The sequence below is a fragment of the Anguilla anguilla genome, chromosome 1, assembly GCF_013347855.1.
Source record: "Anguilla anguilla isolate fAngAng1 chromosome 1, fAngAng1.pri, whole genome shotgun sequence".
Classification (NCBI taxonomy): domain Eukaryota; kingdom Metazoa; phylum Chordata; class Actinopteri; order Anguilliformes; family Anguillidae; genus Anguilla; species Anguilla anguilla.
Genome location: NC_049201.1, coordinates 16,618,606 through 16,906,234, shown reverse-complemented (window position 1 = coordinate 16,906,234; position 287,629 = coordinate 16,618,606). Strand labels below are relative to the sequence as shown.

Genomic DNA, 287,629 nt, shown 5'->3' with positions numbered 1-287,629 from the left:
GCGCAGTGTTTCTTAGTTCCTTTCTGTGCACGGAAGTTAAGATTAATTATGTTATAATGGCAGTAAATGTCCTATTGTCACTGTGAGGGACAGAAAATGATAAGAAAGTTGAAAACATTACAACTGTGACTGAATTTCATTCTGTTGAATGAATTAGAAATAAACTGAATGGAGAATATTTCCCTCTCAGAACTGTAATATTCTATATTTTACATTACAATGTACCAATTACAATTACATTGGAGTAACTGTTAGTTATATTAATCCAGTAGGCTCACATTTCTTTCCAAAGCATATAATGTATAAGTATATAATTTATAGATAATAGCAACAACAATTATAGATAAACGATACTGGGTTACACAGATTAGCTACAAGGTTCAAGGGGACAGTAGTAGGTCTTGGGTGTACAACGTCTGACACTTGCAACAAAACAATGGGTTCTACATGTGGTTTTGGTAATAATCGTGGTTTTGGTAATAATCGTGGAGTTTAATGTGCTAGTTAGGACCTGTACACATTCCTGATTTCCTCTGTTAACTAGTAGTTTCCTCTCAGTACCACTAAGTCACTATAAGTCTTTTATTAAATAATCATCCAATTGCAGAGCATCTCTGTCATCTAATTACCACAAGTGTGTCATCTAAACATGTGGATTGACTTGAAGAACATATATGTACTCTTAAGCTTACACTTCTACTCAGCAGTATGGTCAGACAATGCACCAAATTAAATATGAGGAGGAATATTACATACAGCTTTCTGAAATTCATGAGCTGTTTTTAGTAACTTCAGTAACTTCATATCTGCCTTACACTGCCAGGAAGCATAAATGCAATAACTGCATTTTAATGCCCTGTACTCTGTAAATTAAATTATAAATGACCACTGGAGACATTCACTTTGGATTAATATCAAATTAATGTTTACCAGTCCAATTTGTTCCAGTAGTGAAAAAATGTTGAGAATTGTCCTATTTATTTAGCAAGTATAGACAATAGCATGTATTAACTCAACAGTTTTCATTGAGCTTCTAAAGAAAAAAAGTTTTATTTTTAATTGGTAGGTAAAATTAAGGACAGTGTTGACTGGTTGGTTGAATCCCAGCCAATGGCTACTGTGCCATTCTTCTTACTTTTACTTTTACTGCGTCATTATGTTGACTTGAACTGGTAAGCTTGTTCCAATTAATCCTTGATGGTATAATTGGTCACACCTGTGCTGTTTATCTAATGATTAGTAGCAGTTAGTTGGGTGCCTACAGTGACACTGTTATGGATGTAACACCAGTCTCATGTCTCCCAAAATAAGTAACATGGTCAGGAATTTATATGGGCCCTTAGCGATACTATATGGTAAGGAGGGTGAAAATGAAAGGAACAGCGGGTATGGCTTTGGAAAAAGCCAGGCCAGTAAGGGGCAGTAGCGGCCAAACTCTGGGTGGTTTCATTAGCGGCTAATTTGTAGCTGCTGGGCTGCCGGCCGCCGTCTGTGGAGAGCCCAGATCAGTTGGGCCCCCGGCCTGGCGGCGCGCTACGCCCAGCGCCGTGACTTGGCTGTGATTTACCTCAGGATAGGAAAAGCAGGGAATTTCTGGTGAGAGGAACTCTGAGATTCCAGGCCCTGCTGGAAGTCACCCACTTCCTCACAGATCTGGAGGGTGGATTACCACAGAGATGCCGACGGGGGCCCCTTTGTAGTTTGAATCATGATTTAGGACAGCCTACCCCAACCCCCCCACCCCCTCCCAATTCAATTTGCACGCACTACAAGCCACTGGCGCAGTGCACTATCAGGACGCGTTTCTGGAAGGGGAGGTGTAATTCTATTTCCTCTGTTGTAATTTGGATGGGCTTTGTGTATTTAGCTTTTTCAGTGATATGAAAGCTGTACAATCGGCACCTAAACAGAACCATCTGATGAGTGTATTTTGCAGGGAGAGAGGAACTTGGAACCATGCGAGCAGATGGGCTCACACTGCAGATGTGAGTTGTGTAATATGGCCACGGCAGCCACACAATTTCTGGGGAGATGCATCGCTGGGGTTTGGGATAGCAGTGAGTGGCTTTTTACTGCAGGCAATGTGAACTTAATCTGTGCAGGATAACACCATAATCAAGTAATGGGCAGCAAAATAAGATGATTTTGTGGTTCAGGGTGCCAAAAACAAAAAAAGTGACAACCACCACTGGTGGTGTATCTGCTTACATTGAAATGTTCCCTCAACAGAACAGGCTAGAACTTGATAGTGCTCTGAACTGAGATCATAAGGCAATTGACCAATGAGAATGTGCCACTATCCATCACTATCTGAAAGTAGTGCTTTGGATATGACAGGATTATATGAAATCTGGAGAAAGACCAGTTTTAGTACACATGGCCTGATCAGTATTTGACATGGAAAAGGAGAATGGTGTATGAGAATAGGCATGCTAACTTGAGAAGATGGGAAAGCAAGGCACAAGAGCAACTGAAAAATAACAATGATACTAGTATAGCTGCTATTCACAATAAACATGAGATTACTGCAATATGTAACCTACTGGTCAATCACAAAACAAAAACTTTAGAAGTATTCAAAAGCTCAATTCTAGTTACCCTTTTTTTAACCACAACAAATAGGATGCTAGTCTGAAAGCTTTTCATGAGTCTATTGGTCAACCTTTTCTACTTTTCTACTGCTACCTTCATTTTAGAATTGTACCTGCATGCATGTGTGAAATGTGCCTGTTTTACCTCAACAGGGAACACAAAAGCAGTATTTCGGGGAAAAGGTAACATCAGTTAAGAATCATTTTGTTATAGAATAGAATAGAATGAAGTGGTGTTTGATATTTGTTCAAGGCTTTGTCTTCTTGTTCCATGAGGGGATGATCTTGGAACAGAGCCGCAAACACACAAATCACTAAGCAATCACTCTAACCACCCCAATTATTACTGAGATACTTCAAAGAGTAACTTGTCATCACTTGAATCCGCACCGTCCACATAAAACCCAGTGTTTACCATTCCTGGGGACGACTGCCCATCCCGAAGCATGCAGAATGCAGTCTCTGGTGAAGCTTCAGACACCGACGTGATTTTTTTTTTTTTACCCACAAACATCGCTTTGGAGAGAGACAGTCTGTGGTTTTTGGGTTGTCCAAAAGACAAAGCACATTGCACGGATATGTTAAATGAAATTTAACTATTTAATCAAGAACGATATTGCACAAGGGAAAACAATTCATTTGCTCTTGGCTGCAATTTAGGGCACTAAAACAAGTTTTTTTTTTCTGTTTAGAAATAAGCAGAACTGTGCTGACAGATGGTAATGAAATGATAGCTGCCATGGGACCGAGTAAAAAAAGACCTTTTGCAGTACACAAAGCGTTGAAGTTACATTGACCTTGAGATCCTGAATCTGAATCTTAACTTTGCTTTCACCCTTGTTTTGAAGTAAAAACTGAATTCACAGTGCAGTGACCATTCATAACACATAGTGGAGTCCATCATCACCAGAACCACTAATTACCCACCTGGTAGGTACTTTCAATCCATCAGACAACAGCACAGGTGTTTTCAGCAGTGAACCTGATTGTTTATGGTTAAGGCTGAACACACGCATGATGGGGCCGGCTTTATGGAACTAAAGCTCAGCAGTGATAGTGTCCGTGTTGTAGGTGGGTGCTAGGACCGGGCAGCCTCCTCTTGCTCATCCTCCCGCTGCATCTCCTCGATCAGCCGCTGTCTCTCGGCCGCTTGCCTCATCCTCATCAGCACCACGCTCTCATAGTCCCGCTCAGTGCTCAAAGATCCCTGCAGGGGGCAGCAGAGAGAGGCATCCGTTAGACAGGGGCAGCGTCCAAAACAATCACCTAACTACTGTGTCTACTCGGCATACTGCCAACTGTTCAGTACTTTCTTTAATATGCGATGGGCAGTATATGAAAAATATCCTCCATACTATTTCCCAATGGTACAGCAGTGTGGTAAGACTCCCTGCCCTTGTATAAAAAAGGCCCTGCCTGTTTCTCTCGGATCTATGGGACCTAAAGATGGCTCCACCTTTTCCTGTGTACCATCCAGGGATATAAAGTAGACCACATTTAGAGAAAATTTCACCTACTTAACAACCATCTTATATACTCAATAGCAGACAAGTAAGTGGTTCAGCTGAGCATCTAAGCCCCGATGTGTGTAACAGATTTGGACCCACCGATTTACACACGGGTAACGGGATCTCTCAATGTTCACTAAGCATATGACCACTTTTATTTTTAGTGAAGACCGTGGTATCTTAATATTGTAATTTTCAGAACCACATCCACAAAAGTCACTGAAAAGCAAAGAAGACTTCGTGGCATGAGAAACCTACCCGGGCGAGACTGGTAACTACGGACCTGAGCATCTGTTCGCATGGGTTTGATTGTGAAACAGATGTGCCTTTCCCGGTACCGTCTCCATTACTTGGCTCTGAAAGCGATGCATTAACTAATCAGCGAAATCTCCGGTAGCCTCAGAGGACCTTGGAGTAGTGTGGGCATACCAAATGAGCCACCGCGCGGACCCGCTGTACTGAAAAGTGTCCTTATCAGCCTGGCTTTCCTGAGCTGTGGGCCTGGGAGAGCGGGAAATCTGCAGTGTTCAGACCAGGGCCAGGGCCCAGGCTGCTTTAATGCACATTGCTGATGTCAGCCCCCAACAGCAGCTATCTGTCTTGGCGTCCCTGTGGGAGAGGGAGAGGGGCCTGGCTTCTCCCACTGCTGTTTTCTGGACCACAGCGTGATACGGGACTGACCCAGGGCCTCAGAGTCAGGGGTGCATTTTACACGGCCTGCTGTAGCTGATCTCACTTCCTAAATCACGAGAGACCTGACAGAACCGCATTGTGCAAGGCACGGACTTTGACTGCATGTCGCTATTAATTATTTACTGAAGTAAGAAAGTACAGCACATTTTGCATAAATTCTGTCATGTAGAATAGATTCCAGTGCAATAACAATATTTTCTGTCCAATGCACTGTAGGCAAAAGAAAACAGTAGGACACATACAATGCACATACATGACATAGAATAAACACACGTAAAGATGATTTTTAATGTCATAGGAGTACATACGCAGTACATGCAGCAAACGTGTTCTTTTTTTATGGCAGGACAGAAAAGGAACGGATGTGGATGACATCGACAGCACGTGCGAAAGACATGGCGTGAAACGCTGACAGAATCAGCCTGTTGCCTGAGCTCATTGAAGCGAGAGCACGGCCTTCTGGGTGACTGCCTGACGAGCGCGGCATGAGGGATTCCCTCGCTCAGAGGAGCGGAGAGGAGCCGTCGCCAGCCAGCCTCCGTCCAGCGTCCAATCAGGCTGTACGGAGCGGAGGCGCCCCAGACCTGTGTGCCGTTGTTATGCGGTTTCTATGACAGCGAAGCGCAGCCTGAAAATTAGAGGCAAGACCACTGCCCTTAATCCAGACATGGGGGGGGTGGGGGGATAACAGTCCGTCTGGAAAATAAACTATTGTTTTAGGAGATTAGACAGGGGAAGTTCCCTGTGCCAAAGAAGTGTCTTCCTAACAGCACGGTAAGCAAAGAGGAGCGCCTGTTGCTCTGCGCGTTTGTGTGTGCGCATGCTTGTGTGCGTGCGTGTGTGTGTGTGAGGTGAAGCATCTGGAAGAGATAATGGGGACTCCAGCATCCGTCCGTAAGTGGGGGGGGAGGAGGTGGTGCAGAAAGCGTAGTCCCCCGTCCAGTTTCTGGAAGAAGGGCTGTGATTATCATTCCAGCTACGTGAGCTCAAGTCCCTATCCGATGTATAACCATGAAATATCACGCAAGCGAAATTAAGCAAACAAACAACTGCTATACCTTCTATTAAACAAAACAATGCACTGCCCGGGAGAAGGAAACGGTTTTTCTTCACTTTTGCAAATGTACGTCTGCTGCATTCTGACCTCTACTGGTGACTCCCAGTCATGCATACGTTGACAAACAAAGCAAAGCAAAAAATCAACATTATTGACCATTTTCATGGGATGACCAAAATGAATTTTTTGGCACTTACGGCAGTGTCTAAAACTGGCATGCAGGCAACATAAGCAGTGGGCCTTAGTATTCAATGTCTTTCTGAAGGGAAATGAATGCATGCAAAGCTGTATTCAGCCTGTGCTTCACAGGACTAAAAACGCTAGTGGGGATAAACAAGCAGAAGCAGTCATGGCTCTCAAGACCACGGAAGTGACACAGTGAGGGTCCGCTACGCTGCGGGTGAGTAACGTGTCAGGCATCAGCCACTTGCCCGAGGGCTTCCATCATGCCCCGGCTCAGCCAGAGCCCCCATGACATCATCCCATGCCCTGCCGTGAGTCACCGCCACACAGAAACCTTCTCACAGGTGTTTGTGTGTGTTCTCCGGGCGCATACCGTCTCCCTGTGACACTCATCAGCAGACGTGTGTCTTTTTATGGATGTGTGTTATTATCTTTTTCTTTAGGGGTTGGTGGGGGGGGGGGGGGGGGGGAGCGCAAGCAGAGCCTGCATGTAACGGCAGGTTTAAAAACATCCCGATGAAACGGTTCGGTCATCCTTCCCTCTTTACTGTAGCTCCTCTGACATCATGTTGAAAGAGGCCGACGGCCTTCCCTCCGCGCGTCCTTGCTGCCCGTAAATCTCCCCCGCGCCTGACGGTAACGGCGGCGATGCGTGTCTGCGGAAAAGCTGCCCGTCATACCCGCGCTCGGGCGATGACTCCACGCAGTCTCGTCTCGCTTCCGTCTGGCCTGCTGAGACTGGGAGCCCTCAGCCAACAGCCGACGCTAGCTTAGCGCCGTGAATGCGGACTTGTGTACCGAAAAGGTAAACAAGCGCCCTTAAAACAAAGCCTGGGAAAGGATGGAAAGAACTGGATCTTGTTAGGCAATGTTAAGCCCGCTCTCCATTGAAGTGTTTTTAAGTTCTCATTTTCAAGTTGACCCAAAAGAACACGGTAGGGAGCGAGGGAGACAGAGAGAGAGCGAGACAGTGACTGAGAGAGGGACAGAGACAGAGAGAGAGCAAAGGTGACAAAGAGAGCTAGACAGTGACTGAAAGAGAGGGAGACAGAGAGAGAGGAAGAGACAGAGAGAGAGAGCGAAGGAGACAGAGAAAGCAAGAGAGACGGAGAGAGTGAGAGAATTTTGGGGGGACGTTCCGTTCTCTATCTGCACATGCTCAAGCGCAGGGTTGGGATCTGTTTGTTTGAAAAAGGCTGCCATGGAAAGCGGCGGAATACGAAGCGAGGAGCTCTTCCCTCACCTCCTTAACGCGGAGACGCAGAGGGAAACCACCGGCTCTCGCGGCTGGGAGCAAACGGTCAGACAGACGGCTCTTAAACAATCACACAGCTTGTGTTTATGGATGCTCCGCAGGCAGGGACGCCACAACAGAAACCAGCCGTCACAGACCTCGAAAAATGCGGGCGCTGTAGTTTCGCAGGCTCACTGCATCGCCGCGATGAGGCAGCCTGTTGAACGCAAGCTCGAACTAGCCTCCGACACTGTAACATGTCTAAAAAGACGTTGCCCCTGGATAACAGTTCCTTAACGTTCTGCTCACCATACTGCAGAGTTGTATTGATACCAGCAAAGTGGAGTCTCTCTGGATGAGGTGCTGCTATGGTTGTAAAAATGGTTGATTTGCAGTCCAATAAATTTTATAATGGCCTGTTTCTCTGCAGTTTGTGTCAGCAGGATGTAGAGCGTGTGATTTATGAGGGCCAAACACTTATTTAGACATCATTAGATGTGCGATGTGTGCAGGCCGATGCCCGGGCTCTCTCTCGAACTCAAATAAACACGTGGAAGGGGGAACACGCTTTGCCAGAACGCGGAGTGAAACTGATCTAAAAAGAATGTTCTGGATCGTAACGAGGTCCAACATCATGTGAGACTGAAGCAGATGTGCGAGCACTCAGAGCCCAGGTCAGAGAAGCTTGCATGTCTTTGTCATGGCAACATAAATATTATGCCACAATACTGCATTTCAAATTATTCACTGTTTATCCCTAAGTGGTTAACTGAAATGTAAACTTGTACAATGCGGATGAATGATGAACACAGGAAAATTGATTGACTGAATGTATTTGGGAAATAACTGCCATTGCAGCTTCCAATGTGTTTAGTTTAAAAGTGTTCAGTTTATTTTAAAAGTAATATTGTGAATTACTCTATAAGTTTGCCACTGTTTATGTGAGCATTTTAATACCACCTTCACTGCTTGTAAAATAAACATTTTAAAGGGACAAAGGCAAGTGTCCACAGTTTTACTAATAAGATTAATGGGGAGAACATGAGTCGGAGGAACAATGTGCTATCATCGTGAAATTTACATTTAACCTCTACCTTTACTCAATTTAAGTTTTATATAGGAATAAAGGATAGGATAAGACAGGATACTAAAACGTCAGTCAGAGCTTTGATGGCACTAATCTGAAACTATAATCAGATGTTTTAATTATTATTTATAAGTTAGAAAAACTCAACAAGCAAATTAAACCAGCCAGGTAGCTTTACTATTTTCTTCAGTTGAAACTGCAACATGAGCATTCCCAGAGAAACAGAAGAGGAGGTAACACACCCTATAGTGCTAATCAAACAAAAGACGAGCGTTAGGGCGGGGCACTGGCATGAAAGGCTACCGTCGTCTAGGTTACAAAAACAGGATGTTCACGTTCTGCTTTTCATTTATGTGATCAGTTGAAAAATCCACCACTGTATGACTGCTCAAGGATAATATCTTATAGGGTTTGCTATTGCAGCTAAATCTGGTGTGTCTATCGCTCTTCATACTGCTAAGAGCTATAGAGGCTAATTATAAATACTGTTGCAATCTGTAAGCTATTCATCGCAGTTGCACCCTTGGATTAGTATCTATAACTGGTATACAAAAGAACACATGTTGCTCCAAAAATCCCCAATGACAACAACTTGTTAAAACGTCATCTTTTTCTTGCACATAAACACACGATGAATCTCCTGCCATCTAAGCTGTACTGAAAGCCATTTCTCACAATGAACATTCCTTGCATCGGTCCCACTCCAAAAGCACCCAAGCCTGATACTAAGTCTGCAATTCTATTAAATCTGCTCATGTTCAATAAAAGAGAGGATTAGCTCCACTTTCCAATAAGAAACTATGGTTTGAAATTGCGTTGGTAGTCAACTGTAAACTGCAATCAAGGTCAAAAATGCTTGCAGAAGAGGAAGAAAAAATAAAGCTTCTCAAAAAAGCTAGTATGGACTGATCTAATACATTGGAGATATTACAACTTAGTTTAAAGATGCTCTAAAATCGGACAAAAAAATGTTTATGTTCCTGCAGTTTGGACTTTGTTAGAATATAATAAAACCTATGTGTGCATTTGCACTTGAGAATCGATAGTGACTGTTAGTGCAGTGGTGTCAGCTGTGAACGGACAGTCAGTGTTAGTGCGGTGGAGCCAGTTGTGAACGGATAGTCAGTGTTAATGCGGTGGTGCCAGTGGCAGTTCTGGGACTGTTCCTAATTGGGGTGGATGTCAGCTCGTGATAAATTCCGGGGCTCCTCGTTGCGCAATGAGTCCTTATCAAACGAGCGCACTGAACAAACAGCAGAAGGAATGCGGACCCTCCTCGCAATGTTTACTTGAAGGCCCCGGCCTTCAAAGAAATCAAAATATTGAACCCTTAATTTAATAATTGCAAATAATTTGGCGGCAGGAGGTACTGGGAGGTAAACATTCTCAGACTTCCACGACTCCAGTGTCGGGGAACACACACGCAATAAGGAGCCACCTTTGCAGAACCACTGTGTTCCACGGTTTTACACAAACCAGCTGTTTAAAAATGAAGAGAAAAAGATAACTGCGATTGCAAGGCAGCATTGTGGTGAAGTTGTTATCTTGGAGGAAACTTTTCTGCATTTTGAGACTGGTGCGATGTAGAAATATTGGTGAAAACATTCAGCATGACATGGGGAATTATGTTTACTAAATACATAAAATCTCTCTCTGAAATCCATAGAAAATAAGAGACTTCATTATATAAATGCACATTTAAAAAAACTTGAAAAAAGTACTGATTAAACAGAGTCCATATATTTCTTAGCCACAACTTTATAAAACAGACTTTTGACAATTTCAAACATCTCCCTGAAAGATGGTTTCCTTTTTTGGTTGTTTGATTTTCCTGTCCTTTTATTTTGCCTTGCAACAGAAAAAATGTTTTCTTTGTATGATTTGTATGACTGTTCTGCATGATCATTACATTGCAGAGAACATGACGCCTTTACTAGATGCACATTAGTTAAAAGGTTTATTTTCATGCGCCTAAAATACAATCAAAGAACATCCTGTTAATGAATGAGAATGTAGACTGGGTGGGAGTTGCTGACATACATGAAATAATACTGAAAATTATGTGAGGAGGGTATATTTGTAACTGATATGTCTCACATAGTTACTTTTATATACATCTGCTGCCAAAAGGATCATGAAAAATAGAATTTAAAAAATTTGTTTTTTTAATTCTATTTTTTTATGGTTAAACCACCAAGGTGTATTGTGATCACTGCCAATGCAAAATATGTGCTAGACATGGTACATTTGAACATCATTGTAGAATCCCTCATTTGTGAGTTATTGAATCATGCAAATACCCTGCATGACTCACCATGGTGCTAAAATTTAATTAAATAACAGACGAACAAAGTCTGTTAATATACAAAATCTGTCCAGGAGAAAGCTGGGAGAACGTAGTAATAAGAAAAAGGTACATAAACTGGGAAAAAGAAACAAAATAATCAAATAAAGCAAATTCAACTCATGTGTAGACTAACATGATTAAATGTATTTCTAGATGGTTTAAGAGGCATTTGGAGGCAGTTAATGCAAGCCTTCATGGTGAAGGCTGAACCAAACGATTTGTCTATGTTTTGCCTTTTCAAAAAAGGACTGTTTGAGTTGATATCAATCACTCTATAAACAGCCTCGCAACAATGAGTTCCAAATGATTGGGATATTACATGTGGCTAGCTTGTTTAAGGTTCATTTAAAATTTCGGAGGTTTGTGATGGAGTAATGTTTTGTTATGCAAGAGAGCTTCAGCAAAGCCTCCTCCTTTCTACCAGGAGTAATACTCCCATAAAGAGCTCCTTACAGATATACAAATTTCTGAGTTGTCCCACACACTGTGAGACTGGCTTCAAAACCTATGTGGAATATGATCATTAGATGTTATTTAGAGAAGCAGACAACAGACAAATTGCACGTTTTTAACAGAAATGAGCCTTAAACAGATAAAAGTGTAGTTTACACTGATTTTCTTTATTTGGGGAATGCTGGGTATTCCAATGGTACATCAACTATGATCCACAATGTATTTAGCTCTCAATTTATCTCCCTCAAGTGACCAACTCAAGCCATCTTTTCATACATCTTACATTTACTGCTAACTGCAGTGGACCACAGGCTCCGTACTTGCAATTACACCTGGCAAAAAAACTCTGAAAGGTACAGACAAGCTTGGAAATTCTTCTGTGGTTGGAATCTGATGATGAAAAGAGAGCCCTTGTGCAGTCCCAGGTACAGGAGGGCCCCAGTGGACCATCTCAGCTGGTTGTGCAGAAGCACAGGACGCTGGCTCTGTCCTATCACACTGACCTCTCTTCACAGGGCAGGACAGAGAGAGCCTTGTTCCCTCAGAACCCAGGGTTCTCTCTGACGGGAGACTCGGGAAGCGCTGACACTATGGGGCGGAGCTTAAGGCCACCTTGCACATGCTCCCAGACATGTTTACTGCGGGTGTTTATTCTGCCATTAGTCAAGGAGCGGAGTCTGATTATGGGAGAGGCCTGGCTGTGGTCTGACAAGGTATTTGAACACACACATATCAACATATGGACATCAAATATCCATTTTCCCCTGTTCCCAGTCACTTTGATGGGTTATTTTACCCATCAAAGTGATGGGTAAAATTTTTTTTGAAATTATTTTACAATGTATGAACAGTTGATCTCTGAAGCCTGATCACTGATAGAGGACTGAAAAAATATATGTATACACACACACACACGTATATTTCTTTTACCTACAGAGGTATTTCAGCTAAACTGTTGCTTACCACTACACAAGGAATCATCTGCAAATACCCAACAATGACTCCACATACAGCCAAATATTGCATTCTTTTACAAGCAGTCAAGCAGGCTATAAGAACTAACCACACAACAAGAGCAGCGATGAGTATAAACACAAACCTCAAATTTTCTTTTCAAAAAGCCATTTGGAATGGTATCTGGAAACACTTTCACCAGCACAGCAACAAGAAACAACAGTGCATCCTAGGTTCCTGCAGGGTGCATACCAAACCAAACCACAAAACCAGGGATGGTCTGAGAAGGGTACAGAACCCAGTTGAAAAACACATCCCTGTTGCAGGAATCCAGGCCAAAGCAATCAACCCAGGAGCCCGGAAAGGATACCAATGAAAGCAACTCTGCCTCATATCCCAACAGACTCACAGGCAGTAACACCAATTGCTCACTTAAGTGAAGGGGCAAACAAATTTTTACTGAGACAAGTTGAGAACGTAAGTTAAAATCTTGAGTAATGGCATGCTAATGTGGTTATTTCATTCGTGTAAGTACATCTCTAAGAGCACACCTGTAGACCCTGAGGGAAAGCAGAGGGGCTGACTTCGTTTATTGTACAAAACTGAAAGTCCTCCATAGGAAAAGCAATCGTTGGGATGAGTCAACTGGCTCCCAGTACCCTCAGATGTTTGATTCAAGAGATCCAGAGAAGTATTTGAAATGAGATGATAAAAACAAATTGTTTGCCTTTAAATATTACATTTTGATATTGCACATGTCGTTTTGTTATTGCACAATACATGTAAGAATTTTACACACACTCTATCCAGAGCAACTTGCGTAGTTTACATTTTTAACATACAATTCACTCACGTATATAGCTGGATATTTTAGTGAAGTAATTAAGGTCACGTACCTGGCTCAAGGCCACAACAGCAGTGCCTCACCTGCTATTCGAACTTGTAACCTCTTACAAGCCTAATTATACAAGCCCATTATGATACACTATTACTCCATTGTTAAGAAAGCTAAATTTTATTTCACCCATTGCCACTGAACAGAATATAAACATTGCTTGAACGAGGAGCAGCGATGTGTAACAGGCCATTAAAGCCTTTCCCTCTAGCATGTGTTGCAGGCCTGGGATTACTTCTAGGCTCCTCAAACAAACACCGTTATGGGGAGCCGTGTGGTTTATTCCGAGACGTGAGGAGGGCTGAGGCCATCTCTGAGGCTGAGGTTCCTGGCCAGGCAGAACGACAAATGGAACTCACCACAGACCAGATACTGACAGGCGACTAAAATAAAAAACATGAAAAACTATTTTAATATTTTAGCAGAGGCAGACGCATCAGGTTAAACAAGTTGAGGAATTGCCTGGAGAAGCATGGGGTTTAGATCAGTCAGGTAATTCACTTCCTTGATATGTTTAACAATACACCCTGTCATATATCCTACAGCTTCTACTATCCATAAAACGTTCAAATGGTGTTTGTAATGGCATAACCTTGTGAGTCAAGCTCCAGGTCTCATTTTTCACTTGCCAGTGTTTGAATGAGTTCTTGAAAACTTCTACTCTCACAAGTACCAAAGTCTTCCATGTACACAACTACAAATTCACAAGACGACTGGAAAAATCATTGCAAAATCTTTCCACAGCTTGAAGAGACCAAAGCCAAGAATATATTATATATACCATTTATAGATATCATACTGAGAGACTCATTCAAAACATCCTCTATTCCACAAAAACCAGAGACACTCCAGGAAAAGGAATAAAATGAAATTCATGAAAAAGCACCGGCAGACATGCGTAGGTGTGAGAATCCGAATCGGTTAGCCAACCCAGTTTCGCAATTCAGGTGACTGTAAAACTCATGTCTGTGCCTGCACCTCCGCCTCTCTGTTTGTAATACTGTGTCTTTATTCTCCATTCACTGGGAATGTGCCGCTTTGGCTCAGTGCTTGTGAGTTCAGCCAAGCCCAAAGAGCACAGGAAATGTGCAGCAGAAAGACAATGACATGGAGATTAGGAATCATTTAACCCTCTTGCCCATTGCCCCCCGCTTCAACTCCAGGCAGCACAAGCCTGCTGCTTTTCTGAAAGGAATGTGCTTCGCTTTTCCACTCTCTCCCAGCAACAGGACAGTAAATCAATACAAAACGAAAGCATTCCACCCTCTCGCCCAGGTAACAGGTGAGCCTGCAGACAACAGAAGAAATTCTGGAAATTCTTATCAGACTGGAGGGGTGTCTGTAATATTTTATTCATCTCTCCCCAGCAAACCCTCCACCCTTCTACCACATTGGGTAAAGAGGGAGAAGACAACGCTTTACCTGCTCGGTTGATTCCTGTACATACCCCTTAAAGCGTCATCATAAATTGGGACATACTGGGAGTGGAACTGACGTGGACTGAGACACTCTGAGCGCTGGGTGGAACCGCCGTCTGCTGACTAAGGAAGTCTCTTGGTACAGAGGCGGTACGGGGAAAAAGGAAAAGGTTTTCAAAGCAGGAGAGATAAGCGCTTTGCCGGCACAGACCATCGCCCTGAGAGTCAGGTGAGCCGCAGCATCCCTTCACCAGCAGTTGGGTGATTCACTGAGCGGCGGTGACTGTTTATGTGACACGAGCTGTGACACCATTTCAAGTTTGGCAGTTTCGTTATTCGTCTCGCAGTAGAACAAGCCCCGTCACGTCAGGAGAAATGCTCTCAGCGTGTGCAGGTATCAGCCTGGTGCTGGCTTCCTGACAGACTCACCTGTCGGCACAGGAGAAGGACGGCTAGCGCACAGACTCAGGTAAGCTCTGACGGATCGTGAGTTGCTTTCACTGCGTTAAACAGAGGCGGAATACCTTTTCGAACATGCTGCGCTTCTTTCCAATGCCTGGACACACCTGTCCTGAAAAGCTAGTAAAGGCTAGTTAGCTAAAATGCGTAGCCAGGTATTCTAATGCTCATCGTGACATAACTTTGTAAATAGTAACACATTACATTCATGTCTATGGGCTTTGTTGAGAAGCCAAGTCCTTCATCAGGTGGTTTTAGAAGGTATACGTCCAGCAGAGCTCACGAAACATTGTTCTCTTAACTGAAATAGGCATAATGCTCCTCCCTTGTGCAACTTACATGTTTGGAAAGGAATGCTGTTGCTTCCACACTCCGCAATCTCCCGCTGCTACGAGAGGCGATAAAACCTTTATAGCCCAGCGAAACGCACTTTCTGCAGTGCATTACAAACGTTTATGAGTGAGTGCTTCAAGTCACGAATAGGGGTCTGATGTAGGCAAACGTGTTAATCTACAAAACTATTTCAGTCATAAAACTAAATTTTGAAAAAGGCGATTGTCCACTTGAAATGCCACAGGCAACAGACTAGATGCAATTTTTGAATAACTACAGCACAAATGTTTGTGGTACTGCAAAACAACTGGAGAGGTTTTGAACTTTAATGAGTCCTATTCAACACAGTTCAAGAACATTCATTAAAAATAATATGCATAAACCACATTCATTTACCTATAAACTGATGGAAATTGGTGTGCTCTTTGTAAGTATTACCATATACTCGACAGTTATAGTTGGTTTAAGAAGCTGTTTTATGGAAGATCAGAGAAAAGATAAACTTATTTAAGTGTAAATACTATACATTTTGAAACCATTACATTGCATTTATTTAGCAGATGCTTTTATCCAAAGCGATGTACAGTAAGTGCATACTTAAGGTCACTGGAACAACTACAGAACACAGGTCCGATAAGAGACAATTATGCAACAGTTATTCATAGCCATGAATGTGTTAAGTCCAGTTCACACAGTAAGCATAGGCTAAGTCAGAGAGTGATGTTAAGTCAAACTAGGAGGCATGACAACAAGCTACAACATCAAGATAACAATACAAGTGCAATATAAGTGCTGGATGGAGGTACACGTAATATGAAAGTGGTACAGGAGGTACATGTGTAACATGAAAGTGCTACAGGAACAAAATGGAAGGATATAAGTGATAAGACTGAAACTGATGCCACTGTTTTATCCTTCTTATCTCAGTGCTATTATGTAATGTTTCAGATAGCAACGAGGAAGACAGAACAAGAGCAGACTAGGACAAGAGCAGTGTTTTGTGTTTTAACCCAACTGACAGTGGAAGTTAAGATTTATCTAAGCAATTCCCCATTTGCATTTATAAGAATAAGAATATGCTTAAGAATATTGCAAGAATAGCTGCTGCTTCTGCTGGAGCTAATGGGAATCATAATAAATGAAACAAAATGTAATTTATATTTGAGCAACAATTCCGAGCACTAAAAACACCGACACGACTACAGACAACTACAGTCAGTGAGAAATGTAGCAAAACCAGCCAGAACGAGCTTAGATTGCAACACTAGGAGCTCACCTTGCTCATCTAATTAAATGCAAGCAGTCATAAGACCAATAAAATCTGGCGGGAAGAACAAAAGGAAAGGAGATTAAAGGTTGCAGAAAATTTCCAGTTGCATATTCATGACACACTTGACAGACCACGCAGCCTTTATATAATCTTGGGCCACAATCCAAGTTTCAGAACTCCAATCCAAAACCAAAACTGAAGCAATGGCCCTGCACAGACAAGTTCTGGCCAACCAAAATCCACAAGAAAGTTCAGTTCAGCCTTTCTGTATAGCCGAAAGTGCCGAGAAATAGCACACATTCTTTCCTTTTCTTTGACATAGCAAGAGCTCGAACACAGAAATGGCAGCAGTTTTACTAAGAAGCAAGTACTGCACTAATGTGTGTGTACATCAGACTTCAAAAGTTAACACTTCCCAAATAAACCAGCTCTGAAGCTTTTAATCACCTTTCACATTGCTTTGGAACACATGCTGAATTTGCATCCCTGATCCAAAAGATGACTAACAGCCACAGCCTGCAGTAGAAGGGAACAGGTGCATTCATTAAAGAATGGCTGTTTTTCACAGGCATAGCCAGGGTCTGCATCTGGAGAAGGATAGCGGCAGAAACAAGTGCAATTCCTTGACTTTCAAATATGTGAAGGTCAACAATCAGATCAGCTAGCTTTCATGCATCGAAGAAAATCGCCTTTCGTGCCAGAGCCTTTAACAAAGCCATGAAAGGTAAAATATTCCAAAATTGCGCTCATTTTTTATTTATTTATTTTTCGTTTGCTTGCTTTCCCTCACTAGTGCAGACCCAGACGCGATGGACCTCGGATTCTGACCCGCCCCCCTTCCACCAAATTTTGTTCTCGGAGGTGATATAGCACGCCATTGGCTGAGCGTCCGAAGATGCCCTTTAAGAACTCTCTTTATCGGAAGACCAGCCTGGCGTACTGGCCCAGGAAGCAGTCGAAGAGGCGGGAGCTCGTGTCCGTCAACATGATCAGCCTGCCGCTGGGCGACTTCCGCCACCTGGCCCACATCGGGTCTCAGGCCTGCCACGACAGCTTCGGCGACCTGTCCTTCCTCAAGAGGGGCCACGGCCTGTTCCGCCACAGCTCCCAGAGCGAGCAGAACCTCTTCCTGGCCTGCTCGCCGCCGCCCAAGCCCCCCCGCCTCAACCTGGACGAGACGGAGCCCCAGACCGCCGCCGCCGCCTCCTCCCTGGAGGGAGAGCGCCAGCCCAGCCAGAGGACAAAGAAGTGCAGCTCCATGCCCCTGCTGGACTGTGAGGAGGAGGAGGAGGTGGAGCAGGAGGAGGGGCGGGCCCTGGAGGCGGCGAGCAACAGCGCAGAGCGGCACAGCTACTGCTCCGCCCGGGACGCGGGATCTCTGCAGGCCTTTCTGGAACAGCCCCGGGCCCAGGACGACGACTCCTCCTTCACCCTCGACCTGGACTTAGGCCCTTCCATGCTGGACGATGTCCTGCAGGTGATGGATAAGCTCCACCAGTGAAACGGCCAGTATTCCCATCCAGCTAGCGCTCCCGCAATCCAGCAGGGTCACATTCGAATGATGTGACGGAAAAGACAGAGGAACAACCGCTCGCCACAACTATGTGTGAACTTTTTGGCTCTACAGAGTATGAACTACGACACATTTTTGGATGTCTGTTCTTTGGATATAGTGCAAGAGCAACCAGAGGAGTTAAATTGAATAAGCATTCTTTCACTGCTTTGTGGCCAAACAGAGAATGCTCCATAGACAATGAGATAACAGCCACAGAGCAGTCAACTGTGGTCTACATTCTAAGAAAAACAGAGTGAGTGTGATTTTTGTGTCATTCCCCTGTCAATCTATTTATACCACTGGGCAGATAGTATCTGAACTGACTTACTGTTATCTCTGTAATGTTCCCACTGTTTCTGGAGGGCATTTTGAACAATGGGACATGAGACACATCATTTGAGGATGGTCTTAATGTATTCATGTGTGCATACCAATATTTTTGTGCTTCATAAGGTATAATATATTTAGACACGTTCTGCAAGAACCGTATTGTGTCCCTGCATTCCCTTATCCTATGCATATTTATAAATATGGTAAAGGGTTTAAGGATATGTACGTCAATAAAAGTTTTGAAAATCGAAGTTCATTGGAAATGCTAATGCAATCCTTTTTACAAAGAATAAAATAAAAAAGGTAAACATTGCCAAATTCCAAATCGACTTTTCATATAGACTACGAAAATGCAGTAACACATAGGACATAATAAAAGAAAAGCCAGAATAAAAGCACTTTCCACATAATCATATGACTAGACACCTAGACATAAATGGTCTAGGTGCCTAGTTTGTTGCATGATTAAGGTATATATTACCCACAAAGCGCATAATACAGGCTATATGAAAACAATTCCAGAATAATTTCATTTAATGTTAAACCTCTTAAGGCAGCGGTCGAGTAAATACCTTAACTCAAAAAATGAGAAGGACCCAAAACAAATATTTTTAATATAATTAAATGAAGGTAAAATAAATGAAAAGCAAATTCCTTTTATAGTCTTTCCTCGGTGTAGCTGAAATAACTTTAAATATGCCAATTCTCCTGTTTGTTTTACCAGAAATAACTGTATTGTAATATTAACTAAGATAAATAGTTGCTCAATGTTGCCATCTGTCTAGCTCACAAACTCTACAGAGCATTAGTACGACATATAATTTCACATGTAAAGTACAATGTGGTGATACAAGAGTGTCGTAAATTCTCATAGGTGGTTTCTAGATCTGCAAAAAGAACTCTAGCCCGGAATTCGGCGATTCCTGAATTGCAAATATCAAATAAACACATGAACCCGAGTCAGCATATGAAAAGCAAATAAGTGTCAGTGGGTAATCCCCCTGCAGGTCTTCAGTGCCCACACCATTTATAACAGCAGGCATCACTTTCTATTCCACATTTAGCAACAGGGGCCACCAGAGAACCTCAATCGTGTCAAACTCTACTTATACAGCTCAGCACCTCCACACATCTTTAACACATTTTCTGAAATTCAAGAACTGGGGTAAAAGGGGGGGAAAAAATACAAGATAGCAAATTATTCAGGGAGAGTCAATCCATTAGCCCTGTCGGTTTCCAAAATACCCTCTACGTGACGTCTCGTGTCCCTGCTACCCATTCTCATTGGACGGGCAATTTTCTGCCCCACACGCATGCTAGCAGACTCCATCGCCCCCACCGCCCCTCAGTGGCATACGAAGGCACCCCTTGGCCTCATGTGCAACAGCGCGGCGAAAACAGACGTCCCCGCTCCGCTTCCAATAACAGAGCCGGAGTGGTGAAGCGACCCGGGCCTGCTGGCTGAGAGGAGCCGGCGCTGTTTTCTTAGCTGTAAATCTCGGGCCGCGCTGGAGGGAAGCGGCGAGGGTAAGGCGATACTTCCACGTGTGCCCGGAGCCCGGGCTCGGGGAGCCCGGCCATTCATTACGGGCGGGCGCCTGATGAGGGCCTAAACGCTACCTGCTGAACAAACACGCCCGCCGCCCGCCGCGCCGCGAGCCCGCTGACCCACCTGCCAGGAACGTCTGCGGACCTGCAAGGCGGGGGGGGCGTCCCGGGAGGGGGTGGGGGACGGGAGGAGAGGCTGGGAGGGCCATATGTTGTAGATCCTGGTTACACGCTAATGAAGAGCTCCACTTATTCAGATTCAGATTCAAATGGATGGAAGGGAATGCATGAACCTGTTAAAGGAGCAGTATGACTTCTGAGCTTAACGTTCTTTTACTGACCTTTGAAAAACCGCCAACAAAAACACTGGCCATTTGGCTAAAGATGCAAAAGGTGTAAATCGCCAACGATCAAAAGAATATCGTAATGACTGCGGGTTCTTATGTTTATCAATTCAGCAGGTTCAAATTCTGCCTCCTGCAATTAAGGTTACTACTTATTTCCCTGTATGTGTATGGCCTGAGTAATTATGATTATCGCTATGGATAATTTAAAAAAATAATACTGAGCAAACAAATCAGTCATCATCTTCCATAACTAAAATACTTCATGAAAATGATCATCAAGATACCCACTTAACAATGGAGCTGGGATAACTTAACACCACACACAGTAAAATTTCCAGTGTTAACTGGACATTTTACTGTGTAGACACGAGTAGACTGAAAAGACAGAGAAACTTGACAAATACCATGGTGGTCATGAGAGTCTGTTTGTCTTTCTCCATATGGTTTTCATGGCCATGACCTTTCAACCTTTTTTCTGATAAGCATGCATGGGCTGTCAAACATAAAACACCCTGTGCTGTTGTAGCGTTCAGATTCTTTGGACTAATGAGAACAAAACAGAGAAGGCATGGATGCCATCTTTCTCTTCAGAGTCAATCTGATACCAAGGCCATTAATCACCATGAAAAATGCAAATACGTAGATATAATACAAAGCATTTATGTATATAATAGGTACAGAGGATATATACTGTAATACTTCACATATGGTAAAATTAAAGAAGGTAAAACTTACAGACCTAACCAATAAAAAAGTCCTAACATTTAGTTTTCCATTTTCACAAATTCCATTTTCAGAAGGTCCGTGATAGACCTTCCCATGTGGGAAGGTAGAGTTGAAGGATAGTATCCAAGAAAGTACAATGATCAAGGGTACGCAAGATTTATACATTGAGCTCAGGACATACAGCCCCTCAGCAGAACAGTAGTACAATAGTTTGGGTCGTAGGTTTGATTCCCAGGTAGGGTACTGCCATTGCACCCTTCTGCAGGGTACTTCAGGTCAACATCCAGCTGCGTAAATGGATCAATTATTCACTTTAATAAGAATGTAAGAAAGGTACACATTAATTATGTATTGCTGGCAAGCGGTACAATTTTATGTTCCTATAGGGTACCGCCCCAGTGATAAGTCTATGTACCTTTCTAGGCACCTTTTCATACCTTTTTTCTGAGAGTGTATTGAGAACCCTTTCAGAATAAGCAGCCGACTTCAAGTATGAGTTGGCTCGAAATTCCACATGGTGTGGTTACAGATCAAGACAGAAACAGTGATCACAATCATCTCTCGAATTCTCCGCATGCAAACAATGATAAAATCAAAGCATCCGTTTGCTGTCACGGAAGGATAAATAAAGAAGCTTATCAAATCAATCCATATCCTCATTTTTGCATGTGATTTCCTCCTGAGAAATGTTTCAAAAAAAGCACAAGAATTTCCATTATTAGACACAAAGCAAAGTGGATGCATAGTTCGGCTACACTGTGAGGTAACACAGAAACCACCACTTTAGAAAGTTCTCCACATCCATGATTTCTAATGTATTACTTTAAGGGTGATGGAAATACATGGATCTCAACTTATCCAACCAAGACAGCATCCTGGCTGGAAGTAAACAAAGCATGCAAAGGCTTTCAAAGTGAGGAGCAAATTAATCAGGTTTTGCATTGAATGGAAATGCCAAAAACAGCCCGTCTTTCCTTTCTTTTTAAATTGGATTACATTTTTTTTAGGTCTCATGTTCAAGAGGAAATAACATCAGGCAGACTGCACAAAAACGTCTCTTTCCAACTCCCATGGGGAATCTGTCACTGTCACCTTCACAACACGATCTTCCGAGAACTTCTGGGCCTAGAGCAAACATTTGTCGGAGCTGTACAGTCCAATGTTGACTGAGTGTGGGGCGTGTCTGCATCTCTAACAGCCTGGGAACGATCACATCCAATCCTGCGCTCGCTATCAAACTCTTATGCGCGTACATCTGCAGGGAATGAGGAGCTTTCGTGCAGATTGGATTTGTACCACTGCCTGAGCCCCATTATTATACCATTATCAGACTGCCATACATTAACATACTGAGAAGGATACATCGGGCAGGCAGCTAACAGGGCACATTTAAATATGGTAGCAACAGTCAAGATGGGAAACTAATGAGAAAAAAAACTAGTTAAACACAGTCAGCATCAGTGAAGAGAATTTAAATTCTTTGAGGACGTGTCTCTCTGCTCAGCCCCTACTTGTCTCTCCAATTTGTACCCTTTATATATTTTCTTCTATACCTTTCCCCCACATATCATGTGAGCAGGACAGGAAACCTGTTTCAGGCCCACATGCTGTTTAAACCTTTGCGTAATTTTGTTCACTGGATGATTTTTCTCCCTGTGTACTCAATTTAAGTGTACTTGTTCATTTGCTCAAAATTTGTTGGGGTGAGGGGACAACTTGTTCGAGTAACTTGCTGAACAACTTGTTCAATGTTCTACACTGCAATTATGGTTTCACCACAGTGCTCATTTCATCCCGCACTGTGAAGCGCTGCTCAGAAGAGTCTGGAGAAAGAACTTCACACAGCAGGCCACTGATATTAGCACAGTCAGCGATACAACCGCTCGACAGGGCCGCGGCTGAGAAACCCAGCTTGTTTTTGTGGCTAATGACCGCTTTGTTTAGTGTGGCGTGAGAGCACGCTGCGTGCGGGGACCCCGGGCTTTGGGGCCTACTCTCGCCTCATCCGGGGCCTCGTCGGCTTCTTCCGGGCCTCCCCGCCTGCTCTCGCCGGGCGCGCTTTCCGAAGAGCGCGGCCCACCCACGAAGCGTTAGCGGTTCAGCCGTTCAGTCATCGGCGAACCGGCGGCGCGGATCCACAGATGACCTCCGCCACTTTCCCACAGCCAAAAACACTGGAGCTTTATGAGGGGGGGGGGGGCGGAGACGGGACAACATAACCCCTGGAAGTGCAGCCACCTACCCGATCACTTTAACCGCAGCCAGACACAAATTGGCCTGACCCGTCCTTGGACCGCCACACATCATCATCAGCGGAATGGCAGCCAGCCCCCGGGTGCATTCGGAGTGTAAAAGTTATGCCTAACAAGCACTGAAAGGCACAAGGCCGATGAGAGGAACAAAGAGAGCGTAATTGAAAGACAAACTATCCTGGCCCGGCGCGACTGGCCAGAGGTTTTAAAGCGTGACGTGCGCCGCCACATCTGGTACCACTTTCCACAAATTCCGACATGCTATCACACAAGACAACACCGAGTACCAAAGTACAAAAAAAGATATATGCATCTATTTTTCAACGTTTGTTTTCGTTCCCTAAACTAGCCTTTGAAATGCTAATTTGGCGACTAAGGCATTCCTATTGTGATTGCCTCCAACAATAAATCTATTGCTACTGAAAATACTGGATTTTCTTTGCAGATGCCAGTTCCTCAACTCAACATTTTCTTGCATTTTAATCAGCAGGGAATAAACAAAAGATCTTTGCTTTGCCCCTTACAACATCAATAAAAAGCTGTAGTGGTCTCCGATTACAGCTCTTAGCACAAAAAATAATCAGAAAAAAATCACCTAAAAATGAAGTATTTCAATCTAAACATATTACTCAACCATCTGCAGGGCATAACTGTTCTGAACTCTGTTCCTCTCCGCAAAAATCACAGTTAGTGGCTGAGAGCCTCATGCACCCCGCAGGGGGGTCATCTATTCACCCCTCTCCTGCCACACACCTGGACCGTTCAGTCCCGAAATCCCGCTGGGGTCCCACACTTCAAATCCTTAAAACAACACTCACTCCACTTCATTTTTCTTCTTTTCTCTGCGCAAGGTAAGTCTGAGATAAAAGAAGTTATAATCACCACCTCCACCACCAGACGTCCCTTCACCCCCCACCAATATGCTTCTTACATCCTTTAATGACCTCTCCAAGAAAGCTGAACACTGGCCATCCCTTATCTCTGCTCACAAGTGTACCGCAGCTGCTAACAGCATGGGTCTTTTTCTGTGTCCGACTGCAAGTTTATTTTGGCAAGTCGTCACCCTTCGCTAAAGCTTGGACAAAAATATTACGGCAAGGGAGTTCACCGGTCCCTGTGTGCACCACAGGTTTGGGACTATGTCAGGTACTTCAGCCACAGTTTTAAGAGCAGGGGGCCCAGAAGTCCTGATTTAGTGCCTTACCTGCTCTTGAAAGAAATACTCTCAGATTGTGAACTGCTAAAATATGAAGCGTTAAATCTAACATCGGGGACAAAGTGATTAATAGTGTACCAGGGTTGCGAAGGGGTGACTGTGCAGCAGGTGTGGCTGGGACAGAGATCGCCCTGGGGGCCACAGCTGGGAACCGCAATTCCAGAAAGTACTAATTTAGGAGCAGAGAAAGTTGTCATAGTATCCGGCTTTTGCTAATCTTTAAAGCCTTAGGGCATCGAAGGTTCTATAAATTATGACAAAAGATCAGCGTCTTCATTCTTATCGAGTCTCACCCCGGTTTTTCATTATCATTCAGACTATCGATAATTCATTTCCATGTTATTCAGTCTTACTGAGCCCCGCTTGCTTTAAAATCAACTCCAGGGTAGTGCAGTGCAGATTTACTTGCTCAACAGAGCACATGACCCTAAACCAAACTACCAACTTTGTTGACATGAGCATCACCAATTGTTTTCTTCAACAATGGCCAGACAGACGCTGACGCATTTACTCTACTCGAGTAACCAAGGTAACACCGCACCCGTTTTCACTTAGCGAAGCATTAGGACGGCACGCACGTTCAGCAAAAGATTGTGTACATCCCGAGGAATATCTGGAAAAGATTTAGTGTACAAAAGAAACACTGCTTGGACCAGCTTAAATAACTGCTTCCCAAACATCAGAACAGAATGTGGGAGAAAGCAGCATTGTGCAAAAAACGCAACGCATTATTGCGGCAAAACAAAATTTCCACCTGCGCAAACTCCTCCGGTCCTTTTCAAATGTCAGGAGGGAGTTTAGAAGGGGATGCACTGTCGACTGTTTTCGGTCGCTGTAAATTCACCCTAGATGGGGCCTCTCCTGGGTGACAATTAAAAGCCGCCGGGGGAGAGAAGCGGGAGTTCGCTCGGCAGTGCTCTCCGTGACGTCCCCCCCGCCAGGCGCTCGGCGGCGCGGGGCTGCCGGTACAGCACGCACTCCACACACGAACCCGGGGCGAGCGCGGCGGTAAATCAGGCCCGCTGCCGTGTAACCCGAAGCTCCGCCGCAGCTGCCGCGGGTCCCCCGCCGCGGGTCCCCCGCCGCTGGAACCGCATCTCCTCATTAAAAAAAGAAAAGGGAAGAGAAGTGAGCTAATTCGTCTCCCTCGGCCCCCGCTCGTGCGCCGCCGCTCTGGCGCTGAGGGCGAGCGGACGGGGTTAAAAGCGTGTCTCCGTCCCGCTCCTCGGCCGTCGCAGCTGGCGCGCGGAAGAGGGAGCGCCGGTGTTTTGGAAATCGGCGGGGCGACTGGGACCCAGGTTCCCCTGATCGACCCCGAGGCCAGGCGTGGTACACCATTAGTAATATCGCTGGATCCTATTATGTCACGAGGGTCCGCTCAGAGCACGGTTTTCTCACAGAAGACTAATGCGAAAACTACCTTGTTGTAATAGCATTTTCCCTTTTATTCCTCGAAATACTCAAAAACAGATGGAGCGCCTCACATTTATAATCTATAGGACAACACAATATGCCATAATAACAACATGAAAATATACTGCAATTACAGTGACAAATCGCGAAGCTAAAACAGTGCACCAAAGGTACTTTTTTTCCGGAAGAGAGGCATGAGTTATTGCACTGGGCCATTTTACAGCTGAAACCTAGTAGGAGCCCCAGGAGAAGAAAGACAGAGGCATATAGAAGGGGTTTGTATTGGGGAGAAATCCAGGAGGCAGCAGTGGCCCCTTCAATAAAGGCTGAGGTTTCCACTTCACACTGACAGAAGACACAGAAAGCGATGAGTGGTCAGGGCAGAATATGACCTGTGAATGACCCTCACCCTTATTGGCTCATCTGGGGCTCCAGTGCCCAGTACCCACAATGCCCTTTCTCTCATACTGCAGCAAAGCAGTGGGTGCTTGATGCACTGAGGACCATGTGAAGCCTATTAAAGAGCTGCGATTGTGCAAGCCGTTCTCCAATTCACCCCACCCCCCCCCCACCCCCTTCCCAACACCCACCACCACTCATTTAAGCCAGCATTCCTGCCATACTCCTGAAGCAGCTCAACACGCAAGTTTCCTCTTTTCAGCGCAAAATCCTTTGGTGAGAATTCCCAGGCTGCATCACACCACGGCGGATTCCGGAGAGACGGTATAGCGAAACACGCGTTAGGGGTGAGTGGCATGAGTGGGTGAGTCAGAGGGAATCAATGGGAGAGTCAGGGAGCTTCAATGGGTGAGTCAGGGGAATTAAGTGGGTGAGTCGGAGGGGTCACTTGACATTCCTTGCCTGATTGACCCATCCGGGCCCCCCCTCCACCGTCAGTGTGCCTACTGTACGTGAGGGCTTTTGAGAAAGGTGGGTGGGAGCCCATGGGTGATCCGAGACCCGTTCCAAGGCAAGCAAATTTAAAACCCATTTATGAAAACACTTAACCCAGGCACAGATGAGAACAGAGCGACGGCCTGGCACAATCCCGCCCACAGATACGGGAATAAAAACCTAAAAGTTTACATATTTCTCAATGGGGAAAAGGCGTTCAGAAAACGGTATTTGGTTTGGAAGCCAGGTCTATGGGATATTAATTTCCAGGCTTCTCCAGGGTAACGGTCTGCTATTGAGACAAAAGGAACAGCGAGGGGGAACACGCACAAGTCGAAGAGAAATGTTGCGATGTTCATTTCGTCGCGCTTACGTTACCTGGACCGGTCGGAATTGGCCATCTGTCCCATGGCTGTGCAGCACTGGTGCTGGGGCCACAGGCTCCCCCTCGAGCCACGAGATTTTCAGGGGGTTGTCCGTTAAGCCCATCTCATTTTTTTGCGCCAATTCCTAAAGGAAAATAAGCATTTCAAAGTAAAGCTTCTCATTCAAAGGTGCTAACCGTGTTTAAATGGGCAAAGCAATAGTCACAACATCACTGCACGTGTGCAATGAACTTACTGGCCCCCACCCCTCAAGCTGTTCCAGACCCTAACAGCTCCAGACATAAACCACACTCTCCAAACCTGGTCCCTGAGGACAGCAGGCATGTTCTCTCCAGGGAAACCACACAGTATAGCAAAGCCCACAACACACAATAAGCAATGACAAAACACATCAGACCTTAGGACTTACAAGAACAATGAGTCCTCTCTAGCAAAGTTCCACTGGTTCCCATTAAAAATAACTTCTTTCATATAATCAAAAGTAACTCCACGGTTCCACACAATGTGGACAATTTTAACTACATGTACATATAGAAATACATTTGTATTTTTAAAAAAACGTGAGTATGAAGCTTTCAAGTTCATTGCACCACCTGAACGAAAAAGCAAGCCAGAGTAAGACACGGCATTACTTACAGCAGCTTTGACCGTTGCAAATTCTACTACTGCACTTCCTCTCTTCTTCCTCGATATCAGGACATTCAGCACATCCCCATACTGAAACACGGCAACAGAGTGTCAGCCATTTTGTTTGCAAAAGTTTGAAAAGAAAACAGTTAACACAGAAACCATAGAACGAACTTGAATTAAGCTTGAGGAAAAACAGACATGATTGATGACTACATTCTTGCTTAGTGCCCAAAGCAAAAATGTGGCAGAGCCTGTGGCAGAAAGGAATTATTCACTGAAATCTCACATACCTCAATATGAGGACGTAGTGGTGACTTATAAGGGCAAACTGCCTTTCATAAGCATGGTGCATGAGCATGGGTTTGAGTGGGTTCCTGTGCATTTTTACACAGTGTAATTAACCCAAATGAATATCCATTAACAGAACTACACCTAAGACCAGGCAGCAGTATCAAGTCAAGAAACAAAAGGCATATGTCAGTACATACAGGTTCTCATCGAAAATGTGCACTGGAATTTTCCAGAACCGGTTTGTCTGGGATAACCGATAATGCATTCAGTTTACCTTTTATGGGCATGATTTCTGCCAGTAATATTATATTATTGAAAATCTTCTACAAGCACATTGCGGTTTGTGTCATGTGGGGCTTAGTTGTAAGTTTTTATATGTCCCATACGAGCTCCGTAAGTTGGTGGAGTATAACCACAGGGTCAGGTGTGGATCATTACACTCCCAAAATGCTTCTGACACATTTCACAAGCGGTGCCAATTATCATTTTTTCCCAACTAATCAACAAGACTGTGTCAGGATCTGAACGGCTTCCAGGAAGCTACTTAATGTTTCAGAGAAATGGCTCATCCGTGCCAAGTCTGGAATGCACTGAACTGAAGAGCAAAAGGCGTTTTTTGGTCAATATGACTTCTTCAGTAGGTTTTCCTCTATGGCTGTGAGAGAACAGAGCAAAAATATCACATATCTGACGAAATTAGCAGCAATCTTTTTCCCCACCGCTGCCATGAGAACTTGGAACAGGGTGGCGGGGAGGGAACATTCTGCCCCAAAGTGGCCTGTCATCCCTTGACTTGGATGGTGGGGGTTGTCAACATTCGCAGTTTAACTTGGACCCAGCTACCCCGCCGCAAAAGATGATCCCTCTCAGCTATACAGATTACAGGCTCAAAACAAGATTGAATAAACGGCTGGGTAAAACCAGCTGGGCCAGCGCAATACGGGTGAGGGCTAGTATCTGTCACCTGTGACAGGTGGACACTCTCACTAAACCGTTCCAGTTGGAGCTCCAATTTGCTGCACTTTTCCGAGAAGACAAGCACTCCAAGGGACCAGAAGTCCTGGCTCTCTCAGCGTCTGGGAAAAGAGCTGGCCTGGAATGCATGCATACTCCCAAATCCTGCCAACAGCGACAAAAGGGAGTCTCCATAGACCTCCATTTCATATTTCCAAATATCTGTATGTTTTCTTTAACTGCACAGTTCGGCTTTTGCGAGTCTCAAGTAGGTAGTTCCTTTCCCACGGTTTAGACGGCCATTCTGTCGCACCGTTACCTGCAGGACCCTGCAGCCCACCCACTGGAATCTTTTCAGGGGTGTCTTTAAAATAAAATCATTTCAGGCGTTCTGCATTCACAAGCCATCGCGTGAGAGGAAACCATCATTTTACGACCATCTTCTGACCCAGCTTCCTGTGCCCATGACGACAAGCCTAGCGTTGCCACGTTGGACATCGGCATCACTTGAGCTGGTCTTGTCCACATTCCAGCAAAACCCTTTTCCTGCTAATTTGCCCCAGAACTGGTCTAGTTTTGAGGTGGTACGACATTGCATGAGAAGAGCACATTTCCTAGCGGCTCCCCAGGCGGTGCTAAACCCACCCGTTAACAGGGGCGCTAACAATGGCGTGCCCCACATTAAGATGGCAGTACTTTGCCCTCAGCACTTTCACTGCAACAAAACATTAACGGCGCTCGCACAAGGGGGAAAATAAAACGCTCTGTGATGTTCTTAAACACTGACGTCATGCAGGCCTCCACATGGCAACGGACCGCAGGCAGGCTCCATGCCAGGTGAAGCCGGAGGTAAAGTCAGGGTCTCCGCATCGAAAGGCCTGAGCACATCAGCGTACCGGCCATTTTAAAGTTCCATCACGCATCTCAAAATCATAGGGCTGCATCCTCTGCTGGTTTTCGGCGTGTTTGCGGTCCACACACCTTGTTAGCAAGGCCTACATCGCCTAAATTTGGAGGTACATGGCAACAGAAAGCACATAGTGAAAATGCAGTGGAGAGTGGAGAAGAGGGTGATGCGAGTGATTTAATGACCTTTACCAAATTATCATGTGTTTTTTTTTTTTTACTATTCTTTGGGTCAACTCAAATTTTGCTGCTTGCTTAAGGAGTCAATCCCTGCATTTCATAACACACACCTTTTGCAAAAGCCTGAGAAGAATGTCTTCAGAGTAGCCGCCGTTTGTGTCATCCTCCTTCGAAGACTTCCACTTCAACTTGAAAAAGAAAACCAGAGAAATTAAGAGTTAGAGGGGGGGAGGCACTAGTGCGGGCCGCTGAACGTGGATTCCAAGCCGAAAAACTGCTACGATATCCTTGCAAACTTTACCTCATATATCCCAGCAAAACCCCAAACTTTATGAACCATAAAATGCACAGAACGCACAATGCATTGGGATCTGGTCAATGAAAGTACAGAATGTCGAAAAAAAAAAAGGACATAGAGGAAGAATTAACCGGAGTAGAGCTGTGCCAGCACGGCAAGAACATACTGGCACAGAGTCGCTCTGATGACATGCATAGATTAACGCGGAATGGGACTAGAGCTGGGCCAAAGAGCAGCGCTAGAGGGGAGCTTTTAAAAGGTCTTGGAGAGAACCCACCACCATATTAGAGACCTGCAGTCAATTTACATTAAGCTTTTCGTGTGAGCGGGAGCAGGGTCTAAAATTAATATGGGGGTCTGGACCAATAACAACACTGACTCACCTGCAATGCATTGCATATTTCTCAGTAACAGAAAACCGTTACTGGGAAAGCATCTCAGTTACTGAGTTTGTTTTAAAGGGAAAAATTCTCCCAAAGTCCTAAGTTTTGACACAGTTTGCTGTTCCTTATCTATAGTATATGTCTAAACGTAGTCACTTTTTTTGTAAAAAAAAAAATAATAATTATAAATAAAGGCAAGCTCATTGAAGATCTCCCCATTAGTTTTTGAAATGGGCTAATATTCATACCAGCAACCTTCATACAAAGCCCAGAATTCCTTTGAATGTCTCATCTCTGCAGAGCACTGCAGGACAGAGCATATCATGCACTGAAATCAGAATGGCACTCTTGTCTGAGAACAAGCATATTCCTAAGATGTGAATTTCTTCCTTTGCACCATGCTTACCTTCTGAACCGTAAGCTAAGGAAGTACATATTACATTTATACTGTTACGCTTCACTAGCTTAGACTTCCATAAAGCTTAGCTTTAAAGATCCTTTGGATGAAATTAACCAGAAGGGTCCCTAATGTCTAAATGTGTACTTTTCATTTAACAGTCCAGGAAAATCATCCTCAATTCTAAGGCAGGTGTGGTGCTTTCTGGGGATTTAGACACATAATGCCATTGTCTGTAAGGTTTGAAAACAATGTAAAAGCATTTACCAGACCCACCATGATTTACATCTGGGCTATTGCACATTAAAAGGATATACAGCACATTGATCTACATGTGAAATGAATGGGGGATATGGTACACCACTAATGGCTAGTATCAAATAACATCCTAGAAAGAGCTTAACAAACAGACAGCACAAATCAGTGAAAAGGTTCAGCATCCTGCTATGCCCATCCCATTTTAAGGGCCTCTCCTGCATTAAGGACACACTCAGTATTTTCTTGGCCAGTTCATCTTTCCAGGGTTAAACCAAGTATATCAGTCAGCGGTATGCAATCGTACAATCTTAAACCACGGACTAGACTCCAACCGAAACAGAACACATTGCTGCCAAGGAGTTTACGTTTTAACAAAACAGGAGTTACTCACACCAGCCATTTGTTCAGTAACAAATTCATTACACATTCAAAACGCTGCGGTCAAGACCTCTCCACAACAGTCCTGGGCAATATTATAAATGGAGAGCACCAATGACAAGTCCAGCACTCTGTTCACCATCAAAGAAATGGTTTCCGGGAATTTCCCATCTCTACACTTTCTATTTTCACAATTATTTTTAAAACATGTTCTTTCCCGTACTCCATTCCCTACTCCTCCGCAATAACTTTGTACTCCATTAATCTTCCAACCAGGCATAACAGTGCTTGGGTCATACCCAAATTCTGGTCTGGGTCTCTATTCGACTTGCATATAGGTTATGCGCAGTCTAAACAAATTTAAAAGGTTTTTAGGAGCTCAGAATAAGTGTTCCCTGGCTTCGCTTGACTGCTCCAGTTTATGCGAGACCAAACCCATACTCGAACCACAAATAATAAAAAGGTTTTCGGAAACAAAAACAAACACACTCGCATTAGAAAAGCAACAGAGCGAGACATCATCTTTCATGGTCCCTTGTCAAAGACTTGTGGATGGTTCTGATCAAATAACCACTCTGGTCATTGCATTCCACACAAAATAAATAAATGTTTACGACCACTTGACAATTCTAGGACATAAAACGGCGTCCTTCCTGACTGCAGTCCTTTGTCTCACGTGTTTTTTTTCTCCACCCCCCAAAAATTCCTTCACTAAAATATTTCTCAAAATTGTTCCTTTCCGTTTCCTTGAATCCCTAGAGCCGTCATGTCAGAACTGAAGTACCTGCCTGTAGGCATGCAATGAAAACTTAGGAAGTAGAAAGCAGTAGGAATGTCATTACCTGGCCACTCTCGAAACATCATTTATTTATAGTTTGGGCCCAATTCAGGTTAAAAGTCTACAGACACTGCAATTAAATCATCCGATCCCAATAACAATGTACAAGAACTGGGTACCACGTAAACAATACCGGCCGCAGTGTTTGGCTTAGCCAGAATGTGAGGAATAATGACAGCCATATTATGACAAGAGCTGCTGAAAACAATTATTTTTAGCGCAAAATTTGTTTTGCTTTACAGATACTACTGATTAGAATGAAGGGGGTCCTTCAGAGAGACCAGCGTTCTGAAAGCCTGCCAGCTCTTTGCTCTCTGTAAGGGAGAGAACTGCTGACAACTCTAGCCCTCTCCGCGTCTCAGAAACGCAAGAGAACGTTTTATTAAATCTTGACGGATGGTCGTCTAAAATAAAGGAAATTAATCGGAGTGTTCAGCTAGGCCGCGAACGGGGAAAGCAATCGTGCTATTCTCTCGCGCAGGCGGGAGGAAATTTCGACAGCCGCGCAGTCAAAACACAGCGTCTGGCTCCGGACCCAAGAAAAGGCCAATCCACAGAAGGCTCACTCTTTGTGGGGAAATGGGCTTGGAACGAGCTTCAGAAAGGGGGGAAAGCAAAGAAATATTTAACTCTTCATCTACAATGGTTATAAATGCCACCAGATATCATAGGTGAGCCAGTGGCTGCCAGCTGACTTTCCAATATCTACAAACCGTAGCCTAGATGCTGCCGTTTTTTGAACTTGATTTAATATTCACGCAAGGTTGCATGTAATATAATAGTGAGGCTCAATAAGGAAAGCTAGTGTTTATTTTCCTGATTGAACACATAAACTTCAACTGATTCATCATGGGATAGAATTTCTGATGGATATCAGACATTTTAACGAGATTAAATACATAAACACATTAGCTAACATCCCCAGTGTCCTTTAATAGAGGGGGACTGAATATTTACCAAAGGAAATATGATTAGACTTCTATGTCGCTCACATAGCGCTCTAGATGATGAGCTATGGTGGAGAAATAAAAGATTTTCCACAAGCTTTCTGCACTTCCAACTGTCTTTTTCATCAGTTGTGAAACCTGCACGTCCGAAATGCCTTGGAGCCTTGGAGTTTCTTCTATCCACCTCACTCTAGGCACTCTAGTCCCCTGCAACTCTGGGACATCAGTGTGACAAATGGCTCACATTGTACAAATGGTTCCAAACCAGGCAATTTCCCTGCTTTTCAGCTTCCCCATTGGAATCCAAACCCGAACCTACCCCCCCAACCCAAAGACCCATAGACTTAAATAGCCCAGAAGCAATACACTGATGTCTTACTTTTAACTTTGGGGTCAGGTTGCTGTCGAATTGTGCTCCCCCCACAGTGCCTGTAAGGGACAGAGAGGGAGAAAGGAATCATTATTTTACTGCCAACATTATTATGTTATTTGTTTCATTTTTTTGGCCAAAAATGTTAAACGAGCACCATAAATAACATGATCTGTGGCGAGGGGGAGGGAGAGAGATGGCCAGGACATTTGGTCGAGCGGAAGGACAGGGAGGGTCGTCTCCCACCACGGCCGAGTGACTCCGACGCATATTTGACGCGTTCGGTCAGCCAGCCCCAACAGCCGCCCCGAAATCCTGGCTCCGACCCCCGAAACGCGGGTCGGAGCGGCGCCTCTGGAACCGGGCCGGGCGGCTTTTCCGAGAAGCCGGGGGCCGCAGAGGCGCGCTAGCGTGTGAGCGCGGGACGTCCCAGCCTGCCTCGGGGCCACCGCGCCGGGGGGGTCAGGCCGAGAGCCCCCCCTCCCGACGCTCGCTCTATTATCATTACTCCTCCTCTTGTTTTCTTACAGGAAAAAAGAAACCGAGCAGAGGCCCAGCTGACCATTTCATTTTATATCCAGTTGTAAAAACAATAAGAATAGGGACTGTGTACAGACTGTGTCATACAAGGAAAAGTACAAATACAAAACATGGCCAGTTCAAATCAGGACTGTGTCCCTGGCCAAGAACAGCCAGTTATGACACTATTCCAAATTAACCTTGGTCATGTGATTCCATACGATAGTCTGCCACCTGCATCTACAGAGTTCACCAAATGGAAGGTCTAGGGGTCATGTTGATAGATTAAATGAAAATGTAGGTGCATGTATGGGAATAGCATAACAGGTCACTGGTCAAGTAAAAAATCCTCATAACAGTCAGCTATGAGGCCTACACATAAGCAATATCTGTACAGTATACCAGTATAACCTACACAGTATCATTCACTGTGTGGACTAGCTGTGAGGACTGGGCCTATACAGTACCTGACTGTACAGTTGTGTTGGTTGTGTGAAGTCTTCCTTCTCTCTCCCTCTGGATCTGCTCCTTTATCAGCCTCTGTTCCTCCTGCAGCTGTCGAGAGCCCTCCTCCCTCAGCCGAGCAATCTGGGGGCGAGGGGCAGAGCGGCCAATCAGACGGCCCGAGCAGGCGGCCATGGCAGCATAAAGAAGCGCTGACGGCGCACAGAGCGAAGTCCAAACGAAGCAGAGGAGGCCGGAGCGTCCGCTCCAGTCAGGTAACGGCAGCAGGGTCAGAATGTGAGAGGGGAACGGCCTCCTGGTGCGTCAGGCTCAGGGACTTCCTCTGAGCTGCTCTCACACAGCACACTCTGCTGGATGATGATGCCTAGTAATCGGACACACTGCCACCTACTGGTAATATGTGTAAACACACGGACAGTATGGTCTGCCAGCACACTGTGCACCTAAGGCTTGTTGTACAAGGCATCCTCGTGATTATAAATCATCAGAAGACATTTTTTTTTCTGTGATATTTCCTCTCTGACTAAAAACTAAATAAGCCATACACCAAAACCTGACAGGGTTTATAATGGCTTTGTTTCGGAATGCGAACACTCAAACAACACTCAACTCAACACTCACTCGTTCAGATAACGGCAGAAGATAGCCTTTCGGAAAGACGTGGGAATGGAATTCCGTGCCAGAACCTTGGGGTTCGCGCTCACCTCCTCCTCGAGTGTGCGTGTGACCGTGACCTCCTCGGCCGACTGCGCCTCCGCCTGCTTCTCCCGCGCCTCCAAGTCTGCGAAGCACACGCATCAACACCGCGTCACAGACTGGCCTTCGCCCGTAAAGCCGCGGGTCCCCTCGGCCACCGCGCAAACGCTCAGCGTCAGCGCGCCGAGCAGCGGAAACAGAGGTTATAAAGCGAAGAGATGCGCACTGCTCGGGCGGGAAGGAAAAATAAAACGTATTCGGAAGAATTCAGGGCCGTGCCATTGTTTTGGAAGCGCAGTGAGCCTGACAGCACATTGATAACAGCAGTGAAGGCGCTCTGGATTTGGCTTTACAGCAGCCTTCCACTCAGAGCGACTGCTGCAGCTCTTACAGCTCCCATGCCGATAATGGCTGGTGCACAAACAGGGGAAGCACATTAGTGCGGAGTGGCAGGTAGGTGCGGAGTCTGTACAGAATGGCAGTCAGGTGTCAATGTATTACGAAGTGGCAGGTAGGTGTGGAGTCGGTACAGAGTGGCAGTTTGGTGTGGAGGCAGGACAGAAAGGCCCGAAAGGCCAACCACCGCACCCATCTGTCCAGAAATGGTTTCCAAACATTTCCGGACATTCAAACATTTTACACATACTGTGTGATGAATGGCTCTACGTTTGGCAGGCTTCAACTAACTTTCTCTGTCAACTAAAGTACACTTTCCAATGTTCATGCTTTTCCTCAGTCAGCAGTGCAGTGCGTCTGCTGTGTGCGGGTGGGAAGAGGCCTCACCTAGCTTGATTTTCTTCCTCTTGTCGTCGAGTTTTCTCGTTCTCTCTTCGGCTTGTTTCTTCGCTTTGCGGACCTGGTCGTAGGCAGCCTGCGGGCAAGGAGGACATTTGGGATTGTGCTGCGCTCGCGCTCCGTGAAAAAGAAGGGCGAGAGGTGGAGCTGGATCAAAAGAGGCGCCTGGCCTGAGGACTTACCCTGGCCGCCGCGTCTGTCAGCACCTCGAGCGCCTGGGAGAGCTGGTGAAAGAGGTCCGCTGCATGAGGGGAAACAGAGACCAGAGTCACATGATCAGTCACATGACACCAACACAGAAGGCCTGACTGGCGTACCACGCACCAGATCACCCAGACCTCCGAAACACATCCCCGATAACAGGAACCCTTCACGCCGCCGCCGCGGAGGCTAAAATGTTCTTCCCCTCAAAAACAGTAAACAGATTACAGGCAGGCACGCAAAAACGAGAGGTGCGGACGCATGTGAAAGTGCTTAGCGCGAGCGGAGGTGGCGTGCGTTAGGGGGGCGAGGAATGCGGCGGAGGGACGTAAAAAAGCGCGCGAGCGGCCTCTCCGCGCCGGGCCAGGGCTGACATTAATTGGGCCGTTTCCTGCATTAAAAGGTGCCTGGGCTCTCACGCAGCCCGCTTCCCCTAATGATGCGCCGCGCGCTTTCCCGTGTAAACCTGGGCCTCTTCTCCCGCCGCAGCGCAGCGGGGCGCTCCGAGGGGCCGGCGGTGTAATCACACGTGCCACGCAACGCCCCCCCCGCCCCACCCCCCCACACTGAGCAGCCGGGGGGGGTTTTAATGACTCACTCCTGAGGTTCCCGCTGCAGTCTCTGGTTTCCCCTTTTAGGGAGCCCCTGTTACACACAGGCAAGCTGAAATGCGCAGTGAAGAAGCCTGGAGAGCCTGTTTCAGAAACACCTCTGCGCTCTCACTGTGAAAAATGCATCTTAAAAACGAAGAAAAAGGTAAGCATGGGAGGAGAAAAATGTGTTTAAATAAATCATTATGGGCCTGCTGGATGGCTCATTCGGCTATAAGGCACTACACTGTAATGCATGGATGAGCCTTCACTGTCTTGGATCATATCCGGACCGTGCCAGTGCAGACAGTGGCCTGTAGCTCCATAGGGAAACGCGCAATTGGCGACTGTGTGGCCCAGGGAATGGGATGGTTAGTTCGGATAGGTTTCATTGCTGTCTAGCGACCCCTGCTGGTCGATCGGATGCCGATCGTTCAAGCCGCATATTAATTAATATTGTCTTTCTCTGACTCTGCTCTATGCCAGCTTAGCTGTAGACTGCAGTGTGTAAAGAGATAGCCGGCGACAGCACATGGATGTCTACACTCTTCCGAATCGACAGTGAGGTTCGCAGTATGAACGCAGCTGTGGTCGCAGATGATTGGACATTTCAAACCGGGGGGGAATTGGATATACTCAGCCCCAGTTTCGGTGCCAAATTTATAAAATAAAAAAAATAAAATAAAAATAAATAAATAAATAAATAAAAAGACTTGACCTCCTCCTGACTCTCTGGCCCTTGGACCCATGGGCCTTTTCATGCGAATGTTGTAAATCCACACGAAACCAAAGTAATCTTGGAGAGAATCTCACAGCAGAACAATTTCACAATTTCTTTTTTAAAATATTTTTTTCAATGCATGTTCCTAGACATTTCAACTTCTCATTTCTGGGAAATTTCTGGAAACCCATTTTATTATACTCAGTCCCCATTACCCCTTAATCAAATTGTCATAGACATCCAAAGACCGCAAAAACCCAACATGAAAAAATGAAATATTCTTTCCCCCCCAAGGTGCATTTTTATTCTGCGGCGATTTCCGAAACGGATTGTTCGCATGTTTCACGGTGACGGGGCCTGAAGCGCTGCAGGGGATGGAGAAACACATGTCACGCTGCCTGTCCGTCTGGCTGTCTGGCTGTCTGTCTGTCTGAGCCGCTGACCGGGCAGTGGGCTGGAGCTGGTTAAGCAGCCTGCACAGCCCCAGACTCTGGGCTCTGTGGCTGGCGGTTCTGGAAGCGGAGAGGGGGCTTTGAAATCTGGAGGGGGTTGAGAGGCCCCCCCGGGCCAGAGGAGCATGCTGTGTGTTGACATGTCTCAGACAACAAGCACCAAGTGTCTAGGGAAATCTCCCCCCCCCAGACAGAGAAGACATGCTGCTTCGTTTAGGAGATGTCACAGTTTTCTTCAAACTTGTTGTTGGAGACCGATTATTTTTACGCCATCTATTCTCTTTGTACTTTCCATACTTCAACTGTCCTAAAGAAACGTACAGGTAGTGTTTAGCAGTATAAGAACCCAGTTGATACATGGGACATAATTTCCTGGAAAGAAAATGAATGCTAGGAGATTCTACAGGTCACATATTGACTTTATGTCGCATCACATTAACCAAATGTCCTCTGATATGACAGACAATAATCCACTATAGAAGGCGGCCTTGGAACAGCTTATTTACTAATCCCTTCATTCGGCAAACAAAATGGTTTTTGTGGAAAAGGCAAAGTGAAGTACAAAATGTCTTTCTGAGTAGAGATCTGTTTCACCGTGTAATTAAAAACACGAGCGTACCCGTGTCGCTGTGCATGCGTTAGAGCTTCTCTGTATAGGCTATACCCACAAAATATGCAGTCGCTGCGATTTATTTTCAATAGTTTACAGTTGAATGGGTCACAGCGTCTTTAACAGTAAATACTGACAGTGCCATCAGTACTGCTTTTGCAATGACGCTCAATTCAAACAGAAGATGAAGTCATGCTTTCATGTATGATTTCCTTCTTCGCTGACTATTTTTCTGACAACCAACCAATATCCTGTATATAATCTACACCAGTAGTCGTTAGCCCTGGTCCTGGAGGATCCCAGTGCATGCTGGTTACAGCTGAAACTTTAAATACCATACCAGTATCAAGTATCAAGACCTGTTAATTGTTGTGAGGAAAATAGAGTTTCTTTGTCAACCATCCACTTCACAACAGAAGGCCCAGCCTGTACCTGGTTAAATGCAGGCCCTCATCAGTTAGCTACTCCCAACAGATAGCCAAGAAAACCAGGCAGCACTGAGGCACCCTGAGGCCTCCCTCTGCACTCACCAGCTCTAGGGTTGTCCGGGTTCTTGTCCGGATGGCAAGTCAGGGCTTTCTGTCTGTACGCTTTCTTGATCTATTGGAAAAAAAAACAAAAAGAAAACAACAATATTGAGGATTAACCTGGCTCATTTCCAGCAGCCAGGTATTCAGGTAAAGCGACGGTATGGGGAGATATTATGTCTCTCTTAAATCTCTCGATACAATCTCTTAATCTGCGAGCCCAGCTTTCAAGCCAAAAACAAAGAAACAAACTCTAATGTAACTTTCTGTATAGCCGATTCCTTTTAGGACACTGCACACTCCCCATTTCTCAGATATAATTATTTTGGCAGAGGGTAATTCAAGTTAGATAGAAAATCAAACAGGAAGAAGAAAAATATAGGTACAGGTGGGGGAAAAACATGTTGACAAAAGACAACAGAATGAGTTTAAAAAACAAAAAAAAGACCATTTCTGCAACTCATTCAACCAGCATGATACAGAGTACATGAGAAAGCTTCAGGCTCCAAATATGAGAGTTCTGTTCGAAATATAAAAACAACATTTACAGATAACATTTATAATCTACCTCCTCTCCACTGCCATTTCCTCCGGAAGCCAATCGGGCTGCAGTGTGCTTTGCTCACCTTTAGCCCTTGTAGCACGCAATTCCTTCACTTTAGGCGGTCTTTAAAAAGTGACAAATTTACATAACCCTCTTTTCCAAGTTCATTTTCCCACATGATTAACAAAAACACACTTAAAAGCAACAGGAAACCAAGTACAAATCCTGACCCAGTGTTAATAACCAGTGATAATGGCGTATTTTCACGGTGGAAATGGAGAAACGCTGCAAGCCATGCTGGGAATAATTGCGGCTCCTGGTCTATTGGGGACCGCGTTCTGACAGAACCAGCATGTACTGTATCCCCAGCCGGTGCCACTACAACATTGCTGGTCAGCTGGTTGCGTTGTAAAGCTTTCTTGTTGACAACTTTTTCAATACCCAAAGAACAATTTAACACAGAGAAGTAAAACGGCGCTCTGTGGAAGTGATTATAGCCCTTTTCTTAGGGAAACCGTGGGGAACCAAGACGAACCAATAAGGGCTCAGTCTAATCAACGAAACCGGTTGCACTGCGTATTTTACGCTATTAAATTCTACCTTGTATCAAAACCCATGGTCACTACATTTCTTGTGGAAGAAATGCTTTTCGTCAAAGAACATCTCAAATAGGTTTAGAATAAGAGCCCTTATTTACGTTTTTTTTGTACTGGCAGGTTTGAAATTTTTTTCCACAACGGTTCCAAAAATTGTGAAAATGTAGCCCACTTTTAATCACACAAATCTCAGGACAGCCTGGTCTTCGTGCTTTTGCAGCTAACTCACTCCACAAATCAATCAAATTTTGACTTGAGAAGCATTAATCAAGAGCCCTTTCACAAACAGCTGACATTTTGGAGTTGAGTGGTATGCACTAGAACACATTCTAACAAATCCTAAATAAGTGGTGTTCCGAGAAACTGTACCTGTGGAAAGTGCCAACTTATACAGCGTCTCATGCCATTTTTCCACCACCTTTGCCCCAGAACAAGCTCACAGACCGCAGTATAGCTGCACCAGTATTTCACTATTTTTTTTATTGAGCCAAGACACAACCAACCTTTAAACTCTTGTCTTTAAACCTGGAAACTAACTCATCTGGTTTTAGAATAGCTGTAAGAAAGCCAAGGTCAGGGTTAACAAGCTAAGAAGTGTCAGCAACTCAAAGCTGTGGAAAAGCCATCTGTACGCAAGGTGGAGGGGCAGCCTATGGCCACAGGCAATCGCACAGGCAGCTAATGCGAGCGACAGAAGATCATCAGTGTGTTCAGACCAGTTCAACATTCACAAGCTTAAGACTACATAAACAGATCTGCTTCCCTGAGTGGGTTTAATAAAACATACACAGCCATGCATAAAATACACGCTGTAACTCCGAGCGTTTTAGCAGTATCCATCTTTAACGAAACTCAGCTTACTTGAAGAAAAAAAACTGTAGTCAATGCTTTTCAAAACGTCATCTGTTTTGTTACCACTTACCAACAGTAAGAAATTAACACATCTGGGGGCCTCCAGATTTATGATAGTGATAGCTACTGACAGGTACACTCACCTTACATTAATCACAGAAAAAACATGGAGCTGCATAGTTACACGCTGCCTCGCTTCTGGCAGCGATTCACACAAAACAGAGGAAACAGTGTGTGGACCGGAGAGTGCTAACGGCCAATGCGGCGACGTGCACCTTTGTCCTAAATATCACTTGTGAGCGGTCACGGTTCAGTTGGAGAGCTTTCCGAAAAGGAAAGCGCTGCTAAATTTCCTCAGCGCCACTGCCTGGCACTCGCCACTTCCCCCTGAGACGAGCTGACACGCAGAGCTGCTGGACCCGCGCCAGGCTGCCTCTTTCCATCTGCGCCCCTGCTGCCCGCGACTGCGTCTAAATTGAGCCCCCACGATCAGTGCCGTACAGCGTGAGGGCTCAGACCCACTTAACGACCCAATACATTTTCGGAGACCTACCCCACGTCAAATGTAGCCTGACATAGGCTATAATACGTAAATGTATGTTTTGATACAAACAGGTCAAAACATATAAATTTACACCAATTGCGTTTAATGCGTGTGATTGTCTTTTTGACGGGGTGCGACGTGTTTTTACGTGGATCTTCAACCCCACTTAGCTACTATGGTTTTGGAATCACTGCATTACATATACATTTTGGCATTTTTAGCAATCAAGTTACCTTGGCAAGGGTACAATGGCAGCACCCTAGCGGGAAATCAAACCCACAACCTCTTAGATTAAAGTTCAGTTCCCTAACCAATATGCCGCCAGACTGTCTGTAGTATCTAATTAGCCAGACCCCGTCTGGTCAGTCACCTAGGAACTGGCAGCCCACCTGCAAACACAACCAGGAGAGCTACGATGTTAGACCTGGGTCAAATGTCACAAACATCCCAGAAAAATGCTTTACACACATTTTTAAACCTGCTACATTAATACAAACAAAGATTGAGAATTGCGTTTAATTATTTCCCTCAAACTATCAGGGTAAATATGCAGCTGTGATTACAGTTCACCTGTGAGTCTTCTGCTCCAAGCAACAGTGCTGACACTCAACACGGTCAGACAATTTGGAAAAGGAAAAAAAAACGCAGTCATGTAAAATGATGTAATGTGTTTTTCTGACCAGGAGGTGACCTGGAAATAACTTTTTAAATGCGTGTTTGCGGTACTGATGCAAACTTGGCCAAGCGCCAGGATGATAGCCATCCCATTGTGTCCGTGGCTCGAGGGCACATAAGCACACAGGAACACAGAGAGAGGGGGGAATAAAACAGCAGGAAGGCGCACACAAATATTTATTTGCGGTGGGGAGGTTTTGCTGCGCCATGGCAGCAATTAGCCGGGAACCAGGCAAGCTGCAGAGGCGGGCCATCGGACGAGAGCCCGCACCGAGCACACACACGAGCCTCGCAGGGGGAGAGCGTCGACACGCTCTGCACCCCTACCTACGTCCCCGCTTCCTGCCCCTGCTCTGCTCCCCACAGCTGTGCGGCTCGTCAGCTGGGGATACAGCTGCGCTACCGCCGCGCTCGCTTTCACCCGCAGGGCAACAGCGCAGGGGCCCAGGCTCCGGACAAGTGCGGACCTCCGCCTGAGAGGCCCGGGTGAGCCGCGGCTGCAGGGCCCGAATGAGCTTCCCGGCCGACCGCGTCACCGGCCCAGCTGTAAACGAGCTTCCAAAAGAATGCCAAAAAACGGCATCCCACAATCGGAGTCGCGAGCCATTACGACACGAATTTAAAAATGACAAACCATTGAGGTTCGTTTGTTCGAATATAGAGAACACAGCAGGGATGTGGAGGAGTCATCCCCTTGCGATTCGCATAACCCCCGTCTTCGTTTAACGAGCTTGACAGAGGCCATTATTTTCATCTCCAGGAGGAAAAGGACTTGAGGGCCGAGCCAGCAAATGAAGGAAAGGGGGAAAAAAAAACCTTCTGTGATAATTAGAGCCCATATGTTGTATGCGTGCAAGCACACAGCTCTGAAGAGATATTCATCTCAGTGCAACAGGGCTTCGTTGGAACAGGTACAGTATGTTACTGGGCCAGACTGAGACAAGAAATACAAGCGACTGCCAGTTTTTTTTTTTAACCTCTCTCTACTACTGTTGGCAAGTTTGGAAAAATCCCTCAAGTACGAGTTTAACATGAACAATGCATGGTTGTTCCCCATCGATTTTAGTATGCGTGTTTATTTAGTGCAGGCAGACTCACAATATCGCGTGAGATAAGATTGCATAAGGCTAGTTGCGTGAATCTGCGGTCTAGCCTCTGGATTCAGTTATCTTGGACTAGTGACAAGAATATGGCTGGCTGTCTCCATTAGAGACAATGCACTTTTGCGGTTAAACAAGGTACAATGCTAGAATGTAATCCTTAACCCAGTGCAGCCCATGGTTTGCCCCTCAGATAATAAACAGAAGAGAGGTCTGGAGATTTCACTAGCAATGAAGTCACCATCAGATAAGCAGCAGCAGCCCGTCACCTCCCCTGTGTGAAAGAGGCAGCTCCCTTGGCTCCGCAGAGGAACCAATGAAACACAAGAGATGTGCGTCTACCCGACAGGGGTCGGCCCAATATTTTCAGGTCTCCTCAGCCACCCGCTGGCTGGGCTTTACTGGTTGCGCACATCTTTTCCTCGTTACCACATTGCTCCGTATTACTGCCCCCGACCCGCTTAAGAACTCAGCCCGCATGAACGGCCGCTTGACTGGCTGTATCTCCATGAAGCCATCCTCCGCATTTACCCAGGTCTGGCAGTTACAGGAAACTGTCAGCAGGAGAGATGGAGAAAGGACAGGGGGAGGACATAGGGGTGGCGGAATTGCGGTTGGGTTTCGGTACAGCGCAGTCAGCGAGCGAGCGTATCTTGCCTGATGGTAATGTTTGTTCAGGGCAGTGATATGATTAGCGTGAGCGGGGCTCGTCTGTGCCCAGCTGAGGAACCCACCGGGAGAAACGGTATCCTTCTGCATGGATGGCAGAGGGCACTGAGGCACACCGAGAGGCTTCGTTTTTCGAACAACTGGGCGCCTGACTGGGGGTTGCTCCATTACCCTCCTCTCGCAGAGCCAACACGAGCTCCAGCTGTTTCAGCCACTGCTTCTGAAGCCCCGGAACAGGACAAACAGCAACGGGGAAGACGTAGCCTTGCATGCATAATGCTGGCCAGCTTGACAGTGTGTATCTATGCATGCATGCAATGACCGCGCTGGTCGCTATCGGTTCAACACGGGCCAGGGACTCTCGTTTCAGAGACAGCTTTGCAGCAAAATTTTACCGGCCCTACAAATCAACAGTTTTGCGAACAAAATTTTGACACAAATCCGTTACGACCAGTGGCCTAGCCACAATGTTAGCCATCCAAAATGGGAGTCCATCTAGCAGGAAGTAGGCTATATCTATTTAAGAAGACATAAAAAGCTGTGCCTGTAGTGTAATTAGTACACCCACGGAACAAAACTTCTCCCCATTACTAAACACCGTCACTATGGCAGCAGAGCTGCACTTTCAATGGCTGTCTGATAAAATGTGTCCTTGTGCAAATGTTGAAACAGAACTGCAATCACAAAGCTCATGGTGCTAATCAGTTGACATCACAGGCCATGCCGCTTGGCATCAGGCCCTCTCCATCTACCGCACAGGAAGCTCTGTGCACTGAAGATCGCTATCGGTTCCAGCCATCACCAGAGTTCCCTTTCCTCTAAGCCGCAACCGCTAACTTCCAGGACAAACTATTCTGGGTCGATCACGTCTTTGAAATCCATTTAAGAAATTAATATCTCGTTTCCCCCATTTGGCTGCATCCTTAATTCAATTTTGGTCTCAGATCTAAGGGTTTGGGAGTTTGAGGGCAAGAAAAAAAACGAATGGGCGAACAACACTCCCAAACTAGAGTGAAAAGGGACCGGAGAGGAGTCATCCCCGGCACCCCATACTTTCATGCAGTCCTCTGGAGAACATCGTGTACATTCAGTTTCAGTTCCGAGAACAGGAGGCAATCGCGCCATAGCCAGAACTCAAGTACTAAAGCGTATTGGCGAGCTATGCGCCAACCGCAATTTGGAAATGAAATTGAGAGGATTTCCAGTAATGGCTGTTTGGGGATGATGGTCTATTGAAGCACACTACATTTACCCGGAATCCCAATGTGATTGCTTACAACTACAAGTGAGCAGGAATGTGACAATGCAGGTGTTCTTTCTGAGGGGTTTGCTGAAGGGTTATAAAGGGTCTCCTTGAGTGCAGTACGCTGAAGAGACACAGCCTCAATGTTCAATGCCCAGCTGAGGATGATGTAAATTATTAGCCTATATCAAATGTGTTGTGGGGTGCACCAAGCCCATAATTCTCATTTGTTCAAAAAAGGGGCTGCAAACTATATAACTGCTAAAAGGTAAGCATGAGCCAGATGTGAAACTTCTGGCCATATACAAGACTTAAAAACTTGTTTATAACATGACAGTCTGGGTTGTTTTCCTGTTTAGAAAAACAAGTGCAAGTGAGCCATCTCCTCATGAGAAAAACATTCCTTTTACATTAATGTACTCGCGTGATTTCAAAAACAACACATGTGTAAATGTCAGAACAAACTGGTTTGTCTTGTGTTATATAGAGCTTTCTAACAATCCCTTTGTAAGGTAAGATAATTGAGGTTCTTTTAGTGAAATCATAGCTTGTTTGATAATACAGCTGGTTGTGTAACTGACAGACCGGACACCAACAAATGCAAATCACTGCAGTAAATGCATTGCCATTGCACTCTGGAGCACTAAGCACTAAGACTATATCCTCACGTTAGGTAGGCTATAACACGTAAGAGAGTACACTATGCCACTACGGTGTAAACTGTAGGCTACCTGATTGGTGCACTTCACCTCTGGTATCTCTATGGTTAGCAATGTGCACAAAATATTTAGCTGTTGTCCTAATCTAACTGAAGAACCATTGCCTAACAAATCAAGGGACACCTCAACAATGTATAGAGCAGCATACAACTTTCCAAGCTTTAGAACACTAGGGAAAATCTCTATGGATGGTGCTACTGCCAAGCACATGGTACATGCCTACAATTTCAGATAAGGAAACACATGAACTCCATTACTAATTCCACTTTAATGGCCCTCTTAGCAACTTCGTATGAGATTAAATCTGTACTTCTTTCTACTAAGTAAATAAATAATAACAGTCGTACACCAGGTTCATCAACATAGAAAACTAAGAAAGTTTAGATGTTTGAATCCTTGAATGATATCTATGATGTCACAGTGCCGCTTAGTGGCAAACAAAAGCGCTGCGTGTAAAACAATTAAACAGATCACCGTCTGAGGTTATTGAGAACTTTTTCAAGCAGTAGCTGCTTGACGCATGGCACAACAGGCAGATCATGTTTTAAATTAGACAATGAAGAAGTAATGGCTGTAGACAGATGGCCAGAACCCTATGTGTCGCAAAACAAATGATCGATGCATTATCACAACACGACTGGCTTAAACCAACAGGGTTTGGACTGCTCAAAGAATGTCACTGGTATTTAGCCGATATGTGGAGGCAGATGATACATGAAACAGACCGAGTGTGTCTATTACTGTAAGTAAGCCAACTACCCACCTATCTGAAAGCTCGCAGTATGGTCAATGACACAAGCCACTTAAGTTGTAACGTTAAAAAGCTTGCTGACATAGCTATGTGTTATGTCAGTATTACCCAATTACATTCAGATAATGTGTTAGCTAGGTACCTTTCCAGATAGTAGTTAATAGTTAATCAGCAGCGACGATGCAAGCAACCAATCTGTGCACTGCATGTGCAAGCTATAGCTAGTTGAAGACAGACTGACTACCATTATTTCTGCAGAGACGCTTGTGTAACGTTACAGTTCATTGGCATTAGCTAGACAGCTATAACGTTGTGTTAATGGAGCAAGACGAACTTTCTGACAGCGTGAACAGAGGTACATGCACAGATCATTTAGATTTAGCAGCTAGCTAAGTAGCTAATATTAGCTAGCGAGAAATTGCCGAACCTCTTTCACGGATGCTGCGCCTTCAAGACCAAGGAGACCGTAGAGGTCCATCTGTAGCAGCTCTTTTGTCGTTGACATTTTCTTAAATTTTCAATTAATTATACACTAAAACTTAAAAAGTATATGTTTTACTGTTGGTGACCCCGTTCCGTATTTGAATCGTTCAACCTTTCACCTCAAAAAAACTTCCTTGGGAAATGCATCGTGGTAGTTGTAGTCTTGTTAACGTAAACGGAAGCCACTGTTTTTCCTATTTTAAAAAAAAAAACATCGAAATCATCTTTTAACCACCAGGTGGCAAAATTATTTAGCTTCAGATGTTACGAAATAATCAAAGTAAAACAAAGCGCTGGCTAACGGCTTATTTTTTAATCCGTTAAAACATGTTTCTGGTTGTGACTATTATTTTTGAACTTACAGACCTTTGACCACTTTTATACGAAATGCTTGTTTGCAGAGGACAAGAATAATTCTGCCCCAAACTGTCTTCGATTATTTCTTCCAAATCATAATTATATCCTGCTTGTATCTTCAATGTTCTCTTTTGAATTCACAAATACAGAAATGGTTGTATTTACTATAGAAGAGCTATCATTTGCGGGTGGTTTTAATCTTTGTCTGGTTTTGTGGACTAATAATTCAAATAAAATTAATCATAATTAGATTTTAGCTAGTGCATTTATTAATCATTTAATAATCCTTTGAAATCAAACGCAAAAAAAGCCAATACCCAAAAAATAAGATAAAGAGATCAGGACTGTGAGTAGTATGAGATCTTTTGTCCTGTTTCGTTGAACAAAAGCAGGAAACATTAAGGATTATACTGTCATTTCCACTATTGATTGCTTTAATTTATGTATTCTATGCTGCATTGAATTCACATTTTTTCTCAGTTAGATATAATTGGCGCTATCCGTCAGCAATATGTAGGCTAAGCTATATGAGTTGGTGGAATGCACTTCAGATTTGCTTTTTCCTGATGTTATGGTAAAGTTGAGGGTCAAGTAGTAATTCAAGGTTTTGTTTAAGAAGTGATTATAAATACATTTTTGTATTTGTTACCTAGTTATCTCCTTTAAGACCTTCAGTGTGGAATACAACTGAGACAGACTGCAACATTATTGTATTCTGATAAAAACATCAATGCTTATTAAGTGTTCAATGTTAACAAGTTATTTCCAAATGTTTATTGATTCATGTACATGTATTACATGTGTAGCATACTAATGACTATATCATATACACTTCATTCTGTGTTCCACTGTGTAAGATACAGACACTTTGTTTATTTTAAAGACTAAAGTACAATCGTGTCTGCACTGACAATAGATGTCATGTAATGCTTTTGGACAAGTGTGTGGCACAATGATAATTCTGGCTGTAATCTTCAAAAACTGGATGCAGTAATCATCCATGGCCAGATGATGGTTTGAAGGACTTGCAAAAAAAAAAATATGACTCGGCCACTGTTTACAGATAAGGGATATTTTGAGGCCTTTCTGGAGGGTGGTGGGATGATAGAAGGAAAAGCCAGCATAGTTTAGTTTTTTCCGAATTTCTGTCAAGCTATTTGTGCTAATTGCTGTAATGTTGTGCACTATGTGTACTGTGTGAGCAAAATCAATGTCCTGACACATAAGTGGATATGTAATAAACCAAGTGATGCCATTCAATTCTAGCACTTGTGATATTATATTAGGGACAAAAGTATATAATAAATTTACAAATAAATACAAATAAATAAATAGGTAGATGGGTAAAGCTTTGAAAAAAGAGAATAGTTCAAGTGGTATGAAGTGCCTATGTCAATTCTGCATACCTTTCCAATTCCCATAGACTATATGCATAATATGACATAATATGGACATGGACAAAAGGAGTGCAAAAATGGGTCATTCACAGTAGGGCACTGGGAAAGAAAATCTGTTGTAGTCCCTGGAATATAAAGATAGCTTGGTCTAGAATAACGTGCCTTGGGAAGGTTTTGATACTTGAACTTTAGTCCCAAGTGAGCATCTTCTAAGTTAACAGGGTATTTCAATAGACTCACTTCCCTGAACCGAATTTAAAAATCGCAAGATGGAACCATGTCCAAAGTATACAAACAGCAAGAAAAAATGGCATCATGATGGGTAAAGTTCCTGGACATGGCTGAAAGAATACTTTCAGTGTTGCAGGGACAATGTGGAGTATGTGGCCACAAGGGTTTTTGCTTATTTGACCGCCTTGTTATCTCTGAGTGTCATTAATTGTTGATTTTCCCCTGGGACTGCCCAATGTGCAGCATGAAAAAGTCATCTGAGAACTTGAAATGTGTGAGGGGATGGCTTTGAAAGGATTCTGTCACACTGCTGTTTAAACAGTGTATCACTACATGCATGCTCAGTACATCTGAATGGTGGCAAAAAGGTAAATTCAAGGACAGTAAAATATAATGCATTGCTTTTGGAGAAAAGAATAATGCACTATTTAACTATTAACATGACAAGTATAAATATTGTATACTGCCTTCGCATTATTAAAAATGGCTGTTAAAAGGCATTATTGTACACCAGACTGAATCAGGATTCTGACATAGGAATCCCACTACCATTCAAATGGATATTTCTGAGTATTTGACCAACGATCACACATGTAGCATGGCTTTTGAACCAGGCACCTTGCCAGTGGTGATACTGTTTGGTAGCCTTTCAAGTACTTACAGTGCATTTGCACATTTACAGAGTTAATCAGTTCTGGGCACAAATGTTTGGCACATATATTATTCAGTAAGTACCCTTTTAAAGTACAACTATCGCTTGGACAGAAAGAGTGTGTACTGTTAATTATGGTATCGCCCAAATAAAACAGGTAATCATTTGCTCTGCCAAAGATAAATATTCTCATGCATATACAGCGGGTATTTATTTATTTATCTGGTGTCCCTGTGAGACAGTTTTTAACAATAAGTATCTTACGTGCCAAACTCATTAAATTATCATAAAATAAAACATCGTGAAATGTAATAAAATTATTGAAAAATGAGTATGTGGTAGACATCTGATAATAAATGATCACAGAGATAAAACTCAACTGTAGGACATTCATGCGCTCTACACACGCATGCACATACACACATACACACACACACATACACGGTGCCTTGACTGTAACACCTATTTATTTATTTATTTGGCACAAGAAGTAATAAGAAAAAATGCAAAATTATTGCAAAATTATGGTCATAAGGAGCCATGCAAGGAAGACCAAGGAAACCCCAGGGGGTTTATCGAGTCGCTCCCTTAACAAGACAGGCATGGTGTTATGGATTACATTGTTGACATGATTGTTTGAGTAAGAGGCAACTGAAGGTGTCACCTACATCTTTTGTTATAATTATTATTTCACTCATTTCTTCTGAAGAAGTAATTGAACATGGAGGGAGCAGATTATGAATTTCTGTGCTGTGTGGAGAATGTTTACTTGAAAAATGTAGTATAGCTAATTTCATAAAGACAGGTTGTGAGTTAGCTGTGTGGTCTACATGTGATATGATTTGAATGCAATGTTTTTGAAAGACATATATAAAGCTAGGCTATATATATATATATATATATATATATATATATATCCTATTTAAGCTTAGTAATTATATCCACTTGTCATGAAACTGTGTACATTCACTGTCATATTTATGAAACTGTAAATTCCCTTTTCAGATAAATCACCAACATATTGAGTTTTTAGTTAACAATATGTTTAGGTCACTGTGTTGTCTGGAAAATCTTCATACCTATGATTGCAGCCATCCTGAGTCCAAAGCACTTAGCTCCAACACAAACCTACATCACCCTGACACTAGCCTATAGGTCAGGTGTGAGGTGCGATTTGGTTATTGGTGGAGTACTGGTGAAATGGATGCTGAGAGCAGGTTAATACTAATAATATGCAGGTCATTTAATTGCGTTACACAAAAGCGACAATCGTTGGAGGACGTAGTGAGTCCTTGATGCTTGTCTGATCACTGCGAGAGATGGGCAAGGGAGGAGCTTTGTACAGCCGAGCCGCGAACAGCGTAGTCACCAGGCACACTCCTGAATGCATTCTGTTGAAAGCAAGTTCGACGGTTCCGCTCTTATTTTCAACGCAGTGGGCTCTTTTCTCAGTACTGTAGGTTTATTAAAAAGGAATACTGATTTTAAAGGATTGCATCTGCAAAGTCAGTTGTCTTGCACAGTTTATGGCATCTCATTAAACAAGGTAAGATTAAATAAACAATTCACAATTTTACAATTCTATGCATTTCTGAATTCGTGTAAAAATTGTGAAGATGTTTAACACTGGAATGCATTCTGAAGTGTTGAAGTGACTCCTAGAGTTTAAACTCATTTTGTGACTAAGTAGGCTAGTTTTAGTAGGAATAAAAACAAAAGACGGTATGCGCGAAAATGCATAGCTCTTCCCGTTATTTCCTCGCCTACTCGTCACGCCTAGAGCAATCCGAGTCCTTAAAGTAAGGGAAATGGCTGTGGGTGGTTGAGGAACGTACGATAGGGGGCCCTGGAAAGGTTGAGTCAGCTAACGGACAAGCTGAATTTTTGTTGCAGTTCGGGATAAATCGTTAATGTGTCTGTTGCAGTGCACGGTAAACTGAAAATGGAGCAAAAATATAATTCCAGCCACTGTCTAGATAGTTCATACTTCGCTGGTCGAATTGCTAAACTTGCTCATTTGCTGTCGAGATTCTGAATTTAGACCTTTAATTCTCTCTCTCTCTCTCCCTCTCTGTGTGTGTGTGTGTGTGTGTGTGTGTGTGTGTGTGTGCCTGCACATGTGTGTGTGTAAGTATACTTTTACAGAGTTACAGTAAACATCAAATAAAGTTTAAAGGGCCTAGGCTATACTAAATATATCAAAGGTTTCCAACTTTTGATTTCAAAAGTTGAGTTCAGTGGGCAAGTTTCTAATCAAATCACAGACAACCAAACATCAGATATTCTTTTGTCATACATATTTCATCTCACCCCCCTCTGGGTGTGAGTGATAAAGTCTGTGCGACTGTGATGTTCTGTTAAAATTACATTGTTCTTTTGGTTACAGACCAGTTACAAAACTGTTAGCACCCTCAAGTCACACATTGCCTGACTCCTGCTGCGGGGTGTCCTGCCCTAACAGTACAGTACTGAGACCTATAGGACTGAGAGAAGAGAGAGCCAGGGTGTGGTCACACGTGGTGCTTTAGCTCCGCTTGCTCAGCTGATCAGGGTGGGGCTCCTGTTGGACGTTTGGTGTGGATCACCACGTCATCTCTTTCTTGTGACTGTGACAAGTGAAGCACACTTACACAGAACAGCATTCAGTAGAGCAGTGAAAGAGCACAATGCGAAGGGAGGCAGCCAGAGAGCAGAGTGGAATGTTTTTTGTTCAGATAGAACAGATTTTTTTTTTTTTTCATTTTTTGCCATGTTGCCTTGGAAACATTTTACCGTTTTTAGCTTCTGCAATGACAAGTGTGTTGTGTGTGACTGGGATTTGAAATTTGAGAGATATTTGGTGTTGTAGATGATAAAAGCATCTCTAAACATGCTTGTTTTATTTGCAGATTTCTAAACAATGAACTTTTAAAAAGCATGATATTTCCCATGATTTTGGTGACACATAACTCTATAGCCCTGAGTTTCACTATTTTAACACTACTCATTTGTAAATCATAAAAACTACAGACGAGCCTGAATTACTTTCAGCAGTAGACTAATATTCTGTCTGCTTGTTGGCTTTTTACCAAATTGTCACCATTACAAATGGGTTGTTTGTCAAGCCAGTGAGAATTCCTTGCATTCTCATGCCATTCAATCAGTTGATCAATTAAACCTCCTGAAGAGAGCAATCACAAAGACAGGAATACTCGCTAGCTAGTGCTGGAGATCGTGTTTAGAAACAAGTCTTTCCAGCAGAGCGAAACAGCTGGGTAAGCTGACCTTATCTCTTTGGTCTGGTATCTGCTCAGTAAGTAAGAGCTGTTAAACTCTGACCACTGGCAGCTGGATGCAGATGTGCCTTTTGCGGCTGCTTTTTTTTTTTATGTCGAAGGTTTTAGTGATATGCTGGCACAAACAAAGAGGCATTCTTTGGGATGGGGTGATTTTTGAAAAGAAAAAAGATAACATGTTGTTCCCAGTAACCACTTAGTGAGGACAGCAAAGGTTCTCTCAGTGACCAGAGTCAGCAGCAGTTGAAAACTGAGAGCAATTTTAACCATTGTAGACCTTTTGTTTTAATAGTTCACAGTGACATGACCCAGAAATTTACAGGCTTAACATTAATAAACACATCATGTACCTCAGGGACATTAATCATGTTGGTTTATTAACTCAAATAAGTTTAGACCAGTCCCCAATGTTTGCTGTAGCCTGACTTAACAGCTGTGGCCTGTCAATCTCTGCCAGTATTACATTTGGTGACTGTCATGTTTTCAAATGTGTTAATTATTTATGCGCATCACAGACAATTTATTACTCGCTTGTCCCTTACAGGACGTAGTGACAATCGTGTTGGTTGGGCAGATGAAAGGGTCACCTTTCATCGCTCATCTTTGTTCATAAATCATTTTAGAGGTAAACCAGTCTTGTAAGATCTGACAAACGGGGGGGGGGGGGGGTGGATTTTGCAGCCTTCAAAAACCATTGTCTGAAATTAGGACCTGGGTTCAAAATTCTGAACTTATCCCTTAACAATTTGCTCAATTTACGAGCACCTCCTCAAACATCAGAGAAAAATCAATAAAACCTGGGACTCAGATCACTCAGTACTATTTAACAAAATTCACATCCTGTGGTCATATTTTCACCTGGTGAGATGAAGGCTCTAGGCCTACTAGTTCTGGGCGATACATTGAATATTAAGATATTCAATATAATATTGTTGGGGACACAAAATTGAACTACATAGAGAATATTGCATTGTGCTTATAACTGCATATTCTTTATGCAACCAAATGAACTCATTGAAGAGTTGGCCAGTTGACTGTGTAACCATGCAGCACGCAGTTAGTAGATTTATCTGATTGGCACACATGCAGGAAGGGATCTGGAATTTACATCAGAAGCAGAGAGTACACAGTGAGCGGAACCCACAGAACTGTATTAGAACTAGAAAGGAAACGTGGTCACATGGTCCATTCTACCCTATTCAATTCGGTACATCTGCAAGTGGCACCACCTCAAGATGGCTGCCACGGCACGGAAATCAAAGCCTATTACTGATGAGCTCTGCCATGTATTCCTGTGGGGTGTTGTACAAATTCACTGAACTCGCTCCAGCACAAATTAGGTGCCAAAACCTCACACTGTGTAATCAGTAGGAGCAGGCAATGATATTTAAAATTCCCCCTGGACCAATACATTTTCTTGGCTGAACAGAAAAGAGAACAACATGATCAAAAATCATTAGTCCGATTGCGTCAACTAGGTGCTCCGATCTCTGATTGGTTGTGAACAAAACCCATGAGTTTTGTGCAGGGTCATGAGACAACCATAGTTAGAAAAATTATGTGCAAGGATAGTTGACCATGTTTCTAAAGGCAGTTTCTGAGCAGCCCTCAATAATCCGCTGGTGGACAGCATGTAGAAGAACACTGTTGTTTCCAACAAGACTGCCTGGCACCGCTCCCGTGACCCACAATCCTTCGCTTGTGGGCATGTCATCTATTTTTTGACATAGGCAGTGTTCATTAAATGCTGGCCGGGTTTAATTTTATCATTCTCCACCGCTGCTTACCCTCTGAGGCACTTCTGCACTGACTGTTTTCCTGGGGGAAACCCTGAACTCCCAGAATGGACATGCTCACATAGGCTGATTTACCACATGGGCAGTCCTTTTGCTACAAATCTGGAAGACAGGGAACTGAAGAGAACTCCATTATACTGAATCTGGTTTTGCATAATTAACAAGCTGGACAATTTAAATAATTGCCTGTTGCTGACTGATTGCTTATTGCTTGATTGCTTTGTGCACTTTGCTTGAAATAATTGTAATCACTACAGAAGGGAATTTTAAGAAAAACATTACATTGTGAAGTGTGTTATTATTGAATAAACCTTTAAAATGTCTTTTTTTAACTATAATTACATTTAATGAGAAGTCTAATGAGAACTGCACTGTGAGAGCATTATCACATCACAGCAACAGGGTCCCGGGTTTGAATCCTGGCTGGAGCCTTTCTTTGTGGAGTTTACATGTTCTCCCCCTGTCCGCGGGGGTTTCCTCTGGGTACACCAGAGTCCAAGGAAATGCATGTTAGGCTCCCCGCTGAGCCTAAATTGCCCACTGATATGAGTGTCTGAATGAATGAATGTGTACCCTGCAGTGGATTGGTGACCTGTCTGGGGTGTATTCTTGCCTCTCGCCCCAATGCATGCTGGGATATGTTCCAACCTCTCCACAACCCTGAACAGGAATAAGTTGGTTAGATAATGGATGAATGGATGAAAAATCCAAGTTATCCAAAATAATATATAATGTAGGTCTATTATCAGTATACGGTACGTCTGTCCTCTGTGCCCTTACCGCAAAGAAGCAGACCTGTGAATACATGTCCTCCTTATCATGACAGTTCATTGATTAGACTTGAATTTGCTAGTTCTGCAATACCATTATATAACATTCCATTGCCTCTGTCTTTCTTACTCATGTAGTCAAGAGAAAAAAGAACATTTAGCATGATTTGATTTTATATGGATGTGTGACACCTGTTCTTTCCTTGAATTGATCTTATTTGTTTTGACTTCATTTATTTAGGTGTGTGAAGACATGCTTTGCTTATGACTATGAGAGATCTCTTTATTGAGATGAGCTAGTTTTATGTTGACTGTCTTGACATCTCTGAATATGTGGTTCTCTTTCTATATCCATTTACTGTATGTTTTGTTTGACAAACAGCAGCAAATAAGGATCGGAGCCAGTTCAAATGATCGACACTTAAGTGATCAACATTCTTGAAGTTCTTGAGAAAGTTGGGGAAGATTTCCATTCCTTTGGCAGCCTCAATGGAAGGGGTTTGGGCTGGATTAAGGAGTCAATGTCTCACAGATGTCTTTACTGCCTGGACATACAGATATTAACTTGTGCAGAAAGTTCAATGTTTAGCTGGGGGATGAACTGCTGGAATGCAGGCTGCCCCTCTTGAGCAAATACTGTATGTTATACTGGAGTATATGGGCATGCACTAGCAAGATAAGTGGAGGATGTTTATGCAGGGCAGGCATTTCACTGAAATCAGGATATTGGAGCAAGGCTGAAGTCTGAGGATATTACAAACCAGCTTGGAATGACTTTTTATCCAGCTGTCCCAAGTTTGTTAGTCATCGATGAAAATGTAACACAGCGCAGAGAACAACAGGGACCAGAAAACCCTAACATTGAGCACCGAAAGCACTTTTGAGAAATGAACCAAAGGGAAAACAGACCTTGAATTATGGGACAGAAGGGCCAGGTGGACAGACCTATAGCCCAGTTTCCCCCTAATGTGGCAGGATGTCTGGATTTCCTGTCTTGAGCATGTACTTCCTGCATCATATTTTTGACCTGTCTGCAATCTCCAAAAATCTGTTAGGTAGCTTTGTTCTGCCCATTTTAAAATTGGGGGGAGCCCTGTGATCTTAACAACTAGTTTCCTATTTCAAAGCTTACTTGTCATGGGAAAATTTTAGCTTCTAGTTATTGCCGAACAAGAAACTTTTTAAACTAATAATTGTATTTTTGTAATTACTGGGTGACTCCTCCGTAAAGGATGCTTTTTAAATTGCCCTTCCTGAATACTGAAATTGAAAGATGTTACAGAACATGGAAGATGGTACTGAACAAACAGAATCTTTACTGTCTCATTTCTGTAAATCTATTCAAAGTTAGGGTCTGCAATATTATAACCTAGGAGGGTAAATGTTTTTAATCCAGTTGTCTACTTTTGACATTGCTTTTATACTGTAATATTTTACACTTAAAGTTGTATTTGTAATGGAAATGAGTGCGTGACTGCTGCCTCTTGAACAGGCTTCTCTTGTAAAAGTGATTTTAATCTCAACAAGACAACTTGTGTAAATAAATTGAAAAATTCTGCTGCCCTGACCGTCATGGGACGTTTGGTCCACCATTGGGAGGGCCAGTACAGACAGGCATCTCAAGTGGGAGAAGCAGCCACACAGGGAGGGGAGAGCCAGTTGCTTGGAAGTTGTGAAATGAAGAGATCTGTCAGGGGTGTAGAGTCAAAATTGATTGGAGGTATGGTGATGCCGTGCCATTTATTGCTGTGTAGGCTAGTACCAAGATCTTTAATTTGCTGCAACCTGTAACAGGTAGCCAGTGAAGCAGTATTAAGAGGGGTGGGGCGTGGGCCTGCCTGGAAAGGTTGTTGGCAAGTCATGCAGCTGCATTCTGTATTAGTGGCTTGGGTTTAGCTACACAAGCCGGGAGAGTGGCAACACAAGATTTGCAGACCATGAGAGACTCATACAGACATCGTTCTCTGTGTATTCTGAGGTAGGTTAACAGACCTTGGCACCAGTGAAAAACAGGGATTCTCTCTGAATGGCCCTTGTTTGCTAGGCAACCATGGTAACACATTGTATGGAAATGAACTGGAAGGCCAAGCCAGAGACAGAGAACTGACTTTCTCTACAGTATTTTGGCTGACTGCTCTTCTGTAGAAAATCTCAGTGCCAGATGATAAAAAATGCTGAAAGGAGCATGCACATTAAAACCCGAAGTGCAGAATTCTGGTACGGAGCTAATAAAACATAATATTGAAAAAGCTTGTAAGCCTAGTTCTTTTGTGTTAACATTTTGGTTAATTGCCACTGTGAATATTTTCCAAGGAATGGAGGAAAATGCTTTTTGGCAGTATTTCACAGTGAAAGAGGGTGCTTTGAGATTAGTTACTTGAAGATGGAAATGAAGCAAGACTACTAAAACCTGTATGACTGAAGTTGTTGTCAAGTGCGAAGCCAGCAAAGCTTATAGAACTGTGCAACTCAATGTTCTCCTCTGTTCAGTTTGTAGCCCTATCCCTCCTGTCCCCTAGTGGCATGGGTGCTGGCACCCACGGAATGGTAATAAATCAAATATCCACTATTTATTTTATCAAATGCCGCAAACACGCTGCAAATTTGAGGTCAGTGCCTGCAATAGACTCCTTTCTGGCCAACAACACCACTTGTTTCCTTATCAACACTCAGAGAAATAAATGGCAGTAAAATAAAAGGAGCCCTCCATCCCTTAGTCACTTATTACGTACAGCAACCAACATCATAAAACTTTTTTTTTTTACTTTCTACGGTTACCCAGTCTCGTTTATTTTTGCATGAAAACATCGTATACCCTTTCAACTTTCAGAACAGTACCTCGGATCAACAAATAAATAATTCAGAAAAAAAGTCCATATGTAATGTACTTACATTACATTCACTTTCGTATATACAATACTGACCCCTTTGTCTATGTATCTGTAATCCAAAAGGCCGTCTGTGTCATGAAGGTCTTGTTGATAGTGAGATCCTAGACAAAGTTATGACCCCAAAGTGGGTTTAGTGCTCTCCTTATTATTTCTTATTATTCCACATCAACATTCTGTATGCCGCTCGTTCAACAGCTTTTCAGCAAGATCTACTAAGTTTGGCAAGTAGTTCACCTAGTTGCTTGTGCTTTTTGTACAAATAGCACAGATACTTTCTTAGACGTTTATTTTTTTACAATGGCTAATTTCCCATTGATTGACACACTCAGAAGGCAAGCTACACACAGGCTAGTTACAAGCTACAATAGGTACAGACCATCTCTCTCTCTTTTGCAAAGCTTCTAACAGACAAATTCTCTGGCAATAGGTGGGCGACGTTTGCAGCAGTAACGTTAGCAACAGCATTGGGGGTGAATTTTGTATAATCATTTTGATCCTAGCTTGTGAATTTAGTGAAATAAACAGTACAGTTCCATTTTTCTGTACATTTTGTGTATACCATGAATAATTCTTCATATGTTTCCTAAATTTTGATACACAGTCTTGATAGCACACGTGCCCTTCAACAAATGCTGTTTTACAAAGGCTCTTTGGTTTGTGTTGTAAGGCTTTATTTAAGTAGTACACCCAGGTGAAAATTGCCTTTGTAAGTGCCTTGGGAGAAAGGGTCAATGCCCATGCAAGCTGGTACAAGTTGGAGCAAATGGATTGGTAGAGAAGATTCCAAACCTTCTGCCAGGAAATTTATTTGTTCAGCCTAGAGTGAAATCAAAACACTTGCTTTGTTCTATCAGAATGGAAAAGCTATTGCTTTTGGTTCATGTCAATCATTTACAGTGTACAGTTATATAGTGCGCAGTTTCATCCAAATTTTGACTTTTCTTGTTGAGATTTATAGTGATACCGATGGAATTATCTAATTAAGCCTGTTTATTCGTTGTAAATAATTATTTTGTTCCATCAGAAAGAAAAGGCTATTACTATTTGTTCATGTCAATCATTTACAGTGCATGGTTTTTTCCCCATATTTATTTATTGGATTAGTTCCTGATCAACTTTTTTGTGTCCATTTTTGTGTAAACTGGTTGATGAGACCCACACTCTTGATTCTACCTCTTAACCTTGGGAAAAAGACACTCCACTAAATTAAGTCCAATTTACTTGATTGCATCTTTTATTCATTGTTGTTAGTCTTTCTCATTAGTTCCACTTTCACTTGATTCTTATTTGAAATGTGTTCCAAACTCCAAATTGAAACAATACTGAAATTTCATTATGTGTGGGAAGGGATATTCTATATAAACCCAATAGCTTTACCAAAAGCAAGGGTTCACGTTTAAAAATAGCACAATATTTCAGCATTGAGGGAAATGAAAGCTTTGCAGCCTTATTGAAATAGTCCAGATTCCAGAGACAGGATTTAAGCAAAACAACTGAAATAATAATAAATCCCTGTGCACCTTGCAGAGTGAATACCGTTATATCAATGCGTCCCCTCTTGTCCTTCTCCGATTGCCCGTCTAATTCAAGTTCTGTGGGGTTTTTTCTTTCTTCTATAATGAAACCAATTGTTTTGCCAGTGACAAAAAAGGAAGTTGCACAATGTAGAATATTTTTGTGGATCTGGAACAGGCATTTCATTTTTCTGTATAATCACTGGAAAGTGCAAACAGACTCAGATCTGGCAATACAGTCAGGTGAATAAATATAGTACCTAAGGCCATTGTATATTTCAGCAGCAAGATGAATTCCAGCCTTTTAACATGTATGTCTAATAGCCTGTTCCTAGAAGTGCAGGGGAGCTGGTTGGCAAATACGTGATTGTTAACAAAAAGCTTTCATAGGACTCCTGGTAAGGATCCTGTTCCCCTAGCACTACTTTTAGAAAGACAATGTTTGTGGAGTTTCCCTGTGATGTTTATGGTTGAAATGACAGCTGATTTACATTCTCCTTTTTGGTATATGGTAACTACAGTATTTGATTACTGAAGCCTGTTTTATGGAAACAATGCTGAGAAGCTTTCAAGCTACTTAATTCTCTCTGGAAATATTCCTAGTGACAACTGCATTCATACCTTTGGGACATAAATAACTTGTGTCTAATCACAAATCCTGTGTTTAGAATATAAAACACATTATTTTCTGGTGACACATTGAGAAAAGTATGTGTAATCCACAGAGGGTTTCAATATTGTGGTCATCCAGTTCAACTCTCACAGGATATGCAAGAGTAAACATTCAGCAATTCATCCTGCACACCGCTCCTTCCCAGCCCTTATTCCACAGAAACCGTTGATTCATTTAGAAACTGTACACGTGTAGACATGCAGGTATTATTCCTGTTGGAAGAACATGTGGTAGACTTAGATCAGGGGTGCCTAATCTTATCGGAATGGCCCAGTTTAGGTGAGGGTTTTTGTTTTAATCCAGAACCATGACATCTGATTCAACTAGTTAACTAATCATGGTCTTCAAGTAGAATCAGGTGTCATAGTGCTGGACAAAAACAAAAACCTGCACTCATACCGGCCCTTTTCGGATAAGATTGGACACTGCTGACTTAGAGGTAAGGTGGCAAGAAAGACTGGTAACCATACATCTGAAATTAAATAAAGAGAGTATTTCATTCTCTTACACTTCATACTATTACATTTTTTGAGAAATAATCCAGTCTGTCATTTTATTTCTAGAAAGCAAAAAAAAAAAAAACTTTCAGTAAAGATATTGCTACAGTCATACAGTCAGCCACAGCTGATTTGTGGACTGCCCAGTGTCTTGACTTGAACAAAATTCAGGACCAGTTCAAGTATTCGGTACCTCCATACAATGCTCCCATTGGTTTCCCTGGTGCGGAATGCAGTTCTGTTTACACCCAGCCATGAATAGCTGGCTGTGTGTCCCTTTTCTTTCACGCTGGATCAGACTGGCTGTTTGGCAGGGCCAGTGCTGGGAGAACCACTGGCCTGTTGCTCACCCTCCTCTAAATGTGCAGAGCTGTCACTTCCCCTCAATGTGCTCCATGGTGATAAAGGCTTGTCTCCCACATCCTTTTATGGGGCTCTAATTTAAACAAGTCCACAATAGACAGATGCTATTCAGCAGTACAATAAAATTCCTGACCTGAAAAGACCAGTATTAACTGGGTCTCCAGATCAGTTTTGGCCACATTGCTGTGTGTGTGTTTTGAAGCGGTTAGAGCACTAAACATAGGGGTGAGAGCCCAAGAGCTGTTGGTTATATTTCTGTCAGAACTTGCTGGCATTACCTTGGCCTATATACTTTACATTAGTTGAAAAGCAATAACACTTCCCACACAGCCTGGTTGCCTTACTCATTATTAACGAGAACTTTTCTGATCACTGCTTCTGGGTAAAATGCTTTCATTTCAGACCACTGCATTTAGACAAAAGATTAAGGTTTTCAATGATATAATCTCACGACTGTGGCTGTGAACAGTTATGTAACACAACGGAATGTCTTTCATCTATATGGTACTGTGCCCAGATTCCTTGAAACTGTGAATTTATTTTAGTTGCCCTCCCCTCCTTGTGCACTCCCACGTTCTCTTCTTATTCTTTGTCATCGTTTATGTCAGCAGACCTTTATCTGCATGTCTGCCATTTAACAGTTTGTTTCCCATTACAGATTGACAGAGTATGGGGTGGCAGCGCAGAGTTAGGGAATTGGGCTTTTAAAATCAAATGTTTTAGGTGTGACCCCCAGGTGGGGCACTGCTGCAATACCCTTGGATAAGGTACATTAAGGTACATAACATTAATTGTTTCAGTAAATATCCAGCAGTATAAATGGATTCATGTAAAATAGTCTGTGTCCCTGTGGCATCTACTAAATACTGAAATGTGCATAATGAAGCTTAATGCTTCTTCAATGCAGTTTTCAAATTGTTTCTTTTAATTCTCAGAACATCTCAGAGACTCCTAAGTAGTGCATCCCTGGTCCTTAGTTAAGTGATGTGCCTCACTGAGAAAATCTTGGTCAGTTGGTAGGGCATGTACTTTGGTGTAGTACCTGTAGCAGTTCAGCCAGTGGATTTCCATGGCAACTGACTGCATGCATTACAGAAGTGTGTCTGTGTGCATCCAACTGAATGGATGGCGGAGGTTGCAACAGTAGAGTAGGTGCACAGTTGCGATTTGGTGTCCCAAACTGTGAAGAAAAATGGGGGTGAATGTACTGAATGAATTTTGTTCGGACTAGCTACAAGAACACCACATTTGAAATTCCAATGTCCGAAACATAATCGAGAAAGATATTGTTTGTAGTGTAACATAGTAGCAATATTGTGTTTACAAGATTAATTTTGAAATAGTACAACGAATTTGCTTTAGTCAGTTCTGTCAGATATGCTCATCTACGTCAAAGTGGCTTACTGTGACCTTCCACCAAAACTAAACTCTTGACTCTTTACTGCAGCTCCAGTGTCTTCATCATGTCAGTACGGTCAGAGGGGGCCCAGCGAAAGTGGGCAGCCGTGCGAGGGCGCCTGGGCTCCTCCCAGGACTCCGACTCCCAGCAGGAGGCCAACCTGGAGAGCGCCGACCCGGAGCTGTGCATCAGACTCCTGCAGGTCCCCACCGTGGTCAACTACTCCGGCCTGAAGCGGCGCCTGGAGGGCAGCGACCAGGGATGGATGGTGCAGTTCCTGGAGCTGAGCGGGCTGGACCTGCTGCTGGAGGCCCTGGACCGGCTGTCGGGGCGCGGCTGCTCCCGGATTTCGGACGCCCTGCTGCAGCTCACCTGCGTCAACTGCGTGCGCGCTGTCATGAACTCCTCCGCCGGCATCCACTTCATCGTGGATAACGAGGGCTACGTCCGCAAGCTGTCACAGGGTAGGAGAAATGATCCGTGTGTGTGGTGACCTGACAAATTGTGTCTGGAGGTGGATTAAATAATGGTTACTGACTGCCACAAAGGACACTTCAAGGGTACCATTAAGGGCAGAACTCACTGGATCAAGACACAGCTCTCCAGGCTTTTCTGAATGGAATTTTGTGGCCAGTGGCCACATTAATACCTCAATTCATGTATTGGTTTATTACTACCTTTTACAGCAGTTTATCCTGTAAGTTTTTACTTTGATGATTTATCGGTGCCTCTAAGGGATGTAGTTGATTTAGTGGCCTGATATTTAATCTAATGCAGCTATACAAATAAGGTATTTGAATTAAACAGGCCTGTAGATAATGCCCTAAAATAATCAATAGAGCTCATTGATATTGTCTCTCTAACTGTCCCAGAGGTTCTAAATAGATTTTTTTTAAATCAGCCAGCTGTTAAATCTACATTGCTTTACCTCATAGAAAGAAAATTAACCTAGTTTACCTAAAATAGGCCATTAATTTCATATATGAATGGGCATTACCAAACCCTCAGAGACCATCCAGACTTCATTAAAGGCATTTGCTGCACACCATTTCAGGCTGAGAGGAAAGAGAGGCATTGTTTTTTTTTGTTGTTGTTATATTCCTGTGTTTATGAAATCACTAGAACAACAAAGCTGTAACCAACTGAACTTCAATTGATTAAAGTGGACTGCTGGGTGGCTTATTCTGTTAAGGCACTGTTCTACTGCATGGTTTAGAATCCAGACCGTGTCAGTATCAATTGCAAACCCCTCCCACTCAGGGCAGCACAGTTTCCCTAGAATTGGAGAGGAACAAAAGGGGAAAAGCACAAGAGCACCTTAAAAAAATACATTTAGAGCAGACAAATGTGAAAGATTGCATTTACAGTAACATGTTACAGAAATTGGTACCAAGTGCAGATGGTAAACAGATGGTAAACAAAGCAGATGTGAAGTGTTAATATCATCTCCCCCAGCCTTGGACACCTCCAACACCATGGTGAAGAAGCAGGTGTTCGAGCTGCTGGCTGCCCTCAGCATGTTCTCTGCAAAAGGCTACAACCTGGCCCTGGATGCACTGGAACACTACAAGGCAGGTGTCAATCACAGACAGGATGTGCAACTAATGCTCTGATGCAAGACAAGCCCTAAAGATTTTAGCTTAAGAGTGAATAATTTACAACAAACTGTCAACGGTGTTCAGGAAAAGAGGGGAATTGTGCTGAAGTCACTATTATGTACATATGCATAGATAATGTGCGTCAGATGTAGGCAAGGTTGCCCTTTGGAAAACCATCTGTCAGACGACCTGCTAAAGTAAAATTAAAGCCATATAGTGTGCATCAGTTACTGTATACTGTAACTTACAACTAAAGTCTCATAGTTGTTAAATAATCTGTTATCAATGATATTGTAAATATATTTCGGTGACTAGACATTACTAGAAATTAATGTCCTCATACAAGTGTATACTGTAATTTATTAGAAGCAGAAACATTCTTTCTGCATTATGGCTACTTAATTGTATGTTTACCCTGAACTATTTTGGTATGAATTCAGTGTATGGTTGTTTATCAATGTATTATGACTTGTCCCTACAGGGAGTGAAGACTCAGCAGTACCGTTTCAGTGTTATCATGAATGAGCTGCAGGCCACTGACAACGTCCCTTACATGGTTACCCTCCTCAGTGTCATCAATTCACTCATCTTCGGGGCTGAGGAGTTGCGGCAGAGGGACAAAGTGCGGAAGGAGTTTGTCGGTATGTTAACTGGCCAGTGCTCCTGGCATTTTGAGTACCTGCTTGGAAAAGGAAGTTACATTGAGTCAGCGTGTTGCAAAAAGTGCTACAATCAAATTTTCTGTTAACATAGTCAAGTACACTGATGAACATTATTGACAAATGCTCCCCCACCCAGAAAGACCTTGAGAATTTAGGACAGTAGATTAGTTGCAGTAATTCTGTAGAAAATCTGTGTCATCTTGTCCTACTAAAATTAGAGCTGGCCTGAATTTAGCTAACATTTACATCTGTCAATGTACCTTGGTGAACGTTTGTTGCTTAATACGAACCACTCTTACAACGTTCCTAACTGCCATTGTTTGAGAAATGCATTTCACTGTCAGAATTATTAGGACAATTAGGCTATTAGTCTTAAAGCGTATAGCTATCTTGTAGAAACGGGTCTGTTAAAATATATCTTAATTCATAAGAACGACTGTGCATGTATAAGCAAGTATTCAAGGTAATAAAAATAACAAAGAAATTCAAGCGCTCTCAATTCAGTGTTCCAAGATTTCCCATGAATTGCAGATCCCTTCAAGCAGTACGTATTTACACCGTTATTCACCTATGATTCAGGGAAAATCAAATTATTGTACGGTGAAAGAAAAAATGCACGCCGTATATAACAAACCACACCGTAATGTCCTATTTTTTCAACTTCTATATTGCGTCTACTTTTATGGCCAAATGCAACATGATTATAAATTGTTCCTCTAAAAAAGTTTTTGCAATGCATTTGTTTTATTTGCCGTTAATTGCGCGCACCTTTTATGTATTTAAATCGCGCTGATTTTGGACACCTGATCTAAATCGAAGGGAGTGTTGTCAGTGGTTCTTTAACATAAAATAAGAATTCAGAAACGCACGCACCGAAAACTTGACATGGTGTTATGTGACTGCATAAAACAAATAAACAAACAAAGCTGGAAATTGAAATGACTGACAAATCCTATGAAAGTATTTTTGAATTTTGTCTTGTAGGGCTACAGTTGTTGGATATATTGCCCAAATTAAGGTAAGGCTACCCCCTCCCGTTAACTTTTTCATGTGTTTGCCAATCAGTTTACATCATATTTTGAAAAATAATAATGGGTAGAAGAATGTAATTTCAAGGCCAGAACATTTTTACACTCTATTTCTGTATGCATTGAAGTTGGACTTTCTGTGAAGATATATTGCCAACTCTACTTTTAAGTTAAAACGAAGCAAGTTGAGATTTTTTAAAACAATCTGAATAATGGATAGCTTAAGTTGCATGTTGCTGTTGCTTCTTTTGAAGAATTACTCTGGTTGAATTTTTTTTGTTCTTGCGGTTCATGTAAATAGCTGATTAGTGTGAAATGTTTCACAAAATACATGCAATCAGTAATTATTTTTAATTCATGGTGAGTGTAGAAGCAGAAATGGGTTAATTACTGAGTGAATGGCCAAAGCATGACGCTTTCATTTGATAACCACCATTGATCAGCCTAGTTTTCTCCTGTGGTAGTTTGGCTGTTGATAGCTGTGTTTACATATGAGACAGAGAGCAAGAGGATGAAGACTTGATTATCCAGTGTGAGGCGTTTGAGGAAACCATGGCTGAGGATGAGGAGGAACTGCTTAGACTTTATGGGGGTATCGACATGAGCAGCCACCAGGAGGTGTTCACTACTCTCTTCAACAAAGTGAGCCCCAGAGCACAAGCATATCACACAACCACCTACGCAGCAATAATGGAGCTGCTCTCAACATCAGGTCATAACAGTGATGGATCTATGCAGTAGTAGAAGGATCAAACAACATATTCAGATTATTTATTTATGTATTTATTTATTTATTTTAATTGTGCATTTGAGCCTTTATCTAGGCTGAGGCAATGTTGTAGAATGTAATGTGCTGTCGGTTACCTTTGCTAAATGTTAACGACATGCAGGATGGATGTTTATTGCCTTGGGTGGGGCTGCTTTTTGCTTTTATATTGAGAACAATATTCAGTTGTTGAGAACGATGGTGACAGTTAGTCATTTGTAATAGCACTTGCTTTATAATTTGAGTCAGATGGCATTCATCCAGTATTTGTACCGTTCCAATACAAAGCATAATGATGTGGAATTCACCTACTGTATCTCCCTCTCTTTTTAGGTGAGCAGCGCTCCAGCGTCCCTCCAGCTGCTGTCCATCCTGCAGGCCCTGCTGCTGCTGGGTCCGGACCGGGCTGACGTGTGGCAGGCCCTGGAGGTCCTCACCAACAGAGCCATCCTGCTGGCCCAGGACTGTGAGTTCATGCATGGGCAACTTTTATTGTGCAAAACAATAACACAACTGAGGTGGAGGAAACCGAGTATCGCAAAGCTAAGACAAGTGCGACAGGTGTTTATTATTATGTCTTGCCTGTAAAGTTATGGCTGTACTCGTGTTGGATATCAGTTCCAATTATGTGAAATGTGTTACAGGTGTGAAGTCAGGTATTTTGGGACTTTGCTTCATCGGGCAAGGAAAATGTTAAGATTTTTATAGGTTAGATGCAACATCTTTTGAATAATTAAATTACAATAGCAGAATTGGGTTATTTAACACACTATACGTAACACTGAGAAATTTGCTGCATATATTTCCTGTGCGCGTGTGTGTGCATGTATGTTTGTGTGCATGCCCACATGACGTGTGTTTGGTCTTTCAGCTCAGATTGACTCTTCTGAGAAGATTATGGACCGGCTGGCCTTCTCCAAGGGTCGATCCAGTGGTCAGCACGTTGTAGATGGTCAGCAGACAAAGAGGGTGGACAAGGCAGTTCAGACAGATGTGCTGGACTGTGGGCTGCTGAAAGAGGCAAAGGACCAAGACACTCGCGTTCAATCTGACAGTCAAAATAGCACAGCTGTGACATCACCTCCACCTCCACCGCCACCGCCACCTCCACCACCACCTCCTCCCCTCCCTCCCCCCAGTAACATGGCAGGGCTGCCCCCACCTGCTCCACCTCTCCCAGCCATGGGAAATGGAATGCCTCCTCCACCCCCACCACCACCTCCGCCCTTACCTGGGATGATGCCACCACCTCCTCCACCCCCACTGCCCGGTGGTTCAGGAGTGCCTCCTCCTCCTCCTCCACCTCCTATGCCAGGAATGGGGAATGCAGGTCTGCCACCACCTCCTCCCCTCCCTGGCATGCCTGGGCTCCCACCTCCGCCCCCTCCACCCCCAGGCATGGGCGACGTAGTGGTGGCCCAGAGCAGCCAGTCCCTCGGGTGCTCCTTCACTGCCCCAAAGTCGGCGGGACGCTTTCCCACGTTGCGAATGAAGAAACTGAACTGGCAGAAGCTCCCCTCCAGAGTGGTGACGAGTGAGAATAGCATCATTGTATCATTACAGTTCTTTAAAAAAGAAGGTTAAAATAGAAAATGCAAGGCAGTGAAATATGAGTGTGTTTCTCTCAGAGAAGTCGGTTATGCTACTTCACCGCTCTGGGTGCCTGTCTCTTCCCACACAGCCAGCCAGTCGATGTGGACATCCACGCAGGTGGACAGCCCCCTGACGCCTGACTACTCCAGCATTGAGCAGCTGTTCTGCCTGCCTGTGGCTGAGCTCAAAGAGAAGGGGGCTACTCCTGCTGTCAAAAAGGAGCCCAAAGAGGTCAGGCAGTCAATCCTTTTCGTTAGTCCTCTGTTATGGCCCTCTCCCCATTCACTTTTTATGGCAGTCAGCACATGGCTCTCTCGCTTGTAGCTGAGAAATGGTCCTTTTTATCTTTCTAGTTAGGTACAGTTGTGTGGATGTTTACATTGTTTTGCTCACAATTCTTACAATGTTTTTACATTTCTATCCTCAGATCTCTTTCATTGAGGCCAAGAAAAACTTGAATTTGAACATATTCTTGAAACAATTCAAATGGTATGGTTTGATTTAATCAGTTTATTTTTTCCTTTTTCATAATGTGAGTTAAGAAGTTATTTGGGGCTGCTTGGTGGATTTCAATGGACAGTGATGACTGCATCTCATCATGCACCAGCAACACGGGTCCAGGGACTGGTGTGATTGGCATCCTAATAAGCTCCCCTTGTTCTCAATAATGTATTCTTGAATAAGAAGTGTAACTGGAGTATCGTAATTGCATTATTCCTTGAGAAAATGAAAACAATCAGTTCTTGGTAGCGTATATATAAAATGCTTTCATTTTCACCCAGTTCCAATGAAGACTTTGTGGCCATGGTTCAGAATGGGGACCGCACCAAGTTTGACGTGGAGATTCTGAAACAGCTTCAGAAACTTTTGCCAGAGAAGCACGAGGTGGGTTTAAGGGAGGAGTTGTATGTGGGCACTGCGCAGGGACAAAGGGCTGATTGCATTACTAAAGCTGGTATAGGAGAATTTTCCCATAATAAATGTGGTCATTGGCTCCCCCTGCTGGATGTTGAGTAAATGGCACATCCACAAGTCAGGGCCCTTGGAATCATCCCAAGTCTACCGACTAACTGACCACCCTGGCCTTGTGCTGTATTGCAGATTGAAAACCTGAAGTCCTTCCAAGGGGAAAAAGACAAGTTGGCCAACGTAGACAAGTTCTACCTCCAACTCCTGGCTGTCCCATGGTAACCGGTAACTTTTTTTAATGGTCAGTTGTAATATGTCAGCTGTAATCAATTTTGCAATAGAGATTAATTTTGCTATTTGTTCTGTGAAAAGCAGGATGACCATGAACCAATTATGTTTTCAAATTCCTTTATGTGAATTATTTTTCCTCAACCTGATTCCTTTTTACACCACCCCGTCCCCACCCACTACCATCCTCCAGTTATCAGCTGAGAATTGAGTGCATGCTGTTGTGTGAAGAGGTGGCCTCTGTACTGGAAATGCTGAAGCCCAAAGCAGTACTTGTTGAAGAGGCGTGTGAAAGTATGTCCTCTCTCACTGTGTAACACCACTGCCACACCCTAACTCCAGCACATCACCATAGACACATAGTAGCATAACCACTCAGAATTTTAAAGGTTATAAAGCATATAGGAAAATACAAAATTACTACAAGAACTGGTTCAGTCCAGGTTACTTTTTTCAATGGGGTTCTAGATACTGTGAGTTTATACGAGAATTTAGCTGGCTTTAGTATGTGTTTAAAAATTGAGTGTATTCAAAAAAACAGGGAAATATGGAGCCATTGAGATTAAACTGATTCAGTTCAGATAAAAGTTATGTTTCTTAGAATATTTTACCTCTTCTGTGAATGTGTACCCTGCGGTTGACATTGATGTAAAAAAATAAAAATAAATGCCTCTGCGATTCAGAATGCTGTGTGTTTGGTCTACACTCAGGTCTGAGGGTGAGCACGCAGCTGCCCAGTTTCTGCAAACACATCCTCAATGTTGGAAACTTTCTCAACTATGTAAGGACACTTCTCCCTCCATGGTGATCACAGCGGCTCATGTGTTCAGCTGCTGCTTCTAATTGTCGTGACTGACCATTAACTCTCCAACAGGGAAGTCACACAGGGAATGCAGAGGGGTTCAAGATAGGCACTCTGCTAAAGCTGACTGAAACGAAGGCCAACAAGTCCCGCATCACCTTGCTCCATCACATCCTGGAGGTAAAGAAGTCTGGCTTGCGTGTCTTCAGTCGCAGAACTTAAAAGCAGGACTCACCTGATGAGATGCAGTTGGAATACAAGAAGGGGGTCTGGAGGGAAAAGCACCTGCCGTTGTGTTTTGGTCCAGTTGAAAAGATGACCCCCAGACTGCCACATGGTACAGATGGACATTGGACAATTTGGCAATTCATAATCACCAATTTCTCAATATGAGACTGCTAGCAACAATTGGGTTGCGGAAGTATTACACACCAGCTTTCAGCAGCCCAAAACTATTTGAAATAGAGCTGAAAATGTGAAATGGAAAGGCAGAAAACAATATTTTTAACTCTATGTGGCATATAATGACAGTGAGAGCCTCATTTTAGTCAGCTGACTATTTTTGCCTCCCACTACAGGAAGCTGAGAAGAATCACCCTGACTTGTTGAACCTCCCAGATGACATTGAAATTTGTGAAAAAGCTGCAGGGTACAATAATCTGTTTCTTGCACAAATAATTTTGTCAATGCTTAGACAGAATCATTTCATAAAAAATGATTGTCATGGAAATGTGTCTGCACCATGGTCACACTGCACTGCTATCTCTCAGAGTGAAGCTGGAGTCTATCCAATCTGAAGCTAGCTCTCTCTCTAAACGCCTGAAGGACACTGAGAAAAAGGTGTCCTCATCTTTGGAGGACATAAAGGAGCAATATTTAACTATTATTCAGGTACAAATTTCAGAATCCACTTCCACGTTGGAGTAAATATGACCTGTATGTTACCGAGTAATTAGTTGTGCACTTTAATTTTGGGGTTTCTTCATCTTTCAGGAGAATATTGAGGCTTGTAAGGACTTGGAAGAGCACTTTGCTGCAATTGAAAAGAAACGGGAGGACCTGGCACTGTATCTGTGTGAAGACACAGCCCGTCTTTCCCTGGAGGAGCTCTTTGGTACCATTAAGGCCTTTCGCAGCCTCTTCATCAAGGCCCTCAAGGTCTGTGCTGCTAATTTAATAGTTTCTGGGAAAAAGGAACTAAATGCTGACTGGGAACTTTCGGTACATTTACGTAAATCTAAATGTACGGATGCCTGAGGCCTTGTTTACTTTGCTGTGTGTCAAGGCCGCTGGGGTAGATTTCTAAAAATCTGTTCCTCAGTCTCCCCACTGACCTGCTCTTCCCCCCTCTATCCTTTAGGAGAACCAGAATCGCAAAGAACAAGCTGCTAAGGCAGAGAAGAGGAAGAAGCAGCTGGCTGAGGAAGAATCTAAAAGACAGAAGGGGGAGAATGGAAAGATAAGTGAGTTTTGCTTGCACTGGTTCGTCTAGTCTTTCTATTGTACATACAATTAATAATTAGGTAATTGTATATAATAATAACATAAAGAAAAGTAGTCCATAGTTTTGAATGGTGGTCTGTGCTTCCTGCCTGACCTATACCCAGTACGGAAAGGTCCCCCACCTCAGGAAGAGGGCTGTATTATTGACCATCTGTTGGCGGACATCCGGAAGGGCTTCCAGCTGAGAAAGACGCGGCCAAGGTGCGAAACGGAAAGCCTTCCCTCTAGTGAAATGCGTAGGGATAACAGCCAGCCTGGTAAGGACAAGATGACTCCGACTCCCGTCTCCCGCTCCGCCTTTGGCTCTCCAGAGCCATAACTAGGCTTTGCTGCTTCACTTCTGCCTCACCTGCCATTTCAGTGTGCTACTGCCACAGGTCTTGCCCGCATTGTTGCTTGCCTAGGTTACATTACCAGTGTGTGCCCTGTAATTTCATACAAACGCAGATTGCCTGGCACAAATATTCCCATGGCAGAGATCCTGGGATAAAAAGGTAACAAAATGGGTAAATTGACTTAATCTTTCCTTCTCTTTAGCCCCAGGGTCAAATGTCAGTCCTGCTGGAGAAGAAGCAGGAGTCTCAGCTCCAGTGCTCGCCCAGACCCCCAGTCAAACCCAAGCGGCAAGCGGAAGCACGGCCAAGAAAGACATTCCCATGGAATCCCAAGAAGGACCAGCTATGCCGCCGCCCACTGATTCGCAGGCCAAACCCCAGCCAGATGCGCTTCAGCCAGACATCCCTATTGACCCCCCACCCATGCAGGACATGCTAGTTACTGACACAACCACACAGTCCAGTTCTACCACTCTCACAGAGGGCAAACCCCCTAAACTTAACCAGAACAGCAACAACAGCCAGGAGACAGAGGGCGCTGCCTCACTCGACCACCCAGTCGATGAATTGCAGGGGGAGGCTAACGAGCACCACTCCGTCGCCCTCAATGGAACTCATGTTGACGTGAATGGAAACGGCAGCTGCGAGCGCATCGAATGCTTCCCGCTCGGTATCGGAGACAGCGGCCCAGGGAACGGACACATGGACGACGATGGCAGTGACCCATCCAGTAACATTGCCGAGGACCTGTGGGCATACGATGTGCCTGACGGAAGTGATCCAGAAGCCCCTCCCTCAACAGCAACTGACCCGATGCCTCCCGCCCAAAAAGACCTCCATGAACAAGAACTGAAAAAACAGCCGAAACACTCAAAAAGAAATAAAAAGTGCAGTGGTGAAGGTAATGTATTTATTTGTTGTTCATTCAAATAAAGTTCACGTGTCGAACAATGTTTTAAAGTGTCTGAAGAAAAAGCTATATTTGTTTTAAATTTTATGTTTGACTTCATTCACTTCATTGACTTTTGTGCAAGACACAAAATTAGTACATTTGAATGATCAATATGAATACAGCCTACAGAATATTCAATCCAGAGAACATGGTGTGGTGCTCAGACCCGTTTATAAAAGTATAGAGCACCAACTCCCCTCTCCCCACCCCAATCAAAAAAAGAAAAACGAATTCTTCAGATTAACATAAGAATGCAGATCAGTTTGTCTTTTCTTTAACTTTTTAAAGCAGACCGTAACAATGGAAACCGCCCCACTAAACGTAAAATGGAGTGTGTGTTACAGTGAGGTAGGTCAAACAACTGGATGTCCAAGTAACGTGCCCCAGAGGTAATATCAATGTGATCGTCCTTTTTTTTTAATAAATCCTTGAAACTTTCAACTAACAGACCTGTGTCAGCCTAACTGGGTCCATGTCAGTCTGATTTGCTTGAACCATTTTGATCCTTGTTTCACATTTGTATTACTTGTCTGAACTACTTTACTACTCATAATCTGCATTAATCACACCATCATAACCCTAATCAAGTTCTATAACCTGTTGATGCCCTGCTTTGTGGATCTGGGAGTTTGATTAATCTTGGAGAGACAGGTTGCAGTTGTTAATCTGTCATCTGCCAAGTCAACACAATGCCTGCAGTCAAATTCCTGCAGTGATTCTGGCCTGAAAAATGAGCCAAGCATCTCCCTATAGATTTGATCCCTAGTTATTAAACACTTATTGACTCTGGAAGATCTGATTGGGAGTCTGTTTTGCTCCCGGACCTATCTTAAATAGTCTGTTCTGAACCAGTTTAAACAGGATTGATTATGAAAGGTCTTCCATACTCAAATGTCCTATTCACTCAACACTAAACAGAGAAAGTGAACTCGAGCCCCAGCCACAGCCACAGTTTTCACTGTACTCGAAGGTCAGGGATGATGGTTTTGCAGGACACTGATGGGAATTTCTCACATATAACTACTCTCATTAATAAAATTTTCTTTGAAAAGCCTGATGAATCTGAAATGAGGGTCACAAAAACCAAAATGACATCACTTAGTTTTTCCAGAAAGATAAATCTATTTAGGTTTTGGCTGCATTGCTGTAGATCCTGTTTTAGCTGGGTTCTTATTAGGCATCGTATGCAGGCCTCTAGTTCTTTGCTACTAGATGGTTGGGTGCCCATATTTTGGCAGGGAAATTGTTAAGCCAAGAAATAACTGGGAGGGTAAACTTAACATGGGTATGGGTTTCTGATTTGAAAATTAATGTTGTGTTCTACATGGCAACCAGACCTTTTGTATAGCCTGTCTATAGATACGCTTGTATTTTTTGACTGGCTTTTCTTAAATGTTGGTCTGTAACAAGCTCTGTTTTCAGCAATCTGGCGCTTTCTTACAACGGAGGGAGACATGCTCAAACTTCAGTGTTATTGACCCACTAACAATTTTGAATGCTAACTGCTTCCTGTAAGCTTTCCAATGTTTCTCCTCAACATTAAGTGTTACACTGTTCAATGTCTGACAAAGTGGTATGCCTCTGAGCACCATTCTAAACTGGTGACTTTTATCAAGTGTCTTTTGAGTGCATGGATTCTTGAAGTCTTATGTTTTAGCTTCTTTTACTATATAAATGGCCAACAACAAAATGGCCAAAACCATTTAGCACTGTATTTTCTTTATGTCTTGAATATTAAATAAGGAAGACTCTGTTTTACAAAATTTCTGTTTTTGGCTCATTTCTGTTTTAAGCCCTTCAATTTATGAAATGTACACGTGCTACATGTAATGTGACAACTGATTCTTGTTTGCTTGTTACAGGTTTCTTAAGGAAAAAGACAAAAGGCAGGAAGAAATTCTGAGTTGGAAATGCTCAAGTCGTCTCAGGACAACAAAGTGAACTGGACAAAATATTGTGCCAACCTTTGACCGTGGTGTATATAAGTGTAAATATATAAAGTGAGTTTTATGGAGCAAGCTACTGAAGAAGTGGGAGAGACAAATAAATTTCAACCTGGACAAATATTCATTACATTAGAAATGTTACAAGAGTGCTTGCATTTTGTACTTTTTATTAGAGTAATGAAAAAGAAGGTTACAGCAGGTGAAGTTGGGGACCTATGTGCTGTGTGCAGAGCGGGCTGTACCTTTGGCAGCAGGTGTATGCATGTACACATGTATGTACACAGCCCTGCAGAATTGCTGAAATATAGCTGTGTTTAAGAATGCAACTCTGACCTTGCTCTGCACAATTTCATTAACCTTTCACCCACTTCCTTCACCCAAGAAAAATGTAATTTACACTGACGTGTGGATTGTACCATAGGATTAGATATAATCTTTTTAATGCTTGTGTTTGTAATCATTCGCCAATGTCTGAAAGCAAGCTCAATGGCAAAGCAATTTATTTTGAGAGCACACTATGGGACTAACAATCTAAAGGACAGAGGGTCACCACTGAAATATAGAATCCATTCTAGAACAATGCAAATCACAGCTTTGATCAAATCCCTGTTAAGGGGAAACAGTTGAGAGTGGAAACATTTTTGTCATTGATAATGAATTTTGCTTTCACGTGCAATGCTACATATAACTTATTCAAAATGTAATACCTTGAATGGCTGTAGATGTGACTGATGGTTTATGCAAGACATCACAAGGTTACTGTGGAATGCTGGGGGGGGGGGGGGGGGGGGGGGCATGTATGTCAAGAGTTGTTTGTTTCTGTTCAAAGTGTGTTAATGCTAAGCATGTTTGTATTTTTCCTTCAAAATGGTGCTGCTTCATTTCCTTTTGATAAACATAATAGATGAAATGCTATATTAAGGCCACAAATTTTGAAAAATACAGTGTTCACCAGAAGTCAGATTGTATTCATCAGAAATGTGGGTGACAGTTAAGACCAATGCTGATCTAAAAATATGATTTTTATTCATCCTAGGCAATATAATTTAAGCTCTGTGTTTTGTATATTTATATTGTGTATGAGCTGGATGCCTTATAAAAATGGCCCGAAGTGGGAAAAAGTATTTCCAACTGATCATGATACCAATTAATAGCTACATGAATTGCAGTAAATTGTGAAATACAATCTTCAAAATAAAGGAGTATGGAAATATATATATTCTTTGGTATTTTTGTTTATTGTGGAAATAAAATAAAAAATATAGTGCCGTGAAAAAGTATTTGCCCCCTTCCTGATTTCCTCTATTACTGCATATTTGTCACACTGAATGGCTTCCGAGTTTTAGAAAAAATTTAGTATTAGACAAAGGGAACCTAGGTAAGCACAAAATACAACAGCAGCAACAGCAAGTAGAGGGCACACAGAGGGGACAAGTATTCAATGATTTGTTTAACATATAATTATGGGTATGCCCCAGAACAACCATTCTGGAAGAAGTCACGCAGATCAAGGCTACCCCAGCTCAGACAAGCCACACAAAAATCATTTGACTCCCATTTACTTGCATGTACTGCATTTACTACAGTCCAAATTAAGTAGTAGGGACAAATGATAATTTAATAACTTTTTTTTTTTTTTTTAACCATGCAGAGATTCCCAAGAAGAGTTATAGGTTCCAAAACTCAGTACAACCCATTGTGCAAGCTGTTTTTTTTCTTCCATCCATGATTGTAATCTCTAAATTCTAAAGCGTTTTTAATTGTCATCCTTTACTGATAACCATAGGCTATATGTTAATAAACTTAATTACCATCAAGAACAAGGGCGTTACAGACTTCCACTGTCCATATTCCGTTCTAACTTGTAGTCTACAGTTAATGGACTACAAGATCGTTTTCCCTTCCCTGAATCGCTACCTAAACCAATCAGTTTAAGTTGAAAGAGTTTGTATACATTATTTTATTATAGCGAAGTAGGCTACTTCTTGTGTGGTATCAATAAACCTGGATTGTTCAGAATAAAATAAAAGCCAATAGATATTGATATTGTTAACCAAGATGCACGACTATTGATCATAAAATATAATTAATTAATTAATTAATTGATCAATTAATTACTGTGCACGACGAACGTACAGTTCTATTTTCAAAGCATCGTTATCGCATGCTAATGGTCAAGTATGAGTGGCGTGGACGCGTATTTAAACGCTTATTTGTCCACTTGTCAATTATTTAAAATATTAAAATATAATCACTTACAATAGGCTATAACTAGTTTTTGTCAGAAATCATAAAAGCAACGCCGTTCAGAAACAGTTACACACTGCAGTTTCGTGCATATTCTAAATATGTGCACGTGCTTATGGTGTTCAATGATGTGATGTCACAGGGTTGGAGGTTGAAGTTTGATTAGAAGCTTTCGCGCGAAAACCAGGAACAGTCTGTCGAATATACCCCGTTCTATTCGGTCTTGTGGAGCTTCGATTTAATTATTTGACTGCCTTGGAAAAACTTGTTTGCCTTGTTTAAACAATAATTAGAAAGACTACATTTGAAATGCCTAAAAGATCTTGCCCTTTCGACGAGACTTTCTCTTCTCAGTATAAAATTCACATCGGGCAAAAGGAATTGAACCACCACGGAGTCTTCGGTAGCAAGTACAGACAAGAAATTTACGGTTTGTTAAAACCTTTTAATACGCGATCCCTACTAATGGACTATTCTTTAAAAAAACTTAGTCAGCTAACTTGGTAGAGCTAAAAGCGAGCTAGCTATGTAACGTTGTGTTCCCATTTTTGATTACGTCTGTCCTCCAAAGGCACCGATAGTTAATGTTAGTCTATCTTCTAATCAACGCCAATGTAATGTTGTTAGCTCCTCGGGCTTGTTTTTTTTCTTTTTTTTTTTCATTTTCAACGATTTCTAGCTAGCAAGGTAATGGCCTTTTTGAGCCGTTGTGTTGTCCTGTAACTTGGTTTAGTAAGTAGTCTAGCTAGCGATAAGTTGGTTAATATTATAATTTCGTACGTACTTGTTGGCTAATATAACAAGCTAGCTACTTGGCAATGGCCATTTTGAGCCGTTGTCCCGGTAGGCTCTTAGTTTATTTAGCGTTAGTTTTGCAAGTTATCTTAGAATTTAAGTTAATTTACGTTAGTCTATTTGTTGTCTAGCTAGTTAAGTGTCCCGACTTATTTGACGCCAATGTGGAATTTGTATTTATTTTATTTTTTTAATAAAGGAAATGTTATGGACTGACGACTGCCAGTGTGCAGTCTGGAGTCTCGTTTAAGACGTTCGTTCGTAGAGTATTTCCTGTGACTTCGGTGTAGTGACTGCCTATTTTATTTAGGCCGTAATTTGATATTTAGCAGCTCCATTATCATTTCAAAGCTATCCAACTTATCGATAACTAAGGAAAAACTTGCCTGTGTTTGTGTGTTGGAGCGTAACTAGCTAGCTAGCCAGCCAGCTTACTTCTGTTATAAACCATTTTTTTGTTTTTATTGTTTGTTTCCAGAGAAGACAAAGAGTTTGCTCTTCAATGGTGCAAAAGCTGTCATTGGGACACTGTGGAAACTGGATGGCGAAGAGAATCAGCCGGGCATTGAAATGGCTGATCCGAGTGTGACCACTGTGAATCGGACCCTGCTGCGAGGACAGACCGTGATTGGATTGGACGGCAAGCTGAGAAAAACTGGCCCTGCTGCTGGTGAGACCAGTGTTGCAGCACACGTGCTGGACCATTTCACTCATTAGATATGAACAAATGTTATTTAAGGATGCTCATTGAATGTATATCAAAATGAGTGATCAAAAACACACCATGTCCCCTCAATACCTCTTTTTGCATCAGTGACCCTCAGCATTTAAAATGGACACCTGTTTGCACAGAGGAAGTGCTCTATTTTAAATTGACTCTGGGCAGGAAGTAGTTTGCATTCAGTTGTCAGTTTTTAGTTACATTTGTGCCCCTCTGAGCTGCTCAGTTTTTCATCATGCTGTAGTGTCTTGTGAAAATAACAATACGTTTAGTTGGAAAGTCCTCTGTTATTTTTCCAGTTTACAAATTTGCTTGCTGGCTAAATTGGTAAACTGCTTCCTACACAAGAACTACTATTCATTCTTGTGACTGCATTGCAGAGGAAACGATTCCATTTCCCATTTATATTTGGGCAAATGCAAAGATAAAGCTCATTAGTTTTCTGCTTGCTTATGTTGAGGCATGAATATAATGCTCTGGATCACCAGGTAACTGAGTTTAGCTAAGTGGATCCAGACTTTTCACATGCTCTACATGTATATTGTAGATTGTAGATTCACTACATTGGACATTGGAATATTGCGGATTGATTGTGTATGTGTGTTCTTCACTTAGATATCTCCAGGACTTCTGCAGCGTGCTGTGTCTGTCTGAAAGCCATGGGGACGAAGAAGCTGTGCTCCCAGTGTGAACGCTCTGTCTGCCCGTCCTGCACAAGGCAGTGTAATGACTGCTCTGGCCTCTGCTGCTCAGTCTGCACTGTCGTAGAGTAAGTGTCTTTCCCTCTGCAGGAAGTAATCTTACGGCTGCTTCCAGCTCCTGCATCTCCTTTCCATTGGTAACACTTAACACCAGTTTTTGCTGCAACAGCCCAGTTGACCAGGTTTCCCCTAGAGGTCATTCTGAATCGTATATTTTGTATGTGTTCCACTGATTAATGACTATCGTAGGCATGTGGCTGTCCAACATGTCCAAGTTTTCAAAGGTTTTGGACTTGGTCCTCCGGGATTGGTTTAAATTAATGAAATCAAAGACAAGGTTGCGTTTCAGGATTGAGCATAGAGGGCTCTGTTTAATATGAACTGTAACCTTGTCCTCTCTCCCTCAGTTACAGTGACCGGTATGACAGAGTGCTATGCTGTGACTGCTCAGCGTAGCCAAAAAAGGATGGATGAAGACGATGAGCTTTGTTTTTTTTTGTAAAATTACTGTTTTAATGCATGACTGTACAATTAACTTTTGTAAATACATTTTTTTTTTTTTTTTTTAAAGATTTCCTTAATAAATTTGTATGAAACATCATGGGTGTTGGTGTATTCTTGCAGTTCCGTTCAGTCTGTGGATTTTGCATGAATATCAGCAAGTAATTGTACAATATTCCCCAATTCATTCATATTTCACTTAATATTCTACAAAGCATTTTCACATCGCTTGTGGTTATTGTTAAGCGGCGCACAGTATAATGTGAATGAGTGCCTGTACAGGCAGGCAGTAGCAACTCATGAAATTTAAGTCACCAGCAGGTGGCAGTATAGGTCTGGAGACCTGTGACACTTAAGCTTGGATGTGGGCAGGTAGTGAAATGGAATATGTGAGGCTGAGTAATTCTGAAATGATGCATGTTTTGTTTCACAAAACTAAAACTCCTTTAAACTGAATGTTGCCACTAAACCAAGTACTCTTAAAAACCCTTTTCTACACCATGTTCAAGATACTGGCACTCCATAGATGTGTCACAGTAATAATTGAATAGTTTTTTGCCCAGTAGCCTAATTGCTGCATGGATTTTTCCTGCACTTTTACCATCTGTTTTGATCTTGTGTTCAGAACGATGACACCCATTGTAAAACTTGTTTGGTCATGCGCAATATTGAGAACCGATATTGGGTATACATGGAAGAACAGTTGTATTGAAACACTGGCAAAAACGCCTAGTAATATGGGTTTCCCCGGAAATTAAAAGCATATAAAATGGCATCAGTGAAGTTCTCCCTGTATGTTGCTTAGCATTATTGCATTATGTAAATCTACACCGCGTTTGGTCAACTCCTATTCGTGGGGGCTGCGATGCCTTTTTTTAGTTCAGGATACATATTTTGGTACTAAGTCCACTCACCTGGTGCTTCCAGATGTAAATCTGGCTCTGGGATGCCGGGTAACTCTAGAGCGCGGAAGATTCCGGGCTCGGAATGCTCGAGCCGCACATCGGCGACCCGCGTGACCCCACCGGCCACAGCGGCGGGCTGCAGTTGCTCTCCGAAGGCAGCGCTCGATCCCCGGCTGAGTGAGTAGGCAGCAGCTGCGAGGGCCGGGGCATCGGCAGCGTCGGCGTGCCTCAGCACATCTTCAATAAAGCAAAAACAATGTCGCGCTGGCGGAAATGCGCCTCCACACATACCTCCTCCAGGGCTCCTTTTCACCTCCCTGATAGAGGGCAGGTCAGCTCTCCGTTTTTACAATACCGTTGAACCGCTGCAAATGGGTGTGAACAGTTCTGTGATAAGAATAAATAAATGTTGACACATCTAGCCTCTTTAAGGACTGAGCTGCACTTTCATGGCTCAAGCTTAAATGCTGTAACTTTACTGCAGCTCTGTGTGTCCTTTCCAACTTCCTTGATGTTAAGTGCGAGCGCACTTAAATTGGGAGCGAGCAGATGCCAGCTGTTGAAGCTTTCAACCCCCACACTCTTCCCCCCACCGTCTTTCTAAAAATGACACGGTTGGCTTTAAAACCATTCTGCGACCCCCCCCCCCCCCCCCCCCCCCCCAGCCCCCAGCCCCCAGACACATGCCTGAACCCACTTAAGGAAAGCCACGCTTGCTGCTGGACGCCCGAGTCCAAACCGGCGGCTTTGTCTTTCGCCCATTCTCGTATGGACCAGCTGTGCCTGGAGTGCGGAAGCCCGGTGCCGCGATGCTGCTATAAATATGTCCAAATGAGTGTGACTAAATGACAGCCGTGGGATGGATAGAGGACACATGTTGCCTCGGCACTTCCAGGACAAGTCACGCAGATCAAGGCTACCCCAGCTCAGGCAAGCCACACAGTCCTTCAGCTCTTTTAGGGTGGTCTCTACTTTATATTAATAATATATCTGGTGAAAATGATCACACTTCTGTTATCACACCTCTGTATTTTACAAGTCAAACCATGCAACTTTCTTTCCATCTTAAGTGAGCAATCTGAATTTTAACCAATGAAACTGCATTGACTGTTTAAGTGCTGCCGAAGATGTCAAAACATCTTTAGAGTGGGCGGGGCAGCCTACACCTGCCTATACTTTCTTTGGAAATAATTAAGTAAATTGCAAGCAGGTTTATCATAGAGTTATAAAACAGGAAGCTTGAGCTGTAGTTACTCTTGTTTTGGACAGGACATGGCATATTCGTTGCAGTAAATGATTTAAATTATAAACTCGACCACTTATATTTACATTACCTTATGGGAGGTTAGGTTACTTTGTACAATTAACAATCTGGTATTTGAACAAGTCCATGCTATCTAATCTAGAATAAACACTGAAAACTGGTTATGCCATTTTATGTAAGATTTACACCAACATACACTTCACTTGCATGGGCTGCAGGCCAATTTACTACTACATCTGGACATTAATCTGCATCTTTTTTTTCTCAACAGGTATAGCTGATCTGTAGCTAAGTTGTTTTCAACCTTTTATGAGATGTAAGGTTAAAATAAAGCACTAATTGTTCATTTAGTTATGATACTAAAATAACCCTTCAAAGCCCACATTTATTTTATTTTTATAATATTAAAATGACAGTCTGCAGATCTATTATTCAATATTGTTTGACTTGTTTTATTTGTTTTTATTAAAAGTACATCATACATTGGAATTAGCCCTTATAATTCACTCTACTTCATTTATTTTAAAATGTGTCTTTTGGGTTAATTTGGCCACATTGTTCATTTTGTGCTTCTCTGAATGTTGCTGTGTGCATTGTGAATACATGAATACATGCTGTGTGTGTGTGTGTGTGTGTGTGTGTGTGTGTGTGAGAGAGAGAGAGAGAGAGAGAGAGAGAGCACACATGCACACCAATTTTGATTTTCTGTGTGTGTGTGTGTGTGAGCACACGCACATGCACACATTTACATTTTTCCCTGTGCGTGTGTGTGTGCGTGCGTATTCGTGAAGAGTCCCTTTTCAAGTGTGACCACCTGTCTTGTGTTGAGGAATAAATAAATAAACACAGCCCACACCAGCTGTCCCTGGCAGGCTGGTCAGAGGTCAAGGGCACCCACCACTGGCCTCTGTGCGATGGTGACATGCAGGATGCTTCATGTTAACGACTACTACTTCTGAATCAAATCTTTCGAGCGCAAATATAAACTAACCACAATTATCTAAAATATGATTTGTGTTTCACAAAGTTAATGTTCTATTTTTGTTTTTTTTTTTTGTTTTTTTTCAAGAAAAATATTTCCTATAAGAATATTGTTAAGCGATAAAACACAAAAACTCATAAAAAATTAAAGGTTAAGATTAAGGTCCATGAAGAATAAAATTTTTCTATTTTTTGTTTGCCATGGTGATGATGTAACTATGCAACATGAAAAGTTCGAGTGGAACGCGTATATGAATGATGTGCAGCCTATATGCTAATGAGTTTACGCGCTACATGAGATGAGTTCACAAAGATTGACTGTAACCACTCGGGTTATGTTCGCAACCCCTTTTCACAAAAATGCTTTTAGGATGACGCTTTCGGGTGTTTATCAAAGAACTCGAAGACAGCGTCTTCATTGTTCAGTGACAGGCGGACCAGCCCTGCCATGTTGTCTGTTCGTGCATGAAGTAAGTGCTCGTGAGTTCGTGTTAACAATGGAGCGGCTGATCTACTAGCCGCGGTTACAATAGCGTATGTAGGATGGAGCCGGGGCCGTATTATGGGGGACAGTCTCGTCTGCGGCTCGGGTTGGGACCACAGAGGGGGAGGGTGGTGGGAATTCAAACGCGTCTCCATTGGGATTGCATAGCGAAGCAGCTGGATTTCTTTAGAAGTGCAGTCGGGGGCTAATTAGAATCCCTTCTCAAAGAAATTGACCACTGAATTGGCACGGAGATTTCAAATTAGACGCGCATTTTTGTTTGTTTGCTTGTTCAAAATACAAATGAACGAGAAGACTATCGAATGTAGGGCCTATTAGTCCTTTATGGTACCGCAAAGAAGAAAAGCATATATCAAAAGAAAATGCGTAGCTGTGACATAACATGATTTTAAAAGTTTGCTGTTGTTACGAAGTCTAACGGTTAACAATTTCTGTTGCTTTTAAAAAATATTGCTTTATAACGTATTGATCAAGTTATAGCCATATTTATATAAATTCTGGAAAGTAAGAAACATTACATCGTGGTGCCCGTTCAATTGGCACCAACTCTGGAAAATGTAATGCTATCGAGAAGATCCTTAGTCACAGCTTACTGGTTCAATAGAATATAGACCCACAATAATATTGCAGCTTGTTGTCTGTACACAGTCCTTTACCAGCCTCTGACATTTTCTGCACAGCTTGCACTGTGAACAACGGAATCCTCCTTCAAAATTCTGAGGTCACAATTTCAAATTCTTAATATGAATAAAGCTATTCTGTCTTTTAGATGTAAACATTTGCCTTTAATCATATATTGACATGTCAGTAATTATTGAGCAAAATGTTAAGACTTTGTAAAATTCAAATCATGAAGTGAAAAGTTTGGGTCTTGAATAAACATTTGCATTTATTCCAGATAAATGCTAAATGGAAAATGCAATTAAATTTTATATTCCTATTATTCTAGATTTAGGAAATTGGCTATGAAAAGTTGGTTATGTTTGAAGTGTTTTTGGCCAGCACCAATATATAAAAATATGGTAAAGATGTAAGAATCTGGAATGTTCAGCAAAGTTATGCGTTATCCTTTCTACATTGGTGATGACAACCCAACACAAGTTAATTACTGAATGAAATCCACACAAGAGTCACAGAGTGTGTTCTGTTTAATCTATGCAAAAACTAAATGGACAAAAATAGGCCTAGTAAATCAAGATTGTCACATTTCCACAGCACACACACACAAGCACACTCCAAAAGCGCAAAAAAAAAACAACCCCACATGAAAATCAAAATAAGCGCCAAAAGACCTAAGCAATGCCATTTCTGCATACCGATTGTCCTCTATTGTCTATAAAGCACTAACACTGAAGCATTTGTTTACTATAAAATAGACCTTTCTTATAAAAAAATTATATTAAATTCTAATGGCACTTCTACAAATTTGATTAAAAAATTTTCCCCATTGACATTTAGTATTATTCATTTTACATGTCAAAATTGTGAGATACAGCAAAATGTTTCACAAGAGACAAAACAATAAATACTTCTCATTATACACAATTTCACAGTCGGGACCTAAACTGTAGATGTTCCAGTTTTAATTATACCTTTCTATTTTTTTTTACTTTAAAATGATTGAGTATGAATTTATAAAACACCTACACCAGCAAGAGGTGGTGTCCTTTCCCACATTTGCTCCATTAATCTAAAACTTGCATCTTTTTCTTTGTAACCTATAAGATAGGTGTACATTCTCTTCTTTCCAGCTTGTTACTGTTACAGTGAAATGCTTGATGGGATGTGTGACTCCAGTTTATTCTCATTCAGAAAGATTCCCATTAAAGATGAAAAAAAATTATATATATCATTATCATTATATATAATGATTCTCTCCAGCAAAGTATGGCCCTTGTTTTCATATGGCCCTTGTTTTTGCCCCTTATTTACCAGTATTTTATTTAGGTATTTTATCTCATCTTTAGGAGGCTTTAGGGACCATGGAGAACAAACTAAAAAGGCCATTTACAAGTACCTGTGTTTGTGTCCACAAGGTACATGCTGGACGATATGCAATTCTAAATAAAATTACATTGCTTTGATACATCATAAAATGATGTTAGTTTAGTTTCCTGCCCCTGTATTGTTAAATGCACACATCAAAAAGCAAACGGCAATCGGGGGGGGGGGGGGGGGGGGGGGGGCTGACAACCAAAACACTAGCTGCACTGGAGGAAATGTCCCTCCTTTAGAAAAAGCAAGACAAGAACAGGAAGTACTTTCCTGTGTGTTCATGTTCAATGAGCGCACTGCATAAACAGGGACATTCAACAGAAATCATGCCATGTGAATATTCAGAAATTACCAAGGGATTTCAAAGGAGCACTGTGAAAGATGAACAGCTTCCATGCCAGACAAGGGAACAGCCTGACAGACAGAGGATTTGCTCCAAGGCACCATTTCTTCTTCTAAGAGAACATGCTCCCACGGTGTTCAAAATTAATAGAAACCTTCAGTGGATGTTTAAACTGTGTCGATCCTATTTGAACTTCATATCAAAGTTCTTAAATACCAGTTTTTTTTTTATTACAAAAAACACCACACTGAAATGTTGGCTGAATTTACCCTGACGTCTTCCAGATGTTTAAAATGAGTGTGTATGTGTGCGTGTGTGTGTGTGTACATATAGCTGAAATGCAGACTGACAGTACAAGAACTCGTTTTCTCCCAAAATTTGATGTCCAACATTCAGAGTCTCTCATGTTCAAAGTGCAACTTCACATTTGCGAGTGTGCAGTCCTTTTCTTGCAAAGAGCACAATGAAGCACTTATCTTATGCATGCTGGAAATAAGAGAATCCTTTGATGCTCCCAAAACACAATGCACCTGTTTACAGTCATCCAGCCCTCCATTTCATAAATACATTTCTTGCATTCCAAAGGGTTAATTTTCATGCAAAAAAGTGCAAGGCTCAAGGAGTTCACTCTCAGCAAAGAAAAAGGACACACAATGATCCCTTGAGAAATACCTGGGACAGGAGTACAATACTAGTTCTGTGTGCTTTCTATAGACATTCTGTACCAGAGCAGTGTGTGCCTCAGTTTCAGATTTGCAGTTTTACGACCATTTCCTTTGCTGAGGTGGCAGCCAATGCAGTATCCCCCATATTGTTTTGGAAAGGCAAAGACTGCAGGAGTCTACTCCGTACTGAATTTGGAGAATCCTAAACACTGGGGAAGAAATCACTTGTTAACTTGCAGAGAAAAGACAGCCACTGTTAGATATTCTCACCCCAAATATGTGAACAAAAATATTGGGAAACAATCATCTTATAAATAAAAAGAAATTATATACTTTAAATATACAAGTAGTTAGAAATAGCAGCCTACATAATTGAGTGTTGAAACTAAATTCAGATAAAGGATATCTGCATGCCCAAAACAAGTGCTTCTTTGTTTCCTGTGTGGCAAATCTTTTTCTTTAAGATTGTTGTTCTTTTTCACATGACAACACGCTGAAAGACCCAATTCACAGTACAGTAATGGCATTTACAAAGACAAATGAGATATCTGCCCCAGTACCATTTAAAAGAGTACCAGCATAATGAGGCATCAACAGTCCTTCAAACAACCATTAGGTTAAAACAGCTGAGCTCGTGACAATTACACAATAGAGCTCAACCAAACACCTCCTTTAATGTTAGAAATAAGAAATCAATGTGCTTCAACATTGTGGATAAAAATAATACTCATCACACCCTAGTAAACCCTGAACCAAAAAAATATCTAATAAATAATGCTAATCAAGTTTTATCAGGAAAATAAAAACAAATAACTTAGTATTTTTTAGTGATATTTCCAGCCATGGTAAGAATCCACATGTATAGCTTCAGAAAAGATAAAACTAAAAAACATTTACAGTACGGACATAAAAGGCTCAGAAAAATAAAAACAGCCATAGGCCATTTTGTGAAGTTTCACTGACAGTCTTCATCTGATGCGTTCAGTAGATTTTTGCAACTGCACAGTGTGACACAGATGATACAACCAGTTTACGGAGACATTGTGGTTTACCACTTCAGGGATGTATTCCCTTGTAAATGATCATAAGCCAGACTATTGTTCACAGGTGGCTAAAAAAGAAAAAGAAAAAAACAACATCAAATGAATAAATATTTAAAATGCTCCTGAAAGGACTACAGTGGCAGAAGACCTTTCGATAACAGCAGACCGTTTTCTCTGAGGAAATGGTGAATGTGTATCAGACAAGACCCTGTACATGTTCTCTAGGGGCCAGTGAATAAGTACCATAGAAGCAGAGAGAGACATGGCTTAGCCTGTATTTTCCTTCCGCTCTAAGCCTAATTTCAGGAAGTGTGGACATGACCATGTACTGTACACACACACTCCATTTCCTCCTATTAAGCCCCAAAACACACAGCAGCATGCATTTTTCAATCCTCCCTCCAGTCCACTCTTTCAGGGGCAAAGGACATTTACTTCAAAATGCAACTAAGGTCGCATCTAAGGACTTTTTTGTAACCAATACCTTCATTTTGTTAAGGTTCTTTACACAGTCATTTAGTACTATAGGTTACTCTTTAGTACTTCAGTACTATAGATTACTCAGTAGGCATCAGGTATGCAGGCACTGCTTTTCTTTCTCAAACTTCTTTAGGGTTTTGGAATTTGCATTCCTATTAAATGAGAATCATCCTAGAATAATGTTCAACATCACAACCCTCAATTAAACTCACGAATACAACTCGTACCCAAGCCCCCAGATGCTTAACTTGAGAACTGTGCCGTGCTGTATTTCCTTCTATTCCACGCTCAGTCTTTTTCCAGTTTATCAAACTCCATGACAGTATTTAATATTACTAAGTATTAAACATTTTGTTAGCTTTCCTAGATCTGATATACAGATTAAGGTAACAAGATCCAAAAAAATTGATTCCGCTGGTCTGCTTTGTAGAGGCATCAGGTGCACACTAAAAATAGATATCAGGACTTGGGCAAACTCAGTAGAAAATAGCCAATCCTTTTTGAGTTTTTATCCCACGCTACTTACACTTCATTCACCATGTTATAGTATTTCCAAAACATAAATGAAAATCTCAACATTAAAATTACAAACCTCTTAATTGTTAAGCTACACAAACGTAACGATTACTTGCAGCTCTGGAGACTGCTTCCCATTCAGCAAACACAACTGAATTTCAGTAGATTCCAAAATAATAAATAACGCTGAATTTAGAGAATAAAAGATTGCTACTCGTGGACGGATTGCGTTCAGTGTCAGCTATTCCAATATTGCTCATCCAGGCAAAATATTGTGCTTTTATACACCCATTATACACCCAAGTACTAATTTCTTCCAGTGGAAATTGTTTCTTCATTGCAAGCAGTGCAGTTACAGCCTTTCGAGGGACACCAGGGCACATTGGATTTTCTCTCTTCAGTTATCCATCTACCCAGCTTCGAAGAAAGCATTACATGATACAGTCTCATGCGATGATTTGCACCGAGACTTTAAGACACGAGTCTTTAGAGAACATAAAAACCCTCTGAACAGCATCATACCAGATTATATCTCTCCAGTTGGTCTGCTATTGCACAGGATTTTAACCAGTTGCTATAAACTGCATTCAAATTACAAAAAGCCTTAAATGGGTATAGGCGGGCATACCATTCAGAATAGGTAACCGCTGATATACTATGATAATCACATATGTTTATCTACACTTATATACACATGCTGTACATAGTGGTGATGAGGCTCTGAAAAGACGCGCTTCCTCTGCTCGCGTCGCGACTCTGGCCACGGGGCTTATCCGATGGCGAGGGTTTTGACGAGACCGCAGTGGAACTTGCGAATGTGTCGGTACAGGTCCCCGGACTGGGTGAAGCGGCGCTCGCACCACTTGCAGGCGTGCGGCTTCTCGCGGGTGTGCACCACGGCGTGCCGGCTGAGGTTGTGCGAGTACTGGAAGCTCTTGCCGCACTGGCCGCAGGTGTAGGGCTTCTCGCCCGAGTGTGTGCGCTCGTGCCGCTTCAGCGTGTACATGCAGGAGAAGGTCTTGCCGCACTGCGAGCAGGTGGGCACCGAGCCGTCGGGCGACAGCTTGGAGCGCGCCCCGTCCTTCTCGCGGAAGTGCGAGCTGAGGTGCAGCTGCAGCACGTGGGGGCTGGGGAACACCTTGCTGCAGAGCGGACACACGCACACCTGCTGCCCCGGGGGCAGGAGCACCCCGCTGGAGGTGGAGATGTCCGAGGAGGCCAAGTCGTCCTCCTCTTCCTCCTCGCTGTCGCCCAGCAGCCCTCCTCCTCCTCCTACTCCTCCTCCTCTTCTTCGGTCGTCCTCGCCCACTCTGGCTCCCACTCCGTCCCCTCCCCCCTCCCCCTCCTGCTCCATCAGGTCCTCCTCCTGGGAGAGCAGGGCCGCGGTGGAGCCGTTGTTGCCTGGGAAGAGGGCAGCGAACCCTGTCACCACCGAGCTCCTGGCGCTATTCCCAAAGCGCTGGCTCTCCGGGCTCATCGGCTCACTGTCCTCCTGCTCTGACAGCAAGTCGTGTTCGTCTTTAACAAGTGGCTCGGTGCCCTGCTGCTGGCTGTCGAGGGCCAGCTGTCCCGAGACGTAGGAGGGGTGTAAGGAATCTCTGCTAGACAGAGGCTTGAAAGACAAATCCAGAGCGCAGTCCGTGTCATCCGAAGCCCGGGACCTCTGGGACAGAGATGCCAGGGAACTACTGACATCAGCTTTTGTTTTTCCAGCTGTTCGGATGCAGGACTCGGCCTCCGCTGACACATAATTGACACCTACAAGGTCCGGGGACCTGCCAGGGTGACCGTTTGCCTTCTGCCTGCTCTGTGCGGACCTATCACAATCCGTGACAGCTAGCCTGCCTTCACTGTTGTCTGTGTCAAATACATCTGCTGGGGGGGGCCTCTGTTGCTGCTGCGACCGGCGCCGTGGCGGCTGCTTGCTGTGCGGCTCGCTGTCTGAGGAGCTCTCCCTGTCCAGACAGCCGAGCGCTATCCCCTCGCTAATCTTCTCGTCCAGCAAGCACAGCTCCTTATCTTTCAGCTTGCCTTTGCACACTTTCACAATGTCGTACATGTGAAGGTAGCTGGCAGCGGCCAGGACATCCTCCACTGGCAGGGTGCTGAATTCCAGCTTCCCCTCATACATAAATTCAAGGAGCAGGCTGAAAGCCGGGGCTGTCACAATGTCACTGTTCAGATGCACAACGTCCCTTTTGTCTAGCTGGTCCCTGTAGAAGAGATGGAAGTACATGCTGCAAGAGGCCAGCACAGCCCTGTGCGCTTTGAATCGCGCCTCTCCGACGAGAACAGTGCAGTCGCAGAGGAAACCTTGGTGACGCTGCTGACTCAGACACTGCAGCAACTGGCGGCTATGGTCTGGGAACTCCATTCTTCCTTCATAACCTGATCAAAAACAGGAAAAACTGGATGTTAAACAAACGAAATACGGCCACTCCGGTTGCGAGGGGGCGAGATAGCAAGCGCGCACTGTTAGTTGCAACTGCGGACAACAAAGTAAAAACACCTCTAAATTTAAATAAAAAGTAGCAAATCACAGACATTAGGAAACGTTCCTACTTAATTTGTCGACAGTTATGTACATCTTTAGCCCATGTCTCAACCAAAAAATGTTAAATATAAGCTACCGGATAAATAAGAAAAAACAAATCGTCCTAAACACAACATGCAACAAAGCAGTCCAGTCCGTAGTCAACGAAGTAAAGGCGAACTAAAAAATAAAAACGAAAAACTACTTCCCAAAAATAAACGACAAAATAAACTTTTATTTTATTAGGCTACTATCGACCCAGACGTGATCTTCTAGGATTAGCGTACATCGACTGAGAAAAAAAACATTTCGAATTATAATTAATTAGCGCTGAACAGACCCTAATTCTGCTCTAGATTGTTGGCATTCGTGTTTGTAAGGTGCAACATGTAAGTATCAGGTTGAAACAGCAACTTCAACTAGAAAATCTTACCTTTCTCTCCAGCTAGTAACAGCAGTCCGATTAGTTTATCACTACTTTTTGCGCTTCCCATGGAAATGGTAAACGGTCCGAACACAGCAGACACACACGCAAGCACGCTACCGCACACACAAAAAGCGATCGTTATTCTGTTGTTCGTGTTTACTAGACAATTATGTGAAAGCATACATTTAGCAGGCACGCACATCCACACATGGCGATAGACAAAAAGTAGGCTCGCGAATGCCAGCACAAGTCCAGCGAGCAAGGTTAAGAGAAAAGCAAGGGGAGTAAACTGGAGTGCTCTGTTTGCTAATTACACTGCAAGCTGTGGAGTCAGCTGCTCTGACATCACCGCAATGGAAACGCTACCTCCAGCTGTGCTCCTCTTAATGCCATATGTTACTCCAAATCGAGCTACCAGCAAACCCGCAGCTTGTTTCCTTTAAAGTTCCAGTACCCCATTTAGAGGCGCAACAGAAAACTTTTAACTCTTTATTTTGCGTACCCTGTACCCGCCTTCAACAACAAACGTCACTTGCACTACAAGTCTAATTGACTTTAAACAAATATAGGCTTTTGTCCCCCAACCACTAGTCATCATCTCACTCTGACACCGTGGTTGTACATTTCGTTCAAGAAAGAAAATAACACAGCCATACTGCCAATGTACACCTACATAGGAGACCCTCAGTATCAAGCAATAGTTTCCAAGCTATCGCTTTAAACTTAGCAAGTTATGATTGCGATCATTACCACCATGCTCGATAGATTTACTTTCGGCGTCCAATTATTTACTTGTGAGGACAACGTATGACCTGTCTGAATGGATAAGTTATCAGACATAAGTAAAAAGCGATATATCCTAGGCTACTGAAACTCCAGCGATCGGAGACATGAACGCAAAGGAACTCCGCAACTGCTGCTGCCCAAGCCTTCACTACACTGCACCGCGGCAAGGTAATCTAACGAAGTTTCGCTTACGGTTCCTGTTGTTATGGCCATATACTCACAAGTGTCCGGCAAGGCGACTGGTCTCACGAGCCTCGGTATTTGTTTAAATGCGTTTTCTTCCTTTCATGATGTATAGCCAGATGTTAGCGTCTCCTGTCGTTTCTTGTGTCAGTTCGTCCCTGGCAGCCTAGCAGCGCCCTGTGGTGTGTTAGTCAAGCAGGTTGTTAATGGTCCAGTCTCGCGATAACGGCTACCACAATAGGTACTGTACTACTGAATAACATCACACAGTGGCAGTAAGTAGCAACCTTCTTTCGGAGAGCCACTCCATTAGATAAGGATCGCCCTCTGATTCAGCTCATGTGCCTATCAGTTTTCCGATGTAAAACAGTATGATTCTTTTGACTTAAGAGCAAGTATGTGAATGCGGTATGAGGAATCTTACTTCGTAGTAAGACCCACAGATTGGGAAAATATTAAGTTGTGACAAATAAATAAACTGACAAATAAAATACACCCTTTCAATTGCATGCTAGACAGTATTTCTTAGGAATTGTAAAACTGCATCTTTCTGGGTGTTAAAAAAACACTCTTACAGTAGAAGAAAGTGAGGAAAAAATACTACAATGAGGAAACAAAAGGCTCACGAAGGGAGTGTAAAATTTATGGCCAGGCCACATGTTCCCTGGTTTTTTTTTTTAAGACAACCTGAAAAGGATGCTATCCTGGAAAGGGCACCTCTGGGTCATTGGTACTTTGTGAGGCAGGGGTCACCCAGTGATCAAAGGTCTATTAGAATGTGTCCTCTGTGAGGATCTGGAAGTTCCTTCCTGCTCCCGTTCAGGTGTTGACATAACTGACCTGCCTCACATGAATGATACCCCCAATCGCCACCCCCCGCCCCACACCCCCCAACACTGTCATGAGCATCTAGATAACATTTGGGAAGGTTCTTTCTCCATACTGTGTCACATTTTTAAATGCCCTCAGAAATGAAAGCATTGAAATGTAATGTTCTAATCTGTTCCAAAGATGTGTTCATACACACAATACTCACCCTGACAGGAATAAAATGTCCCCATTCAGTGTGGCTACCTCCCTTCCCCCTTTTTGAAAGAGATATCTTGCCACACCCCTACTCCCGCTGCGTACCTTTTTCAAAGGGCCTCTAGGTGTATAATTGGGGGCTTTCTCATCACACTTCTTGTCACTCACTTTTTTTCTGTATAGATGCTACTGTATTTTGGGTTTGGGGTAGAGATATCTTCATTATTCAGCACAAGCTGCTAATCCATCACCCGGGTGGGATACTTGGGTCCTAACTATTAATTAACTTTGTTTTTGTTGCCCAGTGGTGGCCCAAGCCCCCAAGCTAAGTCACCAAAGTGCTTCATAATGGTCTCAAGACTCCCGGTGTCACTCAAATAAGAGCAAATAAAGTGTGGGGAAAGATGGCAAACCCAGAGAATTGATGGTGGTGCCTACGTGGTCAATGCTATGTTCAGATATAGTACACAGTTGGCAACAGGAATTTGCAAAAAGCAATGTTTGCATGACTTTATATTGCTTTAGTACCAACTCTGGCAATAGGTCCAAAGCATGGAAGTGTCGATTTAAAAAGATACCTAAAATAAGCCTGTTTTCTTGTTACTGTCTACAAATAGTTGTGTTGAAAGATCTTCGGCAGTCTGAACTTGGAAATGAACTAATAAAGGGTTTTGGCAGGCGTATGGCCTTGTGTATCTTTACCATTTTACTCTTGCTTTGAATTGATAATTAATGGACAATAGGTTCACCTTCTGAACAACTATGTGGGCTTGGTAAATTGAATGATGAGCAGTTGACAGAAATAACAGCTACTGCTTTTTTAACTTACCATCCATTCAAGTTTTTTAATCATTATAACCCCAAATGGTAATTATATGAAAGATTATGGTAAAGATATGAAAGAGATATAAAAACATATAAGATACATAATTATTTATTTTTATATATCTTATGTTGGAGGCCTTAGTGAGTTAATTGGTGAAAAACCAAAGGGAAATAAAAAAATAAAGCAATATTCATTATAGATATTTAACAAAAATATTAGTAGAAACATTACAGTTACAAATAGTCGCAAAGCCTCGTGTACCACTTTCTATTGTGTTGAAAAAGTAATTATCGAAATAAATAAGCTGTCCTAAAGGAAAAAGGAGTTGACCATACTAAACTAACCACCAATGTGCTGCAGTCCATATTAAATAAGTCCATGTCAATTCATTGTTTGGAAAATGATAAAACCACAAAAAAATGTCAAAATTATACAGATGTTGGCAGCTGGTATGTTTCCAGTACACCAAAGCTTAACAAGCATAAACTATCTTTATGGGAGATACAAAGTGGTTCACTCATGCTGACGCGCATGAAAACAGACATTCATTTTGGGAGCCTGGACCCCGCTGAGTTAGGAACTTTGGATTACAGCTGCTGCTCTTTTGTACCCTCCCCCTCTCCCAGCCTCTCCCCCAACTGCTTGGGTCACCTCTGCTTGGCGTTCCAGCTGTCGCGTCTTTTGAAGATGCCATTTGTGGCTAACATTTTCCACCCCCGAGACACAGAGAAGAGCCGGAAAACTGATGGGAGGTGGCTGGGGTCAAACAGGGCCTGCTGGTGAAAATTCTTATCCAGTTACTGCTTTCTTTTGGGTGTCATTGGCATTAAATCCATAGTCAGCAGGCATCTTCTTCTAATCTTTGTATTGACTTCTCTGTGTGAGATGTACAGAGCAGGTTGTCCATTTCATTGTTTTTTCCACCTCTGTTTGGCAAATGCTTCTGTGTATTGCATATTTATGACAAACATTCACATATCAAGGAATACTATATTATGTGTGTGTTTGTGTTTGTGTGTGTGGTGTGTGTGTGTGTGTGTGTGCAAATAATGCAAAGGTATTGGGACAATGCCACTATTTTTGTGTTTTGGCTCTGTACTGGATTTGAAATAAAAACAATGCATATCAGGTTAAAGTTCAGACCCTCAGCTTTAATTTGATGGTATCCATATTAAGTGATCTGTGTTGGAATTACAACCCTCTTTATACTTATATCCCCTATTTTAAGGGAGCAAAAGTAATTTGACATTGGCTGCTTCGTTCTTTCTTGGCCAGCTGTGTGTCTTTGCATCATTAATTCACACACAAGAAAATTATAACAAAAGGTCTGTAGTTGATTCTTGGTGTGGAATTTGCATTTGGAGTCTGTTGCTGTTGTCTGTCAACACAAGGACAAAAAAAGTGTCAATGCCAGTAAAGCCATTCATTTTGAATCATAGTCACATAAGCGGGGCACATACTTCAATTGTCTGGGTCTGTTTAAATTGTTTTAATATGTATATATCACATAGAAACAGAATGAGGTATTTTCTAACAAAGTGTACATGCTTGAATATCTTTTACTGGGGGGTTTATATTGGAGACCAAATCTAATTTCTTTAACAGAATATTGTTTTCATCAATATACTGGTGGTGCAATGCGAGCTCTGATCCTCCTCTACACACGCACTAGCACCACAGCCTCCTCTTCTGCCATCAGGGTGCAGATGGAAACAGGGTGTTATTAGGATTCAAATGGCCATTCATGTTCCATGTCAGCTCTGACTCCAAAGATGCATTGTTGCTTAGTAAAATTGTCAGCGAAGAGTGTGGTTGGCACACACAAAATGCATTCGACCTCCCAGCAGTCATCAAAACACATTTTCTGCATAACCATATACAGGACGTGATCGAAAATGGATTCTTATATTTAGGGATCTTAATACTTGGTCAAAATGGACAAAAAAGTTTCTGTGCTATTCAATATTGTCACAATTTTCAATTAAGTATTGACTCAAGTGCATGTGTTGTCATATTAACTTTCTACAATATAGTTCCAGTTCAGTCATATCAAAATGTAGTTGTTTGCATTTTGCAGTACATTGTGCAGTAGTGCAACATTCAACTCTTTACAGCCGATGCATTCTTTCATTATGGGGACCATTGAGAAATGGTACCATGTTGGGTTAGTCAGAGCTTGAAAAATTATCCTCATATGGGAGTTGATAATGATTTTGCTTGGTTTTTTAGGTAATGGATTTATGGTGCCCTGGTGACTTTACATTTGGTCCATCTGTCACCAGTTCTGTATTTTTAGATGGCATGCACTCAGCTGGGAAGTGTAATTTCACAACTGATACTTTATGTACCTGATTGATGTTTTACAGCTGTGTATTAACCGCTGTTCTTAAATTCTCTTTTTTAAATAAAGCCCTTTGACTTTTCTCCTCTTTGCCACAGCAAGCCATTTGCATTGTGCGGTTTGTTCTGTAATGTCGTACGCAGTTGCCATGAAACCAAAAGCAACAATGAATCCCAAGGTGTTATTATAACTGATTCAGGAGTTGTGCTTTGTTTGTTTTTACAGACTCACTGGCACTCAGCACGTCACACAGTGGGGTATCTGAATGTGACATGGCACCAACTGCCTCTGTTTTTGTTTATTCTGCCTGCACCAAGCATGTTAAGAATCACTGAAATGAACCCAAACATGACTTGTTTTAAAATATGCTAGGATTATGGAGAAAAAATGCAGTGCTCAGAATAATAATTTTTGAATGCATGCATGCCCGCACAGAACCTTTACACCCATTAAAATTTAAACTGTTGAAACTGTTGAATGCTGGTTCTCTGAGAGTAGTTCATTTAGCGGTGATACAAAACAAAGAAAACCATCGAACATAGCAAGATGTATCATTTTTCACCCATCTTTTATCTTTGCTTTCCATACAGTTGAGCCTGATATCATTAGTTTATTATAGCCTTTTGCTCTTATTTAATTAATGAAAGGAAAACAGATGATTGCATTAAATAATTTCTTATGAACACTTTGGAACTTATTAATTATAGTTTTTTTTTATCATATTGCAATGAAATGACAAAAACATTGAAGAGGAGAGGAAATAATTAGGTAGTCTGACCTTATCAAGGTTTGTGTAAAGGCTTTCAATAAAGGCAAAAAGAAAGCATAACCTTGCAGTGCAATTTTCTGTACTTCTATACCCAGCAGAAAGATATGACGTCATATAACTTTTGGGGAAAATATGAAGGGGGATCTAAGGTCCACAGGAATAAAGAAATGCAGAAATAAATTAGTTGTTAGACCAGTCCCCCCAATGTTCAGTGTGAGCACTCCCAATGAGTTAATTTCAGATTCTTCAGTTGTTGTTTATTTACTTTCAGTGTGTTTGCATACAGCTCCTTGATTCAGATGGATGGATGGATGGATAGATTGGATTCCTTCTGTTTTTACAAGGTTTAAAATGGAAAGAAAGCTGTTTATTGACTTTCAAAATATAGGTCTGGAAGCATTCAATTCGCAAAATCATAATCAAATTATATTTTTAAGTGTTCTGTTTTTGTCTGGCACAAAACCGAAACAGCTGAAATGGTAGCAATGAGATCCCGGGTCAGACCAGCTGCAAGCCCCTGGTTTCCCTGGCAGCGGGCATCCGGTGGCGGAGGTGAGTGTGTTTGGGTGTCAGTGAAAGCGGCTGTTGTGCCGGGGGACCCGGGACTGGCTCTCCCAAGAGAGGCTCAGTATGCAGATGAGCACAGAGATTTCTGAGGGGGCGGTGGGCTTATTCAAAAAGTACGTTTGGCAGGAAACTACAGAACAACAACATAAAAACCAACATGAAAGAACTTATGCATTCTGTTATTCGCTCATTATCGAGACCTTTATAGTGTCAGCAAGTGTTCCTTCTTCTTCATCAGAATTAACCAATTGCTTTGTTTTTTACCCTCTTATGTTGAAATAATTTCAGTTTTTGGCGAGTTTGATAAAAGCCATGCTCAGATTTCAATTTGAACACTTTGAGTCCTCAGATGTAAAAAGATACAAAAGAGATATAATTGTCCTTGTGCACTTTAACAAGCCCTATGAGACTTACCAAACAAAAAATCTATATAGACATTTTCTCATTCACATATACTTCATGTTGATGTCCTCCTATGTTTTGAGAGAGAGAGAGAGAGAGAGCGAGAGAGAATACAAATACCATTTCCTGGAAATGCATTCGACCTCCCAGCAGTCATCAATGGTATTCTCCCCTGGCCCACCCCTGCTAGGGCCCTGTTTTGAGACACAGACAAAAGCCTGGCATTCCTGTGCAGTCTGCAGCCAGGCCAGAGTGTGGCTGCCCCAGGCATTCCTCCAGCCTCAAGGCTTCCAGCGTCACTCATCTGTGGGGTGGATTAGAATTTCTACCAATTATTTTTTCACAGTGTAGGTGTAGTAGTTGTTCTTTAGCAGTGTCCTCTGGAGACATTCACGGAATGTACTTCTTACAAGTGAAGGATTGCTGCTGCAGGGTTTCAGAACAGCTGCCGTTTGTTTCAACTAACACTGTTCCTCCGAAAGAGTGTCTTACCATCAAAGAATTTCACTAAATTCACTGAAACAATTATCAACTGGCCTATAATGTTAAGTCATCAGGAGTTCCACAGTAAAGAAACTGCAGTGCTTGATTTTTAAACACATACAGAACAACAACAACAATTCTAACTAGAAAAGTAATCTACAATACTTTTGTATTTTTTCAGTCTTTTTTTCAAAATTGGAATGCTATGCTCCAGATTAAATGTAACTGTAATGAGAGTGGTCAAATTAACCAAACTGCTTACTTTTGGTCCTCAGGCACATTACCTACTGTACTCAAAATATTAACTAACAAAACATAATAAATCTGTTCTTTAAATTTAATTTTAAGTTGAATTGTAGTCTGAATCTGACTTAAAAAAAAAAAATTAAAAAAAACTACGGGTTTGCTTTTTAATACTTTTATATTATTCCACAACCTTTGTAAAACAGGGATTGGATAGCACCTTAAATTCAAAAATATTTTGTATATGGACAAAAGGAACTATTATGAACTCCTTTGCCTTTTTTCTGATGTATATTTTAATTTGGTCTCATTGTTATTCTCCACTAGGAACACATAAACAACATGTTTGTTGATGCTTTGTGCTTTTACATTTTTGCCACAGGTGTGGATTGGCCACTACCGCTTTCTGCTTAAATTAAAACAATCAATTAAGCTAATGTTAAATTGTACTGGGAGAGGTTGAGCAGTGCTAAAATGGGTAGGTGTGCAGGGAGCAGTGATCTAGCCACTGTGTGAGATGGCACACTATGATTTGGCCTGCTTGTTCTCTGCCTCAAAGGACCCAGACTGCTGACTGGGACTTATGCGGGCAGTCATAATTTGAAAGAGAAAGAAAACGAGACAGAGAGATGATTTCTGCTTAGCTGGCAACAGCTTCCGCATGGATCCAGCAAACGTGACCCTCACAGCTTGCCGTCCTTGGTTGTGTCCTTGCCCAAATCATCCCTGTATCCTTATATAAGCAACTTCCATAGATGTTTTAAAAAGGATACATAGTGCTCACCTGCCTGGCATATGCCGAAGGGGACATTTGAGATGCAAACAGAAATTCTGGGACACACTTCTGTGTCATCACCCAGTTAGCACAAGGAAACATACAAAATCATAGTAGCAAGCTATCTGTATAAAACCATAATATCGGAATATCATACCCAACAACGAATTCCATTGCTGTGGTGAGCTTGATAATATTATTGTATATAACAATCTAACTAACAGCAATATTGTCTCATGATTGGGCGAATTAGCTAGATACATAATCATTGTCTATCAAAAAAGTTAACAGCATTAACAATCATATTATTTGCTTGATGACATAAATTTTACAAGACTGCATGTGAATATTAAGACAAATATGGATACTATATTTGTGAAACAACCTTTTTCAAGTGTATTTTGCTTAGGACTAAACTGCCCTCAAAATGGTGCTGTTCTTCACTGACTGGCTGGCAGATTAGCTCAGTCCCCCCAACTGAATACTTAATAACCAGATTCCATCACTGCACATTGAAATGGCAGTAAGAGATCCATCAGTCTAATTACTGCCACTGAACAGTGTCTGTCCTGCATCAAACCAAACCAGGGTAAAATATGTATCGTTTAAAAATGCATTTTTTCTTCTCTACTCCAATCTCACTTGGAGTGGCCTGGTAATAAAGTGTTTGTTAAACATGCATATCCAGATCGATTCAGTCAAATGAGGCTGTGGAAGGCAAGGGTAGCTTCTTTCTGTCTTATGGTTTCACACATCTCTTGAGATGGTGATTGTGGCAACTTTTGATGCTCATCCCATTGGCTAGTATGCAATGGAGTTAAGAATAAGCCTGCAATAATAAAAATAAGATAATAATAGATGTAAGAATAAGGCCAAAGACATAGAGTTACTGACAACTTGTAGGATGCCCGTCCACCGAATGAAATGGTCAAGCAAAAAGGCTGAGATGCTATCAGGGATTAAATTAGGAGATTTCTCAATAGACAGGCATGAATAGGACAGACAGGCAAACAGGGGACCAGGATGAAGGGAAAACAGCCCTGTTTATAGTTCACTAACAATGAGGGGAAAGTTGAACAATGGTAAAGTGATGAGGGGGGAGCTCTGTAAGTATTTCATCAAGAGAAAATTACTGCCAGCAGCCACCATGCTAAGATAAATTACACAATTCTTGGATGACTTTCAAACAAAAACAATGGTGTTGACAGTTTCGTGTACAAATATTTGTAATTGCTCAATAAATAGATTTAAGGGGCTTTAATATGTATGCTACTGTGTCAACATCATGAACGTGTTCATACCTGATACATAAATTCCAGTTACAACAACTTTACTATTACACTTTACCCCCTGTGACATCAGACTAACATGATTTAAGCTTTTGTTCTTAATAAATAAATAAATATACATTTTCTATTACATAAGGATTTGAATCTTCAACTTAAATTCCAGTTTCATTGAATTTACTTTACAGTTTACATTATTGCTACAGTGTTCCATTAGATTAGTGGTTCCTAATCTTGGTCCAGGGGACTCCCTGTGTATGGTTTTCATTCCAACCACAGTTGTAATGAAAAATCCCAGAATTTTAACAAACTGTTGATTTATTTTAATTAGGTGCTTTTCATGTTTAGAGGGATTATATTTACCCTATTAAGCCACACTCAGAAATAGCTATGCATAGCATGAAGAATAAAAACCCTGCGTCCACGTTATGATTATAGTTCTATATAGAAAACAATTACATAAAAAGAAGTAACAACATTTTATTAACTGATCTAATTAAAGACTGAGGTGAATCAATAGGCTCCTAATTAGGTTGTTGAACATGTGTTTAAGTTCTTTCATATTTTTTTCATTGAACATATTAACACAATACAGGTTTGGCTCATTATCATTTGCTTAGTCTTTGAATTCTTCATTATCTAACACATGGTTAGTTTTAGAGGCCATATGTCCACACTTTTATCAATTAGGAGCTTGTAGATTCACCTCAGTCTTTCATTTCAGCAGTTAAATAACTTTTTTTTAAAATTTTTTACCTCAAGCCTGAGCTTGACTACCTTTTTTATAGTAAAGCTATAGGCTACATAATATCAGGTGCTACAATGCAGATGACTGCAATGGCTTATTAAATAATGTGTGTGAAGGCTTCTCATTTATGGCATAAGCATAAACAAATCCATACCCAGACATATGGCTGCTTCATTGTGAATGTGTAGTACCCTATTAACTTCTGTGTCATACAGTGTGATCCAGCTATGGCATATTGCTAATATTGGAATAAACTATTTTTAAGAATCATATTCTTGGCTTTTAAATTGTACATTTAAAACATAAATAATTAATTTAAGAATAAAACCTGACTGATCACACATGCCAATCTGGACTACAGTTTGGATTTAATATCCAACTTGCAGTTAACAGCAAAATCTGAACTACAGCCTATTAAAATCCTTTTTTGATGTTATTTAATGTAAAATAGTATCAATGCAAGAAATTACTTTATAAACACTGGGGAAAGTATGCAGCGTTCATTATGGCCTTATCAAAAGCTTGACGTCACAAAAAAAGAAGAAAAAAAGAAATATTTCTGCAGATATGGCAATTTACAAATGAACGAACAGCACGAAAAGCCAAATGAGGTTAATGTAGCGACGGGGTCGGCGCTAGGACCCAGTAAAGAGGACCGTGACACGGGAGCCCTACAGTCAGAAAGCTTGGGAGGTGTAGTGGGAGAACGGCAAGGGAGTCGGAGTAAACGAGAAGACTTTTACTCAGATTATTGAAGGACATAGCAGTCAAAATACATCTCCGAAAGCTTCCTCAATAATGATCGGGAATCACTTTTGAAACCTTAGTCCAGGTAAAGTCTTGCATTTTGCTTTTCGTGTTGACTGTGAGTCCGACTGCATCTAGACACGGGGTAGATCCCATTGTACTCAATGGGATGCGGCTATTCTCACCCAAGCTGCCCTGGCTAGGCCCAGAACCCAGTCAAAAACTAGCTAAATTCGCCAAAAACAAGAGAAGAATCCGAGCGAATTTACTTTATGCTATTTTTCTACTTTATGCTTGAGTTCCGTAAATAGCTTCCTCGCATTATGAACTCAAAATAATACACGCATCTAATAATATACGGTTATGGATTTTCAAACTGCAGTGTTATTTAATACAGGCTATATTTTTGCTGGTATTGTACACCGTGTTTTTTCATGAGCCGCCCAGGCCGAATATGTGGATGCTCTGTCTTCTGTCCTGCATTCCACTCAGCAGATCACATTGAAAAGGGTCACTTCGAGTATCTAGCTGCTGGCTATCAACCTGCAATGTACATAAATCTACCCCTATTGTTATTTTTTGAAGATCACTGAGGAAGTAAACAGACTCTTCATTACCAATGGGCGTAAAGAACTAACTTCGGAGTACGACCGTTTGTTTTCTGTTGTGACTTTGGTGTAGAGAGATTGAGTTGCGAGTGTAGCATGTGAATTTCTCTGAACTTTTGCTTGTGAGGCTGAAGATATGCTTTCTACGGATTTATATATATAGCCTATAGCCTACATTTCACGGTCTCTTGTCATAACAAGAAAATCGAAACAGTTTGGGAGTCATTTTTGATTGACAGAAGGAACGTGTTTTTTCGTTTGCTACTGTTCTCAAGCCCGATGTAAATGTTCAGTGTGTCATAACAACACTTGTAAAGAACTATCAAATTCAGTACATGATAACAACGCTTCCTATTGTCGCTTTTGAGGAAACAAAGCAAATAGCCTCTTAGGTTGCACACTATGAAACAGGCCGTGTTTCTACAGCATGCAGGGATTACTTTCTTGAGAATAGTGGCAACATTTACCTTTGCTCTACTCAAAACGTGCGATGACAGCGTCATTTTCATGAAAGCCACGGAGTCTTTTAACAGTGTATGGTAAATGAATGGAGCACGTGGTCAGTGCACTGGGCAAGGTGTTGTTGAAACCAACTGTGTTATATATGGCCTCAACCAATGCCTGCTTTAACTTATCATCATATGCATTTATAAATGATACGGTTACTGTCAGTTCGCTCTTATTATATGTTTATAGAAAGTATAAGTGTGCCTAAAGGTCGGTTAATAGACAGAATGTTATCTTTGTTACTTTCATTGTTATTCTTTTGCTTTTCAGCGTGCGTACGGATGAACATAAATACTTAAATACATTTTTTGTGTTCTTGTTCTGGTCACATCAATTTAAAAAAATAATTTGTTTTGTCCATTTATCCTTCCTGTCTTTCTCCAGCTTTACAGAGAAGTGATTGTTGCTTAAGCAAATGTTTTCATGATGTTGAAATGATTGAGGTGCATTTTTCAACACGTATTCATTAATTTCACACGCCACACTGTCCTCTATTCATGTATTAACATTAGTAAGATCATTGTTAACAGTTGAGAAGTTTCAGCAACTTTGATATTTAAGGCGATCAAGATTATTATTTTATTTCAGTCCTTAAAATATAGTGGACCATGTTGAATTCTTACTCTTTTATTCCTGCCAGTCCATACTTAAAAGCTGAGCCATAGAGAAGTCCACCCTGTGTTCAAATCATGTAGAAAGCCCACAGCAAGCTGTAATTCACTGTTGAAATCAGTCACTATTGTGTCAAAAGCCACAGTGGAATGTGGAATGCCATTTTTGTCATTCTTATATACTTTGTGTGCGAATCATCGAATCATCTAAGGATATTTCTGAGTCCTGCTTGGTTCAGGGGGCGGTGGGGGACTCAAGATGGTGATAAAAACTGTAAGGTAAAATATAAAGGCAATTTAAGCTTTTGAAGCATTTTCATTCAATGTTAGTGATTTCTCAATTTGATGCCGAAATTGAGTTTCCTAGTGGCCTCATATTTGTGGTTGTAAAAAAATGCATTTTTAAATCATGAGACCATTCCTGTGTCTGTCTGCAGTCTATAGTCGGGGAGGGGGCATGTGACTTCTCTTATCGGAGGGGTGTGGATGGTGAAATAGCACAGTTACTGCTTTACTTGCTCTGTTCTGGATGAGAGGTGCTGAGATAACCATTTCCTTCTCACACTTGTGAAAGATCTACAAGCCCATGTTGCCCTGTTGGTGTAAATGCATCATCGTTTACATGCGCAATCCAGGGAAGGTTGCTTGAAATGGCTGTTGCAGATTTAGGGCCGTTATGCGCTGCATGAAGGTCTGAGCTGCAGAGGCCGACAGGCCGCCATCTACCCATCGGCAAAAGGGTTCCCCTGGTAGCCTCTCGCTTCACCTCATCTGACCAGCTCTTTTTCTCCCCCTCTGTCACGGTTCTGACCCGCTGCCGCCCTGTGATTGGTGCAGGCTGCGGTTACCGCCACTCTGCCCTTATCCTCAAATTTCTCGCTGAGGTCATGCAATGAGGGCGACACAAGGGTTAAAAATTGTGCACGAAGTCAGCGGTTGTCGGGCAGAAAGACAGGTTTATTTGTGGCAGGCGGAGACATCATTTAAATCGGTGACTGATAAAATTACTTGTCACCTTGCTGCATATATGAAAAAGCAGCCAAAGTGACCTTTGCGATTAATAGCCTTGTCTTTGGCTTCATTAAGAAGCTAGACTGACTGAAAACAAATGGAATGGGAAGTAGACTGAGAAAAAGTGTTGAAGGAGAAAACCATACTAAACTGCGAACAAAACCAGAAGACAGACCCCCAACTCATGCTTGCCTGAAGAATGTGGTGTCCCATTCAAGGTGGTCCATTGGAAACAGAGGGGATGGCAGTTGCTAAGTTACTGAACATTAAAACAAACAACACACTAAAAGCTGTAGTTCAGCATGGCTCTTAGCTGAGTCTCCTTGTCCAGAGTCATTTGGATTCACTGGATGAACCTAGTCATTTGTTTATATTTGACTATGTTAATGCAACTAGCTTTGTACTTATTCATGTGATTGTTCCCAGTATCGAATCCGACATAAAAAGTACTGCCTTTATTGTGTGCGGAGCCACTCTGTGTCAGCACAGTTGTTCATTTCTTGTGATCTGCTTTGAATTCCTTGTTTAGAGATATTTGATACAGGCAAGTACATAATGTCAAATTTTTATTCTTTACGAAGAGTTAAAACTTTACTACAGTTTATAGGTACAATATAGGCCTATATTTGGTTCAAGTCAATATAAGGTAATATTTACCTTATTATTATGTATGATTTTGGTAAAGTATGTGTGAAATACTCTTTTTAAATGAGTATTTCAGAATGATGACAAAATTCACCTTTGATTGTCCTCAGTCCACCCGTGGATTTGGAATTCACCATTCCTTAAGAGTTGTGGGTTCCAGAGAGTCCAGAACCAAGACATAATAACCACTGAAGCAAACCTCCCCTTGTAATGCATGCTGGGAAACTGAGTTTGCAGGTGCACATCAGTGTAACCACTGCCAGCTGACCACATGGTCTTGGCAGGGCCAAGGCCAAAACTATTGTAAAACTTATGCCAAATGATGCCACACGTGAACAAAGCAATGTGACAAATCACGAAAAGTATAAGGCGTCATTTTTGCAAATGCGTCAGAAGCATCTGGTGTCATCCTTGAGAGCGTGTATCTGTCCTCTGCTACATTGTCCGATGTGGGATGAAAAGCATGCTCAGGACTATTCAACTCGTATTCATGCGTCAGCAGAACAGAAGGCCGCCCGTCCTCATTTTCAAAAGGACCAAAGTCACCTTGTGCACGCTCCCTCGCACAAATCTTCCAGTCCCGTCCTGCAACTACTTTCCTCAAGACAGCGGCCGAGTAGCAGATAAACACCGCCTTTGCCTGGTGTGTGAGGTGGAGCTGTGATCTCCAAGAGTGAGAGAGATGTGCTGTGGTAGGAGCACCAGAGCAGCGAACTCCTCGCCGTCCTCTTTGCACTAGAAGCTCGCTGCTGCTTCCCTGCTGCATGACGCTGATTTGCATTGAATGGGGTGGCCCCTGGAGCGGGAGCCGAAATGATGAATGATGGTGCGGAAGGCAGGCGGTGGCCCCGGGCCCCCTTTACCATGTGACCTCCTGTCAGGGTACTGGGTTCATTCAAGTGCTGCTGGCCGAGAGCTGGCGGTTGCCCAGATTTTCTCTTTTTTCTTTTTTCTTTCCCCCCGCAGCCCACAGTAGCCGAGCGAGGCTGATCACATTAGCAGCAGTGCTGCCGGTGGCTTCAGAGCAGGGCGTCTGCTCCGTCACACTCCCTGCGGGTTCTGTGCGTGTGCGTGCGTGTGTGTGTGTGTGAGAGAGAGAGCCAGAGGGGTACCTTTTAATCCAGAGCGTTTGATCTCTGTTTGAATCACGGTGCTAACTGATGGGCAGGAGAAGCCTTAGACAGCTGGGTGTTTGTCTGAAAAGTCACAGGAACACCATGTTCTGTTTTTTCAACCACATTCTCAGCAGACGGCTTGACGCAGCAGTTCTAGCCGGACTGAGGCGCAGGCCCCAGCTGTAACCTCTCTGTAGCGCCCCAGACTGGCCCAAATCGCTGTTCGAGCTCTGGGTTTCAGTAGCTCCGGAGTACAGTTATACAAGAAGGCAGGACACCTCTGCGGTTACAAATGAACTTTCTGATGAAATTTATACGATAACATCACAATGCACATCAGAATACCAATGCAAGCATCTCTTCCTGTATCCTTCCTGAGCCCTTCTGAAGAGGTATGTTTGTTAGATGTTCAGTGCCTTCGATGACTGTTCAAGGTTTATAAAAAAAAAAAAAGGTTGTTCAGATCCCTGTCAGCATTCTTTCTCTGCAAGAGGGGTGTTTGTGTACCAACATTTATGCTGGTGTAGGTGGCGGATTGGAGCGGTAAAGGGCACGGCGAGGTCACCGAGCACGAGTGACTTCCTGTGAGGCAGGCTCAGTCAAAATACTCACTTGTTTACTTTCGTGCAGGCGGCGGCGGCGGCAGCAGCCCCTGCACCTCGCCCGGCCTCCCAGGGCGTGCAGTCTGAACCAGCAAAGGGTTACTCTCAGAAGCGTCCGGGCCCCGTATTCGGTCTCACTATTTCACGTAAAGGTGGGTTAAACGTTCCATTTGGCAGATGAATTGATTTATTGTGCGATTCAGCGGCAACGACACCGAGGCCAGAGTACTCACTGGGGCGTATTCAGCCTTCAATTTCCCTGGCTCAGCCAGAGTGAGAGTGTGAATTTACTATAGGCACGTCTCATATTCGCTCTGTACAAGCAGGGGTTGGTCCCATCCCGCCCCCGCCGGGGGGAGAGCCCCGCAGGCTGGCAGCTGACGACTCCGCGGGCCCCGAAACGGCGCGCCTCGTATTTATCGGCTCGCCCCACGCTTCCCCGATTTTCAATTTTTGCTCGTTTTTTGTTTGGAAATGTGACGGAGTGGCGTGAAGGCGAAGATGATTAATGACGGTTACCGGCAGGCGCGTCGGCTTCGGAGGTGCCATTGTACCGCGTCAACGCGCCCGTCACAGGTCCGACCCGCCCCGGCTCTGTAATTAAAGAAGAGTCGAGGTGCCCGTGAGCACATGTGCGTGCATCCAGTCCGATATGAAGGCATTGCTGGTGGTGTATTTGAGGCATGTGAAGCTTGCCTATGGAGATTTAATATGCAGAGGTGCAGGAGCAACTTCCTGCAAGATCCTGTTACTCAGAGACGTAGGACCACCAGTGCTTAATATGACTTTTCTGGCTTCCACTGTGAAATCTTTGTCCAAGGTTATGAGAACAGAAAAGAAAGGACAAACTGTACACAGATTATGTATCTAAATTCTGAAACTTGACTCTTAACTTCACTCCTCGAGTGGGAGGATGCTCGTCTCTGTCCAGATAGCGAGATCAGTCTGCGGAGCCACTCGGAATCTGTGGAAATTGCTTCCAGAACCCTGGGGGAAAAAAAATTAATTTGGTTTCCTCTGCAACCGAAATTAGCAGTAATCCTGTCTCGCGTTTTGACTGAGCCGCAAATCACAGATAATGAGTTGCCAGGAGAGACTCACTGTGGATGGCATAAAAGCCACCTTTATGTCCGCTCTAATGGAAGACGCATTAAGTCCAGGGCCCTTAGATCTGCGGCTCATTCCCCGGCTGTCAATAGCGGCGCTGCTTCCTGTGGACGTCCCCAGCCGTCAGCCGTGAAGAAAGAGGTCATCGGAAATGTAAACAGGGGTCATTTGTGACAGAGGGGTTTGACACACAGGCGCACAGACGGCAGAATAAATTGATATCCGTGCGCTATCAGGGGTAATGAACGGCAATATGTCTCATGCATCGGGTGGCAGGGGAACAGGCGCTGCGGAGATTACCTGAAAGCTGTCTTCATTCTTCATCGTTACTTAACTCGCAGGTTTTGTGTTTTGCATGCGTGCGTTTAAGTGACTCGAAAGGTCAAGAGCACAGATGGCTCCGGAATGCCGAATCGGGCGGCATCGAATGAAGACTGACTGTTCATGCCGGTGGTTGAGGGGTTGAGGTGGAATTTTCCTTTTCCATTGTCTTCTCATTAGATGCAGGCCTGTCGGTTTAATATTTCAAATACCAAATTGTTCGAAAGAAAGCTAGCAGGTTGTTGGGTATGAAGGAATAACAGTCAAAATGGATTATTTCATAACTGAGGTTCCTGTGTTCTTTTCTCACAAAAATATCCTATGTTCTTAAATCATTTGATCATAGATTGGTTTTAGAGCCTAACACGTTTTTTCCCCCACCGTCTCCTCGGAGACACAGAAAGACCGGTGATCACGCTTGTTTTCGTAGCGGCAGGAAGGTTCGGCTGGGACGTTATGTTAATGTTTGGAGGGGTTGCAGGAAATGTTTTACCCTCGGATGAGGTTAATCTTTATTCGTTTCTCTCTTCCCCCCCCCCCGCTCCTGCCGCGGAATGCGATAGGTAACTCGCGAGAAGGCGGCTCCCGGTTTCCCCGCTTCCTGCCGCGGTTTGAGTGAAGGGCGTTTGGGGACCAGAGCGCCGTCTCTCCCTGTCGGACTCCGCGGACGGACCACCCCAGCAGGCCACCATGACTGATGTGGTAATCGTGAAGGAGGGATGGCTGCACAAGAGAGGTAAACGCTTTCTCCTCTCCTGCGCTTTGATGCCGCGCACGCGCCGTTGCGCACGTGGTCGCCTGCGCCGCGCTCGCGGTTCGACTTTCCAAACACTGGAGGAAGCCGTGCTGGCTGATTGTTTCATGTGCATGTAATAACACTGGGAGCGCATGCAAATGTTAACTGTAAAGATTATGGCAATCCTTCATGCATCAGGCCTTTACACATTCGCCTGATTATTTGTTGGCCGAGAATCTTTAAATTTATACGGTTTTTGTCTCTATATAGCCTACTTGAGGCAAAGCATCAACATTTGACACTTTTTTCTTGGTCATCGAGTAAAGAAATGAATAGGTGTTTCATTTGGATTGACCTTCATTAAGATACAAACTAGAGCATTCCGTAGAGTGGCAAGAACTATCAGAGCTGTTCCCAGCACTTCTCATAGCTAACTTGCATAATGACAGTGCAATGAATCAGTGCATGTTGGTGCACAGACACAAATACAATACCTGACCTAGTGTTAATATGAGATGCATTATATTCACTTCCAAAACAGTTATTTTTAACTATGTGGAAAAATGTAAGACGCCACTGGATAGCTGATAATTGAAGTACTTTTAATCACTCAACTCTGTGTAGTAGGGACTTTGTACTTTGCCTTCAGAAGAAAATAATTGTACTTTAATGACACTGTAAGCCAAGCATAAAATGATTCGCTTCTAATTCAACAGTATGCTGGGAATCAAGTAGTTAACCAACTACCCTAAAGTAGTGGTGAAAGCATATTTCTCTCATGGCCTTTGTGGCCAGAATCTGTACCTCCAGCAAAAACCTTTTCTTCAGGGTGAAACCGGAGTTTAATTGGCCTTTCCCCTCATAAAATAGAGCCCTTTTCTTCCACCCATAAATTCAGACTTTCATTGGGCTTGCACTGTACTAACTTTAAATAAGACATTCTAGAATATGGTGTTATAGTTATTACTGAACAGAAGTCTCTGTTTTTTTACTATGTGTATTATCACGCTACATTACATATCTACAGTACACATGAAATTATTTCACTTTGAGTTTGAGTGTGAAGATAATGTACTGTAAATATTTTCATTTAGCAAATGTTTTTGCTGAGCTGTATATTATGTATCTTTTGTTCAGTTTGCAAATACAATGGGATTATTGTGTAAGTATTGAGGATATGTGTTCTTATAAGCAGAGATATTTGAGAGCCATTTTATATGGTGCTGGAAAGGTAATTTAAACAGGCATTAGAGACTATTATTGGAGCATTGGGAAGCGTTGGATACTGATTTAAAAATCCACTTTGGAGCAGTCATTCTAACAACCGTTCATGAGTCTAAATGACACAAACCTAAGTAACTGTGACCATTGTGCATATCATCCATATATGCTTCTGCGTATTGTTACTGAATTAATTCAGGCTCAGTGCTTTCAATAGTACAGCAGCTGTGCCTCTCTTGGGATTGGAACCTGTGACTGTGGGTTACAGGTGCAGCTCCAGAGCTGCTACCTTGCGGTACTGTTTGGATCTGGACACTTCTCTTGTAAACCCCCAGCACTCGCCTCTTATCTTTGTTACAGCTGACAGACCACTCTGCTATGAACATGAAATGGCTCACTGAGATTCAGTGTTCTGTGGTAGTGGTAGTTTTGGGTGTCTCTACATTCAACAGTGTTCCCACCATAAGTAATAAGGAATAAGAAAATGGCGCCTCTTACTGTTTAGCTCCCAGGTCAATAGGTACTCTCACTTGACTACTTTTTAACACCTGGTTATGCAATACTGTGGTTTTGTTGTTAAACGTTTGTCAGATGTTCCTCTTAGAATGCTCATCAGCATGGTGAATTAGAAATGGATAGAACCAGTAGCTGCTGTATGTGAGCAATATGGCAGATCCTAATTCAACATAACTCTTATTTCATTGTCCAGATTGTCCAGTCACAGTAACTGAACCCATCAGTTGAGCCCTTGAGAGAGCTGAGCCTAATACAAAGCACATGATATGGACAACAAACAATTGGTCTGACGCTTGGTCAAAATCAAAGACACCTGTTCCTGGTGCGTTCTGTTCAGGTCCAGGTTTACTGTGGCTTTCCTTGTTCCCGTCAACCACAGCATGGCAACAGGGAGAAAGCAAACCACCAGACACAGCCCGGTTATCGCCGTGTGAGGTGCCTGTTTGTTTTCTACTTGGAGCAGTTTCACCTCTGACCTCAGTGGAACTCGGGATAAACTGAATGACCCCCGCGCGCTGTCGCCTAACTGCCGCACATCATTGCATTTCGCAGCGTGTGCAGCTGTTGCCACGGTTATGACAGAAGCCCGGCAAAAATGTTCGGAGCAGGAGCGCAAACACTAGCAGAGCCTCGCCATTCAGAAGCAGAGTCTTTTTCCTCTTGTGCCCTTCCGCGGGGTGAATGAATATTCAGTGGTTTAGAGCTGGGGAGTGATTAACGTCTTGTCAAGGTATTTACTGACGTTAATCAGTCCCCTCCCCCCACCCCAAATCTCTCAAATCTTTACCTGCCTGTAGGCGCAAAAGGACACATCACAGTTAGTAGTGTATAGTTTTTTTTTGATGAACCACATCTCTGTTACAGTTAAAAGAATGGCTGTGGTCTCACCAGGGTGCCGGTTTATTGATCTAAAGCAGAGTTAGGCTCGTAGCGGGGGAATTCCATTGTGTTTATACAAGGTGGAATTCCTCACATACCTGCTGGCTTTGCGCGGCTTTGTGTGTGCAGCCCGAGCAGCGCTGCTTCAGCTCCGGAGGGCTGCTTTCCCCGCAGGCTTCCCAGCCTCCTTTAAAGTGCCATCACTCTTTTAAGCAGGGGTCAACCTGGTAAAACTAAGACATCGTATAGCGGAATGAAACGGAAGCCCGTGGGCGGCCATTACGGCTCTCCGGAGCCAAAGCGGGGCGGTTGTTTTTTTAACCAGTCGCCTCACGCTTTTCAGCCCACGTAGTAGAGGAGCTTGGAAATCGGGAGGAAACGGTCTAATAGGGGACGGGAAGAGCGAGCCCTGACAGATGTGAGCGCGGGCAGTCCGCGGGCAGGGCCGAGGCAGACGGCGCGCCGCAGCGCAGCTCAACAGTTTCCCCCGGCCGCCTCGCGGACACAACGGAGCGCTGTGTTGTAACGGGGTCATCCCAGTTCAGCTATGCAGACAGACGCAGTCGGTAACGGTTCTGGGCAGAGGATAACTGGGAATGCGGCGCGCTCCGGATTTATGGCCTGCAGCAGGGCAGCAATCTCACTTTGAACGCAAGAGGAACTGGGAGGTTTTCCTCCAACGACGTCACTCGCACTCGGTGAACTTGGACGAGCTCGGGAGGCCTTTTTTTGTTTCGGCCACATGGCGTTCGGTTGTTCGCGCAGTAATGAGTTATCGATGAAAACAGATTTGTTTTGCCTTTGAATGTGTGTTGAAGGGACAAAAGCACTCTTCGTGGGCATTTCGGGTCGGATAATCTTTCTCACACAATCAGATGGCGGTCACACAGTGGCAGTTATGGGAACCTTTGCAATCACCAGTATTTGTTCTTTGAAGTCAAGCACATTTATGACCTGTAAGAGTGAAGAGATGACTATGTTGTCATGCGTTGTGGTGCAGTATGAGTATGTCTTTCAGACAGTAATGTGTGTTAATGCTTCTTTGTTCATGAAATGAATTGCAGCTTTCCTTTGTAGTGTTATTGATTGTTGTATAAACTGGAAGAAAAGTGAAAGTTTCCCCCCCCCCCCGGATGTACCCTTTTCAATAGTGTCCTGTTTTTCACTCTTGCAGTTTTATGTTTCCTGGAATAAACATGTTTTTATTTTATTTTCTGACAGTGAAATAAGCTCAAAAGAAAAGCACATATGAAATTGCTTTGTTAAAATACTGTCTAATCAATTTAGGTATTGCTATTACACTACTGGAGCTGGATTTAGACAGCCATTCTGATTGAAAAATGATTAGGCTATTTGGTCAGTTTCCTCATCCCCTGAAAATGTAATATTGTTTGGCATTGCCAGTGCCAGTCCGTTCCGTGGTTCCAGTTCGCTTGCTCTTTTCAAGCTGGATTTATGGAGCAATCCATTGTTAATTAATCTGAATCAAATGTTTTCACCACGAAAAGCTGTTTATGTCCCTCTCTATGTAGAAAAGCGGTGTGGTTTTATCATCACTCTACATTAGATAAAAATGTATCTTTAAATACGTCTCATATGAAATTGTTTTAATCCTTTACCTCTTGGGGGATATGGAGGAAATCATAGTTAACTTTATGTAGGTTAGGACCCACACTATTATTTTGGCATAGTGCTCATTTATCCCATCCCTATTGTGTGGGCTGTTTATTTACCTTGGAACCACCGTACTCCTAGCTGCACTGTATTATGGTTAGATAAACCAAAAAGGAAAGTTGATGGAAAATGGTGATACTCAGCAAAACATCGAAAAATAATACGACTTCGCAAAACAACAGTTCCTCTAGGTATGCCTTACGTGCGGTGCTTACATCCTGCTATTCAAATGTCTGTCTGCAAAGTGTGATTTTGGCATGATTATGTGTACTCATGATGGATTGTGCCTCCTGGGCCAAAGTGGTCCCCTGACCAAAATGTTGGTCCAAACTATAACCAATTTTGTGACCGAGTACCAAGGAAGCAACATGCCCGTATGTATGAAATGTGCTCATTTAAAAAGTTTGAGAACATAACGGTAGTGTTTCATGCTGGACTAACTTGTCAACAAGTAAATCCAGAGGGAAAAGCTGTTCTTGCTTTTTGGACTTCATTTCCGCTTTCTTGCTAAAGCACTGTGCAGTTGCCATCATTAACTTTTTTTAAAGTCCTTTTGAAAGATTCCATTTAATCCCAGGGTTGCATTGAACACTGTCATTGCACTGGATCCAATAAAAAGTAATATGGTTCACTTAGGAGCCTTGTTCCTGCATTATTAATTAATCACAGCTACCGCTGTGCAGCACTCTCCGAATACACAGCCGACCAAGAGGGATGTTTTGACTGCAGTATTTAAAAAAATGTTCCGGAAACGTCAGACACACAGTGGTTTTTGCATGTCTCCCACATCAAAGGGCAGTTTACCTATAAATACTTTTCAAATAAATTGCTGTGTCCTCCACATGACCCCTGCTTTCTTCACAACATTATTGATATTATAAAATCAAGCAACTCATATACATTCCATTTCTTGTCGAGTTCCACCCTGTTGTGGTATCCAGACATTTAGTACTCTAGTGTTGACGCATTGTTCTACAGTTACAGCTACCGTAGCCCAATAGCTATAGGCAGTGCCTTGAAGGGGAGTACGAGAAGACAAGGACTGACTGATATCAGAAGACCTGATTCTGATATCAGGGTAAGTGAAGGACCCGGATGGAACATGCATGTTCATTTTGAAGAGGAGATGAAGTTCATTTTTCCATTGCTCATCTGTGGCTCTGTAGAAAGATGGGGGGGGGGGGGGGTTGTCCCTGACAGTGTTGATCACTGCATGCCTTCTACAGCCAGCACCTGTTTGTGCGCATGCCATTTTCACTCATTGAGCTGGATGCAGGAGATGATCGCGATGCTATTTACATAATTTATGGTATATTGCTCAGCAGATGTGACGCCCTTATTCAGGAAGAATTTTACAGCTGGCATTTTATGCATTATCCATTTATACATACGGATATTTACAGAAGCAAACTGGCAAGGAATCTTTCCCAAAGGAGCAATTGCAACACCTCAGCTGAGGATCAAACTTGTAACTGTCTGTTGAGTTACTCAAAACCGCATGCTTCGACTTCCACTCTTCTCTTATTTTCCTGAAATTGCGGGGCAGGAGCGTGTTTCGGAACACCTTACCTTACAGTATCTTAAATGCCGGTAATACTTTAGCCGTTTAGCTTCCCAGACCACAAGCATGCGATATACCATGCCTGTGGAGGGGGAGAAATTCTACCTCAAAGCTGCACTTTTTCTCATATTTTGAGGAGTGGTAGTCAACGCTGGCTGACTTAAAAATGAATAAATAAGCGAGGAGGAAACTCGCGCACGCCGAGCAAACAACCCTTCAAGAATGTGAGCTGGCACGCTGTCAGGTTCCAACAGCTGTGCTCGGCAAAACGTCGCCCGGAACAGCCATGTTTTGATTTGGGGGCATCCGCGAGCCGTCCCCCCCGCGAAAAGGCCTCTTGACAAGATGGGTTTTAATGTCGCATCATTGTCACGGCGTCCCTGGCCCCGGCGCCTCGGTGCGGGAGGGGGAGCGACGGGGCGGCGGCGTGCTGCCGCTCAGACGCGGGGCGCGGGCGCTACTGCAGCGCGGGCACGACGCTCTACCACCCGGCCGCGTCTCAGCCTCAGAGAGACGGGCGATAGGCCCGCCCCCGTCCTCAAGCATTGCGATTCGGGAGTCTGATTCTACGGCCCACCATCTTATAATGGTGCCTCCCCTCCCCAACACACAAGCACACAAGCACACATGTTCACACGTGCGCACACACACACCCACACGGGCACACACTCAAGCATACATGCACACGCTCACACGTGCACCCACACACACACATGCACACATGCTCAAGTGTGCACACACACACAAAAGCATACATGTGCACACACTCGCACGCTCACAAGGTGCACATACACACACATGCACGCACACCCAAACACACACATGCTTACACCACACACCCATGCATGCATAAAAATACACAGTCACCGCACACCCATGCATGCATACAAGCACATATGCATAATAACATGCACACAAAAACACACACAAACATACACACGCAAACGCATATAGGCATACAAATGCACAGATGTGCACACACACAGCCTGCAACCTGATATCATGCCTCATTTTCACATTGAATCACATCCTTGCTAGAAGTCCAGATAAGGGCTGAAACACAAATGTATCAACTTCTTTATTTCTGTAAATACCAGAAACTTTTTGATTCCTATCAGATTAGTCATATGCAACACAGCAGAGGGGGATGAGGGGTTCTATTTCCTGTTTAATAAAGCTATGGCAGTGGCATAAAGTGGAAGAAGTGTGGTTCCTCTAGCCACACTTGGCTAGAGTTGTATGAGTGGTACAGTAGTTCTTGGCTTCTCTCAGCTGGGTGTTAATGTGGTTGGCCAACTCCATACAGTCGGTGCAGAGGAGTCGGTGGGGACAGGAACAGCTGAGTGAGTCACTCCCAACCAGAGGCCACTCCCTTGTGGTGAACATTCAATGCCTCCCTACTTGAACAAAGCATTCCTGCCACAGACATCAGCCTAACTATTGGCTCAGGTCTGTTTGTCTGGTCAGCACCGTAGTTTAAACACAGATTATGAGGGCTGGGTTTATGCTGTTTGATGAAGAGTTTTTGTGTGTTTGTGCGTGTGTCTACGCGCGTGTGTGCGTGTGTGTGTGTGTGCGTGCATGTTTGTGTTCACGTGTATATGTTTATGGGCACGTGTGTGTGTGTGTGTGTGTGTGTGTGTGTGTGCATGTGCATGCAGGTGTGTGTGTTCGTGTATTTGTGTGTGTGTGTGTGCATGTCTGCATGCAGACGTGTGTGTATATTTTTGTGTGCGTTCGCGTGTTTGTGCGTGTATATGTGTACATGCGGACGTGTGTGTGTGTGTGCGCGCGTGTGTGTGTGCGTGCGTGTGTGTGTGTGTGTGTGTGTGCGCGTGCGTGCGTGTCGTTGGTGGGGGGGGGGGTGTGAGGGTAATTACTGAGCTGTCTGGGTGGGAATGACGGCAGTAGAACCACGCTGCAGCTGTATGGGGCTGATCTCCTGGGTGGAGCGCTGGACAGCATGCCCAGACTTGCAGGGATACAGCAGCACACAGCTGCCCAGCCTTCCACACGTCTTCATCTTCATCTAACTGCGTCAAACTCAAGCTACTAAACCCTCATTGCCTTTTGACCAATGTCTACAGTCATTATCGCACGCGAGCACGAAGTACAAATCGCACAAGTGGAGAGCTTTGTGCCAAACAAAAAACGGGTGGAAGTATTTTTCCAAGAATATTCTCTTTTGTGGATCAGTGCTCTGTGTTTATTATTTATTCAAACTGCACTGTGTATTCTCTAAGAAGCTTCATTTTTATGTATTTTTTTAGGGGGGTGGGGGGTGAAAGGGTTGGTTTATCTATGTGTTGCCATGGCCCATGAGCCGCTGCCGCTTGCCTGTTGAGAGGTCAGAGGAAACGAGCGCGACTGCGATTTTGTGCGGCCACATCTCACGCGAAAGTGAAACTGGGGGGGGAGGGGCGTAGAACGCCGAATCGCGATGCTTCCCGCTGCAGTCGGGCCGCGGCGGCCAGGAGCTTAGCGGAGCGTGTCGCGACCGCGCCGCCGTCCCCGCTTCCGCTCGGCCCCCGTCTGTCTGAGACGTCCCCACCCCGACGAGAGGTGACTCCGCGCGCGGGGCCGTCCCCTTCGTTAGGCTAACGAGGCCCCGGACAAGGGACTGTGTGTGGCGGGATCAGCCAGCTTGCCCGCGGTGCCTTCAAAGGAATGAAGGGGCAGGGGGTTTCGGGAGGAGGGCGCGGGGGACCAAAAACAAACCAGCAAGTGAGAAAGAAAATGGATTCTTAATTTAAGCTACTCAGTTGCTTGGAAACCACATCCTCTGTCTGGAGGCTACTGTACGGATATCTTTTTATAAAAATCTGGCGATGTTTATCGCAGCAGCCTGCTCCTGTTTAGGCCCGTGTGGGCTCGCTTGCGCTGGGCTGCAGACGCGCTCCCTCTCTGGCCAGTAACCAGAAGACACCTGTGAATTGTGTGTCTGCAGTACTGGGGGGTCTGGCCCTGGCCGGGCAGTAGGTTTGGGCTGCCGTTATTTTTACGCACGTGTGTGCGTCACGCTGGTGGAGTTTCGTGTCGGGGGGGGGGGGACGGGGGGGCTTTTTTTATCTCTCTGCTGTCGTAAAGCTCCGCCCGTTTGCCTGTCTGCCAGAGATTTTAACGAGGCTTTATTTCACGAAAGCAGGATTCACCCCCCTCCCTCCCCGCCCCCTCGTGTTCTCAAAGAACGTGCCGGAAAAGTGCTGAGCGTGAGCGAGGTCTTTCTCTTTGTCTCCCGTCCCTCCTGTCCTTTAAAACACGAGCGAGCTCGGCGTGGCCGTTCTAAGTTTGTTCCGCGACGGAGCGCGACTGCCTGATACGCGCCGTCCGCTAACCTGGCGGCTCGGGCCCGGCGCCAGCCCCGGAGCCGGGCGCACGGCTCGACGGCGCCCGGGCCACGCCTCCCGGTGGCACCTGGAGGGCCGGGGGCTCCCCGCGCGGCGGCCGTCCTGTCTGGCGTCTGGGCCTGGGCAGGGGCCCGGCGTCGGGGGTAATGGGACGCGGGCTCCTGCTAAATGTGCTGTGGAAAGGCAAATTGCGCGGGCGCAGCTGTCGGAAGCGGCGGATGGATGGCGGGGAGGCAGGAGGGCAGGAACCGCCACCTCTGTCACTTGTCTGCGCGCGCGGCGGGCCCGCTGTGTGCTTGCTTTGCTGAGCAGAGGCAGCCGCTCGGCGACAGCGGCTCCGCCAGCCGCTCGCTCGCTCGCTCTCTCTCTCTCACACACACACACACACTCTCTCTCTCTCATTCTCTTTCTCTCTGATCTCTCACACTCTCTCGCTCTCTCTCTCACACACTCTGTCTCTCTCTCTCTCGCTTTTTTCTCTCTCTCCCTGTCTCTGTCTCTGTCTCTCGTGTGCTTTTTCTCTCTCTCTGTCTCTCTCTCACACTCCTCTCTCTCTTTCTCTCACTCTCTTTATCTCTCTCTCTGTTTCTCACTCTTGCTCTCTCTCTCTCTGTCTCTCTCACACACACTCTCTCTGTGTCTCTCTTTCGCTCTCTGTCTCTCTCTCCCCCCCCCCCCCCCCCCCCTCTCCCGTGCACCCCTGCCGCTCACGCAACCCCTCCCACCCCGTGCCAAACTAATGACTCACCCCCGTCGGAAGCTGCATCCGAGTGGCGTGGCGCGACCCGTCTCCTCCATCAATCTTCCGGCCCGCTTTTCCTGGCACCTGTAAAAAAAGAAGAGAAGAAAAAAAGAATTTAAAAAAATGGAGGCGCAAAAGCACTCAGCTGTTCTCTCAGATGGAGTCTGGCTGTGCAGGCAGATTGCTGAAGATTCCCACTTCTGTCAGATCCACATTAGTCTCTGCGCTGCTGATGTTTCTAATCAATTCTGGGCAAAAGTTTTCCGTCTATTTTTTATTTAGCGGAAAAACTTTATGTTTCTTCCCCCATCCTACATATTTGGATGCTTTCGTGTTTCTCGCTTCATGTTGAACTAGCATCGACTGCAGTATTAGAACTCGGTTCCCAGATTTCACCTGCTAAAGGAAGTAAATTTATTTCTACCAGGTTGCTTTTCTGAATGAGAGCATTGTTCTCTGGTGCTCTGATTCGTCTCCTTCTGCAGCGATTACTTTCGGGGTTTACTTAGTTTCATCTTTTGTTTTTGTTCCCCATTTTATAATTAACCGCCCGTTTTATAATCAACCGCCCATTTTGGCCGGGCGTCCATTTGCTGGTGAGAGCGGGTTGGATGAGCAGAGATCTGGTCCTTCTTAATTTGCGTGTTTGTTTGTTTGTTTGTCGTGTGCATTAACCCGGTTAACTAATCCATGGCCTGCTTGTTTACCGAGGGGAGGGGAACAAAAAGGCTGAAACACAAAAAAAAAGAGCGAGAACTTCCCACAGTGTCTCTATGGTAATCAGCAGGTGTCACCCGCCGCAGAGAAGAAGCGAGGGCTTTCTTACGAGCGTGAGAACGAGGGGCCGACTCCGGCCCCCCTCCCCCCCCCCCCCCCCCTCTTTTTTTTTTTTTTTCCCCCTGTAGCGGTAGCGGCAGCGGCCGCCGTGGAATTTAAAAAAAGCCGGCCCTCCAGACGAGCCGGGCCTGCGCGGGCGACCTGTTGATAGCGCTGCCAAAGGCTCCGCAGAGCGGTCCCATCCAGCTGCATGAGAAAGAAAGGAGCCAACAAAAGAGGAGAGAGGGGACCGCAGGAGAGAGAGAGAGAAAAGAAAGAGAGAGAGAGAGAGAGAGACAAAACTCCTGGGCGGTTTGGGCCGGCCTGTGAATATGCCCGTTGTGAGACCGGGCTGCCTTATATGGTCACGGGGAGAGGGTAGGCCTCAGCCGCAGCCTGTTTTGTAGTGTCAGTCTGTCAGCGGTGACCTCTCCATTGGGGAGCCCCCTCTCCTGCGGGCGGCGGCGGCTCATTGAGATGCAGGGCACAGGGCAGGCGGGCGCAGCTGCAGGCTACAGGCAGGACCCCGGCAGAATGGGCCGGGAGGGATGGAGGGGGCGGCCCAGGAAAAAACCAACAAAAGACGCGGCCCCCCGTTTTTCAGTTCTAATTCCCTAATCCTCACCCCCACTTTTTCCCCTGTTCCACCCCCCTGCCCCACAACACACACACACACACAGTGTCACCAGCACCCCCCCCCCCACCCCACCCACAACCCCCACCCCCACTTCCTTCGTCTCATCCCCAGCCACAAACGGCCGAGAACAAAACGAAACAGCAGCCCCCCTCAGGAAGTCCAGCTGCTGGGTGCTGGGTCTGAAAAGTGCTCATGGCTTCTTTGTTCATATGTGTGTGTGTGTGTGTGTGTGTGTGCCAGGTTCCAAGGGTTGGTCTTTCTTCAAGAGTGTGAAACTTGCATGATGTGTTTATTAAAAAGCTAAGCAGGACATTCCTTCCTAGATGACACAGAGACAGAGAGGCACAGGCTACAGACGGAAAGACACAAAACCTCAGACAGGCAGCTGAGCTCTTGTGTGTGCTCTCATACATATTTTCCATTATTATGTTAAAAAACATGGATTTGTTAGTCTGGAGGATCGTTAATGTATTCCTGGGCGATGGGGCCCCCATGGGTAACGGTGGGGTGCCCGTGTGCTTGGTGGGGTGGGGTGAGGCGGTCTGGTCAGGACTTAGGCTAGTGACCTGCTACCATGAGGGCAGATTCTCTGAACCACTAGTCAAGGGTAAAGGCTGGAGGTTTACCTTACAGGTCAAGCCTTATCCATGAAGCTCTGCAGGTCTGAAGGAGTTAGGACCTTACTTGGGATATTTCTGTAAACGTCTGACCTATGAGGATTTGGGGCACATTACACGATGGTGCCAAAAAAAAAGCGAGCTGTGTTCAGCTAACTGAACTTCCGAGGCTAGAGGTTAGCGTACTAACTGACATGGTTGAGCAGAACAATTGTAATTAACCCTGCTGTGTTAACCCTGCTGAGCATTGTGCAATGACATGAAGCTATGTGGAAAGGCTCAGTGTATTTCTTAGCTTCTGTCCCATAGGAGACATGAAACGTGGTCATATACGTCCCGATGGGAACTGCTGGAGACTGGAGCAGTTCTGGAATGAGAGTGTAGCTGTTCAGCAGAATTCCTCTTTGCTGTGATTGAATTTGATGGTTTTATGAGCAGATCTAGCAAATTTAGCTAGAGGTTTTAAAATGCAAATCCGTTTGCTGTCATATATTTCAATTTAAATCAATCACACTCATACTGAGCAATGTAACTGTTGAGGAAATAAAATGTTTTTCCATTTGCATTTTATATTTACATTTTAGTCATTTAGTTGACGTGCTTATCCAGAGCGACTTACAATTAGTGCAAATGAAGAAAAGGCCTAGATTCATAAATGAGCAACATTCCATTAGTGATTGATGAGAAATGCAATGGTTGGGCCATAACACCCCAGCCTTAGATAACCTTTTGTCACTAGAATTAAGGACAGGTAGGGAGAGGATTTATTTCTTTTTTTTGGAGGGGGGGGGGCATGGGTGGGGCAGGGGATTGTAGGGCACATAGGGGAAGACATGAAAGGGGGGAATGGGGATCAGGGTGGAGAATGCGTTTTATAAACCGCTGATAAAAACTAAAACAGAATTAAAATTTGCAAGGATAGGTTTCTGAAGTATGTATGCGTTTGTTTTGTATAATATCTTCCGTTATACAGTTTCAGTGGAATGACTATGCATTTCGAATTAAAATTGCAATTAGAATGCCCAGTAAAAAATTAAAAAAAACATTTTTCAAGTTTCATGTAGGCCTACATTGTGTGAATTGGACTTCTTTTTCGAAAGTGAAATACTGGATGACATTATTTAAACCATATTTTTTGCTGCTTTCCTCTACAGTTCAAATATGGAGAGGATGATATAAAGATAAGTTGTGGAAATGATGTGGGAGACTCAATTAAAGAGGCAATTTGCTCAGAATAATCAAATTTGCATTTAGCGCACATAGATCTCCGACACAGCTGTGGGTTTTCTAAATGATCGTCTGTACTGTACGGTTAGGAGGGAGCACAGGGTGGCGGCAGTGGGGGAAAAGATTTACTACCCCCACGCTCTTAAATTGTTTCATTCTGTTTCGCATTGCCTTCAAGTGCAGATGGAGATCAAACGCTAACTGCTGGAGCCGTGTAAAGAGGCAGCGCAGATACCGAAACGCGTCTCAGGCTTAACCCTCTCCCTCCTGGTCAGGGCAGGTAAAGTCGGCCATTTTGTTTCAGAGGGCCAGCTGAAAGCGGCGGGTGGCACAAAGGCTACGCGGGGTGTTGCTGCGGTCTTTCCGTGCCGCCGGCGTGCGTACAGGTGTTGGCGCGCGGCGTGTGCGTAGGTAGCTACACGGGCGTGTCTGGGGCGAGCGGGCGGGCGGGCAGGCGTGGTGCGGGGGTGTGGCCCCGGCTCGGCGTGTCCGTCCGGGCTCAGGCCGCGTAGCAGTTGGCAAATAAAGATGAATTCCCTTTTGTTTGGCAGAGCCTCACTGTTCATTATTTTCCACTTTGCCCAGTGAGCATCCCCAGCCTCAGCAGCTGTTTGTCATGTAAAGACACTCTATCAGTCCCCGACAGCTCCTCTTCTGGGCCCCCTCGCTACACCATAGGAGGGCATGGAGCAGATTTCACTCTTTCTTTTCTTCTCTCTCTCTCTCTCTCTCTGTCCCTCTCTCTATCCATCCCTTCCTCTCTCCCTCTCTTTTCTCGTTCTCTCCTCTTCCCTTCTTTTTGCTCATTCTCTCTCCCCCATCCTCCAGTACACACACTACAAGGAGGCAGATTGTTCTTTCCCCTCTTTTCTCCCTCTCCCAGTCTGATTCCCCATTGCGTTTTTCTCTCCCTCCCTCTCTCATCTCATCCTCTGTCTGTCCTCTCACACCCGCAGTGACAGGTGCCGTTCTTTCTCTGACTCCTTCCTTCATCTGTGGTTGTATTGAAACGTGTACCTGGGAAGAAGAGAGTTTGCATCTCTCCTGCCTCACTCCCTCCTTCTTTCAAAGATTTTCCCTCCTCCACCCAAGAGTTTCCCTCTTCTCCCCGTTTCTGCAGTGTTGGAAAAGTTTGCTTCTCAGTGGTTATGCTAAGCAGGAATAAACGTAAGCCTAGGCATTCATAGAACATGGTTCAGAGAGGGCCCAAATGGAACTGGCGGTGGCTTTGAAAGGAACTGGTGTGTATGATTCGCATGACCGAAAAACCAGCATGAAAAGTGCCTTCTTGCTTTTGATGTTATCTCCTGCTTGGTTGCATCCTACATCTCTGCTACTTCCTGTTTTGAAGAATCGGGCTTTAGATGCTCAGAGTAGCCGCTATATTTCTGTCACAGCTCTAAAACCCGTGTGCCAGATGTGCTATAACTACAGTATGTCCTGTAGCAGCAGCAAGCCCTTTGGTGCGCTAGCCAGGCTGCGTCACTCAGTATTTGCAAGCGTTATTTGTTTTCCTTTTTAAATTAATAGGTCCAACCGTACATGGAGTAGATGCTGTAAGATGGAAATAAGCTCTACGTCTGCACTTCCAGTCGTCACTCTGCGGTCTTGCAGAGGTGACGAAACTCCCCTGAAAAAGCCCAGGGAAATGCCTGGCAGTGTTGCTCAGCCTGACATCTGAGCTTTGAGTTTTGTCCCCCCTCCCCCCCCCCCCCTCCAATCAGGACGTTGTCATTCTGCAGTGCCCCCCCCCCCCCCCCCCCCGCGCGCATTTCGGGACCACCCACGGCCTGGCTCAGACTACACAGCGCTGCAGACTGGTCACATGACCCAGGCTCCGCCTCCAGAGGTGGAAAAGTACAGCTGTGCCCCCTCTGCCCCGGAGCCGCTCGGAAGGGGTGTGTGTGGAAAATAGGCAAACCGGCTCGTCTTGTGCAAAAGGGTCAATGCAAAGAAAGTAGAACCGATGAGAGCTAAAAGGGGAAGGACGTTAGAAAAGGAGAAGGTGAGAGGAACTGAGATGTTGTTTTTACAGAAAGAGCTCAAACGGGGGAGGGAAGAGAGAAAGAGATTAATAGACAGCGGGCGATTCGTTCGTTGCGAGGCTGCGGTACGAGGCAGTGTGTGAAAGTTAAGACGCGCGTGCCAAGGCTTTCTTGTCCGGCGAGCTGGAGGGAGAGCCTCTTATCGCTTTCCAGACGGAGGCCTGGCTCTTTCTCTCCCAGGCCCCCGCTGCTCTGTAGGAGCGGCCTGTTGGACATGGTGCCCAAGTTTGACCCTGTCTCCATTGTCTGGGCGCTGGCTCGGTGTTTGGTCATTCTTCTGGTCCGAGGCCTTTTTTTAGTCCGGTTCACGAATGTTGTTCGGCTGGAAGTCGTTCGCATACGAGCGCGAGTTATGACAAACAGCCCCCTGCGGGCAATTAGATTTCGCTTCCCCAGAAACTCCCCGGTAGCTCGGCTGGGAAATGTCTCGGGTCTGGAGCCGCGGGGCGAGAGAGTGGACCTGCGGTGCCACATTCTTTTGCGGTGAGCGTCCTCGTCGTAGCGCGGCTACGCCATTCCACGCGCTCTCGGTTCGCTCTGTTTACCAGGCCTCTAGCCATTTCCAGCGTGTTCAGAGTTTTAATTCTCATAAAATCAGCTTTAATAAAGTCAAAATAACCACCTTCCAGCATTATTATTTGGTCTCTCAGCAGATGCCTTAATCCTATGTGATTTGCGTACCTCGCTTTTAGTACGTTTGCACAGCTGATATTTACCGAGGCAGTTCTGTTCATTGCCCTACCTGGGAATCAAACCTGCAACCTCTTGACAGCAAACCCAGTTCCGCTCTGCTGACAGCACAAAAGCCAGCCTCACGGTTTCTGTTCGGCTTTCTCTTCTCCCGAGTGTGAGGAGACTAAACACTTTCTAAAAAAAAACATGGCGGGAAATGTATGAAGTAAGGACTGGGAAGCGAGGGCGAGCTGAACATGCTGACGTGCTGGAGGGCGCCTGGAGCCAGCCTGAATGTCAGCCGGTTCCGCAGAGGAGCGGGGCGGGGCCGGCTGTCACCAGGGGCACGCAGCGAGCGGCCAGGGGCGTGCGTCATGGGGGCTGGCAGCCGGTCGCTGGACCCCCCCCCCGCGAGACCCTGAGGAGCCTCTTTGCTGACCGCTGTGCTAACCCCCCCCCCCCTTCACCCACACATCTGTCCCTGCCTGTCACCGCCGCTGTGTCCGTGCCATATCCCGGTCCCCAGACCCCTCCCCGCGTCGCTAACTGCGTCCGCGTGCGTGCGCGCGACTGACACCGCGGCCTCTGGTCTGTGCCTCAGAAGATGAGGCATTTTAATGAACGCGCTGTCAGCCGCGCTGCTGAAATAATGACCTGTTGGTTTTGGGACGGCGTGTGTCGCGCAGCGGAGCTTTGTGTCCCTCCGTGCTCCGAAGCGCAGGCCCTGTTCCGGAAGCGCCGGACCTTTTGTCCTCCCCCCGCATTGCGTACATACTGTCCCCGGCCTACCTTGGCAAGTGGACATGGGGGGGGGGAGGAGGGGGGGTGCAGGGGGGCAGAGGGTCAGCCAAGTCGTTTACCACAGCCGAGTGAGGATCTGGTCGCCACGGGAACGCAGGGCCTCCCCCCCCCCCGCCCCCTCCCCCCCCCACCAGACATCGCCCCCACATGCCAGAACAATTAATTCCGACTAACGATGCGACTCTGCTGCGAGGACCTCACCTCACCGCTGACGTACAGGGAGAGAACTGCGGCTGGCGTGTCGTGGAAGCGGATCACATGACCGCTCAGACGTTCGCGCGACGCGGCAGACGAGAACAAGGGGCTCCCTGGATGGTGGTCGCGTTAATTAGTCGAAGGACACGTTTTTTGAAACGTTTTCGTTCGTCCGGACGGGCGGCCTCTAATTGGCGTTGCACAACGGCGTTGAACAAGCGCGTTATGAAAGTTCACGGCGCATCGCTCGGGCGTCGAGGGAGCGCGTTGCTCAACGAGGAGCGCATGCACCGTTTCGAAACCGAACCGTGGCTGCTGGAAACCGCTCTGAACCTCGCCGCCGAAGTTTTAACTAATTTCTAAATGAACTACGTGTGTTTAAAACACTTACTCTGCACAACAGAGATGAAAAATCTCTCCCCGTGTCATGATGAAAAATGGCAACAGCAGTAATAACATATTGGACATCTGCTCTGAATGGAAATGTAAAGTGTACAGTGCTTTGGGGCAGATGTTTTCTCTCCTGCGCGATTCGCGCTGCCTACTCCGCCAGTTGCAGTAAATCAGGTGTTTACAATTTGCCCGCTTCCCATTTTAATGATTTAATCCCATAATGGTGAGTGACGCAAAGCTCTAAACCCCCCCTCCCCCCCCCAACCCCCCGTCCTCCGGGCTCATCGCTGTTGCTCATACGAACAGCTTTAAACCAGGTAGAGGCTTTATCAGAGCCCCATTAACACCCCTACATTCCATAATATAATACATAATCTACAATAAAAGACCAAGGGCATGAACTGTAATGTCTCCAATGCACAAGGAAACCTGGACATAACCTCTCCCCCAGTATGGTGATTCCTCACTACTGCTCTGAAGGTTGAGAACTGGGCGGTGCAGAGAGAAAAGAACGTGGCTAACTGACTTTGGTCAAAGCCTAAGCCTACGCAGAGGAAACAATACAACACTGACTAGAGCCTAGATTCTGAGCCCTGCGTTCATTTCTGAAGGCTTGTGTAAACTGAGGAGGTGTTGCTCTTTACTGGTTTACTGGTTCAGGTTCAGAAAGCCACCCTCCCAGACTGCTGGCTGTCTCCCTGGTGGGGAAGCAGAAGCCTTGGATTGACTGATGCCGCCTCTCCAGCCTGCTCCATCACAGGAAATGGGGCAATTAAGGACAGCTTGTACAGGCACTGCATGGGGTTAATACCCAGCTCCAGTAATTAAAAATAAATTACACTTTTCTTGTATAAATATTCAGGTCTACTTCGGCACGGGGCCCTTTCTCCTTTATGGGTGCGTAAGCTGTTTCTCGGATTCCGGAACATCTGGCAAAGCGTTTCACGACACGTCCACGGCAGAAATTGAGTTCTGTTGCCTCTCATGAATTCATTGGTGGGTGTCTCCTGACAGAAGGATCGATGCACTCGGATTGTGTCCCTTTTCGGAGCTCAGTGGGGGATGGAGGGAGGGGAGGCAGGCCTGCCTGCTTCGTAACGAACACCCGCGTGCCTCCCCACCATCTTACGCGGAAATGGGGCGCAGAAATCCATAGCTTTAAGTGGGACGGAGACTTTGATCGGGCGAATGAACCAATCTCAGAAACGACCGGAACATTGCTGGAATTAGAAACCAGTAGCAGGAAGGTTTTCCACCGGTTATTTGTTCTTTAGACTTGTACAAATGCGCTGAGCCCTTTCCCATGTTCCTCTGCAGGAGAGTACATCAAGACCTGGAGGCCGAGGTATTTCTTGTTGAAGAGCGACGGAACATTCATCGGGTATAAGGAGCGACCGCAAGATGTCGACCAGCTGGAAACGCCATTAAATAACTTCTCGGTAGCACGTAAGTTTGTTATTACCCACCACCGCTCCTGTTGAAGTCCCGTGACACATGACCTGGAAATTCATTTATTTACTTATGACCCACATTTTAAGAAAAAAAAAATGGATTAAAAAATCTCTGAAAACAGGCCTTGGCAGGTGTACCCAGAGTTCCTACCCCCACAGCGTTAGAGGTGTAGCAGCACCACAGAGTGGCAGTCTTCACACTGAAAGTTGGGTCTTTCTGTGTTCTGCAGATGATTGAACAGAGTAATTAGATAGCATATTGTTCGTTAAACAAAACATTTCCACTTGACACCCTTGAGTTATAGTGGTTATTAACTGCCTGATTTCAATTATTTATCTTGCAGCTCTCTAGCCTGCTCCATCAGCGAGCTTTCTCAGAGCTTTCACCGTAGGGTCTGTGTCCCTTACGCTTGGACCAAGCTTTTGCAGCTGGGACTGTGTTTTACAGGAGTATTAATGAGGGACACTGTAGCACAGTGGTGATACACTTGATACACTCCCACTATTTTCTTTCAGGGCATTCTAATACTTATCTGCACAGTATATTGGTACAAACTGGTGCTTATGTTGAAGCTTATGGCATGTTGGAATATATTATTTCATTTGGAATTGGAAGTGGAAGTTTTTTTAGCACACAATCATTTTTTTCGAACACATCAATATTAATTTTCTTCATTATCGCCTGCTAAGATTTTATTGTATTCTAGGTACATCAGATTTGTAGCTAGAAAAACAAAATCTGTATAATTCTGCCACAATATTGCTGTTACTGATTACTTTGTACTTATCTAATTACCTTATTACTTGGATATTTTGTTCAGTACTCAAGAAAAAGTGAAGAATAGTTTTAAATGCACTACATATGGGAAAAAGAATGACTTCCTGATTGTCAATAAGAGGGAATAAATACAGAACATCTAAATTTTTTTCTCATACATTTTAATTAATCAGAACCTCTTATAGCACATTGAAATGTCTTCACTTTAATTGGTGCATGGTATTAAATATTAATTAACATCTAAATATTACAAAAAAAAACTGTTAAACCTTGTATTAGGCCTGTAATATTAATTGCTTATGCTCTCAAGCACAACTCCCACATCCCACAGTCCCGCAGGCCGTTTCAATTTGCATATGAACAGTAAAATGAAGACTACTTGATTAACAACAGGTGTAACGATTAGCCGTGCGTTGGGATTGTGATGGTTCTGATTTGAGAAATAAGTAGGCTATGGCTTCAATGTCTTTTTTTGTTGTACAGTACGCACTGTTTTTTCTCACATCCAGGCTCGGAGTCGTGAGCTTTTGCTATGGTTCAGATCTATTGAGCGCTTTATTACTTAAACAGAAATAAAACGGTATGAGCGATGTGTGAAATGTAATAACAGGAAAGTGCCTGGTGGAATCCGACAGGGTTCTCCCCCAGAACCCTAAGCTGCCGTATTACGATCCCCTGGTGTCTAATAGAGGAACTGCGCCAGGGCCCCGCCCCATTTCCCCCCGGCTGCCGTTACTCCCGCTGATCCCGCCGCATCCGCGCCGCGCCCCAGAATGGCTGGTGCCGGTCCCCGTAGTGTCACCTGCTCCGGCAATAAAGACAAATGGCTGTAACCGCGGCCCCCCCCTCTGCCCCTCCCCTCTCTCTGGATGTGGTCAGAGTGCCAGCTGATGAAGACAGAGCGGCCCAAGCCCAACACATTCATCATCCGCTGCCTGCAGTGGACCACTGTCATCGAGCGCACCTTCCACGTGGAGACCCCTGAGGAGAGGTGAGCGGGCGCCCGCGGGCGGCGTCTCCGCACGCACGCGTGTGCGCACGCACACACACTCACAAACACACACTCACTCACACACACGCACACACACACACACACACACTCTCACTCACACACACACACACACACATTCACTCACTCACAAACACACACACACACACACTCACAAACACACACACACACACACACACACTCTCATTCACACACACACACACACACACACACACACACACACACACACTCACTCACTCACTCACTCACTCACTCACTCACTCACTCACTCACTCACTCACTCACTCACTCACTCACTCACTCACTCACACACACACACACACACACACACTCTCACTCACACACACACACACTCACTCACTCACTCACTCACTCACACACACACACACGTCCGCGCGAGCTCAGATTCGTACACAAACATGCGGTTTTTAGAAGCACCCAGGGATTCGCGCACAGCCACCGACAGGTACACGGACGTATTCGAGGCCTACAGCGCGCACACGCTCGCCTTTGTACGTCGCTGGCGGACATAAATTTCCAGACCTCTAACGAGCCAACTGTCGCAAAAGAGCTTGGCAGCTGACTGGATGAGGAGCGTGAATGTCAGACTCTGAGGCCTGCTCTCTCCTGCTCTCTCTCTCTCTCCCCGCGGTTAGGGAAGAATGGACGAAAGCCATCCAAACCGTGGCGGACAGCCTCCAGAAGCAGGAGGAGGAGATGATGGACTCCTCGCCCGACCCCATGGACATGGAGGCCTACCTGACCAAACCTCGACTCAAAGTGGTGCGTCCCGCCCCGTCCCGCCCCGCCCCGTCCCACCACGCCTAGTCTCACCTCGCTTTACGGCCGGCGCCGCCGAACTCTGACGCCCCGCCCGCCTCGGCCCCCTTTCAGCTTAACACCAGATTACATTTCCGTTCTGCTTCGACGCCTCACGAAGGGCGTGCGATCGTGTCTCTAATCGTGACACAAAGGTCCCGCGGGTACCCTGCTGGATCTCCTCCTCGCGCACGTTTTCAACATTCTTCTCACCTCCAGGGGTCAGAGGTGAAACGTGGGTCCACCACACATAGCCTAACAGTTATAGAAGTGACAAGTGCAGTGTCCTTCCCTCCCAAGATCTGCCCAAGCACCAGAAATATGTTGGCACAATCACATGACTGAGACTTTTTTCAACTTGCATTCTGTAGCTGGTGAAGTAAGTTTTTGTTGTGCAATAAGAGCATGTGTTTGTAGCAGTTCTAATCTCTCGTAACCTTTTTTTCTTTTTTTTCTAGACTATGCACGACTTTGAATACCTCAAACTCCTTGGGAAAGGCACTTTTGGCAAAGTCATCCTAGTGAAGGAGAAGGCCACAGGTCGATACTATGCCATGAAAATTTTGAAAAAGGAAGTAATCGTAGCGAAAGTGAGTAGCCGGTGGCCTTGCATGCGTGAGTAAAGGAGCTGGGGGGGGGGGGGGGGTTTTAAATGCTGCTCATTGTTGATGTTGTACAAACCTTCTTTGTGATCTTTCAGGATGAAGTAGCGCACACACTCACAGAAAATCGAGTGCTACAGAATTCCAAGCACCCATTCTTGACGGTGAGAGACTCCTCCATACACCTAACCCAAACACTCCACCGCCGCCACAAAGCCACTGAATAGGTGGCCTTCCAAGCTTCCGTGGGCGAGCGCCCTTCAAACGAGGCACCGGGTTCGTATTTGGGGAACTCGAGCGACGCTAAATAACCCAGCTAGAGAAGCCGGCTTCATTGAGAGCTCTGAAAGGCTTCTTGCCATCAGAAAGCCTTTATCAAACCTTGTGAAGGCTCACAAAGCAAACCCCCCCCCCCCCAAAACTGTCTGCCTAAAGTGGCTGGGATAACACATGCTGTCTGCATAGCGGTGAATAAGGTCCTACGGGCCATCAGCTGCCAGACAACAGTTGTGCTGGAAACCAAATTCCCATCAACGAAATATAATATAATGCTTCAGTAAGTTAAATAGGCACTATCTGAGAATATTGTTCACACACTGGTGGGCCTATGTTGCACGCAGTACCTGCTGAAATGAGTTGAGGGAACATATTTCTGTCTTATTAAATTGTCAGTGGAGCACTGAAGCGCTTTTTGATATTTGTTAATGCTGCAATGTGAACTTTGCTGTTTCGCTGCTGTAGCACAACAACAGTATATATTCAGACTAAATATAATCGTAGCGTTGCTTGTATATTGTTTGTCATTTGTAATGAAGCTCATTTGCAGTCAAGATACCGAACAGATGTTGTGGAAATTCAATATAAATTCAGCTGGAATTCCTTTATTTTGTTCCAGTGAGTGTTGCCCTTAAAGTCACAGGTTTTTCCCCCCCTCTAGGGATTGAAATACTCTTTTCAGACTCACGACCGGCTGTGCTTTGTCATGGAGTACGCGAACGGCGGAGAGGTGAGTTTCAAAAACGATGCTTGTAACAGCTGTGTAGCGTGAGCAGGTGAGCCCGAGCGTTGCCCCTCCCCCTTCTCTAACCCCGCCCCTCCCGCCCGCCCCGCAGCTCTTTTTCCACCTGTCGCGAGACCGGGTCTTCTCGGAGGAACGGGCCCGCTTCTACGGGGCGGAGATAGTCTCCGCATTGGACTACCTGCACTCGGAGAGGAACGTGGTCTACAGGGACCTAAAGGTGGGAGCCCGAATGGCCTATATCCTGGATATAAATAGCCAATCAGGGCAAAGCAGGCATTTATTGATTGGTCAGCACCAGATTTTGGTTTCACAGCAAGGCAAAGTTGTGTTAGTAGTTCATTTAGGCTAGTTTGCAAACAAGAGAATTATTTTATTTACTAAATCTGAAATTAGAAGGTTGATATTGGAGCAGTCCTGTATGTATCTCTATGAAGCAGTGTAAATGAATCTGCATGTATAACTATAAATACGGAATGGAGCATGATGAAATAAACACTTAAGTATGATAAACACTTTTAATGCTCGACGGCCCATACTGGAGGCCCGAGGGCTGGTCATATTTTAATTAATGGAGTGTGTTTGATGTTCACCTTGAGCTGGAAAAAAAAAGTGTAGGAAAAAGTCATTTTTGCTGCAACAAATATGCCGCAGGCTCTCCCCGGTGCTGTAACCGCCGTGGCTGACTCTGAAGTTTAGAGTGTATTTCACACAGGACAAAACTCACAGCGTGTGGGGACGATAGGGGTTGAGACGTCACACTGTGAAAAGATGTCCAGGCAGAGAAAATAACAGTGTAAAATCGGGAGCACTGCTGAAATAAACAAGATGAAACTGGGAACAGATATCAGGACACCAGGATCTCTCTGGGTCATTGGAAGTTGGGGTGGGAGGTGGGGGGGTGGAGGGGGTGTAGAGCTGTTGCCCCGTCTCCCCCAGCTGATGAAACTGTACCAGCCAGGTCAGCAGACCCCTCCACCCCTCCTCCTGTGGGTTTACGAGCCGGGCTCCAAGCCTGCTAAGGTTCTTCTGAAAATGCCAGGGTAGCAAGACTAGAGGATGTGCTGACTCAGTCCTGGGGCTGCGGGCCACGTGTGTGAGCTACAGCTGTCAGGTGACTCTTAGCGAGAGGACACTGAAACTAAAGGCCGCTGGCTGCTGGCTCTCTTGCCGCTAGGTAGTGAGCGCCGGCTCCTCCGCTGACGCTGTCGCTGTCGGTGTCTTTGCTGTCCCGCAGCTGGAAAACCTCATGCTGGATAAGGACGGGCACATTAAAATCACGGACTTCGGCCTGTGCAAGGAGGGGATCAAGGACGGGGCCACCATGAAGACCTTCTGCGGAACCCCGGAGTATCTGGCCCCGGAGGTACAGTTCATGAATGTTAATCGCCAGCAAGGCCCCACACGCTGCATTCCTTCCTGCCCCCCCACCACCACCCCCTCCCCTCCCCCGCTGGCACCGCCACCTCGCTAAAGAGTTCCGGGTGCCGCTTAAGAGTTCTGAGGAGGACTGCTCACTTATGAATATTCATAGGCAAGCAGGGCCTGAACATATTTTGTGGCTCTTAGTGATTGGCTGTTACAACAGTTCTGTGCCCATGTCCATAGTGATTAGACTCAGAACAGGACAAGTCGTGGTCTCACTGCCAATTAATATTCATAAGCACCTGCTTCCACTGGAACTCTTTGTTCAGTGCAGAGAACAATCTTTCACTGTAAAGCACACATAGTCACCCATCTCATTTCTGCTGTGGGAAGAAAGTATCACCGCTACGTTGTAGCCGTATCGCTTGAGATGGACAACATGGATGATTGATATAGGGCACTCTATAGAGGTCGTGTGATCTCTGTGGAACAATGTTTAGAGTTCAGCTCTTGACCTACCTCACTGTGCAGTTGGTGGAGGGATGTCAAAAAAGGATTTGCAAAACAGAAGAGAAAATGAAGTCTGTCATGTTTTTTCCCAGGCACCCCACAGCTGGGGAGGGTAGGTAGGTGTGTGCATTCCTGGAAGTTTCGTTTTCAACACGTGGTGTTCACTATTCTTCAGTGAAAATCCCTGACATGATAAATTGATGCTGGACAGCATTGCTCTTACAAAAGGATCAAATGAATAGTTTAGGATTAGGTTATGTCATTATGAACCCGTGTTAGCTGCTAAGGATAACCGGTTGCATTTTAAGAGGATAATAGCCAGTAGCTGCAGAATCAGGTGTGCTTGTGTAGGTTGGCCATGCTTTCATTGGTGGAACTGCGGCGCTCGTTCGGGCGTGGCAGGCCTCTGTCACGTGTGAGCGTGATTTGTAAAATGATATCGCATTGTTTATATGGCAGTTCCCCCTCGCCCACCCCGCCCCCCAAACCCCCCCACCATCTCTCGCCTTAGGAATGTTTCCGGGAGAGGGGTGCCCATGTTGACACAGTTGCCGGCTCGTTGTTTTTAGCCCCTGTCTGGAATTTGTTTGGGGGGTTTTGGCAATGCCTTGGGAAACGTGAGCTTCCGCCCCTGGAGAAAAGGCCACGTTGGCTACAGCTGCTCCCGGCTTCTAAGGGGGCTTCGGCCCACAACTGCCTGGGATTCCTCCACTGACCTGGCCCAAGCGCGGTCCCCCCCGGCCCTTCCCTCTGACTCCCCTCTCTCACCCCTGCTGCGGGGGGCTCCCTCTCTGCCCTCCGTGGCCTCTGGAACACACCCTGAGTGTGTCAATGAGAACAGAGGACCGCGTGTATCCTTACACACACCGATCTCAGCCTAAATATATATTTGCCTATATTTTAACCCTTTTCCTTCTGGGGTGGATCTAAGGCTTTCAGTGCTAGCGCAGAAAACGAGGGAAAACGAGTTAATTTATTATTACAGGTTATTGCTTAATTTTTAAGCATACTTTAGTATTCTTATGTACTTTCATTTTTCACATTGTATTGTGCGCGTATATATTGAATATTGCACAGATTGAAAACAGTTTTTTGGAGGTTTCTGGAACTTTGTGCACCTGGTTGACTTTTTGACCCCTGAGTTTATTCCAGTGAATAGGTGCTGGACAGACCACGCCTGACATATCTGAGTTTAATCCAGAAAATATGTGCTTGAGAGACCTCAGCTGACACATACAGTTTCACCAGTGAGGCAAGCGGGTAATGCCCTTTCAACATTGCTCTCGTGTTCCTTCAACGTTGCGGTGATGTTATAGCCATGCGATAAAATCAGTCTGGCGGTAAAGACGGCGTGGGCCGTTTCCATGGAGACGAAGGTGCAGCCGCGCAGGGGAGAAGGGGCCGGACAGTGTTACAGGTTGTTCCGCGGTAAACAATGACCTTGTTGTGTGTGGAACACAGGAATGCTGCGCTGCCTGGGAATATTCCACTAGCCTGGAGAAACGGTCTTCTCAGGCCCGGCCTGGGCCCGCCTCACTAGAGAACACTCATTATTGGGTCATTTTGTTGGACCCCTCCAAAAAGGCAGACATTGTTGGAACAAATCACACAGAACGCTTATCAGTTACTATGCTGTAATGTCAAGCTTTTTTCTTATTTGTGTACACAGAGATAAATGTCATTACGAGTGGCCATTTTGTCACGGATAGCTGTTTGGATATGTCTGTCGGTGGGTCCATATGAGCGCGTGTCTGTGTGTCTTCCACCGGTCAAGAGAGGAAGAGAAAGCAGGAACAGTAGGCGTCGTGCGTATTTTGCGTGAGGCTGTGAATCACTTCTCTGGAGTCGCCTCCTTTCTCTGGAAGATTAAAAAAGGAAGGAGCGTGCGCTTCAGGGAAGGAGGCGCGCGTTCCCGTCCCCTCCTCTCCCCCGCGGGCCGGCCGGGGCAGCGCCGGGGGGGTGTAACCGCAGCCCCGGTTACGTGTGAGGGATGAGCTTGGCTCCGGCGGTCCTGGCAGCTCCACAGCTGTGCCGCTCCTCTACATATATGGGGCAGCTGCGGGCCCAGCTGTCGCGCGGCGTGAATCACACGACAGCAGCTCTGGAAATAGAGAAGGCCGAGTAATCCTATCGCTGCGCCGGGCTTCACGTTACCGCCGCCCTCCCGCTCCTCCTCCTCCTCCGCCGCCACCGCCGCCGCTCGCACGGAGCCCGCCAGGGGCGCTGTTGTTCCTTTTACGGCGCGGCCCCGGGCGCCTCCGTCGCCCCCTCCGTCCGCGACCCCGCACGTCCGTCTTGAGCTCCGTTTGTCTCGCGTCTGCCAAGCCAACCTGACCCTTGCAGTTCAGGGAAATCGATAATTTTGTTTTCTAGCTGGTGCTGGTTTCATCGCCACGGTCTCTGAGCAGGCCCGGGAGCTGTTCTGCGCAAAGCCCAGCGGAGGTCGTCTCCTGATGTGGAACTTTCGCTTTCCCCCCGAAATGAACTTTCGCGTTTGGCTGAAATGGGCTTTCGCAGCTGCTCGATACGACCGCGCTGGTCTGAGGACGCTGCAGCGCTGCAACGCTGATTCCGGCTGATCCAGGATCAGTGGAACAGCGGCAGGGCCCCTCCCCCTGCCCCCAGCGGCGCCTCGTTGGTCCGGTGCCCCCGGCCCCTCTGGCCGTCCTGCGCACTTAGATTCCCGGTGATTAAATGTGTGGAGCACCAGTGGAAACTCTATCCGCGCTCCTAATGCGAGATGTGAGCTGGGCTGGGAATGCCCTGGGATCTGAAGCCTGGCTGTGGAATGAGGGCTCCTCACGCAGACCTGGAAAACACAGCACTGTCCTCACCACTGCTGCCCTCCCTGAATGTGCCCGCTCTTACGCATCAAGCCTATTTTTACTTCAACTCTGATTTGAATTGGACCAATACTAGCTGTAGTACTATTCACATTTTCGGTATGTATCAGACACTCTTAGCCCTAGCAATTGACACAGCTTATGTTCTTTTTACATATAATCCATTAGTAGAGCTGTACATTTACTCTGTCAGGACATTTAAGGTGAAGTGCTTTTCTCTAGGGTACAACTACCTGGGAATCAATCCTACAACCTTGGCCCTTTATGCTACACTGGCCCCCAGGTCTTAGCATGTCCTAGCACATTTTAGCTTCCAGTCAGTACTTGACACGTCCACCTCAGTGACCTGCGCAGCTGTCATTCGGCCCTGACTGCGGCTCCCTGCCGTCCCACCAGGTGCTGGAGGACAACGACTACGGGCAGGCTGTGGACTGGTGGGGCCTGGGCGTGGTCATGTACGAGATGATGTGTGGCCGCCTGCCCTTCTACAACCAGGACCATGAGAAGCTGTTCGAGCTCATCCTCATGGAGGACATCCGCTTCCCTCGCACGCTGGCTCCCGAGGGAAAGTCCTTGCTCTCCGGTCTGCTCAAGAAGGACCCCCGACAGCGGTGCGTGTCCCCCACTGACCCCGCCCCCCCCCAGCCCTCAGTTCATGTTTGCACAAAACAAAGGGAGCGGTTACTTATGTCACAAACTAGCAAATTATGAGCTGGTACATTTTCTGTAGTGTATCTACTGTAGGTTGAGATAGTATTACAGTAGCACTGACAAGATATGGACGCACCAGGAATGAAGATTGTTCTGAACTCCTTTTGGTATCCTTTTGGCTGAGCGTTCAGTCCATAACACAGTCCATAACAAGGTTTATATCTCTGTTGTAAAAAAAGATTGATGCAATGTCCTTCTCAGCTCTCAAGATTGATAAACTGTACATGAAACATATCTTAGATAATATATTTGACCTGCTGACAGTCCGGTTTGAGGTGTTTGACCTGCAGTGACTGTTATTTTGTGGTTCTTTCTGTGCTCTAGGTTAGGAGGCGGGCCGGATGATGCCAAGGAGATCATGCAGCACAAGTTCTTTGCTGGGATCGTGTGGCAGGATGTTTACGAGAAGAAGGTAAAGAGAAATAGCGCACCTGAGCTCTGTCGTGTCTGTGCTTCTTCACCCAAACGCACATGGCAGAAAAACAAGGACACCACACATGCGTGCGTTCTTTATCCTTGGGCCAGCGTTGGGAAATTTTTCACTTTCACTTTCACAGGCCAACGGAAACTGCAGTTTGCCCTAGAAAAGATAACACCCTGTGTTAATTAGCTAATTACCTCGTAATTCCCCATTCATGCAGTATGCTTTCCAGAGAACTCTGAAACTTGCCTTGATGACGCAGGAATATAGCTGAAGTTGTAGTAGCTCTTCATAACAGGGGGGGGGGGGGGGGGGGGGGGGGCGGTGGCTTCATTCAAGTCGTGGGAGTCTCCAAATACCGGAGAGTCATATCTGCTCTGCCTGTTGCGCTGGGCCAGAGACGCACTCCACAGCATCTGCTTTGATTAGGCACTAATCAGGGGAGTGAATGCCTGCAAACAAAGCTCGAGTGTTGGGTAATAGATTGGCACGGCCACTCAGAAACCCACGACAAACACAGCCACAGTCACATCGGTCCGGCTGTGTCGGTACTCCAATAAGCACTTGCGCAATACGTAAAATAACGAGACGGCGCTCGGTGGTCAGACGGCGCTGATTGTTTTCTCCGAATTTCGAATGCCCAGTTGTGTTCACAGGCCTGTCTCATCGTTTGCAATATCCTTCATCAATTCTGGACTGGATGGAATTCGGTCTCTAGTTCTCCAGCTGAGCTGCACAGTTGCTGTGAGCACAGATGCATACAGACTGCAGGTGCTAGGCTAGTTTAGTAGTTGCTGTTTTTGGATGAAACAGTTCACAGTTCAGCTGACTGAAACTCTCTCTCTAGTATTTGGTCACAATTTGGCAAATACTGTATGTGTAAAGTATGCTATATTTTCCAAATGTGGAAGACTGGGGAACACCAGTGTTATCTCCAGTATTAAAATATCCAAGGTTCTTATGTTTACTGTAGACTCATTGCACCCCTAAATTCTGTGAATCTTTTGACTGACAGGACAGTAAACCAATCATCAATGTGAATTCCTCCCTCTCCCCTCAGCTGGTCCCACCCTTCAAGCCTCAAGTCACCTCGGAGACGGACACGCGGTATTTCGATGAAGAGTTCACAGGCCAGACCATCACCATCACGCCACCGGGACAAGGTACCCTGTTCTGCTCCCTGCTCCCCTCTCCCTTCCACATGGAGAATGCATGTCTGTGGCACCACAGCTCTCCCTCTGTTTGAGATGGGTGTGTGAGAACTGTGGGGTTGCTTGTGCATGATTACCCTTCAGCGGCTTATTGAAGAGAGGACGGCACATTTTAAGGTCACGTTGCACCTCTCAGTAAATCAACATTTGGTATATTAAACTTTTCCTCCTTCAGACCGAGCTATTTATCACTCTACAGCTCAGTCAAGACTTATTTTTGCAGCCTTGACTTCCAACTTTGGCTTCCTCATCTAGTTAGATCGTTGTGTGAGACCAATTACTTTCATTTTCTGTTTTAAGTAGAAAGTATTAACTTCCAACGGCTACAGTTTTAGAGTTCTCAGAATTTACTTGAAAGGAACCCCCTTGGCATTTGAATTTGCTACCTGGAAGATGGTCATATTAAAGGGGGATATTCATGACAAAATTTCTTTTTCTTTTATATGTCTTTGGTTATATCCCAGTTGTGCTCTTCCTTCTTCAGCCTTAATACCACAGACTTAAGTGCTGGGATGATTTTTTTATTTTAATTTGAAAAAGGACAGATTTTAGTACAATGTCTAATCTGAGCGCTCTCAGGAAAACTATTTTGGGGGTGGGCTGTTCTTTTGTGAGAATGGGGCCCCCTGCTGGAACACTCATTGATATTTTTGACATATCAGAATGGGGTATGGTTTAGAATGCTGGAAAAGGAGATATTTTGGTGGAGTGTGTTAATTGTGTGTATATTTGTGGTATTCCTGTGAAAGTTGAGGTGTGGTGAATGTGATAATAAACCTATGTAGCATAGCCATTTTATTCTGTCACTCACCTGTCTCTCTCTCTCTCACTTTCTTCTTTGTTCTCATTTGCTCTCTCTCTCTCTGTCTCTTTATCTCGCTCACTCAGATGAGAACATGGAGTCGTTTGACAGCGAAAGGAGACCCCACTTCCCCCAGTTTTCGTACTCCGCCAGTGGAACAGCATAAAGGCCCCCCCTCTACATTCCCTCTCCCCCACCAGACTGCATTCTTAAAGACAGTGGCATCTCTATCCTATTGCTTTTTTTTGACACAAGTGTTTCAAACTGCAGACATTTTTGGTTTGCAGTTGTTTGTAGATCGCGATGCTCCATCCAACAAAAGTGATGGGTTTCTGTGGCCTTTGAAGACCATGATTTTGTAATGTTTACGAGACGTAACACTACCGTTAATTTTCCGCATTCACGTTTCTATTCAGACGGGCCCCGTTGTCCTTGGCCTACTGAACAAATTCACAGCCAATAGAAGATGGCAGTTTAGATACAGAACACATAGAGATGCTCCAAGTTTTTTTTTCTTCTCCTTAACTTCAAACCCCCCCCCCCCCCCCCCCCCCCCCCCCATTTTCTTCTGTCACTCCCTGCACTTTTCTCTTGATAAAAAATGGGAACATGTATTAGGATTATGAAATTCCACATTTTATTGTTGTTCTTTTGCTGTTGTACTTTGAAAAAGGGCAGCTGTGTATGCAAGCTGCTTTTTGAAATGGGGTGCAACAGGCTTTCAAATTTATGATATGCATGAAGGTAGCAACACCGTTTTTGTTGCATCGTTGAGGAACCCCTTTTGAGAAGGCCAAAATGTAGTTTGTCGATGGAAGTTAGCTTTAAGCACATCCAAATGTTTCAGAACCCGGCGGTGTCGGTAAAATCAGTTTAATTCAAGAAAATTATTCAAATCACAGATTTTCTGTTTAAGATGCAGTTCGAACCCCACAATATTCCCAGCATGAAGAATGCAGCACATATCAGAAAACACATCTCTCTTATTGGCAGGCAGTGCTATCATGTCCTACTCAAATGGGTCACAGTACAATCACATTGAGTGGACCGGTATCACTATACATTTGGTTTAAGTACCTGAATAGCTGGATTGAATCAACTAACTGTAAGAAAGATCAGAGACAAATGTCAACCTTGGGAGCCTATGCGTGTGTGTGTGCATGCATGTGTTTATTTATATGTGTGTATGTATACATACACATACAGTACACATGTTCACACACTCATACATTTTGTTGTGTTAAATGTTTAACACTGCTGACAGGTAAACTTGTTGGATTGTACAGCCAATGACAGATCCTGGGCCTGGCCCCCCCCCCTCCCTTTAAAATACCAGTGTGAGGCCCCCCTTTTCCTCATGGGACCGGTAACAGGTGACAGGTAAACTTGTTGCAATGTGCAGCCAATGACAGATCCTGGGCCTGGCCTCCCCGCCCCCCTCCTTTAAAATACCAGTGTGAGGCCCCCCTTTTCCTCACGGGACCCGCTGCTGTATGCCACGCAGGCTGCCCGTCCGGGTGGTGGCAGCACCGTGAGACGAGTCTTTGGACCAAGCGCCACATCTGAATGTTCTGCTCCACCGACAAATCTCCCAGAGTTCCCTGCGAGCTGGCTGTCTAGGCGCCCATCACTCTTTCCTGTCCTGTATTGGGTCTCCCTTTTCCCCAGTGCGTCCAGCACCGCCTCAGTGAGGTCGCCGTAAACACTCTTCGTAGAATATCGGTGTGGAACTGCTTTTTCGGTTTCAGGCGAACGTGCTGTGGAGTGGAGTGAGCCATGATTTCCTCAGAGGGCTGTCTGATCTAACCGTTCTCTTTTTCACAGTGTATATACACCAGCAGATTTAATGGACACAAGTGTGCTTGTGGAATACCTTTTCCAGCTCCACAGCAGTCAAGCATTTTGTACATTTAATTGTACTTGTTCCACATTGGTATTGAATTTGAAAACGGCACAATCAGCCTTTCTTTTGATACGCTAATAGAAACGAGATGTAAATATAAACAAAATGTTTTAAGCAAAACAAAATGAAGTAGTTTTGTTGGAATGACTGAATTGAAGTGGCACCATTAAATTGGCCTTACCTGTCACATGCTTTTGAATTGGTCAAGTATTCACTCAAATTTTTAAATAATGTTTTTTCCTCTTTAAATTATTGTTGTCAGTGTTTCAGACTTTGACTGATAATCACTCTTAACTCATTCAGCATGCTTAAATGAATGTAAAGTTTTATTTTTATTTTCTTGTGACAGCCCACATTTCATCTTTCTCTTTTGTATGTTTTGTGTATTTACATTATGTCTCAAAACATTAATACTTCTCTTGAATCTCTGCTTTTCCTGTTGTTCAAAATGTAGATCTGATAGTTGCTTATTCATATAGTCACTCTCCCTTGGCTGTCACCTCATAGAATTGCTGGGGGAAAAAATGTGTTTGAAAATTTTTATTTCTCCCAGCCCCCCCCCCCCCCCCCCCCCCCCCCCCCCCCAACACAAACACACACAACACCTTCTTTTAAGACAGCTGGGAGGCTGATTTATAAAACACCAGCTTTAGTGAACAAACCAACAATATGAACTTTTGTTGTTTTTTTTTACACACAGTTCAACTGTTTTTACTTTAGCATTTTTGTTTCCTTTAAATTGCTGAAATAAAGAATTTTAACTAAAATGGCTGATTTTTGTAGTCACTGTAGACTAGGAATATGACCCATTCTTCCTGCCCATGTCCCAGGTACATTGCTTTTGTTGCTGGAGGAAAGCAGGTTGTTAATGCCGAGTTTGGGAAACCCAAAGCGCTCAGGTGCAGAACTAATTAAAGTGATCCTGGAGTACCTCGACAAAATTTTGATCCTAAATCTTCGGCACCTTCATTCCGACGTGTCTTGTGGATATCCTATCCAGTGGATATCGAATTAACCTTTAAATATCTGTTCAAAGTATGTTTAAAGTGAGCTGTGGTTAAGGCTATGTGCTTATTTGATTAACACACAAAGGAAGGAAATAACTGAAATATGTCTACATGTCCTGCTTCCCAGTTTGCAACACAGGCCACTGCTGATGTTTTTACCACAGTAGTTGTGAAGGGTTTTGACCTGAACTGCCATCTGTCATCTAACAATGGATGTATATGGCAAAAACATCTGATGACCCTGTGGATGACAAGCAGCCCACTTCCATTCAGGCAGGCCTGCCACTGACAAAGGATGCTCAGGGACAGGGGTTCTGCAGCGCTAACTGCTCTGTGTTTCTGTAATTGCCCGTGCGTCTTCTGTGAATCTACTTATTTGGGGAACATGTATGTACAAATAATCGTTTTTTAAAAAGGCAGGAAAGATGCACACTTTCAGTTGATGGGTAGCTATTACATTTTTGGAAATGGGACCTAAGGATCTCAGAATTCAACACTTGCAAAAATGCATTGCCAAATACAAAGAAGGAAAGAATATTTTAAAAATTACACAAAGATTAATTCAGAAGGTGCTGTTGTATTCACCAGTATGTAGTAGTGTTGTAAATGAGAATCACTTTTACCTGGTTAAATAAAGGTTAAATAAATAAATAAATGAACACTACTGAGCCTTTAATGCTTTGGATATTGAAGTTAATTGTTTTTCGGTACATAATCTTTGCATGTAATTACATTTGTTACCATAAATGACATGCAAAGATAAGTATATACAATGTAAAATTATTCTAATACCTTTACTAATGAAGGGACATGCACCAAGTTACAAAGGAAAGTTCACTCGGTAGTATATTTCCTTTCTGTATGCGTTATATAATACGTTTGTCTCTGAGAGGGTTTGGTCGCGCCATCTTTCCTCTGTAGCCCTGCAGCCATTGTGCACCAGAGGAGGTGTATTCCTAAGCTGGGTACAGATGGCTCGGTCCCTGGAGCAGATGTTGGCAGCACAGGATCACAGATTGACTGCAGCCAGCTGCAGCGCTGGCAGGCTGGAGCTACATGTGGAAGTAGGTAGAGCCCAGCGAGGGGTTCACCTGACGCCGCCCCGCGGATGCAGAGGACAGCTTATCACCTGGTTCCCAGGGCAACGTGCTCCAGCTGTGTTGCCCGCGATTCACCTCTTTGTGTCAGCAGTTCTGCCTGGTCTCCTCTTGGGTACAGGTATGGCGATACATAGATGTATTAGCACGTGGAGTGCAATGTTTCACCTGCATGACTCCATAGTCATATCCAAGTGTTTGTACTTTTTTTTTTTTTTAATCACAAGTTGTCACAGTGTTTGCCCAAATAAAATGTGTTCATTAACAGCAGATGACAGTATTTTATATCATACACTGTTTATTGAAGTGGCGGCAAATACAGTGGATAATTCATATTTTATGCAAACCTAACGTTCTTCATTCATTCTTCTTCTTTACACATGCATCCAGGGATAAGATTGCATTTTCCTATCAGCCATTCCTACGTAGTCAGCCATTCCCGCATCGGTTTTTTATTTATATCTGTTTTCACTTTCTGCTCACGTTTACTCACTGCTGAATGAACCCCTTCTGACGTATAGTAGGCTCTATGGGACTGGACTGCTAAGACTCCAGTCCAGGCTTGATTAGCACCTTTTGTCAAACAGAGGTTAAAGGCGAGCTATTAGTGTGACGTCCATATTTAAAGGGATGGGCCAGATCCGTGAACCTCCCTCAGGACATTGCAGCTGGCTGAAGAACCAAGCAAAGCAACTTGAAAAGCATAAGGGCCAGGTTGGGTCTGAGGTGGACAAATGCGTTCACAGCTGCCTGTGGTGCCAGCTGAGGCCTCCTCCCCCAGTGGACATGTGGCTGAATGGTCATGTGACCCAGACGGGGAATGGGGTGGTATGCGAGGGGCAATGGGGTGGGGAAGGCCGGTAAATCCCTCACAGTAACCTTCTTTTGACTTCCCTTTACATTTTGCAACCCTTTTGCGCAATGTCCCCCTACCCCCCTCCACTCCCGACTGACCCCATGCCATGATGCCTCTGTTCTTTATCTTTCAGTGAGATTAAATCAATTCATGCGCAGAAATATTGAGAGAAAAAAAACATTGTTTTGTTTTGGTGATAATTATGCCATTGTATGCTGATGAGGTTATCTCATGTCAATAAAACTTGTGTCTCACAACAGCAATGCCCTTCTCGGAAAAAAGTCTTCCTATTTCTATTTTATATAGACACCTACAATAAGAGGAATCCGGTCACATTGTGACACAGTAAAGATGTGTCTTTCCTGTTTGTCACCACTGTGGAATTCTCTGTATGATTCTGTGAATTTTAATTTCACAATGCTTTTTTTGGTGTTGAAGTGTCAGTCAATTTTATTATGTTATTTAGAGAGCTGGGGTGCAATTCCCATTAGGAATTATTTAGATCCAGAACAGAGGGCATGGTGCTTTCTGGAAAAGGCCTGGGGGCGAGGATGTGTCTGTTCTCGGCTATTCTTAAATTCACACAGATAACTGGCATTAGCTACTTACAGGGAGGCATGCAGAATAGTACTCAATGGAGTGAATAGTATAGCAGGGCAAGGAGGCCGGGGGAAGTTTAAAAGGAACTGTAGATGATAATGGGGGAGGACAAGTTTCTTTGTAAGTGCAATTTAATTGGGGAGGGAGGCTCGGTTTGCCTGGAGTAAAAGGTCATGACCTCAGAGAAGCCTGTAAAGGGGGAGGTAATTCCACCAGTGTATTGAATAGAGACAACTTTGTGCCCCCTTACCTTTATGACCACAGACTCTAATGCAGTGGAAGGGGCCAGGACTTTGAATCAAATCGCAAGACAGGAATTTCAGCCCGGGTGAGCTGTTCTTTGTGTCCGGGCTGGTGGGAGTGAAAAAAATGAACTGAAACCAACCTCCAGCTGAGGGACTTCTCGTATCTCTAGCTTCGAGTGAAAACCAACTGCATCAACATCAAAACTGAATGTTCTATACACCTGAAGGGAAGTATTTTCTTGCAATAGCAGTGATTTCACTCTTGGCCACGGACCGTAGTCAGCCAGGTTGGCTTCAATTACATTTTGAGTGCTGGAAAATTTATTTGAATTCAGTTTGTTAAATCCACAATCTCTATTGAAAATTATAGCCATATTTAAATTCATTCATTGAATTTCATGAATTGAACCTGGAAATATTGTTTTTTTTTTATTTTCCCCTGAGAAGGCCAAAAAGGGCATGCCATATGACAATTAAACACAAACTTCTGCTCGCTAAGTTCCTTGTGTAACTGGTCTCATTCTTTCATTTTGTGTGTCAATGTTTTCATTTTATCTGTGTCACTGTATTTATGTAATCTAAATCTATCTTTTGTCATTCATACAATACCGCATGATCTTTTTTAAATTCCATATATATTAATTGGAACACGTGTCCCCAGGACCAGGGCTGAGAAACATACTGTAACTCTAACATGGGCTGATTCCAAAGCACATGTGCCTGTTTGGAGAAAATATCCACATGCTGTTTGTTGATTGAAGAAATGCTAAGTACTTCAAGCATGTGATCACCAACAATAGCTCAGTGTAAATGTCAACCCAATTGTGTAATTAAGGCCCAGGATCAACCAAGGATTGACTTGAGTTAGTATGGGACATTATGGACAAAGCACGCATTTCCCAGGGGAATTTCAAATCACATCAAGATATTTTTAAATATTCAATTTGTTCTGACATAATTAGTGTTAATTTTTGAGAACGGTCCAGGGTCTATCATATCTGTGATTTACATTTCCACTCATTTGCAAATCAATGAAATTACATTTACAGGACAAAAAGTTATCAGAGGACACAAAGAGAAGCACTCAATCTTTAGTATTTCATCTGGAAGTAGTACAGTTTCTTAAAGATGACATAGCTCCACTAAATTGTCACTGGAAAAGTGTTTTGCTGTGGTAATGCCTGGACCTCAGAAACTAGCACAAACCTGACACCCAGTGGAACATTCAGGAAGTAAAAGTTCACATTTTGCAATGTGTAATGTTTGGCTACATCGTGTGGACAACAGGGGAACATCAATATTGTCTGCTGTTGCCTATTAGTTTACAAATGGTGTTGTTCTTAATGTGGAAATAATGGAATCCACACATTGTTGATGACCCCAAGGGTTGCTTGGTTCATTATGTCAGGTATAATGTGCCTATTAATCTGTGCTTTGGTCAAACAAACTTATTTTTAAAACATGACTATTTTTATATGTAAATGAAGACATTTCTAGAATAATGAATTGTGTGGAAAAATGCATTCCATTATTTTAGGAAGCACTGTTAATCAAAGCACCACATTGCTGCTGCAGAACAGCCAGAATAAAGGTACTGTAAAATAAATAAATAAATAAAATTTCTGGTGAAATAATCACGTTGTAACAAATTAAAGTATACAGTTAAACCAGTTGGACAGAAATAATTACATTTGCATTTAAATGTAAGCATTTAGCACATGCTCTTATGCAGAGCCATTCATAATGATCAATAATGATAATATAATGATAGCAATCGACAATAGCAACAAGGACAAAAACAAAATGAAGCTAAGCCGTGTTAGTGTTGAGTAGCCCACGTCAAAATAAGTTTTCAAATAGGATATCAATAAATATGATAGGATGGAATATGCAATGTGCAGTAAATTCTTGATGACTTCACAAACCTGCTGTAGACCTGATGTTTTGTTTTTTTGTTTGTTTTTTTTTTTTGTTTTTTTTTCCAAAATACTGAATTAGCCTCTTACTTTCATTGTTTTCGACAGATTGGGTGCAGAATACTTAGGAATTTGTAGCCAGAGAATTTTGAGAACACACGATTCGACAGATTATAATCAATCCACGGAGTTCAGAGGGAAACGCTGCAACATCGTCATAGCAACGGACGTTCTAATCAATTGTTACGCAATTCGGACAGCTTTCCGAACTCAGACCGGGAAGACAGCACCACAAGGTGGAGACGTTCTCCTTATTGACAATAATATGCCAGTAAAATTAAGAACCACAAATTCAAATATGGGGCAGGTGAAGATCTTTGTGGCCCTAAACTCACGTGAAAACGAGTTAACATTGTGATTGATTTATTTTTTTTAATTAAATAAATAAATGAAGATTTGGAGGCTGTTCTGTCACCAATATATCCACAGTGAGAAGGTTGCACTTGTCATATTAAAACAACATTGTACGAGTCGACGAACCATGGCCAACTGCTCGGATTACTATTTTTATAAACCACCATTTATTTTAAATCAAGCTAGATTGCGCCTCGAGCCTATAATGCTAAAAGGTCGCAGAAACATCCGTGTGTCAACTAGAAACATACTAGTTGACACACAATCGCAAAGCCGAATATAGGCTAATACAGAAATGAATCCCATTTATTTATATAATTCCAAGCGTCGTAGCCATGGGGGCGTGGCCCAGTGGATTCTGTCAACCTTCCTTGCATGACGCAACAGTAGTGACAACTATTAGAAAGTATAAATTGCAAGCATGGAATTATGGTGTTGGTCTTCAGAGCCATAGTTCTGAAATTATTTTCAGATCACTGAGGATCCACATCTCGAATCTTTTGCATTGTGCTATGCATTCTTAACATTGGTCATCTGTTAAAACCCTGTCTTCCTTGCTGAAGACAAAAATGACTTCATTTCAAGGTGGACAGTGTGGGAAAAATAATGCCATCATGATTCGGAGCAGAGAAGAGGCCATGGCCAACCTTGCACAGCAGCAGTTCTTTGACAGTGACCGGGTTAAACAATTTCACCGCCAAATCATGCTGTCAGAGACCCTGAAAGAAAGAGATCATCAGGTCAGACAGAAACAGGTGATAGCTGATCATGCTAAAGAAGAAAACAGGAAGTTAATGGAGCTGCTCAGGTGTAAGGAAATAGAGGTCATGGAACAGGAGAGACAGAGAGCAAAGCAACGAGAACTGCAGAGAAAATCCGTTGCAGATTTTGTGAAGCAACAGCTGTGGGAGAAAGAGCTTGTTAAAAGACAAAGGAAGGTGGACAAAGAGAGAGAGATAAATGAACGGCGGCAGATTCAAGAGCAATATGAAAAGGAGGTTAAGACGGAGAGACAAAAACAGCATGAACAGAAGACCAACGTTCGGAAAACATACACAGAGCAGATCTTGGCCAAGAAAGCCATGGGAGCTAAAGAAGCGAAACAAAAAGAGATGGAGGAGAAGCGCCGAAGGCAAATAATAATGGAAAAAGACAACTGGAACGCGATGGTCAGAGACATCGAAGCCGACAGGCAGGACGGGCTGCAGAGGCGCAGGGATATTGTGGCAGAGAAGCTGGCTTTGAAGATGCAGGAGGACATGAATAAAAAGGAACAGCACGCTGCCAATGTTCTGGCTACAGCTCTGGCCCAGCAGGATTCTAAGTGGCTGCAGGCTCTAAATGAGAAGAACGAAAAAAGGAAGGCCATGATGGATGCCATCGCAGCGCACAGAGAAAATAAACGGAAGCAACATGAGCAGAACACCACAGTGGAGAAACAGAGGGCATGGTGCACACTCCAGACCTTTAGAGAGGAGGACAGATTATACTGGGAAAATGAACAAAAATTTGCACAGAGAAAAAGAGAGGAACTTCGCCTGTTGAACGAAGAACGCCATCAGCAAATGACTGAAAAATTTGCCAATGAAAAACGAAAGAAAGAAGAGCAATTGGAATTTGATGCAAGAAACACTCAGCTAATCTATGAAGAGGATGCACAGTTTCAAGCGTACACTGCAGCGGTTATCAGTGCTGCTGCAGCATCGGAGAAGAACACATACTCACTTTGCAGGGTGGCCAGAATGGGCATGGGCTGTGGGGTTGGACCTATTACTGGAGGACTGAGAGCAAACTACTTGGTTCCTGGTGCCACCTATGCCAACATTCCAGATTATACCAGAAGCATCAGCCAAGACGTCACTAGATTTTCCAGAGCTCATGATGATCTCCAATCCACAAAAAACAGACTAGGCTTTGCATGATGAAGGTATCACAGATACTTTTAATTGACATAGTTTGCTAACTATGGTCCTTATTGTATCTACTTCCTTCTCATTATATGCCCTCCATAGCTAAATCAAAAGCAATGTCTTTTTGGAATGGCCTAGGCATTTTGTACTGGCTTTTATGAACTATGAACAACAGGAATGTTATGGTACAGGAAGTATAAGCAAAAAGCTGCTCTAAAGGTTTAAATCTATAGCAGATTTAGCTAACCAGGAAAATAGGGCCATGTTTCTTTCTGTTGCTCTCAGGTCATTGCTCAACATTATTTTGTTATTCACTCATAGGAAGGTGAGACATGGAGGGGAGAGATGTGTTCCTACTTCCAAACATAATGGATCTGTATAATAATCAATTTTGCATTCCCACAACATTGTGTGTTTTAAAGGTTAAATATTTGTGTATTAAAGATGTATGTGTATTTCATTTCTGGTTCAGTATCTAACAGGGACTTCAACTGGATGCTGAAAATGGAAGTGGCTTCAAATGGATACTGAAGATTCCTTGAGAAGGAGAAAAAAGAAGAATTTTGCAAGAAATCATTTGTTAAGCTTCAGTGGTTTCTTCTTCATTAAACTATCTTCAGAACAATAAAGCTGTATTATGAATGAAATTCCTCCTATTATGGGGGGGGAGGGGGGGTGGCTGCTTAGACAAAGGGATTAACAAAATGAACTACAGTATATTTTTCAAGTTGGGGCGTAGGAGGAAAGTAGCAAAAGGAAAATTTGCCCATACTGAGTTAGTGGTGTGTAGAATAGGGGGCCAGATCATGTAGTTGAGGCAGAACCCCTGGGATTTCTGCTTCATACTGTTCTAGACTACCACTTGCAGTTTGATGGAAAATGTCAAGCACTAGATTACCTAGTTTGTTGGCAACATGGGAAGTGTAGATTGGCTGAACATCCTGTTCTCCTCATGTGCTATTATGTATTCTAATAAGCTATGAGTAATGAAGTATGGTATTATTAGGCATACCAAAGAACAATGAAGACATATCCTTGGGTGGTGTGTGTGGCTCAGGCTCAGCCTTACAGTATGTGGTGGGTAGTTCATAATGACAGTATATTAATTAATTTTTCAAATGCTGTTTAAGATAATTATGACATACAGTCCAATAAAGTTGGACCTAGTGTCTCTTAATTAAGGAATTTGGCCTGCATATCTTGAAGCCATCACTCCCTAATCATAGAATAGATGACCTATCAGACAATCCTCCACTGTCAGAAGGCTAGGGCTAAAGCCCAAATTGGGCCATCATTCAACTTTGAATGGTTCGTCTGACCGTGGTGAGTATGTGCAGCATCCTGTGTTTAAGATCACGTGTTCTGAAGTTACTGAACATGAAGACAATAAATACTTAAGGTTTGCCCCATTTATCCTTAAATGTTCCTATGAACTGTGAAATCTAACATAAGCCTCACATTTAGAAAGTTCAGAAAGAAATTTGTACCTAAACATATTTTATTAATGATGATCCAAGTGATTTTACACCATTTTTAACAGACCTGACATTATGTTAATTTAGATTCAGGATCAGCCAGATGTGGTTGGATATTGTACCAGAGATGTCTTGCAGTGTATCATCTGTTGTGATAAGTCAGTGTGACACTCTGTACAAGGTAGTCACTGTTCGTTCTAAACAAACTTCAGGGTAAACGAACAGCTATTCAAATACAGAAATGGTCAAAGAACTGTATACACCAGCAATAAAAGCACCCCTTCTTTAGTGAAAGTAGAAAAGTACATACTCTATTAAATACTCAAAGTATTAAAAATTGAGTCCATTTATTATGCCAGAGAGACTAGAAAATGTTACATATTGCTGCGTAGAGTTCTATACAATGTTCCAGCATAACAGCTATGTCTTTCCCAGGGGATATTTTTGGCACCAAGATGATGCATGTCATGTAATGACCTTTAACCCTGTTGAGGAGGTGATCTGAACAAAACTACATGTATCCAGGCTCAGTAAAAGGACACTAAGGGAGATATGATCAAGTTTTTTAAATTCACAAAAAGGATGATGAAATTAACTTCAAGATTTTTCGGGTTGTTAAGCAATCGGACCCGTGGACTAAAATCACCATATCTTTTGGTGATACTTGCCACAGCCATTATTAGCTTTAAAATCTTATTCTCTTATAGTTCTCTTATAGTTAATCATTAGGAGTAGATAAATAATCCCAGCCGTGGATGTTTCCTGCTTACACCCCCTAGCACTCCAATTTTTGTATAAATCTAGGTTATGGCATTTTTGTGGTTTTTGGTTATATATCTTCTCTTAGGGCTTGTTATGGATGCAATGTGCTTGTATTCAGAATCTGTCTTTTAGGTTATTGGTTAGCATAGGTAGGTTGCACTAATGCTTCAGGGATGTTGCATATGTAGTTCCTGGTCTCTGAATTTTGTTAGCCAGGTCTGGTAGTACTGCTCATATTAATCAGGTGTATGCACTTATTTTTCTTCTATACAGTAAATTGCTCTGGATAAGAGGGTCTGCTAAATTAATGTAATGTCTTTGAAAACTGTCTGCTTGGTCTGGAATATCTGCTGTGGTTACAGCATGATGGGGAAATGATTCTCAGTTAAGGCCCATCCTACACAGGGTTCTCCCCTTCCTGTATCCGCTTTGTAGAGACATGGGTTTTCCTGTTTGTAGCCAGCTCCTTCAGGTCATCTTGAGTCCGGTCCCCAAAGTGTCATTCATCCATTGAGCTGAGGCTGGTTTCCGTACAGGTTGTCAAATTTTGACTGTGCCAAATCTTCCAGGATTGAAGGGTAGCAAGCAAGCATGGAAAATGACACAATTCTGAATGATCACATGGTTTGAAAGCTCATGCAGTCTTTTGCATCCAAAGTAATGTCTTTTAGAACATTATAACTATTAAATAAAGCCATATCTAGAATGCATCACAGATTTATAAAAGGCCTTTGGTAAGGATAGGTGGATTTATCTTGAATATTAAAGCCTCTTATTAGCCTCTTCTCTCATAAAGCAGGTAAAAGTACTGTGTCAGAATTCCTGAAGTAAAATAATTAATAATGGCTACATCTCTGAAAGTTTTAAATAATCAAGATGTGTCAAGAATGGCCTCTTCTCCATATCTGTTTATAACTGCAACAGATCAATAGAAATATATAATTAATATAAGTTTGCACATTTCCTTGTGTTTAACCATTTCTGTTTTCTTTAGTTTCCATCTTCATTTTTTCTGTTAGCTTCATTTTACTTTATTATCCTTTATTATTATTATTATTATTATTATTATTATTAAGGATTCACAAATCCTTATTATTATTAGTATTAATAATAATAATAATAATAATAATAATAATAATAATAATAAAAGCCAACATATAAAAAAGGAGAGCGTGATGGATAAAAATAGTTGCCTCTCATCCACTGTGGGTCTTCCACTGGCCTGAAAAAAAAAACCCTGCAGCTCCTGCAGAACAGTTGCACTGTACCTCCTTGAAATTGTGGCTCTCCTTGCTCCTCACATGAATGACAAATAGCAACAAAAAGATCAAATGTAAAACATAAGCAAACAGTGACGCCCTCTTAAAGCATAGCAGGAGAACAATAATGTTCGGTGGTTGTATTCCTTGATTTTTCTTAATCCATTTAAGGCATTGTTGATCTCTTTTAAGAAATCCAAATGAATGAACAAAATTATGGGGATGGGATATGGGTTTCATATGCGTTTCGTTGGAGTAAACTCTTGCTTTCCTGGGTCAAAGTCGGGCAGGTGTAGAATGCAACAAGCTAGGCGTTTGGTTTGTGGGGTAGTGGCGTCACTAACCTCAGTAAGTCTTCTGGAGGCGGTGCTGGGCTATGTTCTGTGACAATCAAGTGCAAAGAATGCCATAGCAGCGCACTCTGTAGCTAACTGCTGATCGGGGTGTGTGTCATTCACCTGGACTTGCCACGGCTGTATTCTTTTTTGTATTTGAAAAGGGGACCGTTGTACTCTTCAAACAGAAGGAGATACAAGGAGAGGCAGCGTTTGACATTTTTTAATGGTGGCGTCTTTGGCTGCTTTTCCGTGGAGAGCGGGATCCGGATTATAGGTAGGTTGCGGGAATGGGAATTCTAAAATGCTGGTTGCATATGGGGAAAAACCTTGCTGATTTCCTTGTTGGTGTTCGGCCTTTAGCACCGCAGGTGGCTAACTTATGGTAGGCTACCTAACGTGTGTTTTTTCGAACAGCGGAGTCGTTGATGTGCCTAGCTTTAACATTATCTAGTATGGTTGGGACGGTCTTCACTAGGCTGGCTGGCTATCACAAGCTAAATTAAACAGCTGGTTCATTTTTGCTACACTGTAGTCTATAACGATATATAACGTTTCTCAAGCGATATTCCATGTTCATGTTAGCTAGAACAGCTAAGGTAGGTACCCTAAATAATTTGTGTTAGACTATGCATTTAGCCAAGACTAATGCTAAACCTGGCATTCTGAAAAATCGGTGCAGCAAGTCCCAGTCGCTGTGATTAACTCTATTACGGTCTATGGATTAACTACACTATAAAACAGGACATTTTAGTTGAGACGTGTTGCTGAGGAGTTGTTTGATGGGTGTCTGGTTCGCTAGAAATAGCCTAATTTTATTTGAAGACATGTTAACTGTGTTGTAGCTATTTAAAAAATGACCCATTCCAAACAGTTATACATTAACGTTTTTACCTGATAGCTATATTGTCATGTTCCCAAATGTGCTTGTTGGTTGGTTTGCTGACGAATTGGCCTTTAATTGCTGGCAGAGTGTTCTTTGAAAAGGAAACGGGCTAGCTAAGTTGTATGATGATGGTGAACGTTAGCCAACTAGCTGGACTTTACACTGCAACTGTCTGGTCCAGCTGGTGTGTGTCTGCCTGTTCTGCAAAAAAAATAAATAAATAAATAAAGAATTGCGTTTGCTTGTCGCATTCGCTAGATCCAAACCGAATACTAAGCCGGTTATTGCATATGTCCCATATGCCGTTACAACTGTGATGGTATGTTGCTTTCAGTAATTTTTAAATTCTAGCTAGAGAGATCGCAATTAAGCTGTAAAAAATTAGCTCAAATTAAGTAGTTTAGCTAACGTCAGCTGGACGGCTCTCGCAATATATTCAGCAATGCCTGTGGTGTACAATCACGGATATTTCTAAGACCATATTGTCAAGATCTTTTAACCGCCTTTATAATCGAGGTGTCCATATGCATATAGCTGACAATGTAGATGTTTTTTATTATTATTTATTTTGTTATTAATACCGTTACAGAAGTGTAGTTATGGTATGCGTTCTGTGTATCATGAATGATAAACGTTTGCGTTATGTAGCCTATATAGACCAGAAAATTGCCTGTATTCAGAAAAAAAAACTTTATTTGCCATTATTACATTTGGTATTTATGTCTGTGGTTCCTAAATATTAACTATTAACAAGATAAGTTCCGAAGGTACCCTGTTCTGTTTTGCTACGAACATTATTTTTTGTGAATTACACACGATTTTCAATGTTTTACAAATAAGTTCACTTTATAATGTGCTATGATCGTCTAGCCTGGGTTGCTATCTGTGCTGCCCACACAGTTGTTTAATTGAGCATTTACTGGCGTATTGATGACAAATGGGGTGTTTTTTTCCAAAAGTAAACCAGCGTTATGAATTCCCTATTGCTCACTGGTGTGGACAGAAACGGCCTGTTGACGCGATTTAGCTGGCCGGAATATTATTGAAGGCCGACGAGATTTTCCTCATCATAGACCTCTGGACTTGGAACTTTGTAAAGAGAGACCGTGGGATGCTGATAACACTGAGTGGTGAAACCAAAAATACTCTACTACTTGATAATGTCCCGCTTTGCCTTTTTGTTATTTCGTTTGATCTCAACAGTAATAGATTAGGCCCACACCAGTGACTAGGCAGACCAGTGTTTTGTAGTGACTGTTCGTACTCCTGGATCTGCCATAAATTATTCGTATACAAGTTTGTGAACGTGTATGACGTAGCCTATTAGGTCCTATCTGGTTCAGTAGTTGTAGAATCAATAATTTTCATGTTTAGAGGGATTTGTTTTCCTCTATTAAAAATAATTTTCATTTGGCCATATTATGTCTTGTTGAAACAAAAAACATAGTCTGGCCACGGCACAGCCTGCATTATCAGGCCCCTTGGTGAAAACGGGGATGCAGGGCTTGTGGTCTGTTACATTTTCTCTGGGGTACTAGGAAGTGGCTTTGGAAAAATGTAGGCTAGCCGAAGCAGTGTTGAAAAATGAATGTCTCTACCAGAAATGACCTTAGGAGATAATGATGTGGACCAATACTGGTTAGGATGGATACAAGACTAAATAGGCTACAACCCCATGGGTGGCTTTGTGTTGTCTTTGGTGACATTGAAGGCGTGGTAATGTCTCTGGGGTTCTTGTTATTTTAGAGTTGAGAGAAAATATTTGGAGTGTTTAGTTAGGCTGACAGCCCTCTATTACCCAATTATTTAAATTATGTTCCTATCAATTGTCAGGTAGCCTATTTCTCACATTGCTGTCCCTATGAATATTCCCAGGCTAAAGGCTATGCTGACTTTTGTGACACTGTTGCAGCCTTGCATGTAATTGCACTGTGATTAGGAGAAACACGGACAAGCCATGCATACCAAATGGCTGTGTTCTGTGTATCGGGGTTACCAGTGAGGGAGTGGCACATGCAAAAGGTCATCTTTAAAAAGTGACTTGGTGCTGGGGAGGAGGCAGATTAACTGTAGGCTATGCATTTTGATTCACCTGATGCTCAGACATTCTATAGCTTCCAAAATAGTTCATTTGAATAACAACACCTTTTTTCTCAGCAAGCACTGCCTTTTTGAATCATTATTTGTCTTCTATCCTGACATTGTTTTAGTCATGGCTAAATAGCCTGCTACTAGCCTATATGAAGGGGATATTACTGGAAAGTCCTTATGCAATCAAATACATTTTTTTCCAGTAGTTATAGATTATTCTAAGAACCAAAGAACAGAAGTAGCATCTACTGTATGATCTTTTCATCCTCAAAGCAGCAAAGTTCTTATACTGCCTACTGCAGTAGGATTTGGTTTTAATGTTTGGAAACCATGTTATGTTGGCTATCTAAGCAACATGGTGATTTCCATTTTAAGCAATCTTCTGATTGGGGTGCCAATCTGAAGTGAACTTTAAATGAATCAGAAATGCCAAGCCAGACCTGGAGCTCTCCTGTTTAGAAATTACATCTTTCAAAATAAAGTTTTAATATTTTCTTGTTGATAGATTTGCAAAAAGGAAGGCTCATGTGATCTGCTGCTCTGTCCCTTTGCAGGCAGGGAAGTCCTCTGACCACACCATGTGTTTACCTGCCCACTTGTTAATCCTAAATTTCTAAAGAGTTTGGTTTCACAGATCCACAGGGCTCAACACGAGCATTTTTTTCCAACGAGCGAATGTGCTCCTAAGTTGAAAAATTAAGGAGCACACTAATGCATCCCAAGTAGGCATCCCAATTTCCAAGGCCCTCAATGTGCTCCTAAATTATTCTTGCACTTAACACGCATCAATTTCCAGGAGCAAATGCTCCTAAAATGGGAGCACACACACCAGCTGTCTTTAACTTATTGATTTTTCTTTATTGATTTTCTTTATTGATTTGTAATATGAGCTACATCCACTCATCTGGTACTGAAAGGCCCTGGTAGTTTCTTTGCAATAAGGAACCTTCATTGGCTTTCATTTTTAGGTTACGTGTCTTTGATTGAGCAAAGAAAATGTGAAATTGTCATGTCTTCTGTTAATGTATTTTGTACAGAACAGAAAAAAACTCTCTACAGTATTATCATCCATGAGAGGAGATGATGTCATATTCAAATGATTTCAAAGAGAGGAATGGACTTCTGTAGCATGTCAAGTGCTCAGCTGTCTCAGAAAAGAGGGCCTGTAATGTGGTAGCTGGGAAGCTGAACTGAGTCTGTTTGTTAATATAGACTGGCTGCTTGTCTGTGATGGTATCGTTACTGACTTTTCTAGATCTGCAGCCTTTTTGTTTGACCCATATACACTGCAGCAGAGCAGCCCTGGAACCCACTTATCTGTGTGGGGGGGATATCAGCAGGGTGACCCAAGCATGTTAATACAAATAGACTATCTTTCTTTGGTCATTTCTCGGGTTGAGTTTGGGCTGTCATTTTAATGACGCCTCAAAGTACAAACTGATCAGGAAGTGCATGCAAATCAGCATTTAAATTTCATAGAACAGAGAGGCTAACCTTTCAGTTTGCATCTGGCCTGCCCATAATTTTTAACTCTGGCTTACAAAACGTATAACTATCCTTTGTGACATCAGTATCAAGAGCCAACACAATATGCAGTCTGTTTCTGTCTGCAGTGCATCTGTTTAGAATACACATTAACCACTGTCTGTACTACATTTGATGGGCGATATCGGGTTAACCTTTCCCTGGTTAATGATATTGTTTCTCAGGGTACACTTTTGTTTTTACTGTACATTGCAATATGTAGTCTAATGCCAAGTTCAGAACAATGTCAGCTCAGCATGGCTCTTTGCAATAGTCTCTGTTCACAAACCCAGTGTGATCACACAAGTATGAGCTAGCCTAGTCAGTTGTACAGCTGAATGTCTCTGCCAGACATTTGTCAGTTGCTGTCTAGAAAAGCCAGGCTACTTTTGGAACTATACATTTCATATTAGGCTACTTTGTTATAAGAAACAGTTAATATGTCAAAATTAGCCAAGTAGTATAGCAAACAACCTCCATGTGTTTGATGTCATTTAGATTTTTTACTGGAGTCATTTATTCTGCTTCAAAGTACAGGTGAGCCCTTGAGCTTATGTTGGTATTTAAATTTTGTGTTGAAGTACGAAATGGATTAATCAGTCACTGTAATTTTCACTGTGGCTGCGTTTACAAATCTTGAAACCAGCAATTTCTTTTTATCCCAATGACAGTATAGAAACCAAACGTGAAACGTGTGAAAGATCATGCAAGCTCTCTGCTGATGTGCATTTCTTATGTTTCCCAGGATGCAAAGGGGCTTCTGACCAGCGTCTTAAGATGAGCGTGACATCATGGTTCCTGGTCAGCAGCTCGGGCACACGCCACCGGCTCCCTCGGGAAATGATCTTTGTGGGCCGGGAAGACTGTGAGCTCATGCTCCAGGTTGGTGAATGAACTCCTGGAAAAAACACGGACATTTTGTGAATATGAGCTCATTTCTGCAATGCACAGTCATCCTAATGGTCATTTTCATTGTTACATTTAGGTTTGTAGCAAATGCTCTTTTTGAGAGTGACTTGGATAGATGACATAGTTACATACAATCTGTTTATGCTGCATATTTACTGAAAACGTTTCAGTTTAAGTACCTTGCTGCCCCAGCTGGGGATTGAACCCAGAAGCTTTGTGTTTTAAGCCTAGCTCTCTAACCGTTGTGCTACACTGTCATTTATCAGCCTAACGTTCTCCGAGTTTCCAGTGCTAGCAGGATTTGAGCATCTGAGAAGAGATGTTTTTTTCCCTTGTGTTGTCTTCATGTTATGTATGCAAACTGTGTCCACAGGGTCAAAAATGACCCACCCTCGCCATACCCCCTGTGATTGAAAGCCTGACAGAATTTTAAACCATATATCAATATTTTTTTATATATAAAAAATTTTGACCACGCGGACAACCGGAGGGTTAAACCATTTGTCACAGGTTTCATTACAAATGTAGTGAGAGCTAGAGTTACAGGGCCATTCCTCATTAGGGAACCTGAGAAGCCAAATCCTGTTGATGCATGCCATACTCTGTCCTGGTACTGGGAGATTCACCTTAGTTTTTACACTTGCATCCTCTGTGAAAAGCTCTCTCTCTCCCACTCTAGCTGTGCCCAGGTATGGCACAATTTTGGAGCTGGGCCATATGCATATAAAGGGAAAAGGCAGGGTGGAACTCCATTAGATCAGTGTGATTAATCTGCTGTGGAGGGTGTGTGTGCGGAAAGGAAATGAAGCGCAAATAATCAGCTGAAAGAAGCAGACGCCTTCGAACATAGAATAAGCTAGTTCACTTCAAAACAGGCGATGACTTTATTGTACAGCCATCTCCAGCACTGAGCTTCTAATCTGCTTTGTGTTTTGCTGGCAGGCTGTGTCTTTGCAGAGGAATGCCGATCGGCGAAGATTATGGTTAGAAAGAGAACATTTCAGGCGGTCTCAGAATAGGCAAAGCTACATTTTTTATGAGCAATATTTGCCACTGGCTGAGTTAAAGCATTTATCTAAAAATACCACAGACTTAACTGTCTGTGGCCAGTAGCAAAGAGAGTGAGCATTCACACTTTACTGTGTGTTACAGGGCTTGAGGGTTTCACATGGAGGAAAGCGCCTGGGAGGAAGCCTTCTGTCTTAATGCTTTTGACGCAAAGTGAAGCATAGAGAGCAATGCAGTACTGTAGCCTCTCCTCCAATGCAGTGCAATGGAGCCAGCCTCTGCCTCTCTCCCTCTGACTAGGTCTCTCTCCCTCTCGAAAGGCTTTTGATTTTAGCCCCTGGAGAGAAAAGGCTGCTTCAAAACTGTTTATATTCCGGTGTCAGCCTGTGGTTTTCTCTGAAAGCCCTGCCCACCCGCAGTGTGGCCCAGTGAATTCTAAAGGTTTCCTTGTCCACGTTCAAGTCTGCTGCCACTGGCCAGACCTCAGCCTCACCCATTTCTGGTGATGGTTACGCATTAGAACGAGCTTTGTTCCTTAGCTTTGTTCCTTAGCTTATGTTCCGCAGCATTGTACAACACGATACTGTTATGCATATTACCCATACCCAGCCTTGCTCCTTTTTGTTTTTCTAAAACATTTTCTCGGAAAGATGTTTAATTAAGGCAGGCTTTGTCAGAACCTCCACAACGACTCGGTGTCACTTCCCATCTGTTGCGTGTCTCAACAAGTCCCAAAAGTAGGCCCTTAGTTACCCGTGTAAACAGTAACTCTTGTTCTTACTGTGTAGGGCTGTTTTATGTCTGGGTTTCAATATCTTACACTGGTGCAAACATACGATGAAAAGATTTCACCAGAAATTGAATTAAGCACACTTTGTACTTCACCAATTGTAAATGAAGTATAATTTCTTCTGTCAGTTGTTGGTAGGCCATTGCACTGTTGTCAGTTTAGCACAGTGTGCATCTGATTATTTCTCTGTGTCACTGGCTAAAGCAATATTTGGACAGAGATATTGGCTGTGAAAGGTGCAAATTTTGGTAGAGGTAGCCTATACGTCATAATGACGTACCCTACCGTTCTTCATTTTTTAAGAACTACAATGGGTTGGTGATTTTCATTTGGAGATGCCTCAAATGTAGGTGAAGGGGCGTTGACCAAACTCATTTCAGAGAGTCGGTTTAACTGCATAAGTTGATCTAGCCAAAATCATACTGTATACTACTAATTACCCTTGATAAATTTAAGAATCTCACCCAGAGACTCTAAGCCAACATGCAAGGTAAATTTGGTTCTATAAAGGGCATCATGGTACAGTGATTTCAGCTAATTAAATTTTTGTTTGTACATAACCACTTGTGCTTACAATAAACAGTGGGCTATTGGCTATAGTGTGTTGACTACTCCAGCATCAGGTGCATGTGTTTTAAAAAGAACACAGAGACTAGGTTACTGAAAACATTTAAGTCCACGCCTGTGGTAGAATGACAGGGCGAATTAAGGCAACTGAACCAAACCTTGTAGACAGTGTTATACACAAAGTGGCTAAAACCCTACATTGAAGACATTTTATTTTTAGCTGGCAGTAGAACTGGTAATGCTGCTGATTGATTTATCAGGCCCACATAGGCTACTTCTGTCTATATTCCAATAAATCGACAAGTCAATCAGGTCATTTTGCTGCTGATGCATCACTTAGAACAGCAACAAATAACTGCCATGAATGAACAAGAGACAAGTGTGATAGTTTTGTCAGTTAATTTATTGAAATGTGTAGATGTGGAGAATATCAATATCAGCTCCCGTATGAGGGAATGTAAACCATACATTTCTCCTTGCCTGGCTGATCGACTTTGTCTCCTCTCACCCATTCTGTCTCATCTCTCATATGATAACCAAATATCGCACAAGTTGTGACCGTGTCTGAAATAACTTGATATGAGTCAACTTTATAAATCAGTTGTTCCAATCATAGTTATGTTAAACCCATGCAATTTGCCACACTGAAATGAACTGAACACATAAAACTAGATTTTCTTTAAGTGGCTAGCTTTCTAGCGTTACCCTCTCTCCAGCCAAGCAGTAAAGCCCATCCCTTCAGTTTGTATTCAGTAGGAGTGGCAACTTGTGATTGGTGTTGTCTGAAGCCCACCTGTAAATACCCGTCTGTTGTAGTCTGTAGTAAAGCAGGTGGAGCATGTGCAGGAGTTTGGGGCTATTTCTCTGCACTCACTACAGGCTGAGAGCTCATTTTAATCAGGAGGACAGCTACTCTTCTACAAGTAAAAGTTCATTTCAAGGTGGAATTCTCTTTTAATAAACTGACGATGTGCTACTGATCAGGTTGTAGGCTGACACTGCATGGTACCCCTGAGCACAGTGCCGTTTTCAGAATTCATCAGTTGCCTGGGACAAAGGCACTGGAATGAATGAATAAGCGATGCTAATAAGTCTGCTCTGAGAGCTGTCTCCTTTTGATGCTCTGCTGGAGAGGGCTATAGTGGGTAATGAGAGGAAGAAGAGCTTACTCAGCCTGTGGTAATTACTGGTCTTGTTTGGGGGATTAATTTAGGACATGCTGAAGAGGAATTCAAAACTGGAGCACAGTTGACCTCATGCTGTTCTTAAGTCTTATTGAAGAATGTGACAGTCATATTGCCAGAGTGCTGGTGAACCTGGATTTTGGTTCTTTCTGTTTAAGGTTCAAATCTTATGCACTGTAAGACATTGCCACCGAGATCGTCCCAAGGTTTTATCCATCCATCCATCCATCCATTATCTATACCCGCTTATTCCTGGTCAGGAATCTTGATTCCATTTTGTCTTGCTTAATGGGAAAATTACCTTGCAGCCTTGCCTAGCGATGATGGGGTATTGATTCGTTAACAGAGGGACAGAGAGCACAAAATCTGCAGTGTAATTAAGACTGGGACATTAGCTTACATATTTATTAGCTTATCTGTTATTGCCATGTTTAAATCTTTTTTTATTTGTACACCACAGCGAAGTTATATTTTTCCTGATGTTTCTTGATTAATTAGGAAATTCATATTATTATTATTATTTATTTATTTATTTATTTATTTTTTAATTAAATTTTATTTTAAGGACCTGAATGTCGCTAGCTTTATTGCTTAACATTCTCGTGTGCTACCAGCTGTTAAATTAAGACATGCCCAACCCCTGCCTCCACTTAATATAGCTATTTAGGGTCTGAGGAAGAGTTTTCCTAATGAACCAGGAAACACAGCACCCCTGAATTCATTAATTGCTTTGTGCAGTAGTTTGAGCAAAGCAATAAAAGTAAAAGCTTCTAAAGCATTTTAGACAAATTCATACACGGTGGCACAGTGGTTAGCACTGTCACCTCACAACAAGAAGGTCGTGGTCGTGGGTTCGAATCTCGGCTTGCGGCCTTTCTGTGCGGAGTTTGCATGTTCTCCCCATGTTCGCGTGGGTTTACTCCGGGTACTCCGGTTTCCTCCCACACTCAAAGACATGCATGTTAGGTGCGCTCCTGCAGGTGCCCTTGACCAAGGCACTGGCCTCAGAACTGGAGTTGGTCCCCGGGCGCTGCACTGTGGCTGCCCACTGCTCCTAAGTAACTAGGATGGGTCAAAATGCAGAGGACAAATTACCCCACGGGGTTCAATAAAGTATATAACTTGAGGGCTCACATCTTGGATAATGTTTTCACATAACATAATTTTTTGGTTGTGCTTTCATGGGCAGACTACACAAGAAACTCTGCTCATGGGTTTGTCCTAGACCTTGCCTCTGCGCTGCAGGGAAAGCTTTCTGATGTTTGTGGGTAGAAGCTGGAGCCACAGTGAATGCTTTATAGCAGTCCCAATATGAGTTTGCGGAAACAGACTGGAAGACACGCCGTTTGGGTTCCTTATGCCTAAACCACAACAAACAGTTCTCCAGGCCTGATGACGAGTGTGTTGGAAACATTGCCTCTGTGGGGATCAGTGGCCAATGTTGTGGCTACTGTAGGTCAATTAAATGGTGTTAACAAGAGTTTATCATTTTTGACTTATCATTGTACTGACGTGCTGTAATTATAATTAAGAATTATGTGCCATGTACAGTACAACTTTCTGTGAAGGAAAAGTTCTCGCATTTCAGAAATCCCTTTATGGAAACTGGGAAATAAAATTTAAATCATCAGTGAAAATGGAAAAAGAAAATGATGAAATGGAACAAAAAAAAACAACTGAACTTATATACTGCAGTGCAATAATGGGTAAAATAAGTTCTTTGCAACAAACAGATATTCACACAAAGAGCCTTGCTGTGTGCTGGCACTCCCTGAACAGGACTGGCGAAAGCAGAGGGAGAAGTTTCACTCAGAACACGCCCTGGTCTAATTATTCTCCCTCTGCTAATAGGGCAAACGTGGAATGGTTGCATGTTACCATGGTAATACCCATTTACCTCATGTTAGGAGGTTATTGGACGTGTAGCCCGTGCGGTGACTAAGCTGGTGAAACCTCTTAGCGCTGTGCTTCTGAAGGCCTCACCCCTGCCGCCCTGTCTTGCAGTCGCGCAGCGTGGACAAGCAGCACGCCGTCATCAACTACGACCCGTCCAGCGACGAGCACATGGTGAAGGACCTGGGCAGCCTGAACGGGGTGAGTCCTCGCCGTCGGGGGGGTGGACGTGAGCGGGCGTCTGGGAGCGGATCCAGAGGAGGCCCGGACCCCACAGCCGAGGCCCGGGCCCGAGGCACAATGGAGCGCTGTACGAGCGCCGGTCCAGGTCGGCGGAGCAGAAGCGGCGAGGGCGTAACTGCTGCTTTGGGCCCCGCTCTCAAAGCAGCCCGAGAGGCCGGGGGTAGAATGGGGCCATTGTTCCAGCGCTGGTTTTGTTAAGGTCCTGTGGGGAAGATGCTTGTGTCCGTGTTGCACCCGGGCCAGAGAGGGAATCTGCGCTCTAAACTGTGGATAATTGACCCGAAATGAGCTTGGAGCCGTTTCAGCGGCCCGTGTCCAATGCTTCTCTCGGCCGGATCCCTTGTACGGGGCCCAACTTGAGTGCACAACCGCAGAGTTCATGTATCTTTCCCATTTTAGTGGCCAAAGCAGCTGTGAGTGATTTTATTGAACAATGCCATTCATTTCATGCTTATTTCTGCCTCTCTGAAGGGGGAATTTATCATTATTGGTATTACTGTAACAAAAAATAAATAATTTGCTTGTCCTGCATATTGAAATGGCTGCACTGAAAAATGTACATGTTGAATCATTCCCTTGCTGTATCGAGCACTATTGGCTTTTGGGCTGATTATAAAAGTACTTTGTGAGCTGGAGCAGGTTAGCATGTCAGTTAGCATCAGGTGTCAGTGGTCAGATCTTAGAACCTTGAATTAGATTATTATCATTTCAGTTCTTCTGGTGGGACAAGCACAGATTTTAATGTATTGTGACCAGCTGTGCCCTTGGCCCCACAAAGGAATGCACAAAGTGAATTATAACTAATAACGATATGATGCCTCTCTCCTTGGAAATCTTGAAATTGCTTTGTTTTCACTTCAGGATTGTGAAATCTGGTGTTTTTTTTCCACTGCTCTGTTCTGAGCATGTGTGAACAGGACAGTGATCTCCTGAACACCTTTCGGCCATCCCATGAGCTGCTCTGAGCTCTGACATGCATTACATAACCAGCTCTGAAGGCTAATCCGCCATGCTAATGTTTTACCCTGCGTACATGGGATAGTGTCTTACCCAACGTCGTCTTAGACAAGACAAGGGAAAGGCTAATGGATATTCACCTCAACAAAAGTGTCCAGGGGTCAATTGTCATTGTTACTCATTTATGTGTACCACATGTAATGAAGTAATTAAAAATCTGTAATTAATGAATGTGAACTTTTGTCACCCTATCAATGTCTTGTGTTTGTATCCTCCAATTAACCACTGTTCTACTCTTTCCCTCTGTAGACATTTGTGAATGATCTAAGAATCCCAGACCAGACCTACATTACACTCAAGCTTTCTGATGTCATTCGCTTTGGATACGATATCCTTTTGTAAAGGTTTATTGCTTTCCCATTTCTGATCCGCTTAAACAGTAGCTGTGTGCAAATCGCATGTACTTGATGAAAACATTCCTTTTCTCTTCCTTTTGTCTTGCTGGAATGTTGCAAGGTACACTTGATTGGGAATGTTTTGTCCTTTGGCAATCATGGGACCTCTCGAACCAACTTAAATCTCTTGCAAAAATGTTAATCTCTTGTGGCTGAAGTCTGTGGGCTTTAGATTTCCCTGACCACTGAACCAAATATCTTTGTTGCTGGTAAACCCCCTTGCTTTAAAAAAACGTAATTCCAAGACTAATGAACCAGGAGCAAAGTACCTTTCTTGTAGGTTGGCTTGCTTTTCCAGGAACCTGCAAATTCATTTTGGTCCATTTACTGGTATACCAGAGAATCCATCTTTTACCCTCCTTGTCTGGCCTTGTCACATGTTTCTGAATGAGGACAGGGGAAAGTTGGAGTGGTCAATCATTTTTTTCCTAGGAAATCGTGTTTCAGTCAACTATGCATTAATCAGCCTTTATCCAGACGCTAGCTGCTCATGGAGCATAGTAGCCTAGCTATAATTGGTTTTTGGCTTTATGGTTCCTTAACTCGGTTCTTACATTCTCATGTGTACACCCTGGACCGGAGTCAACACAAAGTTCCAGAAGAGGCACTCAAAGTAAGGGTCCTCCTGCTTCTGTGCGTCCGTGTACTTGTGCGTTTTTGCATGCATGTTTGTTCTTGACCTTGTTGTGTGGAAGTTTCAGTGGATCAGTATTGGGAATATCATTAAAAATTTGACCTCTTGTAGCATGAGAAGTACACCAGCCAGCTCCAGATGGGTTTGAAGGCGTCAGAGGGGAAGAGACGGGACCACTCGAAGGAGAAGGGTGGAGGTGGGGACGCCCCCCGGTCCAAAGTGGAGAAAGTGGAGCGCAAGGCCCTGCCTGGTAGGCTACATCTCTGACCTCTCACCTACAGTTACCTATGTCCTGTTTTACATTTGCATTTTATCTACTGTCCCCCTAGGGTTAAAAGTAAAAGGACAGTAGTGCTCAATATAATAGTGTAGCTTTCCCTCTGCAGAGCTGAATCGTGGGCTTTGCCTCTTCTTGTAGAGGACCCTGCAGCATGCTTTCGTAGCACTAGCGATCCCCCTGAGTAGTGTTTGGTTTCTCAGCCTTGGTTTATGTCCCCTTGGCTGTGGGCACCATGTGGCCTGGGAGCATTAAGACTGGCAGTGACTTTGTCTCCCCGCTATTATGAGCCAAACGAGAGGCCATCTGTACTGGTATCGTATGCCTCCGCTTCGGCGAGCGGGTGAAATTTACAGCGTCGGGGACAGTACAAGAAACTGCTGTCTGGCTCCAGTGAAAGAGGCCTTTGTACCTTAGGCATAGTAAAGAGCTGCAAATATATCTGAATTCTCAAAGGATCTGTTTGGGAAAAAAAATGTTCACAGTGAGCCATGCACTGTGAGCGGACGGCTCGAGCTATCTCCTAGTACAGCTAGCAAGCCCTTAATGAGGGCTGACTTTGTTTTCTTCATAAGGAGACGTTATCTGTGGTTTTAATGCAGTGCCCTTTAGCATGAGAGCGGGGCCCTGTCAGAGGTGGATCAATGCAGCGGGCTGCTTATCTGTGGGGGTTTTTTTTTTCCCGCGGTCGGTAATGGAGCCAGGTCCGTTTAGAACCCAGGGAAAGTCGTGGAGGAAGTAAAGTGGGCCGTCGCCCTCCTCTGCTCGCTGTTCGCAGTGGCGGGGGCCGGACTTGCGGTAGCTGGCACGACTCCAGAGCGGGGGCCCAGAGATTGATCCGCCCGGTCCTTATCGCGGCAGCAGGGCCGCTGACACAGCGCGGGGCGATGGGAGCGCCAGCGTGGACCAGATTCCCCCCGAGACACTGAAAAGTGGCTGGGTTGGATTAGGAAGGCGGTTGATGCCCTGCGTCAGCGCCAGCCTCGTGACCCGGGCAGAGTTTGGGCACGCAGCCAACCGCCCGCGATCGCTCTGCCCAGGTGCCCAGCTCTGCTGTGCACCGCTAACATCTAAACTCCGCTATAACAGTCTAACCTGTCATCGCTCTTTGTCTGTTATCTCTGTAGTATTTTCACTGGATTAGCCTGGTATGCCAACAATGTCCCTTCAGTTGTCTGTTGGTTCCTTGGCAGCAGTGCATAAGCAGTTATTCCTTCAAAAGACATACAGAGAAAGAGTTTACTTGGCCTGCAGTACTAGAGCACTTTTCATCATGCGTGATTAGTATCTTAGTTCTGCGCCAGTATGTAGCAGCGCTGTGTGTACATCAGCCAAGTGTATTAATTCTGTCTTCCAAGCGTGGTTGCTAGAGAAGAGTAAAACCGTCAAACACAGCTGATCCTCTCTACAGATTATCCAGTGCAATGAAAATCTCATCTCGGATCAGGTTGCTTGGGAAGGGGCATGTTATGGCAGCCCTCCCCAGACGCAGCTTATTGGTCCACTCCACTGTCAGTCACACTGAGGAGTCGGGAGTTTGTGAAATTTCTGAGCTCAGCTTCTTTGAGCATGCTGCTCTTTGCAGTTTTTGGAGCCTGCCAGGCTAATGAGCTTCAATGGGGTCATCAATGCTTTCTCAATGGAGAGCAAATGCCCTGTCAGTCAGCTTCCTTAAATTGTATTGTGGTTCTAGGTTGCCATAGTTAACCCATTTAGTGCTTTAGTGATGTTGCACATACGCTCGCTGGTCTGGCATGTCGTTAGCCACGAATGGCACTTGGGCTATTGCTCAGGTGCATACACCCATGTTCTCTCACATTGTTCCCCTGAATAAGAAAAACATTAAATGAATATAATGTAATTACTGTGTGGTGCCAGGGGCTAAAGGTGTCCTAGTGGAAATAGACGCCGCTCTGATCCAGTAAAATCTTTGCGGTAGGGGTGTGGGGTATGTCACACCTGACTTTCCGGTTTAACCTCATGCATGATATGGTTTTATTATATTGGGATATGGTCAGGACAGGCTTCTGAAATGCTAGCAGCATCAGCGTTCCCATGTGCTACTCATATTTTTCTTCTCACCGCACTAAACTGATGTGCAGTTGCTGATGCATTGCCTGCCTGTCATCTCTGATTATTGAAAACAGAAATAGTTAGGGTTGTAAAATTCATGTAGGACAGAGGTGGGCAACAAGCTGGGTCATATCTTTATTGATACGTTTTTTGATAAGCACATGAATGATAACTGAAGACTGTTGTTGTGTCCCTATATATGATACGTTTTACTGCAATCTAATCTATGAGCGAACCAATGTTGGTGTGTACAGCCAATTCGTTCATTTAGCCAAGGTAATTAGTGGAAACGAAAACCTGCATACACATCAGCCCTCCAGGACTGGAATTGCCCACCCCCCTGATGTAGGATGTTGGCACAAGGACAGTGACGTGATAAAGGAAGGCACAACTGTAATAGCTTTATTTAACATGTTACTTTCAGCAAGAAAAAATGGTGTTTCTCAGAAAAAAATTGTATTGATAGCCAGTTTATTTCTGATTGATAAATCATGCTTTCCTCGCACACCGATATGATGCAACACAGAGTAAAGATTGTTCTTTAAATGCAAATGCTTAAAGTAACGTTCAATGTCTGGGTTACCCCAGTCTGTTATGGCACAGTAGCAATTCAAAGTAAGCACTGTGATGCGCGGCGCTACAGCTAACGCTAGACGTGCTGTAATGCGATTGTGCGGCTCCGTGTGACTCAGCCCTGCTCTGGGGTGACTCAGCGAGGCCCGGCTCTGGCTGTTCCCAGCACACTGTCTGCTCTCTGCGGCAGACAGATGGCCGGTCCCCTGCCCGTGGGCTCGGGGTGGCCCTGCTGCACGGGGTTACTCAGTGTTTCCAGCACACGCACTCTGGAAAGAGAAACGGCTGGTTTGGGCTGGCTGCTGATTCTCCAGCTCTGCCTAAGCCTGCTTTTAGCATAAAGCTCACATGTTTCTGTTGTGCATAATGACCTTTGCTGTACATTACAGCCATACAGACACCCCCTACGACCACAGTATTTTCCAATCCTTAAGATTATATCATAATCTATGACATTGAGTGCTGTTTTCCATAAGAACAAGTACTGTAGAAAATTCTTACTGTCCGTAATCAGAATATTGTGTGCTGTAAACGTTGTGGTGTATTGAATTTAGGAAACGGAAATGCATACTTATGGTGGGTCAACATCTTGATAAATGCAGTCAGATGTTTGCTTTGGAGGAATAATTTAGAATTTCCTATACCTTTTTTGGTTATACATATTTTCATTTTCCTTAGACAGAAAGCCCTGGATTTTTCTCTTGTCAAAATCGTCAACATTAGCTCATCTTTCTGGCATTAGTATCCCCTGTCTTTCTTTAACCTCCACTGCTGTCAGTGTGCCTTTTTTATTCAGTAGTCCCTCCGCATAGTTCCCAGCCCATTCCTGTCTTCCTGTCTCCCTCATACCGTGACCGATTGTTGCTGTTGCATCTCATCTCCATGGCAACAGTGCGCCAGAGTCCCAACGCCCCGGTTCGCTTTGCCCCGTGCTCGCTGGGACGCCCACGGCTGAGCCTGGCTGACGTCGGATAATCCTCAGGCGTGCTTCTGGGTCCTCACCACCCGGAGCCAGCCAGCCAGCTGCTGGGCATTATTAGATAAACGTCCCTTTCTCTGGAATCCGCTTTCCCAACATCGCTGAAGTGTTTTTAGCATTACATATCTAAATCAGCCCGCAGAAATCAATTTGTATTCAAGCCAGTGCTGAGGTCAGCTAACTAGCTGCCAAAAACTCGGAATTCTTATAGATACTGTGTTGCTGATGCAGAGATGTAGATGAAATCTATTCTAATTCATGGTGATGGAGTTGTTTTGGCCTTGAGCAGTACTGCTGCAGAGATGGCTTCCTGACAAATTCTTTGTTTTCCTCTGATTGCCAGATGTGAGTAAATATTTATCCGGTGACTGTAAACACAGCTGATTTTAAAAGTTTTCCAAATCCATATTTTTTTTTCCTTTATCCCCTATAAAATCTAAGGTTGTCACTGTCCAAAAATCCCATCACAACATGGCAGGGTTTCATTTAGCTGTGTCACGAGTAGTTTAATTTCACAGCACACAAACAACTCCAAAAAAGAGTTGTATTCCAAATCACTCCCTACTGTAGCAGTTCTGGTCTCTGGTCGGGGCTCAGAGAGTGGGAAGTAACACTGAGCCCCAGCCTGAGGCTGGGGGGATGGCGAGGGAGGGATCAGTTCTGAATGTGACTGGTCTCTGTCAGTATGCTTAGGCTCCAGACAGATGCTCTGTTCTGTCCGATGTGAGAAGTGGAATGATAATCTGAGAATAATGCCAGTGGGATTTTTAAAGGCCTAGCCCCTGTTCTGCTTATGATGGTATGCATTATTGCACCTCCCTCCTCCCAGGACAGCATCCCTCTCCACTGATGCTCATTTTAAGCCTTTTGTGAATAACCAAAAACATTTATCATCATGGACATAGTTGTTCAAAGATTCAAGTATATGCTTTTCTTATCTTTTTGAAAAGTCCTTAAAAGTTAAGTTGTGTTGTTTTTATTTTTTCAGGACTGAATGAGAGCTGAGTATAGATTAATAAAAATCGCTGAGTTTGGCTGGATTTCAGGATTTGCTCTGTTGAAAGCCCAGCTTTGTGTGTTATTGTGAGATAAACACTGCAGAGGTCACAGTCACGTGACCACAGGAGCTTAGGGGACCTGTGTGCTGCAGTGTGGTTTGTGCAGTCTTTCGCTGATTGCCCTTTTTTCTGTGTGTGTGTGTGTGTGTCCATGTGTGCATATGTGTGTGTGTGTGTGTCTGTGTGTTCATGTACACAGAGGCCCCCATCTCCCGGCCCACTCCCCTATACGGACAGCCCTCATGGTGGGGGGAGGACGACGCCGGGAACAAGGGGCAGCCAGAGGGACGCAGGCCCGACGAGAGCCTCTCAGGTTGGTCACCGCGTGTGAGAATGAGCTCGCGTATCTGTCTCCTGAAGCACTTTCTCTCCCGACACGTCTCTGTAGTACCAGTAATGCGCCCACTCCAGACCCTCGTAGTTTATAAACCGTGCTTGTTTTAGAAAGGCTGTGACCGTGTTCAGTTCCGCACCCCTGGCACATCACGGCTCTCACCTCTGGGGACGAGAAGCTGGCCCTTCTGCTCAGGGGCCTCGTGATGGATTAACCTCTAAGCCAAGGGGAAGGGGTCATTGTTTTTCTCATGCTGCTCTGGGCGGAGCAGATTAGTTCTAAACGGTTTTCCTTGGTAATCAAAGTTACTGAAGCATCCTTTCTTTTAATTCCATTTGACACAGTATGAGGTTTTATTGTGTGTATGTGAGTTGAAGGAGTAAAGCAACCTTGTTTGTGGTGCGAGATGTGGTGCAGTTTATACTTACGTAAATTTGGATTTAATTATAAAAAACCTCCATAGAATATATACTTTTACAGCCATCATGAAATTATGATTGAGCCAACGTGATTAGGCTTACGCTATGAAATGGAATTTCAAATTGCACTGGTAATACCATTTGAGAAGACTGTGGCATAAATGACAAATAGAAATAGCTCAAATCTCCCACCGTAATAACATGTGAGGGCACTATAACCGGTACGAATGCAGCGTAAGCGTAAATGCACTTAATGAAATGGCCGCCACCGCATGGCAGCGTGAACTTTACTCTACCGGCTGTAATTGAATGCATGCTTTCACTTTCACTGCACTCTCAGCATTTGAAGTAATTTACGCTTCCAGATAAAAATGTCATAAATTTGCTACAGGACACTGAGCTTTTCAGATAGTAGGCAACTAGGCATGTGCAGGATATTTGGATATTATGTCTCATCCCTAATGAATTTGTCTGAGATGAACTTTCTACAGTCTAGTGATAATAGTTTATATTGCCGAACACAATATATAGCAGTTATCTGATAAAGCAGAGAGGCACATATCTGTTTTGGTGAAGCTCTTGCCCTGACCTTGGTAAGTCAATGGCCGCTCTATTGACTTGGTTGTTGGCAGTGGGGCTCCAGTGCTTTCAGAAAGATGTGAAGATCTGCCTGTATTAAGGAGCTATCTTGGGTCTGCCCACAGAGAACCTGAAGGATGGCTCCAAACACGAGCCTGATGTTAACGGCTCCCTCTCCGACTATCGAGACTCCCAGGGCAAGTCCATCTACTCGTACCGACGGGAGCCCAGCTACTTCGAGATCCCCACTAAGGAGTTCCAGCTGCACCCCAAGCCCCCCGAGACCGAGGTCCACGAAGTCCCCACCAAGGACACGGATGCCCCGCCCCAGCCCGCCCCCACCACGCCCACACCCCCGGTGGTGCAGAGCCACGCCTCCTTCACCATCGAGTTCGATGACTGCACGCCGGGGAAGATCAAGATCAAGGACCACGTCACCAAGTTCTCCTTTCGGCAGCGGAAACTACCTGCCAAAGAACTGGTCACCACGCCCACAGAGGTGATGTCAGCGGAGAGTAAGGTGGCCGATTGGCTGGCGCACAGCGATGTCAGCATTATGCGGAAGCAGGCACCATGCGAGGATGTCTACAGCACTAAGAGTGATTTGCCTATACACATAAAGACTCTCAAAGGTGAGGACCAACAGAATCTTAAATTGCCTATGTCTGTATTGTGAGATATCCATCTTAATCCCTCTGTCTCTCTATAGGACATCACCATGACGATGGGACCCTGAGCGACTTTGAGGATCCCGTCCTGAAAGAGACGCGGGGCAAGCTGCAGCCGACCGTCCCATCGGAGCAGAGCCCTCCACCAGTGAAATCAATGAACACAGCCAAATCACCGAAACCCCTCTCCCCCCCAGCCAGTGAAGAGCCACTTTCCCGCTCTCCACCCCAGGCCACCCCTCCCCCGCAGAGCCAGGGCAAGCCTGACCCCCAGCAGGCCTTCGTCATCGAGTTCTTCGACGACAACCCGCGCAAGAAGCGCTCGCATTCCTTCACCCAGAACTCCGCCAACGCCGAATCCTACTCCGCCCTCAAGGCCAAGCTGGAGAAGCGCAGGAGCGCGGCCCCGCCCGGGGAGAAGGGGGCGGGCTCACTGGGCCAAACCCCGCCCACGCAGCAGCTCATCCTCCCGCTGAAGGGCCAGGGCCCCGGCGGCACCCAAAGGGTCTCGATCAAACGGGAGAAGACCGACGACCGGCTCCGCACCAGCGCCTCCTCCGCCTCTCTCTCCTCCTCCAGCTTCTCCTCCCGCGCCTCCTCTGGCATCACAATACGGCCCTTCGGCAGCGTGGGGAAAAAGTCCAAGCTCGCCCAGGAGTTTGTAGCCGAGTTCCTGAGGGACTCCAACTACGACGTCCCCCCTACCAGGGAGAAGACGTCCCCGCCGGGAGGGGTGGAGACACCCTACCGTCCCCACCTGCCCGGCCGGGCCCGCTCGCCTCCCCTGCCCTCTACTCCGACACAGCCCGCCTCCCCTGCCCACCTGCCCATGCCCCTCATGACCCCCACCCTGCCCCTGGGCCTCCCCGGCATGGAGTCAAAGACCTCCAAGGCCTTGAAGAACGAGGAGGAGGACAGCTTGAGTGACGCGGGCACCTACACCATCGAAACAGAGTCCCAAGACAAGGAGGTGGAGGAGGCCCGCACCATGATTGATCAGGTGAGCACACCATCCCTTTTCTGTTACATCACCTCTTGGCAGAATTTGGACTTTAAAAAAACATATAAATATACATGTAATTGTTGGTCATTGTTCACCAGGCCAGTATTAAATGGATAGTTTGAAATACGCAACATCCTGTGGCATTTGAGTCCTGTTGAAAACCCTCTAATACTGGAATATAGTAGAACACGGGATATTTAAGGTCAACTCTGTAAGTCACAATGGACTGTCTGGGAAAAGCAGTCAATTAAAGTTGGGATAAAACAGGTTGGGCCAGAACAGCTCTGTTTGCAGTTGAAATGGCAAGAGAATAAACAATGGTCCTGTCGTCACCTTAGTTACTTTTTGCTGGTTTCAGATGGCATTAGCGTCAGGTATTCAATAACAGTTTTTGTCTTCCTGTAAGCTCTGAACTCACTTTATGCAGTGAATATTGATTGCTTGTTATTGTGCCTTCTTAATTGAGATTTTATTTGAAGTTTGGTCTTGTGGTTATACTGTTGAGTTTGGTAGATTGGTTCATTTCCTTGACCTTGGGAATTATCATTATGCTATTCAATAAATATTGATTGCAGGCTAACATACTGTCCATTTAGATTTATTTGCTTTTAAGGTGGTTGAATTTAGTGAATTGTGTCATTCCATTGGCCTTGGGGGTTGTCTTTAGATAAATGGTCCTCTCAGCCTGACTCTTAATTTGTTTGAATGTAAGTTTCCTCTAAGAGGTTTGCAATGGCGGCCATTTTATCATGACTGTAATGCAGTCAGTTACTCCATCTCCCAGCCCTTGTGTCGCTCTTGAAAAGGAAGATTGCTGACAATTTAGCATGGAAAAATGGGTCAGCTTTTTTTTTTTTTAAACCCAGCCGTGCTGCGGTCTTATCAGCATTGGCAGCGCAAACAACGCCCGGGTGGCTTTCATAAACGTGCTGAAAAGATACGGAGGTCAGGTGGCACTGAAAGAGAGGCCCTGTGACTCCAGCCCGATTGCTTTGCCTTTTAAAAGGTATACCGTAGGCATACCGTAAATATCCTAATATATGGTATTATTATTTGTCAGTGATGTCATTGATAGTGTATGCGCTCTTGTAAAGCAGTGCAGAAGTGGAATGCTGTGTAGCTTCTCCCCCAAGCGCTCGGTTACGCTTTCTGTCGTCTCTGCTGCATGAATAGGTTGTGCCCTTCTTCCTCCTCCTTTCATGTCTGTTCAGCATGCCAGGCTCCTCCCTTTTTCCCTGAGGTACCCAGGCTAGGCTAGCCGTTACAGCTCGTGGTGAGTGGATCACTCAGACTCGGTAGCCTAGCCTCGGAATCCCAAATACCACTGACTCATGTCAAAGGGTGGAGCAGCTCCCTGTAATTCGCAGCCAAGAGACTTTCTGAGCACAAAAAGGTTTTTGCTCGGAAGACCAAAACGTTACGAGCAATACTGTGAATGACAGAAGTGAGGAGTGTGTTCACGGTTCGGGATACAAGGGCTTGAGAATCTTGCGACTGCTTCTCTGTGAAATGAGTAGCTCCTGCTCCTGTCTTATTTGTGTGACATTTCATTCTGATTTAAAAGTGCTGTTTTATAGGTGTCCTGTCCTGTCAGTTTTCATATTAAGGCATCATGAAGCTAATGACAACTGCAGTAATGTAATTAATAATGTTTCCATACAGATTCTGAGCACAGTGTATTACAATGAGCTTATGCTAATGTCAGCTGTAGGAAAAACTCAACTTCAACAATCAACCAACTGTCAGCTGTCTACATGTTCTGACTTGTCGAGTTAGAGACAGTGCCCTCTGCCTGCAAAAAAACAGAATTGCCATGTTACATGCCTTGTGCTGTGACAGAAAGCATATGCTATTTTGGAGTTTTAATTACAAGCTAAAAGAAATGGACCCAACGTTCATCCGAAAATACCCAGCAGCTTGTGCCTAAAATTGTTGCCTTAATTATATAGCAGGTTTATTTAAGAAAAAAAAACCTAGATTATTGTCAGATGTCATTTTTCTGTGCTTTGAAATTATGTATACTTTTAAGGCCTGGCCATCACAATGCTTTATCAATTAAACTACTGAAATTGTGAGATCAGAATTTGCTATGTAAACTAGGCCTACCTATATTAATTTCCTTTAATTCTGCCGTTTTTAAGCTTTGAATCTTCATAGTTATTTGCACATTCCTGTAAACATTTTGCAAGCGGCAATACCCATGGCCATGCCAGTGCATTCCGTTTGGCCGAACGCCAAGACAGAGCTTCTGTTGTGTGCCACGGCCTTCTCTGTGTGCCCTCTGCCCGCTTGAACTACTTTCAGACTACATCAGAGGCCAAAGCAACCTCACTGCCGACAGCTTTGTCCTGTGTAACAGATTCCAGAAAGTGTTCTAGTTTGTTTGTTCTCATCTTAAAGAATCTTGTTAAAAAAAAAACAAGTAAATGCCAAGTTCAGTATTGTGTAAGGAGCAAAAAATGTGATGCTTTGCTAAACTGAACATTCAGTGCAAATTGCTGCTGGGTTTAATAGCGGTCAGAGTCTCTGTTACAGATTCTCAAACAGGAACTGGTCTGTGATAACCTGGTTGAGACGACCGTCCTAAGAGGCACGTTAGTGGGCGGCACCAGAATCTTTATATGGGTGCAGGGATTGGCCGATCTTGCTGCACATCGTGGCCCACATGCTGTTCTCCCTGCCACCTCTACTCACACGTGCTTTGTTCCTAACAGGTGTTTGGTGTTCTCGAGTCCCCCGAGAACACTGGCGCGACTGCAGCATCACATAGGCCCGTTATTAACGATGGCAGTGACGAGCAGGCTAGCCTTTGGATTAGCAAGGGTAGTTCTGTGGATCTAAAGGCAGCTCCAGTGCAGGGCTATACTCCCGTTGCCCTTAGTGGCGCCCCCACTGGTCCAGCGCAGGTAAAGAAACACCTGGGCCCAGCGTGTCTTCACCCTCATTGACGCACACTGGGCTCAGCTCCACCGCATCAATCAACCAATCAAATCAACCAGCCAATCACTCAACCAATCAATCAGCCAATCAATTAATCTGTTAGTTATATGCAGAAGGGAAGGGCAATTCTGCATGCTCTGCTCACTGTTGATTTGGCATTGTGTTTTTTTCATTGTTCCTTCATCATTTCCTGCCCATCTTTTGTTTCTGTTGTTGGGCTTGACTTTTGCTGTCCCTTCTCCCCTTCACTGGTTCTGGGTTCTCTCTATGCTGTGGTGAAATGGTCCAGCTGCTTGTAGAGACTCAAAGGTCAAACAGTACAGTGTCTAGAGGTTGGAATATTTTTTTTCAGTGAGGCTGGAAAATTGTTGTAGATTTAGTTTTATTTGGAAGGGAAATGTTTGAGTGTTTTGACAGATTCAATGGCCATTTTGATTATTCTTGCATATTCACTTTGTAGTGCAGTTTTTTTACATACGAAACTGAATTACAGTGTGTGCTGTACGTTTTGTGTACTTTTTAATGCAACATCAGGAAGAACTTGGGGATTCTCATTTGTTTAGCAATATGCAGTATTCCAACCTCTAATATTGGCATTTGTGCTTCAGAATACAGCTATAAATGATTAAATATAATTTCACAAAATGTTTTGATGAGAAACATTTGAATTGAATTGAAGACTGGGCACTAACATTTCTGAAATTGAAAGAAACCATTAGAGGGTTCAGTTTTGTTAACTTGATGAATAAAATTTTCTGTATGTAAAAAGCACCTGATTTTAGGGTATCTAGCAAGCTTTGTGAAATTATTCGCTTTCAAAATCATTGCCATCAGTGTGTGTGTTGTGGGCTTGGGCTCTGTGTGGTTGGGTCTTTAGTAACAGTTGTTTGTATCTCCACTAGGTGCGGCCAGTTGGTCCAGGGCCTCTGATAGGCCCTAAGTGGGTTTCTCGATGGGCCAGTCTGGCGGACGGCTACGGTGATTCAGGGCCCGAAGCGGGGCTCTACGACACTCGGCCACAGCAGGACACGTGTAATAGAGGTGAGCCAAGGGAGGGTTACACTGACTGAGAAAACAGGAGCTTTGTTTTTAATCGTGATGTGAATGATGGACCGTGCCCCTCGTTCCTGCTTCTCTGTGCAGATGGAGGAATTACCCATCAGGCAATGCTGAACCGAAACTTGGAGAGCACTGAGTCGGAGGGAAGCCAGGGTTCCAGGACCAGACGGCTTCTTCCCCAGGTGCCACCAACAGACAAGACTGAATTTACCACCATTCTCATCCGACATGACCCCTACATGGGGTACGAGGCTCTCGAGAAAGTGTCAGGAACCCCCCGCCAGCACGAGAGCGTTCAGAGACTGAGCGTGCAGGATGACCTGGATCCCGACAGCCTGAGTGACGCCAGCAAATCGGATGAAGGCTCCATCGTGGAGCGGGGCAAGAAGCACCATGCAGGGCAGGCGGAGGGCAGAGCTGAGGTGACTGGTGGAGCCGTCGCCAAACCCACCTCCTTCTATGTCGGGTCGGACGAAACCCCCTCCGTTTCGCCGCAAGCTCAAAGCCCAATTCTGTCCCAGGCACAGAGAGAGCAGAACGTCCCCCTCAAAACATCCCCAACGACTGTTCTCATCCGGCATCTGAGCAACCACGAGTCTCGAAAACCGGTAAAGCAGAACTCCTCTGCCCCCAACCTCCACTCCCAGGAAAAAGACTCTTCTGCCAACAAGGAGACCCCCAGTTCATTTGTGAGGCAGGAGAGCTTCACCAAAGACCGCCCCAGCAATGACTCCCAGGTGAACAGGCTCCCTCACATCTCCAGTCATCCTGCTCTGAGAGACATGGACCCTGGGGGCCTAGACAGGGGTGACTGTGGCCATGACACACAGTCTTTCCTCAAGGAGACTGAGAATTGCCTAGCAGCCCTGGAGGCCAAGTTCCAGGCCCAGGGTCAAGGCCAAGACCAGAGGCAAGAAGGTTCCTCTGGACCCATAGAGGACTCTCTCTCTAATGAGTCGGACGTGGACACATCCAGCACGGTCAGCTTGGTCAGCAGCAAGAATGACCCCAGTGTTCCCCCCAAGAATTACTCTGTCATCAGTGGCCTGCAGAAGGAGAAGTCCTCCTCCAGCATGTGCACCCAGGACCAGAGTCGGAGGGCATCGGCCCGCGAGCGCCTGTCAGAGAAGCGCCGCTCGCAGTGCTCCGACAGCGGCACCAAGGCCGAGCCGGGCAAGCGCTACCAGATGCGCCGCAGTGCTGGAAACCGCGGTTCTCTGGACCTCAGCGACGAGCCCAACCTGCAGTACTGGCCCGACACCGTCTCCTCGGACCACGAATCGAGCTCCAGGCCCACCACCCGCAAGAAGATCATCCCTCTGCAGAAGGAGGACTCCAGCAAGTCCTCCAACAAAGTGTATCAGTCGCTGACCCGCTCCAACAGCCTCTCGGCCCCTCGACCCACCCGCGCCTCCATGCTGCGGCGGGCCCGTTTGGGCGACGCCTCGGACAACGAGGGCACCGAGACCGACCGGGCCTCTCAGAACTCCGACGTCAATGCCCCCGCTAAGGCCACGGCGGACAGCAAGAAGCTCTCGCGGTTGGACATCCTAGCACTGCCCCGTAAGAGGACGGGCTCCTTCACCACACCCAGCGACACAGAGTCCTCAGCAGGCAGGACCGGCTTCTCCAACCGCAGCTCTGAGTCCAGCAGCTCTGTGCGGAAGGCCTCTGTACCCGAGCCCAAGTCAGGGGCCAGGAGGAACTCGGGAACCGGGTTGAAGCAGCCCGTCGGCCGTACTCGCTCTAGCGGTGCCAAGTACGCCAGCAGCACAGCCAGTGAGTGACAGCTCTATAAGCCACACCCTAACTCATTTATTATTGGTCAAGGTGAAAAGTGCTGGTTGACATTTGTTCTGCAAAAACCCATAATATCAACATTTAAATGCATGTTTTAGGTTAAACATTAAAAAGCATTGAACATACACCGAAAGTACTTAAGTTTTCCAGTCTTTTCCACCACTTTTTAAAAGTCGCATTATATTGTATGTGTTTATAGACTTCTCATAATATCCCGCCATAATGTTCCTATACTGTTACAGCTACTTTGGGACGGTGCTGGGTAATGTGATGGTGGAAATTTTCTCGTGGCTACTTCGCTCTTGTGCTGGAGGGCTTTTAGAGCTCAGCTTACACCACTATTACTCTGTCAGTGGGACTTTGGTTCAATCAAGAAAATGCTTAGTTGAGTCAGGTGGTTAAAAGCCTGAAACGTGGTCTGTAAATGTTTGGGTTTGTGGGTATAAGTTTCTCATCCTTTTGTGTGAAGTGCTTCTCAATGTTTTTAATGTACTAAATTAATTGCATCGATTTAAAAAAGAGTAGATGGCAGATATTGTACTTCTGTTTTATACATTAATTGATTTACTGGAGGTATTTGGAATTGTTGTGTTATGGCTTCTCATGATGTCTCTTTTTATGCCCTTTGTCATTCATTCATGCTTCAACCCCCCCCCCCCCAAACCAAATCACTGCGGCTCAAGGCTCCCGACGGAGGCAAAAGGGCTCTGACTACACATCCACGTCGGATGAGGAGTATGACTCCAACCACAGCACCCCAAAACACAAACGCTCCCACAGTTCAGCGGGCACTCAGACGTCCCGGGCACCCGCGGTGGCCCAGGCCCGGTCCAAATCCCGCTCACGCGAGTCGGAGGATGAGAATGAGGGCGATCCCTTCCAGAACTGGACCTGTCACAGCGCTGAGATTGCAAGGTACCATGCAGACAGTGTGGGCACTCACTTCAGAATCACAACTAGGAAGCATTTATCTTAAAGACTGGTAAACATGAGCATATAGCTGGGTATATAAATGGATTTTCAGGGTCTAGGGAGTTTGATTTGTCAGTAGAATGTTACAGGGATTGAAACCCTGGTTTGACATTGCTCTGTGCCTTGTATCCCCATATGCCAGGTACTTTTCTTAATTACTTTAATAATTATCCAGCTGTATATGGTTACGTATGAATTACGATATGTACTAATATTTGCATATGCATAAGAATACATACGGAAATTGTAAACTGATCTCTCTGGAAAAAATACATTTTTATTTTGAAATATTCTTTCCTTTTTAACCTGCAACATACCACTGTAGTTATGTTTAACTGGAATATATTGTCTGACAAAAAAGGTATAAGAACTAGCAACTTGGCTGAATGACAGACCAACTTTGGTATAGTTCACTAATTAGAGAGCAAACCCCATGTAAGATAGTTTCATATTATCTGATTCAGATGCATTGTGAATTACGGAAATCCTGGCCTGTTTCAGCTTATTATAGAACCTTGCAGATGATATTCTTCAGAAACTGGAATGTAGAATTGGGGAGAACTTCTGTTAGCTGGACCAGGTGGTAGACAGAGGATGTGAGAATTTTGGCTCAATGAACATGCAGTGTTACTACAGCAGGTGGCATGGTTGCTGTGTGTGTAATTATATAATAGATACTAGTGGTAATGTGAAGTGTGTGTGTGCGCACTCGCACTCATATGTGTGTTCCTGTGTGCTGGCTTGTGTTCCCAGGTTGAGTCAGGACCTTGCTAAAGACCTGGCCATTCTTGCCCGGGAGATCCACGATGTGGCGGGGGATGGCGATGCTCCGACCTCCTCTGGTGTTGGCGTTGACACTTCACCCACCTCTGTGCCCAACACACCTGCCTCCCCTATCTCTGCCCGAGAGGAGGTACTGTGCCCGCGACGCACCCCAATCTACCTTATACCCAGCTAAACTGAGCCACCCACAGCAAAACATCATATATTCCATTAAGGACAGAACACGATTGGGTTTCGGAAAAATTGTCCTACTCCAATGACTGCTTTCATTTGTCTGCTGTGAATTTGGAACATGACAGCAGATTTCTGTTGAAATTGAGTAAAACCACAACTTGCAAATAACTGACAACAGTGTAGCCTATCGATGAATATTTCTGTGGTAATTTTTTATGGTGTTCATGTTACATGGCTCAGACTGTGCACCTGTTGCATTCTGTTCATTTTTGGCATTGGTTCAATATTGATTGTTTGATATAACAGAGAAAGAAATGGAGCAGGTATGGAGTGAGAACATAAAAAAGAGGTGCAATCAAGCATTAACCTTAATGGCCTATTTTAGTCTGGGTGGTATCGATATATTTTATGTTGAAGTTTATTTCCCCCCATTGGTTTAGCATGCTCTTCATTTTATAGCTTTGAAGAAAGCATTAAGTCAGCCATTTGTCCTGTGTTTGATTTTTCTTTCTCTTCTTATGAACAGAACATAAAACCATCCTCACCAGTCGTCCGCTCATCTCAGGTGCAGACTCCATTTTTCCTCTCACCCCGTCCTGTGTTATCACCTCCCCCCACCCCTCTCTAGCTCTGATTGGTCATTAGTTTCTCCCTGTGCAAGCAGGCAATGTGCCTAGAACAGGCCGTAAGGGCCCTAAAGGTTGTGCATCACTGGTTACACTCAGACTGTTCTATCGCTCTGATATCTCACTACGATCAGTGTGAAAATGTTAATCGGAGCTGCCTTGGTGACTCGTTTACGTGAGCCATCCTGATCCGGCACTGTGCTGTGTCTGTTGCTTTGCAGTTGGTCCAGCACATTCCAGAGGCCAGTCTGAATTACCAGAAAGTTCCGCCGGGCTCAACAGCGGTCAGGGACGCAGAAGAGAGCACGTGTGACCAAGACTCAAAGCGGCGGATGTGGAACCGAGAGGAGGTGACCATTTCACATTCTGTTTTACTGGAAAAATTAAAAAAAAAGAAAAGGTAACTGAATTTACCACTAGTAGTCGATTTCTCCCATGACTGAACAGTCTCGATGTGGTTGTTCTCCCCAGGTTATCTTTGACAATCTGATGTTGAACCCAGTTTCCCAGCTTTCCCAGGCTATTCGGGAAAACACTGAGCAACTTGCAGACAAAATGAAGTAAGAAAAAAAAAAGAATTCATTTTTAAAAACTTTGCTGGCTTTGTGCATCATGACATCCATAAACCATCAGATGTTGCAAACAGCAGCAGTGATGAGCAGAGGTTTTGCAGCTTGAGCTGTAACCCAAGAATTGCTCAAATGAATCTGCTTCTGCTTTTGTTATTGAAAAATAGACACTGGACCTTGCTGTGCTTTTCGTGTTCCTTATGAAGACCGCTTGCTTCCCTTTTCAGCCCTAAGGGTTGAAAAGTCCTTCTCACCTTAGTTTCACTTAGTCCCCTGTAACATAAGGCTACTTGGTAGTGCTTTTAATGGCTCTAACCAAGCTTACTGCAGCAATGTGGCAACAGAGAGCAGCCTTTCCGGCTTGGCCAGTGAACCACGACTCACAACAAGTGCTACGCAGATGTTTCTGCCTGCTAGTTTATTGCATTACTTAATGTAAATCCCCACATGAAGGGGATTTGCTTTGATTGCTTGCACTGTAGAACCTCAGAGATGCAGATTGATTAGTCAGCCAAACTGTTATGAACCCAGAACTCTATATATGCAGTTATGCCTTTTGAAACTCCCTAAAATCAACTGTTTTTATATTACAGAATGTGAAAACAAAATCAAACTGTTCCCACAGTTTGAGTTTAATAGGTCACAAAAAAGATGCATTGTTCAGAAAGCCCATGTAGAAAATACATCAATGTGCTAATGAGATGCTGATCACCACTGGTTTCACCATTATTAGCTATTAACATAAAATAAGGACGAAAGTAGACCATTTACGAAAATGCAAAAATAAGGACACAGAACTGTAAATATGTCAGATCACACTTTCATGTCACTTATATATTTCCCCAGGGTACTGTTCCACAACAAGACAGAGCTGTGGGCAGAGATTGAAGCAAAGGTCAACGCTGAGAATGAAGTTCCCATTCTCAAAACTTCAAATAAGGTTGTCAACTCTTTCCCTTTGCTTGACATTAAGGACAGGATTTAAATCCAAGTGTAGGAATGTTTGAATGTCTCTTGTTTTCTTTCTTTTTTGTTACCAAATTATTTGTTGATCAAATTTCAGGAAATCACATCCATTCTGAAAGAACTAAGAAGAGTTCAGAAACAGCTTGAAGGTCAGTGCATAAACTGTTTGTCTTCATCAGACTTTGAGGGGATGAGTAGCGTTTTTTTGCCTTGATGATTGTTTGTCACTTTGGATAAAAGTATCTGCCAAATAAACCCAATGTAATGTGATGATTGCAAAAGAAATTATCTGATAAGAATGTAGATTTTCCTCAAATCAGCCATTTTATGTTTTACGGAATATTTGAACAGCTGTTTGAAATAGAAATGTTTCCTGACAACTGTTGATGCATGGATTGATACTGTACATGCTGCCTTATTTTTAACCAAAATTTACAAATGCTGTTGGTATTATTTAGGGGGGCCCAAGACTGCATGCTGAGGGAGCCCCAGTCCATACTGCAATATTGGACTAAATGAATCACTGTACTGTGTGTGTTTTTCCTTCATCAGTTATCAACATGATTATTGAACCCACTGGGGCCCTGGAGTTGGCAGGCAGGACCTTCCCTGGCCCCTCAGACGGGGGGAAGCCAAGACCACCCTCCAAGGACAGTAGGCCTTCGTCCCAAATCCACGGGTCCTCCCAGCACGGCGGCTGCCCTACCGCTGGCCCCAGCTCCGGGCGCGGCGGCGGTGCCAGCGAACACGCCAAGAGGCCCGTGGTGGGGCCTGCGGGAGAGGGCTTTGTGGTCTGATCCTTTGCGCATGTCGCCCCCTGGAGGCGGCTGCTGCTGCTGCTATATCGCAATCAGTGTGGAAAGATGTATTGCTAAAAATTGCACAAAAAAGTTAAACTATACAATACACAAAATATGAAGTTTGCTTGCTGTACTGTCTGTAAGTCTTGTTCGGTTTAATGTAAATATGCTTTATCACTGTGGAGCAATAGGATCTTCACCATTTTTTTTTTTTGCCAGATTGTGCCAAGGTGCATTGTGGGAGGGGAAGTCTCATGCCTGCTTTGTTTTCATATTGGAATTCTGAAAAGAATCAAAACTGGTACTGTGTGTGTGTTCATTCACTTATTAAACTGCTACAAAGTTGATGCTAACAGAAAATAGCTAGGTATATGACAGAACATTCTCCTAAGCCTGCTGAACTGGAAAGGGTTATTGCCCTTTATTTGACGGGGGCTTTGTGTTTGTTTTCTAGGGGTACTGCTTTCCTGTTAAAGAATGTCAAATAAGCTGCCTAATTGTGCATTGCATATTCCTGTTTACACAGCCGCGGAAGAATGGTATTGGTGCCATGCGGAATAATTGTATGCTGGGGAACTGATTTGCTAGACTACCCTCAGTTAGCAGGGGTCGAATGAATTTCGGTGTTTTTGGAGTTCTTGTACTGTATAATGTATTAAGATATCTGCATATGATTGTAGAATACTCTAAGCACAGCGGATTGACATTATACTGTAGATAGAAGTTATGTATGAGTTAGAAGAGAGATATCCAACATTTCATTACATTTGGCTTATTGTAGTTTTGGAGCTCAGGTGGGGAAGAATGCTTTAGGTTTCTGGTGGGCACCAGAAAATGTGTAGAAAGCATACATGTACTTGAAGAAAGTGTGGATTTCATGGCTATTGCTCTAAAATGCATCCTGCATTTCCTTTAAGAAAACACTAGGCCTATATGTTCCTATTTTACTGCTCCATTGAATGGAGATACCCATAATGCAGCTAGTCCAGAGTTACCTGGCTCCTTTGCCAAATGGGGGTGTCCCAAGTGGTTGTTCTCTTTACTGACTTTAATCCACATCAGCAAGGCTTGGGATAGGACTGTCTTTATACTGCATAAGGTTGTCTCAGTTTGATTTAAACACCTGAAGCAGGTTCTGCACAGAATTTAGAAGCCAACTTTGAGTCCAGGCTTTTCTGTCATGCTTAAGTTGTGTCATTTGGTAGACATAGTCCTTATTGCAGCCATTATCTACGAGGCTTGTAAGTTGCCACTTCAGTTCCTGGCAGTCAACAACTAAGTAAAAAAATTTGTGCAGGAGCTTTTGATCATTTCATTGTATGGTTCAAAATATGTTAAGCTTTAAAACAAGGTTGTACATCACAAATTTTATTAGCTTCTTCCTTACCAATGCACACTGAAGGAGTATCATTTGTGTCGTCACCCACTTGGGGTGGAGTACTTGTTTCTGAGCTCCTCAGTGTAGTTTATAATTGGTAAGGCACATCTTCATTGCACAAAGCCAAAGAGCACCTTGTTGTCGTCCTGACATTTCTATGTACAACCGTACCTACATTTATGACTAATGCCCATAAATCCTCTACTGATTTGGAGAAGTGAAACCCTGTTGAAGCCCCACAGCGTGAATCAGGAAGGAAGCTTCAGTTTCAGCAGTGCTTTTAAAGTCAGGCCCATTTGTATGCTCAGTCCTACTTTGCTAATCTAGAGGCACGACATGACCAGGTCCAAAATTAACAAAAAAAACCTGACTGTATGCAATTACTGCGAGCATTCCTTACCTTATCCTGTGTGATATACTGTATGTACATATAAAGAGCTTATATTTCCTCTTGTCTGCACTAACAGCGTACTGCTGTGTCCCTTCTTTGCGTTGTGTCCTTAAAGCTGTAGCAGTTTGCTTCTCCTTTGGAGAGGTGAACACGATACAAAGAGATGAATTCGATTCATTCTGTCAAAGGAATGCAAGATCTTCCAGAACATTCTGTAACAATACAAATGAACCTCATTGTAGTTTACTGAGGTAAGACTTTTGGATTGTTAATCAAATGTGCACTTCATTCGCACGACACCTCGTCAGACTAGTTGGTGGGTGAATCAATGAAATGGTACATTGAAACGAATTGCATCACCCGTGCACTGTAAAAGCCCAGCTGTTATTAGGATAAATATATCCTTTTGGTTTCCATATTGTGACTGACAAATTTGTGTCCCCCCACTCCGTGTTTTAATATTAAGCCTGCTGTGGAGTTCTGAATTTTCTCTGCCACAAACATTCACGAATGTATTGAGTTTCTGTTCTGAATTGCTGGCCTGTCTGGAGCCCCTGTACTCTATCTGTTGTGTCCAAGACTTCCGATTGGCTGTGATACCGATGATGCAACTGCTGCTGCTAATGTCTGGTGTCCGCGCTGGGCAAGTTTGTTTTTTGTTTTTGTTTTTTCTCTCCTGTGCATGCAATTCAAATTTATACTGTACAAAAGAACAGAAGAGAAACAAACACAAAGCATTTCAATTCTGTATACCACAAGGGTCTTGTAAGTTCAATATTGAGTTTTTACTGTTTCGTTACCATTTTGCTGGTCTTCGCTTTAATTGTTTTATCCTTCACAGAAGTTGTAATTTATTTAAGGTTGAGTTCTTCCAGATTTGTTTGTCATTGTTATTGTTGTTGATATTTTTTGATAATTTTGTGTCTTGGAGATGCTTATACATATCGTTGTATGCTTAATGTAGGAAACATGATTGTACCATGACCAATATTTGATTTTTAATAAAATTATTTCAATCATAGACTTAGTGTCTGTCATCTTTAACGTCAGTGTTGCTCATTGTTGCTTCTTGTCTATCACCAAGCAGGGTTTGTGAAGTTATTATAGAAACATCAGTATAAGGCATGTTGAAAATGTACCAGAGCAACAGCCTAGTTTTGTCAGGTTTTCATTTGATTTGTATTGTGGCTTTTGACATGAAGGTGGCTCTTGCACTCCTTGTTACTCCAAACTGACGCGTAGCCTTTTAATACACCAACCTTAACCAAGTACAGTAGTAGCCTACACACTATTTATCTGTACATAAATGTGTTAGCATCTAAAGTTTTTTCTGACTCTCACGTGCTTTTAAAGCACTTGCACGCAGTCGCTTAATACATACCACTTGTATCAGTGTTAAAGAGTCAAAACACATTGTACTAGACTTACAAGTAACCTTTTCATTTGCAAAAGAACCAAATAGCAGAACTCGAGAAACAAAAAAGGAACCAAATACTGGATGCTGATTTAAGACCACCACAAAACATTTAACAGTCGGACTGAGCAGGTAAGTATCCTGAGCTATTACGTTGCCTTTAAGTCTAGGACTACACCTACATCGTTAATTGTGCTCAAATATGTTGCGATGTTTTCGGCTTAGTTCCGTTTCCTCACCAACAAAGACTTTGTACTTTTTTGTGCCGTGTTGCGGGTTGCTGGTAAGGAAAACTTGTACTCTACACAATGAGACACGTGTGAGCATAAGTGTGCTGTTTTCAAAACCTGTTTCATTACAATTGGTAGGTTGATTATTGAAGCATTTAAGGTACGTTTCTGTCTGGATTTCTTTTAAGGGGAAAAATAAAAAAGAATGTCCTCACCATATAAGGATTTGCATGACGATTACGTTCCTAATCGATGGGTAAGACTTCTACTTCCAATCGATAATACACGAATTTTACTTGAAGTTTGCCTTGATATAGGCTACCGTTTCTTCCTTCTTCCAGCTACTTTAATATACAAAATCTTTTAGCAATATGTATGTGTTAACATATTTAATATTAACTCACTTTTGGTTATTTTCTGTTGTGTTCTCAGAGCTCCAGTAGGCTTGTAGCTTTAGCCACTATCGTTGGCTGTTTGATTGTATTAGGTTTACTTGCCTATTTCCCTCTAATGGAGGGATGGAGAGGATTTAAAGTAAGCCCAGGATTTGGAGACCATGAAGAAGCCAGGATCGAGGGGAATAAATTGAGTCGTCCTGTGAATGATGAGCAGGCCAGGTAAGAGGGAAAGAGAATTAGACACCAAAATCTCTTATACCTATATTTTAGTTTGCTGGAGGTTTGTCTGAATTCATACGTGACCTAGTCAGAGGAATATCGTACTATATATTGTGTGAATGTATTCTGATGAATAATGATGCCATTGTTTGTCATTTAAAATGCCTACTAACACAAAGCTTCATTAAAATGAGAACAGAATTTGACACTGTGAACTCTGCAGGTTGGTTCTTACTGAGAGCATACCACTTTATTTGAAGTATGAAGCTAATGCCACCTTTGGGACACCCCTGTACGAGGCTTGGAAAGACCTCCTGGTCATGGCTACAGAGAGGGTCGATGTAGCCTCTTTCTACTGGTCCCTTACTGGTGATGACATCACGGTCAACTCTTCTACTGACTTACCTGTGAGCCAAAATGACTTTGACATAACTTTCCCAATAGTTTGTCAACAATAGGCACTTGTATAGTTAACCTTATTTTCTGTGTGGTCTTGTGCTTCTGAAAGGGAAGGGATATACTGAAGCATTTTGAGGACCTGCCACTGAGGAACGTGTCCGTACGCGTGGCCACCAGCATTCCCACTGTGGCACCAAACTCCACAGATCTGCAGATTCTCAAGCATAAAGGTAAAGACCCAAGCTGCATGTCCTATTTACAGAACCAACTGTTAAATCTGTTTGTCTGTAACAAAGCATCCTTTATTTTCTCATTTATGCTAATAGGGGTCCATGTAAAGAAGGTGGATTTTGGGCGTTTAACAAAGGGTATACTTCACACCAAACTATGGATCATAGACATGAAACATATTTACATTGGAAGTGCAAACATGGACTGGAGAGCATTAACACAGGTAATGGTTCTGAAAATATTTCACCTCAAAATGTTGGCTTTTAGAAGCTATGAACATGAAAGCCTATAGCAACCAATCTATAACCCATAACATTCTCACATTACTATATTTCATCTTTCAAACTGAAAGGTGAAAGAACTTGGAGTGGTCATATACAACTGCTCCCAAATGGCCGAGGATCTCCATAAGATTTTCAAGTCATACTGGGTGCTTGGCCATCACAATGCCTCCATCCCAGACCCCTGGCCCTCTGATTTTGACACGACCATCAACAAAGAGCACCCCCTGCTGGTGAATATAAGTGGTATCCCCAGCAGGGTCTACATCACTGTGAGTCATCTGTTTCAGTTCTCCTTCTCTCCAGTTTCATGTGGCAGCAGTCTTGTACTAAAATACCAGGTGCAACCATCCTACTTAGAATTACTCACAGGCAGCTTGTGGGAAGTCAATTTTGCAGTTGCTGGGGACAATGCAATTTATCTCTTGTAATTTAGTGAAAGCTGAGAGTATGATCAGTGGTGTGCATATAGTGACTTTGTTCATTTTTGTGTATCTAATCAAGGAATCTCCATTTTCTCTCAGGGCTCTCCTCCCTCTTTCTGCCCTGCCGGTAGAACTAGAGATTTAGATGCCATTCTTTCTGTAATCGAGGGGGCAGAGCATTTCATTGATGTGGCTGTCATGGAGTACTTCCCCACATCTCGTTTTACTCGCCCCAAAAGGTGAGACTGCCTGTAACAGTCAAAGTAATGTCCAGTTTGTATAATCTTCAACTTTTCAGTATTTGTCATATTTCTCTTTTCATAATGCAAGTGCATAAATATATATGTGCAGAAGTATATATGTATGTATCACTGTTGCAATGGCCATTTCACCATTGCAAAATAGTTTAGTTACAACGTCATTTTCATTTATGCAAATTCAATGCATTGTTTTTAGGTGTCTTCCTTTTTTTCTTTAGCTACTGGCCAATCATTGAGAATGCACTGAAGCAGTCAGCTTTTGAGCGACATGTTCCAATCCGCCTCTTGGTCAGCTGTGGAAGAGATACAGACCCAGCCATGTTGCCCTTCCTGCTGTCCCTCAGTGACCTGAACCTGCCCGCTGAGAACATCAGCATTGAAGTGGTGCGCCTAAGATTTATGTCTTCCTTTCACTCTGCCCCCCAATTCCTCAGTTCCATTGCTGTCACTTGAAATGATTGTATATTACCTTTGCCAGATTAATACCTAAAAGACTCATCACTTCAAAATGTTTATTGTTTAAACTTTGTCTTTTGGATCATATGTTAAACTGAGGTACTGATGCACTATCCCAAACAGTTCCCATGGTCACTGGTGTCCTGGCTAAATTTCCTAATTGGCTTTATTCACCTGGCAATTTAATCATCCCCCAGATTAATTGGCTCAATAATTTCCCCCTTCTACACCAAAGCTAGTCTATTGTGAGCGTTCTGGTGCAAAATGGCTGCCATGCATCACTCAGTTGGGTACTACAATTTGATGGTAATTGAGGTGTAGTATCCACCCTTCACCAATTGTGGAAAGCCCTATATAAATTAAATCCGTATTATAATGCTATTAAACCTGAGTTATTTTTTCCAGAAACTCTTCATAGTGCCAGTGGGGAACCAATCGGATATCCCCTACTCCAGAGTGAATCACAATAAATATATGGTTACAGATAAAGTGGCATATATTGGTAAGAATGCCATCACATTACTTCATCTTTCCTTTTAGCATGTGATGGTTTACTACTGCTCCCATGCGATGAACTTGTATCTCTTTATGAAACTACACAGTAATAACTCCATGTGCTGAAGTGTTCTAAATGTCTTTCAGGAACGTCCAACTGGTCTGCTGACTACTTCAACACAACAGCAGGGGTGGCGCTTGTGGTCTCCCAGGATGCACCTCACCCAAGCTTGGTGGAGCAGATGCTTCAGATGCAGCTGAGAGGGACATTTGAACGGGACTGGAACTCTCAATTCGCTGTAGCTCTCTCTGACCTGGGCCATCAGCCTGACTGTGCATTCTCTGAAAGATTGTGACACTCTGAATTGTGACAACAGAGCTCTCTCAACAGGGCTGTAAGAGATCAGAAATCATAGAGAGAAGGTTTTAACTTGAAACAAAGGAATCGGCGCAGAACAGGAGATATAAAATATTTTAAATCCTCCTTAGTATAGTTTGTGTGCACTATGAGTTACATGAGGTTAGATCTGTGGCGAGGACTAGATGAGGGTTAGCTATGTCATAATATGTAAAACCATAAAATTGAAAATGGGTGTTCTTTCTTTTTCAAATGTGTAAAGTTGATACGAATAAGCTACAGTTATGTATAAAGGATCTGCGGATGTGTGATCATAAATAGGCAAACTTGTTAATCAGGAAAGAGTAGTCTACATTTTAAGTAAATCAAATTCTCCGCCCTTCCCATTGAGTAAGTACATGTTGTACTTCCTTATCCTAGTATATACACCCATTTCAGCTATTTGTAGCTCACTGGCTGCCACTGATCACGTTCACCTTTGTTTTGTCAAAGAAAATGTATTTAACATAGAATATCACAATGTCACATGAAATGCATTTGAAACTGTTTTTCAGTTGGTTGTTCACAATGTTCTTTACCTCTGTGGCATTCTTCAGTGTTTATTCATATTTTCAAATCTTAATACCTTACTTGCATTACCCAATTGATGTTTGCACACAATAATATTTTTAAAGTCTGAATGTGTTTTGTGATGAGTTGAGATTGTGATTAATTTGGCTCATTAATAATGACTTTTGTTTAATTCCTTTGGTAAATGTTTAATTCCTTTCGTATATATACATATTATGAATAATTTTTAAAAGTATTTTATTAAATATTGCATCATTTTGACAAGTAATTGGTTGATTATTTTTGCATAAAAAGTGCATTATTAAAAATGAACACAACATAAATATAAACACAGCAGTAATCTATCTATGAGTACACCACTGTAGTTTACCGGGACAGGCAACAATATAATTGTTCTTGACAATCTTAATGTGAATCAGAGGCATTTGATTGCGTTACTACAATGTATGAAGCCTGCGTGATACCTGAAACAGCGGATGGTGTTCTGTTTCTGCACAAGTGAACAGGTAGAGATTTCTGTACTTCAAGATGGGTACATTTTTTCCTGGTCCACATTCCACCTCACTAGGTGGCGACATACAATTTTTCGTTAGGAAAGTACCATAGACGAACATACCCGAAGAAGAAACGTTCTGGTCAGCTGATGAGGGTGACCAGGGTGTAAAGGTCAGAGTTGAGCTGTTGGCTTCCTGTTGCAGTACGTGTGCTTACTGTGATTGATCAGTGAGCTAGCCACCCAGTTTGGCTTGATTAGTTTGTATTCGTCTAGAAGATCTCTGGGATCTGTAAAATAGGAGTTTACTGGATCCAGACGGTCTGGAAAAACTATGGTGCTTCTCGAGAATGACTCGGTAAGATACGATTGCTAGTTTGATTTTAACGAACTTGTGTTAGCTGCTATTAGACACCCGGTGAACGTCTTTTCCCCTGTAGACGCTAACTAGCTAGCTACTGAGTGAGCAGCGATATCTTTTCTCGCTGACCAAAATGTTCGTACCTAGCCAGCCACTGTCTTAATAATTTGTTTGTTGAAACGACATGAAAATAATTGAATGAATAATTTCATGTTAATCTAGCAAATTAATTAAGTATTGTATGGTAGATAATTTTTATCATCTATTTAGTAAAGATAGTTCGTTTCATTTGTGGCTAGCTAACTAAATGAATATGCAAATGTATACGCAGCCGCTTAATTAATCAAAGAGTGGAAAACAGAACTTTGCTGAAACGGTTCAATGGCTAGGTGTTAGTTAAATTGGCAATCGGTTAACACGTGTGGGAACCTTATGGGAAAGATTTTGGGTCAGGTTGATGAAGGTTCGCAGGAAGTTTCGGGAATGATACAGGGGGGAAAATCCATAATGCTTTGTTCTTTTTTTAAAGTAAGAAAACCAAGGCATTCTTAGTATTCTTGAATATCCTTTATTTATTTTTCATTCATTTAGCTAATCCAGGAATTATTTTTCACATTAAAATGAATCGAACGCTCCCAGTGAGAGCTTTCCAGAGCAATGATATTTTGCCACCTATACATAAATTGCTTTGCTCTTGGAAAAAAAAAACATTGGGCCTCATTCACGAAACATGTCGATCGTAAACTGCGTGTAAGAACGTTTCCAAGAACATTTCGCCATTCATCTTTTTTTTTTTCTTACCTGTATTTGTTCTTGGCTGTTTCCTTATGTAAATCACATGAACAGGATTGCGCTTAAAATTGAAAGCATTCATCTGATACACCTGGGATATGCAGATAAAACAAAGGTCTGCACATGTAACATGAATCTCATATTGTTTTTCTTGTACAAACATTTTAAAGAACAAAAGTTAGAAAAATTTCGTGAATGAGGCCCAGTGTGTTGATTTGACTAAACTGCAGATATTTTAAACTATGCAACGGGTAGGCCTATAAGTTGCCAAATTGGCATGCTTACAGATATCAGTGGAATTTAAACTGAACATGGTTGTGCAACTTTGTTTATTTATATTATTACTTGATTGTAAGTAATGTAAAAATATAAACTCTGTGATGAGCATATTGTGCATACTCTGTGATGAGTGGCAGCTTGATCAACATAATACAGGGTTCCCTCTCGTCCTGGAAAACCTTGAAAACCTGGAAATGTATCGAGTAGTTTTCCAGTCATGGAAAACACCTGGAAAATGAGAGAATTTACAAAATGATCCCTCCCCCCCCTTGGTCCACCAGCTGACCAGCCGCTTTGGGCTACCATTGTCCATGTTTCATGTCTGTAAGTCTAAGTCATGGAAATTGTCTTTGAAAAGTCCTGGGAAATGATTTCCTAAAATGAGTGGGAACCCTGTAATATAACTTTGTTTATCTGATGTTATGTAGTACACTGAATTGTAGTACAGACAGTGAGAAAGCTTAGTTAGCTAACAAGTGTTGTCAATGTATGCTTCCTCTGGATATTTCATTGGTGTCTTTGTAGCTAGATTGCTGGACAGCTAACTACAGAACTGCTGTTTGATGTTTCTTCCCCCCCCCCCCTTTCAGTTTTTGACAGAGCTGACACGCCTGTTTCAAAAATGCAGGACAACTGGAAGTGTTTACATCACATTAAAGAAATGTAAGTTCTGTTTCTGAAAACGCTATTGATTTGGGAGTGTCTGTAGAGTATTATGACGAACAGCACCATTTGAATAGATCATTTTCATGCAAGTTACGGCTCTGTAGTTTGTAGTAAATGGATCCTGCTAGACTTCTAGCTTCAGTTCCATCAACATGCACTTTGCCACAATCTTGATTAACTGAATTTCTCTGCAGATGATGGGAGAACCAAACCAACGCCTAGGAAAGGCAACCCAGAGACTTTCGAACCCGTTGACAACAAATGTCTTATCCGTGCCTCAGATGGAAAGAAGAAAATTAGCACAGTGGTACGCCTGCATGCTTTGTACAGTTTAATAAAGAAAAACAATTGAAAGCAAATTTTGTGTGCTTCAGCACTTCAGTTTTTTGCTGCATGTCATTTGTCTTCTGTTTTCCAGGTCAGTAGCAAAGAAGTAAATAAATTCCAGATGGTGAGTGTCTTGAGATTTGGTTTTGTAGCTTCTTGAGGTGTATGTGTCATAAGTGTAGAGTTATTTAGAGAAGCTGCACAAGTGAAGTCTGAATTACTTCGTCGCTCTGGATAAGAGCGTCTGCCAAATGCCTGTAATGTAATGTAATGTACTTCAAACAGATTTTTGAACAGATGTGGTGCAGTGGGTAGAAGGTATTGGGTTCAAATCCGGCCTGGGCCTTTCTGTGTGGAGTTTGCATGTTCTCCCCGTGTACATGTGGGTTTCTTCCAGGCACTCCGGTTTCCTCCCACAGTCCAAAGACATGCTGGTATGCTAATTGGAGACTCTAAATTGCCCATATGTATGAGTATGTGAGTGAATGGTGTGTGTGCCCTGCAATAGATTGTCGGCCTGTCCAGGGTGTATTCCTGCCTCTCGCACAATGCACGTTGGGATAGGCTCCAGCACCCCCCATCTATACCTGATCAGGATAAGCAGGTATAGATGATGGATGGATGGATGTTTAGAAGGTTTGTCACCCAAATACAGAGCAAAACACAGCAGTACTTTTCAGTCACAGAGCTCTTCATGGTACATCTGCTGAAGTCAGATGCACCATTTTCTTGAATTCCTAGCTGTAAAGTCTGTTGTAGTTTGAAATGGTCACATAATTAAAGTATTTTGTTTGATTAAAAAACAGATTTGGTGAATGTTTGAGTCTCCTCAGATTTGTCGGCTTTGAATAAATGCTCAATATGTACACAGATAATAACAACTGACATCCCTAGGGTTTCAAATTTAAATCCGAAGTAGAGCACTGCTGTTGTGCCCTTGATCGAGGTAAAACGAAAACTGTTTTCAAGTGTAATACTTTTCAAGGTTTCCAAGTGCGATACTGAATAATAGAAACGTGAGCTAGAGTATGCCAGTCAGCTTGGATAAAGGTGTCACTTAAGCACATGAATGAAATGTTTGTAAACCATTCAAATCTGGCTGCTCTCCCCACCCTTTTCTTAGGCCTACTCCAATCTGCTTAGGGCGCACATGGATGGCTTGAAGAAGAAGGACAAGAAGAGCAAAAGTAAAAAGACCAAAGCGACCCAGTGAGCAGCTGGAAACACCACCCATACACACACCCCCGCCTGCCTCTGCCTCCCACCCAGACCTTCAGCACCCACCTGCTCCACCACCTCCACCCAAACGGCCGCGAGCAGGAACGGAACAGCTCGACAGCTTGTTGTAGGCCGCTGCGCCACTGACATTCGTCTTAGCCCTGCAGTGGCGCGTGCCACAGAGGGCAGCTCTCTACCTGTAAAACTTTTGAAAGGTTTTGAAGTTTATGCCCCTGGTGCCGGCACCCGTGCTTTGGATTTAAGATGTAGACGAACCCGTGGCCCACTGCTTACAAGCAACTGTGCGCAGAAGGCGTCAGAGGTCATCCGAACGCTGCTTGACTGTCTTAAGTTTTTTTTTAAAAACCCACACAAAATTCCTGTTTGCTTTCAACTGCCCCACTGTAGGAAAACTGCCTCTCTCGTATTAATTTGCCTGATAGTTCAGGTCTTCACATTTTTTCCATTGAAATCTTCTGCCCCATCCTTTGGATCTTGGATGTAGTTTCTGTAGAAAATCTCATACGGTGGTAATTTAAGAGTTCTGAATGGAGTTTGAGTAAGGCCTTCTGTGAATCCACGGTGTGGTGTGAAATAAATACACAATGTGATTGATGCCAATATCTTCTATATTTAACGAGCTCTAACAGGGAGGGGCAAGACTAATTTGGTGACTTTATACAGACCAACAGAAGAGTTGGAATTTATCTTTTTGTTTTTATTTTGAAAATTTAAATTTGAAATTGCCATATTTTCAAATCTAAGAGCTGTGTCCTTGTAAGTTTATTTGGAAATGGAAGTAACTTGTTTGGGTCTGTATGGAAATACTAATGCGCTGTTGGGTTACAGTAATAACTTGGGATTCATTTTGTTTTGAGATTGAAAATCAGTGGATGCATTTGCTGCATATGTTTTTGTCCTGAAAATAAATCATACAGAGGATGAATTTAACTTTGCCCCTAGTTGAAAACATTTTCATCCATTTTCCCCTTGCTGTCATTGAAAGTAGTTTGATGGAGCTCTCCAGTGTACTGTCTAAGGGATGAAACTGGCAAACGAAGCAGCTTTCATGAGGGTTATTTTTCCATTGTGGAGGGAGTGAAGTCATTTTTGTGAAAGGTAGATCAGTGTACCCTTTTTTTTTTTTTTTGAGAATCTGCACCTGAAAATAAAACTACATCATAAAAAGTTAATTACTGAACTGAAAATGTTACCTTGATTTTTGCCCTAGTTAAGTCTCTGTAAATATATTTTTATTTGCTTGACATAATTTCAATTGCACATACTTGCTTGTTTTGAATCGTTAAGTTACTTTCACCTGTCCTCTTAGACATAAAACACATTAGTTACGTAGAATATAGTATGATTTGGATTTTATTCAAAGTACTGTAAGTCTTGGCACCCATGTAGAGAATGTGGTGTGTACAGTCAGTGCAGTAGAGAATTGATTGCGTAGTCTTCATTCAGTGCTCTCTATACACACATACATGCACTTCAGATGAACAGGTCTTGGTATGAAAACATGGTGTATCATTGGTTTGTGAGCATTTTGTTGAATAGATGGGGACTTATGGGGACATCATTTTTAATCAAACATTTTATTTTTGCAATAGAGTAACATACAACAAAACTAAGTGCTGAATTATTGTGTGGATGGTGTTTTTTTGTACTGAGAATTTCATGGTCAGACCCACCAGAATTTTCAAAATAATTAAAATATGAGCCTTCCTGATAAATACAAAGTAATTAATTTGCTTTTAGAGGAATTCCTGGAGCTGCAGGATGTTTATCAATCCAGTGAAGCAGCTCTGAAAGGGAATGATTATTATTTTCATTCTTAAGACTTCCAAAGTGTGGCTTTGGAAGAAGTAATATTTGAATTTTGAAATTAACTGCAGTTTTAATTGCTATGAAAACATGTACACCACTTAAAATGAATAAAAAGTAATAAATACACTATGTACACAGCTAAGCTACACGTGACAGTCTCTCCTCTGATTGGTCACAGTCTCTAGGGGCGACAGCCATTGGGAAGCTCTCCTCTGGCAGACTCCTACAGGGCTGTGCTCTTCTTTTCCGGCCTCTCCCTGCTGGAGATAACCAGGGTGTTGCGCTTGTGTTTCTCCTCCTCCAAGTAGCCCTGCTTCATGATACTGGTCACATACATGAACAAGGCCTGGGGGATGAAAGGAGAGGGCCCCTTATAAGCAGGAATGTAAGCACAAAGTACATTATAGCACAGGGATTTTCAAACACAGGTCTGGGGCCTCTGGTCATGATACTGGTTATAGCTGCTACCAATCTTGTGATCAATTAAGGTTAATTGCAAAAAGGTTTTAAGTTCTTTCAGAATTAATAGAGTCCTGGGACCTGGTTTCAGTGATGAGGTGCCCACAAATTAGGACACCACTGATTTTACTGGTTAGTCTACAATTTAAATCAATTAATGTAATCTTTTTGAAGGAGTCATTTATCTTGCAGCACATCTTGTGCAAAAAAAAAAATTATAATAGTTGATCTCTGAAGTGTGAATATAGAACATTGCTCTTTGTGGTTTACATGGTATTTCCTAACACAGGCCAGAGTTGTGGTTGGAACAAAAGCCAGCATACCTAGAGGACTGAGGTTGAAAACCACTGGTATAGGGCAACAGCAAGAAAACTTAGTAAGTTGATCAAGAAACTGTATGAACAGAGAGGTACCATAAATATTATTCTCATATCAAGCCCCAGACACCTAAAAACAGCATATCTTTTTATCTTCTCTGCATCTCTTCCTCTGCGTTCTACTACAGGATCTGAAGCAAACCCAAGTAGTAGTACTACTATTGTGTCCCTGTCAAAAATAAATTGTAGATGTAATTTGTACATTTGGAGCATACTGGAAATTTGACATTTACATAGTTAATTCACGCTTACATTTTGAAGCAAGAAGCAACTTTATAATTTAAAGGGAGTGGAATGTAAGGTCAAGAATATCATCTCGACAATGGATATTTTTATATATTATAAAAGTATACTGTGTGAAAACCTTCTGTTTACAAGTGCTGCCACCTGCAATAAATGTAGCAGTTCAATACTGAAGATCCAGTCAGTATTTAGCTTCACAAAGGGTTAATCCCAGTAGCTAGTGAATCAGTGCTGTTCAGACATGAGGTCAAGGGTGCCGAGTGGCCTGTGGGCAGGCTCTTGTTGAATGCGCTGAGATGCTTGTCAGAGTGCGTCTGGAAATACGGTGGAACGTCCTTCGTGTACTCCTTGTTCTTGGAGGAACAATCACCTCATCCGTTCTGCCAGAAGCAGTTTTCACCTCCAGTGTACATCAGTGGCATAAAAGAAACCTTAGCACCCTGCAGCCAATGAGTTCTGTTCTGTTGCTTTATGATGTGAGAAAGGTCTGTCTGTATCCAAGACCCACCCGAGGAGAGCTGAATATAAAATAAGAACTGAATCATGGCGGAACCCTTTACATGGTTGGACATGATTGCGTTCCTTGTTGAAATCTATGTGAGCTGAGCATGGTTCCTTCTCATGCCATTTCAAAGTCCCTAATACAAAGAATAGCTTAGTTTTTGGTAACCAACTGTCTTCCAATATCCAAATGCACTTTAAATTGGCTGACTAAAAACAAGTTCCTGAGAAGCAATGCAACAATCATCACTTTATTAGATGGTTGTAGCCATTTTGGCCAAATACCAAAATATGGTACACCTTAAATGTGATTCAACAGAGAAATTTTATTCTTTTAAATCCATGAAGCAAGATGAAAGAGAATGGGACAGTTTGGTCAGAATTGACTTTGATTACTTTAAAGAGAAAAAAAACAATTTTAAGCTTCATGAAGATACAGACAGTGTAACGTGACATTCAAACTGAAGGAACCTTTCAATTTCTTATACAAGTCTGCACACCTGTGGTGCATCCTCTTTGAGATTCCAGTTGAAAGTTTAATAACCACTAAAAAGAATACTGCTATTCTTCATGCTGTGTCCAACATCACGCACATGATATCGTGATATTACACATACCAAAGGGGATACCAAAGTGTTTAGCTAATTAAATGCTGAGTAAGTCACTTTTGTCAGTTCCACCCTTCTAAATAATTTGTATTAAGTGTTATGTCAAGGGAATTTGATGAATGTCCATTGCTTATGTAACCAGTATGCACGGGTTCCTTTATATTTACCACTTCATGATCTGCTTTTTCAGCAAACTGAAATGAAACTGGTTAGCACTACAAGAATTTCAGGTAAGGCTTATATTCCTTTCGTTTCATACTCAGAAACATGGATAATGTCACCACCTAGCTGGTAAGCAAGAAAACCATGCAGATTTGCTTGTACCTTCCACGCTTCCTCCAGTTCAGGCGTCCAGTTGTCCTTCAGAATTGGCTGGACAGCGCAGATAAACTCCGCCCCCACATACTGGAAAACCATTGAGGACTTTTAGAATTTTGACTGGAACTTGACCACTGAAAATGATCTCCATTTCAACACCGATACATTTCACAAATGTAAAAGGACACAGGTACTCGTAAGCACTCTTACCTTCAGAAATTCCCTATGAGGAACTTTACTACATACGAAAAGTCATTTGGAGAAGGAAACCAATAGAAAGCTGTTGTATATCAACTATTACGGGTCTGTAATATTTCTAATTAATTACAAGAAAATGTCTTCATCTTATATTACTGTATTACATTTGCTGATGCAGCACTAGTTTCCGATGATTTAAGATGCTGAATTACCCCAAAGTACTTTGGTGGAGCATTGTATCGGTAATGGCTCTTCCCCAGCTCAAGGGCGAGCTGGTCTAGCCTCTCCAGCTGGTCCAGTCTGGCCACGCTCTTCTCAATGAAGGACATCACCCTATATAGACAATACAGAGCTTTTCAATGGGACTGCACCGGCCTCCCATGTATAAATGAAGAAATGACTGGAAAATTTGATTATCTCTTACAGGACTTATGAGTACCATTATAGAGGGCAACACTCAAAAATGCCTAGCTCCACACCAACATACCATACAATCTACTTACTGAATATGTATGACATAAACATAGACATAAACATGAACCCTGTCCCCCTCCCTCCCTCCATAAGGAGATCCATTCTACAAATAAATAATTTCATCAAATTAATATAATAGTCAGCAACTGACTGGCCAATGAAAATAATTTAGATTTTATTTTGCAATTTATAACGACCTGTGACGCCTTTTGTGTCAGTGGCACTTTCTTATCGTACAGTGTACTTTGCTGTCATAAATGCTTCCAAATCATCTTAAAAAGTTTCACTGCATTAATTTCAATGCATACAAAATGAACAATGGCACAGTCCATTTCCGCCTCTCTGGTAGGGAAGGTATTTACACAGTATCCGGCTGTGATTAGAGGACTGCTTCGCCTTTTTCATGCATGGTGTAGTGCAGCACATTTACAGTCCATTTCCTGTTACACCACTCAGGTGAACATATTGTAAGTGGAACCCTCTGGATTAATACATTTTCATGGTAGGAAATGGCTGATATACTTGAGAGCTAAACAAAGTGGTACATGTACTGTGGTGGCTGGTATTTGTGTTAAGTGTGTCCTCAAATTAATAAAATAAAGATTGTTAGCTCTCGGAAGAAGTTGCAACTTACAAAATAAACTGAAAGCTATTAAAAAAATTATTTAAAAAAAAATCCTGGCATGTTATTGTCAATTATTTTTGTTTTACTCACAATTAGAGGTAATTATTAGGTCAGATTCCTAACTTGTCCAAGCTACCATGAATTATATAAACTACATACTTAAGCAGTGGCTCCCAACCCAATTTTAAGTGTCAGACCAAATGTAGTTTTTTGTCTTTTTGGCTACACCCATGTCTATTAATCTGAAAATATACTTATGAAACATATATTGGAACAAATATTTACAACATTAAAAGTCCCCATTTTCTTTTCATGCTACACTCCCATATTACTATGTGCCTTACCTCCTTGACTTTGTACAAAATAAGTTTTCTCCCTCTGCTGCATGTCAAACAGGCCGAAGAGAGTTAACCAAAGACACAGATTTAGAGCAACCTGAGAGGTGGTTACTCTCCAGGATCAGAGAACTGATATGAGAACGATCGCTGAAGGCTTTGTGAGATGCTGCCTTCCTGTTTAATGCGTAGGTCCTTAAAGACATAAGGAGGAGGAGAAGGGTGCGGTGATTGAGAATGAGGAAGCAGGAAGAACCAGGGGGGTATGGGGATGGCGACTGACCGCAGCCCATGTGCTCGAAGCTCCTTACTGGTCCGTAGACGCTCCAGGTCCTCCACATCTCGAAACAGGAAGAAAACATCTTTGCATTCCGGATGGGTCTCAAACAACCTGTTGCCAAGACAACAGATTAGCCTCCATGAATAGAAGTCATAAACCACATACCATAACCAAACCATAAACATATCAATATTTTGCTTTTTTTATCCATCTCTCTCTATTATAATACTTATAGCTGCAAGGTCATAGGTCTTGGTTATGACAATGAGAATAACTATTTGTTTGAAAATGGAAATGAATAGCATGCACTAGCTATATGTGTCTTGTCATTAAGAAAAAAAAATTCTGTTAAAATGCAGCATGGATCGTGGAGCTAATTTATATTGTTAAATTGAATTATGGCAAAGATATGCGGGCAAAGTTTCAGTCTTCAACACTTGTTTACTGATATTATTTTTTAATTTGCCTTCCTTTTTGGATTTTGTGATCTAATCATATGACTTGATTGTGATTTGATTGTGATTGCCCTGAATATATATGTATAGTAAATTTATAGTAGATTTTGTAGCTGTTTCTCAAGAGATTTTTAACTAACGTTAAAAATATTTTATGGTGTCTCTAAATCACAACAATTCTCCTTTTCCAGTGAACACATGGCATCATTATGTAAGAGCGACTTACATAAGTGCATACAAAAAGTGATTTGGTTGATTTTGCAGAAAAATTATGCAAATATAAGGTGGGTTTGCAGAATGCTTCACAGGCCACCGTGCTAGTTAGTTGCTGTTTTTAATTACATTGGACTTCCCACTATCAGTGCAAAGAATTCCTAGAAAGCTTAGGTCAGTTAAAGAGGAAGTCCTCTTCACATGCATTGCCTAGTGCATTCATGTATGAGCCCGCAAATGTGACGTAAGGGTGTTTCGTGTCAAACTGGCCCACAGTATCTCCAAAATAGTTTAACCTTCTATGCTGAAAATACTCTCACAATAAGGATAGAGGAACTGACATTTTGGCAACAAAGAAGGCCAAAGAAGCAAGCTGCAGGAGATGGAGGCCGTTTAGGTGGGCAGGGCCAGCTGAAGAGAGATGTGATCCATTATGAGTGCTGCAGTGAGCTGACTTATTTCCAAAACCCCCACACTTTTCTATGACCAGAGGTTTGATTGTGGTGAAAAAGCCTTTAGCATTTGGCAGTTCCCTCATTACCAGGAGCCCCACTGTGCTTTATTCCAAGCAGCAGTCACAGTGTGGAGAGCACAGATATACCAGACCACTGCTGCTTCCTCTCTGCTTGCACAGAGCTTGTGGGGTGTGTCTAAGCCTTTGCCTGCCATGCCACTTTACATATGCCTTTTGTCCAGGGAGATGCTGAAAGGTGAAAATTAATGGGGCTTCCTGCTTGAACTTTTCAATCTTTTGCCAATGCACATATGACAGAAACAGAACACTCCCTCTACAAGCTTCTTGCAGATATTTTTATCGGTTTCCGTGCTTTTGATTCCCACTCAGATGTGTGAGGATGCTTGTTCGTAACAAGCTGTGCAAATTCAATCCCACTCAAGATGAGAAGTATGATACATATTTGACATGGGATGTTGAAGCCGCAAGATGTTAATTTGCATATCAAGGACTGTATCTCCAGTTAGAGCGGGTCAAGCACTGTTCTGGCACTTTCTATGGGTGTAGGTGGCAGGCTGTGAACACATCAAAAATCAGGCTTAAAGACTGTCAGTTTTCATTAAGTGTTATTTTTGTCTTGCAGCCTTGCGGGGTGTCCTCTACCTTTACTCAATATGCATATGTACAATTAGATCTTTTACAGAAACAACAGGGTGCCCCCATCCCCACTGTGATGCTCAAGGTTCAGACACCGTGTCCTTCCTCTCATTGATTCCACAACCCTGCGCAGGCAATCTGCACACACGGCATATGCCATGTTCTTGTTCCCCCCGTTAGGAGATCCATTGAAACAAGTTAAAAAAAGGAAGCCAATCTAATGTTCTTGCTTCAGCCAATTATCCATGCTACTACTCTCCTTTTATTTGATTTTCAGCTCGTGGGATGTGCCATTGCTGGTCATGTGGCCAGCTCATGGCAGCGCCCGTGTAATGTTCTGACTGTGCGCGTGCATGTGCGTGTGCGTGTGCATGTTTAACAAAACACTAAGCCTCACTGATGAAAAAATGCTGACTTCAGGACAGTGGTTATAGGTGCAAAGAAATGTCACCCTGTGTGGAATTTTTTTAAACCATCTCCTCACATTGACTCTTGGCACTGTTGTTCGAAAGCTTAGCCCTTTTAGCTCTTCCCTTCAGTGGGTCCTGACAGGAGGGTATGAAAGACTAGCACGTCTTCACACTCCTCCATTTGCACCCACAGCATTCTTCCTCAATTATCTCATGTGTGAAGAGACCGAACCAATCTGCATTTACACCTTCCAGTAACCCTGAGAATAACTTTGCACTCATCCCTTAGACGATTGCATTTTACTTTCAAATAAAGTAAGAGCTCGGGTTACATTTAGACATAAAATCCATTTATTCAGATGGATAATTTTATACCAAGCAAGGGAACAATGGCAGCATGCTAGGTGAGAATGAAACCTACAACCTTTGAATTATAAGACCAGTTCCTTAATACTACACTGCCTCCTATTTGTTCTGTATTTTTGGTGAACCACTGAGGGACATCAACCATGTATATGTGTAGCACCACTACTAGGAGGTGAAAACAAATGGCAAAGAAGCAATCTTTCTGATTGGCCAAAATATCCAATACATACAGTTAATGCTTGATTCCTTTGTGGTCACGGCCTTTTCTTGGTCTACATGTTACGACAATAACACAGAAGTGTTTAATATAATAGAGTGTCATTTAATTTGGCAAGTGGAGGGGCCATTCGATCCATTAATGTGATGGAAAAACAGCTGTACTTCCACTTGCGGAAATGTCCCAGGGAAAGTATTAGAATATTTATATTAGCATTAGCCCTCTGAACAGCAAAGTACATTTCATGTACATACAGTAAAAGGGCAGATACATATGCAGATATGTGAACAGATGGATAGAAACAAACATATCTACAGAGTGGGAGGGAGATGGAGTCAGACATATGTATCAACATATACATAGATGAGAGATAACACTTTTGTATTCCTGGCTTGTTCCCTGCTTAGAAGGGTACTTTGTGGTGCAGCACACTTACTGTATCCTAAGAATGACAGTTATATACTGATTCCCGAACACAGTAACCCACCAAGTGTAAACACACTTGGATTTCAATTCTACTTCTTGAGGAAAAATTGAAAAGTAATCGTATTTGTGTGTGCAACCTGCAAATATAAAAATCTATAAATAATAAGTTCCTGTCTCCTTTATAACTAAGCCATAATAGCTAAAATCACCCCTTTGTAAATAAGGCTTGTTTGAGAGAAATAAAATAGCATCCCAGTATAAACTCACATTAGAAGCGTGGAGCTCATCAGCATTGACTATAAACAAAGAAAGCTTAGCAGGCTTGACTTCAGCTTTGGGGAGCCCACCATTGATTTGACGCAGGTTTATCCTATTTCCTGATATTCAGGCTTTGGACAGGTCGATGATGAGGTTGCACGAGGCCAACACTGAGTTATTTTTCTGCTGCTGTGCATTTCCCCTCTGTTTTTGCATCCTCTGAGTTTCACTCTTTCTAGTCAGTCAGCCATTCCATTCACAAGATGGTTTCCAATAATTTCAAAGAAATTTAAAGGTCATATTCAGCGGTTTGTCACATGAATAAGCTACCCTCTCCCAACCAAAATGCTTAATTCATTTACAGTGGCTATGTAACTAAGATGTGGTATTTTCACTAATATTTACAGTTGGCTGTTTTCTATGAATAGCTATTCATAACCAATCAACACCCCAATGCTCCCTTCATCCTACTGATTAATTTCTATCATGTTGTATTATCAGTCGTCTCTCTTGTAATGATTTTCCCTCACTTTGGAAGTGTATTTAATTAAAAAACAACTATGCATGTTTATACACTGTTAATCAATCAAATGCAGCTGTGAATATACTTTTCCAATAAGAATGTCTAGACTTTAAAGTTTCCATGTTTGGTGTTGGCACTAACATGTAGAATCATTTTGCCATCTTAGATTCTTAATTACATTTTCGAAACAAATACATACATACACACACACACACACACACACACACACATATATATATATATACAAAACAAACAAAAAAAGCATTTCTCAGCATTTTCTTAAACAAACAGCAAATGGCAAGCCAATGAAAGAATGCATGCTGTTTGAGAGAGGATAGACATTACTTCTGCCTGGTGCCAGGAGGAGCAGCTAATCATGGAAGGCTGTGGTGGTCTCAGGGCAACAAGCTGAGGCCAATCATTTCAGCTGCCTGGATTTCCTCCAGAGGCATAGTTTCACAATTGCACTCACATCACAGGACTGTCTGCCTGCACGTTTCTCCGAAAACAGTCTGATATCTGGCAACCTAACACCACCACATTTGTGTCACAAACCAGCAACTGCCTCTGGTCATGGTGTTTTAAGTCAGAGCTACATTTTACAGGGCATGTTGACCAGTGGATTCATCATGATCAAAATGCCAACACCCCTGCATCCATGTCTCAACAACTCTCACAGTTCTTTGAGACAAGTGAAAAGAAGTATCCCCAAGCTGTTTTTTTCTTCCTTTTTGTGTTCTGTGCTGGTAGCACTGTTTGTTTTATTCAGTATGTACCTCACCCTAGAATATGTAATTCAAGCTGCTATCAACATACCTTTAAAATGTCTCAATAAGATTTGAAAGGTTTTAAAATAGTAACAACAACAACATCATCATCGTCATCAGCAATAATAATAATAATAATAATAATAATAATAATAATCATCATCATCATCATCATCATCATCATCATCATCATCAGATCAGTGGCCTTTAAAATATCTGAAGATTTCTCATTTGATACATTTTGTCTTAAGCCAGCTATTTACTTTCACATGTAGGCTACAAAAGACTTTTTTTTCCTGTTCTATGTTTTTGAATAAACTGTACCATACTTTTTTATATACAACTTACAAATAATTTGTTGATATCTTTGTAATTTAATATTTTGAACAATTTGAACCAAATGGTTTTGGGGGGGGGGGGGGGGGGAAGTATTTTGACAAAAGAACAATTTAAAGCACAGAGCAGACCTTTGCCTTTATTAACTAATGGGAATCCATTTGGTGAAAAAAAACTAATTGAAGAATTCCAGCCACGAACATGCGAGGGCGGTATATCTCATTTGGTCAATTTGTGAAGTTGGGGGACAATATGGCAACTGCAGGTGACATCTGTAAGAACTATAAAGCCCTTTTGCCACACCAAAGGCGTTGGAGCACAATAGTTTGTCTGTTATCCCCAAATTTTCTGGTGAATATCGCAAGATTGTACGGAAGTTCCTAATCATCTAATTTGTTTGAGACAGAAGCATCTAAACATAAAATGGCAATGGCTTTTTTATTTGCGATTTTATATAGCGCGCACAATAACGCTAAAATTCTGCTGAGAGTCCGCCGTTGATGAATAGATAATTCAAGATCTGTTCTTAAATAGTTTCTCCTGCGCATACACAATTGTGAGGCGTAAACGAATGACGTGCGATTGCACGGAATGCTTGTAGGCCTATTCATTTATTTTGTGTACTGTGATAAATGTAGGCTATGTGCGGGTAGATCAATATCAGTACTAATAAAACACTGGACCTGTCCCAGAGCCCGTGTTTTAATGACCGGCAACAAATGATTAATTCGTGCTGCAACTTTGGGAGCGCAAGGCTTGGAGCCTAAACACTAATTGTGTATCTAGTAGGCTAAATGTACGTCGGAAGCCGACCAGTCTTTCAGAACATCGGTCTTGATTAACATACTTTACATCAGTCGGAGTTAATGAATTAGGTGATAGGCTACCTAAAGGACAACACTGAGAAAAGTAGCAGGTAAAGTAACCTTCAATATTATAAATCTGGATATATTTATTTTTTTGTCATTAATTAAATGTAGGTCAGTTCATACTAATCGTTCAACGCGTTGTTTCTAGTTTAGTGTAAGTGAGCCTTATGAAAGACATTTATATTAATGCCCAGGTGTGTGCCTGTGTTGGGGAGGGATTGTACGTGCGCTATTGTAAGAAACATGCATATTTGTGTACACAGGTAGACTGGTCTAATGTATTCGTTGTGTCATGTATTTCTGTAGGACAAAGCCAGGCAAAGTATACATTGGAATAAGCCAAGTAAAAACTGTCCATCCTATTTTACGGTAGAAAGAGTTGGCTAAAATCGAATAATGTTTTTAAAACCGGTTTTGATAGCCTACTCCATACTATGTCAATTATCGGTCATCAGCCCACAGCTGAAATAATAATATAGATGTTTAACAGCTTACGTTTGTGCGGGAGATTGCTTTATTTCGTTGAAAAAAACACGGGCAGCCTTTAAGCGTCAGACCAAATGTGCTGTGCAATATAGCGTCCACAGAATCCTGCTACCTGAAATACAACGTAGTAAATCACTCACCTTACAAACATAATGATTCCAACTTTCGCGATATCCTCTTGGATAACTTTCCAAGACTCCTTGATCATTTCGATTTGCTCCTCGTTGAGGTGTGTGGCGGTGGCTTCCTCATCTTTCGCCTCTCCAGTTGGTTTCGGTGCCGAGCCCAGACCTGATATTGCGCAGCCCATCCCCTGCGAGGTACGGCCACAAAATGTATTTATAATGAAAACTGAAGTAAAGTAACGGGTTGATCTCCACGAAGTAAAAGCTGTAGTGCGTTCTTATTTCAGCTGTATGTCTCTCTTGTGCGTTCAGGGTCCGTTCCCATGAGGAATCGTGTCTGCGTTGGGCTGAGCGCACAAATTCAGAATTGCGGTTTATTAATAGAGTTCATAACCTGCGTTATATAGGGGGAGGGATGACACACTAGGCAACATCCCAAAACATCCTCTTGTAGCCAGATGTTTTAAAGGGAAGAATGTCCACTCGCTGCACCGACTCACACATAAAAAAGAGTACATGGAATTGTATTAAATAAGGACGACTGGGCTCATTACCGACCCTTTTCAGTATCCAAAGAGGATATAATTGACCAAATTAGCCCCAAAGCTCCGGAGCGTCTCCTCAATTTGTTGCTTATGATGATCATACAGATAAGTCACATGATACGTGGACACCTTTAAAAACATAAGGGGCAGAGAATAGCCGAAGACAACCTTCACACATCCGTAAACTGACAGCACTAAAAGTTATCAATCAAATGCATACAAATGAAAGTATTGAATAATCAACATTTAAGGTTTATTTTTTTGAATTTCCCCTTTTCTTTTTTACCCGTGGACCATGTTCTGCAGATTAAAACATGTTTTCTGTCCATTTTCACATATTTATCCAGTTGTGTGTCTGCTCTATTCTCTGTGTTGTGACAGTGCTAACTGAAACAAAATCACACCGTTTTACTAACCTGATCCACACTGATGGCAGCATGCACATTCATTCAAACTCTCTCCCACCTCAGTTTTCTTAAGACTACCAAGTGGTACAGGCTTTAGGAAAAATGACAAGCATATGTGACATAGACAATGATTTCTCCAGTGTCACAGCACTCTGGTGCTCACATTGGCCTGGCAGGACATGCCACATGCAGATAAATTGATAAAATGGAAATGGGTGTACAGCGTGTGATTTGATGCAAGGATGCAGAAAAAATGCTGCGAAACATGAAAACAAAAGGTTTTGATTGTTGAGAACTCATTTTCCAGGGCTGGGTCTCCATTCAGGTATTCCTTTTTGTCTTTAGGTTCCGATTTTGTTAACAACTCAAGCCCAAGCACAGGTCACTAGGCAAGAACTATACGGTTGAGCTGTCCTTTGTCTGTCTGAGTTCACTGGGTTTTTGAATACTGCTTTAAGGACAGCTGCGTGTGTGCACAGCAAAGGTTTCAATAACACAGTACTGGTAATGAGTGACTTCAGGCGAGGTGGAGTAATGACAAAACTTGACATTTTTAAATGACCCTTTTACCGTATACTTAATTTACCAAAAAGACTTATTTTGCAAGTCATTGTTTCTTCTATTAAAGTACCCCTCTATTTTAAAACCTATTTAAAAATGTTCTATATTGAATAATATTTGTTTAATATGTTTTTTCCCACTAAAACATATTCAATAAACTACTGAAAATGGTGTAGTAGCATGCCTACACCTTTACCCTCACTGAGATTTCCTGAATCTATGAATGTGCAAATTGGCAAAGCTTGGCTGTTGTGGTCCCAGGATATATAGTCAGCACAGCATCCGGATTCAAATTTTGTAAAATGTGTAGTGTGTAAAATGTGTGCTCCAAACATGGATTCCCTCAACGCTGTCAGGTATATCAACATTATTTTTTAATAAACATATTCCACCCATTTGTTTTAGAATAGGCTCCTTTGGTAACAGGTGTAACAAAGTTCCTACCACGGGACTGCATCCTAAAACTGCACAGTTTGTAATCTTCAACGCACCAACTGTCACAACAATGTCACCAACTAGTCAGCTTCTGTGAGCTAAAGTTTCAGTTCACTGCATCGCTCTCCTGTAATTTTCACAGTGGTCCATGGTAGATTTGACACATTTGTGACATCACAAATTTTGCTTGTATGTGTGTGTTTCCAACTCAAATTTCAGGGAAGTATGAAGAAGCTTTCGGTGGAAGAATGTGAAAAAGGCACTGTGGTGACAAGTTCTGCACAGAAATCTATCTGCATAGTGAAAGTCATGATTCCATTAAAAAAAGCGTTTTTGAGTGGATAGGGTTTTTTTAATAAAAAATAAGAATGACATAAAATGCTTTGTATAGGTTGCCGTATTGTAAAGTTGGCTAAATAAATGCAGACGCTACATGGAAAATGGGGTGTTTGTAAGGACCTTAGCCTGGTCATTCCAGTGGAGCGGTTCATTCCCCGGGCCAGGAGTCTGGAACTATGGTCCTGGACAGCTGCAGGGTCTGCTAGTATTCAATGTTACTCAGTGCCTAATTTATGAATTAAAGCACTTTGCTACACAGTTAACGCACCAAACTCCTCTGGATTCATGGGTATGAATTATCTGCCAATTGTACAGTGAGAACAAAACCTTATGGCTCTCCTACACCAGGGTTTCGTACCCCTGCCCAATAGAAAAATTGAAATGGAAACAAACAAGCTCAGTCTAGTTGTTGAAGTATAGATGCACCATGTCAAGATGGTCCATCTGTTAAAAAAATCCATCTGGTCTGCTATTTCTAATTAAATGGAGAGCAGTTAAAATGGGATACCTGGGTGAAAAAAGAAAAAAATCATAAACATCTACTATCTATGAGGTATGCACAAGCAATAACTCATGGCTCTAAATTGGGCGACCTTTAGATTGAACTAGCCCAGTACTGTAATATGTATTGATGGTCTTTTGCTTAACCAAGAGATGGAAATAATGACTGCTCCAATGTAGAGCCGGGCAAGAACATATTGATCTCCAAGGAATTAGGGTTATACGTACACAATATCTTCGGTTTTACTTCTGCAGGATGTTAGTTTTGAATCAATACAGATGTGGTATCTCCATAAATGATCAAGGTTGACTTGAATCAGAACATCCATGAGAGATTTGATTAAATGGATCTAACTGTTTTTAGACGCAATCAGCAAGTATTATTACATTACTCAGCTAAAACCAAAGCAGATAATGGCTTAGAAGAGGCTCATAATGAACTGACAGGAAACCATGCTCTCGCTTTTGTGATTAAAAAAACCCAGCTCTCACATGTTTCTCTGAACAGCACATGACCCCCCTGCTGTTCATTAATTTTACCCTCTTTACACATTTGGAGAGCTGTTCTAATCTCGTTAATATTGGGCTAACTGGTTTTGTAATTATATTCATTTCTAAAAAAAAAAAAAAAAAGGCCCTACGGTACTGACTGACTGACTGAGGTATTTTAGGTTGCTGTTTTTGTTGCTAGGACCTTATAATAGACCATATGGACTACCTAAAGACCTCAGACAGTTTATGTATTTATTAGACAAAAAGAAATGCAGTTAAAATGAACTAATTTAATACATGTATTTGCCCTACTTGTTTACCCATGTACACATAGCACCTAGCTCAAGTGTACCAAAGTATATTAGTCTTACACCAGAGTCTTCCACAAAGCTGAGAAGTAATAATATTACCTATTGTCAAAATTTAACAAAATGGCTCGCTTTATGTAATGTAAAAATTTAAAATAAGCTAGTTTTTTTGTTGTTGTCGTTTCCGTAAATTCTAGAAAACATTTATTCAAATGTTAATGTCTCCATAAAATGCATACCCACTACCAGTTGCTGGAATGTCTGCTTGGCATTGATTGGACACAAAACCACTTACAGTACCTATTACAGTAGTCAATCTCTAGACATTTGTTGTTTTATTCCGGAATGTATGCCCCATCCAGGAAACATAAAAATGACAACATTTCTGTACAGTTAAGTTTCTGAAATGGGATAAAATAACATATATATAGGTGGATATTTATACAGTATAAAGACAGTTGATTATTGTATATCAAATGTACACCAGCTTAATAAATAAGGAGAGAAATATAAAATAATTAAGGGAATTAGTTCCAGAAATAATGGAAATAATTACAGCCTTGAGTAGTGGAAAATAGTGTAATACACAGTGCATGGTAGGAGAGCTCCATAGATTATTAGCTCCAACTATAACATAATTATAAAACTGGCACAATAACACCACGGGACTAAAGGTCAAGTCATGATGGGTAATTCCCAATAGTGAGAGCCTTCCTGTTGGACTGCTGGACTCAGCCTTCGCACCAGCTATTAATCATTTAATTGAGGTCAATATTCTTTTCACATTCATATAAGCAAAGATACCTGTTTCTAAGGGTCACAATGGGATGTCAGAGATGCAAAGTGATGGAACAGAACCCACAGTTTTGTTCTATTGTCTGGTTGAAATAAAGAGATGTTAATATAAATATTTTGAATAATGTAATCAACTCTTAACTTCCATATATAATACAAAACTAAATTTTGTGTTTTACGTTCAACTAAGTTATGTGAAAAGGAACTGGTGTTTTTATTGTTTAAACATGAATCAATACTTCCTCTTGTAGGGCCTGCCTTTCACTGTGCAAGGAGCAAAGGCTCACATTGACCACAGAGAACAGTAGGTTCAATGGCTTGGGTACAACATTCCATTACAACAGACTAAACTGTGCGCCTTGGTCTTGGCTTGTGGTCAGATGCAGTTTAGTCAAAGATGCAACAAGAGTATTGTTTAAACTACACAGACATGTATCCATGTTATTTACAATTATGAAATCCCCACAAACACAATTCAAATCCTTGACCCTGTTCTGAGTTAATTGGAATTAGAACCAAGGAAAATAAAAATAAAAAATTATAGAAAATTTTTTTTGTCAGAAACTGACAGCAGTAATAGAAAGTATTTTAGGTCTGGTCAAGCTGTCTTTAAACAGCTTGACCAGACAGAGAGGAATGAAACATTTACTCACTGCCCCATATTTACGTATGTGTCTTAAATATGTAAGAAAGACTCCCACTACCATGAACAACCAGATGAATGCATAAATATTCTTTACAACTGAAGTAATATCCAGAGTTATGAGTAGTGGCAAATGTACAGATATTTACAAAATTACATTTCATCTGGCACTAAAACCAAGTAATTTATATTATTACAACTCATATGATTGATCCTTTCAATATCAATATCCTTTCAAATTTGCACAGGGAACTGCATGGTAAACCAGCAGATAAAACATCAAATGTGAAAATATGTTAAAACAAAATGGAGTCAAATAATTATTTTGCCATGATTAACTTGTGAGATTAATATCAAGTCAATATGGAAAATGCAGACATGAGAACTGAAGATGAAGGCAAAATGTTACCAGGTAGAAATTTGACAAATGGTTTGCATGTGTATACTGGCACAGTATGAGGTTGACATGCTTTTATAGTGAAGCAGTAACAGTAACCTGCACATAAGGTTGAAAACTTGAGCACATTTTCTTTCCATTTCAGTATTTTACATTTACTTACACAAAAGGTAAGTCTCAGCCCAAAAAGAAGACCAGGAAGGAAAACAAAAGATTAGTAGGCCAATTTTCAAGGCTCATATGTCTGAACTTGAATAAAGGTTCTAGAAAAATTTAAAGTGGGTTTGAACTCAAGTTCTGAAACTTTTCTCTTAGGTTTTTCACCAAGCTGTGCTGGCTATTCTCAGTCTTTTTGCTATAATTCACAGGGGAATGCTGGGAACTGTCCAACTCATTGGGGATGGGACCTTGGCCTTGGTCTGTTACCTTCCCATTTTTAGTGGCCTGGTCTGCGTTCCCCCCACCGTCCTCCCTCTGTCTGTATTCGTCTGACTCCTGGTAGGCCCTGCAACGGTCAATGACAGCCATGATAGAGATTTTCTCCCGGGAGGTGGGTGAGTGGATTTGAACGTAGTTCTTGTCAGGCTCTTCCTCATCCTTTATCTCTAACCCCCCATCTCCCTCTCTCTCTTCCTCTGATGGCTCAGCCTTGGCATGCTTCTCCACGATGATGACCTTTTGCTGGTCGGGCAGAGGGGCCTGACCAGATATGTAGTAACCGCTGGTGGCATCGTTGCTCTGGAGGTGGTTCAGCTCATTCACGTCCAGCGTGCCCAGCCTCTGATCCAGGGAGCTTGATCTGTACATTTGCATGGGTCTGTCCTCCCTTGCGGAGGCCTTGTCCTGGTGGGGCTTGTAGAGCGGGACCACGGAGGGGGTGTCGGAGGCTGTCAGTGTGTCCAATGGGGCACTGTAGCCTGGAGAGTAGCTGGAGTGCCTCCACATGGATCTCGGTGCAGCAGCGTCCAGCATCTTCTCAGGCACGGAGGTGCTGCGGTTCACCGGGGCGAGGCGAGGCGGGGTCCGCTCGGGGCTGCGGCGGGCGTATCTGGACCGCAGCCGGCGCACGTCCGGCCAGTTGAAGCTCTCGGCCTCCACAGGACTGAGCGGGCTCTTGGAGCGAAGAATTCTGGGGGACAGGATATGGGGGCTCCCTGCAGACCGTGGGGTGGTGACTGGACTGGGTGACTTCAACTCCTGCAGGATCACCTGGTCGTAAGAGGTCACGGGCAGCGTCAGGTTGGGATGACCTAAGACAAGGAGAGAGAGAAAACATATGACTGAAATTGCAAAATGTATGAGACAAAATTATGTAAAATAAAACTGCGCAAATATAAATTCATATTAAAATAACTAGACTTAAAATAAAGATAAAGCCGTTTGCCTTTAATACAACATGAAGTGACCAGTCCCTTTAGATGCTTTTGGCATGTCTTAATGAGAGTAAAGAAAATGGAGGGTGACATGAGTGCAGCTTCTGTTTGTTATTAATGGTGATTCAAAGGCTCCTCAAGGAAATCCAAAAGTACCTCCACTCAGACTAATCATATGAAATGCATCTGACGTGAGAGCAGACAAAATGGAAATGTGTTTTTATGAAAAGGTCTCTCTTCCTGGAAACATGTCAGGTTTTCTCCTCTTAAGGCCCATTAATTATTTTTGGCTCGGCAACATTTGGTGAGCACACAATTTATGGTGACAGCAAATGCTGCAGCCTTCTGTCTTGGGCTGTCTTGACAAATAGGGAAAATGATCAATGACAAATATTTTTGTTTTGTGAGGAAAAGGGTAAAAACAAATCCTCAAACTATGCTATAGGATGTTGTAACTTGCACAAGATATAGCCAATTCACAGACTATGGCTTTGTACACACTAGCATTAAAACCCGTTTTGGAAACTGTTTTTGGCTCCTTAAAACTGTCAAATCTACACTACCAGGGGTACTCAGAAACATTTTAGTTTAAAACCCCTTGGAAGTAGGATTTTTGTAAACCATTAACTGGCTTTTGATGTAAATGTGTACAGGATCGGTTTTCGAAAGCTGTAGAATCATTTTCCTGACATCATAGATTAATAAATAATGTCGAGTACCGAAGAAATGTCAAACATCTTCGCAGCTGGACATTTTTAGGACAGTTTATTATAATAATCATATTTTATATCTATATCATGGCTGCTGATCGCAGTTTAACAGAGAAGAAGATGTGTTGCTAACACTTGGAAAGTGACAAATTGATCCATGTTGTTTATTTTATTTCTGTAAATGTCACATGGTTACCAAGTAAAGTAAAAGATCAAATCCGCTTTCAAGGAAACGCACAGTGTGAAGCGCATCATAGGTTTGGAAAACCACTAAATGCATTCCAGTTATGTGTACAAACAGGTCAAGGAAACATACTGCATAGTGCACTCCCTAGGTTTTGAAAATCACCAAACACGTTCCAGTAATGTGTACGAACAGGTCAAGGTAGCGAAAACCTCTGAACTAAAACATTTCCAAGAAGCTTCGAAAGTAAAACCGCTAGTCTGTACAAGGCCCTAGATGGAAGACAAATATCTTTTTTATACCCCACTAAGAGAATGTCTACTGTAGTCTCTGAAATTACTTTCCACTTTGAATCAAAAGGTGACACCCTTTTGTCCTGGTTAGAAGCCGGAAGTCTTTGTAGCGTTATGGGGATGAAAAAATCTGTATGTTATTGCCGTTGAAACCTCACAGGCTTAACTCTTGGTAAATTCATAGATACAAAGTCATCAGTTAAATGGATACTGGAGCCCTACCTCTGTCCTCCTTCTCCAGCCTTTCCTCCTGGACAGAGGGCAGGTTCCTCAGGCTGAACTGGCCCTCTACGTCCCAGCACCTCGGTCTCACCACTGGCCTGCTGTTCTTGATGCGCTGGCTGTACTGCCGGGCCAACTGGAACACCTTGTTCTTCATCTTCTCCACGTCCTGCAGGAGCAGATCCTCCTCCATGTTTCCCCTTAGGCTTATGACCCTGGGGATGGGTGCCCGGGAGACCCTGCTCCCCCGCTGGGGTCTGCGGGTCTCGTTCAGGCTGGCTGGCTGATCCGGACCCACCTCCCTGTCTGGTGAGGCGTTAACAGGTGAAGGGACTGTGGACTCCTCTGAAATCGTGCTGAGGTCGCACTCTTCAAGGATCATCAACGGCTCGCTGTATTCAGCTTCTGGCTTGTTGTTGCTGGATGAGTCCCTCTGGGAGAGGCTTGGTCCGGCTTCCCTGCCCTGGCCACCCTCCTTGGCTTTTGATGCACCCAGAGGTTCTGCCAGGGTCCCGTTGACCTCCATTTCCATGTCCTGCCACACCTTGATCATCTCAGATGAGGGCCGGAACTCCTCTTCCTTAACACTCTGGGACCTGGCCTTAGAGGTTGGGCCCTCTACGGACATATCAGCATCCGGCTCAGAGGGCTTTGTCTTCTGGTCTTTATCCAAACCTGGCAGGTTAAACACTGCCCAAGAAGCAGGACGGATATTGGGAGCTAGCCTAGTCTCAGTAGCCACGGCCTCTGCCTTGGGGTTGCCATTGAGGCGGCTGCTGAGGTTCCTCACCAGGCCGGTGGGGATGTAGGACAAGCTCTCCCTGCGCTTGATGCTGAAGCTGGCATCCTGGTGCTCGGCGTGCTCGTAGTAGCTCTTGACCTTGTTGATGAGCAGCTGGTCTTGCTTGGAGAGGGTGGAGTCGCGCCTCCTCAGAGATCCTCGGTCCACCTCAACAAGGTTGTCTGAGCTCGGGGAGAAGGGATTCGCGTCGGCTGTAGGGGTGGCCAGGTCATGGAGGCTCAGCGGGGGTTCGGAGGTGGTGCTGGTGAGCCTCTGCGTTTTGTCCTGAGGGTCCGTGCTGAGGCTGAGGGCGCTGCTGCTTCTGCTGCCCAGCCGCGGCGATGGGCAGCTCAGGGATCGCACGTCGTCAGCGATGAGGCTCCCGCGCCGCGACAGGCTGACGAATCGCTCGGCAATGATGCTAGCCTGGTCCAGCACAGACTGAGGGAGGATGCTGCTGGGTTCCGCCTCTGGTGCTGCTTCTTCTTCCTCTTCCTCAGAGGATTCTCCACTGCTCAGGGCCTTCACATTCGCCTGCTGGTGGATAGGCAGGGTCTCTGCCTTCTCCTCCTCATCCTCCTCCTCCTTCTCCACTTCATCCACCTCCTCCTCCTTTTCCACCTCATCCTCCTCCTCATCCTCTCCTTGTTCCTCCTCACGCTTTACCATCTCTGGGTCTGCAGATGAGTCTGGGGACAGGGTGGCCATGGCAACATGTTCTATATCCGAAGAGGCGCCTTCCTCACACTCCTCCGTGGCCCCTGACTGGGAAGGCGGCTGTTCTCCAGCGGACTAAAAGAGGAAGGGGGGAGTGATGATGAGCACAGCTTTATGTTGGTAGAAATTAAAGAAAAGCACGACCTGCTGGTATGGGATTACATCATTGACTGACTAGATGGAGCTCCCATTACTGTCTTAACACAAGGAGTAACATGGACCCACAGTGCCAATTTCTTTTTTTGACACTCTGATATGAACTCAAATGCTAACAAATAAATGCATAAACAGCTCATTTAAAAAGCTAGCTGAGGGAGACGTGCTCTCTGACAGGACCAGTAGTCCGCAAGAACTCGCCAGAGCTGTGAGCAGGAGATAAGGGAATGAGAAACTAGCCTTCAGATGTATCCTTGTTTTTTAGAACGAGCGCATTACGCAGAGCCCAGAAAATGCATAAGCTATCAAATTCTTTTCTTTTTCAAAGCAAACGATGACAGGCAACCACACAGGAGGAAGCCATTTTCTTTGTAACAACAGCAGGATGACTGCCTCCTGCACTGTGCATTATTATAGGGACTGACTGGGAAATATATGTAAACAGAACTGAAACAGGAATTAAACCTTTTTAGGAATTATACTCTGTGGAGATTTACAAAATTCTAAAAGCCAGGCAACAATTTTCTGGAAAGACACGTGTGGTGCTGGACCAGAGTAGCTGCTAAGAAATGACAGCAGTAGGAACAGACGGGAGAAAAAACCCCACAGTTTTCAAGTTTTTTTTGAACACTTGGGACTACTGAGGATTTAGTGTGGGTGTGGAGGGGAATGAACCATGGCCTTACACTCTTGGCTGCACACATGAAACCACGCTGTCAGTTCCAGTAACCGCATAGAATTATCTCCCTAACCTCCCTGTCCTCCAAACACGGCTTCACCTGTTCAGCGGGGGAATCACCATCCCCCGTCGCACATGTTTCTTCCTGACCGGACGATTGGTCATTCTCCATCTTGAGCTCATGCTCTTCAGTGACGTCACAGCCATCTTCATCCTTAGAGGAAGCAGGAGAACGTGGCACATGGATGAAAGAAAGCATTGAGGAATATAGATTTAATGTGTTACTGAATCTGTTAGTCTGTCAAGCCAGAGACAGTTATGGTTCTTGTGTACATCCTCCAATGCTTTTGCATTTTCTGAAAACTAGTGCAGACTGGGTACGTTAACTGAAAAGGCTAAAAATAGGCTAAAAGTGGAACAGCCATTTGTAGTTTCAGGAACAGGGCTATTTTCATTGAATAATTGAAATAAATATTTCATATTGTGCTAATTAAAACTGGTCTGTGCAAACTGCCTTTGAAATGTTAAAACTCATAAAGGAAACCTGTAGCTACTTTTGTTGCCAGAGGCTAAATTCGTCAGATTTCAAGGACCAAATTCACCTTTGATGTATTGTATTAATTATGAAGATCCATTGATCTATTGTTAAGAGAGAGGAGATGCACTAGGTCAATGAATTGGTTGACTTACTTGCAACCAATGGTTTAAGACCAGACCTTATAGTAAATGTATCAGTGAGAGGTTGTTATCCTGTGTTATCATTCACTTTACTGAAGCCTACTGAGTTTGTATCACACCAACTAATTCATTAGGGCTCCAGGTAGAACAGGCTTCCCCCAATTTTCTTCCCCCCAAATTCTACAGTTTTATAGTGACTTTAAAGAACCTTCTATTTAAACACCATGCTGCAAATAACCCGCCCTAATGTATTGGTCAGTGTTCACAAAATATGCTAATCTAACCATATTTTAGTGTGATAAAAGCAACTTAACAATTAAAGCTTCGTTTTCTCATAATGCCTACATGCCGTTTTACAAGGCACCGTAGGAAACTTAAACATATCACATTGTATATAATAATTCATATGCTCAAACCCTAAATGGTTTATTAGAAATAATAAAATACATTGCAGCATTTCAACACAAATTTATAGCACATTATCTTTGATTCGTATTTCTTGATTATTTCCACACAGCATTCCAAGGCGGAAATTATGACAATTAGAGATGAGGGTATTGAGTCATGCATGCAGGAAAGACACTGGCACAGGTACTAGCCAGTGATGAGGTTTAAAAGTACCGGGTGACCACCTCTTCCTCAGACTATGTGAAACAGCAACACACAGTTTTGAAGAAGGTTCAAACCCTTTAATGGACAGGACTGTTCCAACCTGCTTCAGCGAATTACAGTAACTACTTTATACAAACTCAATTTCACCATAAATGGTCAGCATAGTGTCAACTTCAAACAAGCCTCATCATTCTAAGGCTCATGTGACACTAAGTACACCATCCATGTTTACATTTCATTATATTCCATGCAATTTCACACCTATTCAGATCAAACTTTTTCTATCATACCAGGGATTGGGTAGCCACCCTTGTTTTGTATTAAGATTACGCAAGTCAACAATGGCTCTTGATTAATAATTCTTGGTAGGTTATGTCCATGCACTGATTAATGTGGGAACCGGAGAAAGAGATGATCCATGCAACATCGATATGCTTTGATTAGCGAATGTTGGTCAGTGGTGGGCGTTTCCATTCCTTCTGTTAGTGGATTATGACATGACATGGTGTGAAATCTCAAGCAAATGATGATGATGATGATGATGATGAATGGCCAGGCAGTGGAGTGGGGGGTGGGGGGTGGGAAATGGCAAAATAGAAAGCCCGTTGGTGGCAAGGAGCCTCACCGTTGTAAACCGAGCGAAAAGCAAAGCCCTGGCCCTATAGTGCCAGCAGGAGATGGCGGCCAGCATTGAGCTGGCAAAGTCGGCTACCTGGTCGTCCCCCATCAGAATATCGTCCTTGTCACTCTCCCCCTCCTCCTCCTCCTGCTCCACCCCACCCACACAGGGTGGCGTCCCTGGCCTAGGCTCCTCACTGTCACTAGGACTCAGCCGCTCCGGCGAGTCCTGCCTTTGGCCCAGTTCTTCCTCATCGTCCTCCACACTAGGCCTCTCAGCCTCAGGCTCGCCTAGGCTCGAGCCCAGGGTGCTGACACTAGCGCCAGCCTGCAGAGAGTGCCTGGGGGCCTGCAGCGTTCCTTCACTGTCTGCGTGCTGTAGTGTGAAGTCAGAAATTGTGCGTCGTTATCGCAAGGCCGGTTCAGAGATGCAATTTGACTGCAGCTGCATTGATGTAAAAATAAATTTTTAATTACAAAGAAAAAAAATAATTCTCTGAATCATCATCGGTTTTGAAAAAATTGATTGCATTTTATTTCGTATTTGATTGCACAGGTCGGCAAATAATCAAAAAAGTTAACTAAAAAATTATGTGGCTAAATAAGGGTCTATGAGGGTCTATGAAACAAGAAAAAAATGGAATTCATCCAGTGCCCTGTTAGGTATAAAAAAAGTTCAAAAGTTAAATATTCTGAATGGACTCAGAGTCCTTTCATTATAAAATTCATTTGAATTACCCTAGTTTGATTCCAGAAGTGATTAGCCTAACTGTTTTGTTTTGCTTTAAGATACAATTTGTGAGTGGATGAGCTAATTACCTGTACGGTTTCGAATATTTTCCTTATTTTGTTCCAGGAGCTGACAATATCCAGAAGGCTTTCTTTATATTTGTGTATATATAAAACTAGGAGACAGTTTTTTTTGTGATTTTTCTGAAACTGCTTGATCGAAGTTGTTCACTCAGTGTCTCTGTGTATCTGCCAACTGCACAGTCATATTCCATCTCTCCAAATAACTAAAGGCTTTTTTGAAAAAATAAAAATAAAAATGCTAGACTGAAATCAGTTTATTTTAGTCCATCGCTATCCTGCTGCCCTTTTGCCAGTTTTACCCATTTTTCCAGAAAGAGACAACTCTTTCTGTTGCACCTGCAAAAACAACCAAATCACAAATTCTCTAACAGCGACAGGGCCACAGTCCTTTCTATGTCAGCACAAGAGTGGAACTTAGATTAGCTCAGTCTCCGGAACACCTCAGCATAATCACTGCATGGTATATTTTTGGTTTTACATATGACAAAGTGAGTCAAGCTGTCGAACCATCTCCAATTCAAACTAAAAAGGCATATATGAAAGTACTCTATTAAATAAACGGAACGCATATATATTTAATCATTTCCCCTGGTCCCTTGCGTTAACTGCAAGATAAATATACTGAGCATTTATGGAAGCCCAGAGTGACACAATGAAGACCTGGCAGCAGAACAGGGGTGAGAGGGTGTGGAATGTGGGCGACACAGATGTGATTCATGCAAGCGGATGTGTGGAAATCACATCGCGTTTTCCCAGTGGTGCTGAAAACAAGGACCTTCAAATTTAACCAGAAAACAACAACATGCTGTCCCTGCATTTAACAGATTGAACCAAAACCCTTCACTTTTAATAAGCAACTTCAGTTCTACACTTAAACTGATCTGAGCTCTGCACTTTCTTGTCATTTCTGCCTGTCCCTTGCAACCAGACAACCCTGTCCCTTGCAAAACAGATTCTGGACCTTCATTCCAATTACCCGCATGACGGTTATCTTCCTGGAGCACATTGGAAATCACACTCACAATTAGCCTGGCATTTGCAGAACCCTAAATCTCCCTGAATCCATTAATGAGAAACAGCACAACACAGCACAGAGTAAACACAGACTTTGTCAAACTCAAGTCCTGGAGTCCAGGCTTATCTCTCAGGGCTTACCTTGAGAATGGCTGCAGAGTTCATGTAGATAAATGGGGAGAAAACAGAAAAAGAAAAAAAAACAAACATCAAATATGAATAATCATACAAGGAAAACAATAAATACAAAATTTTTGATAAGAATTATTAAAATGCATGATGCCAAAGGTATAATAACATGACATCACAGCTCTTTAAATGTGTTCTAATAAAGAAATGTTCTGCTCAGAGCTGTGCAAAACAATTTGCATCTGAATGTGCATTAATAATAGGACAACTGACCGCTACCTTTATCCACTTCAACCCAGGTTTGGTCATTTACACATTCACAATCTGATCGAGCCCGAGAACCGGACCTTCGTGACATGAAGGTTTTTATATTTTTATCACTGACTAGCATGAATAATACAACATTCTTTCAAAAACTCAATCAGCTTCAACACAAGATGACAAGCCCCCACCCATTCCATTGCCAACGAAGCCAGGGAAACAGAAATGAAAATGACAACTTCATTAAACTTGCGTCCAAACTGCATGCGGTGGGAGGGGGGTGAAAAGAAAGGTTCGCGCAAAAACTGTTTCGCTTTCCCTGTCACGGCCGGCGAATTAAAATTCACAAAAGAGGAATCCTACTGATCGGAGGCCAAAATCAAATGTGACAACTGAAAAGACCAAAAGCATCACAGAGACTTTCAATAATGCAACGCATTATTAACATCATTATTTGCGTGGGCAGAGAAGGCGAGAGCCTGGCCTTTGATCTCCTCAAGAGGACTGCGGTGCCGGGGCTGTCTGCTACCGAACTGCCTTTGAAGCCAGACTGACAGAGGTGCAACACGATGGTCCGGTGTGCTGGAGCATGCCGGTCACTGGGCCCTTATATTACACGGGCATCAGGGCTGTGAAAGCAGCCTAGCGGCTTGTCTTTCTGTTAGCAGCCTTGATTACTAAAGCTTCCTCTCACTTTCACTCCAGTTTTATAGAACAAACAACATCTGGCATTGTGAGACTAGCCTGAAACAACCTTCCCTGCCCTGACTGCCAAAAGCAACCAGCCAGAGAGCAGGAGGGTGCAACTTTTAAAAAAGGTTTTCAAGATATTTTTAACTTCTTCAGGCGGGTAAAAGCTGTGGCAGAAAAAGCATATACCGTGCTATCAATTCTTTCTCAAAATATAATGTAAATAAAATAATTCATCAACAATTTCACTACTCAATCCAATCATATTGTTAAGGCTCACAAATAAACACAATCAGTGAGCTATGTTTGTATTTTATAGCATTATTGTATATATTAAGCTGTACTTAATATAATCAAACCAATTCTGACAGAATTTGAATTTCCACTCTACCTTGACAACTATAGGCCAATACATCTGTTATTTGTAGATCTGAGACAGGGATACAACTGGACACAATAATCCTGGATTATAATGATAGCAGCAAAAGATGTTCTTGGATGGAATTAAGGAAAGTGTGTTCTGGCTTCTTTCATCACAAAGAACAGAAATTAGTTCCCAAAAACGACCCATCCTCATTAGTCGGTGGCCATTTGCTTTATGTGAAGAGGCCTTAAATCTGAGGTGGTCACCACATGCTGCCTCCCTGGCTAATGCACACAGTGGACCTCTTTTGCAAATGTCACAAATACTGAAGCGGCTGCTTAAATTGAACCACAATTTTCAATAGCTGCAGCCCGCTCGTTTCGGAAATGCGCTTCAGTGGAGGCGTCGTTGCTGATTACAGGACAACAATAAGCGGGACGTGCTATTACTCTCTTACCTATAGTGTTCTTTATGATCTGCTTGGCTGGTTCTGAAAGGAATCAATGACATGGAGATGGATAGTCAGCGAGTTTTTCAGAGAGAACACACGCAGAAGCACCGCTTCACTGTTTACAGCGGACCTTTAAATATGGTCCTTGTTTTGATGCAAACTGAGTAAACAGATTGATTAGGAAATCCGGTCCCATTATTAACACAGCCCTCGAATATGTTATGGGAAATAACCAAGAGGGAAAATGCATTCCTATTGAAGCCGCCTGAATGAGCTGCACTCACTCCAGCACCCTAATGCAGTACTAGAGTTAACTCAATGCATTAAATTTAGAATAGCTAAAGGCTCATTATGTATCATATATTTTCTAAGTTAAAAACCTTTCTAAGCACAGTTAATGTGTGTATGAATATTATGGCTTTAAAATATTATAATAATATAGAAAATTGAAGTATTTATTATTAGTTTAATTAACAGTCTGCTGTAATTTTATGCAGGATTCTGTCTGAGTGTTATACTTGCTTGTATTTTTGTTGCTGGCGATGACACTGATGATTTAGAATTTCAGTGCTTTGTATCTCTACTTGCGCAGTCAGTGTTTTACCAGGGTTTAATGTAATTGACTCACTAATGTTTCTTATACCATCTGGTACATTTTGCGCAGTAAAAGCTTTTCTAACAAATATTTTCTCACAAATTCACTTGTTTTTAAAATTCCATCAATGTGACTGATGGACTGGGAATGTGTATAGTGATTTGGGGGAACGGTGCCTTGGATAAAGGTAGATGCAGTGAAGGGCAATCTTTTTATAGTTATAAAAAGAACCTTTTTTCCCACTCCAGATGAAAGAATGTTCAGTGCAGTAAATGATATATGAGAGCAGAAGTTGAAAGGAAGGAGGGAGGGAGAGTTGAGCGGGGGACAAGTCGCTCACCTGACTGCCTCCTTCCTTGCCGCCCTCCGCCCGTGAAGTCGTCTGATTGGCAGGACACGGCTTTCTTCATTCTCTCTGGGCTGTACCGGTATTTCGATGGGTCTGGGGAGAGAGATGCTGCACTGAGGACGCCGAACAGCCGGAGGGACGAGAAATGCCCGCGGAGCGTACCTATGCGTCCCCACGGCATTGTGACACCTCTATACATCTCTCACCATTTTCCCCAGCCCTCTCACCGTTTTCATTTCATTTTCAACTTTCAAAACCTCACTAATAGTGTTTCTGGCGCTCTTATTCCCAAATCCTTTTATCCTCCACAGCAGCAGCATCGCTAATCTCTGTTACAATGTCTGCAAATATTTCATTCTGCTCCGTCTTGGGAAATGAACACAGACAAGGGAATGAACGTGACCATGCAATCTCCATCAACAGCAAACAACTTTTCAGCTGATACTCACATATGGAGTCCATCTCTAGAATAGCCTCTTTAGCCTGAAGGAAAAATGAATGAAAAGCTCTTAAAACAATAAAAAACAATTCAACACTTTGTTAATGTGCCCAGTACTCTGGGTAGAAAAATCTATATTAAATACGCAGACCCAATGTGTACCTTCTGTGGAATGATGGCATGGTGGTTTTCTAAAATGAGCCTCTTTATGTGATGCGCCCATAGTCTTTTCTCCTCAACAGTCTTGGCCTGTAGGTATATAAAATTAAAAAACAGTAAAGGACTGATATGTATTGAAATAAATACATTTTGGGTAGAGAAACAGCCAGGTTGATCACACAGAAAAATATTTCCAGACTCAAAACACTGCCCTAATGAAAGCATTTTAGTGACCCAGTAGTATAAGTGAAAACATAAGAGGCTGTCTGTACAAATATTTGACAGCATACATGAAGGTATCTACTCATCCCATTGTCAAACAGTAAATAGAATCAACAGAAAATTATACAAAGCCTCGAAGATGGCATTAGTGGAGTTAACACAGATGGGTTTTTATTGGCAAAGGCAAACATTGGCAAATTAAAGACACCGTTGACTGGAAAATTGGCTTTGGGTAAAAACCTTTGAGGCCAGTAGCATGTGCACACTCACCTGCACCGTCTGAGGCTGCTTGGGGTGCTTGAAGTGGGCGATGCTGAAGCACAGGGAGTCCTTGGTGCTTTCGATCAGCATCAGCGTGGAGCACTAAGACAGATGAGACGGCCCTCGTTACAAACTGGATGGTGGAGACCATGTTTTCCTCACGGCACAGCACTCCAGCGCCCTTACCGAGAAGTGCGATTTGTAGACATAGTGTTCCCCTCTCTTCTTGGTGAAGATGAGCATCTTTTCGAAAAGGAAGAGCGTCTTCTCCTTCCTGGCACGGTGGACACGGAACGTCCCCTCCAGGACCAGCTCTCCGTAGGTGGTGAGGTCAGGCCCTTTCCAATTAATGAGCAGTGACTGGACCTCCTGCACAACAAGGGGGGAGAGATCCCAGTAAAATATGCATGAAATCAAAGCCATACTTACTCTCATTTCTTATTCTTTATTTACTTTTATTACTCATATCTCTGATTACTCATATTTTGGCAAGGCTGTGCTACAGTTTGCCTGTTATCTCTTCTTGACTGCATCTACACAGACGTCTTATACTGGAAAGTTCCCTTTGCTTGTTTGCTGCATCGTTTTATTGGAGAATGCCAACTGAAGGTCAGAAAAGTAGAAGAAGCTAATTTTGTGCATCCATGATAATTTAATATTAACAGTGGATGTGGAACCAGGATCAGTGTTTAGCATGTGTGTGTGTGTGTGTATATATGGAGGATATGAACGTGTACAAGCATGTAAAGGCCCCAGACCTGCAGTCGAACCGCGTGCTCGTGCTTCCTCTTCATGTCATTGATGTACCAGGCCACGCCCGTCATGGTGTCGATGGCTTCCTCTATCACCTCGTAGCCTTCCTCCAGGGGGTCAAAATGTTTGGCAATCTCCTGTAGAGGCAGAGAACCTGCGAGTCAAGCCTGGTTCTTGGGTGTAACCGCACACAGAAAGCTGGTAGAGACTATGAGGTTGCTGGGAGAGGCGGAGTCTGAACAGGGCTCTGTGGTGCTATGCGAGGCTAAAGGACACAGAGGAAGCTGGGAGGGGCCAGGGAAGGGAGTATACCTGAAGCAGCAGGTGGTACTTGAGGATCCTCTGGACTGGTTTGAGCAGATAGGACCCCAGCGGGAGGGAACGTTTCAAAGAGGCCTGCCGGTCCCGGAAGAACTTGGCCAGAGCCTTGCTCCTCATGCAGTCTGTCAGAGCAGCAACCGAGCTGCATGCAGAAAGGATATCGCAGCGTTAATTAAGACACAGGCGAACAGCACAGCTTACAGAAGAGCAGCACAGAGCTCTAAAGCCCAGTTCACACAAAAGATTGGCCGTGCGACAAAACCATTTGGAATGCTGCAGTGAGTACTTGCAGCAGTATGAACTACCCGTCTCAGAATGTTCAATGCTGCCGTTTGCTGTTGCAGGAGATTCAGCTTATTTACTTGCAGGTGGCAAGTTTTAGAACATCGCAATGAGTCGCCAGTTGCAGCTTACTGGGCCATGAATCTTTGGTCTGAATTGGGCTTAAAACTTTCAGAATTGTGCATGATAAAAGACGTGTTTCATATATAATTATTAAAAAGTGGAATAAATTTGCAGCAGTGGAACTGAAACACCTGGCTGTTAGGCGTAATACTCTGGCTGGACCCCAGAACTGCTCAGCCAATGGCAAGAGACTATGTAGGTGGGGGGAGTCACATGGTCTGCAGAATCCCTGCCTTTCTCTGAACTGAAACTCTGCCAAACTTGACAAGCAGACCAGCTGCACATACAGAGATTTCCTGGAGTGCAGGTTTTAATAATAAAATAGTATCAAATGGTGGAGGGCATACACTGGGAAGTGCTGACAACTCAATAAATTTTGAGTACATCTGGTTCTGGCAGATGTCATGCAGCTAATCAGTCTTGTTTCTAACAGTCTGAAGCCTTTTACTTCCCAGAAATAGTTCATTTGTGAAAATGTTATCCTTTGCAGCTTTGTTAGGTCATACAAATCAACTGAAGCTTGTGGTGATGTTGTCAGGTTTACATACTGGCATATGTATGGCATTCATTATCAGCAACTGTCACCAGTAGGGTAACAACAGATATAGACCTTGCAATGCCATTTTTTACCAGTAGGTGGCACATAGACATCAATCATATGGCTTATCTTTACATTTCAGATATGCCCATTTTTAGCATAAGAGGTTTATGGAGGACAATTAAAAAAACATGGCAGCTGTGCCACTGAAATCCTGCCAGGTTTCCCAGGCTGGCTAAGTACATGAATGGGATGCAGCACAACATTTCTTTCACGCTCCAGTGGTAAGTAAATTCAAGACATGAAAAAATATAATTGCAGTCAGGCCAGCACAGAGCTCATATGTTCAGGTCTGTGGAGAGTATTTGCAGGCTTCAGTGGTACAGGGAAATATGCTAAGTGTACAGGCAGGATTGCTGATTACCTCTACAGTCATCTCATTGACCTGAGAATTCCTAGTCAAGTGATGGCCCTTCTGTGCATCACATGACCTTCCCATTCATCACACACAATCTCACACAAAGGTGGGGGCTCTGCTTGTCCCACTAATCAGCTGAAATTTAGCCACTTGTCTTTCACTTACTTGGGGTAGTTTGTGCAGTACTGTGTGTAGATTTCAAAATCCTGGCTCTGTGAACAGAAGGCGACATTATTTGCCAAAAAGCGGGCTCTGGTTCTTCAACACAACTACTCACATATACTACATATATATATACTACACATATGCGCCAAGTTAACAAAGGAATCGTAAGACATAAGAAACTGCGATTGTGAGTTTTAGAATGAATTTTGTGCACCTTGTCCACAAAGCACCTGGCGATGGCCACGGGGTCATTCTCGCACATGTCCAGAGTCTGCAAGAGCTCGCTGTAAAGGCAAAAAAGTTTGGTCTATGAACCCAAGCAGTCTGTGAGACAAATGCACTTAAAAAGAGACTGATCACAGAAGGCAAACAATAACACACTGGTGGTGCCAAATCAGAAACAGAGCGCTTGCTTCTGAGAAGCTGTCTTCAGTGGCTGCAAGCCCTGTACTATTATTCTGTCATTGGCAGTGATCTTGCTCTAATCAAAGAGCAATATTTGCTTGTTTTGGGCAGACTGCAAAGAACCTATATCTAAGGGGGTAATCCCACACATAGAGGGCAAAGCCTCCATGAACTAATCACACTGGGAAAGAAAACCCATGCAGGAGCCACTGCAAACGAAACTTCAACCTCGGCATGCACAAACCAAAACGCTACCTCTTACCATCCAAGGCCATCCCACGCAAATAAAGCACTCCCCACTCGATCCACTGAATAATGAAAGAAGACAACACAAAGAGCGCAAATTGCCAAGCCAGCCCTGAAATGCACATGACCCCACATTTGAGGTCACTGTCCACATTCAGGTTCTAATCAGCGCGTGGAGAGACAAACTATTGGATTCTTTGTATGAAGAAGGCTTTGTATGGTGGTTTCATTTCAATCAAGCGAAGGAACACAGATCTAATGAGAAGACCAAAGACAGTACTATGTGGAGAGGCACGGGAAGGAGGAACACTATGTCCATACAACATGGATGGTGAGAAAAGGCTGGAGAACGGAGCTGGGAAGGGATTGGTTCTGTGTGGCATGCTTCTTCAACCGGAAACACAGGTTTCTCAGGAACTTGTATCATCCTATTGTACATCAATGTCCTGGCTTAAATAACTGTACTGGAGTCAAATAGTTCCATTCAATGGCAATATTTTGTGTATTTCAATGCATTGCATTCTGATTAGAATTTCCTGTGACCATTTTCATCCAAATATTGTAATAATGTGTCCAAATACAGTGTGTTTATGAGTTCAGTATGTTCGGTATGAGATTGTGTATGGTTTTCAGTGCCAGCACTAAAACAGAAAAACAGACGCCCCTGAGCAGTACTCTCTCGTCTTCATTTGAAATGTGTTTTGCAGCTTTCATTAAAGGCCTTCTAGTAAAACCTCCTTCTTGCAGAAAATATCCATATAAAATACCCATGCCCAAAAAAAAATGAGCATAAAAAAGAATAACTTCCCCACTTCAGTTGTTGTATTACACACTGATTTTGTTACTGAAGTTAACCAACAGTGGCTGGGGTGTAGTAACAGAACAGCCCTGACCAAAGCTGGGATGCCCTCGCTGCCAGGTGCTACATGGCTTTGGTGGCTGTGGATAGGCCCCTCTAATGGATCAGGCCCTGAGAAAAAAAGGCTGACAGGCCATCTGAGAGAATACAGTCATTTTTACAAAGCAGCTTTGACTCTACTGAGCTCCAACTGCCGACGGTAACATGTGGGTGGGGGACGAGGCCACGGTGTTTGTATTTCAAAAACATGCCAGGGCTTTGCTTCCCTGTGACCCTCAGTGCTGTCCTGAGGTGTTTCCTTTGCCAGTTTGGCCTGGGATCTGAGAATGCATCTGCTGAGTCAGAGAAAGTGACGCCATGGTCTGGGCAGCATAAACACCTTCACTAAAGATATGGAAACTGGTAGCAGGAATTGGGCATATAACCAAGATGACTTTTTATTTTATTTTATTTTTACATCTCAGTATATAGGTCGCCATGTGAATGCATATAAAATATATATTAACTCAATGTTTATAAGGACAGTTTTTTTCTTGTTTGTATAACTTGCTTTAATGTTCAGTAGGGTAATGCTCAATATCAAATCTGCACTTCTTGCATGGTCTGCCTCTCTTGGGATACTATACTTTCCTCCTCCAGGATACTGAAGCACTTGAATCCCTGATCTTTTCTCAGTGTTCGCACTGGAAGTCTCTCTGGACTAGAGGACCTGCTAAATCACAGTAAAGTAGGGCTCTGAAAGGGCACACATACGAAACGGCTCTCCACAGGTAGTGGACTGAGGATGAATCACATAAAAAATAATGTCGGCACAAGAAGAAAAACGCTTCCAAGAAGAAAAAGTTAAATGAGGTTATGTAACCACTCCTATACATACAGGTAAAATGGCAGAGCTTTGCTACCTGATGAATGTCCCTGAGGGATCGAAACGTTCTGTTTTTTTTGTCATGTGTTCAGCACATGCATATAGCAGCCTACGGGCATTATCTCTTTAAGTAAAATAAAGTAAGTAGCTTAAACTTCCTCCATGATGGCATTTGAGAAGAAAAGTAACAATAACTTCTTACCTATTGAACTCATAGATGTCCTCAATGTTTCCAAACAGGTCAGACACCTGCTCAGGCCGCATGGGAAGGTCGCCAGTGTCAATGATATGAGCCAGGTAGTCCTACAACACAAAACAGGCCATAGGGTCAGACTATTCCAGACTATTCCAAAAAAAAAATTTTATCAGCAAACCAGTCATTTCTGCACATAAATACACGTAAAGCAAGCAACTGTGACTTTTCAAGCATTTATTTTGTAACATAATAATTTGATGGTACAATAGTCACTGTTAAATTCTCAAAAAACTAGCATATTGACCACTGATGTGATGCATTTCTGCCTTCTGGTCAGTAGAGGGAGTGTGCACACAGCAGACAAACCTTTTCAGTGACACTATCACAGGTATGTTTTAATTAGTCAAAAACTGATCACAAAATACAGTGAATATCTTTTTCCCCTCAGTGAACATTGAGCAGGTAACCAAAGTGTACATATTTACGGGTACTGTGCTATTGTGCAATCATTTGATTCTGGGATCATAGAAGGAGTGATTCCATTGCTCTGCAGAGTGTTGAAATTTCAAATATAATCCTTGAAGGCTCTTTTCAGTGCTTATATCTCTGTGTCAGAGATGCAAATGGCTCCATCAGCTGCCACTGCCTGAACCCAGTCCAGTGGTTCCTCTCTACACACTGTTCAGCTCACATGATCCTCTAGGTTACTGGTAGTTCAGAGGTGAGTAGTTTCCAGTGGAAAGATTTGACCATAACCATGGCACTACGACCATTTAGTTGCGATTCTAAGTTTCATATCATTTCAGAAGCAGTGTCCCAATAATCGGAGAGGCAGCATGTGTGGTGCACCATACAGAACTGAACATGTCATATTTGGTGAACAAACTTGCATGGTAAGTAGTAGTGCGCAGATACCTTGGGTGCATGCAAGTGATGGCCGGATAAGAAAACATGTTTACTCTGGTTTGTTGAATATTTCTCTCAAGGTCTTAGGTAAGAGACATGCTGAGACTTCAGACCTTGATCGACTATAACCACCATTAGGCTTGCCTCCTTCACTCTTCTACACACACAGTGCCCAAATCTTGGGTAAAGAAGATCTGCCTGGGCATGCATCCATTCTATTGCCAGAAATGCACTGAATTACAGATTACCAGGGTGCAACCTATGGTAATCCTTTAGGCATTTAATTTCTGCTTCGACTGCCTGGACTCAAATCGTGCTAACACTGCAATGAAAATCTCCCTGAGATGCATCAGGACCACACGGACAAGCAGCTGCTCTGACCGCAGGGTATCTGTGACAAATGGCTTTCAGTGGGGCAGGACACTACTTAAACTGATCTTCCTCACTTGGGTGGGTCTGTGCAGGCTGTGGCTGCAGATGATGGAATGCCTCTTTCAGCTTCGCGTGCATGGCACATTCTTTTACACTCCTTCAGATGTTCGCTAGCGATACGGGAAATATGTCTTTTTATGACTGTATGTGAGGAGCGCGGCAGAGGTGAAATATCAGGTTCCAGGTTCCCCCAGTTATTTATTTCCAAATGTATGCACAGTTGTGAATTATGTCTAAATGCAATGTATCCATTTCACTGCTAAAACATGGCCTTGGAAAGCATTCTCTGGGAAAACATGCTCTTGGAAAACGTTCGTATCCCGTTCTGGAAGTGTCTCACAGTCCTGCTCGGTCCTGGATGGAACTCCATTTCCTGCCGGGAGGAAGACGAGGAGCCTGGATATTAAATCCCAGCCCGTAGGCTCAAACCCAAAACACACAGGTCCAGGAAGTGACCTCGCAGCTCACTACCAACACTCACTCTGCAATTGAGCGCTGCGCACACTGTGCTAACAAAATCTGGGCAACTAGAAATACGATGATGGACAGTCATGAGATCCTCATCCCTTAGTCCAAATTTACACGACGAGAAGGGGGTTTTGAGTAGACAATGCATTCACCATGCATTAATGCATTTGAGTCCATATGTGAGCAGGAGCTTTTACCTATATTCACACGCTTACTAAACTACATTTAGAACAGAATTTCTTCATATTTCATCAAATTTAAGACAGACTTCAATAGAACTTTCAGAAGGTGTAAGTCTAACAAAAATGTTTTAGTTGGGTGTGGTATAGCAAGATCCAATCTACAGCACAGCAAAGGATGGTGTGTGTCTGTGTGTGTGTGTGTGTGTGTGCGCGTACGTGAGAAAGTATTCAGGGCTGGGGACCACAGTGACAGACGCGCAGCAGTCCCTCACTGACGGCCCTCGCGCACACAGGCGTCACTCCACACCACAATCTCAACCTAAACACACACAGTACGCTCGCCGAGGGCCTTCCGCTCCACCGAGCGCAACGAACACCGGCGCACGCGGGACGGCGCCCCGCCACGCCGACCAATATTATCCTGGTGAGGAAAATAGCCAGAGAACGCTGACAGAGACCGAGGAGCGACCGCAGGCAGCTCTCTGCCTGGCTAACGTTACCGCGCGAGGCCGGGGCGTGCTGCTGGTTTACGCGGGGGGGGGACCGTGGAGGCCGACTGCCTCTCGCTATGCAGTGGAAACAGGATTTACAGCGCTGCCTGTTAGAGGCCCTCTCACCCCCCCGCCTTCAGACGTATGAAAGCGCTAAACTCGCGCCGGTGCCGTCTGGGACCAAAGAGCGGACTGCCCAGCCGCTGCGGGAATTGGCTCCCAGCTGACGTTTGATGAGCTCCACGCCGTTTCTCTGTTTACCGGCTCGTAGATCTCAGGAAAAGCTCTCCCTGTGATAAGGTGCCAGGGCCCTGCTGTTATACTGTCACCACAATACAGTGCTACTTCCCACCAAAGCTAAGCACGCCTGGAAGCCTGGATGCTTGTTAAAAATGCCGTCCGTGTGTTCCAGTAGTGACAGGTTTGACAGAGAGTGCTACAATGCAGCAATGCAGGTTTTGATTCATAATGCATAATGCATCAAGAGGACCTGATGAGAAAGTTACTTCAAAAAGAAAATGACATCAAAGCATCAAGGAGGTGTAGAACGGCAGCTCTTGAAGGGGCCCAGAATCACAATCCTGTCATTGCTCCGGGTTTCTGGGGCAGCTGTTACCATGGAAGCTTTGACGGGTCCACCTGAGCCAAACATCTGCTTAGACCTGTGATTGAAGGGTGTTCAGAGATCACAGGCGGCTTTTGCTTGATGAATAGAGGGCTGTTCGGGAGGTTTTTCATTCACAGCACAACCAAACCACTAAAGGAAATAGTCCACATCGCAAGAGCACAGTGAATCAATGTTAGTACAGCAGATCTGAAGTTCGCAAGGGGAACGCTAAATCAAATTTCATAAGCGTGCATTCTGTATAATACCACTTAGTTTCAAATTCCAAAAAATGTTATCTTTTAAACTAAGATAAATCATTCTTGCCTAAAAACACTTAATGTAATATTACATGTCATGTGCATATATACCATTTCAACAGCAGACGCCCTTAATAAATACCCAGGCACTTATCCAAAAATGACAGGGAGAAAAAGAAGTATGTTACCCTTCTGAGGTACAATGTCTGTATTTGTTCTGTGCTAAAAAAAAAAATGACATTAAAATATGGCTGCCCAACCCTGTTCCTGGAGATCTACCATCCTGTAGGTTTTCATTACAAGCCAACTTTGGCACAGCTGATTCTACTAATTATCAGCTCAATGAAATCCCTAGCTATTGAATGAGGTGTGCCTTGTTCGGGCTGGAGTGAAAACCAACAGGATGGTAGATCTTCAGGAACAGGGTTGGGCAGCCCTGTACTAGAACATTTCTGGGAGTTTTCTTCCATGTCTTGGCAGACATGAGAAGCGTTTTGTTTCTGCATAATGTGGAGGTGAGAGGTGGAGGCGTTGCTATTGTTGGCTGGGATAGCCCATGGGCCAGCACATCCTGCTTTCAGGTGTAGGGTTAACAGAATTGAGGAAACACAAAGGAATTCTGGGAGTGTCTGCCAGCAGCGCGTCATTACTCAGGCTCTACTTTGGGCCTAGTGGGCAGGCTGCCATTTAAACACCAAACTAGTGCCAACACAACACCCTGAGGAAGCAAGGTGGACCACAGTCGATGCCGCGATTCAGCCTGACATGGCTAAATGAGCACAAAACTTGACTGTAGTCAGTGCCTTTCATCATGGTTTCCATTTCCACCATTTCCTAAACACTTTTTCATTGCCATATTTGATCCCCAAGTTTGAATGCTCATTTTAACTGTAGGCCTGTCCCACAGCTACAATGACCTTTTGTGACTGCAGAGTAGATGCGTGTCCTCTTAGCTGCACATGTCTCCGATGCAGTCTGATTGTCCGTAATCCACCAGCAGAGATGTCCAGCTGTTGCACCAGAGGACTTCACAACTGATTTGGCACAGGCAGACTACAGGTACCCTATCAACCCAAGAAGTAGCTATTGTACAAAGGAGCCAGGAAATATCTAATTACGCCTCACCCTTTGTGGCTGTTTGCCACTGACACAGCCAGGATTCATTCTGGACTATAGAGTACATATCTGTGCTAAAAACAAGGGCATAAAGCTTGAGACACCAGCCAACAGCCCAACACAGGGCCATGCTGTACTAATCTCTACCCACAAACTGCACTGTTGACAGGGTGGAAACACTGGGCCAATGACAAGTATATGACCTGGATGTAAATCACGTGGAAAACGCAGAAGCAGAGTAAAATTATGAACGTAACTGAGAGTGAGCACACTGTGTGGCACCACACAGGGGGAGCTGCATGCTGGACTCCCCAGGCCCCAGCGCCCCTTCCCCCAGAGGCTGTTCCAGCTTGAGTTTCTGGCATGAGCTGCTGCAGACCTTATCTACAGAAGGGATCTCTGGAGCAGAAAGACCCAAAAAGACCCTTTGTGCTCGGAGGATAAATTTGCCCTGGAATTCATCGCTTGGTTAAAATGTACGTTTAGAGCCAGGGGTGACAGAGACAGCTCCGCATACAGGCTGCGGAGAACTCAGGTGCTGCAGAAAACATTTCAATACAGCTGAACCACGTTCACATTCCTGAGCCTATTTATAAAGTTGTTTATATGTATAAAGGACAAGTTTGGCAACCCTTGCTATAATTTTAGTGCGGTGAAAAGGTGACAAAGAAACACATTCAGTGATACAATAATGCTTAACCACAACCACCCCCACTAAATCATCCATTTATCATCTATCTGTGGAACGGCCTAGTGTTTGCTTCAGCATTCAGCGCCACCTAGAAAGAATGCTTTAAAGCCTTGTAAAGAAGCAGCTGAATAGTGCCACATAACAGAAACCCAACCCAGACTCAAACTGAGTGCTAAACTACACACGTTCAGCTCACACAATTAACCTGCAAACAAACAACCACATACCAACATGTCAACAGTAACAAACCAAAAACTATATACTGTACTACAGCAACAAAACAAAAAAATTACAATTCTCTGTTACAACAAACTAACACTTCTACGTTCTCCACAGCAACAAACCAATAATACTTGGGAACAACAAAAATTGTTCCAACCATCTACATCGCTGCTTTAGCACTGCTAAATATATATATACTGCACTCACATAAATATGCCAGCGACACTAGTTTTCATTTACACTTTACTGGAAAAGCCATTTTCAGACAGGATGCTGAGGGTCAAGGTTGACACAACATGAGAACTATTTACAACAGTGCCTCCATATGTTGGAACTGTGACTCATTTTACTTCTCACCCTGGCAATTCAAAATGTCTGACCTCCAGCAAGACATGTGAGTGCGTAGATGTGCTTGAATGAACGTTGCAGTCTTCTGTTTGCAAATGAGGTTTTTTCAGAAAACTAAATATATTAACAACTAGAGGCTCCACAAAGTGCTTAATGGTAACTCCTGTCCTGTGAGAAAGGTGCTTCAGGGCTGAAGATTAGTTCCTCCTTTTCCCAGAGATAAGTGTTCTCAATATAAGAGCTAGAACAATGTGAGATGTCTGATTAAGTCAAGTGGCATTATGGCAGGGATCTCATACTGAAATCCTGGAGGGCCACAGTGTCTGCTGGACTTTGATGTGTTCCTGCACTTATGTGCACAATTTAAGTCATTGGTTTACTAAAGTCCACACATCTTGGTTTCTAGGTCTAATCTGGCTGATTGGAAATCACTATCACAAAGTGCTACCACAGTCCTCCAGGATAGGAGTTTGAGACCCCTGCCTTATGGGCACCAGTGCACCATGTCTTTGTGCTTTATCATTTGTGCAAACAGATTTTCTGATCTTAGGATTGCATGGTTACAAACATACTATAATGGCACTATAACCAGAAATACAAAACATTTAGTTAAAATCCATTTGGTCACTGAACTGTAAAACAGGCAGTAATTGGAAGGAAAATGCAAAACAACTAATGCCCCCAGCACGCACGCACGCACGCACGCGCACACACGCACACACACGCACACACACACACACACACACACACACACACACACACACACACACACACACACACTACATACAACTGTGCATGGCTACTGAATGATAGATGATGCATTTCAGCCTGATACAGATACACTTTGATCGCTGTTGTTCTGATTGCAGTCTGTATAAAATGATTGCGTGTGGGTTTTGAAAAAAGTCTGAGGACAATGCGGAAAGGTGACACTGCTGTGAAAGACAAGCTTTTGAAGCTCTGCCCTTAAACACCAAGCCTCCGTGAAACAACACAGACGTTGCTCTCTTTGAAGATGAACTACATCACTGACTCTGGTGTCGATGTTTTGGGTACTGAGGAGTAATCCCTAAAATTACAAGGCTTTCAGGAAGAGACACCTTTGATACAAACTGCTTTTACACCAGAGCTACTACACGGTGTCTTGCATGCAGCAAACAAATGCACACTCAAATTGCTTTCCTTATTTTAGACATTAAAGGGCAGTTTGAAAGCAAGCACAATGGAGAGGGCCCAACAAGGCAAAACAAACATTTCATCAATATGATTAGGCCAAAATAAACACAGGTTTATGGGCACAGGGAAACTCCAAACTAAATGACTCAGATAAGATACACCTACTTGCAAAGAGACAAAGTCCTTCTAGCTGTAGCAGATATGCCAAAGACCACATGGTCACTTCTGAAGGGAACAACAACTTGCTCTCACATTCTGCCTCTTACCAAACCACTTATGAACATAGCGCCCCGCAGTAATGAGGCCTGCATGCTATTAAGATGTCTAGAGCCAGAGCAGCTGCATGCATCAGCTAAAGTAAAGAGGCAAGGATGTTAATTAGCAAATTAGATTGCAGGTCATTAGATGGTTGAATTTAAATTTTTTTTAAATATTTTATATGGGATATCTAATGACCACAGAACATCTAGACCCTGTTTAAAAATCTTAACTGAATGATGTAGCAAAGGATTCTGAGAATTATCAATTAGGCATCAGCACAGAGTGGGCCTCCCAGTCCCTGGCCAACTTTCAGTATTTCCAGGGAAGACTCCCATTCATGCATTTCCCAAGGCCTATCCAAGCATACTGACCAAGCCTGGCCTTGCTTATGAGGGGTTCTATGACAGGGTGGTGCAAGTGCTCAAAATCAGAGTAGGAGGAAGTGTATGAAACCACAATGCTGCTTGTGCATCAAGTTCCAGTCTGGAAGAGATTAAAGGTATTTGGCTGACAATACAAAACGAAACGTCTTTCCCATGCACTTCTTAAGAAATGTGAACTGTGACAATGTTAACATACTGTACATGATGCAGGCCTGGGTGAGGCTGCATTTTGGGGGTCTTGTAAATGAATACCGCTCCTCTCCGGTATCCAGCCAAGGTTGAGTGCAATGCCTGTGATTTGCAACCAAAGATGTTTCTGAAATGACACAGTACAGCTCTTGGCAGCTCCTGGGATGTCTGACTGCCGTGGGTGATGGAGGGTGAGGGGTGGAAGGGGGGCTGAGGGGAGGGGGTGCACACGACAGCTGGAATAACACAGTAAAGAGGTGTTTCTGAGGTGCGATCCAGGTTTCCGTTTCCAGGTGGGATGGCGAATGGGAGTCAGATTTCCGCCCTCGCCTGCATTCCGTCTGCTCCGAACAGGACCCGGTCCCAGTTTACAGGGAGGTCACTGAAAGTTTTCCATGCATGCTCCACTGCAAGCATTGATCGACCAATCTGGGACTACACGGCCACAGTTCTCCAGATCTTCCAGCTCTCTTTGAATCACCATTGGAGAACGGTGAGGAAGGATGAAATTCTTTCTGTGATGCAGTAACTAGCTGAACTAAGCAGCCAATAGCACGGATAGAAACAAGACGTAAGCATTGGTAGCCTTTGTAAGGGATTGGAAGGATACCAAATTTCCTTTTATTCAATAGATTTTCATCCCGTTAAACAAACACCAGAGGTTTCTGTTAGGTGTACTTAAGGGGTACAGCCAGTGTTATTGATACAGGTAAGCATACACTACATAATGCTTTGAGATACTTCACATGACAAAGCTGGACAAAACCTAAATCATTACTTACCCCGGTAGAACACCAATAATTCCACCTTCAACATCTTGACTCAGAAGTTTCATTTTGATTTGAAAGTTTATTTCAGACAGCAGCGAGGCAAAAATGTAACTGACTGAGTAAACATGAGAGTGTTAACTAGCTGGGGAGTTGTCTCTGTGGAGCAGATAGCTGGCTCTCCAAGGGATCATTTTAAATTGTGACCTTGGGCTTTCCACTGGGTTCAGCAGCCAAGACATTCAGAAGGTTTTAATTTCCGCCTCCAGTGTTAGACCACTTTCCCACGTCACCTCCAGTCAAACAACAGCGGAAAGAAGCAACGCAGCCTGAAACAGAAACCAACCCTCTCTCCTCTATTACCCCCCCCCCCCCCCCACACACACACACACCCACACATATGCACACAAGGGCATGCCAGTTTCACTAACGCTGCTATACTGAATTGATTATTGATTGCTGGACTAAATTAATTACCGGTAAGAGAGAATGGCAGCTCTCCATGGGAAGAGGGCTGATTCAATTAATAGGAATTGCATTGAATTGGTAGGCTTGGCTAACCTTTATGGATTTACTATTTTGTGAAATGTACATCAAACTGACTACCATCAAGAGGATTCAGTACAAATTCTGTTGATGGTACAAAAGGGATCACAAGCACAGCATCATGTTAGTACCAGGAATGTCATGTTACTGATACTCCCATTTCCTAATAGAAAGGAGGTCAGGGAGAGCGCACACACTTATGACTCAAGCAAACATAAGCCATACAATTCACAGAGCACATGTCTGCCTATACGTTTATTCTCAAGAATTCAGGAAACTGCTAAGGATCATGGGGTGCAGACTAATTCTAAAGCTGAATATCCTTGCTGCTGCAAATAGGACACCACTTTTTTATAAGCACTTTGCATTTTTTTCTCAAAAGCAAAGGCCACTTCTGCTACGCTATGGGCCTATTAAATTTCAACCACACAGTCTTACAATACCCTGAGCACTCATTACTGTAAGTTTTTGTCTTATAATAAGCTCTCTCTCTCTACATGTAGTGTAAAAGTAAATTAAGGTTTAACGGCAAAACAGCATCCCCATGTGTATAGTAGGTTCTTTTCCAGAAGACATTCCTTTCACCTGTTGACACCAATTGTTTTCCAATGTGAAGTTAATGTTCTGAGACAAATTGTGGAATGCTGCTAAGGAAGTAAAGTGATTGCTGGTCTAGATTAATCGTGATAAGCATAACCACTCAAGGACCACAGCTGCATTTTGTAAAAAGTGTAAATAAATATCTAAAAAGTAAATCTAAATTGATTTATTAGGTAGTAGACTGCTTGCTGTATTTTACACTTTTTATACATGATATTATTCTAAAAAAGACATAAAAATTGGGCGATTGTAGAGCGTAGCTGAACCTGACCCAGCCCTTAACTTGCACAGGACTTAGCAGGAAATTCAACATGACTGTTGGCAGAGAAACCTGGAGGCTATGAACTGTACAACTTCATTACTTCAACAGCTCATGAATCCTTGAGCTAGGAATCCTGAGAATTGCACTTTTGAATAGACCACACCAAGAAAGGGCAAGCATGCTGAAACTCACGCAACCATGACACGCCGAGAGCAAACAGCCTCCAACAAACCATCCAACAAAGCATAGCTCATCACAAAGGACAGCTTTTCCGGCCATGACCTCTGCCCTCTCAATGCATCCAAATGTGGTGGCAGTTCCACTTTGAAGGTCTCTGCAGATTACCAGGGATGATTTGTATAACTTCTTTAAAACGGCAGGTTTGGTTTTTGCAACTCCAACCAAAAAAACAACAAAGAAATCTGCTTTCCCAGAAGGAAGCCCTGTTTCAACCATTTCAATCCAAATTTCAGCTGGTGAACTGTACATAACACTTTGTAACTTTTATCCAGAAGATAAATGTACTGCAAATCATCATTTACACCCAAAATATTACTTTTGTCAGTAGCACTGCAACCAAATTCAACAGACAAATGATTTGTACCTTTAGTGAAATAATTAGTCTCCATTCAACCCAAGCCCTGTGCTCACGAGCCACCTTAGCAGCCACTCACCTCCACGATGCTGCGCAGGTCCCGGACATACATGCGCTCCGTCTCGATTATCTCCATGACGACGCGGTCCACGTAGGTGAGCTTGGGGTTGGGGGCCATGGCCTTGGCCGCAAAGGGCGAGGTGGAGGGCTGGTTGGCTCCTTCGGTGGCGCTGGGGTTGCCGGCGTTGTTGTGCGGAGACCTGCTCTGGCGGAAGGGGAACCCCCTTCTCCTCGTCTCCCCTGGGTCCACGTGCCCCTGCTGCTGCTGCTGCTCCCTGGCGCCTCCTGCAGGGCTCAGCTCCAGGTCGATGTCGTCCCCCGGGCAGGGCGCGGCGCCGGGGAGGGCGGCGGTGCTCCCGTACAGGCTCTGCCCGTCCCGGGACGAGCCGGAGGAGAGGGTGGACACCAGGCTCACCGGGCGCTCGCCGTCGGCCAAGTCGGCACTGAGGGAGGCGGAGCAGTCCGACATGGTCGCCGTGGACATCCGCTCATTGCTGCTGACCGAGGAGGCCGTGGACAACCGAGGCGATTCTGCGTGCAAGAGAGAGAGAGAATCTTAGGCAAGAGGAAAAGGCCGGTTTCTCATATATCTGATTTTACAACAATTTACACAAAGGAAAACTGGCACAAATTGAGAGTTTGATACCGAAACACATAAAAACACACATAGCATAAACAGGATGGTTGTGAATTCTACTTTCATTGCACAGCTTCTCAAAATTTCGAGGTCAAAACACTTAAGAAAGCTACCAGACTCACATGGACCTCGCCTGCACACTCCACATGGACCAGGCTTTCACACTCAACATAGACCTGGCCTTCAAACTCAACACGAACCTGGCCTTCACAGTCAACATGAACCTGGCCTGCACACTCTACATGGACCTGGCTTCAACATGGACCTGGCCTACACAGTCAGCATGAACCTGGCCTGCACACTCAACATGGACTTGGCCTGTAGACTCAGCATGAACATGGCCTGCACAGTCAACATGAACCTGGCCATCACACTCAACATGGACCTGGTCTACACACTCAACATGGACCTGGCCTGCACATTCAAACGAGAACATTGACACTCTACATGGACTTGGACCTGTAGACTCAGCATGAACCTGGCCTGCAGAGTCAACATGGACCTGGTCTACACACTCTACATGGACTTGGACCTGTAGACTCAGCATGAACCTAGCTCGCACCTGGTCCAGCTAATGTCCCTGTAGTTGCACAGCAGACTTCTCACTACTCCCACAATGTTCCACTGTTAAACTACAGGGGGGTGTTAAAGCAACCCCGGACCTCCACATCTGGAGTTATGGGGGTGGGGGTGGGGGGGATTGGGGGGTCGACTCCCAAAGAGCACAGCCCAAAGAGCTCTTCACTCTGAAGCGCTGAAAGAGCTGCACTTCTCCCTACCGCTGGGGTGCTTTAACACGCTGACGTACCAATCCCCATGGAAACCTAACAATGAGGGGAAACTCAACTCATGCTGCATTTCACACGGGAATGGCCCTATGTCCTGCACTAAACAGTCCATAATTTTAACGTATCTGTCAAAACAAGACTGCTCATCCAAATCATACTGATAACAGCTACGGTTACTCAATGGAAAAAAATGATCACTTGTGAGGTCATATCCTGTGCATCTATTGAGTGGTATTAAACAAAACATTTTTAAACTGTATAAAAATGTAATTATAATGAAAATATTAGCAGTGGAAAGCCATTTTGCAGATACAGTGCACATCTGAAAAAGGTACAGTACAGTATGTTAGCAATGACCGCATGGCCCCTGGATCCAGCTTCAAGCCTGAAGGGCTCAAGACTTTACTGCAAAGGGGGCTTTCTGAGATGGTTACAGTCAAGACCAAATTACGACACTTCACCTCCTGTGGAAAACCCAGCAGTTTCCTGCCAAAGCTATGACAACAGTTCCCTGGATCTGGGGGAAATGATCTGGGCAGACCAGCGGGGGAATGTTGAGCCTCGTTTATGTCCTGCCGTTAAAAAGTTAAATAAAAGAGAATCCAGGAGGCTATTAATCTCAAATGTGACATCATGATTCTCCACTTTGCTGAATGAAGTGAGCTCAGTTACTTCACAGGTCAAAACTTTCCCAAACACTGTCACCGCTGTAAAACCAAAACGCCACACATGAGGTGGAAAAGCGGCTTAAATGCGAAGTTATGGCTGGGAAACCTTACCTTCAGAACTTAAGAACATGAAATACAGATCAGAGAATACAACCTCAACGTACAAGTGATGCATATACACTATAGTATATACTACTATACTATAGTTGCTAACTATTATTACAAGAGGATTTAAAGGATACTAATGCATTTTAGGTAAGAGGAGAGATTAATGGACTTTATGATTAATGGATGGCCTTTCCGAGCAGACTACATGCAAAAACAAGGTCACACTTTCTGTAAAATTCACCTTTTGAGTTAAACAACAGAGAAACCAAAAGTCTGAAATAGTGTCTTCAAGGCAGATGACTGAGTGAGTGAGACAAACTCCTTCCAGGCCATCCGTCAAATAAACTGCATCCAAGTGTTTGCAAATTCAATTAAGAGCTGGAAAGGAAAGTGTGCAGAAAAACCCACTACAGACCCACAACTGGATTTGCAGACAGTCAGAAAAGACAGAAACATCTGCCACAACAAACAGCACAAAACGGTCTGCAAAATAACTCCAGCATCTGTTAAGCTGCAACCACTGGAAAGGGCAGTTCAACAAAAAGAGACATTCCACAATGTGACAGAGGTCAATATGTTTGACTGCTACTGTACTGGTTATTGAATGCTTTCCTCAATCTGAATTCTAAAATAAAAGATAAGATTCCCTGGCATGAAATTACAACTTCGGCAGAGAGCTGTAGACAGGGGAAAGACAAGAGTAAACACAGGAAGCTGTAGGCACTAGTAATCCATGCCACCCAAACAGTGATTCAGGATAGGACACAAAGAGCTGCACCAACCTTGAGGGACATCATATAAATAAAACACCCCGATTCTATGTAGCTAATGCCAAAACCAATGAGTTTCTTCATCTCATAAGCTTGCATAAGCAACATAATAAATATTTTCTGTATTGATGCAATAATGTTCTTACCCTTAGAGGGTGAGATTGGATATCTGAGACCACCGGAAGGATTTCTCTCACAGAGGCCCATGTACTCTGTATCCACAGAATAAAACATATTTGTGTGACACAGATCATAGCTCTCACCTATGACCTCTGTCTTAAAAACATTATGCAATGAGTCATTATCCAATTAACAGTGTTGGGCATTCCTGCTTTTAGTTTGCGTAACTTGGAAATCTCATTCATGAATACAATATAATTTATTCAAACCACCAGTCAATAACATGAACAAAAGGATACATAAACTGGGACAAATCATAACCTAGGGAACATCATGATTTGGGAATATTTATTTTGGAACAATAAAACAGGCCCAACAAGTTCTGAGTAGGTCTGAGAAAAGGCCAGCTCTTATTAAAAAGAAGCAGTGGAAGCAGTTATACACTGTTGGTGCAACAGAAAGGGCCACACTACTTGAACTGCATGATATCTGAAAATAACAGAAAGCTGGAAGAAAGCCCATGCCAGATCCAGAAGGTTACATGGTTAAGCATTTTAAAGCATTCCTTGATAAACCTTAATTTTTGTGAAATTAACTTTTTAACTGTGTGCATTTTTGGGGGAGAAACAGGCTCTAACTCAAAGGCATTTTTACCCCTTTCTAGCGCAGACAGGTATTAAAGGTATTACAGGTATCTTCAGATTCTGTTTATTTTAAGTGTGGACTCATTGAGGTCTCAGGGTGAGCAGGATATCATCTTGCCCCAAGACAATCCTGTTTCACCTGTGCTCCATCCCAGAGCGCAAACACTGACCAAACTCCCTTCACAAGGAAACACTCTCAAGCTAGAATATCATTTCCATCTGGACATCCCCAATAAGCTGAGCTGGACTTTCACCTCCACAGTGACGGTCATAAAAGGAGTAAACTCCCCCTAAGTACAGGAGAGGGGGGGGGGGGGGGGGGGGGGGGGGGAGGGGGGAGAGAGAGAGAGAGAGAGAGAGAGAGAGAGAGCATGAGAGACAGAGAGAGAGAGAAGCAGGCATGCCATGGCCACAAAGTTCAAATCTAGGGAGATTTTGAACTTTCCCAAAATCACAAATATGGAAACAACGTGCATTCCGCTGCTTCCTTCCCGTTACGGCACACACACCAGGAAGAGAGAGTCCCGTTTACTCTCTGTACGAATGACCTCACTCCCCAGGGATGGTGGACGTAGAGGAAACCCTGTTCAGAACTCTGGGCAAGTGTTTTGCTAGAAACGCTCCTCTCAAACTCTTCTACTAACAGCAGTTGTAGTAACAACACAAGCTGTAATGATCATTCTTATAAATCATTACCTTACCCTGTTACAGGGCTACAGTCCAAACATCTGGAAGGTACTCAACCAAAACGCCACACAAATCAACGAGTTGGCATTTAGAAAAGTAGGGTTTTGCTCACATTGAAGATGATATACTTGGTTGCTACAAGTCTAGCGAACATACTGATAAATTAGACAACATGGTCAACTGGATACATTTAGAAATATAGCCTCAGTAATTCATCTCTCAGTTTGCATACAATAAAGTTGACCATTCAAAGCCCACAGAAATGTAACAATCCAAAAAAAAAGTACACTTACACAGGTGTCTATGGTACATAATTGGCCTGTGTTGTTTTGGAGTGTTTCCTTCCGGAAACCAGGCATCATTGCAGGGGTTGTAGAATGAGTAACCAGCAGAGGAGGAATAATCTCACTCTGTTCCCATCGGAGCAGGCGTACTGCAGTGCTGACTTGCAGATGGTTGATGTCAGTGTGTTCTCACATGGTGAATCACACTTTTTCAGCCCTTCAGTTTTACTGGAGAGCCAAGATTCAGGTCTAGACTCGAGATGCCCACCCTCTCTGGGAGCTGGGCCGAGCACGCTCATGAATTGGGGATGATCTCATTCCAAACACCCTGGTACAAAGCGCTCTATGAACTAACCTTAAAAAACTTCCCCTCTGTGCAGGCTGCCACAAAAAATTTTGCATGCAAATGGCCAGAGTAAAATTGAAAATTCGCTGTCCTTTTCTGTAAAAGATTAGGGCAAACCCATGGTATGTTTGCTGTAAAGCTGCAGAGCCAAAGACTCACCGAACCAACGGGATATCCTCCGGTTAAGGCCGTTCAGGAGGGTCCGTTCTTCCCAGACGTTTCTGCTGCCGGCTATATCCACCACACCTGGTCTTAGCGGGAGCCCCCAGCCCCACTCCTTGGTTCTGCCAAGCAGACTCATGGCTCTTTACTCCCCACCGGGGGGCAGTGGTGGGGGGTGAGGGCAACAGAACAAAGAAAGACAGCCCCCGTCCCTCAGTCTCCTCATGGGTACCGCTGAAGCAGGGCCCCCCTGTCCTCAGGCTCAAAGTGGGAGAGCACTCAGGCAAACACTCCGAGGCTCACAGGTGAAACGCGACTGACACCGCAGCGGCTTGGGCTTACGCTTGCACACAGGAACACGCCCCGGACGCTAAGGGGGGGTGGGGGGGGGGTGGACGTGGGGGCGGGTTCGAGGGCAGGAATGCATGGCAGAAAGCGCTCTCTCACATTTCCAGCGCAGACTACGAACTCACCCGCTCTCCAGCGCAAAGGCGGCCCAGCGAAATGCCGTGAAACACAACAGCATTCAGTGTCTGTGCCAGACCAGCTGAGTATAGACTGCACTGTAAAATAACTGTAAACTCTGACATAACTGCTAGACACGGTTGTCTTTAAATCAAAGTTGATATAAAAAAACCCAGAATTTTTACAATCTGAGAGAATTTGTCACAAGCAGTTCATGATCACAGATAAAAATTTCAACATATTTTTCTAAGAACATAATAAAAACAAATGAGAGATTTTGCTATATATGTACCAACATTCATGGGCCTAGTTTGTGCCAACAGTACAGTCTTTTAGAGAGTAAAAATGAGGAGCAAAGAAAGATATTCAGCTTAATCGTCAAGGTAACTTGGATGACATAATGAATTATTTACGCTCTAAAAATTTTTGTTTTGCCTTAATGTGTAGACAAGTAAAGAATGGCTAATCCTGAAAAATGGAAAATTTTATGCATTCATGTAAAAAAAAAGAAAACATCTCAGTCTTATTGTGATGAATACCACCATGGTTTTGGTTGACCTCATTGCTTGAAAAACAAAAGCAAATCAGGAACATGTGTCAGACACAATATGTCTTCAAAACCAGGCAAAGGTGCATACCATGAGTCAGACTCACTCCCAGTTCTCCACCCAGGCCCTGCATGGCAGGGCGATCACAACAGCCTCACATCACTCACAATGGTGTTTATGGACTTGGACTTTGTGACACACCATTGGATGAAATCAGCACATGGACTATTGAGTAGTACGGGCACCAGGAACAGGAAGACAGTAATACTGTAAATGACCATAGTGCACTGAGGCACTCAGCCATCTGTACTGTCAAGCTTACTGATGAGTAAATACCCCAAAGTGTGCGAGTGCACAGCATAAACTGCTTACTCTACAGGGTTGGAGTCCTGATCGATGTGGTCACTTCTGGCACTACGATCCTTACTTCACTCTAGTGTTTCTTTTGAGCCTCTACATCATGAAACCTATGCACTTGTTGTACGTCGCTCTGGATAAGAGCGTCTGCTAAATGCCTATAATGTAATGTAATGTAATGTAATAAACCTAATTAAATCTGGTCTTTTGCTTCATTCAAACAACTTTAACCTAAGACGAGTGCATTATTGATATCTATCAATCCACCCATACCTAGTAACACTTTAGTTCATTATATTCAGAAAATAACACACTTATTTACAAATAACATCAGTACACAAATTCCTCAAGCACTGCTTGAGTGCTTCTTTGACTGAAGTTTTATATGAACCATCAAACAACCCATACTTGTGGGAATGACAAGTATGGGTTAAGCATGCTTCATTGCATGCGATGACTTTCTCTCCTGCCAAGTATGCAAAAACACGTTGGTTGGAATTCATATGCATGCTTACACTGTCTACTTGAGGTTTGGAACAGTACTTGATGTCTTAGCCACAAAGATCTGAACTTCTATGTATTATAGGTAAATAAAAGCTTGCCCTTTGGAACAAGGCCAGATGCTAATATGTCATCTAGAGTAAGAATGTGGAGGGACACATTCTTTGGACAAGTTTTCAATTCAACCCTCTAATCAGCTCACCATCTAAGCACTCCCGTCATTAAGAAAACAAATCGGACATAAATTAGATCAAGTAATTAGGTGTAACCTCAAGATAATGCCTTGCGTTCCTGGCTGCATTATAACATAGCGAAAAGCATTGCTTAGCTAAGATCAGAAAATATTATCCACTGCAGCGATAAGCCCTCCTCCCTTTCCGATGACGTTCACTAGCAGTTTGAAGCCAACGATTTCATCTGAGAAATTCAACTGGCTTTGAAGCTGCAGGCAACTCTCAGGAACCCAAATCATGGACCTGGAGATGAGGTCAGTGCTTGTGAGTGTAGGGTCAGCACGTCTCCCACTCCCAACGACACCTCCACAAGCCCCCTTCAGCCGCCACAGGCAGCTCCTGCGCTTTAGGCTGCAGAGGAGCACTGCAACTCACACATACTCCCGCTGGAGTCCGGGCACGGACACCACAGAAAAATACGCAACCAGCTCAACAAACACACATCAATTTCTATTCAGCAATATTCCTGTTCCCAGTAGGACATCCATAAATGGAATCCTCCTGGTGTCGTTCCACTTCTGGAAAAAATGTCTACAAAAATATTCAATGAACAAAAAGCATTCATGGAACCACCAGAAGCCTCATATTTCTACTGGAATCTGTAAGCATTTAAAAGCCAATGACAGGCTTGGAGGCTCCACGTCTTCCCCCCGGTCTACCATGGGAGGACAGATCCAGTCACTGTGTGTTTTCACTTCTGTCTCCCAGCACTGTAAGCTTCTGGTACTGGACAGGGAAATTACACAGCTTATCATAATACCATATCATTCCTCAACTTTCTTTCCCTTCAACCACAGAAAATGGTAGACAATCTACACAAACACTTTAGGGTAGTAATCACAATGAGGGTACGTTGGAACATACAGTTCAGGGATTTGTGAAAAGAAAACTTTAGGACTTTGGACAGAAAAAACATAAAGAGTAGATTACTCATCTGCCATAATGGAACATTCCACAGATAGTCGCACATTTCATCATTCATTAGTATGTACAAACACACTAAGGCGTCTGAGAACAAACACAGACATTAGAGCATCTGAGAAGCTTTAGAGGACTCGATTACGCAAAGTAAAAATTAAAGAACAAAGAACCATACTGAAATAGGCTCTTGTTTGTTTGGCATAATGAGACCTGAGATGTTAAAACTTACTTGAGCATTTGCTTTCCTAAAAGCCACAGGTTTTCCATTAGTGTCAGACGACGGGAAGAAAAACAACAGGAAAGTTCTGCCCCCGAAACCCCCTGCCCGCCCCTCCGCCCCCCAACCCCCTACCCCACCCCACGCCACTGATCCAGTTGCCTGGAATTCCCAAACACCTGCGAGTTGGTATTTACACATCAACACATTGAGCAGGATATGGCTAAATCCCAAGGAATGTGACAGGTGTTTGGTGATATTTTGCCCACCTCCAGTAGGGTAAACTGATCCACTTTGTGGCCTTACCTGTCTTGTGTGTTTGGGTTTATCAAAGCCTGACTGAAGCTTTAGACTCAACTCTATTTGGTGGTCAACTTCTCTCTTCAGTTGGCATTAAAGTTATAGTATGTGTTGAGACTCAGTTCTGTCCTTATACTGGCACAAAACATTTCAACGAGCTTTACTGGAAAACTGATTACTGTGTTACTTAAAATGCTCATTAAGCCACAAGATTAAGAGCCATACTTATTTTTAACATATAATCAGGATTATAACTGTAAAATTTCCTTCTGACGTAAAGTATGTCATTTCTAAATGCAAGGTCTGGAGGTCTGACATGGCCTGTTTGTTCAATATGGATATTCACTTCCAGTTAATTCCTGATTGGCAGCCTACTAAAGGGGTGCATTGCTGGTTGGTTAAAACATGAATGACATGCTAATCGTGCAATAAGAGTGGTATCCAAATGATGAATATCAAATCCTCCACTAGTAGGCACTATGGGGACTTCAAAATCTCAACAACTGAACAGAATAGGCTGGAGAGGAATATATTTGTTTTCTTTGCTTCTTTATGTATAACAACCTAAAATGATCATATTACATAGGTTTAAAAAAAGAAGAAGTAAATATGACAAATGTCATAATATAAAATACACTTGGGTAGTTTTGATTGTTTGTTGGGGTTTTTTGTGGTGTTGAGCCAGGCAGAATTACAAAATAGGATGGCGCAGATGAATCCATAGACAATGTCACAGCACAATGGTTAGCTGTCTTCTGAAAAGGAAACGTGATTAGTTTACCAGGGGCTTAGGCCAACACAATACAAGCACGTAACCTTGAGCAGGAGGCTAGGAGGCACATCCTATTATAACCTCATTGTCAGTGGCTGAGCCAACACTTAAAAGAATAAACAGCCTGTCCGGAGGCCGTTGTTCTCTCTGATAGTGTGTGAAGATGTGTTCTGGTCTGGGGCAATAAATCATTTCCTATCCTAAATAAATCAGTAGGAGGGAGCTTTTTTCTACCTACAGTTAAATACCAGCAAAGGCATTTGTAAGGGGATACTTCATCTGACAGAAGACTGCATTTACTGTCAGAGGCCAACGCACCAGAAATTCCTTATGCGTGCGAGGGGCATGTTATGCGTTCCTCGGCAGCCTAAAGAGACATAAATATTTTTCAAAAATCACCGCCTTCAAATGGAAAGCACGGGGGACTCATGTGCATGCCAAAGGCCATCCTCCACGCCAGCGATCGATTCGCCATCAGCGTCCGTCCACAGCTCTTCAGTCACGGCAGACGACACGCCCGGTTGCGACGAGCACAAGGAGGTCAGGAGAAGGACTTGGGAGGATTCTTCATCTTACGGGTAATATGTCATTTTAGCTGGGTAAAATCAGGTCCCGATTAGATGAGGAATTATCCCATTGCCTCCTTTATCAGCAGGACGAATCAACATGGTAAAGAAGAGAAGCTATGCCTTTTAAACAAGCTAGCACATTTTCATTTATTTAAATGATTTTGGCATCCTGTTGTGGGTCTGCACCTCACAGACGCTGTTATCAGTAGGTAAACGCAGTGTTGTGCGTCCTGCTCACACAGCTGTATCTGTAACTGCAAATTTGCAAGGGCATTTGCATACCTTGCTGCTCCATCTCGGTGTGTCTCTCCTGCAGCAGCATAATGGAGCTCTGTTCTGGGATCACACAGGTCATCTCGGTGTCTCGTGTGCCAAGAGTAAAGGATTTACAATTTACAGGCCCAGATAGGATTTAAAAACAGCACAGCGCAAACACTGAAGTCGAGTATGAAACTGGAAAGACTACGCTGTAAATATGCGCGTCAATCCGCATATTGATTTAACAACGCCGCCTTACACGTGCACATAGCAACTGCGCAAATCCTCCTTTGATCATTCCCAATAGTGTCAGTCAGATGAAGTCAGCATTTAGAGTCGTTGTACACATGAAAATCTGCCAATCAAGCCATTGACCTCATAGAATGGCTAAGAACGTGAAAAATACAGGATAGCCTAGAGTAAAAGGTAAAGGGGTCATCTTTGTTTTCACTCTTGTTTGAACCATAGAATCATTAACCCAGTCAAGGTTCTGAGTTAGCATAGCGCTCTGATATGGGGTTCTGTGAAATGGAGATTTAACCATGATACTACAATCTGGGAGAGGGCATAGGATGGAAGGAACTGCTTGTTTTCACAACCATAAAGCCTTCTAGTGTATATAGAACACTCTGGAGTTGTCCTTCGTTTCATGTTGCAACTCTAAAATGCTTTGGAGATTATGTGGGATTAGCTGCTCGTGTCCAACAAGATTAGCAGATGTTGCATTAAACGGGGGGTGTGAGAGGGGTCTGCGGACTTGACAGGGTTGGCTGGGTCTCTGAAATTCTTACTCCAGTTCCTAGAATTCCTGGATGTTTTCGGTGGGGGAAATGCTCAAAGTCTTCTCGATGAAAAAGCCGTCAACAAGGCCTCTCCCTGCCGTTTCCCATTCCTGACATCCCAAACCACCTGGAACATGCCTTTAGGGCCCTCACTGACAGGGAAGTCGATATTAATGGGCTCAGTGTTTCTGACAGCCTTGTCACCAAACAGCGTTGAGCCACAAAACAAATCGGCTGTTTCAGGCCACCAGATAGGGAAGTACGCTTTGTTGAGGTTGAGTTTCCTGATTGGACTTTGAATACAGTTAATTTGTGCCCCAGGGTGACAGTGACTGTTTCTGAAACCATTTGATAATGAGATGTTAGGGATTAATACAATCAGCACATTTAAAAAAAAGGGAATGGAATATTTTGCTAAAGGTCATTCCCATATTAACCTATTAAGGGACCTGACCGGTCATTATACAACCTACTTGAAAAGGGGAAACTTGAAACAGTCTATCTGACAGTGAAAGGTTCAGGTTTGTTTACCCACTTAACTATAATCCGGTTGTTCAGATTTTCCATTTCAAAAGAATTCAGCCATATTTGATAAATATAGATCTAATGGAGAAGCAAAGAGACTATTTTTTGGCCATGCATTTTAAATATAGCACAAGCCTTGTCCTCTGCTCTACTAAATACAGCATTTTCTTACATTCCAAAACCAACCATATCATGTTGTGTCATCTCAGTGGCATTTTCTCAAGGGTACACTGCTGAAGTGCATTATCGGTCACATTAAAAAAAAAACAAGTATTTCTTGGAAAGATAATACTACTAAATGATTCAGGCAAAAAAAAGACTTCCAAGAATTACTCGGACAATGTATATAAAAGTAGTAAATGTGGCGATTCTTTGTCCTAACAGGCCTGACAGACAACATGTTAGAAGTGTGACTGTGTTTAGCATACTGCATGCTTTATCCATTAGCAAATCTGTACAAATCATGGAATGTGTGAAACTCAAGTGATTGTCTAGTAATGGAGGCACAGAAAAGAAACACAATCCATGCAAATTTTCCATCCGTGATAAAATGCATAAAGATGACAAGAATACCCACACTGCAACTGGCCATCACAGCTAACTCTGTGATTCAACTTACAAGTATGAGGCCTCAGAAGTGACCTATTAGTATTACTCAAAGTGGACCCTGTAGAGCTGAGCATGCATTTTCAATGTGACCATACAGTTACAGGATGTTTTGGTCCATCTGGAAAAAAATCCTACTTGTGTCCCATAGTCTTAGTACAAAAAAAGTCCATTGTACAAGGCAGTATACATGTAAAACGGTAAATGCACTTTAATAGAACCGGCAGCCTGAGGAAAAGAGATTACTCAGACAAGGAGTGATCACAGTATTTGTGTGCAATTACCATGGGCCCCACCAACTCCCACTTCAGTAAAACTCTCAATCTAGCACAGCAGATGGTTGGAACTAGCACTTCTGATATACATATGTATGAGCAAGACATTACAAAGACAGCTCTCACAGTATATGAGGGTGTGTGTGAGCGATTGTGCATTCGCATGTGTGCTGCAACTTTGCCATGGAGGACCTGCACAGTCCTATTCTCTGTCATTATTGTCTCATATTTTCCTCACAAATTAATATATACCATTAACAGAAACAACCAGTAAATATATGTATGTGTTTTATGAAAAAGCACTGAAAAAATAGCGTGTGCGCAGATTTTTGCCCTATTTCGGTTACTTGGATTTTGTTTGTGAGCTGGAAATATAAACATTTCCATACACTGTATAGCATAAATTTAAATGTACAGCTTTAGCCAAATTTAAATGATGAATGCTAACAGTAGGCTTTAACAGCAGAACAGTGACAATTGCTAGAACAGTTAAACAAATCCAGTTTACAATTGTGGCTACAATGTTGAAAGCTCTACACCAGATCTGGGGGTGCTAAGGAAGAAAGGACAGACATGCAGACAGGTGCAGAGCAGACCAGGGTATGCTGGTTATAAGGGAGACAGAAGCCTCTCAGTCACATGTTAGAGATTGGAGCTGACACTGACATGCAGTGTTGTTCCTAATTCTAACCCACACACCCCACAAGTCAAAAAACAGTGCTGCTTACAGTGTCCTTTTAATGTGGAGGAAATCATACAGTCATTTCAATTAATTTGCATAATAACATAACATAACGACAAGAAGTCATTCAGCCCAACAATGTTTGCCATTTTCCTAAACTGTAAACTGTACCTAGTGTTCTGATTACCTACAGACTAGATAGTATCTATCAAGCCTAATCTTGAAAATCCCCGGAGTTTTTGCCTCTACTATGTGATCTGACAGGCTATTCCACACATTGACTACTTTCTGTGTAAAAACATTCTTCCTAATGTCTGTACAAAATTTACCTTTTGCTAATTTCCATTTATGGAAAATACAAGGTCCTGTTGTACACAAGTGATCAGCTGTAATATTCATTCAAATTCAGATGACTGTACAGATACACTGGAGGTGTACGTAGAGCTTATGTGGGATGGGTGTTATCACAGCTCCAAGTCCTGCTAAAGCCCACAGAACAGCTAATGCAGCCAAGTCTCCTTTCCAAAGGCCTTTGGAAAAAAAGGAATCTAAAGTAGGGATGCATGATAATATCAAAAGTCCTATGGGTATTGGCCAATAATAGCTTTAAACAAGCCTATTCCCATCAAACCAATGCTAAGATTATGGCCCCTATGAAGATGCAACACAATGCATATACCAGAGGAATATGATGAGCAGAACACCCTAATACATGTGCCTATAAGCAAATTTATATTTCTCACACTTTAAGCCACGCAGCACAAGCCAGTGGAGGTGGCTCTAATCAAAAGTCAATCTAAAGGAAACTTCAGCTGCAGAAACCTGAGGAACTCTGCCTGGCGCCGGGCGGAACAAAGCCAATTGTGTCCCGCACTGCAGACGAGAGGCTCCAGCACTGCCCTGCAGCGGCTACTGGCCGGGTTAATACCAAAAATACATTTGCTCCACAGCCAATTTCCCACACAATGAATGTGCCGTCATATATGCCCTTTCTTTGCCCGTCCGTTCCCATTTCATTTGCTCATCTAAAGCAGCTGGCTTGCAGTGACGGCTTTCGAAATTCCCTGCCGTGACTGGGAATGAGGTTCTCCCCCCGTGTCAGTTGAAGATTTACCGCCACGACAAAAACACAAATATAATCAACGTAAGCGTTCCCTTCTCTTAATGAGTGCGGCGAAACCTTTTCGTAAAAAAAACTGGCCATTCCAGCAAAGCCAAAAAATATGGAGCCAGAGGCTTGAATCTTTCCAGACATACAGTCAGTGAATGGTGAAGCCCCCTCTCATAGCCAATATGCGAAGCATCAATCAATCAACCAACCCAGTGGTGAATTAGAAAATGAACTTGACATGGTTGTATTGTGCAATCATTCGACAATGCTTCCCTTGTTTAAGTTTTGGCACAGAGACAGGGACTCCACGTCCATGTTTAACTTGACGTATTCACAAACGTGCTTGCCGACACCCATCATCAGTTACTTTGCTACTTGCCAACAGAAATCAGTGCAGACTCATTTCCAAAGCAGCAGGCTACTGCTGCCTGATTAATGTATGCAGAAGCAGGTTTCCTTGGCAATTAAGAGGGTTTATGGAGCTACAGGCCCCACAGTATATGACCAGAGCTAAGCACATTAACCAAAGAAAACACTTGGTAATTGAGCAGAAAAATCTGCATCGACAAGGAAAAATCTCAAGGTCTCAAGAGAGGACACAACTTGATGTTCATAAACACCAACCTAATTCAATAACGTGGAAGACCAAAATTTGAACAGGCCACAGACAACCCTGAACATCTTCTCAAAAAATGAAAAACATTCAATATTACTTTCCTGAGAAGACAAAAAATGTATTTATGGGTCTCTGAAATATTAATACCCATTTCCATAAGAAGACTTATAATACTTTGAAATTGAAATGTAGACCATTTTAGCAGAATGCGCATCTATGCCATCCTTCAAACAGTATCGTGTAACAAATTCATTCATCATCACTTAACTTGCAAACTCACTGAAAAATGCCTTGACAGTGCAATGTGGCCAGGCAATAAATAAAGATGTCATTACATACCTTGAGAACACGCTTTTAAAGAGATGCTTTGTAAGAATGGGCCAGGTGTTCTCTCTTGTAAAGGTGACAAATCCTCTCTGACATTTTACCAGTCAAACAGCCTTCCTTCAGAAAGACTGACTCCCTTTCCTGGGACCAAAAGAATGGTCCCCTCAGCAAAGCTCACTTGATGTCCCTCTCTTGGCTCGACCTTCCTGGTTGGGAGACAGGAATGTTCTAACCAATTAAAATGGAGTTAGATGACAAAGCGCTGACCAGCGCTCCCTTTCTGCAGGACCCCGCCCCCTGTCGGCGCAGACCCACCACGCTCAGCTGCTGCTGGACTGTTACCATGCCAGGGTCCTGATCCAGGAATGGGCATCGCTCCAATAATCAAAGCAGGAGCACGCGGAAAGAAGCCAACATTCAAAACCGTACTTTTCAGCCTGTACCCAACACGTTTACCCACCCTTTCTCTTAACACGAACATGCATCCATTCCCCGTCTTCCAAAAACCAACATGTTTATCAATTAAGAAGCTTATTTTATTCCTTTTATTTGTGGGACCCAAAAATGCATACAAATGTTTTCAGAAAAGGTCGCACCAGTCAAGCTCGACTTGCTGAGTGCCGTGGGAGGTCAGCGTGATAATGACCCACTGTGCTGAAACGACTGCGGAGGAAGGGGAAAGACACAGGACCACAGGCCCATATGAACTGCTCACATGCAAATTCTCCTTGGGGCCTTTCGGCTACTGTAGAGAGGAAATTCTGTGCAATTTGATCCATGGCTACACAGCGCACTGCACACAAGAAAGCTATTCAAGACTGGGAAATGGGTCAGGGAGTGCGTGAATTTTAATGTGATACTGTATTATCTGTGGATTAGTAGAGGTCAGTCCACGGAAGAGGCAAAAGAAGATTTTCAACCTTTGCAAACAATGTTGCATTCACAGGGCTATTACAACGTATATTCTGCAAGCAGGCCACTTTGTTAAAGTCAATGAAATAACGCAGAACTTTTTCAGAGTTTCTGAAGGGACCTCAATGTAAACATCAATCAAGTGAGTCTGAAAATGTCCTACTTTCTCTTAACATTGTCTGAGTTTAACAGAGGTTGCATTGAAAGCCTACAACCAGTACGGAAGAGCTTGTAAAGCATTCACTCAATTCACTAGCTCCTAATCTGCCTAATCCATTTACCAGCTCTAATTTACTCTTCACAAGCCCGCACAGTCACTTCTGAGTGGGTTTTGCACAGGCCTGTCATCACACAGACAACAGCCAATGGCTTGTCAAAACAGTTATCCCAGAGAGAACGAGATTCCCAGGTTCCTGATCCACCCACAGGACTCCTGGTACAGCAGCATTCCTGTCAGGACGGCAACCGCATACTCAAGGCACTGTGGTGCACACTTTTCATAAGCACATTTATGCATGCCAACATTTCTCTTTCTTTTCTCCTGACTGTGTACATTACGCAAGTGTGTGTCTGCACACGTTTGTGTGCACGTGCACATGAGCACACCTGCATGACTGCATGCAAGCACACAATCATTTAAACTTGATATTTTGACTGCTAAGAAGTGTGCTTGTACCAGGAACTGAGATTGATGATGATGGCAACTCATGACAAATGTTATGTTGTGCATTCTTCTTTATCTGCTTTCCACAAAGTTTAGCTCTGCAAGCCTTACGAACGCACCAAGACTTGAACAGGGCACAGACACCTCTCTGGCAGCCAGAACTAGTGATGGTATCTTGTCAGGTACATTTTTCTTTTATCGAAGAATTTGAGAGAGAGAAGTTTCGTGCCAGGGACACAAAGATCCTGGAGTGTTTGGCTGATAAAAAGTACAATAAACATCTCTGAAAACACAAGTCATTTACTAAATTCTTTTGCTGTCAACAACTTTCTTCGTTTTGTAGTGTCAGAAGTAGGAACCAGCAACGTTGTGCTTTGTTCAACATCAATATATTGATGGAAAATATATAAATATTTGAAACAATATTTCATCTGTATTAAATATATCCAATATTGGTGAAACTGTCATACTGTCAATATTGACATGAGCTTCATATAGAAAAATATCAAAATATTGCAGGACCCTAGTCATTAGGATCTATGCAGTTTTACACTTGGTGAGACTTGGTGAGTGTTGGGTTTCATAGTCTCTGCAAAACCAACAAGCCCACCTACACCATGGAGTCACTCCCAGTGTCAAATCTGACACTCAAGTGACATGCTGGTGTGTGAATTAAAATTTTATTTGAAATTCCAAAATTAAATTAACTTTTAATTTACTTATTGGTGAATTCATCCATATACTTATAAGGAAACACCTTATCCAACACTCACAAGTGCCTTGGAAGAAATTAGAACAAATTCACGCAAACACACCTGCACTTCATGGGACTGAAGATATGCTAAATAAATCTAGATGGGTCAATGAAATGTAAAGTTAATAAGTATCTGTTTCAGATTTAACAGAATGTATTCTCACAATGTTAATTCCCCAAAGAGGATATTAAGGCAAACTCTCTCTCTTCCCCCCCCCACCCCCCCACCCCAGAAAAAGCACATTTATGAGCTGGAAACTCTGACACCAATTTACTGACCGGTAATTTCATGCAGTGTCACTCACAGTTAAGATTTCCCCCCTCATCCCATCACCCACAATCCAAAAAGGCCATTAATCATCTAAAGTATCCACAGTACCCGGCGTCAGTCCCATTTCCTTTGGGTCAAAAGTGAAATTACTGGCTGCTCTACATCTTGATTAACTTCAGCCTCTCACTGGCCCTCTGGGTGCCTGCTCTTAAAACTTTACAGAGAGACGCTCCTACAGGAAATCAACTCCTCTCCCAAACAAATGTCTAGCAATTCAATTAACACTAAAACACAGACCTGGATGGACTACACTGTAAAGGCCCTGTTCTATCAAACACACACACACACACACATACATACATACATATATATACACATTTATACTGTATAAATAGAAAACATGTTAACATCCCCAAGGAATAAATTAATTCAGGGATTACGTGTATGTGCTTATTTGAGGTGAGGGATATTTCAACTTCCACAATGTAACAAGTAAATGGAAAAAAAAAACTCAAAAGTGCTGTGCATCAGCATTTATTTTGCATAGGCGGAAAAATTATAAACATTTGGCCAAAAAGATACACAACATGCAAAGAACAATGATTTGCATGTCTCCGTACTAGAGGTACATTTGTCCTGGACTATCGCTGAAAAAGCGAAAGGTAGAAAGCATGAACTCATTGTTCTGGCATCTCACTTTTACAGTCGTTGTACAGGATCAGAGGATCAGTGTGAGGACCTTGGAGATGTAATATATGCACTCTGAATGATACCAAAAAGCTCATTTTCAAAACAGGCACCTTTAAAGTTTCCGCTAGTTAGCTTAATGAAACACGCTATGGCTCCTGTGTGCCAAACTGCGGCATTCTTCCAGATCACCATTTTTCCGACCAAAAATCAGAACCTACTCTGTCCCAAAATCATTAACTAGGCTGCTAAAATTTCTCCCCTGATAGTGTCTCTCTGACAGGGATGAGGTTATCTTTAACCAACACAACTGCTCCTCCGGGGTTGGGGTTTCCGGCTCCTTTAACCAATAATGATATGAACGGGGAGGCATGGGAGCAGAGGGGGGCATGTAGAGCTTATCCCCCTGGGAAAGAAAGAGGCTGGCCTGTCTACAGCAATGAAAAAGTACTCACTGCTGAGAGGTAGAAGGCACCACTTCAGAACTTGTAACCACAGACTCCTTAGGGACGAGCAGGCTGCAGACACCACCAGTGGCATATTCCATCACAGGCTATAAAGCCCAAGTCAACCTTCCCTTCTAATTAGACACAGGCTGAGATTTTCCTCCACTAAATGTTTCAAGGGAGGATGCTTTCTAGTTTGTTCTTTATCTATCTGTGCTGACAGACATGGAAAACCCCAAAATACAAAGATAAACTTGTTTAACTCAATTTACTCATTCTTTGCCTTTCCACATGTAGTGCTACCGAGACCAATGTTCAATTTCTTTTGGAAAGCCTGTGGTCCATTGAAAATAAAAACAAAGTCGCCTCCTATTAACTGTTGTTGAAAAAGTTCAAGCTGGGTCAGTTGACAAAAATCATGCAGTTATAGAGAGTTCTTAAAAAATCAATATAATCGTAGGATTCAGAGAAACTGCAAAAAATACTCTGTTGTGGCATTTTAAGCAGCTGAGCAATTTAACAGTCGGTTGCCACAGCCCTTTGTCTAGTATCAGTGAATTCCTGCCTTTTAAAAGCAGCGTTAAAACTGTTTTACAGACACGTTAACCAAGGGTTCTCAGGTCAGAACGTCTGCCTCATTGGCACCAGTGACAAAGCTACACATGACCTGACCCACTCTGTGTCCTACTGTGTTTAGGTTAGCACATAGCAGGGCAGGAGATCAGGTCAAATACTCAACATACATTGAGTATTTTGGTAGCTCACACTACAGGTACTCATAGTAAAACTCATTTGCTGATCATTTTACAGTGAATAGAGCACAATATGCCTTTGTTTTAAAAGTTGGACTTGACAAATTGGCACCCAACATGACATCCTTACACACAACTTTCTTTTGAAACTATAACAGTGATATTGTTTCTGTGTCTTTGCAACAGAAAAGCAAATAAATGTTTTTACCTTCTTTAAATTGTGAAGCTCACATTTTTCTATCGAGGTATTTATTCACACTTTCATTAGACTTACAAACTTTATTCATGAACTATTATTTGGGTACAGTGCATCCTATTCTCTCTCAGCATTTTCAAGGACACTCAGAATTTTTAAAATAATGACATTAAAATTACTGAGCTTCACAATTGGCATACAGTTCACAAGGTGCCAATGTATTCCCTGCCCGATCTTTTGTACATTTTCAATTCTACAGCTAGAACAAGAGGTTTTCCAATAAAGTGTGCTTGCCTTAGATGTCTACAAGAAACCTCAAGAAAAAGTTAGGGGCAGGCTAATATAGCTTAGTTTGCCGCAGTCTATGAGACATGCTCAAAGGCTGGCTAAGCCGCATACTTAAGCTACCGTTAATTACTTGGCCCAATTTTTCACATTCTGTACATAGTGCTAAACACAATATGTTGCCTCAGGCTTGTTTGCAGAAATATGTTTAATGGAATTTCCACCATCTAGCACTTTTAGCTAGTCGACCTGCATGTGTCAAGAGTAATTACCTGTAAACTGTAATGAAATAATGAGTATTTTTCCAATCCCTGTAGTAACGCACAGTGTTTACCCGGGGACAACATATTTGTACCTTTGGTCTTTTTTTTCTGTTCCGTGACAGCACAGATGACGCTCTCGTACATCTTGTACACGCTACGTTTTCCTCACGCAGCAGTCTAGACCCAGTAATTAAAGTTTTTAACGTGGCTACTCTGTAATTAAGCAGATTACCTGTTGAGCGCGGTGCGGTACACCTCTCAGCAGTTACATTACAGAGCAGCTTCCACCCTCCTGAGGCTGTGAAACGCTGAAACAGCCGAGGCAGATGAAAACCGCTGAAGCCGAAGGAAAACAAAGACACCGAGTGAACTTTTCTGACCTAATGGTCGTCAAATCAAACGCACCTCTGTATTTCCCAGCCCCGCCCCGTGGAAATTCCAAAGCTCCAGTCAGAGGTCAAAGGTGACTGTAGACCTGAACAAAACACAGGGGTGATAGGCCATCAGATACGGCGCTGAAAGTGCGCCGGAGTACAGACTCCTTGACACGTATTATTATTCTGAGCTCTCCCTCAGATCAAGCGAGCCGTGTGCCCCTGCTGAAGCTTTGATAGTCTAAAGCAGTCTGGTGCTTTAACTGATGATGACACACCTCCGCAGACAAGAACAACAGCAGTGAAGTCCAGGGTCTGTCCCCAGCACTGTCACATACAGGCATGGGTTTGCACATGCAACCTTCTCTTGCGGGTAAAACCATGCGCAGACTCATAGGCAAAACTAAAGCAGCAGTTTAGTGTGGCTGAGTGACTAAATGGGTTTACATTTCACACGGAAGTTTAAATCTGCTTCCACGGTATTAGGCTACTGACCGTCACAATATAAGCATTGACTCAAAAATTGTAGATTATATTCTTGGTCTCAAACTTCGAATGGAGTCATTAATAGGTCAAGCATATGGTCACATCCTGTCAGGCCTGAATATAATGAGATTTTCAAAAAAAAAACCTCCCCTGAAGTGTCTGTAGGCCCCCTTTGTCTATTTTAGTATAAAAAGAGTCACCTTGGTCTGCAATCAATACTGGTGTACTAACAATAGAGGGAAAAGAACAATGTGTTTCCATGGCTAAATTTTCCCTGTTGAGGCTTTGTTAATTCCAGGTCTGTAGAAGGAGGCCCCAAACTAAATCCGGAACAGTCCATGCTGAGATGACCTTTGATGTCGACAAGCTACACTTGGGATTCAATGGGCCAGATTATTCCAATTAATTTTAGTGCAGGAAGACTTGAAGACAGGGTACCCTGAACAGCCAGGCTTTTCACTTTTCACAAGTCCCGAGCCCCTCCTAACCCCACCCCCCCTACCCCCCCTCCCCACATAGTCCTCCTGTGAGCTGAGCATTTTCAAATCTCCAGCTCTAACCCAGGCCACCTGTTGGATGGGAGTGATCACTGATTGCTCACTGTTAACTTTATCACAGTGCTGTAAGGCCGTGGTGAGGCGTCTGCTCCGTTAACACACTGCCGTGGCGTCGCGCCCCCGTGACACACTCACACGGGGGAGTGCTGTTGCTTCGGTACAGTGGGGAGGAAGTGCGATAACAAACAGAGATTAATCACGTCCCACCTCAGCGACTCCCGGAAGAGTTCAGCGATGTGATATCTCTCTCGCCAACCAGCAGCGAATGTTTGTCGCAACAGACTTTTTTTTTTTGCTGATTTAAATGAGAGATTTTAATGTGGAAAATTCTGAATGGGAGACAGGTCATCTGGTTCACATCTGGCATCACCTCTGATACAATTATTTAATAACCTACCAAAACATTAACTCTTCTCTGAAAATTCTATAGCAAATGACCGTATGCAATGGAACACAAGTGCTACAGTAAAATGCAGTAACGCCATTAAGAATGAAATAAGCATGGTTTTATGGTGAAATGTGTGGTGGAGCAGGTGCAATAAAAAGCTATAAATATGACGGTATATTTTCTTTGGCACGGAATGGTCTGACCAGTTTTATATGGACAGAGGTCGACAGAAAAAGAAGTGGTTCCTGAGGGACAGAAAGGAAATGACTCATGTAGTGGAAACATTATGAGTGACTGCATCACACATCATGCACACAGTGTGCTGGTCTAACAAGGCCAAAATGAACGACACTAGCAAGTACTAACATACAAAATACTCAAAAAAAGTATTCAGCTTGCAGTTTCTTCTGCCAGACAAAGCAGTTCAGGCAGAGTTAAAACTTAAGAAAGTGTACATCCATGCTAAGCTCACCACTTTTCTTTTGATAGCAGATTTCTAATAGTATGGAAGAGCCGGTGTCCATCAGTGAATGCAGCATCCTCTTCCTGTCTGAGAACTCACTTTCACCCTCCATCTCAAAGCTACGTTCCATAGTTCACCTGGGTAAAGTAGTCCAGAGGACTCCAGCTCCTTTTGCATTTTGTATTAGTAATTTTCTGTAGGACCTGCAACATCTGCACAGTGATGTTACAGGGCTTTACTGAGTTTAACTGTGCCATTCCCATGGTGTTAAAAAGAGAGGAACAAACATCCTAAGTTTCCTCAGTTCAATGGCTGACAGAGAAAACAAACTTAACAAACAGGAGAAAAATACTGACTAATATACAGTGAAATCAAGCATGTTCTGTACTTCCTTTTGGGCTACAGATAAAATGTTTGCTGCCAAAAATGGGGTGTGGGAGACAAAATGAGTGTATTGTGAAATAGTTTATCAAAATACTTTGAATTTTGTTTCATCGCCAGATCACGTGGTCTGCTCAATTACAAATCACACACACACACACACACACACACACACCACAGAAACCAAGAACCACAATAGAAACAGATCTACCACCTTCATTACTGACCTGAGCACAGCTACACACACATTCAGAACAGATTTCCCAGCTCTTCCACGCAGTAGTGAAATCCTGACACGTGCTCCTCAGACGAATTCGCATATATTAGCCCCCAGAGGTGAATTTGCGTTGGAATGCGGCTTTAACGTGGGCTTTGTTTACCTTAACACAGGGCGGCGGGGCCCTTTAACGCACGCATTCCTCCTGTCTCTTCACCCCAAACCAACGGTCCCTCCTCACAGCTGCAGCTCAGCCTGTCCTTTCCCCCCGGGCTCCAACGGCTCCGGGACACGGGGGTCAAGCGCGGAGAGGCTTTCGACTTCGCCCCTTTCTTCGAGCCAGTCTACAGACTCAACGTTTATCCGCGGGTTAAAGGACGCGGTTCGGCTTTTGGGGGTTTGGCGCCAACTGGAGCGAAGGGAAGCCTGCGTCCTACAGCCCGAGAAAGAAGCGGGATGCGGGACGCTTTGGGACCCGCCCACCCGTGGGCGACAGCGGCGCCCGGGTGCGGGCCCCTTTTGGCAGCGGTGGCGGAGCGACGGCCGCGGCAGAGAAAAGGAGCCATTGACACACGCCGGCAGCGCTCGAGCCAGAGCGTTAGCTCAGCGCTAAGCACGCCCGCCAGCCAGCGGGGGAGCTGCACAGACGCGGCCGTTACAAAGAGCCACTGTGCGCCAGCGTCTCGCGGCTCAGGAGCTTCGCCTCGACAGTGACATTTATCTTACGCTCGTAAAAAAAAAAATTACCCCTGATTAAGACGTTTCCACACACAGGATGAGAAGAAGGGAAAAAAGAAGGAGGGAGCCGTTCCTTCTCTATACGCTCCGGGCAGCTGAACCGGCTGCACGGTTTCGGCTAATTGTCCTTGATTCAGAAACATTCCAGCGCTCGTCTGGGTTTATGCAGTAAAAGGTTTCAGCTGTGCAAACGGGGCGATGCAGAGGGTTGCCAGGAGAGACACAGCACCAAGACAAAGCCCCTCTCAGCCCGGCTACAGTTGGCAGACATTTGGCTGGCTGTGCGCTCCATTTTTTCGACGCCCCATATGTTTTCTGATATGTCATTAAAAAATTTACAAAACCTATGAATCCAGAGGATGTGGTCAGCCGTGTTACTGAGTGACACTATACAAATCTGCACTTAGGCAAAAATTTAAACCAAAAAAGGGAAAGATGTGAACGCACAGGCTGGTTCTGCATAAAATCTAGGAAAAAGCACACATGCACAAGGCCATTCAACAAACTTACTAAAGGTGTATCATGAAATGAATTATGTAAGGTTGATCAGTGAGCACACCAACGGAGTGTCAATTCGAAAGAATATGCTCAAGAAAAATGACATTCACCGAAGATGCATACGAAAGCACACCAGCTGAAAAACACACTATAATAAAGCACCTCTTGCAACTGTGAGTAAAGGAGATGACATGTCTTACCTTCACCCATTGGGACCTCATATGGAGTGCTGTGAGATCCTTCTGGCATGGCACTGGGCCCTCAAGGAACTGCAGAGATACAAATAAGGAAGAGGGAGGGTAAGGACCATGAGGAAGATGAATGAATCACAATGCCTCAACACCAAGACTGTTGCTTGCTGTATCTCAGACTCCAGCACACACGATTTCCAGCAGTTGACTCATTAATCCCAGAATGCACTGCAGACTACAGCACTGCATACTGTACTAAGGAAAAAAGGAAGTTAATATCTGCTGTCTGATTGGATTTCAGGGATACCTAATGATGGGAACCCCATAGGGAGCCTTACCATGTGATTTCAATTTCCACCTTGTTTTTAAGGTCATGCACTTTATTAGTAGTTTGTCACCTGGAAAAGATGTGGAGCCTAGCCTTGTTTTTACAGCTGGCCATTTTTATACCAAGCAATTACTCCTGTGAGTGATTTATAGGGGATAGAAAACCACAGAAACAAGGATATGGAAACATTCCCCACACCGAGCAGGTGTTTTGGGAGTATACAGACAAAGTGTGGAAACTGCACAATAGATTGAGGGAACTTTTCGGATTCTCTCATTTCCTGCCATCATGCCATAATTAGCCTATAGATATATTTAATTCTTAGACAATAACATAAATATGAATACATGAATGGCCAAAATCAATCAGATAACCTACCACTTTTGCCACTTTTCTTATACATTACCTAAATAAACTTTGCACCTTATATATTAGTATGCATATCAAACGGGAGAATGTGGGAGGACCTAATGATTGACAGGATCAGACTGCAAATAATTCGCCAAAGTCTGGGACTTTTCCCAGTGTTCTGATGGGAATCAGTGAGGTGGGGAATAAACCAGTTGTCTGCAGAAGTGCAGTCCCTGTTATTCCCGAGATGCATCCAGTGTTTGGTGTAACATCTGCAGGAGGGGTGTTAATGGAGCCAACACACACCAAGAGTCACCCAGACACAAAGAGTCCCCCTCCTGTCATGAACACACATGGTAGACACTGCGTCACACATGCTGGTTGCACATGCGCACAAACAAAACACACACACACGCACATTTTTCTGCCACAGCCACCTAACTCCAAAATGTGAAAGGAAGCAACAAATATCCAAGAACCATAAAATACAATATTTATCCATCCCTCCCATTACTCAACACAAAAATAGAAAAATTGTATTTGGATTAAAGATATTTAAAGAGCATTCGGTTCCACAGTATTGGACAGTCGAACAAAATTGGCTAATTATTAAATCCAGTCATTTTTTCTTGGTTGAAAATGAATTTCTTTCTCAACCTCAGCCCGCAGGTGCTTTATTTTATTTTATTATTTTTTTTCCAGCCATCTCTGAAAGTTTGTCTGTCTGTGGCTCCTCTTCCTCTTTCACTCAGATGACCCTGTCAATCATGCAGAAATCACACACTGCATCCTGGATGCCTCCAGGAGTTAAGCGGCTACTTCCTGTCACACGGCCCTCTCTCCCTTGGCATTGTGGGGGATTTCTTCACTCAGGCATTCTTCAGTCAGATGTTCCCACAGACACGGCCTGCTCACAAGAACAGAGCCTGCTGCACCGCTTCAAAGGAAAAGTGCACATCCGTGGATGCATTCATTTTCCCTCTTACACCGGGCAGATGCCTGATGAAATCACGTGCTAACGGCGATTGAAGTAGCGCTATCAATGCATAGCAGTGTGGACCATGCCCGGGTTACTACATGTAGGTTAGCATAGTGCGAGGGAGCTGCAGTATGCAGTTTCCTCCAAGCACACTAGCCTGCTTCCTGTAAGAATGCATCAAAATGCTATGCACTGGACAGTAACTCCCGTCTCTGCACCCAGCCCCCCATGAAAAGGTCCTGAAGTTAATGGTGTGTGTATATTTTGGCTCAAACTCAACAGTGGATCATATCCATCTTATTGTAATGCGGTATTAATGGCATACTAAAAATTCAAACCTCATCAAACATAGTTCCCATGGATTTTCTCAGTGATGGGAGAAGCCACTCCGGGGCTCTTCCTGACATGCTGAATATGAGCTCCAATTCTCTTCCTGAATGGCAACAACCTGCATGAGAACTGCAGTCTGCACACACTCCCAGAGGAGGGGGTAGGACACTCACTCTCTCAGCTGATGTATTTTGTTTTTCTTTCAGTCATTTTCTCCTCCGATAACCTCAGAGAGGCCAGAGCCAGAAATCAGACAGTGGCACATTTTCCCCTCCTCGTTTCCTCTTTCATCTCTCTCTCTCTCTCGCATCGCTGTCATTAACCGATCTAGCGGGTGGCAGCTTGACGCAAGCGGACCCCTTGCTGAACTCACAGAGAGGACAGCAGTCATCCTCCACTGAGTCCGAAGGTCGTCAACCCAAATCCGCTGGTAGGCGGCCAGGAAGTCTGAAGGTCAGAACATTTGACAGTAATGTTGTCCTCAAAGTTACCAGTATTAATGCTGTTTTAAAACCCTGATCTAGAAAAAAAAAAACCCATGCTGAACACACCTAATGACTGAAAAAATATCACCAAACAACCTGTACATGCCACATCCGCTCTTTCAAACGTACAAAACTGATAGAGGGAGCAGCATCTGTGTAACCTGGAAAATGGGCTGGGGAACCAAAGGTTGCAGTTTCCAGTACCAGAAAAGTCACTGTTGTAAAAGCCTTGAGCTGAATTTACAATCAGCCAAATTAGCTTAGCAGATGTTATCCAGGATGTTATCCTGAAGCCTACAACACCTTTATCTGTCTGACTCCTGGTTCAAACCAACAACATTGTGGTCACAACACAAATTATTTCCCATTCCCTCTTTCACACAGATGTCGTTCTATGCTATACTGCCATTGTAAATTAGACAACACTATACCTAAATTACTAAACGCCAACAAGTTTTAAAGAATTACACAGTTCTCAATTATCCATGTAAACCTCTAGGTCCATTCCCAACAAATGATTGAGGACCATCTATAGACCTATAATGTCATTCAAAAATATTCAGTGTTCTTGGCTGATACTAACCCGACGCTTGATGAAGAAGCAAAATATACAGTCTCAATATCTGCCTGAATGTAACATCAGACCGCAGTACCACCACCTTCCTGCAGATGTCACTACCACTGCAGGAAGAGTGGCTAGCAGTGATCTATTGCATTTTAGCAGGAAAGGTACTGGAATCATAAATCTGCCTATCTGCACTTGCTAATCCAGTTGTCAGAGCTTTTGTTATGTAAGTAACAGAAAACTTAGTCTCAGCCTTGGAGCTTTACTGCAACAGTTCACTTGTCTCAGACAGCTTCTTAGACCTGAAAACCACTGTTTTACATCCCTTTGCCACAAAGAACATAATAATTTCCAAGTACATGTTTAGGAACAACACTGCTCTTTCACTGTAGCAAAACCAAATTTTATTATTAAAATTCGCATGAACCATGCTTCCCTTTACACACCGGCCTGCACTGAATGGATCGATTCTAAATGGATGCGCACACGCTTCTGTCTTATCAGCGGGGAAGGGAAATTCTTCCCATTCCGCAGCACAGAGCCACTCAGTGTTTGGTGTTAGCTTGTGCCAGGCACTCGCTAACATACGGCCTTCAGGCTGAGGCTGAACAGGCCTGTGTGTCCTCGGCCCCCAGCTCTTACGCTGGCCTCACAGCTGTGAAGAACAGCTGGGCCTGCCGCGTCACACCAGGGCCGCGATCAGAACCCTCAGGACACCGGGGCCTGAAGAAGACACGGCGAGCTTTGGGCATGTGATACTGCACTGATGTAGCTCAACCAAAACTCAACCATAATAACCCACACTCCTTTGAAAAAAAGATAGGACTTCCTCCAGGTTTGCAGGAACACCCGTGGCCCAAATCTGCATATTTTATCAGGCCAGTGAATTCTGCAGCCCCTTACCTGTGCACATTTGCCAGAGTTCAAAAGTTTGGGAGCTAACTCAAAGACACTAGATTTCTCTGTAAAGCCATACTCCCTGAATGAAAAGTAAGAGGTGTGGCAGTGGTACACATTCGACTGTTAGGCTCACACAGTGGAGTTAATTAGGGTGTAGCTCTGTATGCATTTTTTTTCCTTAACTGAATTAGCACAGATGACTGAACCTGAAAACTGGCCTCCTGCGATTACTGGCCAGCCTTTTAGACTTGCATATCTTGCTTTGTGAAGGTCAGAGCTACAGGAATTCTTTCAGGATTAAGCTCAGCATTGTTCCAATTGCCCTCCACTGCTGGCCAATGCCCCATGCGGACAGCCAGACCTGCTTACCCAAATCTGCCACGGGGGTTTATAAGCTGAAATACACGGGATCACAGACCACAAAGTAAAATGCAGGATGAAAATATAGTGCACAGTTGAGTGTTAAAGATTTTCCGATCATCTGTCATCACTGATACTAAAAGCACACTTTAAATTTCAATTTGGGCATAGTGGTCAACTTTTATCGTGTGACCAAATGATGAAGAAATGGGAGGTATCACTGTACCCTTTTCAGAGCAGGCAACCAGCACGCCATTCCCAAGCGGAAAAAGACAGGGACCGAGTGACATGACTGGGCAGCCACAATAAACAAACATGTCCGAGCCGCCCACTCCTGGTCCCATGACCGCACACAGCCGTGATACAAAAGGCTTCATTCTGCCAGGCTACTCTGCAGCTCGCTAGCCAATGGCTCCGTCTCACAATGCACTGCACACACAATATGCATTATAGCACCTCCAGGTCACAACATCAGCATCAGGCAAATGCTTTTAGTCCAGAAATGCACTTCCCCTCTGCATCCATCACCTGCTCCGGAATCATCATGTGTGACACGCAGATGCAAGCATTGTGTAGTTGCTATCCAACAAGATTCTGACACATCAAAGTAAAAATATACAGTGGCTACTACCTTTCATGATCTTAAAGCAAAAAACACAAAACAAAGTGGAACCTTTCTCATTACACAAACAAGTAAATATAAATATAAATATAAATTCAAAAGTACAGTGAGGCTCTGCATTCCTCCCCCAAATAGGTAACAACTATCCGTGGAGAAGGACTGCCAGAGCATGCAGGCTAGACTGGTGTGGCTCCCAAACTGCTCTTCCTGTGTCAACACCCCACCCCCAAAACACACACAAAGCTCAAATAGACAAAGTCTAAGTCCGCAGCGCAATTCATAGATATGTGTGTCTCCTATGCGGTATCTGTGTCTACTATGTGTTTATCTATAGGTAAAGGTGTTCCAAAGACAGATACACATTTATCTGTTTTTGACATTTGTTTTTATTTCTGAGCCTGTATGTGTAAACAGCTGACACAGAACCACTTTGACTTTGCAGTTAGAAATGTCACAGCACAAAAGAATCAGCAAGTAAGACACTTACAGAAGATAAGGCAAAGGTAAGCAGTAAACTACAACCACTTTCTGCTCTCCATACATCACCCAAATATGGCTCTGAATCCATGTTTAATCAACGTTATCTACAGTACAAGTTCCCTATGATAGAATATACAGCAATACTCAATACTGGCTGGCTATTCGCAAGGATGAAACAGGAGAAAAATAGACTAGCACACACTCAATGCCTTCTTCCAAAGCTAAAAGCCAAACCATCTAATTAGCTGAAACAAAAAAGACATCCTAGACGTGACTAAAGGGGAGCATGCAGGCAAAAAGAGGTCTGTTGACCTGAGCAAACACGACTGTCAAACATCTGTAATGGACACAGATCCAGGTCCATGCATTCGGAGAGCATTTATTCCCACAGTTTATAAGTGTGTTATCCCAAATTTGACCTCCTAGCATGAGGGGCTGAAGATTAGTCTCTTAATTGGACACAGATGCCAGCAAATTGCTTCTGGAAAAAAAAGAGATTATGGAATTTACTCCAAAAAATGGTAATTAGATGCTTCATCTTTCTCTCTTCTGTTTTTTCTCTAAGCTGAAGATAGCATTTCTTTAATCTCCTCACTTTTCAGCTGCAAGGTTGCCAAAAAGTGCTTGCTTCATTGAGTGCACACAGAAGGCTAACAGCTGTGTGAGCCACATAGACCATTGGATAATGAGCAGCAAGGAGCTCAGGCCCGGGGTGAGTAAGCTTCTGTATCAAAAGACAAAATGCTATCAGAACAGATGTTTTAAAAGATTTAAAACTGCATACCACCCTGCAGCCTTCTCATGTCTAATTACTGAAGCTAAATGGGCTTGTCCCCAAACTGGGCACACTTCAGATGTCAACCTTTTGACCTCATTGCACTGTGGCCTCTGATGCACATTACAACGATTTGCAGCCAAGTGAGACATGGCTGGGATGAGAAGCAGCACCTCCAAGTCTAAGGCCATGTTCCCAGGAAAAGATGGCTTGTTCCCTTCAGACGAGAGGGGAGCAACTGCCCCAAGTGGAACAGTTGGAAAAGTATCTTGGGGACTAATTCACGAATGAGGGTAGAAGGGATTGTGGGTCTGAGCACTGGTTGGGTGCAGCAGCCACATTGTCGTGGGCATTGTATTAGATTGTAGTGGTGAAGATGGAGCTCAGCCATGAGGCAAAGCTCTCAATTTACCAGTCAATCTTCGTTTCATTGGGTTGTGAACGAAAGATCTCAGAATAGAGCCACTGCTCCTTTGCATGGAGAGGAGCCAGTTGAAGTGGTTCACTGTTTCAGGGGGCCTACCTGAAAAAAAGAATTTCACATTATTTTCCACAAGGGGTTCCTTGTGGAAAGATGATCATCTTGGAGAAAAAAAAAAGACTTGAGTACTGTGGCACTCTGAGGTGATCCTGAAAAGGCAAAAGTGCAGAAAGAGAGCAACAATGCTGTGGGGAGGTCCAGATAAACCTCTCTGCCTCCAGAGAGGCCCGATGGGGTCACAGACGGTGAAACTGGCTAGCAGGAAATGACATCACGAGAGGGGCATGCTAGAGAAATTACCAACCGTCACTCTCACACATTTCATGCATGGCTCAGAGTCTATAAAATAGCATACAGCTCTACAAATACTTGGGGAGAAGAGGAACTTTTCCACAACAGTGAAAAACGCATCTCCAAGCAAGGCCTTTAAGAATACTGTATAAGTAGGTTGTTCCCCTCAAAGACCAGCTAAATTGGGATTAAAGATGAACGGGAGTGTGAAACAGTAGAAAACATGAATGGACATGCTGTTGCCTGTGGCACTGCAATGTAATACACCAATCTCTTTCAACAACACTAAATTGCTGTCATGTCTGCAACCAGGTGTTTCGTCTTTTAAGTGATCGGAGGACATTTTGGGATTTTCCAATTATTGCTGAGTTGCAACATAGACACTCAGCCATATACAGGACAGCAAGATCATCGGTAGTGGAAAATGACTTGGATTCAGAGCGTAATTATACCTTGACTCCTACTCAAAATCCCCAGATGAAAGTCAGCTACAAGAGTGGAGACATATCAGAAGAGACTTTCATAATTCCCACTACTTTTAATGCTAGAAGTATCTTCAAATCTGACTCCGGAAAGCAATCTACCAAACTAGCAGACTTTCCAAGTGGGAGGCAAACTAATGAAGTGTTGGGAATCAGCTAAAAATAGTATTTCTGGGCAGAGCCCACCCCTTGGTCTCACAGCCTTCCTGCCAGAGAGGAAACACAAAACCTCATCCAAAAAGCATCAGCCCAACTAAGGCCCAGGGGATTCTGGTAGTACAATACAAGTCTTCTAGGATGCCATCAACCAATAAGAGGCCTTCCTTGGAGCAGTGTCATGATGTTTGTATCACAGAAAAAAAAGGCAAACATGCATGTATGGAGTCTATTCGGCTGCAGGCCGAGACAAAGTCTCATTATTTCAATGGTACAGGTCCTGTGTATTTTGCCTGACCTCTTCCTTAGCCCCCTCTGGCTCTCCAGCAAACACACACTCTCACCAGCACTAACCAACCGCTCTCTTTCCCACGTCACTCTGCCTGTGCTGCAGCCATGACGCAATTCGCAGGAGAGAACTATTTGCTCAGCCTTGGGAAGGCAGAACAAATCCCTAAAAACACAACAAGGCTGGCCTACTGGCCTTTTTCCCCATTCTAGGCTTTCCTGAGTGGGGGAACACTATTTTTCAGAGTGGCTACATTCATAAGAGGGTACAGAGAGTTTGGAAGGACTCTCTAGAACTCTATGTAATTCCGCTTCATCCAACAGTTTTATGTGTTAATAAACATTAGAAGCTTGTATGTGCTACCATACCAAACAATATCAGCAGACAATTTAAATACAAACATATACAGAAACATAAATGGGAATGTAACCACCTGTTGATACGAAGGAAAGACAGTAATCTAATGTGGGCTCACAACTGTGTCCGACTAAGAAAATTGCCCTAATATAGATTTTTTTTTTCCAGTGCTCACCTCCTGACATTTAATTTGTAACACAAAACCCCAACAGAAACAAAATTCTAAATGGCATCCACTTCGTTATTTACGTTCCATTCTTTAATCCAATCCACTGCTTTGTAATCACTGCACAATTCAAAGTGTCCCAATGCAATCTGGATAAGCCTGCCACCCTTGTGAGCATTTAAGGAGCCCGGCAAAGATAAACCGCCTTGGTGCTCTAGCGGGGCACGTACGACCCACCGCAGTCCAATTGGCTAATAAACACATCCTCTGCTGGTTACCAAATACGCTGGGAATTCCATGCTTCCCTTGAAATACAAGTCCAATGAGGCTTGGAGGGGGGGGGGGGTGGTGGACTTAATTTCACTTATTTGTTTCCTGTGGAGGAGGGCATTAAAATAAAGTGCTGGAGAACTTCTGAGTGCCACACATGCAGCTTAGCTTCAGCTTTTTATCATGATTAGGTCAACGTATCATTTGATTCCTGTGGGATAAAGACAGGCCGTGGGAGTTCAGAGGCAATTCTAGTCCGAGTGATAGCTGTTCAAAGCTAGATAGAAAGCTTTGAAAAGCCCCTTTGATCAATAATCAATATAGGTCATCGCATTCCTAACTCCCTGCCTGCCACTGGGATAACAGTTCTTTCAGCCATTTCATGGGTGACTACCCTTTCTTATCTTTTGTGAGGTGCTGGACAGTGTACAGTTAGTGTAGACTAATGTGGTTGACTAGACTACTGGTTGACTAGGCTACATAATCTTGAATAATTACAAAAGGCAAGCAGATCCCATAGTGCATATTCAATACTCGTGTGACCACAACAAGGCACTTTATCTTGATTGCTATAGTAAAGGTCTACCCGTGTCATGGGTTGTATGCAACTGTAAGCACCACTAACCACCAAGGACAAGGGTGTCTGTCAACAATTGACATATAAATACAACTACATCATTACCATTAGAATTACCGGTTGTAGTGTTGGATAGTGGTTAGAGAGGTTTCAAGGTCAATTGCCAGGTAGGGCATTTGTGCAAAGAACTTAATCTGAATGACTCCAGCAAATAATTGTCCTGATGGATAACTTGCGAAGTGTGAGCCACATGAGCTAGGCAAAAAAAAAAAAAAAGAAACTCTTTCCTGGTGGAATTATGTTATGTTAAATTTTGTATTCCAAGCGATCAGTGTGGCCTTCTGCCTTTCTGCCCAGGATGGCTGGATCCTGTGGAGTCAGTCCTGTGCTTGGTTTTAACACAGTGCTTTGTGGGAAGAGGGGGCTCCATTTTAGCCAGCTACCTTGGATAAATAGCTTAGGAGCTTCAAGTTTTGCAGCCTGAAATTTAAATGAAAAAATCATCCTCGGGTATGTTAGTATACCCGAGCTGAGACACATGTAGACCCTGCACAAGCGCAAGTGTGCCAACACAGGGAGACACTTTATAAGCAGTACAGAAGGAAGTAAGATTCTTGCCGAGCTTAAATTGCACGCCACATAACAGCAAGAAAATAAAAACAGGCTGCAAAGAAAAGAATGTGCCCATGTGACATATGTAGTGCCTCCTGACAGACATTTTTTCTGGAAACATGAACAACCAGATTATAGGGGTTAAATGACATTGGGTTATGTGGTTATTCAAGTAGAGCAGCTGAGGAGAAAAATGACCCACACATCAGCGCATTGCTTTACAAGAAAAAAAAGAGACCAAGGTTGCTCTTCCTCTGCAACGAAACGACTGAGCCTTGCAATGACAAGGTCAGTAATCTGGCGGGAATAGCATCTCAAAGCCACAGTGACTGCACGCCTAACCGCAATCCTTAACATTCAGCTTCACACATGCCTGCCGCCGTAAACCGTAGAATTCCTGGCATTGTGCGGCATGTTGCCAGTGTGTCCCGTTTCAAAGCCGTACACTCTTCACACATCTGACACGCTGTATGCAGCAGCACAGAGGTAACTGGCCCAGTAAGAGCAAGCTGCTACCCTACACAAAGTGCCCTGCCTGTGGGGTTTTACGGCCCCATTAGCACTACAGTGATACCAGGATGTCCCTCAGAGATCCAGCCTGTTCAAACGCACTGAGAACGGCACTTGACAGATAATGTTTTTTGTTTAACTTCTAAGTTTACCATAAAATTTGTCAGTGTAACACTGCCTCGTATGTCTTACTGAAGAATTTGCAGGTCTTCCAAACTAGGGGGGGAGGGCTTGACTATTCTTAAAGAGTATAGCTCACTTCCAGGGCTTTTTTGATATTATATAAATTTTAAGTATATGTTTTTGGCCCAAAATGTCTTTTTTGTGTGTGTGTGTGCATGATGAAAGACATCTGTTAAGCTTTCTAATGGCAGGAAACGTAACTGCAGTAAAAGTGTCTTCGGAGTTTGAATTGTGCTTTCTTGCTTTAAAGCAGAAACGCGCAAATGTCCCACATGTCATTAGAAACTGCAGTAGGTATCCAAAATATCCTACCTCACTCAGAAAAACTGTTGATTGAGCCAATCAAATGCATACACTATGTCTTTAGAAGGTAAACCATTCTTTTAAAACTTAGACTGGATATGTGCTGGCCACTGTGGGACTTTATGGAGAAGCATCAAATAGTTGATAAAATATTACACCCAGGCCAGTTGTTTTGCTATGGACAGCTTTCCAAATTTTTAGTCGAATATCATAAATTGTCCGAATAGCTGTGCATAGAATAATGACTTCAAGAGTTCCATTAACCCTTGAAGTCCTCAATTCTCTACTTAAGTTCACCACAAGGTCAGGGCATGCGCATATCTGAAAACCAGGGATAAACCATTTAAGGTTGTAGATTAGAACCTCCAGACAATATTTTTTGAGTTCTGCAGCATGAAAACCACAAATGCGTTCTCCTGAACAGCAAGCTCCACTGCACTTTGAACCCACCACTTCCTCTTCAGATCTGCTGAATGACCAGCTCACATGACAGCTCATGTTTTCTGCACCGATATTTACAAAGAACCTTCATTGCATAGTCAAATCATCGGAGCCAGTGTGTGGAGATATCTCAGTTTCCATTTTCTGATATCACAGCCTGCGTCCTTATGAACGAGATAAGAAGCATTCGCTCGGGCCACTCTGCCCACCCTTATCCACAGTCAATCAGGAAACAGTGAGTGTGCTGGAGCACCCCAGTGTGTTGGGCACGACAGGGGAGGCCAGCCCGAAGAGGAACTGGGCGTGCCCGTGGCACTGAGCCACACAGCAGCGGTGCTCTGACAGAGAGAATTCATTGTTCGGCACTTCCCAAAACCGCACTGACCTACCCTCTCAGCCAGTACTAGAGGTGGGCTGTCCATTAAGCCTAAATGCACCAGCCATCACAGGAGCTCAACAGTAAAAGAAAAGAGAGGTTAATGTTGCTGGAGACTGGTATCTTTCCAACAGTCCTTGTTCCATTCAATTAATTGCTGATGGGAAAATTCCTACAGCTTTCTATATACAGCCTGAAGCACCCATGAACTCTCCTTTACTGTCAAAGAGTGCTGCGTGGTTCTCATGAACTGGCAATGGAAAGAGTGAGAATCCTGCTGCCAATCCTTTTTATTTTCAGAGAGGGGCTAAATCAGTTAAGTTAGATGGGAACATGTCTTTGCACTTAGATCACTGCAGAACCCTGGCAATTTTAAGCAAATATTGTCCCCGTCTATAACAGTTTTTTTTCCCGTTTTGTCCTGCACATCAAAGTATCGGACCAAAGTTCAACAGAATGAGGCAATAATCCCCTCCCACCCCCCACCCCCACCAACACAAACTGTAAAACCTTCCTATGCAGACAACTGGTCAATCGGTGACTCATATCAGTACCTAGACTCCTCCTGCCAAGGATCACCTGTCGACAAACGTATGACAATAAAGTCTAGATGAGATACGGTGCTTCCGTTTGCCACACCTGGCCTATACAATAACCGCTCATCTCTAGTTGCACAAGAGACATGCCAATAAGCTAATTATGAGGTAAACGCACTTTACAAGGGAAAACACCGTCTGTATCCAATGCATGACTTTGCCAAAGACTGATATTGAGTAAGCACAACTGTACACTTACGTAACATGCTAAATTGAGAAGGTGCCTAACACTAAACAACCTACATGTTCTCAAATTTTATTCTGTCTACAGCAGCAGAGACCGTTTTCATCGGAGCCGCCACCAATCCAGGAAAGGCCCAACCCTCCATCCTATCTGCGTGAAAATCTTCAGAATGGCAGGGCTTCACTTCCTGGCACGATGGGGGCACAACAGGGCGCTTTTTAGAGGTCTCCTTAAAAAAAGAACTCAAAGGATGAAACCTGTTAAAAGTCACCATTGTTGGAAGTAATCCCCTTTGTTCTGCATTGTAAGTATTGAAACGAGGTGACTGAGTAATAGACCCGCTTGTCTTTGTCATGCATTCCAGCACCCAGAACAATGACATCGTCAGAGCACTCCCTGTCCATGCAGGTAGAACTGACGCACTCCTGGCAAGTCCAAACTACTCAGCTCTTCTCTTCTCTACACACAGAAATCGACATCAGAAAGCTGTAATATAACAAGCAAAAGAAGTACAAATTTCCCTGTGGGCTCTACATTGATGTAAATCAAGAAATGATAACATGCTCAGTTCAACAAAAAGCAGTGTGTGCGTAGCAGGCTACCATGACAGTCAATGATAAACCAACTTTGCACATTACCTGTAAATAAAAGGACATGGCACAATGACTATCACACGTGGTCAAACAATGAATGCTGCACATATAAATATTGAGACAGAAACAGCATCTTGAGAACCAGCTGTGGTGAGAAAGGCCAGGTTAAGATCACATGACCAAAAAAGACCTTTGCAATTAAAAGTGGGGAAAATGGGGGTCTTGTCCCCAAGTTGACCCCAATCATACTGGAGTGGCACGCCAAGCTTACCATGTTGTGATTGTCTCCTACAGCATCAGTTTATTTACATACATTTGCATTTTTGCTTTTGCATGTGGGCTACATTTTATTTATTATCTACATTAACATAAGTTTAATTTTTAACTACAAGGACTAGACAGACAGCTGCTTGATTTGGAATTGTCTGATGAAGGCCAGTGATCAATCTGCTTCAGTAAATTATAATGTGAATCTTACAAAACTCCCTCACTTTTAAAATGCAACAAATATCATAATTGCTGCTCTTTCTTCATAAATAGGATTACTTTAAAAGTCAGAACTACATATGGACAGATCACCCACCCATCCAGGGCTATCCTGCAAACTGACTGAGAAGCACAGATAAGACTCCTTTAACACAGATTTTAAGTACTTAGGCAGGTGCCTCCTCCAAATAAAAATGAATACCCCAATTTCAGTGTCTATTACAATTAAACAATTTTAGCAATCATGAATGACTATCTTATCAAATCAGTATCAGATAACCCATAATAATAATAATAATAATAATTATTATTATTGTTATTATTATTATAAATAGCTTCTGGTGTGCGGTCAAATTAAATATTTTCTGATCAAACAAACTAGAAAGACACACAGGTAGCTGATTAGTCAAAGGGTGGAGAGACGGCACTTCACCTTACGTGCCTCCTTACGTGCATGACACCAGAATTTAAGTTGTGGAACTGTGCAAGTAAAACCAACATAGAATTTAAAATAGTATTCTGTCTATGCACCATTTTGTAGATGATCCGTAGACAGATCAACTACAAAAACTAGCCCTGCGTATACAAAACGGACTACAATACTGTATTTCAAATATTTTTATTTTCACTAATACTTTTCATTCGAAACACCAAACAAACAAACGTTTGTTGCATCAATTCACAATAAACAATCTGAACTTCAGTGGCCTGTCCTATAAAGCCATGTGCCTATAGCACAATCCACACAAACGCAATCGCTGCACAGTAAACGGCACTTTAAGTACTGTTATCAAGTAGCCACAGATCCTGCTCGCCATAAATGTATACTTTCAAAGTAACTAGACCTCCATATAGCCTAACCAATTTAAGATACTAGCGTCGGGAATGTTATTGCATCGTACAGTGACATTGTATTTATTTATTTTTTTTACATTTTTTAAAATACAGATTTAAAAACATTAAACCGTTCTTTTAATAGCTTACTATAAACAATTTGACATTCTCAAAAACTGCAGTAGGCTAACCTACTAGCGCAGCGTACCGATCCAAACCGAGTTGATTGGTTAAAAACAAATTCAAACATAATTCCTCAGTGCTCCCATCTCGACTTCCTATGACAGGCAGATTTGAATGAATAACTCCCGCAAATATTCGTGAAAAGTAAACTTATTATCTGTCTCGATCACACTGCAACATAATCAATTAAATGAATTTTTTGTCATTCTACTTACAAAATTCTTGCGTAGAGGCTTCCTGTTACCAAAGAATCAGCGGCCAAGACCAAAGTGATATCGAGCACATTCGGTATGTTCCCTTTATACCACTCCTTAGAAAACAAATCCTCCACCTACCATTTAATTCCGCACAATGTGGATACAGTTGCCTCTGCACTGTCCTAAACTAGTGGCGATAGCTTTAGTGTGGAACTACAAGTAATACTCAAAGGCAACACCTCCTTTGCGCCTGCGTCGAAAATGTAACTTTTTTCAGCATTCAAATAGCGACCTTTGATGGAAGCATCTATTTTACATTTGTAAGTCGGTCCGACGGGATTGAAATCTTCTCTTTCTATACAGTTCTGTACAGTCCATAGAAATTATTTAAGAAACCGCCGGATTCGCACAGCCTACAGGAAGCCTTTGTCAAGTTGATAAAAATCTTTCCGCTGCATTTTTTAAAACTGGCTGAGCAACTAGCCTAGGTATTTGTTCGGACAAGATATTACACAATACCAATTTTCCGAGCAAGTTTTGGTGTCACAATATAAAGGGAAATGTCTATACGTTAGTTTAGGTCCCCACATATTAGTAACCAGCCGTAATGTCCTATTTTGTCCTGCGTGAATATATTGTGTATGGCTACTGCTTAGCCCTACTTGCCAGCAAGTTTAGCAAGTTATTCGTAGCCCACAGTACATGTAGCCAGTGTGTGTATCTTTTAACCTACTGCAACAGTTATCATTAGGCTACAGTGTATTTTTCAGTGTTTACGTTTGGTCATATGAACAACTCGTGTCTACAGTAGACACGAAAGAAAAGAAGAAAAAAAAAACGTTTTCTACTTGACAGCATGGTCTGATACTAAGTTTACAAACCTATTTGGATGAAACAACAGCAAAATTTCTAATGTGAGTAAACAAACTCCGAATGTTTGATAGGGAAATAGAGTTGAAACAGCAGCAGCCGAAACATGAGTACAATTAATTTTCGCTCAGTCCGACACCCATCAATCATGTTTATGATTCTCGTGTGCGTTAGTGGGCGTAGGAATTCCAACAAGCATAACTTTTATTTATTATTACATATAGTAGCCTATTATCCGACGCTTTCAGATAGGTTACTCTTGTCTTAACGGATCATCTTTTATTCCCCGCGCTCATCTAGGCTAACTATTACCTGCAACTATATTTTCGCATGTTGCGCGGGTGTGGGCATAGCCTCATTTTTCAACCATTCTCAGAGAGAATAAAAAAGTACCTTCCTTTGGTAGGCTACTTATTTGCATGCTTAACTTTGAACTTATCGGATAAATTTAATTTTTCTGTCAATGAACAAGATGAATTATACTTGTTCTTTTCCGTTAGTGAAAATGAATAATAGGCGTGACCCATAAACGCAACATATTTGCCAAGGTACAAGTCGCAAGTATGAGCCTGTACGGATTCGCCAAGCACACCCTGTTATAACGCATCAGCAAGACAGCCACCCAAACTTTGGTCAAAGTTTCAGTTAGACTGTTTCATGAACCAGGTGAGAGCTGAAGACTGCGAGATGGGAAGGGATTGCGATCGCGTACCGGGGGGTTACGTGACGTAGGTCTGACGTGAGATTTCTTGAGCGGTGAAAGCAAGTCTCACTGCAGACGCGTGACAGTAGACAGTCCTGTAGTTTATTCAGTGATTCAAGGTATGCGTAATTTTCATAGAAGTATAGTTTGAGGTGTGAAAGGTAATCATACTTAACTGCGCATGGCACCATGCGTCATGTTGCCAAAATAAACCAATAACTTATTGTAAATTCAGTCACTCAATCTCCATACATTTTACTCAAGTTTACAATATTAAAACAGGGTTAAATACGACTAAGAGCCCATGTGAAAATAATTTCTAAAACATTGCCCACCCTCTCACACCAAAAACTTTGGAGATGGGAAAACAAAAAAAAAGTGAACACATACATACAATATGAACTTACAGGCCATACATCAAAAGAAACCTTCCAAGCAGCAGGATGAACCTAAAACAGTGTCTCTGTGCATGTTTGTAAATGCGAAACTTTCTTCTGGTTTTAATAACTCAATTTCACAGCCAATTTATTGCAGTCATCTAGTAAGTATTCCTGTTTCTCCCTATTTTCTTAAAAACATACACCATAAAGCAAGTCCTAACAAGTTAAAAAAAAAAAAGGCTTAACTGGAAATATTACAGCATTTGCTATAAACTATCCTTGTCCTGATCCAAGAAATTATTTTTTTT

At 43.4% G+C, this 287,629-nt stretch overlaps 13 protein-coding genes across 26 annotated transcripts; 9 read left to right on the top strand and 4 right to left on the bottom strand.

Annotated features, from left to right (window-relative positions):
* Positions 1–3,172: 3,172 nt before the first annotated feature.
* dnajc17 (DnaJ (Hsp40) homolog, subfamily C, member 17) lies at positions 3,173–47,873 on the bottom strand. The gene is made up of 11 exons (XM_035435321.1): positions 47,676–47,873; positions 39,559–39,628; positions 36,637–36,695; positions 36,443–36,530; positions 35,668–35,744; positions 34,966–35,086; positions 33,989–34,038; positions 30,221–30,298; positions 27,786–27,866; positions 27,142–27,273; positions 3,173–3,798 (listed from the first exon to the last, which is right to left on the bottom strand). The coding sequence occupies exons 1-11, from the start codon at positions 47,751–47,753 to the stop codon at positions 3,670–3,672; spliced, it is 963 nt and encodes a 320-aa protein (XP_035291212.1). The 5' UTR covers positions 47,754–47,873; the 3' UTR covers positions 3,173–3,669.
* On the top strand, positions 14,564–18,500 carry LOC118236735 (cdc42 effector protein 3). 2 transcript variants are annotated; one of them, XM_035435335.1, is made up of 3 exons: positions 14,564–14,649; positions 14,768–14,889; positions 17,276–18,500. In XM_035435335.1, the coding sequence occupies exon 3, from the start codon at positions 17,378–17,380 to the stop codon at positions 17,981–17,983; it is 606 nt and encodes a 201-aa protein (XP_035291226.1). In that variant the 5' UTR covers positions 14,564–14,649; positions 14,768–14,889; positions 17,276–17,377; the 3' UTR covers positions 17,984–18,500. The 2 variants fall into 2 exon arrangements, with proteins under 2 accessions (XP_035291226.1, XP_035291234.1); XM_035435343.1 differs by having other exon boundaries at positions 14,574–14,889; positions 17,281–18,500.
* A 3,809-nt stretch (positions 47,874–51,682) lies between the features above and the next one.
* Positions 51,683–66,828, top strand: inf2 (inverted formin 2). Its single transcript, XM_035424319.1, has 5 exons — positions 51,683–51,914; positions 63,595–64,010; positions 65,002–65,117; positions 65,626–65,785; positions 66,791–66,828. Exons 2-5 carry the CDS (start codon positions 63,611–63,613, stop codon positions 66,826–66,828), a joined length of 714 nt encoding a protein of 237 aa, XP_035280210.1. The 5' UTR covers positions 51,683–51,914; positions 63,595–63,610.
* A 2-nt stretch (positions 66,829–66,830) lies between these two features.
* LOC118230891 (inverted formin-2-like) lies at positions 66,831–77,143 on the top strand. Its single transcript, XM_035424318.1, has 18 exons — positions 66,831–67,476; positions 67,934–68,066; positions 68,472–69,134; positions 69,282–69,424; positions 69,621–69,682; positions 69,976–70,078; positions 70,295–70,380; positions 70,584–70,684; positions 71,101–71,171; positions 71,265–71,372; positions 71,771–71,841; positions 71,963–72,083; positions 72,186–72,350; positions 72,553–72,655; positions 72,800–72,952; positions 73,233–73,931; positions 74,271–74,371; positions 75,845–77,143. The coding sequence occupies exons 1-17, from the start codon at positions 67,387–67,389 to the stop codon at positions 74,327–74,329; spliced, it is 2,931 nt and encodes a 976-aa protein (XP_035280209.1). The 5' UTR covers positions 66,831–67,386; the 3' UTR covers positions 74,330–74,371; positions 75,845–77,143.
* Positions 77,144–78,294: 1,151 nt separating this feature from the next.
* siva1 (SIVA1, apoptosis-inducing factor) lies at positions 78,295–80,850 on the top strand. The gene is made up of 4 exons (XM_035409460.1): positions 78,295–78,605; positions 79,449–79,640; positions 80,307–80,460; positions 80,800–80,850. Exons 1-4 carry the CDS (start codon positions 78,485–78,487, stop codon positions 80,846–80,848), a joined length of 516 nt encoding a protein of 171 aa, XP_035265351.1. The 5' UTR covers positions 78,295–78,484; the 3' UTR covers positions 80,849–80,850.
* Positions 80,851–85,678: 4,828 nt separating this feature from the next.
* zbtb42 (zinc finger and BTB domain containing 42) lies at positions 85,679–93,732 on the bottom strand. Of its 2 annotated transcripts, none has more exons than XM_035389932.1 (2): positions 93,558–93,732; positions 85,679–91,978 (listed from the first exon to the last, which is right to left on the bottom strand). In XM_035389932.1, the coding sequence occupies exon 2, from the start codon at positions 91,962–91,964 to the stop codon at positions 90,360–90,362; it is 1,605 nt and encodes a 534-aa protein (XP_035245823.1). In that variant the 5' UTR covers positions 91,965–91,978; positions 93,558–93,732; the 3' UTR covers positions 85,679–90,359. The 2 variants fall into 2 exon arrangements, with proteins under 2 accessions (XP_035245823.1, XP_035245815.1); XM_035389924.1 differs by lacking the exon at positions 93,558–93,732 and adding an exon at positions 92,557–93,386.
* A 9,923-nt stretch (positions 93,733–103,655) lies between these two features.
* Positions 103,656–142,410, top strand: akt1 (v-akt murine thymoma viral oncogene homolog 1). 2 transcript variants are annotated; one of them, XM_035432361.1, is made up of 15 exons: positions 103,656–103,817; positions 108,860–108,983; positions 110,823–110,995; positions 129,656–129,784; positions 131,447–131,558; positions 132,233–132,359; positions 132,854–132,985; positions 133,096–133,161; positions 133,935–134,003; positions 134,110–134,235; positions 135,253–135,381; positions 139,130–139,344; positions 139,769–139,856; positions 140,926–141,028; positions 141,965–142,410. In XM_035432361.1, the coding sequence occupies exons 3-15, from the start codon at positions 110,950–110,952 to the stop codon at positions 142,042–142,044; spliced, it is 1,422 nt and encodes a 473-aa protein (XP_035288252.1). In that variant the 5' UTR covers positions 103,656–103,817; positions 108,860–108,983; positions 110,823–110,949; the 3' UTR covers positions 142,045–142,410. The 2 variants fall into 2 exon arrangements, with proteins under 2 accessions (XP_035288252.1, XP_035288244.1); XM_035432353.1 differs by lacking the exon at positions 108,860–108,983.
* A 7,956-nt stretch (positions 142,411–150,366) lies between these two features.
* On the top strand, positions 150,367–152,379 carry LOC118213417 (coiled-coil domain-containing protein 173-like). The gene is made up of 2 exons (XM_035392354.1): positions 150,367–151,843; positions 152,299–152,379. Exon 1 carries the CDS (start codon positions 150,486–150,488, stop codon positions 151,836–151,838), a length of 1,353 nt encoding a protein of 450 aa, XP_035248245.1. The 5' UTR covers positions 150,367–150,485; the 3' UTR covers positions 151,839–151,843; positions 152,299–152,379.
* A 3,253-nt stretch (positions 152,380–155,632) lies between these two features.
* cep170b (centrosomal protein 170B) lies at positions 155,633–190,240 on the top strand. 4 transcript variants are annotated; one of them, XM_035379609.1, is made up of 20 exons: positions 155,633–155,934; positions 160,904–161,040; positions 166,621–166,710; positions 168,019–168,097; positions 168,719–168,777; positions 168,910–169,048; positions 173,958–174,071; positions 175,216–175,722; positions 175,800–176,758; positions 179,476–179,667; positions 180,604–180,742; positions 180,845–182,539; positions 183,244–183,475; positions 184,286–184,445; positions 185,016–185,054; positions 185,337–185,465; positions 185,587–185,675; positions 186,531–186,624; positions 186,748–186,799; positions 187,203–190,240. In XM_035379609.1, exons 2-20 carry the CDS (start codon positions 160,936–160,938, stop codon positions 187,445–187,447), a joined length of 5,118 nt encoding a protein of 1,705 aa, XP_035235500.1. In that variant the 5' UTR covers positions 155,633–155,934; positions 160,904–160,935; the 3' UTR covers positions 187,448–190,240. The 4 variants fall into 4 exon arrangements, with proteins under 4 accessions (XP_035235500.1, XP_035235526.1, XP_035235519.1 ...); XM_035379618.1 differs by lacking the exon at positions 155,633–155,934 and adding an exon at positions 156,773–156,862; XM_035379635.1 differs by lacking the exon at positions 179,476–179,667.
* Positions 190,241–190,619: 379 nt separating this feature from the next.
* LOC118224790 (5'-3' exonuclease PLD4) lies at positions 190,620–195,127 on the top strand. Of its 2 annotated transcripts, none has more exons than XM_035412542.1 (11): positions 190,620–190,765; positions 191,052–191,119; positions 191,296–191,480; positions 191,704–191,887; positions 191,989–192,109; positions 192,206–192,333; positions 192,463–192,663; positions 192,916–193,055; positions 193,295–193,460; positions 193,938–194,034; positions 194,175–195,127. In XM_035412542.1, the coding sequence occupies exons 2-11, from the start codon at positions 191,069–191,071 to the stop codon at positions 194,381–194,383; spliced, it is 1,482 nt and encodes a 493-aa protein (XP_035268433.1). In that variant the 5' UTR covers positions 190,620–190,765; positions 191,052–191,068; the 3' UTR covers positions 194,384–195,127. The 2 variants fall into 2 exon arrangements, with proteins under 2 accessions (XP_035268433.1, XP_035268523.1); XM_035412632.1 differs by lacking the exon at positions 190,620–190,765 and adding an exon at positions 190,773–190,916.
* A 486-nt stretch (positions 195,128–195,613) lies between these two features.
* Positions 195,614–200,042, top strand: srp14 (signal recognition particle 14). The gene is made up of 5 exons (XM_035424066.1): positions 195,614–195,806; positions 197,471–197,543; positions 197,741–197,853; positions 197,965–197,997; positions 198,997–200,042. Exons 1-5 carry the CDS (start codon positions 195,783–195,785, stop codon positions 199,084–199,086), a joined length of 333 nt encoding a protein of 110 aa, XP_035279957.1. The 5' UTR covers positions 195,614–195,782; the 3' UTR covers positions 199,087–200,042.
* Positions 200,043–200,670: 628 nt separating this feature from the next.
* xgb (x globin) lies at positions 200,671–212,400 on the bottom strand. Its single transcript, XM_035422847.1, has 5 exons — positions 211,917–212,400; positions 205,343–205,450; positions 203,838–203,958; positions 203,434–203,514; positions 200,671–201,267 (listed from the first exon to the last, which is right to left on the bottom strand). Exons 1-5 carry the CDS (start codon positions 212,084–212,086, stop codon positions 201,145–201,147), a joined length of 603 nt encoding a protein of 200 aa, XP_035278738.1. The 5' UTR covers positions 212,087–212,400; the 3' UTR covers positions 200,671–201,144.
* A 3,392-nt stretch (positions 212,401–215,792) lies between these two features.
* LOC118234899 (pleckstrin homology domain-containing family G member 3) lies at positions 215,793–285,787 on the bottom strand. Of its 7 annotated transcripts, none has more exons than XM_035431777.1 (19): positions 285,507–285,787; positions 270,636–270,704; positions 245,844–246,355; positions 235,272–235,372; positions 232,909–232,978; positions 232,695–232,741; positions 231,160–231,310; positions 230,853–230,984; positions 230,281–230,463; positions 230,104–230,196; positions 229,615–229,701; positions 229,463–229,496; positions 229,005–229,106; positions 228,076–228,108; positions 226,316–226,326; positions 224,355–224,723; positions 222,540–222,653; positions 220,107–221,679; positions 215,793–218,574 (listed from the first exon to the last, which is right to left on the bottom strand). In XM_035431777.1, exons 2-19 carry the CDS (start codon positions 270,682–270,684, stop codon positions 217,598–217,600), a joined length of 4,638 nt encoding a protein of 1,545 aa, XP_035287668.1. In that variant the 5' UTR covers positions 270,685–270,704; positions 285,507–285,787; the 3' UTR covers positions 215,793–217,597. The 7 variants fall into 7 exon arrangements, with proteins under 7 accessions (XP_035287668.1, XP_035287659.1, XP_035287676.1 ...); XM_035431768.1 differs by having other exon boundaries at positions 285,387–285,786; XM_035431785.1 differs by lacking the exons at positions 270,636–270,704; positions 285,507–285,787 and adding an exon at positions 269,363–269,549.
* Between the last annotated feature and the right edge of the window lie 1,842 nt (positions 285,788–287,629).

What these genes read in the sequence shown, in the direction of transcription:
- LOC118213417 (XM_035392354.1), top strand. Translation starts at nt 150,486, where the DNA reads ATGACTTCATTTCAAGGTGGACAGTGTGGGAAAAATAATGCCATCATG.
- LOC118230891 (XM_035424318.1), top strand. Translation starts at nt 67,387, where the DNA reads ATGGCTGAGGATGAGGAGGAACTGCTTAGACTTTATGGGGGTATCGAC. An exon ending in TTCTTGAAACAATTCAAATG is followed by an intron (nt 69,683 to 69,975) that starts GTATGGTTTGAT and finishes ATTTTCACCCAG; the next exon opens with TTCCAATGAAGACTTTGTGG. An exon ending in TGTTGAAGAGGCGTGTGAAA is followed by an intron (nt 70,685 to 71,100) that starts GTATGTCCTCTC and finishes GTCTACACTCAG; the next exon opens with GTCTGAGGGTGAGCACGCAG.
- zbtb42 (XM_035389924.1), bottom strand. Translation starts at nt 92,752, where the DNA reads ATGTGCGTGCCTGCTAAATGTATGCTTTCACATAATTGTCTAGTAAAC. An exon ending in GTTACTAGCTGGAGAGAAAG is followed by an intron (nt 91,979 to 92,556) that starts GTAAGATTTTCT and finishes GTTTTTGATCAG; the next exon opens with GTTATGAAGGAAGAATGGAG.
- siva1 (XM_035409460.1), top strand. Translation starts at nt 78,485, where the DNA reads ATGCCTAAAAGATCTTGCCCTTTCGACGAGACTTTCTCTTCTCAGTAT. An exon ending in AAAAACTGGCCCTGCTGCTG is followed by an intron (nt 79,641 to 80,306) that starts GTGAGACCAGTG and finishes TTCTTCACTTAG; the next exon opens with ATATCTCCAGGACTTCTGCA. An exon ending in TCAGTCTGCACTGTCGTAGA is followed by an intron (nt 80,461 to 80,799) that starts GTAAGTGTCTTT and finishes TCTCTCCCTCAG; the next exon opens with TTACAGTGACCGGTATGACA.
- LOC118236735 (XM_035435335.1), top strand. Translation starts at nt 17,378, where the DNA reads ATGCCCTTTAAGAACTCTCTTTATCGGAAGACCAGCCTGGCGTACTGG.
- inf2 (XM_035424319.1), top strand. Translation starts at nt 63,611, where the DNA reads ATGTCAGTACGGTCAGAGGGGGCCCAGCGAAAGTGGGCAGCCGTGCGA. An exon ending in ATGCACTGGAACACTACAAG is followed by an intron (nt 65,118 to 65,625) that starts GCAGGTGTCAAT and finishes TTGTCCCTACAG; the next exon opens with GGAGTGAAGACTCAGCAGTA. An exon ending in AGTGCGGAAGGAGTTTGTCG is followed by an intron (nt 65,786 to 66,790) that starts GTATGTTAACTG and finishes TTTGTCTTGTAG; the next exon opens with GGCTACAGTTGTTGGATATA.
- srp14 (XM_035424066.1), top strand. Translation starts at nt 195,783, where the DNA reads ATGGTGCTTCTCGAGAATGACTCG. An exon ending in AGAAGAAAATTAGCACAGTG is followed by an intron (nt 197,854 to 197,964) that starts GTACGCCTGCAT and finishes TCTGTTTTCCAG; the next exon opens with GTCAGTAGCAAAGAAGTAAA. An exon ending in AAGTAAATAAATTCCAGATG is followed by an intron (nt 197,998 to 198,996) that starts GTGAGTGTCTTG and finishes CCCTTTTCTTAG; the next exon opens with GCCTACTCCAATCTGCTTAG.
- LOC118224790 (XM_035412542.1), top strand. Translation starts at nt 191,069, where the DNA reads ATGTCCTCACCATATAAGGATTTGCATGACGATTACGTTCCTAATCGA. An exon ending in ATTACGTTCCTAATCGATGG is followed by an intron (nt 191,120 to 191,295) that starts GTAAGACTTCTA and finishes TTGTGTTCTCAG; the next exon opens with AGCTCCAGTAGGCTTGTAGC. An exon ending in CGTTTTACTCGCCCCAAAAG is followed by an intron (nt 193,056 to 193,294) that starts GTGAGACTGCCT and finishes TTTTTTCTTTAG; the next exon opens with CTACTGGCCAATCATTGAGA.
- LOC118234899 (XM_035431750.1), bottom strand. Translation starts at nt 251,177, where the DNA reads ATGAGTCTGCTTGGCAGAACCAAGGAGTGGGGCTGGGGGCTCCCGCTA. An exon ending in CCAGGTGCTTTGTGGACAAG is followed by an intron (nt 232,742 to 232,908) that starts GTGCACAAAATT and finishes TTCTGTTCACAG; the next exon opens with AGCCAGGATTTTGAAATCTA. An exon ending in AGTACCACCTGCTGCTTCAG is followed by an intron (nt 230,985 to 231,159) that starts GTATACTCCCTT and finishes CTGCCTCTACAG; the next exon opens with GAGATTGCCAAACATTTTGA.
- xgb (XM_035422847.1), bottom strand. Translation starts at nt 212,086, where the DNA reads ATGGGCTGCGCAATATCAGGTCTGGGCTCGGCACCGAAACCAACTGGA. An exon ending in CTTCGAGCACATGGGCTGCG is followed by an intron (nt 203,959 to 205,342) that starts GTCAGTCGCCAT and finishes TTGTCTATATAG; the next exon opens with GGTGATGTCCTTCATTGAGA. An exon ending in AACTGGAGGAAGCGTGGAAG is followed by an intron (nt 201,268 to 203,433) that starts GTACAAGCAAAT and finishes TTCATCCCCCAG; the next exon opens with GCCTTGTTCATGTATGTGAC.
- cep170b (XM_035379609.1), top strand. Translation starts at nt 160,936, where the DNA reads ATGAGCGTGACATCATGGTTCCTGGTCAGCAGCTCGGGCACACGCCAC. An exon ending in GGATGTGGAACCGAGAGGAG is followed by an intron (nt 185,466 to 185,586) that starts GTGACCATTTCA and finishes TGTTCTCCCCAG; the next exon opens with GTTATCTTTGACAATCTGAT. An exon ending in CAACTTGCAGACAAAATGAA is followed by an intron (nt 185,676 to 186,530) that starts GTAAGAAAAAAA and finishes ATATTTCCCCAG; the next exon opens with GGTACTGTTCCACAACAAGA.
- akt1 (XM_035432353.1), top strand. Translation starts at nt 110,950, where the DNA reads ATGACTGATGTGGTAATCGTGAAGGAGGGATGGCTGCACAAGAGAG. An exon ending in CCAAGCACCCATTCTTGACG is followed by an intron (nt 133,162 to 133,934) that starts GTGAGAGACTCC and finishes CCCCCCCTCTAG; the next exon opens with GGATTGAAATACTCTTTTCA. An exon ending in AGTACGCGAACGGCGGAGAG is followed by an intron (nt 134,004 to 134,109) that starts GTGAGTTTCAAA and finishes CCCGCCCCGCAG; the next exon opens with CTCTTTTTCCACCTGTCGCG.
- dnajc17 (XM_035435321.1), bottom strand. Translation starts at nt 47,753, where the DNA reads ATGTCAACGACAAAAGAGCTGCTACAGATGGACCTCTACGGTCTCCTT. An exon ending in TTCTCAGGCTTTTGCAAAAG is followed by an intron (nt 27,867 to 30,220) that starts GTGTGTGTTATG and finishes GCCGTGTTTCAG; the next exon opens with TATGGGGATGTGCTGAATGT. An exon ending in TTGCAACGGTCAAAGCTGCT is followed by an intron (nt 27,274 to 27,785) that starts GTAAGTAATGCC and finishes ATTTTCCTTTAG; the next exon opens with GAATTGGCGCAAAAAAATGA.